The 216,252-nt window shown below is 49.0% G+C and overlaps 5 protein-coding genes across 8 annotated transcripts; all 5 read right to left on the bottom strand.

Moving 5' to 3' along the window:
* Positions 1–50,640: 50,640 nt before the first annotated feature.
* Positions 50,641–80,153, bottom strand: ARHGAP27 (Rho GTPase activating protein 27; the record flags this gene model as incomplete). Its single annotated transcript, XM_080826721.1, has 18 exons — positions 50,641–51,074; positions 51,371–51,491; positions 51,627–53,614; positions 53,723–53,828; positions 53,950–54,084; positions 54,183–54,260; positions 54,421–54,519; positions 54,607–54,714; positions 54,876–54,981; positions 55,735–55,833; positions 57,779–57,883; positions 58,364–58,454; positions 58,778–58,845; positions 59,202–59,285; positions 59,358–59,438; positions 59,688–59,870; positions 60,046–60,450; positions 79,494–80,153. The coding sequence occupies 16 exons, from the start codon at positions 80,151–80,153 to the stop codon at positions 53,437–53,439; spliced, it is 2,586 nt and encodes an 861-aa protein (XP_080682847.1). The 3' UTR covers positions 50,641–51,074; positions 51,371–51,491; positions 51,627–53,436.
* Positions 80,154–84,412: 4,259 nt separating this feature from the next.
* PLEKHM1 (pleckstrin homology and RUN domain containing M1) lies at positions 84,413–130,272 on the bottom strand. 2 transcript variants are annotated; one of them, XM_080826722.1, is made up of 12 exons: positions 130,192–130,272; positions 123,917–124,005; positions 121,789–122,036; positions 119,312–119,938; positions 112,075–112,483; positions 102,008–102,278; positions 98,421–99,341; positions 96,019–96,164; positions 92,884–93,077; positions 88,067–88,130; positions 87,366–87,523; positions 84,413–86,596 (listed from the first exon to the last, which is right to left on the bottom strand). In XM_080826722.1, exons 2-12 carry the CDS (start codon positions 123,962–123,964, stop codon positions 86,485–86,487), a joined length of 3,198 nt encoding a protein of 1,065 aa, XP_080682848.1. In that variant the 5' UTR covers positions 123,965–124,005; positions 130,192–130,272; the 3' UTR covers positions 84,413–86,484. The 2 variants fall into 2 exon arrangements, with proteins under 2 accessions (XP_080682848.1, XP_080682849.1); XM_080826723.1 differs by lacking the exon at positions 130,192–130,272 and adding an exon at positions 127,347–127,450.
* Positions 130,273–138,766: 8,494 nt separating this feature from the next.
* LOC308357198 (leucine-rich repeat-containing protein 37A2-like) lies at positions 138,767–187,552 on the bottom strand (the record flags this gene model as incomplete). The annotated part of the gene is made up of 14 exons (XM_080826666.1): positions 138,767–138,978; positions 139,079–139,221; positions 139,303–139,357; positions 140,703–140,752; positions 144,758–144,862; positions 145,255–147,068; positions 149,074–149,192; positions 165,430–165,504; positions 166,068–166,139; positions 173,964–174,044; positions 174,726–174,797; positions 179,614–179,685; positions 184,736–184,807; positions 187,419–187,552. The coding sequence occupies 14 exons, from the start codon at positions 187,550–187,552 to the stop codon at positions 138,876–138,878; spliced, it is 2,967 nt and encodes a 988-aa protein (XP_080682792.1). The 3' UTR covers positions 138,767–138,875.
* Positions 187,553–197,083: 9,531 nt separating this feature from the next.
* RDM1 (RAD52 motif containing 1) lies at positions 197,084–207,455 on the bottom strand. Of its 3 annotated transcripts, XM_080826825.1 has the most exons (7): positions 207,344–207,455; positions 206,788–206,967; positions 203,857–203,979; positions 203,280–203,448; positions 201,757–201,855; positions 198,907–198,992; positions 197,084–197,424 (listed from the first exon to the last, which is right to left on the bottom strand). In XM_080826825.1, the coding sequence occupies exons 1-7, from the start codon at positions 207,437–207,439 to the stop codon at positions 197,323–197,325; spliced, it is 855 nt and encodes a 284-aa protein (XP_080682951.1). In that variant the 5' UTR covers positions 207,440–207,455; the 3' UTR covers positions 197,084–197,322. The 3 variants fall into 3 exon arrangements, 2 of the variants coding, with proteins under 2 accessions (XP_080682951.1, XP_080682952.1); XR_013968185.1 differs by lacking the exon at positions 203,280–203,448; XM_080826826.1 differs by lacking the exon at positions 203,857–203,979 and having other exon boundaries at positions 207,344–207,453.
* Positions 207,456–209,375: 1,920 nt separating this feature from the next.
* Positions 209,376–214,301, bottom strand: LYZL6 (lysozyme like 6; the record flags this gene model as incomplete). The annotated part of the gene is made up of 4 exons (XM_080826944.1): positions 209,376–209,720; positions 211,397–211,475; positions 213,003–213,161; positions 214,163–214,301. 4 exons carry the CDS (start codon positions 214,299–214,301, stop codon positions 209,651–209,653), a joined length of 447 nt encoding a protein of 148 aa, XP_080683070.1. The 3' UTR covers positions 209,376–209,650.
* Positions 214,302–216,252: the final 1,951 nt, after the last annotated feature.

The following is a 216,252-nucleotide window of genomic DNA, read 5'->3' on the forward strand; positions in this document are numbered from 1 at the left end:
CATGGACGCCCACTAGTTGCCCCCTGGTCAGATGACCTCGTCCCAGCTCCCATCTGCAGACACCACAAATGTGGTGCTGTGTGTACCTGCTGTGTCAGGTCCTGGGGAGTGCAAAACCTCCAGATCCGTGCGGGCCCTTTGGGAGCTTCCCATTCTAGTGGGTGGACTGACCTTGACCAAGTGACTCCAGATGAGGACTTGAGTCATTCCAGGTGATGAAGGCAACTAGAGGGAGGACAGAATGTAGTGTATCTGGCACTGAGTTTTTAAACATGAGAGGAATTAATGCAAGGAGTTGGTTACAAAAAGGATGGTATTGCTGAGAAGCCCAGAGGAGATGGCAAGGTAATCAGGAATCCACTGCTACTCCTGGCTGGAGGTTCTTGAGGGGGAAACAGCATAATCAGTGGCTGGGGACCAGGGTCTCTTGGAAGAAGCTGGAACCAGCGAGGAGACACAGCTCCTTCTGTAGACATTACTCAAGACCAAGAGGGACGAAGAGTCTCCTTTCCTTCCACATTCCACCCTCTGGCCTTCTACCAGGGCCTCTCATTAACCTGGGAGGTTGCAGGGATCAGGCATCAGTGCAGAGAAGAGAAGGTGAGGACCAGATGGGTGGGCACATAGCCCAGGACCAGAACAGGTATGGGATGGGAGAGGATAATGGAGGGGACTGACAGAGTGGAGGGGCTCAGAGAAGGCTTCCTTGAGGAACCAAGCTAGGACCTGAAATGTGGAGAGGGAAACTATTTCCAGACATCACTGGAATTTTTTTTAAAAGACAACATTTTAAAAAAAGATTTTATTTATTTATTTGAGAGAGAGGAAGAGAGAGAGAGAGAAAGAGAGAGGATGCATGCATATGAACGGGGGTGGGAGGGTGGTGTTGGGGGTAGGGCAGAAGGAGAAAGAGACGCAGACTCTCTGCTGAGAAGGGAGCCCGATGTGGGCCTTGATACCAGGACCATGATCCCCGAGACCATGACATGAGCTGAAGGCAGACACTTAACCCACTAAGTCACTAAGGTACCCCCAAAAGACTTAACATTTTTTTTAAAGATTTGATTTATTTATTTGGCATAGAGCAAGAAAGTGGCAGAGAGAGAGGGAGAAGCGGGCTTCCGAGACCGGGACCCCGAGACCATGACCTGAGCCAAAGGCAGACACTTAACCGACGGAGCCACCTAGGCGCCCCCAAGACTTAGCATTTTTTTTTAAAGATTTTATTTATTTATTTGACAGAGATCACAAGTAGGCACAGAGGCAGGCAGAGAGAGAGGAAGAAGCAGGCCTCCTGCTGAGCAGAGAGCCTGATGCGGGGGTCGATCCCAGGACCTTGGGATCATGACCCCAGCCGAAGGCAGAGGCCTTAACCCACTGAGCCACCCAGGCACCCCAAGACTTAACATTTTTAAGAGCTGTTTTAGGTTCACAGCAAGATTAAGCAGAAGGTGCTGAGATGTCCCCCATGCACAGCCTCCCACAGTATCAACATCCCCCACCTGAGGGGAATTTTTTAAACAACCAATCAACCTACATTGACCTGTAATCACCCAAAGTAAGTAGTTTACATTAGGGTTCACTCCTGCAGCTATATCTTCTATGGATTTGAAAAATGTGTAATGACAAGTATCTATCACTATGGCATCATACCGAGTATTTTCACTGCCCTAAAAATCTTCTGCTTTCTGTCTATTCATTCCTTCCTTCTGCCTCAGCCCCTGGCAACCACTGATCTTTGTACCGTCTCCATAGTAATAAATAAATAAATCGTGATCTATCCAGACAATGAAATATTATTCAGCACTAAAAAGAAATGAGCTATGAAGCCATGAAAAGACATGCAGGGAACTTAAATGCTTCTTACTAAGCGAGGGAAGCCAATCTGAAAAGGCTACAGACTTCGTGATTTCAACTGCATATTGTTCTAGAAAAGGCAAGATGAGGGTGACCGTGAAGAGATAACGGGCATTTGGGGCCAATTCTCTTGCTGGGCTTTGGAGATGCTGTACGTGCTCCTTTTCCTTCCCTCACATCTCCCTCCCCACTGTTTGTTTGTTTGTTTTTTTAAGACAGGGAGAGACAGAGGGTGGGGAGGGGCAGAGGGAGAAGGAGAGAGAGAATCCCAAGCAGGCTCCATGGTGGAGGGGGGGCTCCATCTCGCGACCCTGAGATCATCACCTGAGCCAAAATCAAGAGTTGGACACTCAGCAGACCGAGCCACCCAGGCATCTCTCTTTCTCCCACTCTTCTTCTTCTTCTTCTTTTTAAAAAGATTTTATTTATTTATTTGAGAGAGAGTGAGAAAGAGAGAGAAAGCATGAGTGGGGAGGGGGAGAGGGAGAGGGAGAAGCAGGCTCCCTGCTGAGCGAGCACAGAGCCAGATGTGGGGCTCAGGGCTCCATCCCGGGCCTCCAGGATCATGACCTGAGCTGAAGGCAGATGCTTAACTGACTGAGCCACCCAGGCACCGCTCCTTCTCCCACTCTTGAAGACTGAGGCACTCCCCAGGTTTTAGTCCTAAGCACCCCAGTTCTCTAAACTTTCTCCCTGGGAGTTCTCTTCCACTCCTGACTTCATTTAATCATTCAACAAACATTAATTGAATACCTGTTATGTGCCAGGCCCTTGATTAGGCCCTGGTGACAGAGAGAGTTGAATAAGTCATGAAGCCTACACTAGAGAAGAGAGAAGGTTGCCATACAATGTAGAGGGTGGAAGGAAACCCTGGTAAGACAAGAACACATAGACGAGATCAAAGAAGGCTTCCTGGAGGAGGTGATGCTTGAACCTATTGCTGCCAAGTATAGGAGCAGTAAGCCAGGTGACGGAGGTGGAAAGAGCATTCTGGCAAAAGGAATAAGGCATGGAGACAAGGAACACGTCAAGACACAATGAGGGGTTGGGGGTGGGATGCAGGGACGAGGAGAGCAAGCTTCTCAGGCTGGTCCTGCTGGCTACGATCTGGATTGCAGAGGGCCTTGTAGGCCAGATTTAGCAGTCTGGGCCAGAGGAGAGACAAGAACACTTCCAGGACAAAACTGTAGAGACATTTCTCTGTCTGCTGTGTGAAAGGTTTAGGCGTGGGGGTGGGGGATAGGCTATAGATTCAAGGGCAGTTGGAGGGCCTTGTGGTAGACCAGGTGAGAGATGATGAGGGACGGACCAGGGCAATGCAAGGGGGTGGAGAGCCAGGAGAGATTAGCAAAACACAGAGAGACTCAGAACCGAGAAAATAAATCAGATGATTGGGCATGCCTGGAGGCTGGGAGGGCCAAGTCTGGGCTGCCACTGTTGCTCAGGAGCCACAGGAAAGAGGCTCTGGGAAGAAGAGGTGTGCCAGCTTTGGACATAATATATCTGACTTCCCAATTAACACCTTCCTCTCTGACCTTGATCTTGAGCTCCCAACTGGAATTTCCAGGGGCCTGTGAAGTATTTCAACTTCTAGCCACCTGGCAACTGCAGCTCCATCCAGACGTGCCCCAAACCTGCTCCCTTCCCATCTCTCTCTGTTAATGACCTCGCCTTGCACCCCAGGAGCCTCCGTTGCCTCCTCTTGGCGGCTCGCCCCAAGCCAGGGTGACTTGGTCTCCATAATGCCCTTTGTGTCTGTGGCCTTCCTCTGTCCCTCCTTTCTGCCAGTGCCCCGGTGAGGTCTCACTGCTTCCTGTCATTTCCATTCCAATCCTTCTTCCTCTGTCCTATGTCTTCCTTGCTCAAAACTCTCTCAGTGACTCCCCATTGCTTAATGATCAAGTACAAGCTCGCTGTCTGGCTCTCAAGGTCCCCGGAGTCCAGCCCCCCTTACTTTTTTGGCTCTTCCTTTTCACAAGTTCCCTGCAGAGCCCCTTTTGTACCGCTTACCGTTGTCCCAAACCACCCCATGGGTGGTGCAGGCGTACCTGTCTGCTTCTGTCTGTCGAATCACACCCGTCCCTCAAGGCCCCCATGAAATGCTTCCTCTCCAAGTTTGGCATTTCGGCATTTCCCAGTTAATTGCCTGCCTCACCTTCTTCACAGACAGCGAGTGCCTTGAGGCAGCTCCTCATTGTCATCACCACCTGGTGAGCTGGTATTCAGTAAATGTGTTTTTTCCCCCCATGATTACATCTGTTCAGTTTATTTCTTTTTTTTAATTAATTTAAAAAATTAACATAGAATGTATTATTTGCCTCAGGGGTACAGGTCTGTGAATTGTCAGGCTTACACACTTCACAGCACTCACCATAGCATACACCCTCCCCAATGTCCATAAGTAAATGTATTTTGAACTGAATTGGCTCACAACCTTTCCTCAGATCTAGAACCTTCTGTGGCTCCTTATTGCCAACCCCTTCAGAAGCCTGTTTCTCCTAGTGACTTCCCAGGTTCCATTTTAGGGATCTAACCTCGCTCCGCCACCCCCGCTCCCCAGAATGTGTCCCACATTCAATTTCCATTCTCTGCTCAAAGTGTGAAAAATTAAAACACAAAAATGACGAAAAGACATCCTCTCTGCCTTCCCTAATCTACCAGGGTGGCTAAGCCGTGCATACTTTGTTACTATAATAGTAGTTTTAAATGGTATCTTTTGCTTGCGGGTTATCTTGCCTCTCCTTTTTTTTTAAGATTGGAATTCTGGGGCGCCTGGGTGGCTCTGTTAAACCTCAGACTCTTGATTTCGGCTCAGGTCATGATCTTGGGGTTGTGGGATCGAGCCCCATGTCCAGCTGCGTGCTCAGCTCGGGAATCAGCTTGAGGATTCTCTTTCTCCCTCTCCCCCTGTCCCTCCCCCTGCTTGTGTGCTCTCTCTAAATAAATAAATAAATAAAATCATTAAAAAAAAAAAAAAGATTGGAATTCTAATTTTGCTCATAGGGGTAACCTCTGTTTTTAAAGGCTCCCTTGCAGCTGGGGGGCCTTGTGACACAACTCTGGCGGGCAAGACGTACCTGCGAGTCTCTGGGTGGGGCTTCTGGGGAAACCTGCTGAAAATGGGCAATCCAGTGGGCACATGCCGTTTTTTGTCTTTTGGCTCATTATCCTTCTTCAGTGTGAAATGTGGCCCCTCTGCCAGGAGTTGGAGCAGCCGGTGTTTGCCCATCAGAACGACAACCTCGTTCTCAGATGGCAGAGCAGAAGGGGGACGGGTTGAGTCCCCGATGGCCTCCGGGAACCAGGGTGCAACCCGGGACCGCTGTCGCCCAGCTCCTGCTCCCTGGTAACGCCCCTGTGGTGGAGTTTCTGTTACAGGCAATACTGACTCGCAGGCTGAGATTTGTAAAATGCAGCCGTCTTGAGAATTCCCAACCGTGAAAGATGGTCCGAGAATGAGATCACAGCGTCAAAACCCCTCCTATGTGATAAGCTTGTGCTCACGAGGGATCATGCACCACGTGGACATGGTACAGAAGACGGGTCTGTAACCCAGGTCAGTTGAGAGGGCCACTCCCATTTTCTGAGGAAGGGAACCTCTCCTGGCAGAAGCTGTGGAAGGAGATAAGTAGCTTGATGGGCTAAGGGGGAGAGAATGCCAGAAATTTCAGTCGAGGACTATGTGATTCTGCTGCTGATGGGCCAGTCAGGACTAAGATGTGTTTTACTTAATTAAGATCAAAGATGCTCTGATGAGGTGGAGGGAAAACCCAGACGTTGAGATTCAGAGATTAGAGCAGATGTCAGCTTGTGGAGATGAGACCATTTTCTCAGATCTCTGCCATCCAGATGGAGCTTTCCTATAAACCACAGCTTCCCAAAGCGGGGTACCTGGTCCCCCAGTGGCGCACGGGACCCTGTGTGGTGGCTCGAAGCCCTAAGTAACATCGATGTCATGCTGAGAAAGTTGTTCTCTTTCCAATTCTTTTTTTTTTTTTTAGATTTTAATTATTTATTTATTTATTTATTTATTTGTCAGAGAGAGAGAGAGAAAGAGAGAGAGAGGAGAGCACAAGCAGAGGGAGAAGCAGGCTCCCCGCTGAGCAAGGAGCCCGATGTGGAACTCGATTCCAGAACCCTGGGATCATGGCCTGGGCCAAAGGCAGACACTTGACCAGCTGAGCCACCCAAGCAGCCCTTCAATTCTTTATTTGATTTGTCTATTCCTTGAAGAGTTGATGTGTGATGTGGGCACTTCGTACAAATTTCAGAAGACTATGTTGCTCTCATCTCTGGCCACGGGTTATCCTTTTTTGAAGCAGCCATTCTTACCAGTGTCTTGGGTATTTTTCCAGACCTGTTTTACGCATCTACAAACACATAAATTCATAGAGCCTCTTTTATTTTTTAAAGATTTTATTTATTTGAGAGAGACCGCGAGAGGGAGCAGGACTAGCAGACTCCGCGCTGAGCTCAGAGCCTGACTCGGGGCTTGATCCCATGACTCCAAGATCACAACCCAAACCAAAATCAAGTGCTGGACTCTTGACCGACTGAGCTACCCAGCCACTCCCATATAGCCTCTTTAAAAAAAAATTAATGGAATACACGACTGCTCTGTTCCTTGCTTATTTCACTGTACATATCAATGAGTTCCATGTAGGACATACAGAGTTGCCTATTCTTTTTTTAAAGAATCCTATACCATTGCATGGCATGTAATTTACTTGGTTCCCTAGGATGGACTTACCTGTTTCCAATCATCGCCTATGATAAGAATTGTTGCCTTATGCCTATTTCATTTGCATATTAATTAATCCATGCATTTAACGAATGTTTACTGACCACAGACTTTATACCAGGCCAGCTCTAGACACCGGGGGTAGAGCAGTAAACACAAAGACCCCTGTGCTTGCATCAGGGAGCTGCCATTCCCTATCAGAAGATAGACATAGGATGAAATCCCCAGGAGCAGGTCACACTTTCTGTCAATCCTTCTAATTAAGTCAGGAAGAAAGTCTCACTTCGGTGCCAATATGTCTTTAACACTTTTTTCTAACACTTGCTAGTCTTTTTAGACAGAGTAGTGGTCCAAGGATTAGAGTTTTTGGCAGACCACAGAGCCTAGCTAGAGTTTAATAACCGTGTTTGGTTTTTATTGGATTTATTTTTCATCGCAAAGGATACTGGTTTTCTGTCTACAGTCAAAAGAGGAAGGTTCCTTTCAAAGTATCCAGGTACCTTTCAAAAGAATCTAAGTTTAAAAAAAAAAAAAAGAGGCGTCAACTTTGAGAAGAGTGTTAAGTAAATAACACAGGTGGAATTCAGAGGTAACCCCATGAAGGTGATATTCAAATGACCAACGTGAGGACATCATTGATGTAAACAGAACAGAGAGAAGGTGAGGCTCTTCAGGCTGTATTTGATGTTTATGTTTGTGTCCTCACTCATCTTTGGTGTTGAAAGGGTCTTGCCTCTGTCTTTCTTCCCAGGCAGTTTATTTATTTGTCATTTATCATTTGCTTTGATTTCACTGAGTTTCCGGTCACAAAGGTCTGTGTGTGTTTGCACACGTGGTTTAATGAACTGTGAGCAATTTGCCTTCCTTCAGAAAATCTCTTTCATTTGGATTCCCCAGATGCCCTGGGCCTCTTTTCCTTGTTGGCTCTGGAGATATTTGGAGACGCCCCTGCTGGGGATGCTCATGCCCTACACTTACTCAGATATTCCTAATCTGGCTGAGACTTGCTCAGTCTCTTAAAATACACTGCGATGAAATAACCCAACCCAAGTAGGCCTTTGAGGAGATATCAAAGCCAGAACCTTCTGAACAAGTCCCCAGCCACGACTGGGTCTGTCATCACCCACTAGCTTGTTAGCTCAAGACGCAATTAGCTTGGTGGTTGTGAAGGTAAACAAAAGTTCGTTTCATAAATGTACCCTTTATGCCAAGTAGGTTGTAGTGAGTCTCTACCAGTGGTTGTCAGCTGTGGTTGGAGGGTGGGCGGTACCTCAAGGTCCTGTGGCCGGGAACCCCTGTGGTGGGAGATAAGAAGGGCCATGGTTAATGCAGGGGTAAATGGGTGGGGAGAAGGGAAGGGGCACCTGGGACCTTGGAAAATAAGAAACAAGGAAAAGTAAGACCATCTGTTAATGGTTAAATCCTTGAGATTTGGAATCTGGTGGAGCTTGACTGCTAATAATTGATTACTGAGGACCCACCACAGAGGAGGTGACTCCTGACTGAAACATTTTCTAAGTGCTAACTCATAGGTTCCCAAACTTTTTGTCTCACTCTTAAAAATTTTTGAGGACCCCCCCAACGAGCTTTTGTTTCTGTGGATTATAGCCGGTGGTGTGATGTTGAACAACTTGTTCTCTGGGGGGGAAAACCCTGATTGGTAGCACTTGCCAATTCCCATGGTGTAAAGACTTCGGCCAAGGCCAACTTCGAGATTCCAGCCTAACATCACGGAATGTGAAATGCGAAGATGGTGCACGGTAACTCTCAAGTCAGGTGAACTGATTCTAGTTGACTAGAACATCTATCACTACTTAAGGTGTTAGAAATGAAAACTGAGGAAATTTTGAAATATGCAATTCACTAAAAATAAGAATAACAAACCCATTACATGCAAATAGAAATAATATTCTTTGTGAAAAAACTAGATTTTCCCAAATAAGAAAAATCTTAGAGAAAAGTGACCTTGCTTTTTTATATTTTTGCAACTCCCTTTAATGTCTAGTTTAATCAAAGGCAGCTGGAGTCATACATTTTCTGTATTCAGTCTGTTGTGATGTCAGACATCGTATGGTCTCTGGAAAACACTGCAGAGCAATAAAGGTTAATAATGTCTCACTATTGCTCTGAAAATAGTTTTGGTCTGTTGGACCCCACCCCCACCCCAGAAAGAGTCTTGGGGTCTTCCAGGGGTCCTGGGGCCACACTTTGAGAATTGCTTTCCTAATGCATTTAATTTTTCCAAACATCCCAATGAGGCAGGTTTCTTATTATTCTGATTTTACAGATCAGGAAACTGAGGCACAGAGACGTGACGTGACTTACCGGAGGGCACTTAGTGAGAAGATGGCAAAGTTGGGATTCAAACAAAGTCAGTTTCTAGAGAAGGGATTGAGTTGGTGACTGTCAGTTACTAGATGAACGTGTGATCTTGGGGAAAATGAGCCTCTCTGAGCCTGAGGTGTTTCCATAACACCCATAACCCATTGTCATCCCCAGTTTGGGTTAGACTTGACTTTCCCTCACTCTCAAGTCTTACTCATGGGTCCCTTGTCTGTGCTTCCTTAGCATTCTTTTTTTTCTGTCCACATAGCCTTTATCCCACATAATTGTGGCATTGCGTAGTGGTCCCCGTTGGATTGTACACTCCGCGAGGGCAGACACCAGGTCTACCTTGTCTCATCAGGATCTGGAATAGGTGCTTAAAAATCTGCTAAAGGAAGAAATGAGTAAATAAAGGCATTGAAACTTCACATGAAGGCAGGCTCCCGTCCATCTTACCCAGAGATCTGCCCTGTGGCTCCAGGGAGAAAGGGAAGGAGGAGTGCGGGAGGGAGTAGTCTGCTTATATACTCAAGCTTCTGGCGTCGTCATAATCACAGGTCAGACCACAGGCTAAGAAAAGCCACCTCCTGAATTCTCCAAAGCAGTTTGGATCACCCGCTTTCTGCCTGGAGTCACTTCTTACTCAATCTTCCTATCACTCAGCACTGGGACACTCGGCCGAGCAGCCACTCCAGATGGTCTTCATTCTTCTAGAAAATTTAGCATCTCTGCCCCATGCTGCTGGGGGTGGGATGGGGAACTCTCTGCCTTTTCCCTTCATAGCCTGGGTTTTGCATGTCATCAGCAACCCCCCTACCCTTCTCTAGAACAATTAAACCTTTTAACGTCATCACCTCTGGGAAGGGTCAGTCACGCAAGAGTGAAGTTGTCTTGTTCCAGTGCCCCATGCCCCTGGCGCCTGATTAATGGCTGCACTTCCTGAAGCTGGGGACCCTGAGGAGATGCAGCCTGGCAGGTGGGGCCAGTTAGATGGAGGCCATCTTCCTGGGCTGGAGCCGTTCAGCTTCCTCTTTCGCTATCTATAACGGTCCTTTCCAGCAGTGACCTTCTAGGATTCTCAGAAGCCACTGAGAAGTGTAATTGTGGGGGGAGGGGGCAGGCAGCACAGAGACGATCAACCAGGATTCGGCCTGGAAGGTCATGGGACTAAGCTCTGGCCCTGGAGACCTTTAAGAAGCAAAAAGGAACTGAGAAAACAGCCAGGAGATTGCCCAGCCTGGCGTTCCTGGAATTCTGCTTTGTGTGTGAGCTTCCCGCGGCGGCCAAGGCCCCTCTGACTAACAGGAGACGGGACTGGGAAGCAAGAGGGTGGGTGGAGAAGCGGCTTGGCTTGAAAGCTCGCTCGGGCACTGCCGTCTCTGCCGACGGGCTCCAGGTTTCCTCCAGGGGCCAACCTGGGTCTCCGGAGAACCTCACCCATGAAGGTGGGTGGCTGGCCGCCTGCTGTGCAAGAGATGGGGCAAGTCTACGGGTTGGGTTCTCTTTCCACCCAGGACAAGCTCTCTGCCCACCTGGTCTGGAGCAGGCAATCAAACAGGCTGTTATCTCTAGAAGGCCTGCTTTAAAACCCGACCCTTATCCAGGAAGGAACAGCTGACTCTACCACCACTTTTATGATTCAGTGGTTGTCATCTTAAAAGGCACTGTGAGCTCGACTGATGGATTTCGGTTGGAGGGGGAGGAAGAGGGAGTGGGAGGAGCAGTGAGGTTGGGGTGTGGGTGTGGGTTCTTAGGAAAAGGTACAGATGGGATCAGAGCCACCCCTGAGGATGCGTACAAACCCAGGGATCCATTTCCTCGCTCCACCCAACACTCGTGCAGGTGAAGTCTCGCTAGAATAAAAACCAAGGGCAGCCTTGGTGTGTACCATCCTCACACTGCGTCACAATCATTCACACATCTGTTCCTTGCTCTAACTTGGGAGGACGGAGGGCGGGGTTGTACTCACCTCTGTACCCCATAGTCCCACTCTGCACCTGACACGCAGGGACGGCTCAGTAGGCATTTAGGTATGACATGAATGAATGAAGGAGGGAGTGAATGAATGAGTGAATGAAACCACAAATACGGAAGCCCATAGTCAGGGTGCAACGTCACTGGGAGGAGCTAAATGCAAAAACAGTTGATTGGGGTGCTTATGGGGGGTGGGGTACATGTGTCTTGTTGCTACTTTTCCTTTGGAGATTGGGAGAATCTTCCCCTCCCAACCCTCAACTCACTAGCTGCTCTGCTCTCTAAATCCTCAGATAATGTGGTTCATTCATCCATTGGACAAATATTTACCGAACACCTGCCACGACAAGCCCTGGGCTGCATGACTGGGAATGAATGAGCCCCACACAAGGCCTGCTTCAGGAATCCTGCCCAATGTCACTAAATATGTAATTACAATGAGCTGTGACAAGGGCTGGGACCTGGTAAGTTGCACAGAGGGAGAGTGACTGTATAATTTAATGTCCCTCCTGGAACACTGTCGACAGTACAGGTGAGTGTCACGGATGGCATCCTTTGGGAGGCAGGTTCTGAGATAGGGATTTGAGTGCAGGAAGCTTATTGGAGCTGCTGCGGAGTCAATGCCTGTGGAAAGGAAGGGCCAAAGCCAGACGGGGCAGAGGGAGAAGCTGAGATGTGCGACAGTCTTGGCGAAGGCTTCAGCCAACCCCATAGGGAGTTCAGAGCTCAGATGACCCTTTGGCATCAGATCCAGCTGGGGTGTGTGGCCTGGCTTTTATACCATCACGTTGATCGGTCATTGGATACTTGTTGCCTCTGGAAGGAGGTGTGACCTTGGGTGAGGCCGTCCCCAAAGAGGGCTGACAGCTGAAGGCATGTCTTGGCAGTTTTCCCAACAACTCAGGATTGGGCTTGGGCCTCATAGACCTGCTGCAGACACACAGATGACAACCGTGCCCAGGCAGTAGGCTGTCTCGGGGGCCCATGGTAGGAGCGCCTGCTAGGGGTTTCAGCTGGAACCCTGTATCAATGCAGGGAGGCGTGAAGCTCGGGCCTTGTTCAGTCTGCAACCTCTTTATCGCCAGCTCTCTTCCCTTGCCTCACCTGTTTCTTCTGCCCTAGGGGACAGTTGGTGGCTTTTGCGTGCGTTATATCATTTCACATGCATTCTGTCACTCGCTGCAGAAGCATCGTTATCATTTAATTTGTGGTGAGGTAATTTCTAATTACAAATTACAAGACTTTGTAATTATTTTTCTCACCCCCACATCCAAACTATCAGGAAGTTCTTTCATCATTACCTCTGAAACAGGGCCCCAAACCGTTCACTTTCTCCATCCTCAGCACCTCTACCCTGGCGCAAACCACGACCTCCTCTCTCCTGACGGCCTCTCTTGTTTTGATTTTGAACCAAGATGGCCGACAGCATGGCGCTGCTGGAGGAATGGTGATAATTCGAAGAGAGGCGGAGAGGCAGTGGTTAGGTCATGGCCCCTGAGGCCCGAGTGCCTGGGGTTACATAACCTCAGGCCAGTATCTTGATTTCTCTATGTTTCGGTTTCCTTGTCTGTAGGATGATGTGGGTATATGTGAACTATTGGGGTATATGTGAAGTGCCCCTCTGGGGTGAGCTGTTGATATTGCCCCTGTGAGCTGCCATCTTGGTCTGCGTTCAGCATGGTAGATGTGGCTGTTGGTGCCCTTCCTGGGCCTCATCTCCCTTTGGCTCCTCTCTCCAACACACCCTACCCCCACTCCCGCATGGAGTCATTTATCCATTCGACAAATATTTCTTCAGTTGCTACCCATGCATCAGGCACTAAACTTTTATTTTATTCTTCCGCATCCCACAAGTGTTTGAGCTATTGGGCAGGCAACCTTGGGCTTGCTTTTGCCTAGATGGGAGTCCCTGTCCCCTGCCATTTCTTGTTCATGTTCAAAGTCACCCAAATGGAAAACCAGCTTCTGTTGTGGTCCAGCTACTACCTCTTGTCCTCCGTTCTGGACCTTCAGCTGCTGGCAGAGAGTGAGCATCATGAATGACTTGAATGACCCCATGAATAACCCTTCCTCCTGGACCCAAGAAGCCTTGGTGGGAGATGAGGCCCTTGGCAGCTTGGAACCCCACTCTCTCATGTGGTTGCGTTCCCCACCTCCACCTTACCTTGGCCATGGGCTTGTGTACTCCTGGCTTGTGTCTCCTTTTCCTGGATGCCTCTCTGAAGGTCAGGAAAGGATCTAGAAGGGATGAGGGTAAGGCAGAGAGGGCAGGGGGCAGGGCAAGTGAAAGAAAAGAGCGAGGCCCCAGGAGGCAAGAGAGGTTGAAAAGGTGGAAGTATGAGAGGGTGCTGATAATGACATTTGCCGTGAATTAATGCACGACTGCCTCAGTCGGAACACAAGCCCTGTGAGGTCAGTACTATGATCATTCCCATTTTCTAGGGGATGGGGCTGAGGCCAAGACAGGTTATGAAACTTCAGGAATTCCTCAGCCACCTTGGTCAGGACCCTGCTGTCCACCAGCCAGAGGGAAGCTGGATTCCCCAGTTCTGGGTTGGCATCGCCCACACCAGCTGCAAGGAAGGAGAGGGCTGTGGTGTGGGGACAGCTTGACATCAGTCCCTTCCTACCCCTGGCACCCGAGGGGAGGCAGTTAGCCTCACTTTCCCCAGCCACAAAATAGGAACATAGGTCCATCCTCCGTGTCAAAGTGAAGACGAAACTGTATCGGGGTAGAGCCCCACGCGGGGCAGGGAGGCGATGAACGGACGCCGGCATGGCGGCACCCTCTCGCCAGCTTTAGTGCGCCAATGGCTGATGAGCTCTTGGCAGTAGACAAAGCTCTTTCCGCTCCCATGTCAGCCTGAGTTGGATCCTCTTAGTGGGTGGACAGACACTGCAGAACCTCCCTGTCTGTTTCACAGATGAGCACATCGAAGCCCAGGAGGCCAGAGAGGACAAGGAAGCCTTGTGAAGCTCTCTGGGGACCTGCAGGGGGGTGTCAGGAAGAGAGGATATCCAGGAGCCCAGTGTGACCAGGCTGCTGTCCCCCGCCTCCCTCAGCCCCCGAGCCCATCAGCGCCATTAGGATCTATTGGCCCAGAACTAGTCCCCACGTCCCTGTCCAGCAACAGCCTGACCTCGTTCACTTGGAGAAAAACAGGAAGCTGGGCTCTGCCAGGAATCAGAACACACCCTTCCTCAGCCCTGGGCTGCGAGGACGCTAGGGGGCTCTGGGGTCAGGTCACAGGACAGGGTGTGGGGTAGGGGCTCTGCCGGCCAAGCCAGGGTGGCCTGGACCTGGACAGATGGGCTGGGCTCTGGCCAGGCCTTGCTGAGCTCCCCAGGGGCCAAGAGGACGTGGGGAGGTGGGGAGCCAGGAGCAGGAGCTCTCGGCCTTCCTCTCCCGTGTGGGGACAGAATTATAGGGCACTGGGGTCACATATGACTTTTGCCTTCATGGGCCCCTTCTTCTCTTAAAAAAAATACTAAAAAGTATATTCCACAACTATATTGGTATAAAGATAAATATGACTCGGGCTGGACTCACGATTATGTTTTCAGGATTGTTTTATCCTGTGGTTTTAAAAGAAATGAAAATGAAAACATTTTCCTGGGTCCCTAACAGTATTGTGGGCCCTGGGCCTACAGGATAAATCAGCCCTATGGGGGAAGCTCCTAGCACTTTCCTGTCCCGCAGAAACCATGTCTTCCCACCATGGCCAAGAAGCACAGGGATGAGCTTTTAGAGATCGTATGGAAATGCCTGCTCAGCCTGGCATGGAAACTGTGTCCTCCTCTGTAGAAGGGGGACATGAGGGCATCTGCCTCCTGAGGCTCTTATGAGATGATCTTGTGAGAAGTGTCTGGCCCAGGGCCTGCCTCAAGGGAGCCCCACTCTTGCCTTTCTGGCAACACAGATTAGGCACCTACTGGATACAGAACCCAAGAAAGAAGGTGGCTTAACGGAACACCTATTATTTTATATCCGAGTTCAGGCTCATCTTTCATTTTTAACTTTTTATTGGAAAACGATTTACTACCTTTAAGTATACGTAGGGTCACAAACAGAGAAGTGTGGCGAAAATCAGCTGGTGGTCGTGTTTGATTTCAGTAAAGAAGATTTAGGCCGGGGATGGATTTAGCCCATGAGTGTTGTTTCAACCCCCAAACTGACTAGTGGGTTGTGTACACAGAACTCTTTTTTAAAGATGTTGAAGGCGAGAACGGAACTAATTTCCAGCTGGCAAGGATTGTTCGTATTAAGATTCTCGTTTCTCTGATGTTTCTGATTAAAACCTCCCAGCTTCTCTGGCTGAGTTTAGGTCACTCTGGTCTCTTGTTATTTCGGTATTTCCTGAGAAACTGAGCTGGGGCTGTCTGCAACCGTGCTCCTCAGTCCGTTACCCGTGGGCTCTGTGGGCTTGTGGCCTGAGGTGCCGCTGCTGTCACCTCTCCTTTGTGGGCCGGGGGCGGGGGTGCTGGGGGAGGACAGGTCATCCAGCTCATAGGCGCTGAGACGCAGAATGAATCCACTGAACGGGTGGTGGTCTCTTAATGACCCGAAGCTGATCCTGTCACTGTTCTGCCTGAAACCCTCGGGGACCTCCTTGGGCTCTCCCAGGAGATGGCGGAGACCTCCTGCCTCCCGGAACCAGCCTGGCTCCTTCTCAGGACTTCCTGCCACTCAGGTCCGTAGGGGAAGCAGCCCACACCGTTGCTCCCAACACTGCCCACCTGGTGGCCTCCTTCACAGCCTCGGCCTCTGGAAATGACCCGTTTCTATGCGTTGGGTTGTTGGAGCAGGGTCTTAGAATAGGGTCCATTTGGCCCACTGGGCGGTGAGCTCCCCGAGGGCAGGGCCTCGCCCTGTCCTGCTCCTCTCTCTATGCCCCGCCCACAGGGGGGCACCCAGGAAATATTTGTTGAAGCCATTATTATATTTAAGCATACAGTATTCATCCATACAATAAGGACTTCAAAAATATTTCCCGGAAGAGAGGCTTTGGAGTCACACACACCGGCGTTCCTGTCGCATTGAAGCAAGTCTCAGCTTTGTCATCTTCCAAATGGCGATAACAAACGCACCTGGCTTGCTGGGCTGCTGCGGGGAAAGGAGGCTGTGCCCAGAGAGCACGCCTCACGAGAGACAAGCTGCAAGGAGAAGGATTCCCTGTGGTGCCCGGGACGGGCGAAGGGGCAGGCCCGGGAACCCCCGTACCAGATCACATGCTTTGTCTCCAGTAAAGGGTGGGAAAAAAAAATCCTGAGACCAGAGTTCAGTCTTGGAGAGGCTACGGTGATCGATCTGGGGTATGGCCTGGACGTTGGGCCCCAGGTGGAGCCCCTGGGGGGCTCAGTCGGTTAAGCGTCTGCCTTCAGTTCGGGTCGTGATCTCAGGGCCCTGGGATGCGTGGGACCCCGCTTCACCCTCCATGCCCAGCAGGGAGTCTGCCTCTCCCTCTCCCTCTGCCCCTCCTGCTCTGGCTTGTGCCCATGCGTGCATGCTCTCGCTCTCTCAAATATATAAATACATAAAATCTTAAAAAAAAGAAAAAGTAAAAGAAGAAAGAAAATGACCCCAGGTGATTCTACCGTGTAGCCAAGGGTGAGCACTTTGGCCTTGCCCCAGATGTGACTTCAGGACCTCTGCCTTCCTACCACTCCTTTCCCACCTGCCCGAAATTCATTTGACACGGCTCGAAGACTTCCACGGCACAATTGAGATAAATGGCTCAAAATGCAATGACTAATTGAGGAGAGAGAGCAGCTGAACCTCTTCTCACACACGCTCAGCCATCAGCGGTCAGATTCTTTTGCACTTTCCTTGCGGGGAGGGGATTAGAGCAGAGGGGCTGGGTCCTGGGAGGGGAAGGGAAAGGGAGATAGGATCTGGGTGTCTGGAGACCAAGGTCCTAAGCTTTGCCACTGTGTAAATATATGTGGATGTAGCAGCTCTCTCTCCCGCCTAGGGTCTGTTTTCTGATCTGTGAAATGACATTCGTTTGAGAGCCAGCATCCCAGAGCTAGGGCTGATTTCACAATCCCTAAGAACCAGCCTTCCAGCCTGCCTGAAGCCTGCGTGTCCATGCAGATTCCCTGGCCTCGAGCTGGCCCCGCTTGCTGAAGTTTATTTGTTTAGCACAATCACGTTATGATGAAGTTCAATTCCCAGAAGACATCATTGTAATTTTGAGGCAATGAAGCAACTCAAAGTGAACTTATGAGGTGTTGACAAGTCGAGGTCATGGGGGAATCAGCTTTTTACTGCATAGTAGAGCATCTTCTGTGATCAGCTAGGGGCTTATCTGCAGCATGGATGTTGCCTAAGAGAGGGAAAACCTTTCTTCTCTTGAGCAGATCGGCGTGGAGACACTATAAAAACTTCTTGACACCAGTCTTTTTAAATGGAACTCTCTTCTTGTTCCTGTGGTCACCAATTAATGGATGAGAGTTTATAGTTCTTGGAAGAAAGAAATGGAAATTCTAAGGAAGAGACCGAAGGAGAAAGCCCTTCTAATGAGACACCGGAATGAGCAGGGCTGAGGTAGAGGAATTGTCCTGGAACCGGCCCGAAGGGCGGGCCCAGGAAAGTATCCCCGGGCAACTGCTTTTGGAGTCCAGATTTCTTTTTTTCCCAAGCTCAGGCCTGAGGGCCTCCCAGCTACAGAGCCCAACCAGGTCGCAATGATTACACAAATCACAAACACAATGATTACACAAATCTCGTGCCAGCCCAATCGGGCGAGAGCCCAACCTTTTCTGAATAATAGAACTTGCACATTTGAGGTCAAGCTCTGTTGGACACAGAGAGGAAGGGTATTCGGGGAAGGACAGACTTTTTCCAGAAATTCTCTGGCACCCAGCCCCCTCTTCCCCCAACTCAGATTTGGGAGCACATCCAAAGTAAGGCATCACTGCGAAGGCTGCTCAGATGCTTGGGAAGCTTTCTAGACGAACTCCACTCAGTTGCCTCAAAGTATGCGTTGGCTGCATCTCCTGGTGCTTAGTGGTGGGTTAGATTCCCAAGCAGGGGTTGGGAGGTAAATGAACTTGGCATTGTCCCTGTGTTCTCCGAGTGAGGGAGTCAAACACTTTTGTGTTCCAGGCACTGCGGATTCAGACTGGGGGTTCAGAGGTGAGGATGGCCTGCCTCTACTCTGGAGGAGTTCACAGGCCTTGGGGGAGACAGACAACAGGCCTGGCTTGCCTGTCTGGCTGCCCCGGGGCTGGACTCCACCTGGGCAGAGCTTGGCTCTTGGCCCCACTCTCAGGAGTCACTCTACCCCCACCACACAATTACGCCCTCCCATATCCCACCGGCTGTCTGATGGGCTAGCTGATCGACCTAGTTACCAGATAGTAACATATCTTGATTACTGGGTTTGTTGGTACCTCCTGAAATGTTGCTCTTGAGGCAAATGCCTAACTCATGTAACCCCAATCGAGGCCTAGACAGACCTCTGACTGACGGCCATGCATATATAAGCAGCTGTAGGCCAAAAGGGGTGAGTGCTTGGAACAAAGCCCTGTGAGAGCCCAGAGGGACATTTGAATAATTCTGGGGACAATATTTCCCAAAGCATGCCCTAGGGAACATCAATCCTGTAAAGGGGCTTCTCTAAAGTTAAGAGATTTTGTGGACAAATAAGTTTGGAAGGGGCGCCTGGGTGGCTCAGTCGGTTAAGTGTCTGCCTTTGGCTCAGATCATGATCCTGGGGTCTCGGGATCGAGCTCCACGTCTCATTGGCTCCCTGCTAAGCTGGGAGTCTGTTTCTCCCTCCCCCTCTGTCTCTCCCCCTGCTCGCAATTGCTTGCTCTCTCTCTCTCAAATAAATAAAAAAGATCTTAAAAAAAAATAAGTTTGGGAAACAGTGCATACTCTAGCCTCCAGGAGCCAAGACTCCTAGATGAAGAAACATTACTTTTCTAGCCCGGCCTCTGTGGCTACTTAGCTGTGTCAATGTTTCTTAAAGAGAAATGGGAGGGCCCTCATCCCAGAATCTCTTGGGGGTGCTTGTTGGAAATACAGAATCTGCAGTCCTGTTGCAGATGCTCTGAGTCAGGATCTCCGGAGCCAAGACCCAACAATCCACTTTGAACAAGTTCCCAGTTAATTGTGATGTGGGCTGAAGTCAAGAACCCCGGCTAAACCTTCCCTGGCCTTGGCTTTTTCTCAGAGGGTTGTAAAGATCAAGAGATAAACTCGAGCAAAAGATTAGTCAGAAAGAAACTACACACTTCCCAACTCATTCTATGGGGCCAGCGCTGCCCTGATAACAAAACCAAGCAAAAGTCAGTACAAGAAGAGGAAACTAGAGCCCAATAAAAATAATGACTAGAGATGTAAAAATCCTCAACAAAACACTAGCAAACCAAACCCAGCAACATAGCAGAAGGATTATACACCACGATCGAGTGGGATTTATCCCAGACATGTGAGGCTGGTTTAACATCCAAAAATCAATGAATGTAATACAGCGAATCAATAGAACCACCCAAGCAGAGAGAGGCACCGTAGCTGGATGTGCGCATGAGGTCAAGGAGGGGTTTGAAATGATGAGAGATGATAGAGGCAAGTGAAATGATCTGATTCAGAGGAGGAATTGCTGGTGGCAGGTGGGGTAGAACTTCTCAGGAGTCCAGTTCTTGATAAGATAAGAGGAGATGGTATCTGCAGCTGGAGAGGAGCAGCGACACTCTTCCAACTGTCACAAGAAGAAATAGAACTCCGAGGAGCAGCGACACTCTTCCAACTGTCACAAGAAGAAATAGAACTCCGTATAGATGGGGAGGTGGGAAGGGAGGGTACTCAGAGGGACTGCTTTTATATTCTAACTCAAACTGTCTCCTCACCTCCTCTCTTTCTCTCTCTCTTTCTTTCTACAAGCATTTATTGAGCACCTCCTGCATGCTCTGGCACTGTTCTAGGTGCTGAGGTTACAGCAGCGAACAATTTGTTCTGCTTTTATCCACCAAAACACTTCATTAAGGAAAATTTCAAATATATAGAAAATTTAAAAGAGTTTTATGTGAGCGCTTATATGCCAACTGATCCTACAGTGAACACTTTGCTCTATTTGCTTAATTGTATGTCTGTACTCCTCTCTCCATCCACCCACCCATCCATCTATCCCTCCATCTTTTTATTTTTTTGAATCATTTCAAAGAAAGTTGTGGACATCAGTGTCATTTACCCGGAAACACTTCAGGATGTATATAATCAACAAGAGTTCAGTATTTGTTTATCTTTTTTTTTTTTAGGTAAAATTTATATACAAGAAATGTCCAGATCTGAATTATACCTGAATCTCAAGGATGGGTGAATTTGGACAACTGCCTGCACCCCTATAACTCAAACCCCTATCAGGAGATAGTACATCATCATCACCCCGGAAAATCCCCCATGCTTCCTCCCAGTCCCTTCCTCCTCCTACCTAGGTAACCTTATTCTCATTTTTTTCACCAGAGATCAGTTTTATCTATTCTAGGACTTCGTATAAGTCCAACTGTATTACATGTACTCTTGTGTGTCTAGCTTCATTCTCTCAGCACAGTAGGAAACTGGCTCATGATGTTACATGTATGGGTAGTTAATTACATGTATGGGTAGTTACATGTATGGGTAGTTAATCCTTCTCATTGCTAAGTAAATCCCATTATGTGATTATAACAGAAGAAATTATTCATTCTTCTGTTATAGTCATTGGAGCTGTTTCTAGATTTTAGCCATTATGAATAAAGCAGCTATGAATATTCTTGTAATTATATATATAATATATATATTATATAATATATGTTCATATACATAATAATATGTATATAAATATATACATATAGACATACTTTCATTATTCTTAGGTGAAAGCCTAGAAGCAGAATTGCTGAGATAGATTTTGTTTTAGGAAGCGACCAGGTCGTTATCCAAAGTGGTTGTACCATTTTACATTCCTTCCAGCCATGCGTGAGAGTTCTGATTACTATGTGCCAACATTTGATGCTGTCACTCTTTAGTTTTGGCTGTTCTGGTAGGCGTCTACTGGTGTCTCATTGTGGTTTTATATGCATTTTCCTAATGACTAATTATGTTAAGCACTTTTTCCTGTGCTTCTTGGCCATCTGTATATTTCCCTTTGTGAAATTTTTATTCAAATCTTTTGTCTATTTTAAAAATTGTGTTCTCTGTCTTTTTCTTACGGAGTTGTAAGTGTTCTTTATATATTCTGTATACATGTCCTTCGTCAGATATATTATGCAAACATTTTCTTCCCGTCTGAGGCTTGCTATCATTTTCTTAATGGTACATTTTGATGAGCAGAAGGTATTTTTAAAGTATAATATATCAATCTTGTAAAGATAGTTATTGTTTTCTGGGATCTATTTTAAGGTACCTTTGCCTACCGCTAACTCATAAAGATATTCTCCTGTGTTTTCTTTCAGAAGCTTTATGATTTTAGTTTTTGGTTGAGGTCTATCATTCATTTAAAATCATTTTTTGTGAATGGTGTGAAGGAGGAGTTTAAGTTTATTTTTAAAATTTATTTCATATGGATAGCTGGTTCTAGCACCATTTGTTGTCAAAACTTTCCGCTTCCCACTGAAGCTCTTTGGTGATTGTATAGAAAAAAAAAATCAAATGACTGTTTAATTGTTGGTCTATTTCTGGGTTTTTTTTTCTCTTCCATTGATCTATTTGTTTGTCACTGTGATCATGCCACAATGTTTTGGTTACTCTAGCTTTATAAATAAATCACGAAGGCAGGTTGGGTAAATTCTCTCTAATTTTGTTCTTTTTCAAGGAGCTTTGACTATTTCAGGTCCTTTGCATTTCCATAAAAATTTTCAGACCAATATGTGAATTTCTCCAAAAGAATCTACTGAAATTATGATTGAAAATGGGTTGCATCTAAAAATCATTTTGGAGGGGCACCTGGGTGGCTCAGTGGGTTAAGGCTTCTGCCTTCAGCTCAGGTCGTGATCCCAGAGTCCTGGGATCGAGCCCCGCATCAGGTTCTCTGCTCAGCAGGGAGACTGCTCCCCCAACCCCTGCATGCCTCTCTGCCTACTCGTGATCTCTGCCTGTCAAATAAATAAATAAAATCTTTAAAAAAAATTAAAAAAAATCATTTTGGAGAGAACAGACACCTCAATATTGATACTCAGTCTTGAGTCTTACCAATCCATGAACATATTTCTCCATTTCTTTAGGTCTCCTTGAACTTCAAATTTCTTTGTACAATATTTTATAGTCCTTAGTGCACAGGTCTTGCACATCTTTTATGAAACGTATTCCGAAGTATTTCATGGGCTTTTTTTCATGCTGTTGTTCAATGAAATTTTTCAGATTTCATTTTCTAGCATTGGAAGCAGTGCTGAAAGCCATAACAGTGACGGAAAGGACAGACCTTCAGGAGGTCCTAGGTGTGGGGAAATGGGGATGGGGGAAGTGCCATCTGTAGGCAGCTACAGAGGGGCTGAGGGGGTGACAAGTGTGGCTTATGTGATGGGAGGGAGGTCAGAGGCACGATACAGCCAGGAAGGCCAGCTTCCTTTCTCTCTCCTGTTCCTAAGAAAGGAGGTCCTTCCTCAACTGCCTCCTAGGAGAGGAAGGGCAAGCCGGTGCCAAAACTGGGGCCTTGGGAAGGTGCTTCTGTGACCCCTTCTCCAACCTTCTGGGTTGCTGAGCTATCTCCTCCAACCAGCCCTCTGGGGGTGGCGGGGGGGGGGCTGCCACCTTGGCCTGGGAGGAGCGTGGCCCTCTGTGGACAGTTAAGCTGGCCTTGGTGCACATTCTGCCGTCCCTATGCGAGGCCACCACGGTCTCCAGTCCTCAACTGCCTGAGCCTCCAGGGAGGAGATGGAAGCAGAAACACCTGGGTTTTACTTTGCTCAAAACATCACAGCCACATTCCTGGGCGGGCTGTCAGCTCTCCCCTACCTACTGCCATCCTCAATGGTTTCTCCGGTCCCATTTCTTCTCGTCACCCCACCCAGTTATAGAGGCAGCTGCCCACACCTCTCACAAGGGCCAAAACTTCCACGTCATGCTCTACGGAATGATTCTCAAGAAGCAGAAACTGAACAAAGTGAAATTCCACCCATCCTGGGTTCTGTCCCTGTTCCATTAGGAGGAGAGGGAGGGGATGATGCCACAGTGGCTGCCCCGGGGCTGGGCAAAAAGGAATGTTGTGGGGGGCAGTGGCAGTGCCAAGAGGGGCTGTCACCCCTCTGTGCTCCCCATGATGCCCCCGAAGCCCCTGCCAGGAAAGGTTTTCCTACCGTGCTTTAAAACAATGCTAATTGCTGTAACGATGAAACCCCCGCCTATATTATGTTTCTTTCTCACTCGTGTACCAGTTCCTGGCAGTTCTCCCTGGATTGTCGGTGGTGTTCCTCCCATGCTGTGATTTACAGTCGAGGCTTTTTGCATTATGAGGCTCTGTCATCCCTTGGTCTAACTGTCATCCTCGGCACCCATCTAGCCTGAGAGGAGAGAAACCCTGAGAAAGCATAAGCACCTGGCAAAAGCCTTGGCACAGAGGTGACACCCTTTACTTTGGTTCACTTTCCACTGGCAACCTGTCATGGGGCTAGAGTTCGAGGCAAGGGGACCTGGAAGATGTGGCCCCTGGCTCAGCAGCTCTTTCCCAGCGATAACCTGGAAAAAAGAGCTTGGATTTTGCTGTCCCTGCCACTGAGCCCTGGGATCTTGCTCTGTCAACTGTAGAGGGCTGTTTGGATGTGACAAGCCGCATCCCCAACCTGGGTGTCTCATGGTTTTCCTCTGCCTCTGAGGTTGCTTTCCACATCACTCAGCCACCACCCTCTCCCCAGGTTCCCCCCCTCCTAGACACTCACCTAAATCTGTCCCTTCCAAGAAGCTTTCCAGAGATCTTAATATCCACACTGATGTCTCGCATTCTCTGAGCAGCCTTTTTGCCATAAATAGGAGCCGGAACAACGTTTGGGGGGGCAGAGCTCCCCCTTCCTCATATACTCACAATATTTGGAATTCTCTCAACTGAGGACCAAGTCTTTCTCCCCACAGCTAACCCCAATGTGCCTTGGGAGAGATGGCAGGATTCTTTCATGCTGCAGGTCTGCATAGATCTTTCTAGAAGGGAGGGAAGAAGACAAGGGCATGCTTAGGGCATGGCCAGCTGTGGGCCTAATGTCTCTCACTTTGTTGGTGTCTCAGCTAGATTTCTCAATCCCTCTGTTGAACATCTTCAACTTTTTCTGAGCAACTCGAGATGAATTAAATAGTATGAATTTGTTAGTGCTTACCATACGCCAGGCATTGCTAGGTACTTTTTATGAGCACTATCGGATTAATCTTCTCAACAGTCTCATGAGGTAGGGATTTTATTTTATCCCTGTTTTTCGCAAGAAGAGCAGGCAAGAAATGACCTTTCCCAGCGCCACAGAGCTAATGATGAGTGGAGGCTGGATTTGAACCCAGATATCCAACTTCAAAGTGCTAATTCCTCTGGGCCTCTGTGTCCCTATTCCCTGTGGCCCCTGGTATGGCAGGGGCGCCCAGTGCTCCCTGAATAGCCACGTGTTCCTCCACACTTCCCAGCCTTCCTCGCGGTCATGTGACTGACCAGTGGGCTATGAATGCAAGGGACCCATGTCATTTCTGGAGCAACGCATTTAAGTGCTGGTGTCTGACCCTCCTGTTCTCTCTTTCCCGTTCACGGTGACGACAGAGGCCATGGCTTGAAAGCAAGGAGCCACCAGAAGGAAGCAGGCCCTTGTAGAAAGGACAGCTGACCTGGACAGCTGTCCGACCTGCAGGAGCTTCATGCGCATGACACGGACGCCTGTTGCGCTGCGAGCGGGAGTTTCCCTTGTTACCGCAGCTCACTGTGGCCGCTCCTGACTGACACACCAGAACAGGACACCCAGCCCACCACGGCTGCAGCCACTTGGCTACGGACAGCAGAGTCCCCAAGACACTTCGTTTTCAGAGTCCCAGAGGAAGCCTGAGGCCGAGGTGACAGCCCCGAGACAGGCCCCCAGAAGCAGATGGAGGAGCACGGAAGGTCTCCCCGAGCCCCTGGGCAGCAGGGACTCCCTGGGCCTGGCCCCTCCTTCCGGTTCCTCCTCCACCTGGCCTCAGGCTTCTCCCTGCTGCCCATTTTTGGCGCAGCCCCTCTGTCTCCACCCCCAATGCAGCTTCCAGAAGCTAAGGCCCGGAGGCCTCTGGCTCCTCTCCAGATGCTGGCCAGAGTGCCTGGAAGTGTCTCTGAGCCTCACATCGTCTTTGAGATGTATCCCCGTGGACACAGAGCTGTGGTAATCTGGGCAGTCACCGCTTTCTGGCCCCCCGCTGGCTGGAGCCACCGGCTGGGTGTGGCACACAGGAAGCCCAGGGTAGGGCTGCCCATTGTCAGGTCAGGCTCGAGGAGAGGGCAGGGGTCTCGGGACCCTGGGCTGGCTCCTGCCTGGGCCAGGACGGCGAGAGTGTTCACTCCTCATCCAGACAGTCCTCCAGCGTTCATCTCTGAGCATCTCTGTGGGGCCGGCCCTGTGCATGCAGCTGGGGGAGCACAAGGCAAGAGGCTGTGGCCCCTGTGTTCCAGAAACTTCTATCCTGTTGGCTCAAGTAGGACAGTAGCTACAGAAAAACACAACACAGGGGAGTGTATCAATCAGGGATTTCTTTTTCTTTCTTTCTTTCTTTTTTTTTTTTTTTTGGTCAGGGATTTTTCAGTTACATTTTTCTCTCTACAGTCTAGAGAGAAGAGGTTGTACGCTTCTTCTTTCTGATTCAGTCAAAAGTTACTTTCTGAAACCCTATTTTTTTTAAAGATTTATGTATTTTTTTAAATTAAAGATTTTATTTATGTATTTGAGACAGAGCGTGAGAGAGAGCACGAGCAGAGGGGAGGGGAAGAGCGAGAGGGAGAAGCAGACTCCCCGCTGAGCAGGGAGCCCAATGCAGGCTTCAGTCCCAGGACCCTGGGATTATGACCTGAGCTGAAGGTGAACCACCCAGGGGCCCTATATATTTACTTTAGAGAAAAGGAGAGAGAGCGGGGGAAGGGGCAGAAGAAGAGAATGTCCAAGCAGACTCCCGTCAAGCATGGAGCCTAATGCAGGGCTCTATCCCACCAACCATGAGACTGGGACCTCAGCAGAAACCAAGAGTCGGACACTCCAGTGACTGAGCCACCCAGGGCCCCAGAAACACTATTTTTTTTTTTAAGCGCTATTTTTTGAAAGGATGTATGTGATGTGTGTGCATGCCAAAACTCACGTTGACTCTTCAGACGTTCTGACTGCAAAATTCCCAAGTGCAGTTTATCAAAGCTGAAATCTTTTTTCTCTTTTTGTTGGTCCCCTAGGTTAGCGGTTAACTTTTTAAGTCCATGCTCTGAGTTATCCAACTGAACCAACTCAAAAAAGAAATATTTTGTCATCGTGTCTGAAAAGAGTCCAACTTCAGGCTTGGCTAATTCCAAGCCCTTGTATGCGATCTGCCTGGCTCTGCTTTTCTTTGTTTTGGCTTCATTCTTGAAGCTCGTACTTCTAGGACTATGTTCTGTGTTTATCATTCTCACCTGAAAGGACGGGCCCGTCTCCTAGTCTCACCAGAGAAGGCCTGATTGAACAGACTCTGGGTCCCAGGTCTGACCCCGAACCTATCTCTGTAGTGGTTGGGAATGGGGATGGGGGTAGATGAAAAGAAGGGATGTTTGACCACTAGGCTGGGTCATAGGGCCCTCTCTGGATCCTGGGGTGTAGTCAGCTTCTTCTGGATCACATGACTGAAGGTGGAGGGAGATTGGGGTGTGATGATCAGAAGGATGATGAGTGCTACGGGGGCTACCAGTCCATGCCTACTGCTGGTCAGACAGTGAAATGTGCCCTCCCAAAGGTATGAACCAGGGGCTGTGGGAGTTCAGAGGAGGGAGATGTCATTTCTAGTTAAGTGGATCAAGGAAGGCTTCATGGAGGAGGTTGCCTCCTTGAAGGATGATCGTGGTTTGAATGTTAGAGCTGGGGAGTGGGGGGAGGAAAGAACATTCGGGACTGAGGGAACGATGTGAGCAAAAACCTGGAGGTAAGCACAAAGAGTGGCAAAAGCTGAAGCCGAATGAGGGAAAGGCCTTGAATGTCCGGTCAGGGAGATACGGATCAGATTTGGGAGGCATTCATGCATGGTTCTGGAGCCAAGGATGGGGGTATTAGATCTGAGCTCCCAAGAACTGATACTGATCCTCTGTTCTTCCCTATCCCCCTGGGTGCCCTGGGCTCCCACAGATCTCTCCTCCTTTGGTTCAACTCAGACAAGGCTGGAGTTTTCCAATAGAAATTCTCACTGAGAAACAGGGAAAGTGGAAACCCCAAATGTGATTACAGAGCTTAGCTTTCTCCTCCCAAAGTACAGAAAGCCTGACATCCCCTCCCACCCACCACCACCACTCTGGGCTTAACCTCCTCTCTCCCACCCTGTGGGCTGAGCCTGAGGCTGGGCCAGGGAAAGGGCAGAGGGGACCATGCTCTGGGCCGCTCAGGCTCTCCAGCATTCTTTTCCTGCCTTATCCCTCTCTCCTGCCCTGAATAGCCTTGCTCTGCGGCTGCCCTGGCCTAGGGCTAGGGGGTTACCCTCCATTCTCACCTCTCGATTCCTCCCCTGACCCTGCCCTCATCAGAGATGTCTCTGAGATGTCTGGAAGAATCAGGAAAATCAGCAGAAGTCCCTCCCGTGGACAGTCATGGACCAAATGCCGCCGCTATCTCTTCGGGCCAACGTGCATCACCGGCCTGAGCCTCTGTTTCCTCTTCGGCAAAATGGAACGAATGACTAGGTCCACCTCACGAGCTTGGTGGGAGGACGAAACATTTTATCCAGGCACAAAGGACCTCTGCCAAAAATGGTGGCAACGATGATGGCGAAGAAGACGAAGATGATGAAGGAACCAACCAGGGAAGGAGGAAACGACCAGCAGAGCCTTATCCCTTGGAGCACTCTGAACTTTGGCTGCGTGTGAGGTCAAGCCGTCAGGCTGGGCAGACAGGTGTGGGGGAGACCAAATGGAGGGGGTGGACGGAGCGCTGGGGCCGATGGCAGCATCAGCCCCAAAGCAAGCTCTTGGACTTTGAGCTCTCCCTCCTGGGCTCAGGGAGCCCCAACAGGAACACATCATCAAGTCATCCATCCTGGAGCTCCCCAAATTAAGGGAGGCTTTGTGCCACAGGGCCCGGGAAAGTCAGACTGTGCCAAATGCCCCCTGGGGGAGGTCCTCTGAGCCTCAAATTCCCCCATTAGTTAGGAGACAATGATCAGCTCTTTGGGGGACCCAAGCTGCCAGAAGATTAGTTTTTTTTTTTTTTTTTAAGATTTTATCTATTTATCTGACAGACAGAGATCACAGGTAGGCAGAGAGGCAGGCAGAGAGAGAGGAGGAAGCAGGCTCCCTGCGGAGCAGAGAGCCCGATGTGGGCTCAATCCCAGGACCCTGAGATCATGACCTGAGCCGAAGACAGAGGCTTTAACCCACTGAGCCACCCAGGTGCCCCGAAGATTAGGTTTTTAACAAGATTTCTACAAAGCTTAGGATGGCTGGAACAGGTCTGAAGGATGGGGTGAGGCTGACCGGCATAAGGATAAAGGCTCAAGCCAGGGGTCACTAAGCTTTACGGATACCCTCTCAGGAAAGTCATTTGAGACTACATCCCCCCAAATGTATTTCTTTACTTATGTCAGGAACATATACTGTTACACTAATATAGTATGCCCACTATAAAATTATATATGTCTTGATAAAATTATATAAAAAATGAAAGTTTAGAAGAGACTTCAATAAGAAACAAGCTAATTATGGTCCATCCATACAACAGACCAATTACCGAACTATAAAAAAGAATGTAGTTTTGGGGCACCTGAGTGTCTCAATCTGCTAAGTGTCTGCCTTCAGCTCAGGTCATGATCCCAGGGTCCTGGGATCGAGTTCTACATCGGGTTCCTGCTCCTGCTCCCCCTGCTTGTGCACGTGTGGACGTGCTCTCTCTGTCAAACAAATGAAAATAAATAAAATCTTAAAAAAAAAAAGAACGAAGTCTCATAACTCAATAATAAGAAGACAACTACCTTTAAAAATGAAGAAAAGATTTGAATAGACATAGACGAATGACCAATAAGCACACGATAATGCTCCATTTCATTGACCATTAGGGAAATGCAAATTAAAACCACAACCCTCCCTACCCTCTCGCTTGGCTGTAATCAAAAAGACAGATCATAACAAGTGTCGTGGAGGGTGCGGGGAAATTGGAATATTCATACGTTGCTGGGGAGAATGTAACATGTTGCCCCCCGCTTTGGAAAGCAGTTTCACAGTTTCTTAAAAAGTGAAACAAAATCTGACCACGTGACCCAGCAATTCTCCTAGATATCCTACCCAGGAGGAGTAAAAACATGGGCACCACCAAGACTTGGATGCGAACGCTCATAGCAGCATTATTCACACTATAAAAACCTGTGGACGTCCTACCATCCGTCAGTTTGTGAGTGGATGAACAAAATGTGAAGTATCCGTACAATGGAACGCTACTCGGGAGCAAACTCATTAAACAGGCTACGACACGGATAAACCGCAAAGATGAGATGCTCAGTGAAAGAAGCCAGACACAAATGACCACATAGTCTATGATTCCTTTCGTATGAAATTTCCAGAGACGGCAAGCCGGCAAGCCGGCAAGCCGTAGTGACGGGAAGCAGCTGGGTGGTTAGTGGGGGTGGGGGGTGGGGATGAGGATTAAACTCCAAAGGACCCGAAGGAGCTTTAGGGATGATGGAAGCGTTCTCAAACCGAGTGTACTCAAAACTGCACAACTCTGTAAATCTACTAAAATATCGTTGTCTAGTATACTTACAGTGGATGAGTTTTGTGCAAATTCTAGCAGGAAGGCTGTTTTTAGTTTACGTGCTCCCGAAGTGAGCAGAGTAAAGCCATTTAAAAAAAAATTTATTTATTTGGAGAGAGAGAGAGAGAATGCTGGGGAGCGGGAGAGGGGAGGCAGAGGGAGAGGAAAGAGAGAGAATCCCAAGCAGACTACAAGACTTAGCCGACTGAGCTACCCAGGTGCTCCTGGGTTTTTAAGAAAACAAATGAGGGGCACCTGGGTGGCTCGGTGAGTTAAACATCTGCTTTTGGCTCCGGTCATGATCCCAGGGTCCTGAGATCGAGCCCCACATCTGGCTCCCTGCTTGGTGGGGAGCCTGCTTCTCCATCTCCCCTGCCCTTCCTCCCTGCTTTTGTGCATTCTCTCTCTCTCTCTCTCTCAAATAAATAAATAAAATCTTAAAAAAAAAAAAAAAGAGGACACTCGTAAGCATCAGTATAGAAAGATCTCCAAAATGTGTAAAGGGGGGGAAAGCAAGGCGTGAGTATGCTGCTGTTCGCACTTCTTAAAAAAGAGAAGGTGTGCGTTGATATGATTTATTCATGTTTGTATTTATACATACACGTGTCTGTGGACTCGCTGGTAAATGCACAGCCTCTGTCTGGAAGGACACGGAAAAACTGGTGGGACATTAGGGCTTTGGGGTGAAGGAACTGCATGGGTGCTAGACAGGAGTGGAAGACTGACTTTTGGACCTTTCCATTTTTCTTCTTTCCTGAAAAAAGTTGCGGTAAAATACACATGCCAGGAAATTCACCACTGTAACCGTTCTGAGGTGCCCAGCTCCGTGGTATCCTGCGCCTTCGCACTGCTGCAGGGCCATCCCTACCAGCCCCCGCCCAGGAGGGGTCCACCTTTCTCAGTCAGAGCTCTGTGCCAATTAATCACCCACTCTCTGCCCCCCACCCCCACTTCAGGCACTTTCCAGAAGTGCAATCCTAGGAGATTTGTCACAGACTACTTTTACTTAGCATAACAACCTACAAGGTTCACCCATCTTGCAGCAGAGGTCCCCCCCCCCACCCTCGCTTTTTAAAAGACTATTTATTTATTTGACAGAGAGTGAAAGAGGGAGTGAGAGAGGGAGCCAGAGAGGGAGCACAAGCAGGGGGAATGGGAGAGGGAGACGCAGGCTCTCGGTAGAGCAGAGAGCCCGATATCGATGACCCTGGAAACAAGACTTGAGTGGAAAGCAGATGCTTAAGGACTGAACTACCCAGGTGCCCCCAGAATTAGCTTCCTTTTAAGGCTGAATAATATTCCACCCCATGCTTAAATCACAGCTTGTTTATCCGTTTCTCTCTCCACGGACACCTGTGCTTTCACCTTCTGGATATTGTGAACAATGTCGCTACCCACGTGGGTGTACAAATACCTCTTCCAGACCCTTGTATCTACCTTTCTCAGGCGTATGAATATGCCACATATTGGGGAAAAAAAATTGAAAAGGATGAAATACAAAGAAACAGACACATTAGTTGTACTGTTTCTTCCCACACCCTCTTCCGAGGCTCTCCAAGGGGGAGCGCTGGCCGAGTAGAGTGGGGCGGCGGCGCGTGGGGACAGGGGGGCGCGATCTCCCCGGTCACGCCGTGCAGTGCGCGATCTCCGCCCCCCCCCCCCGGGGGATCCGCAGGGAGTGTCTTGCTTGGTCACTGGGGGGCTCCGCACGGGGCTTGCCCTCGCCTGCCCGCCGCCCACCCCCCGCGGGGCGCGGGCCCCCGGCCCCCGCCGCATTCCTGCGCGCTGCCTGCTGCCGATCGGTGACTCACCGCCCAGGCAGCCCGGGAACGCCCGGCCTCGTCCTGGGCCCGCAGCCGCTGGTTTTCCTATTTGGAAACTCTTCAGCCGCCTCCGCGCCAACCATCCAGTCTCCTCCCTGGTCCCCCGTAGGCGGCTGGGAAGGAGGGCAGGGGAAGCCTGGGGACAAGCGCCTTTTCTGCAAGGCGAGGAGGAGTGGGGGGAGGGGACCCACAGGCCTCAGAGAGAATGGGTGCGTTCTCCCTTGTCCCCAGTTAAAGAATCCCCAAATCCCTGAGAGGCAGATGTACAGGATGGCAGAACCTGGCCTGAAGGGACACGGGACTGAGTTGCAGTCCTTATTTATCCCGCCCACTGTGGATGCTTCCAGATTTTGCTGCGGAAAATGTACCTCTCTGAGTACAAGATGCTTTCCGCGGTCCCCTACAGGAGCTACATAATATACAGTCGATGCCCTGAATTTCCTTTCTAAAACCTGAAAAATTCTGAATTCCAAAACCCAGGAGTTTAGATGAGAGACCATGGGTCTTTGTTGGGCCTCTTTTCCCGAGCACCAGAGTCAAGGCTCAGAGACGGGGGTCACAGCTGGGAATGCGCTGGTGGGTCCCAGTCTGAGCGGCTCTCTCTCTCTGACCTACCTCCTCCAAGACTCTGCCCGCCCCGTGTCCCACTTCCTCTCCTGTCCCTCCTCTGGGAAGAGTCTTGTCCACCCCAGCCAAAGCCGACCCTTCCCTGTTGGGTCTCAGAGCCCAGTCCAGTGCCTACCACTTGTGAGCACTGGTGGGGAGAAAGAGAACATGGTGATTAGCAGGCTGACCAGAGGCTCCAGCTACCTGGGATCTTGCCTTAACTTGGCCACTTGGCAGTGGCGTGACCTCTGACAGGTTACTTATCCCTCTGGTGCTTCAGTCCCCTGTAAAGGGGCATAAAAGCAATGCCCTTCCCATAGGGCTGGTGTGAGGATTAGAAGATGCGGCCTGGCATAGATAAAATGCAAGACACCCATATTGCATGGGATGCAGCTGTGCTAAAAAAATTATTTGTTGTTTACCTGAAATTAAAATTTAACTGGGTGTCTGGTATTTTTATTTGCTAAATCTGGCAACTCTAGCCTGGCACAGAGTTAGTCCTAGTGTATGTTAGCTGGTATTTTTTATTATTATTATTTTTATTTTTTAAAAGATTTTATTTATTTATTTGTCAGAGAGAAAGGCACATAAGCAGGGGGAGTGGCAGGCAGAGGGAGAAACAGGCTCCCCACTGAGCCGGGAGCCCCCCCTCCCCCCCCCCCCCCCCGGTGCAGGACTTGATCCCAGGACTCTGGGATCATGACCTGAGCCAAAGGCAGACGCTTAACCGACAGAGCTACCCAGGCATCCCTGGTATTTTTTTTTTTTTTTTAAGATATTTCTTTGTTTATTTGAGAGAGAGAGAGAGGGCACAACGAGCTGGAGGGAGAGGGAGAGAGCATCTAAAGCAGACTCTGCTCCCAGCACAGAGCACAATTTGGAGCTCGATTCCCAGGACCCTGAAATCGTGACCTGAGCTGAAACCAAGAGTCAGCTGCTCAACTGACTGAGCCACCCAGGCGCCCTGGTTTGCTGGTATAGTAATAATAAATGTCGAATGACATGAAAAGCTTTTTGTCATAGTATTCGTAGGTACCTAATCTTTCCCCAGTAGATTAAAAGCACTTTAAAAGTATTCATTCACTCATTCACTAAAAATTATTTATTGTGCATCTTCTATATGCAAGTCACAGTTCCAAGCTTTGGGGACAGAGCAGTGAGTCAGAACTAGTCCCTACCCTCATGGAGCTTCCAGTCTGGCAAGGAAGAAAAATATGTAGCATGAATTACCCTACATGATTAATAGGCATTGTGACAAGCCCCTAGGACATGTCCAAGCCATAAGGACAGGCTGGGTGGGTGTCCGAGCCTGGGACTTTTCCATCTCTTCCCTCCCATTCCTATCCTCAGTTTTCTGCCTGGTGGGTGCCATGCTGAGGGGTAAGGAGAGATGCTTGGAGAGATGCCCCTGATCCCTGGGAAGGAGGGTCAGTGTGCGCGGTGGTTCCCACAGGGATGCTGATCCCGGCTCCCAAGCCATCTACACTCTCCCCATCCTCCCTGGGAATGAGGTGAGGTGGGAGGGGTCGGGTCCAGCTGGGGAGAGACCCTGCCTGAGGTCAAGGTGCATCTGGGCTGGATCCGAGACCTCATCTTTCAGAACATCTCCTGTGTGTTTGTCCCGGCTCTGGGTGGGGGTAATGAGAAGGGTCTGGGGGTGAGCCGTGTCTCTGCAGAGGGCAGTCAGCGGGTCATGTCAAGGGAGAGGAGTGCCTCTAAAGATAGCAGACTTGACATTTGGTGGATGAGGAAACTGAGCCCTTGAGAGGGAAGTGCCTTCTGAAGGTCACACAGATCTTTCCTGGCGGAGCAGCCACCGAAACCCAGTCTGACTCCCAGGCCAGAGTCCCTGCCCTGCCCCCTCGGGGCCGCAGCCCCTGTGGTGTTCAAGGAGAAGGCCCCGTGAGTTCACCGCCCTTCTCCCCATTGGGAATCCCCAAGGAGAGTCACCTGGGGGCCTGTGCTCAGTGCACCCCCCCTCCCCCGCCCCCCCCCCCCCCCCCGCCTCCCCATCCCCCAAGCAAGATTCTGGGCCATTCAGCCCTGGGGCTCTGTCTGCAGCTCTGAGCAGGGCAGCCACTGAAAGCTAACCTCAAACAACAAATGAGAAATTTGTCCTTGAAAAAGTTTCACTTCCCAAATTTCACTGTGGTGGCTACACTCTGGGCAGGGATCTGACATCCTTAATGCTCTCCCACCCTCTCTTCTCGAAAACCCTGACGAGCTTGGCTTGTGACCTGTCCAGGCTCTCTGAGGGCAGGGGCCTCCTCCTCCCTTCTCCCCGGGGCTAGGTGCTGATTCCGTCCCCTCCCCCACTCCGCCACCCAAAGCCCCCCACCCAGCGCAGCAGTCCCCAGTCCTCTGTGCATCCAGCTTGGGGTGTGCATGAGGGACAGGACAGAGTTTTTACCTTGTTAGCGTCCTCTCTGTCCCCTCTCCAGGACAACACCCACTGCCTTAGTGAAGACCTTTCCCTCTATTTCCTGGCAGTCTGGGATCTTGGGAAACCCTGTGGACTCTGCCATCAGCCTTCCCCAGTTCACTTGGTGCCCCCACTCCTCGCTGGGTGTGACAGTTCTAAAACATGTCCATAGGGGCTCCTGGGTGGCTCAGTGGGTTAAAGCCTCTGCCTTCGGCTCAGGTCATGATCCCAGGGTCCTGGGATCGAGCCCCACATCGGGCTCTCTGCTCAGTGGGGAGCCTGCTTCCTCCTCTCTCTCTCTCTGCCTGCCTCTCTGCCTACTTGTGATCTCTGTCAAAAAAATAAAATCTTAAAAAAAAATAAGACATATCCACAAATTCTTTGGCACTGTGCCCATTTTGAGAAATGGCCTCTTATGCCTTCTGTCCTTGAAGCTGAACCAACCTGACGGAGAGTACGGTGGCATAGGGTACAGCAGAGGTGCTGGGATACGGCTTCCAAGGCTAGGTCTTCTAGAAGCTTCACCTTCCTTCATGTTCTCTGGGGACATTCATCTTAGGCGCTTGGAGCCGCCATGTAGACAGTACCAAGTCTATCATGTTGTAAGGAAGACCACGTGTAGGTGTCTGCCAACAGTCTCAGCCAAGGTCTGTGCGGCCAGTGAGCATCACCTGTAGACAGTGAGGGCAGAGGCGCTTAGCGGGGGCTGGGGGTGGATGGGCCATGGGGGAACACCGGCCAGAATTCTGGGAGCTTCTCAATCCGGGCGCACTGAGGAGTGGAATTTTGACTGGCCGCACGTGGCTTGCAGGCCCAGAAACTCAATGTTATTGGGGTTGTCAGAGAGGGATGGGCTCAGAGAGCCAGAGCCCCCCACATCTGAGCTCAGAACAGTGAGACCTTGGCTCTAGGGACCTCTTGAGCTAAGAGGCTCCACCGGGCAGAGCGTTCTCATGGTCATTGGGTTAGAAGGGACCGAAGATCTGGTCTCTTAAAGCACACCCACTCTCCAATCCACGTTTCCTTTATTTCTTTATTACTTAACTCACTCCCCAGTAGGGTATGAGCTCCAGGAAGACAGGAGCTCACAGAATTTTATCTGTGTTGAATTCTGCTGCATGACCAGTACTTACAACGCTGTCTGGCCCAGAGTAGGTGCCAGGTAAACACTTACTAGGTAAGTGAATGGCTGGAGGGTGTGTTGTCCCTGGGAGGCCAGACCAGCTGTAGACCAGGCACAGCTTGCTCCTCTGTGAAGTGGGCGCCATGATGGGGCCTGTCCATCAGAGCTGTTGGTAGTGACCTGAGGGGGTGGACTGGAACTCATGCCTAGTGCGTTGCTAAAGATCAAGTGGGGATTATGGGGATTGTTATCATTATTGGCTGCCACAGGCTGAGTCTCCTCTGACCAGGTTGACAGATCCAGGCTTCCTCTTGGCCCTTGGCCCAGGCGCCATGAAGATTCCCGACCCATGAGCGTATCTGGGCTTCTGACCCTCCAAGCAGATGAGGCACCTCCTTGCGGCTCCCACGGCACCCAGCCCCCTCAACTGTGTGTTCCCCAACCCTAGCTCTGGCACACTGATCTCTTCTCAGTGTGGGATATCCTAGGGTTTGAGCACCGGGCCTTAGCCCCTGGATCCCAGTGTCTAGCCCCACTCCTGCCTGGTGAGTGCTGGGGAGTGGACAGTGAAGGGACTGAGTTGGTCAGAGCTTCCCCTGAGATTGCCTCATACCTTCGCTTTCTTCAGATTTTGACCTGAAACACCAGAGCTTCCCGCTGTGATACTGTAAGGATTGTTGTTCTGTGACAACAAGATGGCGGATCACAGGGCCCGTTTCACCTTGGTTTCCTCCCCAAGCTGGAAGTGCCATGAGAGCGTGTCAAGAGGAAGGTGACAGTAGTGTTAATCAGGTCCCACCTGCACATACGGATAAGGTAGACATGGCCCTCTGGGAAGCACCTGCTTTCTCCACCGCAAATGCGGTGGGGAGACTGTGGGACGCCTGGTGGCTAATCTGGTGCCCCAGGCTCCCCAGCAACCCTCCTCGTGGTTGAAGAGCGTTTCTGTGCCGTTAGGCAGTGCCTCTCTGGTGCCCACGGAGATTATCTGCAAAGGAGCAGGGGTCGGGGTCGGGGGGGGAGCTGCCCTCACTGGGCCCTTCAGGTACTTGCACCTGGGTCTGTGCGGCCTCAGGTCTGGCTGGGAGGGGACCCTCCCCTTAGAGTGGGGGAAGGAGGGAAGGGGCTTGGGGAGATGGTTCTGTAGTTCTAGAAAAGCTGCTTTTAACCCCTGCTAAAAGCTAGTTAACCTCTGACTCTCCTAGGGACCCTCCCTCCCTCTACAGAGCCCTCTGCTACCACATCGCAAGGTTTCCACATCCTTTTCTTCCCCTCATCTTGCTGCCCGGCTGGCTCGTTCTTCTACCTCTGCCAGATGTCAGCGTGGCCCACCTCCCTGTCCAGGCCTCTTTCTCTCAGCCACTTTGCAGCCCTTTCTGGGGGCCTTGGGGTTCCAGGGTACCCCCCACCTCCTGGCCCTGGGGGAGACTTCCCAGCAGCCCCCAAGAGTAGGCACCTCAGGGCTGGGAGGGGGAGGTGGGCATCCTTCTGGATTCCCCTATGCCTCTTACAAACCGTTCCTTCTCGTCCTTCCTCCCTCAGCACCCCCTCTCCTTTAGATGCACACGACCCGGCTCTGTCTGCCAGGCCCCTGCTAACAGGACCGTCCCTGGATTTCCACCCTGACCACACCTCTCATCCTTCCAGCTCCCCTCCTCTTGGGCAGGCTCCTCCAACCGCCCACCCGGTGACACTCCCATTCACTCACTGGCCATCACGCCTAGACAACTCTGTCGTCTACCATTTTGATTCTTCTAGTGCTACAACCTGACACTTGTTCCCTGCTCCGTCTGTCATTTTTGCCTGGCACAGCCTCACGGTGGCCAACGCCAGCTCTGTTCTTTCTCCCCACCAGCACCAGAGAGGTGAGAGGTTGCCGAGACAATCCCACAGCCAGGCCGCCTGGACTCACCTTAAGCTTAGATGGGCCCCAGGCCCCGCCCAGACAGTACTCCGTTTTCCTGGTGGGGACACAGACAGAACTGCTTGGGTGTGGGTAGGATAGAGAAAGGATACAGGGAGGACTTAGAGATTTCTGGCTGGAGCCGTAGGTTGTGGTGGGACCCGTTTTCTGAGACGGGAGAGTTGGGCAGAAGCAGGTTTGGAGGAGAAACCAAGGCTCCTTGCAGTTGGTTCTGAGAGGCTGGCCTCCCAGGTAGATCTTAAGCCAGTGAAGATCTCCCACCTTTGCTGCCTCCAGCTTGGCTCCGTGGTCTTGTTAAAACATCAGTCAGATGCATCCGCTCCCCTCCTTAAATGCTTCGGGTGCGTTCACATTTCACTGCAGAGTGAATCCAAATGTCTACAACCCCTTTTCATCATCTGGCTGCTGGCCTTGTCTTCTACTTCCATCCTTTCCATGCCCCACTTTACCCCCATTGAACATTCGCGTTCTCCCGCTATCCTGAGCACCTCCCTCTGCTTCTCCAATGCCCCAGGCACTGTCCCACCCCAGCCCCTTTGCATGTGCTGTGCTCCCGGCCTGCCAGACTCATGGCTGGTGACTTTCCAGATGTCACCTCCTTGGAGGGCCTTCCTGGCCCACACAGCTGGTGCAGCCCCACCAGTGACTCCGTGTCACTCCCTGTCACATCCCCGTGTTTGTTGTCCCTTGTACAGAGTGTAACATAACCTAAGGCCACCTTGTGAGTTGGTTTGAGTTTATTCTTTCACACCCGCCGGTGAGGGGAGGCTCCTGGGTCCTGCTTGCTTTCCGTTCCGGCGCCTGGCACATACCAAGTGCTCAATGTGTACTTGTCAAATGTGGAAATGACCGAAGGAAGGAAGGACTGGAGGAGGGGTTCCTTTCTCTAAGGTTGCTGTGAGGATCAGCTGTGATGGGGGCAGGAGATCACTCTGGAAACTGGCCCGCGTTGCATATGGTAGGAGTTTGCTCTGGCACCACCCTTGGCATGCAGTAGATGCTCAATAAATGCTGGTGAATGAATTCGTATCCATGAGGCCGGATTTAGGGTGTGAAAGAAGTGTAGACAAAGTGCTGGGGAAGGGGTCCTCTTTAGAGAAACAGGAGCAAGGCTCTGCTGCCCTGCCCACCTCACCCTCCCTGCCCAGGTCCCTCTCTGACCCAGCCCCAGCTGTATCGCCTTCCCTCCGTGACCTGCTGCTCCTGCCTCCAGCCCTCGGGTCACAAAGTACCTCCCTCCTAGAGTGCCTCCAGGAGGGCCAGCTTCCCCTGATCCCTCACAACGCGGCTCATGGATTACCCGATCCTCTCGCAGGCATTCAGGCCTTGGGAACAGCTGAGGACAAGTGTGAGTTCCCTGCCTCCATGGAGCTTACGTTCTGTGGACTGAACAGCGATCAGAACATTAACCTCCTTCCAGGAAGCCTTCTCTAATTCTCCTCCCCAAATCTGGTGCCCTGTGCCCCTCCCCTACTACCCTCCTCACCACAGTGGATTTCCATGGGGCTCTGTCTCCATTTAGAACCCAGGAGGACCCAGATTCTTGTCTTTTCCATCTATTGTCCCCCCCTTTTTTTATTGAAGATTTTATTTATTTATTTGACAGAGAGAGAGAGACAGAGCATAAGCAGGCTGAGTGGGAGAGGGAGGGGCAGGCTCCCCGCTGAGCACGGAGCCCAATGCGGGGCACAATCCCAGGACCCTGAGAACATGACCTGAGCTGAAGGCAGATGCTTAACGACAGAGCCACCCAGGCAGCCCTCCATCTGTTATCCTGACGGGCATGGATCTTGGTGGCAACTGTACCTTCGGGTTGCATTCCACGCACTGACAAGGGGAGGCGCAGTATTCCCTGCTGAGGGCAGTGTGAGGGCCTGCATGTTTGGGGAGCGTATGGGGTACAGGACGTTGGGGTGAAGTGGCATGAGGCCTGGTGCCACATCTTGGATGGCTGGACAGGTTTCAAACGGAGTGCTATAGCACTTGCCTTGCTAGGGGCCATGTCCCGATTTAGTAAACCACCAAGGAAGCCACGACCTCGGTCACATGGGAAGTCACATCTCACCGGGTTGTCCCACTTTTCCTACTGCTCAGCTGAAGACCTGTGATGGTTTAAAACTAAGTGTCTCTGTTTCACATGGCAAGTGCCAGCTGGGGGAACATGTTAGGCCACCAAGAGGTTAAGAAGCTATGGGAGGCACTGTCATGGGTGACCTATCCATATAGGGTGGCAAAGGGAACTGGGATGACTTGGGGACATCCCTAACCTTTGAGGCTGACGTCACGGTGATAACCACTCACCACAACACATCTCGTGGTGCCAGTTCTCCATGGTGGCTGAGGTGGCTGAGGTCCCTAAGGTAGGACTACATGGCTGATATTCTCCTGAGCACGCAGAAGGAACCCACAGAGAAGTTAGAACCATTTCGAGAACTGTTCACTTTTTTCACGCAGCAATTACGTGTCTCCGCCCTGTTGTATAAGCAGTCGCCGGGAATAGCCAACCATATTCACTATATGTGCTCGTGGGTGGGATGGTGAGGGGGGGGTGGATATCACGGGGATGGGGGTGTTTAAGCTGGGCATCGAAGGATGGGCGGTGTGATCTAACAGGTGGAAGGGCATTCCAGGAGAGGGAACGGCATGCACAGACACATGGCGAGAAACGGCACGGCTTGCTCAGGGAGCAGCAGGCGCTTGTGGCTGCTTGTGGCTCCATTTATCAAGTCCCCCACGTGGGCCCTGTGCTGGACTACTTCATCCCACTGATCAAGCCCATCGCCCTCTTAGGTGATTTTTGCAGAGGAAGGAGCTGGTGCTTACAGAGGTTATGTAACTTGTCTCCCGTCCCATATCCAGTGGAAGAGCTCAGGTTCAAACTCAGATTCATCAGATCCCCAGATCTGTGTTCCTAACCGCCGTACCGAATCGCCCCATAACATGATGTGGGACCTGAGAAGCCAGGGGCGACCATTTGGCCTTGATTCTAGAAGGCAGAGTCTCCGGAACGGCTGCCATTTGCGCTCCACCTTCCAGAGAACTGGTCATGCCTCAGACTTTCATTTCCTTAATGCTTGCTTTTAGATGTTTTACTTTCTAAAAAGTTAAATAATTTTTCTGGAGGAGCAACATACATATGAAGGAGTACACAGATCAATTAATTTTCTTTCATGTGAAAAACAGTAATTCGTTCACCCAGGTCAAAACCAGAATATTCCGAGCCCCTCAGCGGCCAGCCTTGTGCCTCCTCCCAGGCACCACCCCACGGGCAACCACTCTTACAGGTTTAACAGCAGAGATTAGTTTTGTTTGCTTTTGAACGTCACATAAATGGAACCAGAAAGACTGTTCCTTTTTGTGTGTTTGGCTCAACTTTTGTAGAGTTTAATTTATTCATTCTCACTTCCGTACAGTATTCCATGATGTGCGGGTATCTGAATGTGTGAATCCCTTCTACTGCTGACATATAGACTGTTTTTGATTTGGGGGCTGTTACGAATAGAGCTGCTGTGAACATTCTTGTACATGACTCCCGGGAACGCAGGCACTCATTTCTGCTGGAATTATACCCTGGGGGCTTGAGCTCCTGGGTCAGAGAGGAGTATGGCTATGCTCTGCTTCAGTGGATCTGGCCAGCATCCCAAAGTAGGTAGTTTACAGCCTACTACCAGCGAATCAGAGTTCCAATCGTTCCACATCCTTGCCAACATTTGATACTGGGAATCTTCTTCATCTGAGTCCTAGAGGGTGTACAGGGATATCAGATTGTAGTTTTAATTCACATTTCCCTCATGACTAATGTAGTTGAGCCCTTTCTTCTGTTTATTGGCCACTTATATATCTTCTTTTTATGAAGTAGTTAAGTCTTGACTCATTTTTCTATTTGATTTTCAATTTCTATTGATTTTTCTTTTTCTTCTTTTCCTTTTTTTTTTTTTTTCCTTTTAGAGATGGAGTGGGGAGAGCTGAGGGAGAGGAAGAGAGAATGTTAAGCAGGCTCCCCACCCAACCTGGGACTTGATCTTACGACCCTGAGATCTTGACCTGAGCCAAAATCAAGAATCAGATGCTTAACCAACTGAGCTACCCAGGTGCCCCAATTTTTCTTTTTGATAAGTAAGAGTTTTTTATATATTCTGGATGTTAGTCCTTTGATAGACATATGGTTCGCAATATCTTTTCCCAAATAAATTACTTTATGGATCATTATTAGCATAACTAAAAAACCAGTTCCATCTGCCACAGAGAGTAGGTGACTATAAAATACATAAACTAAAAATAAGACAATGTCATTAATACCTGCTGGCAGCGTGGCTAGGTCCTGATCCCTAGTAAGTGATTGCAAGACAAAAAGAAGTGTGAAAGACACCAAGGCCAGAAATAACTAGTAAAGAAATAACTTTCTCATTTTGCAACTCCATATTAATTATTACCCTCGAGTACCCTTTGTCCTTGAACCTCCAGTAATTATGTCATCTGCCACCCACTGTGTGAGGTCTACGCTTTGGGAAACACAACTGTAGGGGATAGGAATACAATGAGGGTCTTTTTTTTTTTTAAGATTTTATTTATTTATTTGACAGACAGATATCACAAGTAAGCAGAGAGGCAGGCCGAAAGAGAGAGAGGAGGAAGCAGGCTCCCTGCTAAGCAGAGAGCCCGATGCGGGGGTTGATCCCAGGACCCTGAGATCATGACCTTAGCCTAAGGCAGAGGCTTTAACCCACTGAGCCACCCAGGTGCCCCTACAATGAGGGTCTTAAGTGAGGGTTGGCATAATGAGATGGATGTTTTAGAAGAATCGTACAGGTGGCAATGCAGATAACAGTAAAAGCAGAGGTGAGGAACCCAGGTTAGGAGCAGTGGAGGAGGTCCAGGTGTAAGTACCAGGGACTGGGGTGGGTGTGAGGACTGGAGAGACAGGAGGTAGAATCTGGGCATTGCACTGGCTGATGGATGTGTTAAGAGAGGAAAAGATGTCTGTGAGACTCAGATTTCTAAGTTGGAGGGTTGGGAGAAGAGAGGTAGCAAAGACTGGAGAAGGAAATTGTGGGGAGGGAGGAGATGAAGAAACCAATCTGAGATATGTTGAATTTGAAGGGTTCCAACACCCCACGGAGAAAGTCTCCCATTCATTCATTTGTGCCTCAAATATTTACTGAGCATGCGTAGTTGTCAGAGGTTGGAGCCATCCGTCAGCAAGATTCCAGCTCTGATGGAGCTCACCGTTCACGGGAAAGATAGTGGGGAAGACAGATGAGGACGAGGAAGGTTTGCGAGGGGCTGGTGCCTTTGGGCGGAAGGGTGAACTTGGGGCCTTGCTAGGGAGGGGAACAGAGTGGCAGAGGGGAGGGCAGAATGCCAGCAGTTAGAGGCAGCGGGGAGAGAGCACTCCCCAAAACTCCCGCCCAGGAGTAATCAGAGGGGGAAAAGGTTGGAAGCAGGGTTTCAAAGATCTGTCCACTGATGCATTCACTCATTTATTCAATCAGACTTGGCTCCTTCCGAGTGCCAGGCTCACAGGACTCAGAGATGACCGAGAAGTGTCTGGGGGGACGCAGATGTGCAAAGGACGATTTATCGACTTATTGGGCCAGGCTGCGGGCGGAAGGTCCTGCTGTGGAAGTACCCGCGACATAGGCTATGGGCGCACAGAGGATGGCAAGTCATACTTTTGGAACCTACTGGGTATTAGGCACCGGGAAAACCGCCTGGAGGAGCAGACAGAGAGCTGGAGCATGCGCACAGGGCTGTTGATGGAGAGGGAAGGCCTTGAGCGAGGGGCGTGCAGGGGGGAGGCTGTGGGGCGTTCTGGCACCCAGGCAGCCGCAGGCACGCGCGGGGTGGAGCACGCCAGACGACGAAGAGACGAGGAGCCCGGGACAGGTTTGAGATTATGAAAAGTGGGTTGAGCTGCCAAGGCCCAGCCCAGCGGCCTGAGCTCAGAGCCACCCTGTGACTGGGAGCGCTGGGCTGGTGGAGGGTCAGAGCCTCTCCCTCTGCAAAAGACCTGCCCACTTCCTCGGGTCCAGGTCTCCACTACACCTCATCAGCCTCATCCCCGAGTCATGGAGCTCAGGGCTGCCCTGAAACTCGGGGTTGGGGCTCGGAGGGGGACAGGACCCCAGAGTTCTCTGGGTTGGCGCGCACAGCTAACTGCCCAAAAGTGCCCTGGAACCCTCCCTGGCGGTCACCGTGGAGAATCACCGCTTGGACAGAAGACCTCTGGCGCCCCCTGTTGTCAGCTGCGCTCCAACAACCCCAATCCCTCGTCCCTGCTAGCATCCTACTCGGACGCACCTAGGGCTGGTTCCAGAGGCTGGGAGCCCCGCAGGGAGGGAAGTCTGACTTGTGATATTTACCTGGACCCCAGAAGCTTCCTAATTGGTCTTCCTCCCTCCATCTTCCACCCGCAGCCGGGAGAACCTCTTTAAAATTCTATCTGTGGAGTACCACTTCGCAATAACAAGCCTCCGCAGGAGGACTGACATGGATCTCAAAGGCATTACACCGAGTCCAAAAAGCCAACCTCGAAAGGGTGCATAATTTATGATTCCATCTATATAACGTTCTGGAAATGGCATAATTATAGAGATGGAGAGCAGACAAGGTTGCCAGGCATTAGGGAAGGGGAGGGAGGGTGGGCCTGTGAAAGGGCAGCATGGGGGCTATCTTTTAAGGTGATGGAACAATTATCTTGATTGTGGTGGTGGTTGTATGAATCTAGACATGTGATAAAATGTCACGGGATTATACACAAGGACGTACAAAAAATAAAAAAGGGAGTGCAGGTAAAAAAATGGTGAAATTGAGTAAGTCTAGTTAATTCCATGGTGCTGATCACTTTCCTGGTCTCCATGGTGACCACAGTTATGCGTGTTGCCACCGGCCCCGGGGAGGGGGCCGACAGGAGGGAGGGGAGGAGGGTAGTTAGGGGTTGGGCACATGGGACTTCTCTACATTATTTGTGCAACTTCTTGTCCGTCAAGAATTCTTTCAAAATAAAAAGTTTATGAGGAGAAGAAAAAGCATACGTGGACTTATCATCCACCTGCTCGTTTACTCAGGGGTACCCGGTGGCCCGTGGAGGGGGAAGTCCATGAAAGGAAATCTGTCAACTCTTTTAATGAACCAAGCCCTGCTCTGAGGCTGGCGGCCGCGGAAGAACATCCTCTCGGAGGAAGGCGCAGAAGGCGCAGAAGGCGCAGGGGCGGACCTCATAGCCCTGACGCCGCCTGGCTGCCTGCGCTTGTTAATTCCGACAGGTCACCCCTCGTACTGGCCAGAGGGGGGCGCTCTTCTTCCTCTGATGCTGTGGCTTTAAAATGGACAAAGTACCCCTCCCTTGGCCCTGCTGGGACTCAGGCCGAAGTCATGAAGAAACTCTGCTCTGGAGCTCTGGGACACCAAAGGGTCCCAGTCCCATGTGCTGTCCTGCCCCCCAGATAATCTGGCTGCACCTGGAGGCACCTCAGGACACGTCTGCTTCTGGCTCCCACTGGCCCCACCACAGAGGCTCTGTTAGCCTAGGACCCAGGACCGCCCTCAAGCCCGAGGAATGAAGACTAGCAGGGCTTCGCCGATGTTCCTGTACCGGGTTCCGGGCCAGGCATTTTGCACACTTCTCATTTTATAATGGGAAGGAGTCTCTGAGGTCAGCACGAACGTCCTAAGTTTATAGATAAGCACAGGGAGGTGAACAGCCTCTCAAGATCACTTCATAGAAAATGGCAGAGCCGGCGTTTGAATTCTGGGGTTTGCCTGTTCATGTAGTGCCTCATCAAGTATTTACTGGACACTCGTCAGGTCCAAGGCACTCTGCTAAGTGCTAGGCTTACAAAGGTGAGCCTAAAAAAATAAAACTGAGGTTCATAGTATCGCAGTGAGAAGACAGCAATAAATAATCAGGGTATGTGCTTCTTAAACAGTAAGTTAAGAGAAACGTGTGGGTCTCAATGCATAACAAAGAAAGCTGACCTGGCTGGGTATTCAGAGGAGATGTCTGAGGAAAGGTTACCTGAGCAGAATTCAAAAAAATGACTAAAGCAAAGGGGAAGAGAGAACTGCAGAGAGGGTACAGCACATGCAAAGGTCCTGGGGCCGGAGGGATCATGAGACATTTCAGTAACCGATGGGAGGTTAGTGTAGTTGCAGTGCAGAAACCAGGAAAGCAAGTAAGGCACAGGCCCAGCAAGTGTTCACTGAGTATTTATTCTGGGAGACTCTGTTCTCAGAACCTCAAAAGTGGTATCTTCCGTAGTCTCTACAATTACGCTATGAGGTTACGCTACTGCTATCAGCATCCCCATTTTCCAGATGAGGAGATGGGGACACAGAGGGAGGAGTCAATTACTCAGAAGCATCCAGCCGGTGTGTTGTGGAGCTTAGGTTTGAATCCAGACAGTCTGGCTCCAGAGTCCTTGCTCTGAACCACTAAGCTATACTGCTCCGTGAAGGGAAGCTGAGGAGTACACAGGGGACAAACCAGACAGAGCCCTAGCGGCCATGCTAAAGCTTGTGGTCTTCTCCTAAAATAAGCGGAATGCTTTTTGAGCAGGGCAGTGATATGATCAGTTCTGTATTTTTAGTTTTGGGGGATTAATTAATTAGGTTTTTATCTTTTAATCTTTTTCAAGATTTTATTTACTTATTTGGCAGAGAGATAGAGAGAGCACAGCAGGGGGAGGGAGAGAGGAGGGAGAAGCAGGCTCCTCCCTGAGCAGGGAGTCTGATGTGGGGTTTGATCCCAGGACCCTGGGGTCATGACCTGAGCCGAAAGCAGATGTTTAATGAACTGAGCAACCCAGGTGCCCCATGTTCGTTTTTTTTTTTTTTTAAGATTTTATTTATTTATTTGAGAGAGAGAGAGCACAAGCAGGGGGAGTGGCAGAGAGAGAGGGAGAAGCAGGCTCTCCAATGAGCAGGGAGCCTGATCGATGTAGGACTCGATCCCAGGACCCTGAGATCTTGACCTGAGCTGAAGGGAGATGCTTAATCAACTGAGCCACCCAGACACCCCTAGGTTCGTATTTTTAAATGAGTGTCGGGGGTGGGGTGGGGGAAAGAAGGGGCTGGAAGTTACTGCAGTGGTCCAGGCAGGAGACATGAGACTCTGAGACAAGGTGGGCCACCACTGGAGTGGGTGGGTGTGAGGGGCAGAAGTGACCAGACATGGTCATAGATCAGGTGTGGAGGATGGAGAGAGGGCGAGAAGGAGGGAAAGGCCATAGTCCTAGGTTTCTGACTTGCCCAGTTTGGAGGATAAGGCAGTCATTTCCTGGGACAGGTAAAACCCCGGGGAAGGGCTAGGTTTGGGGAAGATCATGAACCAGTCTTAGGCTATCAGGGAGACACAGGGGTGTGAAGCTTCTAGAAGCAGTCAGGCCTGGCACTACAGATGAGAGTCACCGATGCCTTGGGTAGGGGTAGGATCACTCAGGGAGGGAGTCCGAGGGAGAGGAGGGGCTGGGCCCAAGGACACTGACCTTCCTATCTGGGCAGAAGAGAATGAGATGCTGTGGCAGGAGTGGGAAGACCACCAGGAGAACGTGGTAGTGTGCAAGGCATGAGGGACAGGAGGGGGCGGTCAGCAGAGACAGAATGCTCCCAAGGGGACAACCGATATGTCCAGCAGGTATCCATGTGGGATCATTGGTGAGTTTAGGGGGAAATTCAGGAGTCTGTTGGTGTGCGGGGGTGAAGGAATGGAGAGAATGATGAAGTTCCAGAATATACGTGAGGTTTGGTGGGGTGAGGTCCGGAGCTGATGTCTAAGAAAGAATTCTTGAGACATCTTTGGTACAAAATGGTGACTTATTAAAGCACGGGGACAGGACCCATGGGCAGGAAGAGCTGCTGCCCTGGGTTGTGAGGGATGGCAGGTTATGTACCATGCGGTTGGCCGAAGGTAAGGGAAAGGGAGGTTTCAACAGAACTTTCATATGCTAAAGAGGGCCTACAAGGTACCACACCAGAGGTCTTGCCTCGTGGATCAAGTTTGTCTTTCCCTTTTAGCAAGCCACTAACATCAAGATAGTTGGGAGATTCCTAAAGAATGTCACATTTGTCCCACCCAGGAATGGTGGGGGTGAGCCTTTTGCTTGGGGTGAGGGGGAGATTGCGAGGTGTCAGCCTTTTGCTTTGTCCTCGGCCAGCCTTCTGCTCCCTCATCAAGTAGAGCTCGGTGGATGTTGTCGGGGGTGCACTTATTTCCATAGCTTGGGGGGAGGGTGCGGGTGGCCGTTGACAGGTCCCATCTGAGCCTCCCCCTCTAGGACATGCCTTGGGCTGAAGAGAGTCTCTTTGCCCAAATTCACGGGCCCTCCTCCACCCCACCAAGGCAGGCCTCCTCCAGTGACTGGATGATAAGGCGGCTTAAAGGTCTGCCCCCCAGCCACAATGGGGGACAACGCTGAGGCGCTGGGCTCTTCCAGTTCCAGAGCTTCCTGTGGCTTCCACGGGGTGTGGCGGAGCTGGGGATGGGCCTGCATCATGGCTCCCTTTCTCCTCAGCTGCTCCTGCGGCCTTCATCCCCTCCCCCCACTCCAGCTGTGGCCCCAGAGCGCTCCCCAGTGAACTTCCTACGCGCTTCTCTCCACTCCCTGGGGAGTTCCTCCTGAGACAGCCGTTCAGTGGGGAGGAGAGCAGGGTGGCCATGGTGGTGGGAACTTTCCAGAAAAGGGAGGGGGTGAGCTGGGTCCTGGAGAGATGTCTGCTCTGAGGTACCAGGGGCAGGGAGGCAGGGGAGGATGTGGTGAGGGAGCTGTGAGCTTTGCTGGGGGGATGTGAAGCGTTTCCATTATTTCTGTGAGGTAGAGGGTGAAGGGCCGCTGGAGAGAGAGCGGAGAGGGGGCAGGAGAGGGAAAGGAGGAAGGGGAGGGAGAGGAGGAGACAGGGAGGGCCAGAGGCTTGAGGAGAATGAATCCCTGAAACAGTTGTTGCAGAAGGTGGGAGAGAATGGAAACCCTCACACGTCGCCTGTGAGAATGTAGAATGGTGCGGCCACCACTCTCGTTTGACAGTTCCTCGCGAAGTTCCACAGAGTGACCGTCCGACCGAGCAGTCCCACTCCCAGGGATGTGCCCAAGGGGAAACAAAACATACATGGATGGGCTGAATGTTCGTGTTCCCCCAGGTTCATATGTTGAAGACCTAACGCCCAATATGGGGGTCCTGGGAGGTAGGACCCATGAGGATGGGGCCCTCATGATGGGATTCGAGTCCTTGTAAGAAGAGGACGAGGTGCGCCTAGGTGGCACAGTGGGTTTCGGTTCAGGTCATGGCATGATTGCAGGGTGGTGGGATCGAGGCCCTGGGGGGCTCCCTGCTCAGTGGGGAGTCTGCTTCTCCCTCTGCCTCTGCCCCTCCCTGCTACTCGTGCATGCTCTCTCTCCCATTCTCTCTAAAAAAAAAGTAAATCTTAAAAAAAAAAAAAGAAGAAGAAGAGACAGAGATGAGCTCTCTCTTTCTCTGCCAGGCGAGCGCACAGCAAGAAAGCAGCCGTCTGCAAGCCAGGAAGACATTCTTCACCAGAACCCCACCACGCTGGCAGCCTGTTCTGACCCTTTGAGCCCCAGGATGGCGAGAACGCCTTTCTGTTCTTTAGGCCGCCCAGTCCGTGGCGTTTGGTGATGGCAGCCCGAGCTGAGACTGTGTGTCCACCTAAAACCTTGTACGTGAAATAGTCCCAGCAGCCTTATTCATAAGAGCAGAAAAAGTAGAAACAACCCAAATGTTCATCAGTGAATGAATGAGGAGAGAAATGGGGTGTCTCCATACAACGGGATTTACTTGGCCACAAAGAGAGCAGAGAGCGGCGAAGACAGGCTGGCCCACAGCCTGGTGGGGACAGGGACAGGCGGAATGGAAGCCCACGCACGCACGCACAGTGCTGGGAGGCCAGCTTAGAGCTGGGGGAGGCGGGAGGTGGTGGTGGGAGGAGGGGGAGGGAGAGGAGGAGAATAAGGGGGAGGAGGAGAAGTCAGGCAGGTGAAAGGGAGGCAAGCAAGGTAACTGGCAGCCCTTGGCATTGAGGCTGGGACAGTCTGGCTGGGAGCTAAGGCAGGGGCACAGCTCATGTGTAAACAGGTGGGAGACGGGCTACGAATGGCCTTGGAGGCCACATGCTGAAGTGACACGGTCAGATGGCTGCTGGGTGGGGGATGAAACCGGGAGGAGAAGAGTCCATTCAGAGGCCACTGGGCCACTGAGCTGAGAGACTGAGGGGGACGGGAGGCAGACCCAGGGAAGAGTTAGGAGGTAGAAGATAAGGACGGGTTGGGGGGGCGGCGCTGACTGGCTCGGGCAGTGGGGGGTGGAGATTCTGGTCAATGGAGGGGCTGTGTCTCGACACAGGGAGAAGGGCTGACCTCCGAGTTTTGTTGTGGGCAGGTCGCACGCAGGGTGTCCGGCTGCCATTCACGCGGAGGTGTCCTGTAAGCGGGTGGCCATTTGCACTTGGAACTCAGGAGAGAGTGGCCGTGGCTGGCGAGAGATTTGGGTGACCCCTGTGCAGGCCTGGTGACTGAGTCCCCTGGATGGAAGGACTCTTAGGGAGGGCTCTTAGGGAGGGTGGAAGGGAGAGGGCCATGGGCCGAGGCCACAACCCAGCGGGCATCACTGTTTACAGGCTTTGCAAAGATCCATGGTGCTGAAGGCAAAGGGACAGCGTGCTTTGTGGGGGGACAACAGGCCATTCATGTGTCCACTTGCATGAGGATCGGGCATGCCTGCCAGACCGGTCAACCAGGCGGGCACTGGTGACCTTTTCTGGGGCAGCTTTGGGGGCAGATGGCAGGCTGTAGGAGGGTCAGAGCATCTGTTGAGAGCGGGCAGGCTTGGGGAGAGGGCCCTCTGTGACCTCCCCCTTCCCTGTGGCACTTACTTTTTGGTCTGTCCCCCAACCAGCTGGTGCTTCCAGAGGACAGATACTTTTTTTTTTTTAAGATTTTATTTATTTATTTATTTGTCAGAGAAAGAGAGAGCACAAGCAGGCAGAGTGGCAGGCAGAGGCAGAGAGAGAAGCAGACTCCCCACTGAGCAAGGAGCCCGATGTGGGACTCGATCCCAGGACCCTGGGATCATGACCTGAGCCAAAGGCAGAGGCTTAACCCACTGAGCCACCCAGTTGTCCCAGGGCAGATTTTTTTTAATGTATCTTTGTGTCTCCACACGAAATCCAGTTCGTTCCCGACATATTCAGTGAGCACCTACAGTGCTTCCCGAGCACCGGGCTCGGGGTTGCAGATTCACGGCTGAGCCCACACGTCTGATGGAGCTCAGGCTGCAGACACATCTGCAGGTGGGCTCTGCCACCCGTCTGCTGTGTGACCTCCACTGAGTTATGACATTGTCTCTCTGGGAGTTTCCTCATGGGCAGTGGGTGATTTCTGCAGCTCTTCCTGGTGACAGAACATGGTGATTCCGATTTGCCTGCTGCCACATTGCTGGCTCACCAAGGCCTGGGCAGCGTCAGAAGCCTGGGGCAGGGTGAGGATCAGACCGGGGAGCAGACACTTCCCAAGACCTCCCTATCCAAGGACGCTCCTGCCTGCTGTCCTGCCCCTGTTTGTTGTGGCCTGCAAGGCCCTGCACACTCTGTCCCCTGTCAACCTCTCCAGCTTCACTTCGTACCCTACCGCAGAGCCTTTGCACATGCTGTTCCCTCTGACTAGACACCTTTCCCTTAACTCCTCACCTTGCCGACTCCTCTTCATTCTTTACTGCTGGGCCCAGATGGGGCTTCTGCAGAAGCATCTCAGGTTCCTGAGGGACAGCGACACCCGAATGACACGCCTTCAGAGCACCCTGGGCTTTCTCTGATTTTTGTACAAAGGAATGTAACCAAGTAAGTAACCAGTTGTTTAACATCTGTCCCGTTCTGTCCTTAGACCTGGGAGTGAGGAACCCTCGCCCTGCTGCAGGTGCCCCACTTCAGAAGGCTCTACCCTTACCTTCTCTGTTTGCGCCCTCTCCCCACGGGATGAGGAACCCGTGGCGCACCTTGGAGCCCGGGTCCTTCCCTCTGGACCATGCTCCTGATAGGCAAGATCCCAGAATTCCCTGCCCAAGTGATCCATTCCCTGAAGGGCGGGCCATGTGGGGTGGCCATGGGGCGGCAGGGGGCTGGCGGTGGGAGCCAGCAGATGGGATCATCCACGTGTGTGCATGTGGACCTCCCCTTGGGGCAGGATGGCTCTGAGGCAGGTACAGGAGGCGGGCTGACAGCACAGCTGGCTCTTCTCACGCCAACGTCCCTGGGCACAGAATCCAGAAGCGTCAAAGAAGTTTCAGTTGGAACCTCGTCTTTGAGGTCATTATGAACGTGTATTTGTCGAAGTAGGAGAATAGAACACATTTTATTGAACAGAACTTGATTTGTAGGTTTACAGTATGTCCATGGATGGTGTGAGGCGACCATCTGTATTCTTGTCCCGGCCCTGTTGGCATTTGGGGGAGCGCGGGTCAGCCACCAAGCACACGCCCCACCCAAGAGGCGGCCCGCGCGGTACCCCTGCCCCCGAGCACCGTGCCTGGCACAGAAGAGCAGAATAAATATTGGCCGTGAGAGACGAACGAGATGATTCAAGTGAAATGCTTGGCAGGGTGAAATGTCAATAAATAGTAACTATTATTGTTGAACAGAGGAGCGGTAGGTGGGGGCAGGGGACCGAGACCCAGAAACTGAGGTGCTTTGTGTATGGAGGGAAAGGGCATCGCTGGCCTCAGGGTTCACGCTTCCTTTCCAGAGGTTGTACCCACCTTCTCCCAGCCCTGGAGGCCTCACCTTAGGACAAGGTGGGCCCCTGGCAGGCAGCCGGACAGCCAGGGCGCTAAGAAGGGCTAGGCGGCTCCCACCAGCACTATTTCCCCTCCGGGCTGAGAAAAGCCACGGCAGGTGTCCTGTTTGCCTTCAGGATGTCCCTAGGCCCAGGCAGAACCGGCAGAGGGGTGTGCAGGGGGTGTGGAGGGGAGGGGGTGCTGAAAGGTCTGACGGTGCCCTCCCAGGAGATGGTGGTGTGAGAGGAGCCTGTGGTGTGAGAGGAGCCCAAGCTGGGCAGGCAGACCGCCCAGGGGACTGAGCAGGTCACTTTGCTGCCACCATCGCCTCCCTCTCTTTGTTTGTCCAATGGGACCGTGTGTGGAGACAGTGTGGGTCAGGCGGCTGGTGCAGGGTACACACTGAGTGTGAAGAACCCGTGCACACAACACCCGTGGGTCTGGGAAGGCCATGCCCGGGAAGAGGAGAGCAGATGGAAATGGCCCACGTTGGCTGTGGACAGTGTCAGGCTTGAGTTAGGCCAGAGGCAAGCCGGGCAGCAGGGGCGCTGGAGGCTGCTGCTCTGGGACTGACCCCCTCCCCCGTGGGGCCCCCAGGTGCAGGCCTGATGAGGCCCAGAAGCCCCTCACCCAAACTCCTTCCCCCAGCGCCAACCATTCCGGAAAACAGTCTCTTCCCAGCACATTCTCTCTCACACACACAGTAGGTGTCATTGTAATAAAGAACAGGACCCAAGTAAGCCCCAAACAGGACAGGCCGGGGAGGGGCGGGGAAATCACAGTTTGCAAACTGCCCACCAGGGGTCACCATACTGCACCAAGGGATGCAGATCCAGCCTGTGCAAGGGTGGGAGGCGGAGGGTCTCACAGAAGAGTCCAGCCCAGCTGCCTCCAACAGTCCAGCTTCCAAGGCAGGACCAGAGTCTTGGTGCCCAGTCCCGCCTCCGCAGCACCAGCTGCGGGGGTGGGGATAGGGGCCCGCGGTCAGTGCGGCTGGAAGATGTCTGAGCATCGCTGCAGGATGAGCTCCACCACCTGGTTCTGGAACACCATGGTCATGGGCATGCTGGTTTCCTCGGTCTCCGGCCGCAGCAGCGTGGGCCCGAACACTATGGCCACGCTCTGCACCGACATGCGGTTCTGATCGCCGTGCTCGATCACCCTGCAGCGGGGAAGGGAGGGGAGGCGGGAATCAGGGCCCAGAGCTGGAAGGGGCGTAGGGGGTCCGCCGGCACCCGCCTTCCCATCCCCGCGCCGCTCCCCCGCTCACCGGCACAGGTGCTGGAAGAGCAGCCGCAGCGTGTCGTGGTTGGGAGCGGGCAGCGAGCGCACCAAGTCCCGCACACAGCGGCTGCGCTGGGCCTGGTCCTGCAGCTCTGGGGAAGGGAGGGGTGGGTCGGCTCGGCGAGGGGGACAGAGGGACTGAGTCCCGGCGCCGCGGGGTGGGGAGTCCCGCCGCACCTTGCCCGGTCCGCCCCGCCTCCCCCCGGCACTCACTGATGGCAGCGATGAACTGGCGGAAGTGCGAGAAGGGGAAGAGGGGCTCCGGCAGCTCTCGAAAGAAGAGTTTCAGGGCTCCGGTGATCACGTGGACGTCCTCCCAGCGCCCGTCGTCCAGGTCCAGGCGCTCATCTGCGGCAAGCGGGTGGGGGGGGGGCGGGTAAGGAGTCGGAAGAGGTCCTCAGAGCCCCTTGGTGTCTTGGGCCCAGGGGTGAGGGGCGGGGCCTCACCGTGGTCCACCTTGTAGCGAAGTTTCTGGATGGTGGCCAGGTTTCCACTGATGCGGTACAGGCCGTCGATGTCCAGCCCTGGGGCAGAGGGAGGCGCTGACCTCGGGCTTGGAGGGGACGGGGCTGAAGCTCCCGATCGGATTCCCACTCAGGGGCTTCCCCCCATTCCCCCGCCCCGCCCTCCCCAGGGGTCTCCGTTATGGGGTCCGGGAGGGAGGCCTTCAGGCGCCGCGCGTACCCCGGGCCTCGACGGTGCGGATGCACTGTTGCACGAAGCGCGGCACGGAGCTCCTTTCGCGCTCGCACAGCGCGGCCAGCGCGCAGCCGAACACCTGGTCTGGGGGAGAGGCTCGTGAGCGCCGCCTGGCCCCGGGCACCCCCACCCCCCACCCCCCGCACCGCGCGCTCCGGCTTCCCCAGGAACCTTTAATGTAGCCCTTCTCCCGCAGCGACTGTAGCGTCGGCCGCTTTAGCAGGAACTTGCGGAGCCTGTGCCGGACCCTGCTCAGGTCGCTCTCCGGGGTGGCTGCGCCTGGGCCCGGGAATGCGGGGCCGAGTCGCTCGGTGGCGCCGGGATTGGCCAGGCTGGCCCCAGCCCCAGGGCGTAACCCCCACCCCGGTGCGGGGCTGGAGACGCCCTCCCCGCACCCACCTTCCCCACGCCCCCACCCCAACCTCCACCCCCGCGCGCACCTGCACCGGGCCGCGCCTCCTCCTCCCGCCAGCTTCCCAGGCGCTCGCTGGACCCGAAGTCCGCGCTGCTGCTCTCGCTTTCCTCCTCCGGGGGCAGGTCTGCAGACTGCGATCACGCGGCCTCAGAGAGGCAGGGCCTGGGGCCAGCCGGAGGGCCTTCTCGGACGGGGTGAGGGGCCCGGAGTGCCCTCCCAGCCGGCCTGCTCCCTCCCAGCCAGCCCAGAGTTCACACTTCCCTACTCCAGTTCACTCCCCTGACGTCCACCAGGGAACCTCAGAACGTTCACCTCCTTTGACTGCCTGGAGCCCTTCCGGTGTTGGAGACAGCTACCCTGCTCTGCCCCACTCTTTCTTATCCTGGTCCCCCTTGCCCACATTTTCCTAGTTCCTCTGCACACAGTCCACAAGGTCAGCATTCCTCAGTATGGGGCTCCTAGTTCTGAACGGCTGAGGCCTCAGCACTGCCAACAACTGCATCACCGCCCTTGGATTCCTACCTCTAGTAATACAGCCAAACTCTGTACTCAGTGTTGGCTCCTAAGGAATTGAGGGTCAAAAAGCCCCAGGTTGTTTCCTGGAGAAGAGCTGTCAGAGGGCGCCTGTCCCACCAGCATTTATGCAGGGAACAGTTTGAATCTAAAAAACTGTAGACTTTTCAATTTAATCCTTTAAAGTTTTCCCTTCTGATTTTAGCCTGTCATTCCAGCCTGAGGCTCTTTCTCAGATATTTCCTTTTCTTCCTGCCTCCCTCGAAATGGAACATTCCACTAGGATGTGCCCCCCACCTGGCCTGGAGAGATCTCCTCCATGGCTGGCCATCCCATCCCCACCAGCCCTGGAGGCCCCAGGCTCTGCTCACCAGCTCCTGGATGCCCTCGCCAATGGCCTTGTGCCAGGTGCTGATGATGGCCTCGGAGTCATGCTGGATCAGGTACTCTGAGCCATCTCGACTCCGCAGCTGGAGAGACACACGAGTTCTCAGTCATCTCTGGCTTCCTGGGTCGGCCCTGGGGCCAGGCCTCAGGGGTACGCAGTGCGGGGAAGGGAGATACAGAAATGGTGGAGATGATCTGGCCTTGGCCCCAGGAACTGAGAGCACCATAGAACAAGGGCTTTACCCCAGGCCCAGGTATTCTGCCTTGTTAAAAGCAGTGACAGCCTATCTGTTACAGATGGGCAAACCGAGGCCCTCTCAAAACATAACCAGTTCCTCTCTGAAAGGTTCATACAGAAGGAAAAGCTATACAGTTACCCAGCAATACATCTCCTAAAACATTCATCCTGCTGGATGCCCAGGTGAGCTGAGCTGCCCCAGACCAGCTGTTTTGGGAGGTCTATCACTGAAGTTTCCTGTGGCTCTGGAGTGATGAGGGAGACCCGCTGTGAAAATCTGCCAAGCCCCACTAACCTGGCCACGATCTAGAATGTGGGGCTGTCTCTCGAGAAAAATCCTAGAGGTGCCTGCAGGCCACCCCCTGAGTGGAGGGAGGATGGCCACCTGCCAGCCAGGAAGCAGAGGGCTCCTCCATTTCCATTCAAGACTGTCAGCCTTTCCGACAGCTTGAGTAGCTTCCAAGAGTCCCATCTGCCTTCTAGTTCTTGCCAGAAAAGACAACTCGGAAGCATTTACTCAGCAGTGTTCTCCAAAGGCGAGGTAGAGAGATGACATAGGGCACGGGCTGAAGGGTGTCCCTCTAGGTCAGGGACGGAACCTGCCCAGCGAAAGTGATGGCCTTCCTCAGTCGGACACCCATGACAGACATCCCTAACCGATCACCGCCTTCGGACCTGCCGAGCCTGGAGGGAGGCTCCAGACCTACCGACCAGAGCAGCTCAGGAGATCAAACTGGTTTTCCAGCCCTGCTCTGTGGATGTGCTGGAGGAAGCTTGGGCAACCTTCAGAAAGCTACACTCTCAAGCTCCCGGCACAATTGCTTTTTCTGAGCCGATGTGTGACGTTGTGCTTTTCGCTTTTATCACGTTACCTGAAGCAGCTCCGAGGGTCCCTTACTAACCCACCCTGGAACCAGACACTAAAAATGGCTTCAAGAGCTAAGGGTTGGGAAAAAGCTTTGATCTCACTCAAAATTTGGGAAATCCACCCCCCCCCCCAGCCAAAAGAGGAACCGCGTCATGGATTCTCCTTCTCTTTTCACTTTGGCTATCAGGAAACCTGAGCTCATTTTTTTTCAGCAATATCCTCTCCCCTGTACATCCTCGGCCCCCTGATGCCCCTTGCTCTAACTTGTGCCTGCTCCTGGCTTTTCAGTGGATTTGATTGGCTCCCCATGTGGTTTTTATTTGTGTATTTGTTTGTTTTTGTTTGTTTGTTTGTTTGTTTATTGCTATTCTTGTTGTGACCTTCCTCAGAACTTCTGGGGACAGAGGTGACGACAAAGGTAGTTGAAAAGCAAGACAACACGTGGACAGTGGAGGGTGTGGCACCACGAGGGACCTTGCCTGGGCCCCACCGGGGCCCAGTCCTCCTGCTAGGGGAGCCTGGGAAACTTGGGGTCCAGTTAATTTACTGAGGACCCAGTTCAGTTGGAAGCTTGGCTCTGACCTGCCGGAGCTGGTTTCCAACCTGTCAAAGTGAGTAGCCGGGGAGAGGCAGTCTCCTGTCTGGGAAGAGGGCTGTCCTTCCAGGCATGGATTTCATTCCCCCGAGACCCCCTACTTCTCACCACCCTCCAGGACTATAAACCCAGTTCCTGGAGAGGGAACTGCAGAATCCGCGATGTCAGAAACACTGTGGACGGATCCCCAAGGTGGACACAACTTTGGCTTTGAGCCCTGAGAATTCCAGTCCCACTCTCCCCAGCTCCCCCTTCTTGGGGCTTGCCTACTGAGGGTCTCAAGACATCAGTACGCCCCCTCACCTTCTCCCAACCCCCACCACTCACCTCCAACACGTTCTTCCTGCTAGATTTGTCCTTGGGGGCCCAGGAGAGGGAGGCCCCCCTGAGATCCACTGTGTACTCAGGGGTGGAGAGCTTGGGAGGCTGCCTCTGTGGGAGAGGGGAGAAGGGTTGGGGGGAGCACAGTTACAGGGAGCCCTCAGCCCAGACAGGCCTGCCATGGCTCTGGGCTCCAATCCACCAGGCTCCCTTGGCTCCAGGGACAGGATGGGGAAGGGGGGCCCAGGGGTCCTGGGCCTGCTGGTCGTCTGCTGCCTGCCCACCCAGGACAGGAAAGGAGAAAGGGGCACAGCCCTCATCTCTGAGAGCAGGCATGGCCCAGTCCCTATCTGCATGCCCATCAGACTGGAGTGGCCACCCTCAAGGACTGCTCCCCATGTCCAGGGTGGCTGGAAGTGCTTGTCATAGTCTGAATCTGCTGTTGTCACCCCCTGCCAAGGCCCAGCTCCCCTGGCACTCATGTTCCACTGCTGCAGACCTAGCCATTGACAAGCCAGATCAGGTAAAGAGCCGCAGACGTCAGGACCAGATTGGGGGGGGGGGTCCCTGTCCTGGGACCCTGGGCCTCACCAGGCCACCTGCAGCTGAGGCCTTCGAGTCCTTGAAGAATGTCAGGACGCCGCCCTCCAGCACTGTCCAGGACGCACTCCAGTGCTTCTTCCTAGGTGGGGGTGGGGAAATGGGGGGTGACTGGGCTTGCACTGGCCCTGGGCTCAGGCCCCCATTCTCCCCCAGGAGCAGGGCACAGAGCTGAAAACACAGCTCAGCTTGGGGAAACTGACGGTGAGGACTGGACTCCCAGTTCTCACACTTGGTAGCCAAGGGACCCTGGGCAAGTCCCTATCTCTAGAGGCCTCAGGGTCCTCATGGGACCTCTTAGAAAGCTGCTCTGAGGATTAACAAGAGCCTGGCACACGGACATGCTCAGTGAATGTCATCGTTAACGCCCACCCCGCCCTGGTCTGGGTGCCGCCAGGTGCTCACCGGAGCCGCTTTCCCTTGTCCACGGTCTTGGTGCGATGGAGCACCCCGGCCTTGTCCAGAGTCTTGGTCTGAGAAAGACAAGGGGAAAGAAGAGGCAGTTAACAGGGTGGCCACAGGGGGGCAGAGGCTAGTCTCCACAGCCAGCAACTCCTTACAGGCTGGGCCTGAGTCACCGCTGAACCCTCTTTGCTGCTGGTGCTGGCGGGGTGCCTGCTCTCACCCCAGCAGGAGAGATCTCCTCTCAGCTCCCAACCTCACCCAGCCGTGGGCCAGGGATGACCCAGACCCACGTTCATTCAGCCCAGCCTCTTGCTGGGGCCTGTGGGGGAGACATACTTGGCCCCGGCCCAGCCCCCACAACCTTCAGGAAGCTCCTATTTCTTCTCTGGGGGTCCTGCCAGGGCCTACATGCTTCTTCCCTCACCTTCTCCTCAGGGGGGCTGGCCTGGGCTGGGGTCTCACTGTCCTGGCTGGATTTGTGGATGCTTCGAGGGGCAGGGACAGGAACCTGAGGAGAAAAACATCATCATACACAGTCCCATCCCCTCTCCCCAAGACTCTCCCGCTCCCAGTTGGTTACCTGGGGCAGCTCCCACTGAACGGAGGCGTCATCTGGGTTGTAGAAGTAGGGCTTCCCGTATTGGTCCTCCAACCTCACCCACTGCGGGGAGAGGGGTGGTCAGGCCTCCCAGCCCGCCTCGTGGGAGGGCAGGCAAAGTTACTCTTGGACCAGAACCCTATATAGCCCCAAGGAGTTGGGAGGGTCAACTCCCAACTGGAGTTGGGGCGGGGCGATGGGGTGTCTTGGAGCCCGCCCAGGAGCTGCAGTTGACAGTGTTAAGGTGAGCTACTAGAAGAGCTGGAGGAATGACCGGGGGGCTGTCTGGCCATATCTGCCCGCTGCCCGTACCTGCTCCTGGGTGAAGTGGTTGGTGTAGAGCGTCTGCCCGTCGGGGCTCACTCGGAGAGACCAGCCGGGGGGCGTGGCCAAAGGAGAGGTGGACCGGGGCTCACTGAAAGAGCCCACGGGGGAATAGTCCTCCTCCGGGTAACTGGTCAGCGACTCGGGGTAATCCGTCTCAGGGGTAGGAGGCTGCAGGGAGCAAAGACCGAATCGGAGGGTCTCAGGGCCAGTACGCACCCCTGGCCCCGCCCTTTTAGACCAGACCACGAGCCCCACGAGCAGTTGGGGACTCTGGGAGAGCAGGAGGCGGGGTCTGAGGCCTCAGAGCCACCCCGCCCACCCGGGCCAGGCCCCGCCCCCTCACCCTCTGGTCCCGGGGGCTGAGCGGGCTCATGCCCGGCTGCATCTCCAGCTCGTCCTCTGGCTCGTCCTCCGTCTCGTCCTCCCAGACGGTCTCGCCCGTCAGCGGGTTGTAGAAGAACACCCTGCGGCTCTCCTCATCCCAGTACTGACCCCAGTCGGTCTCGAGGCTCTCGCGGCTGCCCACCGAGGCGGGGGAGGTGGCCGGGCTGGCGATGCCCTCAGCAGCCTCGAAGGGCGACTCCCAGGTGGTCACGCCGGTGTCTGGGTTGTAGTAGTAGGGGCGCCCGCTGCCCGCGTCCGTGTGCGTCTCCCACGCCGGGGGGCGGGGGCCCGCGGTGGCGCCCGGCGAAGAGACCGAAGGCTGCCTCTCTACGTTCTCGTACACGGGCTCCGGGGGGTCGTCCACCTGCGGGAGGAGAAAGGAAACGTGACCTTCCGGGCAGGCAGCTCCGGGGTCACACAGTCCCAACTCGGCCGCTTGCCATCTGGGTGACCTTTGGCAAGTTAGAGCACCCCCTGCTTCAGTTCCACCAGCTGCACAACGTCTGCCCTGCCCACTCCGGAAACTGTAGTGAAGAGAGAATGAGGAAATATTCTTGACAGTGCATTGCAAAGTATGAAATGTCCCACATGCGTAGGGCAGTTACATTAAGTGTTTATTGACAATAATCAGATATTAGGGCGCCTGGGTGGCTCAGTGGGTTAAGCCTCTGCCTTTGGCTCAGGTCATAATCTCAGGGTCCTGGGACTGAGCCCCACATCAGGCTCTCTGCTCAGGGGGGGGGGGCTGCTTCTCCCTCTCCCTGCCTGCCTCTCTGCCTACTTGTGATCTTTCTCTCTGTCAAATAAATGAATAAAATCTTAAAAACAACAACAACAATAATCAGTTATGGATAACTGAGTTCTCCCAGCTGTGTACTTACTCTGCCTCCAGGGGGTGAATCAGAGCCTGGACAGGAATAGAGAAATGGCCTGGGCCCCCTTCCTTTTCCTCCCCTACTCAGGTCACATGGGGGCAGCCCCCCCACCACACTCTCCATTCTCCCCCCTCCACCTCCTTCCTTCCTGGCCCTGAAAACTCTGGGACTGGAATCAGTACTACCTCTGGATCTGGCACTGAAATGTCCTGAATGTGGGTTTTGCAGGGCTCAGAATCAACCTCAGAGAAGGGAAAGGGGGAGGAGAGTCGGATGGGAGGACGGAAGGAGGAGCAAGGAGAGATGAGCCCCTCTTGCCCGCCAAAGGAAAGCAAGGTGGGCTGGAGGCTTTAGTCACACAGAACACGAGTCTGATCATGCTCAACACGCCATTGCTCCTTGCCACCACGGGGCAAAGTCTGCGCCTTCACAGGGCACCAGAGGCGTCTGTCACTTGCCCATTCTCCACCTTATTTCCTGCCATTCCTGGCCCCTTGCCTTGAACTTTAAGCTCTGGTAGCAGGGAGCTGCTGGAGGCCCCACCCTCTGGGCTGAGCCCATGCACAGTCCACCTAGGCCCACCCCACCCCTCTCTCACCTGGCCAACTCCAAGTCCTTCTTTAGGACTCAGCTCAGGTGTCAGGTTCAAGACCTTTCCTGAGATCCCGCTAGTGTGCCCACCGCAGCCCAGCACCCTCGGGCTGCCAGAGGGATCGATAATGATACTATCAAACCCCAGGCAGCAGCATAGCAGCAGAAGATTAATACTGTCTCTCTCTTTTTTTTTTAAGATTTTATTTATTTGAGAGAGCAAGCGAGTGAGAAAGAGCAGCAGTGAGGTGAGGGGCAGAGAGAGAAACAGACTCCCCACTGAGCAGGGAGCCCAATGCAATGCGGCAGAGGGTTGGGGGGTTTGATACTGGGACCCCAGGATCATGACCTGAGCAGAAGGCAGATGCTTAACTGACTAAGCCACCCAGGCACCCCAGATTAATACTGTTTCTTTTTTTTTTTTTTTTCCTTTTTAGATTTATTTATTTATTTGACAGAGAGAGAGCACAAGCAGGGGGCATGGCAGGCAGAAGAAGAGGGAGAAGCAGGCTCCCTGCCGAGCAGAGAGCCCGATGCTGGACTCGATCCCAGGACCCTGAGATCATGACCTGAGCCAAAGGCAGAGGCTTAACTGACAGAGCCACCCAGGCGCCCCAATACTGTTTCTAAGAATATATAACGCTATAAGGGAAAAGCAGATTTCAACACAGTGAACAGTTATAGTTCCAATTATGCATTTTTAGAAACCTTCCAAAAGCTAACAGAGGTTATCTCTGGGTGGTGTAATTGCAGGGATTACTTTTCTTAAAATTTTTCTCAAAACTGTGTATCATAACCGCCCGCCTGCCACCGTTTTTAATCACAGAAGTTCCTCTGTTGCTTAATGATGCCTTCACTAAGCTGTAAGCTCCTCAAGAGGGGAATCAAGTCTTTAGGTAACTGCCCCAAGACACATTGATGTGTCCCACAAAGATTCACCTGCCCGGTGCAGGCACAGTTCTAGGCACTGGGAATGCAGCAGTGAACAAAGGGACCCCAATGCCCTACTGGGCAGCCTGTGTGAATGGTCGGGGAGGGGGCAGGGAGCCCAGCAGGGTGATGAGCGAAATGCACGCACGTCCATGATAATGACTGCTTGCAAGGAGACCAAGTCTCAGACAAGCAGTGGGTTCTAGACACCAGGGGCAGGTCCCAGGCATGGAGGGAGCGGGAAGAGCCAGGTACCCCAGTTCCTCACTCTTCTCCCTCCCCGCACAAGGTCTCATGTGGCTGAGACCGGACCCTCCATGCCATGTTTCCTTTCACTCGGCCTGTTGCAGCCCTCCCGAGCATCCCGGATTTCAGCCTGCAGACCCTCCCCCTAGCTCTGGACCTTTGCTCCAGTGGGGTCCGGGAACCCCTGCTCTCATGACCTACCCTCGCTGTGGCTCCGCTCCAAGCCTCCTGGCAGGAGAGGACTTCTCCCTCAGGAGAGATGCCTAACCCAATGTCACTGTCTTCATGCCCTTGCAAGGGGCTGGCAGTGCTCTGCCCTGCTGGTCCATTCGTCGTCCACCCCTCTGCCTACCTCCTCTGACCCCAAAGGCAGGGGGTTTTTTGAGAGCAAGACCCAGGGTGACATAATTGACCCCAGTCGCCCTCTAGCAGGTGGCCCAATGCCCTGAGGCATGCAGCCCATCCACCAAAGGACTTACTGCCTGAGTTCGCAAGCCAACGCCAGGCCACACTTCAACAACAACCAATACACACACACACACACACACACGCACACCTGACACTTCAGGAGAGACTGGATTTGCTTTGAACACGGGCTTCCTGGGAATGAGGGTTCAGCGAGGGAACCAGGAGACTCCTTGGGAGGATGGCATGGAGGCGGCTGGCAGAGGAAGGTGGGTGGCCCAGACATGTCTCCTCCCCACCCCCGCTGGACCCACCGAGGCAGCAGCCTTTCCATCCCTGCGACAGGGGCTGGAAGGTCATATGGAGTCCTGGGGGGAGATGAGCTAAGGAAGGCCCCGGGCTATCTGGAGCGGGGATTTCCACCTGCAGGCTGCTGGTCCTGGCTAGGAGTGCAAGGGGAGGCCCAGGCCGGTCAAGTTGAGGGGATCTTGCACAAAGAACACCCCTAGCGGGGGCAGGGCAGGCCTAGGAGGTGGAGGGTTAGGCCCCCAGCAAGGGAGGCCTGTCACGAGGAAGGGGAGACACAGGATCATACCGTGGGGATCCAGACTGCAGATCAGAGGCCAAAAGGGGGCAGGCAGGGCGCCATGGAAGCAGGCACATTCTAAGGATCGGAGCTGCCCCAGAGACACAGGCTGCTTCAAGAGGCAGTCAGGGGCCTCCACTGGAGATGAGCCGGCAGAGTCCAGCCCCTGTTAGCGAGGCTGCAGCCCTGTGGAGGGAGCTGGACCGCAGCAGCCCTGAGGCCCCTTCAAACTCTAGAACCCTTTATAGGGCCCCCACAGTGCTAAGACCGAGGCGCTTTCCTGGCAGAGCCAGGATCAGACTGGAAGCCAGGTGGGGCCAGTCCCTCTGGGCCCTCTGGCCTTCAAGAGGAAGCCTGAAGGTAGAATAGGGCCTACCACCTCGGGCCCCCAACTCATGGAGGCCCAGACTACGCCCCATCACAGCCTGGCAACAGGGCCCTGACCAGGGCACCGGCAGCTCTTAAGGCCCAGACCCCCATCACGACACCGACAAGGGGTCCTCCAGCAGGAAAGGGGAAGTGGTCCCCCACCTCAGGCCAAGAGGGGCTCTGGTTCTCACCACACCCAGTTGCCCGACCCCCCAGCACTCCCTTTGTCTCCAGTTCCCGCCCCTGGCCCACAAGCAGGTGGCTGGCCTGCCTCTCTTCCCCCAAGCTGACCACCGTCTCTCAGGGTCCCTCTGCAGCCCCTCATGGATAGGCAAGGCCTTGGAAAAGGAAAGAGGAAAGAAGGGAGGAGCCCCCCAAGTCCTGCTCCAAAACCCGGCTCACCCACCTCCTGAGAAGGCCAGAGGACCGAGGCGCCCCCGGGGCCCCTTGACGCAGAGACCCTCAGCCATCCCCATCAGAGGCTGAGCTTGCCCCCAAATGCCAGGGTCCCCTACCTGTACCCGCAGGGCCCGACTCCGCCTCTTGGTCAGCTTGGCAATCATGTCCACCATCCTGTGCCCTCGGAGCTGCTGGGACAGAGCCCTGGGAAGGTTTCAGGGGTGGAGCCAAGGGGGCACAACCCCAGGGCTGGCACAGGGCAACGGGGAAACAAGAAGTTGCTCTGAGATGGAGGGAAGCTGAGCCTCCAGCCCATTTCCTGTCGGGGCTGCGGAAGTGCTGCCTGAGACAGAGGCTGCCTGAGATAGGGTGGGGTGGGGGTGGAGTGGGGGTGTCTCAGGTCGGGGTATTATCATGTGTCCCGGTGAGCCTTCCTACTCAATGCTCTGATCATGGGCGGTCGTGTTCTGAGTCCCGGGCCGGGCCGGCTCCCGCCCGTGGAGCGGGAGGGCACTGGAACCATGGGTGGGGGAGGGGGTGGCTGCATGGCTGGGAGCAGGCGGAGGGGGGCTGCTGGGTGCCCGACGCCTGGGCTCGCCTAGACAGGACATGGAGTGGCCCTCAATTCCCCCAAAGCACGGGGAGAATGTGATGGGGAAGAGGAAGCTGGCAGGGGAATGTTTCAAAGAGGAAGGGGCCTGGGCGGCTGTGATATCAGAGGCAGCCAGTGTCTGGAGTCTTCCAGCCACACAGAGGACAGGAGGGATTTTGACCACATCACAATCCACTCGCCTGACTGTCTGAACTTGCCTCCTCCGGCCTTGGTCACCAAGATGCGTGCACACGCCCCTGCCTGCGTGTCCAGTCACGTGCCCCCGCTCTCCCAGGACCCAGAGAAGGGGACAGGGACTAGCTCCTCCACAGCCCTACAACTAACAGCTTCCTCTGGCCTCCCCTCTCTTCACCCTCTCGTCAGGTGGGTGTTCAAACCCCAGCCATGCACAACGGGCACAGCGTGTCCTGGGTGAGACGCTGCACTCCCCCCCCAGCCCTTGGGGACCACCTTGTCTTACTAACGCCCTCATAGGTGCCTCCTCCCCAGCTCCAGAGGCCAGGCGGCACCCTGCCGCCCACCCACCCACCGCCCACGGCTCTCCCACAAAGGCTGCCCAGCTCCTGCTTCAGGCTCGGAACCCCACCTTCCACCTCGGATCCCAGACCCCTTGTGGGGTGCTCTCCTGTTTCAGTAAGCCTCCCGTTCCCAGCCCTGGCCCGACTTTCGCCCCCCTGCCCATGTCCCCCAGGAAGGCCACTCCTTCCCTGCACCCACTATGGCCTCGGGACAGGGACACTCAAGCAGCGCCGGGCATGGTGTAGATTGGGAGCGTGGGACATTGGCGCAGACCATAGCCAGCGCAAGCCAGGGACTTTGGCCCTACTCTGCCCTCAAAGCTCTAGTACCCTACCATCCCTTGTGGGGCACGGAAGCCCAGAACACTGAGGGCAGAGAGGCTTGGAGTCCTCCCACTTGTCACACACATGACGCATCCTGCTGCCCCCGCCCTGAGGGACAGGGGCCACACACATGCTAGGTCACCAAGGGAGACGGAGCCAGGCCCAGGAGACCGGCAGAGCCTCTGTAAATGCCAGAGCAGCCGGCAGCAGAGAGGAGCCGGGGTGGGGAAGGAGAGAGGAGGCAGGTGGGGCAACCTGGGCCCTTAGCACTGGCCTGCTCTAGAATTAGGAAGGGGGGTCTCCCCACGGCAGGAAACAAGAGTGACAGTACAGATGACTGGGACCACAGAAAATGCAGGCCACGTGCTGCTTCTTCCCAGGAAGAAGTCTGGCCCCACGCCCCGGGGGCTCCCAGAGGGCTCTGGCCCCACACCCTGGGGACAGAGCCAAACCCACACAGCTCTAGGCTGCTCTTCTTCCTCATGGAGGCTGGCTCCTCCGGCCTCCAGTCCAGGCCTCCCCTCCCCGGGGAGAGGAGGTGTGACCACAGCAGCTCCCCCCCCCCATCCCGGGGTCCTCCCCCGCTAACCACACCCTCGCACCTCTCCTTGCCTCTAGGCACACGGTGGAGGAGGGGACAGAACAAGCCAGCTGCACACTGGCCGCCTCTCCAGCCCTGTCTTCTCACCCTTTCTCCCCAAAAACCTCACAAGCAGGTGCAACCAGAAAATCCTATCAGCTCTCTGGGGCCACAGGCAAAAGAAATGCCTGCAAACCAGTGACTAGAGCCCAGAGATGGGCTCAGGGGGTCACGGAGGGGACGGGACCTCCTTTGCTGACTCCAGGCCAGCCAGGCTGGGTGGAGGAAGAGTGGAGAATAAACTGTGATCTTTGCCTCAGGGAGCTTAGCGCAGTGCCCAGAACTGGCATCCTTCCCTCCCCTGAGCACGCCCTCTCCAGGACAGAGTCCCAGCCTTACCGTATCCGCCCCTAGCCCTGACCGACAAGTCCACCAGTGTGCAGTGGGTCACCCTCCAGGGGCTTCAAGCCTCAGAATGGTGGGGAACCATACCCGGAGCTGCCAAGCACCCCCCTCCCAACCCCGAACTCGGAGAGTCTGGTATAAGTGATTTGGGCTGCGGCTCAGACATGTTGTGTTAAGGTGAGGCTCGGTGTAATCTTACTGCTTTGCCCTGCGGCTTGCAGGTCCCAACACAGTAGCCCGAGGTGAGGTTCTTCCCTGGGGTTTGGAGCAGAAGCATAGTCATTGGGTTAAAAGGAAAAAAGGAACGAAGCAGGATTCAGGGACATGGCTTCTCACGTGGATTGTGCCCTAGCTTCTCTCCGGGCAGCCCCTTGAATCTCTGGGCCTCTGTTTCTTTATCCATAGAATGGGCTATCTGTCATTCTCTCCCAGCTCGCAAGGCTGGCTTCCATGAGAGCGTCAAGCAGGCCCCCGAGTTCTGCCCCCTGCACCGGGGACCGTGGGGAAGAAGGCAGGGCTGTACTTCTGCTTTTCTGCTTCTCGGTTTCGATGGAGTGCCCTTGGCTCTGGACTCTGCCCTCAGCCTTTCGGTGGCCTCATGGGACTGTGTGCTTGGCCTGCTCCTCCAGGGCAGGTGGGGCCTGGGGCGGAGCCCCTTCGCCACTCCCACGCCCTGTGCTCTGGATAAGGCTGGCAGACACCCAGGATGTCTCCCGAGGTTGGGCCAGGAGGAATGAGAAACCCTCTGTCAAGGGAACTGCGGGCCTGCGGAGGCTGTACTCGGGAGCCAGCCTAGGGAGGAAAATGTGGCCGGGGCTTCAAATGTAGCGGCACCTGCACTCACGCTTCCTCCTCACTGCCCCAGTGGAGGGACCAGGTGCCCCTGTCCAAAGTGACCTCCCCAAGCGGGCCCAGGGGGATCCCAGGATCCCACCATCTCTCTCGCTCGCCCAGAAGCAGCTGTTCCTCAAATCTCTAACCCCTCCCATTTGACTGCCTTTGACCCTTTGGCATTTCAACAAACTTGAGGTCTCTCCATCTTATTTTAATTTCTTTCTTAAGATTTTATTTATTTCTTCGACAGAGAGAGAGAGATAGCAAGAGAGAGAGCGAGAGAGAGAGCGCGTGAGCACATGCACCAGTGGGGGGTGGGGGAGGAAAAAGGAGGTGCAGGCTCCCCGCTGAGCAGGGAGCCTGACTGGGGAAGGGGGGCTTGAACCCAGGAGCCTGGGACCATGACTTGAGCTGAAGGCAGACGTTTAGCCAACCGAGTCACCCAGGCGCCCTGAGGTCTCTCCATCAAAAAGCAAAAGGAGGCCCCTGGACCCAGCTCCGCCTGCCTCCTTTTCAGAGCCCACTTCTTGAAGGTGGGCGCGTCCCCACCATCCTGCTGGCCCCTCACCCCGACGTCCAGCCCACAGCTCGCGTGTCCTGTGACTTCCTTCGTGACAAATGTGGTCCTTGTCGGGTGTGACTCTCCTCCAGCATTTAGTCCTTACAGCCCTCTCCCTCCTCCTCTGGTGCCTGCTGGGCTCTGGGCTCTGGGCCCGTGCTCCTCCTCCTCTGTCTACGTCCTTGATGCTTGGTTCCCCCTTTGCTTCTCTGCTGTCCTGGGGAAGCCCAGGCAGCTCTGTTCGGGTAACGACCTGTCCGCGCAGCTCCAGGAGCAGGCCCCCGACTGCCGCCCTGGGTGTCCTTGTCCTTGATACGCCTCCAGAGCTGCACGTCCCAAACCGCGGGCACCTTCCTTCTCCTGCTTCCCATCTGGGCATCATCTCGGTTGTTCAAGCCGAGACCTAGGGTCACCGAGCCCGGTGACCGGAGCTGCCTAAGCCTTTCAGGCCTGTCAGTCCGCACGTATCACCGACATCGGGGGAACACGGAAACACCACCACGAGGGAGCAAACAGTCAAATCCAGAATAGATGTTCTATGGGGCCACGGGTCTGGCCTCTGCCAGGGCAGGAGGAGAGGGAGGGGACCATCAAGAGAGACTGAAGGGACAGTTCAGTGGAATGCATGGTTCTCGAGTTGACCTTGGTTCAAATGAACTTGCTGGGAGAAATCTGTTTCAGGACAATGAGGGACGTTCGACTATGCCCTGGGTCTGAGATGCTATTAAGGAACTACTGTGAATTTTGTTAGATGTAATAATGGTTATAGTATTGTGATTATGGAGAAAAACACTTTTAAGACATATATGCTGAATTTTGGCGGGAAGAGATATGATAAAGCCTGGAATTTATTGTTTCTTGGCCAAAAAAAAGAACAAACTTGGCGAGTAGTAATTGTTAAACCTAAGTAATAGGCATAAATTATTTTACTATTTTTATTTTTATTTTTTTTTATTTTTTTTTACTATTTTATTTTTTTACTATTTTATTTTTTTTTACTATTTTTATTTTTTATTTTTTATTTTTATTTTTATTTTATTTACTATAAATTATTTTACTATTCTTCTGGTTTCTTTGTATGTTTGAAAATCTTCATAACAGAAAGGGAAAAAACCCTCCCTTAGACTTTCTTACTCTTCTGCATTCTCCACGTTAAGACTCTGTGAAGTGTTCATTGTTTCTTATCCAGAAAGACTGGCCCTCCCAGCTCTCTCCCCTGCACTGTCCCCAGTAGTAATTTCTCTCCCTTTATGATGCGGCTCTGGTGCTAGGGATTTTGGAAATATGGCAGCTTAAACACATCCTGCTCCTCTCCTCCCCCTACTGCGACCCTCTATGAAGGGGCTGTGCCAGCCGGTGGGCATGGCTGGCTGGCATGGGCAGAGTGCCTGAGACAGAAGCTGGAACTCAGGGGGCCCTGGGGCAGACCTGGCCCACCATAAGACCCTAGGGGCAAGGCAGGGTGACCTGAGGAGCCAACGGGGAGCCAAACAGGTGGGCTCAGCGCTCTCTACTGGAAAGCTGGGAATGCCGAGGGGCAGGGAGCAGGGAGAATTTCTGATGGTGTCTTTGCAGGGGACCTGGCCAGCTAGCCCCACCGGCCCCCTGGCGGAGACCACCATTCCTCTGCTCTAGGGCCCCATCAAGTGGCGGTACTCCGACAGCTCAGTCCCAGCCCCAGCGAGCAAAGACACATCAATCCCACTCCTCTGGCAAGCCTGTAGCTGGAGAGAGTTGGAGCCGAAAGAACCCCCAAATAGGCCGGAGCTGGGGTCTGGACCTGCTGCGGACCACTCACAAACCCTGGTGAGAAGAGGAGCTTGTCAGTAAAGGTGATGGGACAGCTGGACAGCCAACCAGAAAAAAAAAAAAATCATTAACAGTGGGTCTACATCTCACTCTGTCTGCCCAGATACACCCCCCAAAGGATCAAAGAATCAGACATAAAAAGCGAAATCCCAAAAAAAAGACTCAAAGAGGAAAACATGAGCAAAATTCTATTTTAAAAAAAGACCTTGGGGCGCCTGGGTGGCTCACTTGGTTGGGTGTCTGCCTTTGGCTCAGGTTATGAACCCGGAGTCCCAGGATCGAGTCCCACATCGGGCTCCCTGCTTGGCAGGGAGTCTGCTGCCTGCAGGGACATTCTCTCTCTCTCAAATAAATAAATAAAATCTTAAAAAAAAAAATCTTGGTGACAGAGACTAAAATCCAAAAGCCATAAGATTAGTGATTTCTACATTAAGTGATTTGTGTGGCCAAAACATGACATGAGCAAAGTCAGAAGACAAAGCGTGGGGAGACTCCAACCCATGCTGGAGATCCAAGGCTGCTCTCCCTCGAACGACAAAGCCTCCTTATAACTGATAAGTAAAACGAATAACTCGACAGAAAAGGGAACACAGGCTATGAATAGACCAGCCACAGTAAAAGGAAAACAAACAGACCCAACATCTATGAAAAGATGCTCACTCTCGCTGAAAAGAGAAATGCAAATCCCAGCTGCCTTCGGAGCATATATTTTACTACTGGATCTGCAGAAATCAACATCTTATCGACACGTGGTTAGCAAGGCTGTGGGGAGTCAGACGCTCACATCTGTGCTGGTGGGAATGTAACCTGGTAGAAGCCCCACAGACAGGGAGAGCAATTTGGCAAAATTGAATAAATACCTATCGTTTACCTTTCCGCCCAGCGATCCTACTTCTGGGATTCATCCTTGATTTACCACTTGCACATCCACGAGAGATTATTTATTATAGCTTTGTGCGTAATGGCAAGAGCTGGGAGACAGTCCAAGGGCCCATCAACCATTGAGTGGCTGAAGAATTTATGATACATTCCTACAAGGAAGGGGACTGATACTCTCTGTGCGCAATCTCCAAGGTACATTGTTAAATCAAATAGGCAAAAACCAAGCAAGATACAGGGTTGTGTGTACTGCTTGCTACCTGTATGTAAGGGAGATAGAAAAATCAGGGAATCAAATGTGGTTTCATACAAGTTCGTATTTGTATAAAGAAACTCCGGAAGAGTAGGGAAAGAATGAATGAAAGTGGCGACTTAGAGCTGAGGAGAACAGGCACAGAAGCAGGGGTACGAGTGGGAGTTTTTACTATATACTTAAAAAAAAAAGAATTTATTTATTTGACAGAGAGACAGAACGAGAAAGGGAACACAAGCAGGGGGAGTGGGAAAGGGAGAAGCAGGCTTCCCGCCGAGCAGGGAGCCCGATGCAGGGCTCGATCCCAGGACCCTGAGATCAGGACCGGAGCCAAAGGCAGAGGCTTAACTGACTGAGCCACCCAGGTGTCCCACATTATCTAATTAAGAAAATCTTGCTATTAGCAAGATAGAGGAGCTAGAAAACACAGCGACAACCCCAACACCACCAAAAAAGAATTCTTAAGGAGATTCAAGTAAAGCACAAAGAGAGAGAGAGAAAAAAAAGACTATTTTAGAACCTAGAATATATCATTGCACTACTCATTGAAGGTGAGGATAGAGAGTCATACTCCAGACTCAAATCTGTGGCCTGGAAGATAAAGCAGGAGGAATCTCTCAGAACAAACGCACACAGAGATAAGAAAGAAAGGGGGCAAAACTACAAAACTGGAGAAGCCCGTCAAGAGAGCCAACATGCAAATGAAATGAAAGAAAAAGTCAAAGACACAACAATCATGCAACAAACAGATTTCTCTAAGCTGAAAAAAAAAAAAGACCCAAGGCTGTGTATAGACACTGATGGGGTTCTGTGAGTTCTGGGGGAGGCGGGGGGAGTGCAGAGAAAAAGAATCCCCATCTCTGCACATCCAAGGGCATGTTTGACTAGGAACCCCAGGGACAAGCAGAAGCCATGAATGAAATGCCAAGTGTCACAGGACAACGGGAGTGACAGGCGGAGAAGAAAAGAACCAGTAGCAGCCTGACAGAAGGGGGAAAGCAAACCACAGGAAAACCAATACATGTAATTAATCCGTTAGGAACAAAATCCAGTAGGCTGGGCCCGTTATTAAACAAAATCGCAAAAGAGTCCATTATCCCATCAGAAGACAGTCAGCTTGGATTTCAACATTGAGTGGTATGATACACACACACACACACACACACACACACTTAAGAACGTGATAACGTTGAAACTTAAAGGATACCGAGAGATACTGGCGAGTGCAAAAAAATAAAATCGAACAAAATACAAAGAGTGGCCGGGTTCTTAAGAGGAAAGGTGGAGTTTAGGGTTGCAAGGACCCCACGGGATAAAGAGGGACACCAGGTTGTGATACAAAGGCAAGCTCTGTGAAGACAGAGCAGTCCAGATCAGGGCGCTCCCGGCAGCACTCTAGCTCGACGTCAAAAGCGAAACCTACTAAGAGTACAAGAAGAACTTGCTTGAGAAAATCTGAGTGGGAGATGTAATAAACCTCTATCGGATCTGGAGTAAAAGACAAAACCAAAAAGAGATCTACAAAGGAAACCCACATTTCAATAATAGCGTCCGTCATGGGGCGCCTGGGTGGCTCAGTGGGTTGAAGCCTCTGCCTTCGGCTTGGGTCATGCTCTCTGCTTGGCGGGAAGCCTGCTTCCTCCTCTCTCTCTCTGCCTGCCTCTCTGCCTACTTGTAATCTCTGTATGTCAAATAAATAAATAAAATCTTAAAAAAAATAATAGGGTCCATCAGCTTGGCTTGATCTCTGGGGGGGACCTGATGTCCTTTAAATGGAAAATATACAATTTTTCCACGGCTATGAAAAACCTAGAAAAATAATCCTTTCCTCGGTCACAAAGGAATCCATATGTAAATTTAGAAGTAAATTTAGAAGATTTTGCAAATCGAGGAAAAAATGAATGCTTTCCTAGTCAAAAACCAAAATGGCCAAAATGAACAAGAATGAATGGAAAACTTGGAAAGACCCAATTACCACTGAAGAGAAAGTCTGCCCCTGACAAAGCACCAGGCCCAGAGGGGTACACGGAGGAGGCTGAATGGTAGAAACCTTTGGGATGCACCTGCTGTCCCCCTCCCTTGGCTGGGAGGAGACCCTAGGTTTCTCTCTGGCCGCGGCACCCGCAGGTTCTCCCACCACAACAGAGGGGAACCCTGGGTTTGCCTGCCCAGCTCTCTACCCCAGTCAGCTGCCTGAGGGCAGGGACCACGCCTTGTGTCTCACTGCCTCCCAGTGCCCAGTCCACCCCTGCTCTGTCCTGAATCAATGACACAGTAAGTGAAAAATCACAGTGCCGTTGTCAGTGCCCCGGGGATGCCCGAGGTCTGCAAAACACTCCCACCCAGAGCCAAGCAGGATGGATGGAGAGAAACCAAAATGCTAGTAGTCATAGATGGAGATGTCCCCCCATTAGCCAAATATTCGCAGTGGCATGAAACTATTTTTATGGGGGGAAGAGAAATTGGCAAATTCAGATGATGCCAGGAGCACTCCAGGTGCATAGACAGGGCGGGAAGGTGGCTGGGGGGAGCTGGGGGCGGGCCCCTTCTGGAGCCTTTCTTGGTTCCTCTGGCTTCCTCTCTCCGCAAAGCTAACCCAGGCCCTGGGACAGACATGGAAGCTTTGACAGGGACCCCTGCTCTGTTCCCCTGATGCCTCACGCTGGACCTCCACCCAGGGGAAGGAGAGGACGCAGGGCAGCACCCGTAGAAGCCCAGAGCCTGGGACCGGCAAGCCTCACTGGGCTTTCGCAGCTGCTCTGGAAATCCCCTCGACACCACAGTCCTTCCTCAGTTTGGCGAGAGATCCTCCTGAACTTTAGCAAGAACCCCTGTGTCCCTCAGACCCAGTCCCCGGCAGCCCCCTTTCCCTCAGTGACAACCAACATGAACTGTCCCCTGACAGGATCTGGAACCCTGACCCCTTTCTGATCCGCTGAGCCCAGTCATGCTGATGGGCTTTCCCATGCTGAGGGCCAGGCACTGACTGGTCATCGGGGTTGCCTTTCAGTGTTGCACGCCTGGCCCTCCCCTCTGCTGGACACAGACAGCCCCTGAAAAGGCAGAGAAAATAGATGGAGAGAGAAGCCGGCTGCTGGGGCTCAGGAAGGAAGTGGGGAGGCAGGTGGACCTGTCTCAGGAGGTCTGGGGTGGGGGGGGCGTTAGGGGAACCAGAGACTGAGAGGTGAATAATAAGGCCCAGGGGACCCCACCGAGCCATGGGGGCTGCCATGCCCCGGGGGTTTGTTCCTTTCGGCCCAGGGAGTGGTGGGTGGGGAGGACCACTGGTGGCCAGGAATGTGGGCCGAGGATGGGGGGGGGCACCTAAGAACCTGCCCCTTCATGGGTCAGGCCACGGGCTGGGCAGCGGGGGCTCCAGGGTCAGCTCGGGGCTGCAGGTGAGTCAGGCCAGGTGTGAAGAAACCGGCTGGGCCACCCCAGGGCAGCTGACCTCCCTGGGTGGGGGAGGGGGTGAGGAGAAAGACCAGATGAGGGAGACTCACTGGACCCTCCTCCCCGGCCTCAGCTCCCCTGCTCTTACTAGACTCCCTTTCCAGAGGGGCCCCCGACTTGTCCCAAAGGGAGATCCAGGTGGGTTTGTCCAAGTCCATTTCCTTTGTCCCAGTCAGAGCTGCCTGGGGCGGCTCTTGGAGTGTGTCCGAAGGAGTGGGTGCCAGGCCTGCGGTCCAGAGAGCAGGGCGAGGCACCGGGCAGGTGGGTTTCAGCACGGGTCCGGGGAAAAGAGCAGGCGGAGGTGAGGGAAGGAGGGGAGAGAGTGGGAAGCCTGCCACGCCACGCCACGCCCCCCTGTGCCCCATTCGGAGTTGAGGGGTCACTCACAGTTCTCAGCAGAGGACACGGAACCGGGGCCGCCCTGGGGCTCCTTCCAGTTCGGGCCGCCTACTCAGGTGGGGCGACTCCTGGGCCGGCTGCCCAGGAAGCTGCGGAGGCCCGGGGCTCTCCTGCCTGTGGCCAGTGCCTGGGCAGCGGGGGTGGGCTCCAGGCCCCACTGCCGGCCTGGGCCTCTCCACCTCCGAGGCCCTGGGGCGGGGATGGTGATCACACCCTGAAATCCCGGAGTCAGCAGGTCCCTACTCCTCCCCACCCCGCCCGCGGGCCCAGGGGAGGAGTCTCAAGAGGCTCCTCCCCCCAGGCTTCCAGGCTCCCAAAGCCCCTCCTTTGAGGGGGTGGGGGCAGAGAGCTCCCGCTCGCCAAGCCCTCCTCCTTCTCTCCCTCCTCCGGAGGTGCGCCTCTGCCCTCTCCCGGGACAGCTGGGTCTCCTCCTAGGCCCCCCGGGGGCCGCGTGGGAGATGAAGGTCTGGAATTCCTGCGTCTCTCCCTGTGGCCCGTGCCCAGGACTGGGCACATACAGGCCTCTTAGGGAATCCGTGTTCGCCTCTGGCTTGCACTGTCCCTGCCGAGGGGAACGGCCAAGCCCGCAGGCCACAGGGCTGAAACTGAACCTGGCGGCCCGCACGGGGCTGGGGGTCAGGAAGCATGGAAGTGACTTGCTCTCGGCCACCTCCTGCCTGGGTGACCTTCAGCCAGCCACTAACCCCTCTCTGAACCTCTGCATTCTGGCAAAGGGGGGCACCCATGCCTGCCTTCTGAGCTGCTGGGAGGATGAGCCTTTGGGTGAGAGCCCACGGGACCATTAGCCCCTTTGGGACAGGGTCATGTCATGTCATGTGTGACACACTTTGTGTCCACAGGGTCCAGCCCTCTGACCAGGACACACCAGGTGCACATTACAGGCTAGTTGATTGGAGGGTGAATGGCAAGACCAGAAAATGCCACCCAATGTGGAGGCTTCCCTCTTCTGGGGGGGGGGTCCTCTGCCTCTGCCGACGGCCCCACCCCCATGCCACCCTCTCCCCTTGGCCATTGGTCTACCCTCCTCGAGACGACCCTGATCCTCTACCTTCACATCCTTGCCCCTTGCCTCGGAGTCAGGGGGTCGCTCCCCCTCTGTCCTGGGCACCCCCCTTGGCCTGTCTCCCCCAATCCTGTCTCACCAACCCCCTCCTCACCATCCTCAGCCTCCCGCTCTTCTGGGCCCTGACCACTCACTTCGATTTGGGGAGCCTCGCCTCTTGGCCTCACCTGCCTCTGGCCACGCAGCGTCTCTCCCTTCCCTGCCAAGCTTCTGAGCTGTCTACACGTGGCCTGTGTCCTCACCTTCATCCGTCTGACGTCTGCCTTCTGCCTTCAGTAACCCCTTGACCTGCTCCTGATAAGGTGGCTGGTTGACCTTGCGGTCACCATTTCTGATAAATGTTTAATGGCCTTTATCTGACTTCTCCTTCCTTCTGGACACTTCTTGGTGTCGGGCCAGCACGCTCCTGTTTTCTGCCTTGTTCCCTATTTCTTCCTCTCCACACGCTCTCCGAAGCCCCATCTCCAGCACCACAGGCTGAGGGCCGTCTCCTGGGCAGCAGGCCCAGCTATCCGGCTGCTCCCTGGCCCTGTCACCACCGGATAAACAGACCACTGTCTGCGAGGCATGCAACTGGGAGACGGGGACACATCCCGCCTTCTCTCCCACCTTCCTCAGCCCATCGGCCCCCAGAGCCCTTGGCATCAGCTTCCCAAATCTCCCGTCATCCCTGCGTGCCGGGGACACCATGAAGGTCCTCTGTTCTTCTCAAAGTCCCAGCCACGGGGTTCTTTTCTGAACCCCATTCCCTTCTGTGCTAAGAATCTTCCAGCAGCTGCAGAATGAAATCCACATCCCTGGTGAGAGCCCATGAGGCTCTGCTGGGCCAGGCACCACCCACTCCCCCGCAGCACCCCAGCAGGGTAGGGTAGGGGCGGGGCTGCAAGGCTCCAGGGGTGCATGTCCCACACCCACACCCATGACGACACTGTGTGTCGTTCTGCCCCGGATGGCCTGTGCCAGGCTGGCCTGAGGCATCTGTCCTCTCTTGCCAGGCCCCTCACCCGGATGGTAGCTCTCCGGCCCGGCCCTGGGGGGCTGTGCCTCACCAGGAGCTTGGCAGGTGGGAGGCCAGTTCCTGCTTAGTTAATGAGTGAATGAAGGGGAAGGGTAGGAGTGGCCTCTCCTGCCTCCTCCAAGAAGAAACCAGGAAGGCTCACCTTTCAGGAAATTCCTTCTCTAAATGCTGCCTTGAACAACTAAGAGCAGAACAAGGTTTCCTTCCCAGGAGAGAACCGACTTCCCACCCCTGGCGTGTGTAGGGGAAGGGGTGTCAGGGAGACCCACAGCTGACACTGGAATAAGGCGAGATCACAGGGAGTGTGAGATTATACCCATCACACAGGGAGGAAACATTAAGTTTTCTTAAGCCTTTCATTAACGTCCAACAGTGAATTAGGGCCAGAAGGCGGACCAGGCCTAACGTCTCTAACAATACCCAGGTCTCCTTCAGACGCCCCAGTTCCTCCCCGCGCGAGTACTACCCTCGCCAACACTTGTGTCCCCCACCCCCATCACACGGCTGTAACTGCTCCGAAAGACGGAGGGGCAAGCAGGACTGAGAATGTGGGGAGGCCCAGGAATGCGGCTCCGAAAGCCTGCCCAGGAAACGGAGGGACGCCGGGGTGAGGAGCGCTGGCATCCAGCCATTTGTCCCAGAGAGGCCGGCCAACTGGCCAGCAGGTACGCCGGGCACAAGAGCCCCCACTGCCCCGCCTGCTTTCCCTCTGGGCGGAGTCCGGGTCCCGGTCCTCACCCGCCGAGTGCTGTTCCCCGCCATAGCCACAAGAGGGCGGGCTCCTCCTTGCAGAAACCAGAGCGAAGGTGGCGCAGACAGGGGTACCAAATGGGACCCAGTCAGCCTTGGTAGAGCGCCTACTACGTGCCAAGTACTTCCATGCCTCACCTCGTTGAAGGCTCACAACACTAATCCTTTACACAGGAGGACACCTGACTGGGGGAATTAAGTGACCCCTCAGCAGCTGGCAGGTGACCCAGCAGCGTCAAATTCGAGACTCTCTAGCTTCAAATCCTGAGCTCTTTGCACTGTAACCAGTACACGCGGTGGGATGACCCAGGAGGTCACACACTGGGACGGTGCCTCCTTCCGCTGGGCATCCCAGACTCAGTCCTGGCATGTGCCAGGCATCAATGTTTACATCAAGTACATTACATCAAATACAAAGAAGAAATCAGAGACTCGCAAGGTTTAGGGGTCATCCATCCACCCTTTCCACCCCTCTTTGGGCCAAAGGACAAATTGAGACCCTGAGAGGGGAAGTGAATTGCCCATAATCACCCAGCTGGTGGCAGTTGTCATAAGGGAGTCTGTACATCCTCCCTCCACGGCTCCCCCTAACCCCCGCCCCAAGTTCCTAAAGTTCAAGATGTCAGGACCATGCGAAGGATCCTGAGGATGTACAAGTGTTTTTTAAAACGTGCTCTATTGGGGTGCCTGGGTGGCTCAGCGGGTTAAGCCACTGCCTTTGACTCAGGTCATGATCTCAGGGTCCTGGGATTGAGTCCCACATCAAGCCCCACATCGGGTTTTCTGCTCAGCGGGGAGCCGGCGTCCCCCTCTCTCTCTGCAGGCTTCTCTGTCTACTTGTGATCTCTGTCTGTCAAATAAATAATCAAAATCCTTTTTTTTTTAAAGTGCTCTATTTTCAATTTCCCAAATTAACACAACTGGATTCTGAAACTGACAAAATCCTCACTATAACTGGACCTCTTCCGGAAACAAACAAATAAAAAAAACACTTTTTTTAAGGGGAACTGAAATGTTGGGAGAAGCCAAAAAGGGAAGCAGACCCCTGACTTTCACATCCATTATCTCATCTGACCCCCCAGCTTCTATGAGAAAGGCTCCCAGGGCTGCCTGCAGGTCCACGGCTCCATACCCCCAAAGAGTTTCGGAATGGTGCGGCTGTTAGGTCAGGTGGCCCACGCACCTGCCAGGAAGCTTGGGCCAGCACACCGTAATCAATTTCATCTGCAATCCTGCAGGAAAACTACAGGTAATCAATAAGGGCCACGGGTGGCTTCACATGGCTCAAGTCAAATTCTGCCACCAAGTTAGGGAAAACATCTGGGCTCTGGGGGGCTTGCCATTCTGGAATTGCAGGTAAGTGATGGGGAGCCTGCACCCCTGTCGCTTCTCGGTTGAGGAAAGTGAGGCTCGGGGTGAAGGAGCACGTCCAGGGCCAGCGGACAATGCTGCTCAGCATTGAGCCGGACGCTAAGCCGAGAGGGTCTCCAGCCCTCCGCCCGCCTCCCCGCTTCCCGGCTCCGCGTACCTGCGGCGGGCGCTCCTCCCGCGGAGGGCCGCGCACGTCCTGGATGGCCTCGTAGACGTTCTCGGAGTCGCTGCGTGCCAGGGGCCGCGGACACACCCAGGAGCCCGCCACGCTGCAGGCCTTGAGGCTGCCCGCGCTCCCGAGGAGGCCGGCAGGGGGCGCGACGGCGGCGCGCGCCAGGTCGTCCAGGGATTGCGCTGGCCGCACCGGCGCGGCGGGCCGCGTATACAGGCAGGTGGGCAGGCCCGGCGCCGGGCTGCTGCGCGGGGTCGCCGCGCCCCGCCGCGCGGGGCCGCACAGGGAGCTCACGCGGCCCCGGGGCTTGGTGGTCGTGCCGTCGGGGCCCGCGGGCGCCGGCGCGCTCACGAAGCGGTAGTCGTAGGCCAGCGGTTCCGGGGCTGCGGGGCCCGGGCGGAGCGCGGGCGGAGGCGAGGCGGTGGCGGGGTCCCCGAGCGCCGGCAGCTCGCGCACGTACTGTGCGGGCAGGTAGAAGGGGCGGCCGTCGGGCTCGCGCCGGACGTGCCACCAGTGCTCCGTGCTGCGGCGCAGCAGCCGGTAGCGCTCGTTGGGCTGGATGGCCACGCGGCGCCCATCCTTGCCCGTGTACTCGAAGGGATGCTCCACCAGCACGTACACGTCCCCTTCGACGTCCGCCGCCATTGCGGCCGTGGTGTTTCCCTATGGGCGACAAGGAAAAAGGGCGCGGAGGTCAGGGCCACCGAGCCGGGAGGAGCACCGCTCTAGACCGGGGCGGGGACAAAAGACTTGGGTTCGAGTCCCGATGCTGCCTTCCTTGTGTGCGTAAGGGTCTCAGTATTCTTATCTCAAAAGCGGGGGACTTGGGTAAAATCATCTCTAAAGGCGCCTGGGTGGCTCCGTTGGTTAAGCGGCTGCCTTTGGCTCAGGTCATGATCCCAGGGTCCTGGGACCGAGCCCCGCATCGGGCCCCCTGCTCCGCAGAGAGCCTGCTTCTCCCTCTCTCTCTGCTGCTGCTCTGCCTACTTGTGTTCTCTCTCCATCTCTTTAATAAATAAATAAATATTTGAAAAAAATCTCTAACGTTCCCATTCTTACACTCGCGGATGGAATTATGACAGCACTTTCATTCTGCGTTATTGGTTATGATTTGAGCCTCGATTCAATCCCTTGGTGGGGAGATTGTGGATAATAGTAGTCCAACTTGACAGCCAAGGAAGCCTTGACTCAAAGAGATGGGGTGATTGCTGGCCATAGGCCACATTTGCTTACAAAGTTGACTGGGCCTCAGTTTCTCGGTGTGTGAAGTGCGAGAAACAGCCCATTCCCTCTGCCCCCTGCCCCGCCCCTCCCAGACGCCACAAGCCCTCAGGAAATCCGGGTCTCCAGAGCCTCTTCCCTCCAGGCTTCTGCGCCCCGGGGCCGGCGGGGTCAGAGTTGAGGCGCGGGGCTCTGGGAGCCTTCCCGGCGCCGCTCTACCCGGGAGTGTCTCTGCTTCCCCTAGTCCGAGGGCCTTGGCATAAGGGACCGGGACTGCCAAGGCCGGGGAACCGGTTCTCTCGGTTTCTCCTTCCTTACCCAGCGGCTTTGCCGCGGACATGAACCCGGAGCCTGACCCGCCCAGACCGGCCCGCACCGCCCCCTGTTCTCCAACTCCCATCTCCACCTCGCGAGACAGGGAGGTTCTGCCCCTGCGGCCTGCCCACCTGCCCTGTGATCTCCGCATTGCCCCACGAGAGTGGCCCCTAGAGAATGTACTTTGTGACAATGACTACCCACGCGGTGTCCTCCCCCGAGCTCTCCTGGAGTGATCGTGGCACCCCGACACTCTGCATGCCAGCTTTGCCTGGCTCTTAGCGCCAGGGGCCTGGGGGTCACAGCCTAACTGTAAACCTGCCTGTGTCTCCCCATCAAAGAGATGAATCAGAGGCTCCTTCCCTAAGGGGCTGGTCGCTCCAAGCCTTTGCACTGACCCCATCTCCTGCCCAATAAAGGTGTCCTGGGAGCAGCTGGGAGTCGGATGCTTGCTGAGGCTGAGGAACCCAAGGAACGGGGTCTGGCGGGAGGCTCACTGCGCTCCTTCACTACTTATCCTAAGCTTTCCTCGAGGGGGAAAGGGGTGCACACTGGGCCCTGGAGGTGTGGTGCGTGAGCTGCCCGGAGCTAGGTCAACAGACCCCTGGGAGGATACCCCTTGGTCGCCTTCCCCTGGGCCCCCGCGGCTCACTCACGTTGGCGGGTCAGGTCTCTGCGGGCCCATGGGCTGGACGGGCGGAGACAGCGGATGGATGCAGATTAGGCCCCCTCCATCTCCTTGGGCGGGGCTTCCAAGGGCTAGGCCTGGGGAGACCTCGGGGAGCAGGAGCTGGCAAGGGGAGCAAAAAGGGAAAGGGATGCTCAGGAGGGCTGCCCCCCAGCCCCAACGCGGCTGTATCTGGGAGGGGCGAGTGGGAGCCTGAATGAGTGTGTCTGGGCGGGTTGGGTGGAAGCAGGGCCCAGAGCAAGTGAAGGCAGAAGGGAGGGGCGGCAGCTGGAAGGGCTGCGACTGAAGGGGTGCTGCCGGGCGGCGAGCGGAGCCCAAGGTGGGTAAGGTCCCACCCCTGCTGCCCCTCCCGCCCCCTCCCCACCCCCGCCGCGGAATTTGCTGTCCTCGAGCCTCTGCGTCCCGCGGGCGCGCTGCTCTGGGGCTGGTCGACCCCGGTCGTTGTCTCTCCCTGGTTCCCATACCTGGCGAAGCCATTTGCACCCCGAATCACCCACCACCAGCCCGACGGCAGGCGCTACTCGCTTCGGACCCACCTCCGCCCTCCTCAGGCCCTTTCCGGGCGCAGCTTGGCGGGGCCTGGAAAAACTCGGAGTGGAGTTCCCACCGCAGGGATGCCTAACCGAGCGCAGAGTCTCGGGCTGGATGGGGAGGGGACCCGGGATACGGGTCCTTCCCCAACTCGAGGGGAGCGTAGGGAAGCGGAGGGATAAGGGGAGCGGGAAGGTCCCTGGAACTCGGGGGCCGACCGGTTGCCAGGAGGTGCTTTGGGTCCACTGCCCGGGCGACGCGAACCACAGCGCCGTCAACGCCTGGGTCGGAGCCGGGGGCCTGCACCTGGGCCCCTCCCGTCCCCGGACGGACCGCAGCCTTTCGCATCTCTGCTGTTCGATGGGGATCCGACCCGCGCGGCCCTGCTCCCGGGTGCACGCAGCTCCCACCCCAGCGCCGGGTGAAGAGGAGGAGGCGCGCGGCGCTCCCGGGGGAGAGGACCCGCCACCTGCGGCACCGTACCCCCGCCCCGGCCCCCGCCCCCCCAACTCCCGGCCCGGCCCGGCCCGGCCTCGGCACCTCGGGGTGTCCGCTCACTGGCTTCGCCTCCACTTGTCCCGGCAGGCGCGCGTGGTTTCGGCGTCCGCCGCTCCCTCCTCCACCGCCCAGCTCCCGCGCAGCCCGGTTTCCTGTTCAACAATACAGCGAGGGAGGCACCAGCGGAGAGCGCCCGGCAGAACTTCCTCCCGGGCTGAGGCAGGGCTGCGGCTGCTAGAGACAATCCCCGGTGTCCTGGCTTCCTGTCCCCTCTGGGCCGGGCCAGCGCCCTGAGAGTCAGACGCCGCCCTCCCCCCTGCACCTCCTGGGATCATGGGCCACACCTGGCTGTCTCCTGGGAGGTGGAAGCAGTAGGGCCGGGATGATGGCATGTGGGGTGGTGGTGGGGGTCTCCTCGACTACTTCTGGCCAGATTTCCCTCCCACTGTGCGATTCCATCCCCCAGCTGCCCAGGTCGTCCTCTGGAAGAGGGCCACCCTGCAGGCTGTCCGCAGGGTAAGCCCAGAGTAACCTGCCCTTAGCACTTCCATTTTCTCTCCTGTAGACGGGACAGGGGCGCCTCCTTTGCAGGATGGTTGGTAAGACTGAATGAGAATGAGTTGCACTAAACACGGTGTAATATTATCACATTATTATTGTAAGAACACGTATTCATTATTAACATTTTTATTTTAAGATGAGTGCCTTCCCCTTCGGTGTTGGGTTGAGGTCTCCAAACTCCACATTTTCCTTTAGGCAGAAGCGGGGAAGGGGGAAAGGAACGTCCTCAGAGGCATCTTGCTGAGGATGGAGAAAAAAGGCAGGGAGCACCCAGGTCCCGTGGCCCTGTCCCCAGGCCTCAAACCCAGGTTCTTTGGTCTTCTCGGAGCCCACCCCCTACTGACCCTGGAGGGACTTGAGGCCCCTGAGGGAAGCTGGGGCTCAGAGGATGCACAGAAGATGTCCACCCCCCCCCCCCCCCCCGGGAAGAAAGTCCTCTTCAAGGACAAGGAACTGCAAAGCCAAATGTTTCAATCCCACTTTCCTGCGAGCTGCTTCAGGGAACGGGTCTGTTTCCCTCCTCTGTCCTTGCCACGGGCAGTGGTGGCCTTCCCTCCTGGAACTCCAGGGCAAGGGAGCAGCCAGCTAAAGGCCACGTGGAGCCCTGAAACCATGCACCCTGATTCCGGCCCTGCTCAAAGAGCCTTTCCTCCCTGAGCCCCCTCACTTGCTTTGGAAAACCCAGCGGGGAACAGTCGCGACATCTCTCATGTTCCAGGGCCAGGGGTCTGTGCTTTGACAGGCACAGTGAGGAAGTCCCTGTGGTGGGATTGCAGGGATCAGCTTCAGTTGTTACATATGAGTGTGTGTGAGGAAACCTCCGGACCAGGGGCCTGAAATGCTATCCCTCCAAAGCCCCTTCATTTGACTCCTAGTCGGGAAGGGATAGACCGAACACTGTCGCCTCTCCTTCCTGGCATGCCCATGCCTGGCACGCAAGCCCCCTGCTTGCAGATGTCTACCCCAACCACCCCTCTCCAGGCCTTCCATGCTAACAGGCCCAGAGGGGGCCCCTGTCCAAGGACGACAGGATGGCTGGTGGCCTCCCCCAACCAGTGGCAGCGTCAGGATTCAGAAGCGAGACCAGAGGTGAGAAAAATCAGTTTACTGCAAAATCATTCAAAAATCACACTGCAGCAGTTCCTTCCACACATTGCAAAGCACTGTTCAGGGCCAGCGCCCCTCACTAGAAACAGTTTATTGCATAAAATGGCATTTAAAAAATAGTGTGGGCACCACTGAGGTTCACGTCAGCTTTCCATTGAGGGTGAGAGGGTAAAGGCCAACTCATCTGGAAGCATCAGCAGCTTTCTGGTACTGGGCAGGGGGTCTGTTCTAATGCTACTAGTCCCTGGGAGGTGGCTGTGGACAGGAGGTAGCCTGTCCACCCAACCCGTGAGCCCTCCGGGATGGCCACACCGTCCATCCCCGGCCAGCCCCTGTCCACCTGGGGACTGGGGCACCTGCGGCTCTTCTCGGGCTGGGTTTGTGGGGGAGCATTAATGCTGGGTGTGGGGGTGCGGGACAGAGATAAGGACCCACTTTCCCATTTAGAAGGCTTTGGTGTGCTGGGCATAGGCGTGCACCATCTTCCGTGACAGGGACAGAGAGGCCGTGTGGCAGCCCTCCCCTCCCCTGCTGCCCACCACCTCCTCTGTTCTATTGCACAAGTTACTCCGCTCCACAGGGCTGGGCAGGTGACTCAGCAGCCGAATCACCCCAAGGGAGAGGTGGGAGTAGATTCATCTCTTAACAGTGACGGGCAGTCTCCACCGGAGGCCCCCATCCAAGCTGAGAGCAGACAGGACGGCCAGAGGACCCCGGTGGGAGGTGGGGGGCTGTGGGTCCAAAAGAGATGGGAGAAGGCAGCAGAGAAATCGCCCCGAGCCACAGGATTTCAATGTCATTTTGAAAACAATTCCAGGCTCCCGTTCTACCCCAGGACCCCTTGAAAAGGCAATCACCCTCCAGTGACCTTTTCCAGTACTGGCAGTGCCCCTCCTGGGCCAGTCCAGCAAGGCTTTGGGAAGCCATGGCTTTGTAAACTGAGGCTGGGCATCCTTCCAAAGGTGGCCGCTCCCATGTGTCCCCGTCCATCTCTGCAGCAGGCCTGGCACTCTTCGTGGAAGGACAGGGTGGGGGGTCACCACTCCACAGTGCGGAGCCCGGCAGTCATGATGCCTGAGGCTGGCCCTGGCCCAGGGTCACTGCCCTCTCTGCGGGAGGGGTGTCCCCCTGACAGCATGTCTCCAGCAGCCATCGGGCTGGATGTCTGCGGTAGGCGAGGACGGCAAGGGGCTGGGGAGGGGGGGAAGATGACCCTGGCCTGGACCAAGGAAGGCGCAAAGTGCTGACAGTGCTGGTTCCGAGTCACTCCCTTCTCCTGCCGGGACGGAGATCCCAGGCTATAAGGGAGCCAGGGGGCTCTGATCCGGAAAAAGGTGACGAGGAGGACAGGGCAGGGTGAAGAGAGGCGAGGCAGAGGAAGAAGGTGGTCACCAGGACTGATCCCTCCAGCCCCCGGGCAGTTTGGCACATACTTGAGCTGTGGGCAGCGAGGGCCCGGTGTGTGGGAGGGAAAGGCGCCCAGTCTGGCTGACAGGCTCAGACCCCCGGTGGCCTCCCCGTCACCCGCCTGCCTGTGGGCCAAATGTTCCTACACGTTTGCTCCGCGTGGGAATGCCTGCATTTCTTGGGTGACTTGTGTAGGGTCAAGAATAAAAAAATATTTTCTGTTGAAATATGAAGGGGGAAAAAAAAACCTGTCTTAAAAAACTAGACCTTTTAATCAGGAATGTGGAATTGAGAATGCACCCAGGTCTCATGTCCACAGTGTTTGAACAGCCCTCATGGAGGTGTCACGTCTGTGAGGTGAGCTGGGGGCCTGATTAGTGCAAAGCTCCCTTCCCCGCTTCCCCTGGGACGAGGGGGCATCTGATGGTGTTCCCACCTCCTGGAGCAGATGGGCGGGAGAGGGACTGGGGGACATCATCGAGGGCCTCATCGGGTAGGCTCGTGCTCTGGTCACAGCTGAGTCTTCCTGACAGGGGAGACAGCTGTGACACCTTGAGGGGATCCAGGCTGATGCCAAACCCAGCTGGGAGGGTCGAGCTGAGCGGGGTGTCCCTGCCCGGTGGTCCTGGGTGGGGACAGCATGCTGGCTTAGGTGAGTGCGCTCTGTTCCTGGTACTTGCGCCTGCGGGCACAGCGGGGGCAGCCCTTCCTCACCACGGCCTCACAGCTCTGGTGGAAGACAGTCTTGCACTCGCCGCACCTGGGGGACAGCAGCCGGCGTTCTGACCGGAGCCCGCGGGGAGGCCCAGTGCCACCCACAACCCAAGGCCTGTGTGCTGCCTCCCCACCTCTGAACAAAACCTTGGGGCGCAGACCCTGTGCCACGCCACAGGCACGCTCCCTTCTGCCGCACTTCCTACCGATGCTGCTGGGGACTCGTGACATGATCCTTGCCTGTGCTAAGAACACCCTGCCTTTAAAAAACGGAGCCCAGGGGCTGAATCTAGGCCATGAGACACCTACTGAAAACGAATGAATGCTCCCGCCTGCTCAGTTTTCCACTCCCACCTGGGCTGGAATGGAGGTTTGGCGGCTAAATTTTTCCATTTAGGGGCTCTTGATAATGAGTGCTAACCGGGTAAGAACCACCATCACTGCAGGAGGGAACCAGGTGGGGGGCCCCTACTGGGTGCCCACTTTGTGTGGTCTGTGCCCACCCTCTGGGGCAGTCGCTCATTCAGTCCCTTCTCAACCCATTTGTAGATGACAAAACTGAGGCCCCAACTCAAAGACTCAGCAAGCTACCTCTTCTCTAGGGAGACAGATAGCTTCCTTGGTCTAGGGAGGGGTCCTCGGAGGGCTCTCTTGTCCCCCAAGCTGGCCCAAAGCTGGCTGTGACTGGCCCGGGCATCAGCTGCTCTAGACGACCTCCCCGGCCCGCGGCTCCATGTTCTGTGTTCCTGCACCCCCCTGGAATGCCAGGGCTGGCTGTGGGCAGGGGTGGGCAGCCAGCCGGGTGTCCCGCATACCTGACCGTTGTGTCAAACTCGAAGGGGAAGATGATGTCGTGGTGGTGGCAGATCTGGCAGATGAAGCCTCGCTGGGTGCACAGGTCGCAGTGGTAGACGTGCTGGGAGGCGAATCCGATGAGGGCGTTGAGGAAGCCTGTGTATACCCCATCCGCGATCTGTGGAGGGCAAGTGCGGGCTGCCAGGCGTTTCAGGCAGCTGTGCTGAGTGAGGCCGAGGCCGTCTGGAAACCGTGGCCTGTGGCCGCTCCTGGCACTCTACCTGAAGGACTCCTACCCCCAAAGAAGCCTCTCCCCGCTTGGGCAAGAAAGGCTCCCTGGATCAGGCTGAACGAGGAGGCTGTCCAGCTCCCGGATGCAGAGGTCACTGGGGATAACCGGGTTGGCAGACAAGACCCAAATCCACAGTGCCCTCCCTCGAGGAAAGGAATGTCCCTGGCTCTCACCCCTGGGACGTGCCCTCCCGCTGGGGATGAGCCCAGCAGCAGGGAAGGGGCTGAGGAGCTTGTGTGGCCCAGGTTCTGCCGGCCGCCTGCTCACCACAGGGGCTGGCGCTCGGTCACTGCCCAGGAAGCACGTGACAGTGAGACACGCAGTCTGAGGGGCTGAGAAGCTGCAGCCCCCCTCTTGCGTCCCCACTTCTGATTTCTCTAGGAATGAGGTCCCTCTATAGAAGTGTGGGGGTCGAGGAGGCATTCTCACCTGCTGGAGGTCAGCGACACTGTACTTGTGGGGCGACTCCAAGAGGTAATTCCTGTGGTTGAGCCTTCAAACAAAACACAAGGGGCTCCTTAGAAGGTTTTCCACGATCCGGGCCAATCTCTGTTTGCTTTCATTCTTTCAGCTGCTACCTGGCTATGAACGCCTGGCGGGGCGTGGTCCCTAAGAGCCAGCTGAGCCGCCTGGGGTGGGGACCTGGTCTTCCAGGTGACCTGGGGCAAATGACTCAGCCTCTCTGCACCTCAAGCTTCCTCACCTGAGAAATGGAGCTGTTCTGAGGATTAAAGAATTTATCTAAAGCATTTGGCACAGTGCCCAGCACACGGTAAACAATGAATAATTACCACCTGTAGCTGACAACACTGTACTGTACACTTGAAAATTGCTGAGAGGGTAGAGCTCAAATGCTCTCACCAAAAGTCTCTATGTAAGAAGTGAGGGATGGATGTGATGTGTGAATGAAGCAGAGGGAGGAGCCCTTTCATGGTGTACAAACGTGCATCAACTCATCATGATGTCCACTGTAAATTCCTCGCAATTTGGTCAGTTATACCTCAACAAAGCTGAAAAAAATTGCAAAAAAATTTAAAGGTATAAAAAATAAAGCATCTACAAGAAAATTAACCAACGAGGAGGACGATGACCAAAGCTAACATCTGTACCAGGAACTGGGCTCAGAGCTTTAGCCACTGACTCATTCCGCCACCCCTTAAGGTCGGTACACTTATAATCCCCACTTTGAGAAGAAGAGGGAACAGAGGCCCAGAGAGGTTAAACAGCTTGCCTGCAGTCACACAGCTAGTGAGTGGCAGAGCAGAAGTCTGAACGCAGGAGTCTGGCTCTGGAGCCTGCACCCTTACCCACCCAGTGAATGCCCAGAGGTGTTAGCTGTTGTTATTACTGCCACCATCACATACCAAGGACAGCACCTGGGGACAGAAATACATAGCATGTGGCCTCTGCTCTCCTGTTGCCCCTGGGCTAGCTGAGGGACAGTCAAGCATCCGGTTTCGGTGCTATGTGAGAGGCACAGAGATGGCCTAAGTTTGGCACATTCCATTTCACTGAGGGGTGGGGCACGGGGGAGACAGAGGCCGAGGGCGACTCTACTCTCCACCTCGGCAAGGGCAGAGATCCAAGGGGTTCTGTCCTAAGGGATGGAGAGGAAACATCTGCAGAAATCCCCCCGGGACGACACCTGGCTGGCCTGGCCGTTGTGGGTACTGGGGTTGGGGAGAATGCTCCAAGCCTAAGGAGGCCCTGGGGCATCTGGAACGGGAGCTCGGCCACGCTCCACCCCATGGCCTCAGTTGTGGTCTGTGGAAACCCAGTCTGGGGCGGAGATGACCAGCCCCACCAAGCAGCCCAGCAGGCCACGGTGCCACGACGGGTGAGGACACTGACGACTGGCTGCTCAGCTCACCATGCTGGTTTCCCCAGTAAACTTCCAGCTTTCTGGGAACAGGAAGCTGCCATTTATCACCAGGAAAACACAGGGGGCGGGGGGCACACAGGCTGTCCCTGAACTGGCAGGAAGGGTGGGGCTGATCTGGATGGAGAGCCATCTCTGTCATCTGCCCTCTGCCCCCCCAGTTATGGAAGCCCCGGGGAGCGGCCAGGCCCAAGACCCTCCCTTCGAGCCACTGTCCCCTGGGCCCGTCACACAGTCAGTGAGGGTTTGCAGGTGCTTTCCTCATGGCACTCAGTCCAAGCTGGAGGGGACAAGAGCATGGGCTCTGGGGCGAGATGTTGCTTCTCATCCTGCCATCAGGAGAGAAATCCACACCCCAGGGCCGCTCCGGGACCCTGTTCTCCCCCCCACAATCCCGAGACCCCTCTCTGTCCTCTTTTGTGTGAGGATGACTGCCCAGGGGAAGGGGCCTGAGGAGTGTAGGGCATTCTGGAAGACGGTGGAAGACAGAGGCAAGGCTGCCCCTTCACCCCTGTAACCAGTGATGGGGCAGGAAACGGCACAGGCAGGGCTGCTACGTCTGGGTTCCAGGCCCAGGCTGTGTGACTCCTTTGAACTCAGGTCCCTCCTCTGCCCACCCCTCCAGGGCATTTCTAGAATGGCTCCTTTCCAGGGATCGAGAGGGTGCTCTGGGGCTTCTCTGGCCCCTGGAGACATGTCCAGGCCTGTCTGAGGATCCCCTTTCCCTCAGAGGGCCCAGCCAGAGGGCTGCCACTAGCAACGGCAAACTCCTCCCTGAATTTACCACTCATACTCAAGGTCTGTCCCTCCTTCTCAACCATTCTGGTCCTCAGCCTCCATTCTGGCCGACTCAGGCCAGGCCTCCTCACGTCCCTAAATCCTCACTTCCCTAATTACTACACCAGCCCCAGTGCCCCACTCCTGCCCAACTGGGCTTTTCACTTTCTTGCTTACTTTCTTCTCTCTTTGTATTTCTTATGTTTAAGTAATCTCTACACACAATGTGGGACTCGAACTCACAACACCAAGTTCAAGAGTTGCATGCTCTACCGACTGAGCCAGGAGGGCACCCCCTAAACTGGCCTTTTTTAAACCCTGAAGAATGTTGAGTCCCGGGCTCAAATCCTTGCAAAGCGTGCCCTGCTCCTGGCAGGATAAACCCCTTTAGTGTGGCACTTAGGACCTTTGAGGTCTGGTATCCACCCCCACGATCCAGCTGCACGGAACCCCTCAAGGGTCCTGGCGAACCACGGTCCCGTCCCCTTCCACATGACGGGTCCCCTTGAGCCAGGAAAGCTGGACCCTCCCTTCTCCTTCCTTCTCCTCGTTCTTTTGCAAAATCCCAGTTCACTATGTGCATGGGTAAGGACAGAATTCTAGAAGCATGCTCTAACAGTACTGATAGTGGCAGGGAGGGGTGATCGGAACTTTCTGCCTGATTCTTTGATGCTGTCTGAATACTGATTATCTCCATAAAAAAGAAACACTTTTTTTTTTTTTAAGAAGATAAGAAAATGCTGCAAACCCTCAGCTCAGACACCATCTCCTCTAGGAGCTTTCTTGGCCCTCCGGCCCTAACAAGGCTGGGTCGGGTGCTTTCCATCACGGCACAAATCATGCTGACCTAGGGCCATCTGTGTCTTTCTCCAGACTCTGAGCCCCTCACGGGGCCCTCACCACAACTCTGGAGGGCTGCATGAGCACAGACATGACTGCCCCACTTGGTAGACAAGAAAGCTAAGGCTCAGACAAGTGAACCGACCTCTCTGAGTCACACAGCAAGTCTGAGGCCAGGCAGAGGCTGCTCCCGAGCTTTTCCACTTGCCCCATGCTGCTTTCAAAATGGGATGTCCACTGGCCTCGCCTAGCTCTCTCAAAGGCTGGTAGGCTGCACAGAAGGTTTCCAGTGCAACTATCCAAGGATGGGAACGGCAGGATCAGGGAGAAAGAGGCAGGGTTGCCCCAAAGGTCAGCCCGGACAGGTCAGCAAGGTCAAAGACCAACTGATCGGAGCAGGCCAGGGCCAGGGAAGTGAGGCCAGCACCCAGGACCCACCCTGCAGGCACCGAGTCAGCTCAGGTCCGCAGGAGATCCCTCTGACTGGAGAGTGACAACAGCAAGATCTCACCACCCTGGTTGGGGGGGTTGGAGGGGAGACTCTCTGGAGCCCTGAGTCCTAGAATCTCAGAAAGGCGGGCAGTGAGGGGAGACCCAGGTTCCAGCGGATGACCATGACAGGCAAGACCTGCCCAGGAAGCAGCCTGCTAGGGTCCCTCATGGTGGCCGCCCGACTAGGGCCCAGCTGGCTGCTCTGGGAGCCTGCGTCTCCCCCATGTCTCAGAGAGAGCTCCCTGCAGCCCCCTCCTGAGGGTCCTGGGGGGCCTGTATTGGGCACTGCCTGGGCCCCACACAGCCACGCAGCAATGGCCCCGGGAGAACAGGAGCCAGGAGCCTAGAACTGCAGCCCAGCAGAGGGCTGGCCTATGTGGAGGAGTGGCTGGGGGCAGGGGCGAATGTGGAGGGGCAGCTGAGCTGCTCCAAGTCTCCAGACACCCAGCCACGAAGCCCCACTGGACAGAAGGCACCTGCTCCTCCACCTGGGGTCTGCCCTCCTGAGGGCCCGAGGAGAGCCCCGCCCTGAGGCTGCGGACTGTGCCAGGAGGCATTTATGAGGGGCCCAGACAGACCCTAAGTCCATGCTGCAGCACAGCATCGTCTCCAACCCTGAGGAGGCCCCCAGGTTCCAGGGGCTGAGAAGCTTCTCAAAGGGCATCCTGAGGGTCCCACCCTAATCTTGCCCTCTTCTGAGGATTTTGGGAGGGATGCTGTGCTGGACAGCAGCAAAGCAGGTGGGGTGGGGGTGTGTGTGTGTGTGAGGACTGGGGAGGGAGGGGCCAGGGCAACATGGCCCTTGCCTCCCAGCCTCCTCACACTTCCCCCTTCCCTCCTGGCACCTCCCACCCAAGTTCTTTCTGCTCTTTTCATCAAGAGGGACTTCGTTCACGGCCTGTGCACAGTCTCCATTTTGTCTGGATCACTCTCTCCTGAGTCTCTTCTCCTTGCTAAACTCCTATTCATTCTTCAGCCTCACCTTGTTTGTCAATTCCTCCAGGAAGTTTTCCCTGCTCTGCCCTCCTCCAATCCTCTTAACCGGCCCGCAAACCTGGGCTCTCAGAATGTTCTCAGTAAATATTTGTTGAATGAAACGAATATACGAACAAATAAAAGCGGCTCTCAAAGCATGTGGTTGTTTCCCCAACCTAGTGGGAAGCTGGTTTCTGCCCAGCCCTGGCCTCCCTCCCGAGAGGCGCGGGCGCCGGCTGCGGCTGAATGTATCGGCGGGCCGGTGTGTGTCCAGGCCGCTCACCTCTTGCTCAGCTCCTTCAGGGCCCCGCTTCGGCACAGGCCCAGGTAATCCCCCAGCAGCTTCAGCTGCTCCCGGCAGCTTCGGACGAGGCGCATCTGCTCCACGTGCTCGTACAGAGAGGCGTTCACCAGCTGCAGGTTGATGAGGGGCTGGGCCCGGATCTGTGTCAGGAACCGCAGGGCCTGCCGGCAGATCTGCAGCGCCGCCCGAGGACAGCGGGGACAGGACAGCATGGCCGTCTGGTGAGCACCTCTGGGACAGGCATGGTCTTACCAAGCTGCTCACCGCCCACCCTATTCCAAGGGCACCGTCTCCATTCTACAGATGAGGGAACTGAGGCCCAGGGGTGAAGTGACCTGGCCTAGGCCCACCGCTCATAAAAGTCAATGTGGGAACCCAGTAACCTAAGGCCCAAACCCGGTCCCCCTCCACGGCACGAGCTACAGCCCCTCTCCCCCTGGGCCCACAGACCCTTCCTACTCTTTCCTGTCTTCCCAGCCCCCATTTTCCTGCCTAACGGAAACAGGCACTCCCCCAGGGCCGCCTCAGGAACCAGGTGACTGTCTGAGTCAGGCTCCAGCCACAGGAAGCCAGAGATCAGACACAGCTTAACGATGTTTCCCGAGCCCCCCAGCTCTTGCCAGGAGCACCAACCAGGGTCCCCCCGAGGCCCTGTGTGGAGATGAGGCATCAGTCCCGGCCTCTCCCAGCTCACAGGGTGCTGTAGGTCCCTCCCTCAGCCCTGACCCTCACGCCAAAGCCACTTACTGAGGACCCACTATGTGCCAGACAGTGGGCTGTGGGTCTCAGCCACATCCTTTCCTCATGCTTATGACACACTAACGGGGAAGCTGTCATCATCCCTATTTTATAGATAAAGAAACTGAGGCTCCCAGGAGCTGAAGTGGCTTATCTAATCTACCTGCAGAAAGCTGAGCGCGGTCTCTGCACACTTGGCAGCCTCACCAAAGAGAAGCCCCTCCCCGCCTCAGGGTCCTCCTCACTGTGACAAGGGTGGAGGAGCTGAGACGTTCTCCACGATCAGCTACTGTGTGGTGGTTAGGAGTCAGGCTTTCAAGTCAGAACTGAATTTGAATCCTGGCTCTACCACTTCCTAGCAGTGTGGCCTTCTAACATGAAACCTCTGTGACTCAGTTTCCTTGTCTGTAAAATGGGGAAAACAAAAGTACCTCCCTTATGGGATTATTTTGAGTTGAGATAAAAAACAGCATATCCTTAGGAATGGGAGCTGCCTTCTGATCTGAGTGCCTGTGTGGCCCTGTGGTCCCCTGAAGCACGGGGGACATAACAGAGCCCTCAGGAGATGGTCACACTGGGGGATTAGGAGCCTCTGGCCTCCTGTCATCCAGCACCACCACCATCTCTTGCCTCCCCCTCAATGGACAGCTCCTTTTCCCATTTCCCATAGACCTGAAGTACCAGCCCCCCGGCTGGTGGGCATCCGGGCAGCAAAGGCCTGGGGATTCTCCTCTGACGGCTCATCTCTATCCCTGGCCCAGCCCTTCCCACCACTCAGCTTCAGGCCTTGGGCGAGGCTCAGATGAAATCACACACAGGAATGTGTGCTGAAAGCTGCCAAGCGCCACAGACGGACTGGCAGGAGCTTCCTGCTCCCCCGGGACTGTTTCTGGCCTGTGGGCTTGCAGGAGACAGGCAAGAAAGAAGCCCCAGTCCCGGGATGACATCCTACCAAGTGCCAGCCAGGCCTTCCCTAAGTGGATCAGCCAGAGGCAACAGTGAACAAGGAGGCCCCTAACCCATGAGCCAGCCACTTTCTGTTTCGAATGTTCCTGTCTTTTCCCAGGCCAGGGATCTTTGAGAGTGAGAGCTGGATATTTCCTGATGTCAGATATGCCAAGAAAAGTACTGTCATTTTCTAGCTGGGAAAAGGAAGTGGCACAAGAATTACAGCAATGATTAAGAAGATGGCTTAACAAGGGTCCGGATGTTGTAAATAGTGAGTGTGTTTTATGGACAAAGGCATTATTTGCATTTGTGGTGGTTCTGAGGTTTAATATTCTACATGTAGTTAGTGAGATACTTACCACTGGGGGCAGGAGTGGGGGACAGTGAAGCTAATGTCCTGGAGTTCCGGTCCCCAGCAAAGTGGAGGCTGGGGTCACACAGAATCTGAGAGTCACACACTTTCCCTGGGCTCTGATGACACATTTGGGGCCAGCAGGCCTGGGTCCTGAGAGAAGTAAGTAACTTCTCCTTTGTGCTTCTGTGTCTGTCTTAAGCAGCAATCTGTGCCTCTGGGGTAAAGCCAAGTTTGTACTCCTTGAGGCAGGGCCTGACCAAGTGAATTAGGGGCTGAAGGTGTGACAGGCCTCAGGAGAAAGGAAGGGCTCTAACACAGGGCCCTAAGACACGGCAGGGCTATCCCTGTTAGTCCTTACACAACTCGGATGCACACACTTATGAAGTCCTCTTTACAGACAAGGAAACTGAAGTCAAATAATTGGCTAATGGTAGCACAGCTAGGTAAGTGGGTAAGCTCAGGTGGAGAAGGGGAATGTGAAAGATCCTGGAATACATCTAATTCAAAAGCATTTGGTGAACATAAAAGAGGACCTAAGACTAAGTGATACTCAGTGAACAAAGTAGGTTATAAAGCAGTACAAGTCCAGGACGATCCCAACTTTCAAACGTATGTAAACAGATCCATAGAGAAGGCTGACACTCGGGGGTTTGGGGGGAGCATAGCTGGTTGGCCAGCCCACCCACCCACCCACCCATCCGCCCACAACCACCCATCTACATATCTAGTCTATCCTAATTATCCTTCTTTATCTCTATCTATCTGTCTGTCTGGTTGTCGGTGCCTTACACAGTTTAGTCTGTGGCCACCGGGAGCTGCAAAGAACCACCCTCAGACCTCCAGCTGAGGACCAAGGTGGCACTGACAGAGCTCTGCCCAGGGGCTAGAGACCAGCACCATGTTTTTCCCTTGGTTGGTCCCCTCCACCCCCATCATGGGGCCTGAACCAGTGACCCGGGCTTCCCTGGAGCCAGAGTCCTCCACACAGATGAAAAGCAGCAGCGAAGAAGAGCGACCATTCCTCTGTCACTCAGCAGCCCGTGTGGCCACGACAGGCCGGGCTCCAGGCTTACCGGGCGCTTGGTGAGGTCCCAGTTGTGGATGATCCTGGCCGGAATCACCGAGGCATCGTCTTGGTGGCAGATGTCACAGTAATAGAGGCCAGAGAAGGCACAAAGCTTGGGTCGTACGAACGAGAAGCCAATCTGTCGGGAGCAGCCTGGGGAGAAGGACGGCGGGAGAGTGAGCAGTGGGGCGGTGCGAGTCTGCGGTCAGAGCAGGGCTTACTAAGCTGAAGGACCTGCTCTTTAAGGAAGGGACAGATTACAAAGGATACAGAGATAAAGGCACCCTCACTCATACGCATACTGCTCAGACACAACCCCATTCTTGAGTGTTTACAACAGAACCCTGTTAACAATTGTCGTCGCCATTTTATAGCTCAAGAAATCAGTGCAGAGAGAGGTGAGGAGACCAGCCCCGTCACGGGAGGATGACGTGGCACAGCTGGCCACTGGACTGGGGTTGGGCTGCCGCTAGCACCCACATCCTCTTTTGCCTAGCCGCCTGTGTTCAACGTTCCCACTGCTTGCTCATGCAGGCCAACCTCCTGTAGGTCTGCCCCCTCCACTGGGGCCCAGAAATGGAAGCGACCGAGTCTGGGCCTCGGTGAGCAGGGTAGGAGCTGGGGACCTGAGGCTGGCCACAGGGAGGGGGTGGGGAAGCCAGCTGGAGGTGGGAGCAGTCTGGGAAGTGCCTGGTGTAGGCTCGGAGTCAGAGACGCCTGATACCTTGGGACAGTGGGGCAGGGCCCAGCTTCAGCCCCTTGGCTGGAGGTCCCTCCGCAGCGGTGGGCAGCGAGAAGCCGGGTAGGGTACGCTCAGGGCAGAGCAAAAGCCTGGCTCTAATCCCGAGCACACATGGCTGCCTCCCATGGGCATGGGCAAAGGTCCCTTTGGATTTGGGACTAGAAGGATCGGCTCGTCTGCTTCCTAGTGGCCTCATTCTAACCTTCACTGAATTTTTGCAAGGTTCCATCCTGGTCTCTGTAAAATTCAGCTGCTACGTGCTCTTCTGTGGGGTGATTACAGAGTTTAAACAAGAGGAGATTCTAAAAGCACCCTGTATACCAGGAACACAGCTGAACATCAGCAGCGGGTATGAGCCAGGCCACAGAGCTGTGCTCGCGGCAGGAAGGAAGCCCAAGCTCCCCCGGGGCTGGCAGGTGACAGGCGCAGTGAGAGCTGCCCCTTGCCAGCATTGACACCCACTGGGGGACCCTCCTCACGGGCTTTGGGGGTCTGGCCTCCTCCCTGAGCCCAACACCCACAGGCTGAAGGTGCAAAGTGTGAGTGTTGGGGGCTGGCGGAGGGAGGGGGCGAGCAGGGACCTGAACATGTTTTCTGCAGGAAGAAAACCGCAGACCACTTCCTTCCAGATGCCCAAAGCAGACTTTTCCTTCTAGTCCCATAGGCGCCAGCCGACAGGACGGCCCTCAAGCCACTTGGAGCCAGGTCTCCTGCTGTGGCGCTCTGTAGCAGGGTGAAATTCTCACAGATGGCCTGGAGCACCCGTGGGGATGGAAATGGGTGTCTGGATTGGGGAGAAGAGCTGAAAATGGAACATGAGCCGTGGACTATCTCATGCCTTGAAAAGCAAGGCAGTGGAGAGGGCCTATGGGGACCTGAGCGGAGCAAGGTTCTAGGACTGTCGAGGTCCTCATCTGACTCCACCTCGGGATAGGTATTGTGAGGAATAAATGAAATAATCCAAATAAAGCAGCTGGCCCAGTGCCCCCTGTAGGAGAATCAGATCTGAGGACAGTAATGATATAGCAGGTGTATGGACTTGGAATAATACCCGTGATACATTCTTAAGTAGGAAAAAACCAAGTTGTAGGACAATATAGATAGCTGTGCTGTTTCAAACAGCGGCCACAAGCCACAGGTACCCATTTCAATTTAAATAACTTAAATTTAAATATGTTAAATTGAAAATTCAGTTCCTTCAGCCACATTAGCTGCACTTGGAGTACTCTGGAGCCACATGTGGCTTGACAGCAGAGATCTAGAACATTTTCATCATCAGATATAGTTCCACTGCACAGCCCTGGGATGTACGAGCCCACTTTTGTAACGGAAAAAGACTGTGTGCACTTGCGAAAGCATGCAGGAATCTTTGGAAGGGCGCCATGCCCCGCTCCAAAAGGATCGAACGATATGGTAATGTGATAACGAAGGGGGTGGAGAACAGAGCTCCCCTGATGGAACTCCCTAAGCAGAGAGCAGCACCGTGCAGAGCTGCCGCCCACAGGTTCCGACCCCTGGCAGCAGCGCTGGCCTCCGTGGGCACTGGGAAGAAGCAGGGGCTAAGCGCTGCCGCATCACAGGAGAACCTGCATCAGAAACCCTCCCACCTGAGGCAGAGGGAGGCGGGTGCACGGTAGGGGGGGTAGGGGGGCACAGCGAGTGGGCACCTGCACAGAAGCAGCCCTGGGAGTCCAGGCCTTTCTCCGTGGGGATGGCCACAAGGTACTGCAGGAGGAAGCCGTTCTCCCGCGTGGCAAACTTCAGCACCTCCTGACAGTTTTCGTCCAGACTCCCGCCCAGGGTCACGGCCTCCTCGGCTGTCTCCAGGTAGGACGCCAGGACCTTGCGCACCAGATCCCTCCACAGGGCGGCCTCCTCAGCGCTCCCGGCCTGCAGCTTCAGGACGGCCTTGGCCGTGATGATTTTGAAGAAGGAGGGGCCCCCAAGGCTCGTGTCTGGCAGGATGTCTCGGATGGTCTCAATTCCATGGCTGTCACTTAACATCTTCTCATTGTTTCTCACTCGGAAGCATTTCAGAGACTCCAAGGAGAGGGAAAAAATATAGGGCATCCAGGTCCTGTCCGTGTACAGGTACAGAATGGATTCTTTGATAGCGTCTGGCTCGGGATCTTGGGCAGAGGACCAACAGAATTGTGTGGCCTGGAGGGTTTCAGGCTCGGGGAGCAGGTCTGGGTGGGAGGGGAGGCCGCCCTGGGGGGCATCCGGGGGGTCCTCAGGCAGCTCGGGGTACTGGATGTTCACCCACTCATCCTCCTGCTGCGGCCGGCACTTCTGCAGGGCCTCCCGCACACGGTCCAGCCAGTCCTCGGCCTCATCCTGGGAGGACGCCCGCAGGGCCAGCTTCCTGCCAGAGAAGACCAGCTCGAAGCGGCCATCGCTGTGCGCCGGCCCCACAGACTCGCAGCGCAGCAGGGAGCACGTCTCCACGCAGGTGCGCTCCTCGGTGTTCAGGTAGAGGCGGAACTCCAGGGGCGAGAGCTCACAGAAGAGCTCCTTCCAAATGCCCATGGCCCCCCGCCGCTCCACGGTGCCCAGCTTCATGAGACCCCGGAACGGGTTGGACAGTCCTGGGGACAGAAAGAGGCGCTTTAGACTGCGGGCCATTCCCCCACCCCCGTCCTCACCCTCCGCTGCTGACCTTGTTCCTGAATTTTACTGAGACAAAAAAAGGACTCAAAAGATTACCTCCACAGACCCCTTACTCTGGCACCGGTACCCACAATCTGACCTGCCCCTTGTCACAAAGGACGAACTGACGGCTCAGTCTGAGGCCAACCCCTCTGTTTGTGCTGGGGACACTCCTCCCCACTCCCCCGCCTACTCAAGGACAAGGACGTCTCTCCAACAATCCTCCCTCCCTCTCCCGTGTCACTGCTTTCTCTCTTCCTTCCCGGATCATTCCCTCCAGCACACAAACATGCTGTTATTTCTGCCATCTTTAAAAATAGCTTTCTTGATGGCACTCACATCTCTAATTACTACCCTGTTCCTCCGTCCCCCTTTACAGAAAACCCCCTGAGGAGGTATCAAAACTGTCTCTAGTTCCCTTGCTCCCGTTCCATCTTGAATCTGCTCCAGTCAGGCGTCTGACCCCTCCTTCCACTGAAACTGCACTTGGGAAGCCCCATGCCCTCCTTGTCACTAACTCCAAAGGCTAATCGTTGGTCCCCATCTGGCCTGACCCATCAGCGTCACTGGAGAGAGCTGAGCCCCCCTTCTTTCCCTTGGCTGCTGAGGTGCCACTCTGGGTCTTTCTCCGCCCTAACAGGCCACTCTTCTGTTCCCCGGGCTCGTTCCTCCTTCTCTTCCTGACATCTCAACACGGGAGCACCCCTGAGCTCACTCCTGGGTCCTCTCCTCCATCAACACCCACCTCCTACCTCGTCTTGCCCACTCGCAGGGCTTTATGCCAACAAGGCCCGGTTTTTATCTCCAACCTGAACCTTGCCCTTGAACCTCAGATTCAGATCTCCACCTGCTCCATGTATGTCTAATATCTAAAAAGCACCTCAAAGATGAATGCCTGAAAATGAATTCCTGACCCTCCCACTGCAGACCGGCTTCTCTCCCAACATTCCTCATCTCATAAATGGCACACTATCCTTCCAGCTGTTTGGGCTAAAAACCTTGGAGTTGTCCTTGATTTCCTTTCTTCCACGTCACACATGCAGTCTCTCTGCACATCTTGCTGGCGTTATCTGGAACACCCCACTTCTCACCACCTACACCACTACCACACGGGCTCAGGCGGCCGTCACCCCTGGCCTGGAGGATGGCAACAGCCACCTGGCTGGTCTCCCTCCCTGAGGTCCTTCAACATATGAGCCAGGATGACTCCCCATTTAAAGGGAGTCAGATCACGTCCCTCTGCCCCAAATCCCGCAGTGGCTGCCATCTCCCTCAGAACGAAAGCTAAGGCCCCTCCTGGGGCCCGTGAGGCCCTCCGTCACTCTGCCCTCATCTCTAACCACTCTCTCCAACTCCTCGGTTTCCCAGACACATGCCCAGTGCAGGGGCTTTGCATTTGTTCCCCTGCTTGAGACATAAAGGTTGCCCCGTGCCTCCTTCCCTCCCTCCCTTCCCATCTCCTCAAAGGTCATCTTATGTGTGAGGGCTTCCCTGGCCATCCCACATGAAACAGTACACTCCCCACCTTGGTGCTCCCCAATTTACTCTTCTCCATAGCAATGACTGTCACTGGCCCATACCATGCATTTATTTGTACATTCTCTTATTTCCTGCCTCTTGCACTAGGATGTAAGTCTGTGAAGACAGAGACTTTGTTTTGCTTCCTGCTGTGTCCCCAACACCTAGAACAGGCTGGCATGTCACAGAAAACCATCTGCTAAATGAGCGGATGCCCAACCCGCACACACTGCTCAGTGCTCCCTGTTTCACAGGGGTCTGCTGCCAACTGGGGGTCCATAGGACACACAGTTCTCTCTTGCCCAGCCTGGAGTAGCCTTGGAGATTTCAAATACCTGTACAGGGTCTTCCTACCCTTTGGGGAACCTGACTGGCCTGGGCATGAAGCACACCTGTTCTGGCACAGTTACAGTCACCACGTGGACTTTAAGAAAAACCTAAATGAAGCAAGTATGGAGACCAGAGCTCTACCTATACTCCCCAAGCTAGGAACCCGGCCAGAACTGTCTGCTGGCTCACTGCAGACGGAGCGAGAAAGAGACTGACTCCAGGGCATGCTTTTTTCTTTGTTTTATGGGGGTTGTGGAAAAACTAGGTTATAGTTATTGACCACTGTCTAGAATCTCACAGGGCATGGAAATCGAGCTGGCCTCACTATCAATGGCACAGAGAGGACACTAACCAGAGAGCAGAGCTGATATACCCCACAGGAGCTATTAAACCAACCATCTGAGATAAAGGTCTTGAGAAGGGACATCAAAATGCCTTCGAGGGGCAGGGTTTGCTCTGGGCTCCAGGCAGAACCCAGGGTTTCGTAAAATCATACGACTTCCAGGAAAAAGTTGCCATATTTCACTACATGAAATAGGTTTTTGAGCATTACCTTGCTGAGATTTTACGAGAAAATATAGTACACTTTTCCTGAAATGCTTTCCTGAATTACTCCGCAAGGGTGCTCCTTTTGACATTTGGGGAAGAGGCGCTGCCTGTGAGAAGACCACCCCCCACCCCCCAGAGGCCAGCAGTCCCGCTCTCTGGAAGGCGCTGCCCCGCGCGGCCAGGTCACTGGGAGCCTGAGGCCACCTACCCATCTGCCGGCGGTGCACCACCCGGAAGTTCTTATGCTCCTGCGCCGCGGCTGTCCTGCTCTTCCTGCTTCCCGGGGAAGGCACACATGCTTTGTCTAAGGCCCCCGTGGAGAAGCTTTTTCTTGGTCCTTGAGAAAAATGCCGGAGGAGACTGGACCTCGACTCTGGCGTCCCTCCAGAAGAAGCCACGGAGCGTTCTGAGGGGCTGTCTGGGGGCGGCTCCTGGGGAGGCCGGTAGAAGTCATCCTCGGAGATCCAGCTCTTACTTTTCTAGTGGGAAAGGAGTAGACAGGTTTGTTTCTTTCTTTTTTCAAGATTTATTATTTTTTAAAGATTTTATTTATTTATTTGAGAGAGCGAGAGTGAGAGAGATCGTGAGCAGGTGGGGAAGAGCAGAGGGAGAGGCAGACTCCCAGCTGAGCAGGGAGCCCGATGGGGGACTCGATCCCGGAACCCTGGGATCATGACCTGAGCCGAAGCAGACCCTTAACCGACTGAGCCACCGGGGCACTCCAGAGGTGGTTTTTGAAGCTTTTTAGGAACATCTTTATTGAGACACAATTCACGTATCATTAAATTAACCCATTTCAAGTGTCCAGTTTAATGGTTTCAGTGTGTTCACAGAGTTGTGCAACCATCACCACAATCTAAGTTTAGAACGTTTTCATTCCTCCAGAAAGAAAGCCCATGCCCATGAGCGGTCACTCCTCATTTCCCCTCAACTGCTCCAGTTCTAGGCAAGCAATAATCTACTTTCTGTTTCCAAAGATTTGTCCATTCTGGACATTTCGTATAAATGGAATCTTCTAACACATGATCTTTGTGTCGGCCTTCTTCCCCTTAGCACGTGTTTTCAGGATCTGTCCTGGTTACAGCAGCTGTGAGGACTTCATTCCTCTTTATGACTAAATGGTATCCCAAGGTACGGACGTACCACACTGTTTGCTCACAGGCTGATGGGCATTAGGGTTGTTTCCCCTTCTGGCAATTATGAATAATGCTGCTGTGAACACTCATGTCCAAGATTTTATATGGATGTTTGTTTTCCATTTCCTTGGGCACGTACCCGTGAGAGGAACAGACGGGTCACATGGTAACTATGTTTAACTTTCTGAGGAATTTCCAAACTGTTTTCCATAGTGGCTGCACCATTTTACATGCCCACCGGCCATGTAGAGGATTCCAATTTCTCCATATCCTCTCCACCATTTTTTGCTGTCTGTCTGTTTGCTTATGGCCATCATGATGGGCGTGAAGTACCATCTTGCGGTTTGGGTTTGCAATCTCCCCAGTGTCTAACGACACAGCAACCTTTCTTGTGCCTTGTGGACATTGGTATATCTTCTTTGGAGAAATGTCTATTCAAATCCTTTGCCCATTCTTAAATTGGTTTGTCTTTTTGTTTCTGTGTTATAGATGGAATTGTGTTCCCAACCACGATATGTTAAAACCCTAACCCCCAGTCTCTCAGAACGTGACCTTTGGAAGTAGGGTTGTTGTAGATATAATTAGTTAAGAGGAGGTCATGCTAGGGGAAGGTGAGCCCTTCATTCAGTGTGATTAATGTTCTTATAAGAGAAGAAAAGACACACACACACACACACACACACACACACACACACACAGAGAGAAGAGAATTCCAAGTGAAGACAGAGACACAAAGTGAGAAAGTCACTTGATGACAGAGGCAGAGCTGGGAGTGATGGGTCTTTGAGCCAAGGAACAACAGGGATTGCTGGCAACCCCGAGCTGAGAGAAGGGTGCAGAACAGATTCTTTCTCAGGACCTCCAGACGGTTCCTGCCATCTGGATTTTGGACTGCAAGCCTCCAGAACTATCAGAGAATGCATTTCTGTTGTTTTGAGCTATCCAATTTACGGTACTTCATTACAGAGGCCTTAGGAAACAAATACAAGTTGTAAGGGTTCTTTATATACTTAGGATATTTGGGATACTAAGCCCATACCATATACAAGGTTTGCAAATAATTTCTCCAATTCTGGGAGCTGTCTTTTCACTTTCTTGCTGGTGCCTTTTGAGGCACGAAATTTTAAAATTGTGCTGAAGTCCAATGCATCTATTTTTTCTTTTGTCTCTGCCTTTGGTGTTATGTTAAGACACCACTGTCTAAGTCAAATTACAAAGATTTGGTCCTAAAAGCTTTATGGTTTAGCTCTTACATTTAGGTCTATAATCTATTTTGAATTAATTTTTGCTTATGGTGTGAGGAAGGGGTCCCCCTTTATTCTTTTGCATGTGGATATCCTGTTATCCCAGCACCAATTGTTGAAGAGCTGTAGAGTTTTCCCGCCCTGCTTATAGGGTTTGAGATGAGGGAGGCATGGGTAAATGGGACCCAGAGGCCTCACCGGCACCTCTGCTGGGGCTCCTCACTTCTGAGGAGGCCCATGAAGCCCCAGACAGCCAGGCCCTGCCCCTTCCCTTCTGTTGCTGTCTGAGTCTGAAGTTGCTCGCCAGTTGGGAGAAGTGGGGTGGGTGTGGGGTCAGGGGATTGTGGGAATGGATTTTAGCTTTTTCTTCTTCACTATTCAAGCACTCCCTGCCTTTCTGTGCCTAAGCATGGACGAGCAGAGGCAAGAAGAAAGCTGGTTGGACTGCCCTAAGTGGCTGTCTATACAGAGGAAATGACTCACACAAGGGGTGGGCCCAGTCCAGCTGTTTTGTTAAGTGTCACCAACCTCACCCTGAAGTTGCTATTTCCAACCCCTAAATCAGATTGCCCTCCCTGCTCTCAGAGACAAGGAAGGGGAGCAGGGCTGGGACTGCCCTAGAAGAGTCGGTTTGGCCGGTTTAATCCATTCTGATGCTAGATGTCTCCTTAAGCCAAGAGTGGAGAGCTCTGAGTCAGGAGTGTGGGGGCCTCACAATGCTGGGCTTCCAGGGCTTCCTCTAAAAACCCTCCAAATTAGCAGATGCTTCCTTCTGTCAATGCCAGGACAATGTGTCAATCCGGGTGGCTACTTGAGGGCCACCTGCAACACAGGATTCTGAGCAAAGCCTGCCTAGGCCACAGAGACCCAGGGGAGCTCCCTTAGGAAAGTGGACAGGAGGAGCCTCACAGAGCCGGGGGTACCTACCTGGGAAGTCTTGTGGCCTCCCATCCCCAGCTAATGGCTCCAGTGGGAAAGGACAATATTCCTTAAGTCTCAGCCCAGGGGTCATCCATCACCTCCTCCTGGAAGCTTTCCTTATTATTCCCCAGTCTACACTCCTCCCACATCCCAGCTGGCTCAGGGACCCCTCTGGGCTCCCATGACATTCTTTGCTTACCCTAGCCCTAGTACCTATGAAGCTGTTTGCAATCTTTCATTTTTCTCCCCCCCACCTTTTTTTTTTAAAGATTTTTATTGATTTATTTGTCAGAGAGAGAGAGAGAGAGACAGCGATAGAGGGAACACAAGCAGGGCGAGTGGGAGAGGAAGAAGCAGGCTGAGCAGGGAGCCTGATGCGGGGCTCGATCCCAGGACCCAGGATCATGACCTGAGCCGAAGGCAGACGCTTAACGACTGAGCCACCCAGGTACCCCGTCTTTCATTTTTCTTAATGCCTGGCACAGAGTTATAACAGATGAGGGAATAAATCTTGACTATCCAAATGTCTTCTGCATGAAATAAGAAGGGTAGGGTGAAGGGATGAGAAGGAAGGAGACAAATGTGAATTGTGAGGTGATGATCATTGGTGAGGGCTTCTCTCTCCGAAGAGGTGAGGGAGACTACTAGGAAATGTTCAGACACGGGCCAGTGGCCATAGGTCAGTCACCAGGAAATGATACTCCAGGGAAAATCTTTTGTTCTCTTAGGCAACAGAGAAAAAACAGTGGGAACATTGGGTCCTTGGAGCTTTTGTGCACAGGCCTGGAGGGAGCTCTCTGCAGCTGTGCCCCAGCCCGGCCTCCCTCCCCCGCACCACACCATGAAGTGGGGAGGGCAGAGCACACCACTGTTGCCCTTCTCCCTCCCCTTTCCTACCACCTTCCTACCTTCTGCTCACCTAAGGCCCCACATCTGGCCGGTTCCCTGTCCCTGTAACAGTGGGGGAAACCACCACCAAGCAAGGGTCTGAGCCAGAGCAGCACCTGCCGCTAGGGACCCCAGACAGAGGAATGCCACTTGAGCTATTAAAGGTACAGTAGGCCATAAACAACAGCCAAGTCTCAGAGGGGAGTCTGGCTGAGGAGAGAGATACTAGGCATCTGGACTATTTTCAGGAAAAGTGCTTTTTAGCCAGTTTAGCCTCGTTACGTCACGCGAAGAGATTTCGCCTGCACTCCTGTGTGGGGGAGGGGACCACATGGCACAGGCGGTGACGAGGGGACCACATGAGGGTAGTGATCAGGATGAAGTTTTAGAATTCAGACTGTCCTCTGGAATGAAACTGAGAAATCAATTCACAACCCCCCAGATTCCACAAATAAAAGTTCCCTTAACTCCCCCACTCCCTACTCCTTTCCTTCCCAGCTCTTGTCACCAGCGTAGTCATGATGTGGGTAGTGACTTGTCTAATCCAGTGTCTGTCTGCAAGGAGCAGGGCCCGTGCCCATCCTGTTACTTCACTGCACCAAGCACGGTGCTTGGCCCAGAGCAGGGCCTTATTTTGAGTGAATTGAAAATAATGGTCTTGGGGCACCTGGGTGGCTCAGTGGGTTAAGTAAGCCTCTGCCTTTGGCTCAGGTCATGATCTCAGGGTCCTGGGATCGAGCCCCGCATCAGGCTGTCTGCTCAACAGGGAGCCAGCTTCCTCCTCTCTACCTGCCTCTCTGCCTACTTGTGATCTCTCTCTCTGTCAAAAAAAAAAAAAAAAAAAAAAAAAAAAGGAAAGAAAATAATGGTCTTTCTTTAATGAAAGACTGAATGGCTCTCATGATGATACAACTTGTTAGTGACTACCCTCTACTCCCCACACTGTCCACCCCACACTCCCCAAGTGTCAAATAAATAGCAGTGACCCAGTGTCTGATGCACAGAAAGATGAGAACAACAGAGGCGACACACGGGGCAGGGCACTACCCTGTCTGAGGGCTGGGGGTGCACTGGACCAGTGTGAGCCCAGAGGCTGCTACCGAGTGCACGGTGGAGTGGGTCCTGTGGCCCTCAGCAACCTGACTCCCCTGAGGCCGGCAGTGAGGCAGAGCCTGCCCTGGTCAGACCAACTAGCCCACCCTGTGCACCTGATGGTGTACTTTTCAGTGTAAACTTACAAGTTAGCATCTCTAGAGTGTCTGAGAGTTCGAGAACTATTAATTATGCCTATACTCTCCCAGGTACAGTGCTCAGAGCTGACATTACAGAGGGGAGCAGACATGTTGTTTTATATCATAGAGCCAATATGCGAGTCCCAGGGCAGAAAATATACAAGTAGACAGATCAAGAGACAATATGATTTCACACAGTGATGCGTGTTATAAACAAAGTAAAGCAGGCAAATGGGAAAGGGAGTCCCTGGGGATGGTGCTTTTGAGCACCATCAAGAAAGGCGGAGATAAAGGCGAGGAAAAGGAGCGAGCTGGGAAAGGGTCCCGGCAGCAAATGGAAAAGCCTGAGGCTGGAAGGAGCTTTTTTTGTCAGGAGCTGCAAGGAGGCCAGAACGTCAACACTCGGTGAGAAGAGGAGCATGGGTGACAAGCTGCCCTGTCCCATCAGCTCTGGGATCCTGGCAAGGCTGGAGTGAACTCAACTCGGTCAATGCCACCCCGTGGAGCCCTGCGGGGGCACACAGCCACAGACCCTAGGGAGAGCCCTCTGCTGCCAGCTCAAGGTACGGGCTGCGGAGCTTTTCTCCTTCACCCTTCAGAGTGATGAAAGTTGTCTGCTCATAACCTTTAGGGTCCTGTGACATTCTGGGCCCTGAGGCAATCCTCAGGACAGTAAAAATGGAGAGTGTGACCCTCAATTACACAGTGACATGATTTACATAGTCATAGTCAGTAAGCGGAGCTAGTCCATCAGATATCCCTATGGAAAAACATGACGTTTGGATCCTACCTCACACCATACACAAAAATTAATCCCAGAGGGATCATAAACCTAATTGCAAAAGGAAAAACAGTAAAGCTTCTAGATGAAAATACAGGGGTTTTCAGTCTCACTGCTTTGGGTAGATAAAGAGTTTAAAAAAAGACCCAAAACATACTAACCACAGAGAGACTGATAAATTGAAGATTAAAATCAAGAACTTCTGTTCCATGAAAGATACCATTAAGAGATTTAAAAGGCAAGCCAGAGACTCAAAGAAGACATCTACTATATGTATTTATGCTATATATTTTTTTCTCTAATAAATGACCTATTCATAGTACATAAAGAGTCCCTACAAAAAAAAATAAGGTAAATACACACAACTCAATTTAAGAATGAAACAATGACTTAAACACTTCCATAAGAGGACTGGCCAATAAGGAAACAAGAAGGTATCAAAATCTTTGGTCATCAGGGGAATGCAAATTAAACCACAGTGAGGGGCGCCTGGGTAGTGCAGTGGGTTAAGCATCTGACTCTCGGTTTCAGCTCAGGTTGTGATCTCAGAGTCCTGGGATCGAGCCCTGCATCTGGCTCTGTGCTCAGTGAGAAGTCTGCTTAAGACTCTCTCCCTCTGCCCCCTCCAACCCCCTCCCACATGTGCATGTGCTCTCTCTCAAATAAATAAAATCTTAAAAAAAACCACAGTGAGATACCACTACATACCTTTTAAAGTGGCTAAAAATAAGACTGATGACACCAGTGGCTTGGATAAAGAGCAATGAAAATGCTCATGTACTGGGGCACCTGGGTGGCTCAGTGGGTTAAAGCTTCTGCTTTTGGCTCAGGTCATGATCCCAGGGTCCTGGGATCGAGCCCCGCATCGAGTTCTCTGCTCAGCAGGGAGCCTGCTTCCCCCACCCTCTCTCTGCCTGCCTCTCTGCCTACTTGTGATTTCTGTCAAATAAATAAATAAAATCTTAAAAAAAAATGCTCACGTATTGCTAGGATGAGTACAAGTCAGTACAAGCACTGTTAGAAAATGCTTGGCAGTAGCTACTAAAGGTAAACATGCGCCTACCCAATGACCTGGCAATTCCACTCCTAGATATACCCACAGAAATGAGTACAGAGAGTCACTGAAAGGCAAGTGCAAGAATGTTCACAGCAGCTTTCATCATAATAGCCAGAACCTGGAAACAACCCAAATGTCTATTAGCGGGAGAATGGATAGATGCATTGGGATATAGTCTGACAATGGAATACTACAGAACAATGGAAAAGAATGGACTATAGCCTCGCGCTAAATGTGCAGGTTAATCTCACAGACAAATGCTCAGTGAAAGAAGCAAGTGTACATATTGTACAAATTCATTGATATGAATGAAGTTCAACAACAGGAAAATGAATCTGTGGGGCTAGAAGTCAGAATGGAGGCTTCCTTTGGAAGGGAACAATGGCAGAAGGCATGAGAGAGCCTTCTGGTGGGTTGGAAAGGGTCTATATTTTATTTATTTATTTATTTATTAAAAAGCTTATTTATTTTTTTAAAGATTTTATTTATTTGAGATAGAGATTTTATTTATTTGAGATAGAGAGAAAGAGAGTGAACACAAGCAGGGGGAGTGGCAGGCAGAGGGAGAGAGATAAGCAGGCTCCCCGCTGAGCAGAGAACCCCATGTGGGGCTTGATCCCAGGACCGAAGGATCTTCTAAGGGGGAGATTTTAGTCTTTTTAACAAACGGTGCTGGTACAATTGGCTATCCATATGCAAAAGAATCAATTTGGACCCATCCTTATACCATATACAAAAATCAACTCAAAAGGGATCATAGATATAAACAGAAGAGGTACAACCATAACATTTTTAGAAGAACAGATAAGAGTAAATCTTTGTGACCTTGAATTAGGGAATGAGTATAGATATGACACCAAAAGCACAAATGATGAAAGAAAAAAACCAGATAAATTGGATGATATCAAAACTAAAAACATTCATGCTGTGATACCACCAAGAAAATTAAAAGATAACTCACAGGATGGGAGAAAATAGTTGCTAATTATGTATCCAATAAGGGTATAGAATCCAGAATATATAAAGAACTATTATGACTCAATAATAAAAAGACCAAAAAAATCCTACTTAAAAATGGGCCAAGCTTTTGAACAGACATTTCTCCAAAGCAGATACATAAATGGCCAAAAGGCACGGAGAAAGAGGATACTCCACATCATTAGTCATTAAAGAAAAGCAAATCAAAACCATAATGAGATACTACTCCTTACCCCCTAGGATAGCTATAATAACAATTTTTATGGAGACAATAAGATCTGTTGGTGAGGATGCAGAAGAAAACACTGCTGGTGGGAATATAAAATGGGAGCTGCTTTGGAAAACAGTTTGGCAGTTCCTCAAAAGGTTAAATGTAGAATTACCATGTGACCCAGAAATTCTACTGCTCAGTATGCACCCAAGACAATTAAAAATCTATATCCACACAAAAACGTATGCATGAATGTTCACTGCAGTTTTACTTGTAATAGCCAAAATATGGGGCAAAAACCAAATGTCTATCAACTGATGAAGGACAAAATAAAACGTAACGTGTTCATATAATGGAATCTAATCTACAACGAATTATTACTAACTGAAGTACAGATCAGGCTACAAAGGGGAAAAATCCTGAAAATAATATGTTAATGGGAAGAACCCAGTCACAAAAAGACTACATATTACATGATTCCATTTACATGAAATGTCCAGAAGAGCAAATCTATAGACAAAGGAGATGAGCTGTTGCCAGGGGATGACAGGAGTGAGGGGGGAGGAGAATCGGATGGGGAGTCACTGCTAATGGCAAGGGGTTTCTCTGATGCAGGATGAAAATGTTTTCAAGTTAGATCGTAGTGACAGTTGCACAACCTTGCAAATATAAGAAAAAAGTTGAATTATACACTTCGATTAGGTTAATTATATCTAATACGAGTTATAGCTCAAAAAAGCTGTTAAAAACAAGGGTGTGTGTGCGTGTGTCTCCTAGTCTGTTTCATGGCCTTGGCCCCATCCTGAGTTATAGGACCTGGAAGCTACAGGCCAGATGAGAGATACGCACGGATGGAGCTGAAAAAGCAAGACTATCTCCCAACACGAACCCCAGACAGCAGCTGAGATAAACTCAGGGCTTTGTGTGTCCGTGTGCACACGGGCATACAGCTTCCGACCCAGGCTGTTCATGACACAAGACAAATGTGGAATGGCCAAACAGTTTGGGTCCACAGCTTTGATGACAGTTCTCAAGCCTCGGACCCATGGCTCTGCCCAGAAGATTCCCAAGGTTGGCTTCCCTCGGGTTATCCACAAAGTAGACTGGCTTATATTAGAATAGCACTGCCTAACAGAAATAGAATGCCAGTCTTGTGTGTCATTTTAAAATGTTCTGCTAGCCACATTTTTAAAATGTAAAAAGAAACAGGTGAAATTTTGGATAATATAGTTAACCCAATATATCAAAAATATTTTCATTTTAACATGTAATCAGTGAAACTTTATTGAGATATTTCACATTCTTTTTTTCATACTAAGTCTTCAAAATGCAGTGTTTATTTTACACAGCTTATCTCAGTTTGGACTAGCCACATTTTAAGTGCTCACTGAGCAGCCACGTGTGGCTCGTGGCTGCCATACTGGTCAGCGCAGTCCTAAGTGTGGTTCATGTTGCAAGACTCAGTATTCTCAAAGCCTGGTATTTTAGATGATATGAATTTAAAAATAACAGGTGCTAAGGAGGAAACCAAGGCCCAGTGAGGTGAAGTGCCCGGCCTGAGGCCTTACGCTGATAAGTGCCAGTGGTTAAGAACAAGAGCAGAGTCTATGGTCAGATGAGAATTATCTTCTTGATGGGGTCGATGTGGGATGACAAGAGACAACCGTGGGAAGGGACTGGCACAGTGCCTGGCTCACATCCACCAAGAGACATGAGGGGCTAACACGGAGAAGGCAGAGACCCCTCAGGGTCACGAGCCCGAGATGCCCTGTACCAGCTCTGAGACAGTTCCCCAGGGCCGCCCCCTGAAAAGCTTGCACCACTCACCGGACTGGTGGGTGAGGACACCTCAAGGCTCCACGCAGCTCCGTCATCCTCCAGGGGCTTCTGCTGGCCACTCGCCTGGACCAGTGCTTGGGCTGGCACTCTCATGGGACTGCCAGGCTGCTGACCCAAAGCACTTCCCAAAGGGACAGCTTGGGCAGTGCCCAACAGCGGCAGGCCCAGGGCGCCAGGGGCCCGGGCAGGGGGCTCCTGCTTGCGATGCCCATCCGGAGCCACAGGGGACGCCTGCGCTGGGAGGGGCTCTTCGGGCCCATCAGACGGGATGCTGGCCTCCGGGCCAGGGAGGGAGAGTGAGGCCAGCCCAGTGGGAATCTCTGCTTCTCCACCGAGTCCGCCTGGTCCGTTGGTTGGCACAGAGTTCACCTGGGCTTTGCTGAATTCCGACAGCACCCTAGAAGTTTTTAAACAAAGAAACCTGTGTGACAGGTTGTCTGTGAGAATGCCCAAGGCTAGGGGGCAGTGGTTAAGATTGGAAAACTGCTCTTTTGTGATTTCAGAAACAAAACAAACAACATTCTCTTCACCGTCCATTGCTCCTTTGCTCCCACACAGCCCTCTTCTGACAGGCCTCACGAAACTTCTCCCCGGCTGGGACTCAGAACCCACTCCTGGGACCCAGACTGAGCGGAAGTGAGGACCCACTCTGTTCCTGGGACAGTAAGTAGACAGCAGCGTTGGGGGGGAGGTGCGAGGGCCCGGCCGCCTTGGAGCCAGACTGCAGGTGGAGTCTGAGAAGCCTGCTGTGCCCAGGGCCTGCCGCCGGAGATCAGAGTACACAAGGTACGTGAGTGTGTACACAAGCAGACACGGGCTGTGTGCCTGCTCACTCCTCCAGTGGGACTGGCTCTTTCTGCCCCTTGGGGGTGTACAGGGAATGCAGGGAGCCAGTGCTACTGCCTTTGTGTACACACGCACGCATGCATGCGCACACACACATGCATGGAAACATACTCCTGGGCCTTCTAAAATGAGCACTGGCTAGCGGCTGCTCCCCCTTCTCCTGAGGCTTCTGAGAATCCAAGTTCTGTTTCTCAAGTAAACCTATTTGCTGTCTCCTCCTCTGCTTATGAACCCAGTAGAGTATGTCATGGGCAAATGCAGGTTCATATGGCAACAAAGCTAGCTGGGCCCAAGAGACTGCATCTATCTGCCCTAATGGCTTAGACTGGGTCAGAAGGTATGTCAAATCCCCTTAATGCTGGCTTAGGGAAATGAGGATTTTAGAACTCACATTTTTACCCTGATGTCTTTTGGCCGAGATCTGCTCTTACTTACAACATCAAAACCCCAAACAACATTTCAAGACATGCTAGTTAGTCCAGGATTACCAGGATTACCATGCATTTATGGGCAACTGATTTTCAACCAAGACATTTCAGTAGGGGAAGAACAGACTTTTCAACAAATGGTGCTGGGATAAGTGAACAGTCCCCATGCAAAAGAATGAAGTTGGATTCCTTTCTCACATGATATAAAAAATGAACTCAAAATGGATCAAACACCTAAAGGTTAAGAGCTAAAACTATCAAACTCTCAGAAGGAAACAGGTATAAATCTTTGAATCAGGCAATGGTTTCTTATAATACGACATCCAATGGATAAGCACCCAATTAAAAAACAGGTAAGTTGGACCTCCTCAAAACTAAAAGCTTTTGTGCTTCAAAAGGATACTGTCAGGAAACTAAAAAGACAACCCACAGAATAGGAAAAAATATCTGCATATCTTATAGGCAAGTATTATCATATACCTGACAAAGCTCTTGCCTCCAGGACATACAGAGCTCTTAATTCGACAGTACGAGAACAAATAATCCAACTGAAAAATGGGCAAAGGAGGGGCACTTGGGTGGCTCAGTCAGTTAAGCGTTTGCCCTCAGCTCTGGGGTCCTGGGATCCAGCCCTGCATCGGGACCCCTGCTCAGGGAGAGGTCTTCTTCGACCCCTCTCTCTTCTCCCTTCCCCACCTCCCTGCTTGTGCTCTCTGTTCTCTCTCTCTCTCTCTCAAATAAACAATTAAAAAATATTTTAAAAAAAGAAAAATGGGCAAAGGATTTGCAGAGACATTTCTGTAAAGGCATACAAGTACCTTTAGAGCAATTACGTGAAAAGATGATGAATATCATTAAATAGTAGTGAAATAAAAATCAAAACCATAATAAGACGCTACTATAAGCCCACCAGGATTCCTGTAAAGAAAAGAGACAGAGAATACCAAGTGTTGGCAAAGATGTAGAGGAAGTGGAACTCTTACACACTGCTGGTAGAAATGTGAAATGCTGTAGCTTCTGTGGAGAATAGTTTGGTAGTTCCTCAAAAAGTAAAACACAGAGTTACCATATGACTCAGCAATTCAACTCATGGGTATATACCCAAGAGAATTAAAAGACAATGTTTGCAGAAAAGTTGTACATGAATGTTCAGAAAATATTACTCATAACAGCCAAAAAGTAGGAATAAAACAAATGTCCACTAACTGATAAACAGATTAACAAACTGTGTATCCACACAATGGGTAAGGGGTTTCCTTCCAGGGTGATGAAGGTGTTCTTCAATTATATCATAGTGATGTTGTACAACCTTGTGAATATACTAAAACCCACCAAACTGGACACTTTAACATGGTGATTTTTATGGTAGGTGAATCATATCTCAGCAAACCAGGAGGTTCCCTATGAGAAGAACGTGTAAATGTGTTGGTGGAATAGTTACAGGGGGAGGCAGGTCGCTGCTGGTTCCTGCTCTCGGCCTCACTCTGAAAACAGACCAATGAGAATCCAAATCCAACAGAACAGTTGGCAGCGAGCAGGCACTGAGGCACTCATGGGTTCTGGACACAAAGGGGTAGTTTCCACAGGCAGAAAAGGAAGGGACATTTGTTAACCAACTGCTGTGTCCAAACCATTGTGACAGAATGGGGCCACTTTCTGAGATGAGCTAGGGATGCAAACGGCCCCTGGGAGGTACCAGCTCCTTGTGGAGAACTGAGAGGTGGGTTGGTGACTGACCAACAGCAGGGTCCCAGCGTCCTGGCTTTGGCTGGCACACTGCTGTGGTCCCCAATAGGCTCCTACAGTTCAAAGACTTCATTCCCTTCCCTGTAAAACATGCGTGGTAACAGCACCCACCTGTTATGAGTGTGTTAAAGGCTACATGAGATAACATAGGTCAAATGCTTAGTAAGGTGTCTAGCACAAAGCAAGTACACTATAAACATTAGCCTCAATTTGTTACTGTGGCTGTTCTTATCATCACTGGTAAGACTACTTAGCCTCCTAAGTAAGACTGGTAAGACTACTTCTGCTCCTAAGGAAAGGAGCAGAATTACGGAAATATTCATTAGCATTACCAAAATGGTTATCGATTATCAATGAATCCTAATCTGTAAGACAAATTTTAATGACAGAGTAGACTGGGTGTTGGAATAAAGAAATGCCATCCAACAATAAGAAGCTTGTGTGATAAAATAGAGTTTCTGCCAAACCAGTGCCAAGGTCAAGGTGAAATCAAGTTCACAGAGCCTCACCAGAATCAGTGCTGGCTGTCAGAACCCAAAAAGAATAAGAGAGACATTTATGTCAAGTGCAAAAATGTGCTAGAGATTTTCCTTTTTGAGAGATGAGATTTTAAAGGAAAGGCAAAAGAAAAATTTTCAAAACCTTTGAAAAAAAATGCAACGTTGGACTAAAACCACTCTAGTCCTTCCACTTTTGTTCTGTCCAGCTCAGGGCACTTTAAAAAAAAACAAAACAAAACTGTCTATTCACAAATTCTAGAACTCTGTGCTTTCATTTAGAAGACACTGGAAAAAAAAAAGATGTATTATATACATATGTGTACATGTGTTCATAGAGGTGCAGGTGTAAACTAAATAAAAAGCATGGGCCAGAGGATCTGGATGACTGCCTCCTACATTTACCCCTGCCAAGAGATTCTGAGCCTGTGCTTTTCCTGTGGATTGGTATGTGGTGGTCCATGGCACCGTCTGGATGTCAGGGGACACTAATAAAAGCCCGGAGGAGGGCTATGTATGCGAAGAATCATTTCCCCTAAGAGAAGGCTTTATGACAATGACATTTGATAAATACCACTAACCATGGTTTTGCAGCTGTGAATGTTGAGACAAGTTATGGGAGAACCAACATCACAGGGACACTAGCAGTAAAATGACAATGACACCACCTACCGAGCACTAACCCTGTGTCTGGCACTGCTCTAAGCACTCTACATACCTTAACTCATTAATTTTTCCTAGCATTCTTACGCCCATTTTGCAGATGAGGACATCAAGGTCAGGAAGGTTGAATAAACTGCCAAAGGTTGTGAAGCTGGTTAATGGAAGACTCCAGCGGTCTGGCGCCTGACTCCACATTCCTAACCACTAGACTGTAGTCGCGCTTCTCAGTGATCACTGTAATTCAGAGCCAACCAACACAAAAGAAGCTATTCGTGGCATCAATCCTCTATTCACAAAGCAAACTGCAATTTGGTTTCTGGGAAAGATTAAATTAATACATTTCATTTAGAATGTTATGTGTTTTGTACTTTATGTCTAATTTGTCGATGTTTTGATTTTACAGTTGTAGGAATTATAAACCCATGGTATTTATGCCTAATTTTAAGTTACAAATACTTAAGTAATATAATAAAAATAAGTGAACTTTTAAATGTCGGTGAGAGTCTTTACTCTTAAGACATACCCTCTAGGGCGCCTGGGTGGCTCAGTGGGATAAGCCTCTGCCTTCGGCTCAGGTCATGATCTCAGGGTCCTGGGATGAAGTCCCGCATCTGGCTCTCTGCTCAACAGGGAGCCCGCTTCCTCCACTCACTCTCTCTCCCTCTCTCTCTCTGCCTGCCTCTCTGCCTACTTGTGATCTCCCTCTGTCAAATAAATAAATAAAATCTTAAAAAAAAAAAAAAAAGACATACGCTTTAAGAAGAGCTGGTATCCGGGGATGTGCAAAGACTCCCTTCAAGCCCAGCTCTCAAAGCGATGGTGCTGATGTGTGTTTGTGCTTCCAGTGTGTGCTGGTTCCTCACACCACTGCCCAGCGCTGGTCTGTACGTCCTGACCCTCTCCCCATGTTCTCCCGTAATGCCCAGGACACTTCCCACACAGGGTGGACAGTCACTGATTCAATGACCTACAGCTGGAATTTTCCAATCACAAGACTCATGAAAGATAAAAGCAAGACACATGACAAAGACACATGGCTGGCCTGTGGGAGGAGAGGGAGAGAACGAAGGACTCAGGTGAAAGAACCCAAGGCATGCCACTGGCCTAGCAGATAGGTGGGGACTGCTCCTTTTCAGCATGTTCTATCTAAATATTTCTGTCTGACGTTTGAAAGTTCTATCCAATCTGCTCAGAAGCCACGTCAGGGCTTCTACCAGTTGCTGTTATGCATGCAATTCATTCCCAGGCATCTGATCTGACAGCCCAATGAGGGAGTCTCCATTTTAAGATTTATTTATTTATTTGTCAGAGAGAGAGAGAGAGAGAGAGCGCGTACACAAGCAAGGGGAGCAGCAGGCAGAGGGAGAAGCAGGCTCCCCACTGAGCAAAGAGCCCAGTGTGGGACTTGATCCCAGGACCCTGAGATCACGACCTGAGCCAAAGGCAGAAGCTTAACGACTGAGCCACCCAAGCATCCCGTGGAGTCTCCATTTTAAAGATGCAGAAACAACTTCAAAGGGTAAGCGGTTTGCCAGCCGTCATGGAACTTATAAGTGGCAGAACTGAGCTGGAAACTCGATCCCACCGCAAGCCAGCCCACACCAGCACCCAATCTGGTGTTATTCCTACACCAGCTGGGAACTGTGTAAAGGGCAGAACCAAGAGGATGGGGGCACCCGGGAGTAGACAAGAAGGTCCTAAACACAGGCTGGGGGAGCGTGGGTCTGGCTGAAGGAAGTGCTTTATAAAATTTACCATTTTCTACCTATTAGATGAGCAAATACCCGGAAGTTGAATAATACGTTCTGCTGACAAGGCTGAAAGGACAAAGGTACCCCTGATGGAGGGTAACTAGGCAGTATCTGGGAAAAATCACACATTAATGTATCCTTGGGCTCAGCAATTCTGTTTCTGGAAATTTACTGAACAGAGTTACTTACAAAGAATTAAAAGACCACATATACAAGGTTATTTATAGAAATAGGGAATTCCAATACCCACTAAATACAGGGCTGGTTAAATAAACTAACCAGCAATGGAAACATATGCGACAACAACAAAAAGAAATAAAGAAGCTCTAATACTCCAAACCAAAAACTGATACGATCTCTTCCAAAACACAGTGTCAAACGGTATATTCATAATAGCTTTTGTGGGTAAGGGAGCAGGGATAAGGAAGAAAAACCATTTAAAAAATCTGTATATTCATATTGGTTAGATGCATTTAGAAACATCAGAAGAAAATGTAAGGAATCAATAATTATGGTGAGAGAGGCGCGAAAGGCTTTTCGCTGTATATGTTTTAGCCTTTTTCCAACCATAATAATAGATTATCTGCTCAAATATTACCGTTAAAAAGCCTATATAAAGAAGGCTCTGCTTGTGAGCATGGCCTAACACAGAGATGGTGAGTCGCTATGTTGTATACCTGAGACTAATATAACATTGTTTGTCAACTACATTCAAATTAAAAACATTTTTTAAAAGAGAAGCCTCTGTCCAGGCTCCCTCCTCTAGTCAAGTTCATTATTCCCTGGACTCTTCCCTCCACACATCTGCTTGGCCCCTTTTGTCTACCATCTCCTCCAGTTCAGGGTCTGCGTCTTTGCGAGGCCTTCTGGGAGGTCACAGAGGAGCACCCTTATCCACTGTGCTTTCCTGCAGTTTTTGGAAGTTGGACATGTAACCCTGAACCGTGAGTCTCCTTCCCTCTAGAGGCGATGATATTTTACACTGCGCTTCAGAGAGAGGAGGTAACCTGCTGAAGTTCACCCAGGGGCGGCACTGCATGGAGCCTGATCCAGCTCTGAGCCCTACTTAGAGCCGTTCTCCTCACTGCCCCATGAGGAACTCCAGTTACAGGTCCCAGCAACTCCAGTCCCTGAGGAAGAGAGATGATGTCCCCTTCATCTTTCTGGATGCCCCTATAGTGGTCAGTGCTCTGTGACAGGCAATCACATGCTATAGGAAGGGAGACTCGAAAGAGGAAGAGGAGGAAGGAAGGAAGAGATAGGGGGGAAGGGGTGGGGGGGGAGGAGCACTCACTCTTGCAGAGACAGGTCTGAATCCTCAGCATTTGCTGTCCCCACGTCTGAGTCGTAGGACATTGGCTCCTCAGAACGGTCTGGACTCTTGGAGCCGTTCTCTTGGAGTAGGCAGCTATCAGAGTTTAGGCTGCAAGACAGCTGGGACGAACTGGCCGTGTCCAGGCTGAGGGAGGAGGCTGTGAGCTTCCTGTTCCGTCGGATCTTGTGTCCTGAGTGCTGGACTTCGATGTCCTCTGAGCCCGAGGAATGGGAAATTGAATCCAGAGACTCTTTCCGCTGTAGTTCTGTCCCAGAGGTAGTGAGGGGGTCGAGATCAGAAAGCGGACAAAGCCCAGAGAGAGCCAGTGGGGTAAGTGTCCACTCGTTTAGGATGGCGGACTTGTAGGAGAGCTCGAAGGATAAGGATGTCAGTCCCTGCAGGAAGCTGAGGAGGAATTCCCCCTCCTCGGCGTCTCGAAGCAGCGCTGTGGGCTGATAGTACTCACACAGGTGGGCCGGCTCCTGGAGGAGCAGCTTCAGGTAGCACTCCATCAGGCCGTCGTTGAGGGCCAGCCGAAGCCAGGCCCGGCAGCGGCCCACGTCTGTGCTCACAAAGATCAGGTGCTCCAGCTCCGAGATGATGTGTCTGGGGATGGGAGGACAAGCTTGTTTCAAGAAAGGATTTCCAATCACTGTGGTCTTGTTTTAGCCACTGGTCAGCAAGAGCCCGTCATAACAACTGCCCATATACAGAGGCTTGAAAAAATCTTGGATAACGGTGCTCTATGGGGAATTTAGAAATACTAAGCTATAACCCCCAACTTTTTGAGGTTGCTGTCATGAAGGATAATTGCCATTTTCATTATGGCTACTCAGGGGCCCCTGACATCACGTGCTCATCCAGCACACATCTGATGAGCCCCTAAGTGCAAGGTCTCTTCAGAGCCCAGAGATACAGGGTAAAGACATGGTCCTGTCCTCAATCCAGGTGACCACCTTTCACGGGCACATGAAGCCTATTGTCAGCAGAGCTGGGGTGGGAGTACACAGTCATTTCCGGGTCTCAGTAAGAGAAATGCCATAGAAAAGGCAGTATCTGGGGCGCCTGGGTGGCTCAGTGGGTTAAAGCCTCTGCCTTCGGCTCAGGTCATGATCTCAGGGTCCTGGGATCAAGCCCCGCATCAGGCTCTCTGCTCAGCGGGGAGCCTGCTTCCCTTCCTCTCTCTCTCTGCCTACCTCTCTGCCTACTTGTGATCTCTGTCAAATAAATAAAATCTAAAAAAAGAAAAGAAAAGAAAAGGCAGTATCTGAGCTGGGCTATTAAGGGATTTCAAGAGGCGAAAATGGAAGGGGAACCTTCTAGGCACAGAGGACCGAGAGAAAAAAGGCACCAAGGGCAGGAAGGCAACAGCTCTGTAACAGGAGTGGCGAGCACTCCGATTATAGCACTGGGAGGAGGGGTGGGCGATTGGGCTGCAAAGTCAGTTAAGGCAGGGTCTTAAGTATCCAACGGGGGAGGCAAAGTGGTCCCCACGCCTGGCTGTGCATCAGAATCACCCAGGAACCTGGTCAGGATACAGATTCTGGGGCCCCCACTGAGTGAATCACACTCCAGATTTGAGAGCCTGAGGGTTTTTGCACAGGGAAGTGACTTGACCACAGTTATGTAGATGTCTTGGTGGGCCCTTCTGGATAAGATCAGATCCCACATGTAGCAAACTGAGTTCCTGAATCCTTGATCTGCTGAAAACACCCCTCCCCTGACTTCCACAGTGCCCTGCATGTCTCACCCTCTCGCCCTTGGGAGCGCAGCCCATCTCTGCAGGACCAGCAAATGCGTTCTGCTTAGCTTCAGCTTAGTGGGTGCGGCCCAGCCGACTGGGCTAAAGACAGACAGAATGAGATGAGGACAATCAGAAAGCCACTGTCACCCAGGAGTGTGGTAAGAACCTGAGACAGGGCAGTGGCAGTCATCAGGAAAAGGAAGACAGAGACCCACAAGACACCTTGGGCCAAAGGTGGCACTAAGCAGCCCTTCGAGGCCCAGCGTCAGCTCCAGGCTCCACAGCCCAGACCGTCCTCAGCAGGGCCACAGAGATAGCCGTCCCAGGGTGAACAGTCAGACGGTCTGGATTCCATTAAAAAAAAAAAAAGGCCATCCGTTGTTATAAGATTTAGCAATACAGATGTTCAAACACCCTGAGGCAGGGTTAGCAAACTTCTTTTGTAAAAGGCCACATAGTAAAAATGATAGGCTTTGCAGGCCACACTCTCTGTTACAACCACCTCAGTTTGCCACGGTGTGGTAATGGTCTCTCCTGCTACAGGCGACCAGCCATGGCTGAAGGCTGAGGGGCCCTTGAGGCTTGGTCTAACAATAACCCCTATCTCACCCATCTCTGTTCTAGAACAGACTGGCTCTGGTGCTTTCCCGCACAGCTGGCGAGGGAGAGCCCTGCATCCTCCCCACAGTAAAACCTCCCCAGCTCATCTCACTTGTGAGTGACAGCTTTCAGGAGGGGCCAGAAGACAGGCTGAGGAAGAGGCTTCTGGTGGGCGCTTTTCTTCCTTTTCCCTCCGGCCTCGACTCGGATGTGCTTGGCGTGCAGGCCGTGGATAAATACGGCCTCCAGGGCGCTGCACATGGCATTGGCATCTCCGTCTTCGCTAGTGACCGCCGTGTCCGAGGACACGTACTGCTTCTGCAGCGCCTTCACCGATCCCACCAGCTTCTTCTTGATCACCTGGTCAGCGGCAGACATAACACACCCTTTAGGAGATACTGCAGTGGGACTGCTTCTCGCCACACACACACAAGCACCCACACAGGCACACACATCTATGTGTGTGTCTATACAGCAAAGCTCACACAAGCTAATTATACAAAACAAAGCCAGAACACAGCGGTACTGATGTTTTGTGCTTTTTTGCAAATATATTTGTATATTTTTGTTTTGTTTTTTAAACTGAATGTCAAAGGAAAACAACAACAAAAGAAACTGAACTTCAGTGAACTGACATCCATATAAATCTCATGTTTAAATTCTGGTTCCATCACATTACAGCTATGCGAGCTTGGGGAACCCACCCAGCGCAGCGGGGAAGCGGTCTACCTTACTTGCCTGACTACGATTCCACCAAGAAGCAAACAAGTGCTGCTTTCGAACAAGGAAAAGGGATCACAGTCTACACTGAGAAAGATCCCAACTGGGCAGTCAGAGGCTCAGGTTAGTGTCAGCTCAGTCGGTCACCGGCGGGGTCACCCCAGACATTTCACTTAAACTCTCTGAGCTTAACGTCCTCACTGTTAAACAGCAAGCATACTTCCTGAACTACAGCACTGCGGGGATTACCCGGAGGGCAGGACTGGTCTTTTATTCATCCTTGGGTCCTCGACACTTGGCATGGTGCCTGGCACATGTAGGTACTCAGTTAAATGTTCAGCAAGTAAATTATAAAATACATACACATTGAATCGTTTGGAAATATAAGGATAGTCCGGTCATAATATGAGCATGTCAAAGTTACCTAAGTGTGTGGAAAAGGACTAGAAGGGAATGCAGAAAAACTGGTTTGAATTGTTAGCTGATAGGAATATGGATAAATATTTTACTGTTTTTATTTTTATTTTAGCCCAAACAGTTCACTTTAACGTTCTCTGAAAAGTCGAATTGTTCTTTTTTTTTAACAACAGCTTTAATGAGACCTAATTTACATAGCATAAAATTTACTCATTGAAAGTACACAGTTCAGTGGTTTTGGGTATATTCACAGAGTTGTGAAACTATAGCCACTACCTCATTTTAGAACATGTTCACTACTTCAGAAAGACACACTGTGCCCATCAGCAGTCACTCCCTATTCGCTGCTCCCCCAGCCCCGAGCACCTACTCATCTACTTTCTGTCTTGACGATTCACCCATTCTGGACATTCTGTATACATGGAGTCTCACAGGCAGCAGCCTTCTGTGTCTGGCTTCTTTTACTTGGCATGTTTTCAAGGTCTGTCTACACTGTCACCGTGTATTGGGACTTCATTCCTTTCTATTGTCAAATCATATTTTACCGCGTGGACACCCCACATTTTATTTATCCATTCACCAATTAATAGACATCTGGGTTGTTCCCACTTTGGGGCTAAAATGCTGCTATGAACATTCATGCACAAGTATTTATGCGGACGTAAGTTTTCAGGTCTCCTGGGTATGCACCTAGCAGTGGAACTGGGCCACCACTTAGTCTTATGTCATTTTGATTCTAGCCATCCCAGAGGGTGCAAAGAAGTCTCTGGTGATTTTGAATGCATTTGCCTAATGTCTAATGATGTTAGGCATCTCTTCATGTACTTGTGGGTCATATGTATGCCTTCTTTGGAGAAATCCTTGGTCTTTAGGTAGCCTATATTAAATGGCCATCGTTTTTTGTAAATTCCCATTTTATCACCAATAAGATGTTCTAGAAAGGCCAGGATCTTCTCAGAGCCTGCTTCTGCTATCACTTTTTCTCAACCCAAGGCTTCACTTTCCGGGCAGTCCTTGTTCATTTCAAAGCAAGAAAAATCAATGAAATGGCTGTCCTGTGCACCCTTCCCCACCCTTCAGCAACTCCCCTGCCCGCAGCCTACCGGGATGGCAGCCCGGGGATCCAGTCCATTCTCCACCACTGAGAGCATTTCCACTCACACAGCAACTCCCTCGGAGAATCACATGACACCTGCAGAGACAGATGGCGGCCAGCTGAGCAAGTTCCAGCTCACCAGCCCCAGCCAACTCGCCCTCTGCCCCCAGCAGGCAGCAGGAGGTCAGCCCGTCTTCCTTAAACTGCAATGGAAGGGCATTTGAATATAGAAGGAAAAGCTAAGAGTGGATTTTAAGGAAGGAAAGGAGGAAGGAAAACAAATCCGTGGGCTCAGATCTCAGGACGTACAGAGTCCTGTATGCCGTGGGTGGGTCCGGCCCAAGCAGTGCCCGGAAAGGGCTCTGGATTCCACACCCAGTACTGACGCAAAAAGCAGGGCATATAAGTCTGATTTAGACACAGAGCTAAGGGGGCAAGGAGGTGTCAAGGGCCCACATGGCCAGGAAGCAGGGGCTCACAATTCACTGGTGGCCTGGGCCCTGCAACTGCCCCCTGTGACTCCCATCCCAGTCTGGTGTCTGCCAGCTCAGCAGTGCCAGGGACAACTGAAACAGCTTCCAGAGCGAGGGCTCTCTCACTACACATCTGCTTCTCCTCAGGCTAAGCTGGAGAAGCACAGGGGCATGTCTAAAGGGAGACGGGTTTGACTCTCGATTTGCTGCTAACCAGCTAAGCATGCTGGGGCACTGTGTCAGACATCTCGGATGGAGAAAAGAATGTGGAAAATGCCTAGCACAGGGCCTGAAGGTACTAAGGAGAAATAGTATCTACAACCCTAGTGTTTGTGGCCATCCAAACCTACAGGCGAAGACTGCCAGGAGACTGCCAGGGCGTGAATGCGCAAGAGCAAATAGCTGAAGTAAATCCCTCAGGGCACTGGCTTCCTCCGGAGGAGGGCTGAGGTGGGAGGGCTTCCACCTGAGCCTGATGGGGGCTGCTGGCTGGCCTGACCCCACCCCAGCCACTTGGACGGACCAGTATTGGGTAGGCACCTTCCCATCTAAACAGACCTCTGGTGACCACACAGCTGAGCATGAGGGGACAGCCAAAACTAGATCATTGCTGTCCTTGTTCTCAAAAACTCCTGGTCCAAAGAAGTTAATAAAGCTGAGGCCCGCTAAATGGATTTTGTACTCTTTTTCCATATACTGCTTCCTGCGTTCCTCCTAATCACCCTGGGAGGGCCGTTTTATTATCCTGATCTAACAGATAAGAAATAGAAGCTGACCCAGGTCAAGGAACTTCCTTAGATTCCAGGGCTGATAAATGGCAGACTCCACCACCTCCCACTAGGACTACCCTTCTCTCAACCCTCTGGAAGAGGCCAGTGTGAGCGAGGGCTAAGGGGTGGGTGGGGAGGGAGCAGTGGAAGGTTTGGGAGAGGGCTCTTTAGCTGAGGGCCCAGGTGAGGGGGTGCAAGGGAACGTCAAGGTCAGGCCGGCAGGAAAGGTTTACAGAGAACAGCAGGGTAGCCCTAAATGACATTAGATGCTCGGACTTAAGCCCTGGCCTCTGGAGCTGGTGAGGGTAAACAGGACCCAGAGCCAAGCTTCCTAAGGAAGGGCATGCAGGAGGGAGGTCTGTGGGGGCGGGGATGCCCCCTGCAGCACCAGCTCTGGTCACAGCATGACAGATCACCAAGAAGAACGCTGGCCCCTGACCACAGCCTGTCTGACCACCTCTCCTGTCACCATGTTCCCGGCTCCTGATGCCTGAGGTTCTCAGAACCCTCCTCTGCCACCAGGTCCATGCTCTGGCCACAGGGCGACAGGAACAGGGGATGGGCTGCAGTAAGAGTCCCTCCTGAAACTGTGTCTGATCCTGGAGGCGAGGTTCCTTCAAGCCTACCCTATGGAGCCCTGCAGGTCAAGTCCAGGTTCTCTGGTCCCAAGGCCCTGGCATCCAATCCCTTTCAGCAATTCCAGAGGCCTAAGGCCTCCTTTTAGGCCTGTTGTTCCAGACAGAACTTCAAGCTCCCAAACTGCCCTTCCCCTGGCCAGCCTTAGGACTTGGATGGCAACAATCAGAATAGTAGGTCCATTAAGGCCTCATTAATGAATTAAGTCAAAATAATAGAGTATTCATCAGAGGGAGAAAGGCTTATCAGTGAGTGGGTGCTCTGGCCAAGTCAGGGTCTGCTAAAAAAAAAAACAAAACAACAAAGTCAATGGACACTGAGAGGTCAGAGCAAGGCTGGATAGGAGACAACTGTGACCTAAAACAAAGTGTCAGAAAACCCACAAAATAACAACAGTGCAGAGAAATCCAGGAGAACAGCCACTTGACAATTCACAAAATAGGATGAGACTTGGGATCAGGCCAAAGTTAAGGGCACACCTTTCTTTGCAAGGAGCCAAAGCACCCTACCTAGGCTTGCCTGTCCCCCAACGCCTCAGGGAGGCAGGAAACCAGCTCAGAGGCAGGAACATGACAGTCTAGGAGATCTCTGGGATCTGGGTCTCCTGACAGCACTCTAGGTCAGCACTCCAGCAGGCTCCTGGCAGGCCCAGACCCCCATCTACCATCCTATGGGACTGGCTTCACTTCCTATCCTCAGAACAGTCTTCACTGACACCAAGAACCAAGCCAAAGAGGGGTGTCTCTTCGGGAGACCCAGGCTGAGGAGAACAAATAGAGAGCCTCAAACATTGCAGGCACAGTTGAGCAGAAAAGGGTGAGAGGCGTCTACCTTTAGGAAACGCCAAGCCATTCTAAGTCTACCTCTGCCCTTCAGTATTGATTCACCCTGGCACAGGATCTCATTCTCTAATCTCATTTAACTCTTAAAACAATCCTGTAAGAGGAAGATGATTATCCCCCATTTTACAGAGGAGAAAACTGAGGCTCAGTAGAAATGGGCCTCAGGTAAGGGACAGAATTCTCTGGTTTCCTCATTCAAGTCCTGTGCCTCTCAGTTCTTGGTTCAAAGAGTTGTAGGCAAACTTGTTACTCAGACTGTTCTGGGGGACTCAGAAGCGCCATTTTATCAAAGAAAGCCTAAAACCAACAAGAAACAACCTTGCCCACCAGATCTGTAGCATACTAAAGGGACAGGCCCCACACACTCAGGTGCCACATCTCCCAACAGCTGGTTTTACAAATGGAAACAGGCACTGGGACCCCAACCTTCCTAGAAAGGCCAGTGGAGCCCCTGGCCCAGATCAGTGGAGCTTGCTTCCAAGAACTGTCCTGCTCCCAGGCCAGCCCTGAAGATACTCCCTAAGTCCCTCTGCAGCACAGACTCTTTCCACGGTAGCTAGGTTTCAGAGCTGTCCTTTCCTAAATGTTCCAACGCACAGGAAGGAAACATTCTGGTTGATTTTCTTTGTTATACACCCTTCTATATACTTCCAACCTCACTTCCTCCAGAGACGAAGGAAGAATGAAAAGAAGACAAGGGCTCAGACGAGACTTACATTAAAAGAAGAAATGGATGACCTGGCTTCACCGCTTTCGAAACACTCCATTTACCAGTAAACAGCAACCTCCTCTTCTTGGAGACTTCCCCGCCATCCGTGACAGCCTCGGTCTCTACAGCCTGAATCCGATCCTGCACCTGGCTACGCAGAACAACAGGCCGGTGTTTAAGCCCTCCAGATGCTGCCCCAGGTGATGAGTCAGGGTTTTCAGTCGGAAACAAGTGACAGAGTTATCTCCTGATTCAGAAAGGCAGCTGATCCTCCAGACATGTGAGTGCTGAGTGAGTGAATAGCACCTCCTTCTACCTGAAGAAACTTGGGAGTTCTGGACAAGGGTCCTGTGAAGGGTGGGATGGCTGTGTGTGTCTGGGGGTGAAGGCAGTTAGGCCTTTAAAGCAAATGAATACCAGCTGGAGGGCAAGAAACTTCTAGCTCGTGATTCTCAGTCTAAAGGCTAGTGGGTGAGGCCAGAAATGTGAAGTCTATGAACACTGGGTATCTTTCTTTCCTCCCTTCCTCCTCCTACCCTACAACACACATTTCCCCCATGTTCTTTTTTTTTTTTTTAAAGATTTATTTATTTATTTTCAAGAGAGCGAGAGAACGCACATGAGTAGGAGGAGGGGCAGAGGGAGAGACAGAGAGAATCTTAAACAGGCTCCATGGCCAGCATGGAGCCCGGGGCGGTGGGGGGGGGGGGGCTCGATCTCATGGCCCATGAAATCATGTTCTGAGCTGAAACCAAGAGTCAGACACTCAGCCAACTGAACTACTCAGGCACCCCACGTCACCCCCATATTCTTGTCCCACATCCCTTAGGATTCCAGCAGGGACCAAACTCTGAATGAATGAAAGCAGAAACTTTGCCCAACTCACTCACCATTGCATTTCTAGTGCCCAGAACAGTGCATGGCCCACAGTGGTGCTCAAAATACACTTGCTGAATGAACAGATGAGTAAAATAAGAAGGCTCAGGGCAGGTATCTCCACTCCAGACTGTAAGAAGTTGGGGTATACAACTTTTCAGTGGGAGGGCCCCTGTGGAATTCCTTCCATCCTACCAAGCTGCCAACGGGCTGTGAACCCTGTAGATATATCACACCTTATTGAAGGTAGAAGGGAATTCAATTTTCAAAGAAGTGAGACTATAAATGGCAAGCAAAGACAATGGGTCCTCTTTGGGGCCCCTTACAATTGCTGCAAAACGGCCAATCCTTTGGAGCCTGGTCACCAGAACTAAGAGGGGATGTGCACCCAAAAAGCCCAGGAGATCGTAAATACTAACAATGGGGACTGGGTGTCTCAAGAAGGTCTAGCTACTGAGATAACTTGGCTCTTTGAGTTCATGGGTCATCAAAATGGTCAAAAATCAATGACTCAGTACCGGCAAAAAGAGGTAGCAATTCAACAGCCTCTGAATCCACCCAGTTCTTCAGCGTCCCCAGGACCCACTCACCTACACTCTTCGCAACATGTAACATCACCTCTGGTACTGTTTCCCTGTGTTCAGTATTGGGACTAATCTGCAATCAGCTCTTGCTGTGGGGGAGCACTACGTGAGGGTCCCTTCCAAGTGCCAGGACAACACTTATGGACATGGTTCTGTGACCAGAGCCAACCCCACCCAGTGGAAGCCTCTGAGTTTCTACAGATTACCGTCCAAAAGGAAGTGGTAAGTCTCCACTGTCCCAGTCTGATTGAGTAGCCATCCCTCACTTTCCAAGTATTCGGATGATACCTACCATTCCAGCAGCCAACACAAGTAATGTAATATGAATGGTAAAAACACAATCCTTGAAGACAACAGGTACAGGGGACCAGACATCCAGGAAAAACCCTTGAACCACAGGAGGTGGAGTTCTACTCCTCCACACTTATTTCTTATTTACCATCGGAGTCCCTGCACCCATGGAGCTGCTCGGCAACTGCCCAGCTTTGAGAAAGCACCCTGATTTGGCTGCTGAGGGGAAGCAGGTGGGGTTGGCAGGGGACTGCTCTAAGTTCTCAGATCAAATGGGGACCATGTCAAGGGAAGAATGGGTGCAGAGTTAGGGTGAAGAAATGGGGACAAGGAGACCTCATTTTAATAACACTGGGTAGGGATGGTAACTGGGGAGGCAAGAGTTGGGGGCAGTTTAGCAAAGACTTAGGGATGAGGGGTCCTCAGGATGGCTGGAAGTGATAAGAAAGGATGTGGTGGGCTCTGAAGTTAGGGGTTGAGTCTGTGAGGACATGAAAATACATATAAGACTTAATATAGGGCTGAGGTCAGAGTTATTAAGAAGAGGCGGTGAGCTCAACAGAGCATCTGCTTTGGTGGTAGGTATTAAATGAGGGCGGGTGGAGGTGGGGTGCTACGGCTGAGCAGAACTTGGGGGGCTGAGCAGGGAGATTGGGATAAGAAAGCTGAGCCAGGAAAGGGGGAAACCAGAATGGTGGGGATCAGAGGAGGTTAGCGTGGAACACTGCGGCTGTCAAAGGGGTGAGGGAAGCGGAGGGATGTGGCTGCGCTGGGGGACGGAACTGGGCTACCGTGGGGGTCAAGAGTGTGGCCGCATTTACGCAACACCAGTGGTGAGGGGGTGTGGGTAAGGCCTGGGCTCGGGTCCCGTGCGGGAGAAGATGGAGGGGACGGGTCAGCAGTGGCTGTGCGGGCTGAAGGCTCGGGTCCGAGTGGGGTGGGGTGCGGGGCTCAGACCGGGAAGGGAAAGGACTCTGAAGCAGGGCAGTCTCAAGGCAACAAGGGGTTTGGGATCACGGACAGAGCTGGTGGCCCACCGCCCGTTCGCGTCTCGGCCCCGGCGCCCCTTCTCGCCCTCCTCGCCCCCGACCGCCAACTCACCAGAGGGAGCGGGGAGGGGGCGAGGAGCACGCCTGGCCGCAGCAGCCTCTCAGCCTCCGACCCGACGCTGCGGCCTCTCTGCCACTGACAACAGGAAACGACTCTCGCGGCGCCTGACGCAATCACGTCGGTTCGACGCCCGGCCCCGCCCCTAGCCCACGGAGCCAATCGTAGGGCTGAAGGAGCCGTGGGGGCGGGGCCAGCGTTCCCGCAAGCCCAAATTGCCAAACCTCGAGCAGGTGAGCGATCTGGGCGGCTCGCAACTCTACGACCCCAGGTGCGCGCGACAGGTGGGGCCACTAGGCGAGGTCACCAGCGTCGGGCGGAACGTGTCCTCCTGTCCGCCTCCAGTAGTGTCTGTGTCAGTCTAGATCCTGGCTTCTGGGATCCTGACCTCGCCTGGCCACAGCACCGTCTGTGTAACTTTGCGACTGTCTCTTGGCCTCCTGTGGGAAGGCTCCCACTTGTAAAATCGAACCAATAGCCTACTCTAGTTTTGCCTCCCTGAGGGCATCAGCGCGGGTGGTGCTTCCCGCCTGGCGGCTCTGGGGAAAAGCGTAGGTGTTTTGATCACACCTTTTACCAAGGGAGCCTTTAGGTTCCCAGGGCTTTCTCCTGTAACCTGCCTATCAGCCCTAAGGCGCGAAGTTCAAGGGTCCGGATATTCTCATCTAGATTCTCATCTAGCCAGGTAGTTCTTCATTTGTTTTCCTTGATAGAGTTGACAGTTCTCTTTCAGATGGACTCAGAACAAAAGGTCAAAAGTGTGTGTGGGCGGGGGAGGGTGTCTTTTGCTTCCGATACTTCACACCTGCAGGCTTTGGTCAAATGGGAGCTTAGAGCCTGAGTGTGGGGTGAGTGCCCGGGTGGAGAGGTACTACCTGCAGGTCCAGGGGAATTTAGGGAGTATCTACAGGGCTGATCTAGGAACAGCACAGTTCTTGGAAGCAAGCTCCACTGATCTGGGTCAGGGGCTCCATTGGCCTTCCTGGGAAGGTCAGGGTCCCAGTGCCTGTTTCTATTTATAAAACCAGCTGTTGGAGATATGGCACTTGAGTGTGTGGGGGCTGCCCCTTCAGTAATTCTCTTTCCAGGAGTGAGAACCACCTCTTCCTGGTTTTAGACTAGATGAGTCTGAGTGCATTCAGTATTGTTAATCATCAAGGAGGAAGTTAGAGATAAGGACGTAGAGGCAAAGTATTCTCTTGGTGTTAAACAAGGTGGAAAGTAAGGGATTTACTAGGGAAATCCCGTTTCCTAGGCAAAAGGATAGTGTTTTTTGTTAAAATAGCACAGCAAGAGCATCAGTGTCTTGACACAAGCATGCCCTCCCCCAAATGGAGCCAGCAACATTCCTCAGTTCTTCCAATGAATTTTTATGCAGCCGCTGTCTGAAAAAGCTGTGGGAACCCCCACATAGTAATCTCTTGTCTGCCTTTTCAGGAACCTCCATCTCCTGGTCTTTTACTTCCCAGGCCTCTTGGCTCCTCTGCAAAGTCAAGGGCTTGTCTTCCTCTCTTCATCTTGCTCTGGTGCACACTGCTACCATTCATGGGCCATGAGTCCACCAGGTAGTCTCCAGCCAGGAAAAAAAAAAAATCTCACATTACCATTTCATTTGAGGAGTTAAAAAGGCACATGCAACATGCCATGGTGCTAGAGAAGAGGGCTTGAAGGTTATCCTGGACAAGGCAACTTGTATCTGAGCCCACCAGGTGGATAGAGGAAAGAGCATTGCAGGTGAAGAGACTGGCAGAGAAATGGCTGGTGGGTAGGAATGCAGGCTGAGCTCAGGGGAGGGTGCCGCAGGGAGGTGGAGAGGAAGCTAGGAGGTAAGAAGAGAGGAAGGGGAGGTGGTTGGGATGGGAGGGGAGATACAGATTGGGTGAGGGGGAAAGGGAGGAGGCACAGATCCAGCTGGAGGCCAATGTAGGAAAGGCTGAAACATTTGAAAAGGCAGCTCACACACCACTGGTCTGTCTGCTTAGATTTCAAGCACGATGCAGAGTTATGCAAAAAGTCAGGCAGGAGAACTATGAGGCATCTGAATTCCCTGGGGACAATCCAACGTGCAGATTTCTGAACCGCTTTCCTACCCTGGAGTCACTCTGGGATGGGGTCCAAGAATTTCGGCTTGACCACCTCTCCTGTGCCCTGCCCTCAGTATGGATCCGAAGCATAAGAAAATATAAGAATCTGTCTTAACTTAGGAGCTGAGGGATAAGGGATTAACATTTGTGCAAATGCTTCTGTTGTTTGCCAGGTGGGAATTGTGATTTGTCCTTATCAACCACCAAAAACAGGCTTAAGAGAAGCTGAGTAACTTGGCCACACAACTAGTGAATGAATGGGAGAGGAAGGACTGTCAGCCAGCTCTAATTCTAGTTGGAGGGCTGGCATAGTTCAGTGGCAGAGCAAGCGGGGTTTGGAGCCAGGAATGCTTCGGTTTGAACACTGGCACATACTGTTCCCTTGGCCTTCCCTATGATATGCGGGGCCTGAGACAACCCAGCAAGTGTGGGGCTAAGACCACTGCCACGGTCAGTGGTTTTCACAGGCCCCTTGAGGCCGTACTGAAGATAGAAACTTCTAAGTTCGACTGGTGCTTAGAAAAGAGAACTAAATCAGAACACCCTGAGGCCCCTTAGCCTCAGGCAGAGGGGCCAGGGTGTGTGCCTTCAGGTAAGTTCCCCCAGACTATCTGAGCCTGCAGTTCTCTCATCTGTAAATTGGGGGAAATATCAATTGATGGGAGGATTAAATAAGATAATATACTTAGGATGGTTTCTGGCCTGCACTAAGCATTTGAAGATGACCAGCTGTAGGGCACCGGTTGGTTAAACGTCTGCCTTCAGTTCAGGTCGGTCCTGGGGTCCAGCCCACAATGGGCTCCTCAGCGGGGAGACTGCTTGCCCTTCTCCCTCTGCCCTTCCCCCAGCTCATTGCTCTCTTGCTCCTCTCTCTCTCAAAGGGATGAATAAATTCTTTTTTTTCCTTCAAAAATTTATTTATTTATTCATTTATTTAAAAGATTTTATTTATTTGAGAGAGTGAGCGTGAGCAGGGGGAGGGGGAAAGGGAGAGGGAGAAGCAGACTCCCCGCTGAACAGGGAGAAGATTCAGGGCTCAATCCTAGGACCCTGAGATCATGGCCTGAGCCAAAGGGCAAACACTTAACCGACTGCGCCACCCAGGAGTCCCTGGATGAATAAAATGTTTAAAAGAAAAGAAAAAGATGACTGGCTATATTATTGTTCGAGCTAATTCTCACCTTCCCAATCCAATCAGATCTCTGCTTTTAATTGCTCTCTGAGCACTGAAGAGACTTTCTTTTTTTCTTATTTTTTGAGAGCCCTTCTTATTTGAACCCCAGATGTATCCTTACTTGGCAGCTGACTGAAGTCATCAAACTAATACTAATGCAATCATTTCTCTCAAAACTGGAATTGCTAATGTTCTCCTGGGTTCTGTTGTAGGAAGCTGGCTCTCCCCACTCTTTTTAAAAAATGGATTTAAAGGGTTTTTAATTACTGATTTGTCAATTATACTTCAATAAAGCTGGACAAAAATAAAGCTTTGACAAAATAATGAATTTTTTTAAAAACCCCAAATGTCATTATACACAGTTTACAGTTCAAATAGTATGAAATGAAATGATAAGGAAACATAATGACCCACAGAAGTTTCTTGCCTCCCCCCCATGCCCACCCTTCTGAGCCAGCTCACTGGGGCTGGTTATTTCTGGCTGAATCTTCTGGTGCTTATCTCCGCCTGTCCTGTGCTTCTAGCTCTTGATTTACCCATTTTAGTTACTGTCAGCAGACTTCCTAGTACCACAGACAAGTAGTTCTTTAACAACGCAGTCCATTCTTGGGGTTTAGTTATGTCACTCTTCCCCGTAACTTGAGTGTTAACAGAACTGTGACTATGTGAATATTGTTCCTGTAGCTCTCTGTCTGGGTTCTATCCTCCCCTGCGCTCCAGCTCTCTCCTCGACCTGTCCCACAGCTTTCACCCTGAAATCTTCCCTTGCTGCTTCCTGGGTTGGCCTTTTCCTGGTTCCCTTCTCTTCTTTGCTTTCTTTACTCTCTCTCTGCTGGAGCACATCTGCAGTTAAGAATCCCTATCGAATATTAAAAAAACAGAAGAGTCTTTGGATCTGCTCATGATAGTAGTTATACCTTTAGGATCTACTAATTGGGAAAAAAATACTTAAGGACCCAAAATTGTCATGGACTCCTGCTCCTAAGTGAATTTGTGTTTTACTGACATTCGCATCTGTGGGTGTTCCTTAAATCTAGCTTCAGCCTCTGATTCTCCATTATCACCTCACCTCCTTATCTCCCAGTAAGACAACGTCCCTCTTAACTTTCAATTCAGTCTCTGTGCTTTCACCGGACTTAAGTCCTGGTTTAAGGCCTGACCTCACATGTGGACATGATCATGGTTGGCCAATCAGAGTCTCCTCTTCCCAGATATGGCGTCCAAGCTTTAAGGATGGGTTTTCCTCTACATCAGTGTCCCTCAAAGCCTGAAACCAGAGGAAAGCACAGTTGAGGGACAGATGGGGAGAGGATGACACTGTTTGAGCCCTAGATGCAGCCAGCACTTAGGCTTCCCGGGTATATGAGCTGATCCATTGTATGACATTTTTGGCTCAAGCGTATTAGTTGGATTTCTTTTACTTGGAGCATAAAGAACAGCAAGTGATATGTCTTTGTGAACTTGGTCAAGTTACACAAGCCGTATTTATATTCATGTATGCTGACCAACAGCTCACAACAACACTAGGTTCCCTATCTGCTTTTATCAGCCCAAGCCCGAGATAGTTTGACATTGAATAGTCCCATTTAGGGACTGGAGGAAGCAACTTATCATGAGTCACCGCCCTAAAATATACTTTCCACCCACATGCCCTGTCCCTGGAATTCAGTGGCAATGGTGGTATTCTCTGGGGTTCATCCTGGCTCTCTTCAAATGGTTCTCCTTTGGAGTGTGAAGTCTGTGGGGAAAGGCAGCAATTAAGGGAGAGCATCTGGGGCCCGTTCTGCTTTTGCCCTGAGAGCTGGCAAAAGAGATGATGAGAGGGGCCGGATGCCCTGTGGAGCCCTGGGGGCTATGATGGTGAATCTCGCTGTTCTTCAAATTGTCCGAAGTCCATGCAGATGCCTTTAGATAGCCTCCCTCTTAGGATGTTTCAGGCAATGAGAATCCTTCTAGTTTCAAAAGGACTCCAGAGAAAGAAATTTCACTACCTTTTTTTTTTTTTCTTTTTTTAAGATTTATTTATTTGGGTGGAGGAGGGGCAGAGGGAGAGAGAATCCTGAAGCAGACTCCCCACTGAGTGTGGAGCTCCACACAGGCTGATCCCAGGACCTCGAGATCATGACCTGAGCAGAAACCAAGAGCTGGTCGCTCAACAAGCAGAGCTACCCAGGCGCCCCTCACTACCCTGTTTTGATGTTTAACTTGTAGAAGCCCTTTCTTCTAGAGGTTCCTTTGGGAGGCAGTGGATACGGGATTCAGTGTAGACAGATTTATGTACAAATCCCAGCTCCCAGTGGCACAGTCTCTTTGCAGCTTCTGGGGCAAACTCACAGCACTATATGTTGACCTGTAGGAGGTCAGTTTATTTCATAAGGAAATCACATGTGGAGAATGAAGAAATGGTCTAAAATTCACCCATTAAGATCCCTGAGTCATCACTGCGGGCAGGGTCTGGTACTAGGCCCTGGGGAGAGGAAGGAGATGTGATTCTTGCCTTGTCAGGGTTCCTGCCCTAATAGAGAACTGCGGTGGGGCCTTCACATTGATGGACTACCTTTCCCTCTGCTCCATTTACGGAGGACACCTAGAGGAATGGGGCCTCGGTACATAACCTCTAAACCAGGACTCGGTCCCATCCCGGGATAGATAGGATTATTGGCCCTCCCTGCATCCACACACTTGCTGTGTCTCCCTGTGGACAGCGTGTGCTTTCCTGTCCCCTGCCTCGGGGCTGGGCCATGTGACTTGCTTTGGCCCATGAGACGGGCAGAAATGAAAGTGTGATTGTTCTGTGTCTGGGCTTGAAGAGGCCTGGTGAAGTTTCTGTTTGGCCTCTTATTATGCTTTCTTCTGGTAGTCTCTCTAGCCTGGGCCCCAGAACCAACACAGGTGGCAAAGAGCTAGCCCTGCGGATCTGCAGACCAGCAGTGAGAGGCGGCACTGGCCCAGCCGGCAGAACATTCCAGTATAGCTGTCCTGGCCATCCTGCAAGAACTGGTGTTCCAGTCCACTGAGTTTGGGGATGGTTTCTCAGTTAGCATTGTGGTGGCAAGGGATACCCAGTACGTGTACTTACTCCTTCATTAGGCTATAGGTTCAGCCGTAGTAGAGACCCAACACAGCCATGTGGTAGATAAAAAGAAGCTTATTGCTCTCTTATGTAATCATCTGGTTAAGCACAGCAGTCCGGGCTGGTTTAGTGGGTCACGTGTCAGGGAGCCAGGCTCCTTCTGTTTGGTGGCTCCACCATTCTGGGGTGTCGCCCACATCCACGTGAAGTCTTTTTGCTGTTTGCAGGTTGAAGTCTTAATTTACTTTGGCCCTGGAAGCTGGAACCTTCCACGGTGTGGTGCCAGACCTCTCTCCATCGCTACCCTGGAACGCAGAAAGCCTCACCTTGAAGCACCGTTCTGCTTCCGCTTCAGGCCTCTAGGACTTCTCCTCTTCTTGAAGGAGGGTGCTCCCCACCTCCACCCCCAGGGGTGCTCCACCGCCATCCTCCAGGTCTCAGCAACATCTCACCCCCACTAGGACCAGAGCTGGTCGTGCCTAGTGTGCCCCAGGACCGAGAGGCCCTGTCTTCCATGGGGGCGGTCGCCAGCCAGTGTGACCCTCTGGGACTCCAACAGTAAGAACCTGGTGGAGCCTTCTGGTCATCTTCAGTCTGCCCTGCCCTGCCCCTCCCACCCTCAAATCCCTGCTGACCTGCAGTCCTGACGAAGCCAGAGAACCTCTGCTTCCATCAGGTCCCGGCTCTCTTTGCCCTACTTCAGTAGTTTGGTGAGCATAAGAAGGCATGAGAGTGGCCCCTCTGTCTCGAGACGGGCTCAGGAGGGGTGGGGCATATGGGTCTTGAGGGCGATGGATTCTCTCTTTCTCTAAATGCTAGCCAGCCTCCTCCGAGCACTCGTTTTCATTCAGCCTGGCTTGGCCTGTGAAGACTTGAACAAACATGAACATAGTTTTGAGCAGCTCCTGGCCACATCCCTAGTAGAACCCTAGCCTCCCTTAAAGTGCTGGAAGCCCACGAACTGCGTTTCACAGATTCCCTTGGCAGCAGCGTTCTGCCAGTACAGCGTACCTGTGTGAAATCTGGGAGGTGACAAGGAGCTGGAAGCCATTCTGTCCTCGTCTGCAGGAGCAGATGCACAGGCTGCATGCGGGACTCCATGCACCCCGCTAGTCACCTGGCTGGGGACTTTGGGGCGCTGCTGTGACCTCAGCAGTCTTCTGAGGGGCAGCAGCAGCTTTGGATCTATGGAAAGCGGCTGGTAAAGTCACCTGAAAGCTAGCGATGCGATCCCCCAATCCCTGACGTTCACCGGCGCCAGCCCCCACAGTGATGAGCACCAGTTACGTGTATGGACATTGATCATGACCTGAGCTAAAACCGAGAGTTGACCGTTTAACTGACCAAAAACCCAGGCATCGCAGGAGTGGAGGAATTCTTGCCTTTTACAAAGATTGCACCACATTATCCCCTGGAATCATGCAGCTGTGATCGGTGTTGGTGAGGAAGGTGGTAGTAGGTCTGGTGCTGGGCTGCACTGGAGAGAGCCAAGCAGCGCACGTCTGACCCTCAGTGGGGTCAGGAGACGTGAGGGCGGTACATGCAAATGGGTAAGTGGCCCCAACACTATGTTTTCTGAAATCAAGGCCTGAGGAGGGCAGTCTTGGGTAATTACTGCTCTCACACGTTCTTTACCCTAGCCCTCAGCCCCTCCCCGCCAGCTACCCAAGGGTTGGGATTTTTTTTTTTTTTAAGAAAACAAACCAAAAAAACCCCAATGTGAATTCTGTACTCGCTTCAAAGGGTGAAGAACGCTCTACTCGCCAAGACAGGGCACACATTTTGTGCACGAGATTGCTCACTTGGGAAGGAAGTTAGGGTTTAGGCCTGCCGTGGAGCTAGGCTCAGTGATTCAAATATTCTGGCAATGCCAAAGCCCTTACGGGAGGCACCAGAAATAGATGATCTTCTCTGGGCAAGAGGTCAAGTGTGTTGTGAATTACTGATACTTGGTGAGCCAGGGAAGAGAGCACCAGAATAAACTGCTCATTGATTTAATGACCCAGTCTACACCCCCTGAAGATACGGTTTCCGGTTTCCAGAGACTGATTTGATCAGGGAAATGAGGGAGAGAGACCCTTACTCATCCTCCTTTGCCCGCACTGCTCCTCAGGAAGGACACTGGTGCCCATGAGGGATTCTAGCTTCAGTCCTGCTCCTCGTGCCCGTGGCCCCTGTTCTCTCAATAATACATGTTTAACTGGTTCCATTTTAATTCTTTACCACATGGCTAGAATTGGTTATGAACTTATACATTTTAATATGAGAAAAATAAGTATTTTACAAGCAATGCTGAGAAGCCTATATCAGAAAATAAACTCTGTAGGCGGCCTGAGGCAGGATGGGCTCACTCGGTGACGGTCTCTGCGGCGGTCTCGCTCTCGTCACCCAGCTCTTCAGCAGTCGAATCCGTGGCCTGAGCCTTCTCTGTTAGGGCTTCACTTTTCTCTCTGCAAAAAGAAGAAGAATGCCAAAGGCTTTTACTCTACAAAGGAACAGTTCAACTTTTCATAGTTTCCTCATTTGCAATAAGAGCCGTAAATCAGGTACCCTGGTTCCTTGTTGAAAATCTCATCCTCATCAGAAGAATCCTTGTCGTGTAACTTCTGTGCCATGTTTTTCTTGCGTGTGGCATTGAGAGGTCTGTACATGTCCCGAAGCCAAAGTGGCCGCCTTCTCCAGAAAAAGCCCTCCTAGAAAACAGAAAGGATGATGTTAATTCTGCACTTCCCATGCTCTCTGCAGCCACGGGGCTTTATCCTGCTCAGATTTACCTGATTCTCATTTTCGGATGAGCATCTCTTCCGCAGCAGAGACCGAAAGAAGCCCCTTGGAGGAAATACACACACAATTAGTGACTCAGGCCGTTTTCCCTAACTCTCACAACGTGTATCTCTGGTTTTATTAGGACACCTCCGTCCAGAATCACAGGAAGCAAAATCACCACAGATCTGGGATCTTGAAAATAATCCCAAGCATGTTGGGCTTCCAGAATTTTCCCACATCTATCCATAACTGCCCCACAATGTCTCTGGGGGAGATCTTTGCACGTGGCTCGGCATGGAGTGCAGGCAGGATTTTAATCCCGCTCACCTGGGACCTTGGCCAAGTGTCCTCATGCAGTGAACAAACTGGGCAACTGCACGGAAGAAGCACCTTACTCTCTCCAGAAGCATTTTACAGTGGTCCCCAATGCACTCTGTCTCATAGGCATCATTCGCTGGGGAGGGGGAAGGAGAGGTGCTTCTATTTTCCTAGTTGCTTTATCCTGCAAGTTGAATCGCACCAAGAAAATGCCTGAGTCCAACCAGCAAAGTTATCTAGCTCACGGCCTTTCACACTGTAGGCTGTCACTGATGAATGAGTCGTGAAATGAGCTTAAAGGTCACAACCAGCACTAAAACACAAAATATTCTTTTTGAATACAAACAGTATAGAAAAAATGAGAGTGTATGGTTAAGTTTGTCTTAGAAACTGCTCATGTCTCTACGGTATGTGTGTACTGAGTTGTGACATAAAATGTAGCTCGCAGCCCAAGGGCAATGTAATCAGGGAGGGAGTGCCCAACTGGAAAGGAACTATCTTCTAACACTCACTAGCAGTATGACCATGGGGCAATTTACCTTCCCCTGCTTCTTCTCCATTTCCTTATTATAAAAGGAAAGACAAACTACTATCTAAGGCCTCTCCCAGTTATAATTCTATGGGGTCTGTACAAAGGGAATGGTGAGTGGGGACTTGAAAACCAGGTGGAGGAGGAGGAGGAGGAAGAGGGAAGTCTTCCTGCCACTTTACAGGAAGGAGTCATATATTCTGCCTTCCATCAGCCTTGAAGACTAGCCCTCTTTGCCCAAGGCTTTGTGGCCCTCCCTACCCTTTCCCCAGATCCTCTGAGAAGGCCTGATGCTCACTACCAGCAGGAACCAGCACCTCCCCATACCACCCTCTTTCTTTAAAAGACTGGTGACCAGCAGATGCTCTGTGCCAGTCTCCTTCTAACTCAGGTTTGGCTGGGGTGCTAGTTTTGCTGGATCCAGGAAAAGCATTAGGCCAAATAAGTGTTCTTTCTGACTTTGGTGGTGTCCTGGGAGTAAAACAAGGGGACTGAAACAGAGAGGAGTTCTAAAATCTAGTTCTAAAATTCTACTTTAGCAATTGCCAGACTAATATTTACCTTGAGTTTCCTTCTTTACCTTCCTCTGATGCTGTTCTATGAGAATAAATCTGTTTTGGAAGAAAACATGATCACAGTTACCCATCTCGATGACCACTGCATCCAAATCTTTTTCATTCCTTTGTATTTTAGGTCTTATCTAGCCAATGAGATGATAACTTTTTTGAGGACAGGAATTCAGTTTGTTTAATAGACCTCTGCTCTTCCACAATACCTAACTTGGGATCTTGTGTGCAGCTGGCAATACATTTTGCTGGTGGTTTTAGATGACATTCAACAGATAATTCCTAATAAAAATTCTTAGAAGAAGGAAAAGAAAAGTATCTACCAGAAACCTAAGCAGCAGCATTGTTTTAAAGTCAAGGACAAGAGTGGGATGCCTATTATTCTGGCTACTATTCATCATCGTTGAGGAGGTCCTAATCAATGCAGTAGGAAAAATGAAGTATTAGGAAGAAACAAAACATATTTGCCTATGAAATTATGAACAACCTGAAAGGCCCAAGAGAATTGACTAAAATTTTACTTAAGTATGAGAAGTCAATAAGATGGCTAGATACAAAATGGAGAGCTCAACATGCAAACCACAATAGTGTTCCTACATTCCATAAATAGCTAATCAATGAATGGAGGAATGATCCAATTTACAATATCAATATCAATTATCAATAATATATAATATCAATTTATAATATCAATAAAAGGCATAAGGTACCTAGGAGTAAACTTATAGCAAAGAATGGGTAAGACCTATGAGATGAAAATATTAAAACTCTTCTGAAGGACATTAAGAAGAAATGAATACATGATATGAGATGCCATGTTCCTAGAATATTGCAAAGATGTCAGGTCTCCTCAAATTAACCTATAAATTCAAAGCAATCCTATTCAAATCCCAAAATAGTTTTTTTTTTTTTTAAACAAAAACTAGTCGGACGACATTTGGTGGAGAAAATATGCAAGCCTAGCTACAAAATGAGAGAAAAAGAAGATCAAAGAGCAGGAGCTTACCCTACCAGACATTAAAATATGTTATTATAAAGCAACTGGAATTAAGTACATAGTGTGATACTGGTACAGGGAAAGAAACTGGATTGATTGAGTCTAGATAAAAGTAGTATTTTAGATCAGTGAAGAAAGAATGAATCATTCAATAAAAGATTTTAAAGTAACTGGATCTTTATGTAGGGGGTGAAAAAAGTTAGATCTCTTACCTCAACCGTACCAAAAACCAAAACAGATTCTACACATATTAAAAAATATAAATAAAAACAAATGTTCTAAGAGTATAGAAGAAAACAGTACAGAGGCAACAAAGGCCTCGTTAACAAGTCCCACATCCCAGAAAGCATGAGGAGAGGACTGGCAGATGTGGTCCTTGCCCATCATTCTTCATAGTCCTTACCCCCTTCACCCCTGGATTGTTGGCCTTCCTGTTGACTTATAAAAATATATTAGTCCTTTTAGTGGCTTTCATTGAATTTCAATGTTTCAAATATTTGTCAGTGTTTTCATCTTTAAGGAGACAGAACAGTGGAACTGGAGCACAGGCTTTGCAATCAGGCGAAACGCGGTTCTGCCTTGGGTTTTGCCACTGGGGCCTTAAGCTGATTCCCTTTTAGGTATCAAAGAAGGATGGTAATATCATCCTTACAGGGGATTAAATCGGGTGTGGAAAATTCTTCCTATGCTTGGCATAAATCTGTGCCAAGTTTGCTAATGGTGTCACAGACAAGATGATCAAATCTATCAAAGGTTTCTGCCCGTGGTGTCAGATCATAAAGCTCTTTCCCACCACAAAATGATAAAAATATTGCTTCTGTTTTCTTCTAACAGTTTTATGGGTTCTTTTCTTTTTTTACATTTACTGAAATATGTTTAAGGTGAGAAATGAGGCTCTGCTATTTTTTTCCTCCTAAATAATCAAGCAGTTGTTCTATTACCATTTACTTATTTTCTTCCACTGATTTGAATACTAAAAGGTAACATTTCAAAAGTCCTAGGAACACATGGGTCTGTGTATTGCTGGATTCTGTAAGCTACTTCAAATAAATATTAGGCTGCCTTATTGCTCATTGTGAAGTCGACATAATGCCTCATCTCTCTTCCTTTGAACGCCATTATTGTCTACTACAGGAAGAGCACTGCATGGTCTCTGTCCTCAAAAAGCTCATCATCAAAAGAGGGAGAGGAAATAATGCAACCACATAAATACAAACAAAAGGCTAAACTACATAGAAATTAAAAACAGCAATAGGAATTTACAGAACTTCCCTGAAAGCTAAAGTCCACAGGCCACCTGAAGATGCAGAGGGTACTATCTGGACAATGGCCAGTGATTTATCTTCCCAGAGACTTTGGTAAGCTGACCCCATGCCAGTTCCCTAGACTCCTGGGCTCAGCAGTCAGACTCTGTCCTCAACAAAAACAAACTCACTTCTTCCTATAGAGGCAATCTCACTTTGTCAGTGCCCCAGGATGGATCAAAATCAGAATGCCAGGTTGTCACTTGACAATGGGAAATATATCTGTTCCGCAGATAGGGCATCTGTGTCTACATGGTTGGGAACTAGCTCCCAGGGACACTGGCCTCCATGGCGCACCGAAACACAATTAGAAGGCTACTTGGTGAGAAGAGAATTAGAAGGAAAGTAACCAGCTGAATCCAGTGTTTGACAGAAAGGACTGAAGTAGCCAGATCCATCCATCTCCCCCACAGGCACAGCCTCACTAGTGGGCTTAACTCTCATATGCTGCTTGAGGGGCCATCTCTACTCTTGGGGAAGCCTAGGATGTGGCATGGCCCATGGTGGGCTCTTCCTCACCATTTCTATGTTTTTACTACTGACCAACCTTCCTGCAGACAGACATGTTTCTCTTTAGCAGTTCATATATCCACTCCATTTTTACTTAAGTCCAATAAACCAGGACACCACTTGATGCTTACATAGCTCTGCTCTTCTCCATGTGTTGACGTTGGTGTTTCTCTCTCGGGGAGCTGCCTTTTAAAAAGTTGTTTACCTTATTTTTGTTTTCAGGGGAGGGGAATGCATCATTATGGACCCTAAGAAATGGTGACAAATCTCACAGAAGGAGTAGGACCAAGAGGGCTGGAGAATTCAGGGAAGGCTTTTTGGAGAATGATGAACTTGCGTTGGCTTTTGAGAGACTCATGGTACTTCCACAGGCAGAGCGAATTAAGGGGATTTCAGATGGGCAAAGGCACTGACAAAAGCAGGAATGGGCATGGGGTGACTAGAGTGCGGTGAGGGGTGGCTTTGGCTGGAACGGAGGCCTGCTAGGACAGTAGAAAAGGTAAACAAGGTAAATGAGGTTGGATTGGTGGGATAGGTCAAGACTGTCAACTTGTTAAATCATTCTTTTAAAAATGTTAGCACCTGCCTGTTGGGAAAAGGAAGAAGTCATTAAAGGATTGAAGGAAAGGTAAACAGGCAAGCTCCAACAACAGACTATAAATCTGACGTGCTTCGAGGCAGCCTCCTGCAGGATTTGGGCTGCAGTGTTTGAACTGAACCTATTCACACAACACCTTACACAGCGGAGGAGAAAGCTGCTAAGTAAATCTAATGAATCAACAAGATGACACTTTTATCTGTAAGCCGTGTCCTTTCTTCCAGGATGGCTGATGGTTCCGGGAGGGCAGAGAGATTTTCTCTGTCATCATTTCAGCCAAGGAAAGAAATCAGTGGCAGTCTGAGACTCACGGGTGAGTACATCTAATCGACATAATTTTGAGTTGAAGAAATGTTACTATCATGTCAACTCTGGCCTTCTTAAACTTAATGTCTCAGACAGTCTAAGGGCTTGTTGCCTTGGTTACAATCCACAGATCTCCCGGCAGTGGGGGGTTCTTTTAAAATTCCCTGGAATATACTTGGCAGTAAAGGAACAAAGCAGATTTCAGTCCTCCAGACTGAAGAGGAATATCAAGTAGTAGTAGGTGGGAAAGTGGCTTTGATTTTCAATTTGTGGGTTCTGAATCTATTATAAAGGTAGAAGATATTCTGGAAATCTGAATTAATGGTTGTCCTTACCTCAATGAGACAGAAAACTATAATCAAAATCATCACTACTACAGTCACAGATATTGCCAAGATGAGTTTGTTGTTATAGCCATAACCTGGAACTTCTTTTGTGAGCTAAAAAAAAATAAAGAACAGGTTTTTTTTTTTTTTAGAAAACAGAGACAGGATGAAAGCTAACTATTCTTCAGCTACTCTAAAACCCCATTCTTTCAGATGAGTGGCTTACAGATTATTAAGGAACATACCAAATCTAAGGTGTTATGTAATCTTATCATCAGCATTTTCTTCAAAAATTTATTTATCTTGTACGTTAGGTCCCCTTCTCATATACCCTGGGGATAGTGGCACTAAATGAGCAAAGTGGCAGGTCATGTGTCTCAGCGAACACTACCTGGCCAAGACAAGACCCAGACTAGGCAACCCCTGGTCTCTGGGCTTGGGTGATTTCATGGCATGTCCTAAACTGACTCAAAGTCCAGATCCCATGTTTCAGGAGTTTTCCTCACCTCACTGGACTCCTGCCCCTTCTGTTCACTCTGGACTTCTGTGCTCTCGTTGATATAGTTCTCAGTCTTCCATTGGTCCGTATCCCACTCTGCCTTGGACACCTTTACTTCTTGCTGCTCACTGAGAAGCTTCATCAGGAGGCCTGTTCTGGAGATGAGCTTGGCACAAGCCAGTTGCACGTGGGTCTCGGAGCAGTCCATTTTCAAAGTCCGGATAACATGAGAAATGAGCCTTCTCACATCATTATTGGGGATGAGGGACCGTAGCTGCTGGTTTAGCTGAATTTCAAATAGATCCCCTGTGGCTGAGTGCTTCGACACAGTGAACTCCGTGGGCTTCGGGGGCAATTCGGTGCCCACGTTGTGGTATTCCCATTGTGTTTCATTGGTTTGTTTAACAGTTGGCATAAAGTTGTCTCCGGTGGCTGCAGAATGTGCCCTGGGAGGATTCTCATGGTTCCCGAATTCAGGGAGGGTTTGTTCTGGCACAGTCATATTTCCTGCAGAAATAGATTCTTCAAAAACATTCTGCGCAGTAGTGTTTTCCACAGTAGTGTTTTCCCTAAGAGGTTCTGAAAGAGTAAATAATTCCGGAAGAGGATTTTCCTGAGAACTCATTTCTCCTGAAGATGAAAAAGCCTCCCGTGAGGGGGAATTTATGAGGCTCCTGACTGCAGAGAATGGAGGCCTCTTTGCCAGCATCAGTCTATTTCTGAGAGGACTTTTCTTTCTGAATTTTCGATTCCATTTGGCCTTGGGTTCTCTGTGGACCACACGTGAGCGAGTTTTATGAAAGATGTGCTTCTTTCTGGAATGTGAGACTGGTCTGGGAGCCTTCATATTCCTAACTCTAGCATTCGCATCCTCTAAAACAAAAATGGTGTAGGTTAAGTCTTTTGATTTGTTTTTCACCTCAGGTAGGGATTTCGGAGCAGTGGAGGCAGAAGGCCTGCCCAACGAGTATTGTTTCAGGAAGGAAGAGACTGCTGCCTTGTGCTCCTTTATGAATGAAGGCTCTGTATTGAAGGAGTCTCCCACTAATTTCTTGGGCCTCTGTGCCATGTGAAGCTGCTCCAGCTCCCTTGGAGATGGCCTCCCGAGCCTTCTTTCTTTGGCCATGTTCTCCACAAATGGCTGGGCATTCTGTTTCCTCTGCTTTCTCTGACGGCCCAGTTCTTTGAAGTACCTTTTCCGTAGGCCCTTGGGGCCCTTGATGACCTTTTTCACTCTCAGCATCTTTTTCCCTACATGCTCAGCCTTGGCGAGGCTCTCTCCCTGTGCTTGGGCAGTTTTCAATTTCTTTAGGAAGATCTGGCGTTTAAATTTGGGACCGAAAAGACCGGAATGTATAAGCATGGCAGTTTTTTCCTTCTTTTTCACCTCATCAATTTTTTCTTGAATTTCCGCATCTAACAAATTTTCCAGAAAATAGAGTTTCTTCAGTTTATTTTTGTAAGTTGAATTGTTGGGTCCAGGTTTAAGAGCTAGGCTCCCTGTGTCGTTTGTCAAGGGACCCGTGGGCTTGTCTCCATCTTGTGCATTTGAAAACAGAAGTTTAATGAATGGTAATAATGTTGATTCTACATCTTCTAGATTTCCCTCTGAGAAATAAGGCAATATGTAATTCAGGGCACTAATAACATCACTTTCATCATTAAAGTCTAGCTGCTCATTGATAAAGGCTAGACTGACGCTATTTTTGTCTGAGGATGCCTTCTCTGGCTCAATAGTCAGCTCAGTACTGGTGCTCTTCTTCCGGGCTTTCAATACCTTCATGAATGATCCTTCTGTATTCCTTATAGATACTTCTTCATCTATCAACAAAGAAGAGACTAGTTTTGATAATGAAAGACTGCTAGTACAGCTTTTTGTCAGTCAACAGTCATATATCCCAGTCAAATAAATTAAGAATCGGCAAATATCTGAGTACCATTTAGAGAGGAGACAAACTCAAATTTGAATCTATGACTGGCAACAACAAAAGGAGAAAAGGATGTTTTTTGAAAAAGTGGCTATTTACTCAGAAACTTCCATAGTGTGAATAACTATATTTGGGATAATTCCATGGGTCCCCAAGGCCCGACTGCCCAGTACTCAAAAAAAGTCAAGGCTGGAAGACACTCAGCTAAACTGTGCACAGATCTACAGTGACTCCTGGCATTCATATACCCCATCCTGTCCTGCTTCAGATGCAGAGGGAGTGTGAGGTGTCCTCCTTCCTTTCTTCAGTGTGCTTGTGTTCTTACTGCCATCACAGATGCCCGTGACTGCACCCACTGTTATAGGTCCTCATCTGGATATGCCTTCTTTAGCTACCCACCAATTCCTTTGCTTGGTCCCTGCTCCCATATATTGCAGTTCATATAACATAAGCTCTAATCAGGAAAAAAACCCACTATGTCTGCTCTGGCTCTTTGTTTAAATGTGGGCAGGGATCTGGGATGTAGGTTAAATTTCCCAGGTATGAGAGATATGCCAATGTGGAATGTTAAATAAATTAAGGGAATGATACTTGAGGTCTTAAAATGCAGAAGGGATAAAGAAACTTTAGTCAGATGCCTATTTCACTTTCATTTCCTTTCATTTCTAATATTTCCAGCTTTACTTAGGGAATCATCCAGAGCATCCAACTACCTGAAAGTCAAGTGTGCCGCTGCGTATACTGCAGAGCATGTGCAGCTGGGTTTCTTTTCCAGAAGAAATAGAAGTATTTTTAGTGGTCGTGGTGAGGGTCAGAGGAGGAGGTAATAAGGGCCACAAGAAAGAAGCAGCAACAGGCTTGCTGATAGCCCAAAACAAGAAGACACTTGAGTGCTAGGCTACAGCACTTAACACCTCTGGTCACAGTTTTCCTCACCTGTAAAAGGAGATTAAACATGCCTCTTCTCCCCAACTCTAAGGGAGAAGGGAGTAATAGAATTGGTAAAAAATTGTTTTGAAAAATAAGCAACACTATATTTACAGAAATAGCAGTGTTATTTCTGATGTACCATAGATCATTGATAGGGACTCATATTCCAGCTATCCGGGTGCAAAAGCACATTTTGGAAGTCATCAACTTAGTGCCAATAAAACATAGTATACAGAAAAATACTTAAAAACACCTGAGTGTTTTTGGACAGAAAAGCTTAGGATTCAGAACAAGTTCAGAGTTGGGCAGTTCAAGAATAGAAGAGCCCTCTCTTTCCATTAGAAGGTAGCAGCTTCTGGTTAGGGAACAGAAACTCTCAGGCTCCAAATACAACTTTTTTATAAATCAGCATCAGTTTTGCTCTTATAATAATATAACTTGTAAAAATAAACAAAATAAACAAAAAATATATCTCTCTCTGTCCTATAAGACAAAGGGCACCTGAGATGCAATGCATATAATATCAGTTTACAAACTGTGATGCACTATATGAACAAGTTTGCATTTGGGGATAATTATTTAATAAGGTAATTGAGAATCTAACTTTTAACAAAGGAATAGTTCTTAGGAATTTAGGGATTTGAGGGTACTTGGGTGTCTCAAGTGTATGACTCATGGTTTTGGCTCAGGTCACGATCTCGGGGTCATGGGATTGAGCCCTGCATTGGGCTCTGCACTCAGCGGGGAGTCTGCTTGAGATTCTCTCCCTCTGCCCCTTCCTCAACTTGCATGCTCTCTCTCTCAAATAAATAACTCTTTTTTTTAAAAAAAGAGAGATTTAGGGATTTGACTCTGAATGAATAAAAATAATGCAGTGACATCATTACTTAAAAATTTTATCATTGTTGATTAAAAATAAAAAATTAAATAAAAATTTATAAGTTTATCATAAGGCAATTCAGACTCACCACAATGTGTGGCATTTGTCATACATTCACTGTCACAATGCAGCTTGACTGTCTTGCAGACAACCTCAATATTATTTTTGAATTGACAGAGACAGCAGGCCATACGGCTAGGTAAAATCCTATAAATTGAAACACAGGTAATTAAATTAGTGGTAAAGGAGTTACTTGAGTAGATAGAAGACGCAGGCCAAGGACATCACGGGGCTGTGCAAAAAGGAATTCTTGAGGCATATGGCCTGGATGATTGGGGAGGGACCAGTTGGCCAACTGCTCCTCTAGAATATTGTAAATAAATAGACAGGACAGAGGTGCCCAACAGAAAGGTAAGGATAGTAGGGGGTATGGTATGCCAAGAGTAAGATAGAGATGAGAACTGGGTGACACTGATCAGTAGTTTAGTTCAGAAGTATCTCCTTCCAACCCAAAAGTCTCAATTTGGGTTGATAGCACACAGGAAGAGGGTAGACTTCTAAGAAGAGTCTGAAAGGTCTGAAATATGTTCTGTATTGGGGATAGAAAGCAATCAATCAAAACAAGCCAATAATCTACACAGATGTTACAATTAGCAGACAAAGACATTTAAAAAGTTGTAACTGGGGTGCCTGGGTCGTGCTGTTGGTTAAGTGTCCCACTCTTGGTTTCAGCTCAGGTCATGATCTCAGGGTCATGAGATCGAGCCCCGCATTGAGCTCCTAGCTCAGCATGGAGTTTGCTTGAGATTCTCTCTCTCTCTCTCCCTCTGTCCCACTCACTCATGCTCTCTCTCTCTCTCAAGTAAGTAAATAAATCTTTTTAAAAAGTTATAACTGTATTTCACATGTTAAAAAACCCCAGACTAAAAAAACCACGCCTCTACTTAACTCAGTGAGTCGTGTAACCCCTTCAAGTGGCCTAATATATGTGTACTTAGAGTCCCTGAAGGAGAGGAAATATAAGAAATTTTGAAAAAATAATACCCTAAAATTTTCCAAACAGGTAAACCCAATAAACCACAAATCCAAAAAGGTCAGTAAACTCTAAGCACAAGAAACATGGACAAAATTACATGAAGACACATCATAATCAAACTGCTCAAAACCATCAATATAGAGAAAATCTTTAAAGCAGCCAAAGGGAAAAAACCACATACAACATATAGAGAAACAAAGATAGTAATGACAACATGTCTCTCGTTGGAAATAATGGAACTCAGTAGAGCAATGTCTTTAAAGCAGTGAAGAGGAGAGTGGACCGAATGACTATCAAGCTAATATTCTATATCCAGATCTTTCAAAAACAAAAGCAAAACAAAGACCATCTAAGACATACAAAAGCTGAAAGAATTCATCACTAGTAGACTTACACTGTAGAAATGCTAAAGGAAATATTTTTTTAAAAATATTTATTTATTTATTTGACAGACAGAGATCACAAGGAGGCAGAGAGGCAGGCAGAGAGAGAGGAGGAAGCAGGCTCCCTGCTGAGCAGAGAGCCCGACAGAGGGCTCGATCCCAGGACCCCGGGACCATGACCCGAGCCAAAGGCAGAGGCTTTAACCCACTGAGCCACCCAGGTGCCCCTAAAGGAAATATTTTTAAGTGGAAGGAAAATGATACCAGATGGAAAGGTGGATCCACACAAAAGAATGAAGAACATTAGAACTGGTAACTACACAGGTAAATATGTAAGATTTTTCTTACCATTTAAATATCCAAATATAATATGATTTCATTTATATGTAGAATCTTAAAAAAAAACAAATGAACAAACAATGACAATAAAAAAGAGAGAAACACACTCATAAATATGGAGAACAAACATGGTTGCTAAAGCAGAGAGGGTGGGGATATAGTCAAAATGGGTGAAAAGGATTAAGAGGTAAAAACTTCCCATTATAAAAGAAATAAGTCACCAGATGAAAAGTACAATGTAGGGAATATAGTCAATAATACTGTAATACACTTAATGTCGTGAGCATTTCATAACATATATAATTGTTGAATCACTATGTTGTACATCTGAAACTAATATTATATTAACTATACTTCAATAAAAGAGTTAACTTACTGTTTAAACAAAAAAATAATATGGTGTGCTGTTTATAACTGAAAGTAAAATGTATGAAAGCAATAGCACAAAGGCCCAGGAGGGGAGAAATGGAAGTATAATATATATTGGAAGGTTCTTATACCAATCATGAATTCATATAATATCATTTGAAGATAGACTATGATAAGTTAAAGATGAACCCTACAAACCAATAAGCAATCAATAAAATAACAAAACCAGAGTTGTTACTAATTAGCAAAGAAATAAAATAATAAAATTTACTCAGTCTATCCAAAAGCAGAAAGAAAAAGAAAAAAAATGAAACAAAGAACAGATGGGGCACGGAGAAAATATTAGACAGTAGCTTTAAATGTAATCATAAAAATTATTACATTAAATGTAATTGGTATATTCACCCTAATTGAAAAAAGTTGTCACACTAGATAAAAAAGCACAAACCAACTATATGCTGTCTACAAGAATCATCTTCAATAGAAAGATATAAATAGGTTAAAAGTATGGAAAAAATTATGCTATGCTAACATGAATCAACAGAAACCTTGAGTGGCTATATTACTATAAGACAAAGTCAATTTCAGCAAAGAATATTACCAAGGATAAAGGAGATTATTCCATCATGATAGAAATGTCAACTAATAAAAAAAGAAATAACCTAAAAATTTATGCATCTGATAACAGAACTTCAAAATATATCAAGGAGAATGGCAAAGAGAAACAAATAAATACACAATTATAGTTGGAGATTTCAATATCCCTCTCTCAACAATTGACAGAAAATATATATATATATAAAATCAGTAAAGATATAGCAGACTTGAACATTACCAACCTACTTGACCTAATTGACATTTATAGAACACTCCACCCAAAATCAGAATACATGTTTTTTTTCCAAGTAGACACATAATATTTACCAAAACAGACCATTATCTCATCTATTACCAGAATTCATGGCTATAAAACAAGCCTCAGTAAGTTTAAGATTTCAGTCATTCAACATATGTTCTGTTACCACAATGGAATTAAATTAGAAATTAACAGATTTGAAAAAATCTCCAAATATTTGGAAACTAAACAATATATTTCTAAGTAACCCTGTGCATCAAAGAAATCGAAAGGGAAATTAAGAACTATTTTGTATTGACTAAAACTGAAAACATATCAACATATGGGATGTTGCTAACACAGTGTTCAGCTTCCCTAGCATCCACTTTTAAGAAAGTAGAAAAAGAAAAGAAAATTAATCACTGAGTAAGGAGAAGAAATAGCATAATAACAATCAAGACAGAAATGAAGAAAATGGAAAACAGGAAAATAGAGAGGTCAGTGAAACAAAAAGACAGTTTTTAGAGAAGGTAAATAAAATAGATAAATCTCTAGCCATATTGACCTAGAAAAGATAAGACAAGACACAAATTATCAATATCAGAAATGACAGGGGTGGGGCGCCTGGGTGGCTCAGTGGGTTAAAGCCTCTGCCTTTGGCTCGGGTCGTAATCCCAGGGTCCTGGGATTGGGCCCCGCATCGGGCTCTCTGATCAGCGGGGAGCCTGCTTCCTCCTCTCTCTCTGCCTGCCTCTCTGCCAACTTGTGATTTCTGTCTGTCAAATAAATAAATAAAATCCTAAAAAAAAAAAAAAAAAGAAATGACAGGGGTGACACCAGTATGAATTCTACACATGTTAAAAGAATAAGGGAATATTATAAAATAACTTATGTCAATAAATTCAAGATGAAATGGACAGATTTCTTAAAAGACATGAGCTACTCAAAAATAAATATGTAACTTAAATAGCAACTTAAAAATAACTTTAAGTTACTTAAAGTAAAATAGTAACTTAAAGAAATAGAGTGTGTAGTTTACAGTCTTCTCACAAAGAAAGCTTCAAACCCACATGGCTTCACTGGTGAATTCTACCAAACATTTAAGGAAGAAATAATGCCAATTCTATCAAACTCTAGCAGAGAACTGAAGAGAAGGGGCTACTTCCCAACTCATTTTTAAGGCCAACTTTTGCCTTATCAAAACTAGACAAAGACATTACAAGAAAAAAAAACAGACCAATTATCTCTCATGAACACAGATAACAAAACTCTAAACAAAATTTTATTATATCAAATCCAACAATATATGAAAAGATGTTATATCATGACAAAGTGGGGTTTATCTCAGGATTGCAAGATTGGTTTAATATTTGAAAATCAATGTAATTTACCCAACTTAATAAACTAAAAAAAAAAATCATACAATCATTGTAATAGGTGGAAAAAAGTATCGGAAAAAATCTAATACCCATTCCTGATTACCAATTAAAAAAAAATACGCTTGGCAAACTAGGAATGGAAGAAAACTTCTTCATCTTGATAAAAACCTAACATTATCATATTGAATGGCGAAAGACAAGTGCTTTCTCTTCAAGATCATGACAAAGGCAAGGATGTCTTCTCTCATTACTTCTATTTGACATTGCACTAAAGGTTCCAGTCAGTGCAATACAGCAAGAAAAAGAAATAAAATGTATTCAAAATGGAAGGGAAGAAGCGAAAATGTATTTGCAGATAAAATGATTATCTATGTAGAAAACCTGATAGTATCTATAAATAGTTTACTAGAACTAATAAGTGAGTTTATCAGGTTTTCAGGATAAAAGATCAATATATAAAATTTAATTTATCTCTAATACCTAGCAATGAACAATTAGAACTTGACATTTTAAGAAATATTACTTATATTGGGACGCCTGGGTGGCTCAGTTGGTTAAGCAGCTGCCTTCGGCTCAGGTCATGATCCCAGCATCCTGGGATCGAGTCCCACATCGGGCTCCTTGCTTGGCAGGGAGCCTGCTTCTCTCTCTGCCTCTGCCTGTGCTCGCTCACTCTCTCTCCCTCTCTCTCTCTGACAAATAAATAAATAAAATATTTTTAAAAAAAAAGAAATATTACTTATATTAACATCAAAGGTATAAAATACTTAGAATAAATTGGGAAAGATGTAAAAGGCTTGCACACTGAAAACTATAGAATATTCCTGGGAAAAATTAAAGAAGACCTAAATAAATGAAGAGCTATAAAGAGTTCATGGATCAGAAGATTCAGTATTGTTAAGATATCAATTCTCCCCAAATTTGTCTGCAGATCAAAATCCCAGCAGAATTTTCTGTAGAATTTGGCAAGCTAATTCTTAAAATTCATATAGAAATGTAAAGTTCTTAGAATAGCCAAAACAGCTTTGAAAAAGAAGAGCAAAGTTGGAGGACTAATATTACCTGGTTATAAGACTTATGAAGATACACTTTCAAGACTTTGTGATATTAGTGTAAATTTAGACAAACAGATCAAAGACACAGAATGGAAAGTCCAGAAGGAGAGATACAGACAATTTATTTTCAGGTTCCAAGGCAGTTGAGTGGAGAAAGGATAGTCTTTCCAACAAATGGTGCTGGAACAATTGGATATCCATAGGCAAAAAAGCAAACATCAATCCAAACCATATACAGAAATGAACTCAAATTGGTTCAAAGATTGAAATATAAAACCTAAAACTATAAAATGTCTAAAAGAAAATGCAGGAGAAAAATCTTTATGACTTTCAGTTGGGCAGGATTTCTTAGATATGACACCATAAGCATAGCCCACAAAAGAAAAAAATGGATAAACTGGACCCCATAAAAATTAAGAATTTCTACCTTGCAAAGCACACTATTAAGAGAATGAAAAATAATCCACAAAATGGGAGAAAATACATAGTAAATTACATATTTGATAAAGGACTTGTTTCCAGACCATATAAAGAACTCTCAAAATTCAATAATACAGCCGAAAGGCAAATAAGCATATGAAAAGATATCTGAAATCATTAATCATAAAGGAAATGCAAATAAAAGCCACACACAAATAAAAGTCACTAAATACCTATTAAACTGTCTAAAATTAAAAACACTTACTATAGCAAGTATTAGCAAAAATGTAAAGAAAATGGAGCCCTTATACACTGTTGGTAGGAATGTAAAATGGTACAACCACTGTGGAAAATATTTTTTTAAAAACTTAAACACCCACTTACCATATGAACTAGCCATTCTACTTCCAGGTATTTGCCCCAAGAGAAATGAAAGTATGTATCCATACAAAGACTTATACATGCATAATCACAGAAGCTTTATTTTTAATAGCCAAAAATTGGAACAACTCAAATGTCCATCAATGGTGAGCAGATAAATTGTGGCACACCCATATAATGGAATACTATTCAGCAATGAAAATGAATTATTGATATACATAACAACATGAATGAATCAAAATAATCATGGTGAATGAAAGAAGCCAGTTAGAAAAGAGTATTTGCCACATTATTCCATTTACATAACATTCTAGAAAATGCAAACTAATTTTTAGTAACAGAAAGCAGATCTATGGTTACTACCCAAAGCAATCTACAGATTTAACTTAATCCCTATCAAAATTCCAACAGCATTTTTCACAGAACTAGAACAATCATAAAATTTGTGTGGAACCACAAAAGACCCCCAGAATAGCCAAAGCAAAAAAGAAAAACCAAATTGAAGGTATCACAATTCCACATTTCAAGTTATATTACATAGCTCTAGTAATCAAAACAGTATGGTACTGGCACAAAAAGAGACACATAGATCAATGGAACAGAATAGAAGCCCAGAAGCAAACTCATAATTAATCAATTAATCTTTGACAAAGGAGGCAAGAATATGCGATGGGAAAGACAGTCTCTTCAATAAATGTTGTTGGGAAAACCGGACAGCTATGTGCAAAAGAATGAAACTGGACCACTTTCTTACACCATATACTCAAAATGGATTAAGGAACTAAATGTGAGACCTGAAACCATAAAAATCCTAAAAGAGAACACAAGCAGTAATTTCTCTAACATTGGCCTTAGCAACATTTTTCTAAATATGTCTCTGAGACAAGGGAAACAAAAGCAAAAGTAACTATTGGGACTACACCAAAATAAAAGGCTTCTGCATAGTAAAGAAAACAACCAAAAAACTAAAAGACAATCTACTGAATCAGAGAAGATATTTGCAAGTGACATATTCAATAAAGGTTTAGTTTCCAAAATGTATAAAGAACTTATACAACTCAACACCAACCCCCCCCCCCAAATAATCCAGTTTAAAATGGGCAGAAGACACGAAGAGACATTTCTCTAAAGAAGACACACAAGGGTGCCTGGGTGGTTCAGTTGGTTAGTCGTCCACCGTCAGCTCAGAGCATGATCCCAGGGTCCTGGGATTGAGCCCCATGTGGGGCTCCCTGCTCAGCAGGGCGTCTGTTTCTCCCTCTCCCTCTGCCCCTCCCCCTGCTTGTGCTCTCTCTCAAATAAGTAAATAAAATCTTTAAAAAAGAAAACCTGGAGTGCCTGGGTGGCTCAGTGGGTTAAAGCCTCTGCCTTCCGCTCAGGTCATGATCCCAGGGTGCTGGGATTGAGCCCCGCATCAGGCTCTCTGCTTGGCGGGGAGCCTGCTTCTCCCCCTCTCTCTGCCTGCTTCTCTGCCTACTTGTGATCTCTTTCTCTGTCAAACAGATAAATAAAATCTTTTTAAAAAATACAATTACGTTTAATACTGAATATAATCCTGGGACATTCATGAAAACCATTCACAAATCCCAAATTAAGAATGCCTGAATTAGGGGGAGGAGTCAAGATGGCGGAGAAGTAGCAGGCTGAGACGACATCGGGTAGCAGGAGATCAGCTAGATAGCTTATCTAACCATTGTGAACACCTATAAATCCAACGGGAAATCGAAGAGAAGAAGAGCAACAATCCCAGAAACAGAAAATCGATCACTTTCTGAAAGGTAGGACCTGCGGAGAAGTGAATCCAAAGCGACGGGAAGATAGTCCCCGGGGGGAGGGGCCGGCACCCGGCAAGCAGCGGAGCGACGGAGCACAAAACCGGGACTTTTAAAAGTCGGCTCCACTGGGAGACATCGCTCCAGAGGCTAAACTGGGGGGAAACCCAGGCGGGGTCAGCATAACCCCAGGACCCGCGGGGTCACAGAAGGACTGGGGGTGTCTGAGTGCCGCAGAGCTCGCAGGTATTAGAGCGGGGAAGCCGGCTATAGCGACAAAGCCGAGGAGTGAGCTCTAAGCCCGGGGTTACCTTGTGCCGGTCGCAGGCTGGGTGGGCTCGGAGCGTGGCCGGAGGCCACGGAGACAAAAGCGACCCGGCGCTTTTCTCCAGCTCCAACAATTGACTGCTTTCCTCGAGGCGCGACCGCAAGCCAGGGAGGCGGGACTGTTGGGCGCTTTGCTCTGAGAGCGCACTGAGGAGCGGAACCCCAAGCTCTCTGCTCCTCTGGGCCGAGAGATTGGGAGGCCGCCATCTTCATTCCCGTCCTCCGGAACTCTACGGAAAGCGCTCAGGGAACAAAAGCTCCCGAAAGCGAACCCGAGCGGATTACTTAGCCCGGCCCCTGGCAAGGGCGGTGCAATTCCGCCTGCGGCAAAGACACTTGAGAATCACTACAACAGGCCCCTCCCCCAGAAGATCAACAAGAAACCATCCAATACCAACTTCAGTCACCAAGAACAGCGGAATTCCACAGCAGGAGAAAGCAAATCCTACCTGGACAAAATGACAAGGCGGAAAAACTCACCTCAAAAAAAAGAACAAGAGGCCGTACCGAAGGCTGGAGACCTAATCAATACAGACATAGGTAGCATGACAGATCTAGAGTTCAGAATGACAATTCTCAAGGTTCTAGCCGGGCTCGAAAAAGGCATAGAAGATATTAGAGAAACCCTCTCCGGAGAGATAAAAGCCCTTTCTGGAGAAATAAAAGAACTAAAATCTAACCAAGTTGAAATCAAAAAAGCTATTCATGAGGTGCAATCAAAAATGGAAGCTCTCACTGCCAGGATAAATGAGGCAGAAGAAAGAATTAGTGACATAGAAGACCAAATGACAGAGAATAAAGAAGCTGAGCAAAAGAGAGACAAACAACTACTGGAACATGAGGAGAGGATTCGAGAGATAAGTGACACCATAAGACGACACAACATTAGAATAATTGGGATTCCAGAAGAAGAAGAAAGAGAGAGGGGAGCAGAAGGTATATTGGAGACAATTATTGGAGAGAATTTCCCTAATATGGCAAAGGGAACAAACATCAAAATCCAGGAGATGCTAAGAACGCCCCTCAAAATCAATAAAAATAGGTCCACACCTCGTCACCTGATAGTAAAATTTACAAGTCTTAGCGACAAAGAGAAAATCCTGAAAGCAGCCCGGGAAAAGAAGTCTGTAACATACAAGGGTAAAAACATTAGATTGGCAGCGGACCTATCCACAGAGACCTGGCAGGCCAGAAAGAACTGGCATGATATATTCAGAGCACTAAACGAGAAAAACATGCAGCCAAGAATACTATATCCGGCTAGGCTATCACTGAAAATAGAAGGAGAGATAAAGAGCTTCCAGGACAAACAAAAGCTGAAAGAATTTGCAAACACCAAACCAGCTCTACAGGAAATATTGAAAGGGGTCCTCTAAGCAAAGAGAGACCCTAAAAGTAGTAGATCAGAAAGAAACAGAAACAATATACAGTAACAATCATCTTACAGGCAATACAATGGCACTAAATTCATATCTCTCAATAGTTACCCTGAATGTTAATGGGCTCAATGCCCCAATCAAAAGACACAGGGTATCAGAATGGATAAAAAAACAAAACCCATCCATATGCTGCCTACAAGAAACTCATTTTAGACCCGAAGACACCTCCAGATTTAAAGTGAGGGGGTGGAAAACAATGTACCATGCTAATGGACATCAGAAGAAAGCTGGGGTGGCAATCCTTATATCAGATCAATTAGATTTTAAGCCAAAGACTATAATAAGAGATGAGGAAGGACACTATATCATACTCAAAGGGTCTGTCCAACAAGAAGATCTAACAATCTTAAATATCTATGCCCCTAACATGGGAGCAGCCAACTATATAAACCAATTAATAACAAAATCAAAGAAATACATCGACAGTAATACAATAATAGCAGGGGACTTTAACACTCCCCTCACTGAAATGGACAGATCATCTAAGCAAAAGATCAACAAGGAAATAAAGGCCTTAAATGACACACTGGACCAGATGGACATCACAGATATATTCAGAACATTCCATCCCAAAGCAACAGAATATACATTCTTCTCTAGTGCACATGGAACATTCTCCAGAATAGACCACATCCTGGGTCATAAATCAGGTCTCAATCGGTACCAAAAGATCGAGATCATTCCCTGCATATTTTCAGACCACAATGCTCTGAAGCTCGAACTCAATCACAAGAGGAAATTTGGAAAGAACGCAAATACATGGAGACTAAACAGCATCCTTCTAAAAAATGAATGGGTCAACCAGGAAATTAAAGAAGAATTGAAAAAATTCATGGAAACAAATGATAATGAAAACACAACAGTTCAAAATCTGTGGGACACAACAAAGGCAGTCCTGAGAGGAAAATATATAGCAGTGCAAGCCTTTCTCAAGAAACAAGAAAGGTCTCAAATACACAACCTAACCCTACACCTAAAGGAGCTGGAGAGAGAACAACAAAGAAAGCCTAAACCCAGCAGGAGAAGAGAAATCATAAAGATCAGAGCAGAAATCAATGAAATAGAAACTAAAAAAACAATAGAACAAATCAACAAAACTAGGAGCTGGTTCTTTGAAAGAATTAATAAGATTGATAAGCCCCTGGCCAGACTTATCAAAAAGAAAAGAGAAAGGACGCAAATAAATAAAATCATGAATGAAAGAGGAGAGATCACAACCAACACCAAAGAAATACAAACAATTATAAGAACATACTACGAGCAACTCTATGGCAACAAATTTGACAACCTGGAAGAAATGGATACATTTCTAGAGATGTATAAACTACCACAACTGAACCAGGAAGAAATAGATAACCTGAACAGACCCATAACCAGTAAGGAGATTGAAACAGTCATCAAAAATCTCCAAACAAACAAAAGTCCAGGACCAGACGGCTTCCCAGGGGAATTCTACCAAACATTTAAAGAAGAATTAATTCCTATTCTCCTGAAACTGTTCCAAAAAATAGAAATGGAAGGAAAACTTCCAAACTCATTCTATGAGGCCAGCATCACCTTGATCCCAAAACCAGACAAGGATCCCACCAAAAAAGAGAATTACAGACCAATATCCTTGATGAACACAGATGCGAAAATTCTCACCAAAATACTGGCCAATAGGATCCAACAGTACATTAAAAGGATTATTCACCACGACCAAGTGGGATTTATTCCAGGGCTGCAAGGTTGGTTCAACATCCGCAAATCCATCAATGTGATACAATACATTAATAAAAGAAAGAGTAAGAACCATATGATACTCTCAATAGATGCTGAAAAAGCGTTTGACAAAGTGCAGCATCCCTTCCTGATTAAAACTCTTCAAAGTGTAGGGATAGAAGGCACATACCTCAACATTATCAAAGCCATCTATGAAAAACCCACCGCAAATATCATTCTCAATGGAGAAAAACTGAAAGCTTTTCCGCTAAGGTCAGGAACACGGCAGGGATGTCCGTTATCACCACTGCTGTTCAATATAGTACTAGAAGTCCTAGCCTCAGCAATCAGACAACAAAAAGAAATTAAAGGCATCCAAATCGGCAAAGAAGAAGTCAAACTATCACTCTTTGCAGATGATATGATACTATATGTGGAAAATCCAAAAGGCTCCACTCCAAAACTGCTAGAACTTATACAGGAATTCAGTAAAGTGTCAGGATATAAAGTCAATGCACAGAAATCAGTCGCATTTCTTTACACTAACAACAAGACAGAAGAAAGAGAAATTGAGGAGTCAGTCCCATTTACAATCGTACCCAAAACCATAAGATACCTAGGAATAAATCTAACCAAAGAGGTAAAGAATCTATACTCAGAAAACTATAAAGTACTCATGAAAGAAATTGAGGAAGACACAAAGAAATGGAAAAATATTCCATGCTCATGGATTGGAAGAACAAATATTGTGAAAATGTCTATTTTACCTAAAGCAATCTACACATTTAATGCAATCCCTATCAAAATCCCATCCATTTTTTTAAAGAAATAGAACAAATAATCCTAAAATTTATATGGAACCAGAAAAGACCTCGAATAGCCAAAGGAATATTGAAAAAGAAAGCCAAAGTCGGTGGTATCACAATTCCAGACTTCAAGCTCTATTACAAAGCTGTCATCATCAAGACAGTATGGTACTGGCACAAAAACAGACATATAGACCAATGGAACAGAATAGAGAGCCCAGAAATAGACCCTCAACTCTATGGTCAACTAATCTTCGACAAAGCAGGAAAGAATATCCAATGGAAAAAAGACAGCCTCTTCAACAAATGGTGCTGGGAAAATTGGACAGCCACATGCAGAAAAATGAAATTGGACTATTTCCTTACACCACACACGAAAATAGACTCAAAGTGGATGAAGGACCTCAATGTGCGAAAGGAATCTATCAAAATCCTTGAGGACAATGCAGGCAGCAACCTCTTTGACCTCCACCACAGCAACTTCTTCCTAGGAACATCGCCAAAGGCAACAGAAGCAAGGGCAAAAATGAACTATTGGGATTTCATCAAGATCAAAAGCTTTTGCACAGCAAAGGAAACAGTTAACAAAACCAAAAGACAACTGACAGAATGGGAGAAGATATTTGCAAACGACATATCAGATAAAGGGCTCGTATCCAAAATCTATAAAGAGCTTATCAAACACAATACCCAAAGAACAAATAATCCAGTCAAGAAATGGGCAGAGGACATGAACAGACATTTCTGCAAGGAAGACATCCAGATGGCCAACAGACACATGAAAAAATGCTCCACATCACTCGGCATCAGGGAAATACAAATCAAAACCACAATGAGATACCACCTCACACCAGTCAGAATGGCTAAAATTAACAAGTCAAGAAATGACAGATGCTGGCGAGGATGCGGAGAGAGGGGAACCCTCCTACACTGTTGGTGGGAATGCAAGCTGGTGCAACCACTCTGGAAAACAGTGTGGAGGTTCCTCAAAAAACTGAAAATAGAGCTACCCTACGACCCAGCAATTGCACTCCTGGGTATATATCCTAAAGATACAAACGTGGTGCTCCGAAGGGGCACGTGCACCCGAATGTTTATAGCAGCAATGTCCACAATAGCCAAACTGTGGAAAGCGCCTAGATGTCCATCAACAGATGAATGGATAAAGAAGATGTGGTATATATACACAATGGAATACTATGCAGCCATCAAAAGACATGAAATCTTGCCATTTGCGACGACGTGGATGGAACTAGAGGGTATCATGCTTAGCGAAATAAGTCAATCGGAGAAATATAACTATCATATGATCTCTTTGATATGAGGAAGTGGAGATGCAAGGTGGGGGGGTTTGGGGGGAGGTAGGAAAAGAAAAAATGAAAAGATGGGATTGGGAGGGAGACAAACCATAAAAGACTCAATCTCAAGAAACAGACTGAGGGTTGCGGGGGGGAAGGGGGATGGGAGAGGGTGGTGGGGAAATGGACATTGGGGAGGGTATGTGCTATGATGAGTGCTGTGAAATGTGTAAACCAGACGATTCACAGACCTGTACCCCTGGGGATAAAAATACATTATATGTTTATTAAAATAAAAAAAATTAAAAAAAAAAAAAGAATGCCTGAATTAGGGGCGCCTGGGTGGCTCAGTGGGTTAAGCCTCTGCCTTTGGCTCAGGTCATGATCTCAGGGTCCTGGGATCGAGCCCCGCATCGGGCTCTCTGCTCAGCAGGAAGCCTGCTTCCCCCTCTCCCTCTGCCTGCCTCTCTGCCTACTTGTGATCTCTCTCTCTCTCTGTCAAATAAATAAATAAATAAAATCTTAAAAAAGAAAAAGACCTACAGATGGCTAACAGACACATGAAAAGATGTTCAACATCACTCGTCATCAGGGAAATGCAAATCAAAACCACAACGAGATACCACCTCACCTCTGTCAGAATGGCTAAAATAAAAACACAAACAACACATTTTAGTGAGGATATGGAGAAATGGGAACCTTGTGCACTGTTGGTGGGAATGCAAATTGATGCAGCCACTGAGGACAGTATGGAGGTTCCTCACAAAAATCAATAGAACTACTCTATGATCCAGTAATTGCATTTCTGGGTATTTAATCAAAGAATACAAAAACACTAATTCAAAGCAATACACGTACTTCTATGCTTATTGCAGCATTATTTACAATAGCCAAATTATGGAAGTAACCCAAGTGTCCATTGACAGATGAATGGATAAAGAAGATGTGATATATATATATATATATATATATATCTCTAGGATCCTAGGATATATATATCCCAGAATGTCCTAGGATTTATACACACACACACACACACATACATACATATATATACAGAATATTATTCAGCCATAAAAAGAATGAAATCTTGCCATCTGCAACAACATGGATGGAGCTAGGGTGTGTAATGTAAGCGAAGTCAGTCAGTCAGAGAAAGTCAAATACCATATGGTCTCACTCTTATGTGAAATTTAAGAAACAAAAAAAAAATGAGCAAAGGGGAAATAAGAGAGAGAAAGAGAGAGACAAATCAAGGAACAGACTCTTAATTATAGGGTACAAACTGATGGTTACCAGAGAGGACAGGGGGTGGGAAGATAAGTGAAATAGGTGAGTTTGTCAAAATTTAAAAATTAAAAACTTCTGGTCTTCAGAGATAAAACACAATGGAGACAAGCTACCACCTGGGAGAAATTTGCTAAACATCTATCTGAGAGAAAGAAAGTACTGTTTCCAGAATTAAACATTGGATTTGGGCATGCCAGGATGGCTCAGTTGGTTGAGTGTCTGACTCTTGATTTTGGCTCAGGTTATGGCCTCAGGCTTGTGGGATTGAGCCCTGAGTCAGGCTTCATGCTCCGCTGGGGTCTGCTTGAGATTCTCTCTCTCCATCTCTGTCTGCCTCTCCCCTACCACTCTCTCTCTCTCTCTCTCTCTTTCTAAGATAAATAAATCAATCTTTTAAAACAAGGAAAGGAAAAGAAAAACGGTTTTGAATAGACACATCATTTAAAAAGCTGTCTGTACATGAATAGACAGTCAACATCATGAGCTGTTAAGAGAAATGCAGTTAAAGCCACGATGAGATACAACTACATACATACCTACAAAAACTCTAAAAAAATTTTGTTTTAAAGATTTTAATTTATTTATTTGACCCAGAGAGAGCGAGAGAGAGAGATCACAAGTAGGCAGAGAGGCAGGCAGAGAGAGAGGGGGAAGCAGGCTTCCCGCTGCGCAGAGAGCCCGATGCGGGGCTTGATCCCAGGACCCTGGGATCATGACCCGAGCCGAAAGCAGAGGCTTTAACCCACTGAGCCACCCAGGTGCCCCTGATGCAGCCACTTTAGAAAACAGGTAAGTAGTTTGTTGTTGAGATGGCACGCATGGGCATATGGGGGTGGGGGTGGGGGGAGAGGAACAGGGAGAGAGAATCTGCAGCAGCCTCCACATTCAGCGTGAGGCCCAACTGGAGGCTTGATCTCGTGACTTGAGATCTTGACCTGAGCCGAAATCAAGAGTCTGACACTTAACTGACCTCCGAGGTGCCCCCAGGTAAGCAGTTTCTTAAACAGTTAAATACACACTCAGCATATGATGTAGCAATCCTACCATTAGGTATTTCACCAGATAACAAATTTAAAATTTACCTCCCCCAGAATGAAAGCCGTACACTCACACGAAGACCTGCGTGTGACTGCTTTTAGCAGCTTTATTCATAACAGCCCCAAAACTAAGAACTCGAACGTCCATTGGCTGATGAATGATAAACCGGTGTGGCCGCACAACCAGAACACTACTCAGCAATGAAAAGCAATGAACGGCAGAGAGCAGCAGCCACGTGGAAGGATCTCAAGAGGATGATGCTGAGTGAGAGGAGCCAATCACAAAAGACCGCACACTGTCTGATTTCATTTATAAGACCTGGTGGAAAAGGCAAAGCTAGAGGGACAAAAATGAGGCTGGTGGTTTGCCAGGGGCTGATGGTGGGAAAAGGGGATTGACTGTATCTCAAATGTGGTGGTTGTTACATAACTGTATGTTTGCCAAAAGTCATCGAACTATATACTTAAAGAGTAAATTTTATTAAATGAAAATTACACCTCAATAAATCTGACTTAAGAATAAAACAAACCTAAATAAAGAACCAAGTGAAAATAAACATAAGAAAAATCAGCTTACAGTTTTTCCAATTCAAGGGTCATCATGAGGATGCTCTCAATTGTTGAAAGGGTCACCTGTGTCGTTCCCATGTCTCTGAAAGAGAAAGCCCAAACATGCATGATACCAAAGACAAAAATTCTGTACCCAAAAAGATACTTAACAACATGTGATTACCTCAATTCTGTCGAGCCAGCTCAAGACTTAACTTGCTGTGGACAATAATTTCAGAGAACTCTTACGGAAGAAATTTAAATTTATGTGCATCATCAAATTAATCACTTTGGTGATCAACAGTACAATCTCTTTTTGCTGTTATCCTACTTCTCATTCTCAATTGCATCCACCTCTCTTATTTTTAAAAATAATGTACATCTTATTCCACTCTTCTTTTTGAGACAAATGATAGTTCTACATATGTGATAAATGATATTTCTGCCTACATGATAAATGATATTTCTGCCTATATCTGTATGAGTTCTTCAGTGCTGCTCTGCAGGCTGTCTAGCCCATATACATTCCTTCTTTGCCAATAATTCTTATCTTGATAACCCAGTTAAAATTTAAATTATGACTTTTAATCAAAATGCAAAATACTGAATCTTTTAAAAAAAGAGCAGAAATCATCTCATGAGCCATGAGATTGTGGTAATACTTACAAATATTTTAATGCTGGCAATTTAAAAAGATATGAATCTTCAACAGTTGTCAGAGGGTTACGATTGAGAATTCTGAAAAATGCAATGGAATTAGAATTATCTGCATTTTCAATAACTACCATGAAATTTTATGTTCATTTTTTTGGGCATGGAACTTGAAGGTTAAGAGTAATCATTTTCTGCCTTTGCCTATAAATCTGTAAAGCACTCTTCCTTTGGGAACTACCCAGGTCTCTGGATGATAACGTGGGGAAGAGAAAGAGAAAAAACATCTTTTTTTTTTAGGTGAATGGCAAAGGAAAACTATGCCAAAGAACTTTTCCTAGGTTGAAAACCCCAGTAATGACTACATTAGTAGGAAGCCGTGGCTATGTAGGAAGTATACTATTTCTAGTGCCCTCCATGATTCAAGGTCTCTAGAAATTTAAAAAATTCCACAGCTCAAACCACCCAGTTAAAGACAAAAAGAGGACCAATTCCTCAGTTTTGTAGTGAAACAAGAGGGTTAAATGTAGGAGGAACTGGTGAAAGCTAGACTCCCACCACACACTTAGTGTATCTTTGTATCACAGCCTTTGTCATAGCATGTAGTCACCTGTCTCCTTGTCAGTCTCCTGGCCTATCAGCTCCTTGAGGGCAGGGACCATACTTGATTGTCATTGTTGTCCCTGTGCCTGACATAGTGCTTGTTATTTACTAGTTACTTAATGAATGCTTGTTGAATAAGTAAATAACATTTCATCATTCTTTGACACAAGTTTTTATTCTAAAATGTAGATTTTCTTCTCAATTCTTTAAAACAAAAAAGTAAAAGAAATAGGAAGAAAGAAAAGAAAATCTGCCTTGAGGTTGACTCTACTCAAGAATTATTATTGTACTTTTTAAAAAATTTTTTTAAAAAGATTTTTATTATTTATTCACTTGATAGACAGAGATCATGAGTAGGCAGAGAGGCAGACAGAGAGACAGAGGAGGAAGCAGGCTCCCCGCAGAGCAGAGAGCCCGATGTGGGGCTCGATCCCAGGACCCCGAGATCAGGACCTGAGCCGAAGGCAGAGGCTTAACCCACTGAGCCACCCAGGTGCCCCTTATTATTGTACTTTTGCCAGATATTAGAAAGACAAGCATCACAACCAATGCTATTGGACTGTAAGGCATCGGTGATCAACATTTCACATTTAATCCTCACAATAACCTTATATGATTGATATTATCGTTACCCCATTTTACAAATGAGGAAACTGAGGTACATTGAGGTTATATACTTTGTCCTAGATTGTCAAGCCAGTCAGAAGCAGGGCTGGAATTTGAACTCAGTTTTGACTCCAAAGCCTGTGTGTAACTCATATGAAGAAAAGGGGGTTTAATACAGCTGTTATCTTAAACTTAACTTTGAGAGCACTAAATACAGAAATACTTTGTTGAACTTCATCTCTCCATCTGGGAGAGCATCTCTGAGAATTAACATTTTCTATTTTTATTCTTTTTCTCTAATCATCTCCCATGATTAAGTACTTAATTAATGAATGGTCATTGAGACTTTGGGGATTTAAAGCCATTTTATATCTTAGGGATATAAAGCCATTTTATTAGTGAAAATGGGAAAGCAAGGACATCTGAAAATTCACCCCTCCATAAAAGCAGCAACGACAACAACAACAACAACAACAAAACTGGCAAAAATGGTCAGAATCAACTTTTTTAGAACTGTGGAAAATTTAACCAATGGGCTTGCAGCAACTCAGAGAGTATTTGTTAAATAAAAATTTTTTAATTTCTATAAGAACAGTGAGAGCTGTTGTTTTAACTCCCCTCCCTTCTAAAGTCCTCAGTTTGTGTCCTGTAGTCCATAGGTGTGTACCCTAGAGAGTTAAAAAACATATGTCCACACAAAAACTTGTATGTGAATACTCATAGCAGCACTATTGATAATAGTCAAAAAGCGGAAACAAGCCAAATGTCTAATAACTGAGGAATGAACAAAATGTGATATATCTATACAAGGGAAATTATTCAGCCTTAAAAAGGAAGGAAGTACTGAGAGATGCTACAACATGGACAAACCTTGAAGCTAACATGCTGTGTAAAAGAGTCTAGACTCACATTTCTATGAAATGTCCAGAATAGGCAAATCTGTAGAGACAGAAGTTAAATTAGTTGCCACCAGGGCCTGGGAGGAGGGGAGAATGGGGAGTCACAGCTGATGTTATAATACTTCTTTTGGAGGTGATGAAAATGTCCTGGAATTAGCACTGACTGTTGTCTATCAAAGTATACCATTGGACTTTATATTTTATAATGTTGTATATTATGTGGATTAAATCTCAATTTTAAAAAAGAACCATCTTATAATAAATAGAGCACCAGTTGTCAAAAGACCAAATATGTTGGTAGATGGAGAAAAGAGGAGCAAAGATTCAGACTCTTCTACAATGGAGGTCAGAGGGAGTCGATGGTGAGGCTGGGAGTCATGCTTTCTTGGGGGGAGGAGGAAGAACCATGCATTTTTGTTCTTGCCTTGGAAACTCCCCTATTTTTTCCTATTCTAGCCCATGCTTCTAGATTTTTTTTCAGTACCATTAAAATGTTGGATTTGTAACACTAGTTAATATTCAGGAAGATCATGATATGAAGAGGAAGAATTGGGAGGGTCACATGTCTGGTTAGACACAATTCCTCAATTTTGAGGCTTTGAATGTCTTTTGCTTTGAAAAAAAAATAGGCATTAAAATCTATAAGCTTACTGTTGGGCAGTGTGTTCACTTATAGAGAACTCTTACAACTCAATAAAAAGACAAGCAAGTGAGCTCCTGTGCGTCTTTCCCTGCCCAACCTCCCCACCACCATTTAAAAAACATGACTATAAAGCATTATGTACCAAAACAATTTAAGAGTTTGTTATCCTTCCCCCCAAGTTATCTCAGTTCTCTAACGCTCCAGTCTTTCTTGGGTGCTCACCCATGGCCTTGTATCTATCATCTCAGTGTTTCCTCCTAACCAGACAGCCCTCGTCCTACTGAGATTTACATCCTGTGTTTATCCCTAGTGAAACCAAAATATGGGGCCACTCTAAATTATCCCATTTTCTCTTCCTGTCTTAGTGCTCTCTTTTCTTCATGAAAGCTGTGCCTGGGGGAAGGGCAGAATGAGAACTGACCCAACAGTTTACATGTGGGGTTCTCCGCTGTAACTGTTTTTCTACAAACCACGAAACGAGTGGTTTTAGATGCTCCAAGGTCATCACACTAGAGACCATTTCCCTTCCAGTTCAATTCCCTCATTTCACAGATAAAAGGTGTGCTGACTCCTAGTCCACCAGCTTTTTGGTATTCACGGGCTTATCCTTATGGGAGTAAAACATAGCAACAGTTATGAGGCTTCAAAGGTTGTCTCATAATCAAAGTTGAAGAAATATTGTTCTAAATGATTTTCTAAAAATATATCTTATTTGAAGAGGAAAACTCAAGTATTCTTGCAAAAGCCTTTTGCCGCAGAACAATGGGACAGATGAAAGGTAGCTCACAAAACAAGGGAACATTTCTTACCTGTAATTTTTTTTTCTCCAAATTCTTCTACACAGGTCCAGACAGATGGGCTACGTATCGTTTCTATTAACTGAGGAGACAGAGAAGAATTGAGGACTGAAGCATGTCATCACTGTCCTGAATGTACTGAAATCCTAACAGCTTTAGCTGAAAAAATGTCCAAAGCAGGCAGTGAAAATAAATTTAAAATAGGACAAACTCCAAACTGTCTGTGCTAGAATCCCAAGGCAGGCAGGGAAAACTGGCTCCTTGGAGGAAGGCAGTCAAAGAACTAAGTAGAGTGACCTAGACCCTGTTCCGGTGTGTTTGAAGTACTTGGGGATGGAGTAACCCCTTTCCTTTATTCATCTACATAGGTCCATGAGCCACGAGGACATAACTCCCCATGTGAAGGTCCTCAATACAAGACATCTAACTTCATGACGTCAATCCTTTCTCGGAGGCGGGGGAGGGTGAAGGTTAAAGAATCTGAAATGGTGGGCCTATATTCGAGTCCAAGTTCTGAGAACAGCTTTGAAGAAGAGTTCCCGGCAGTGAGGAAGAGCGGAAGCAGCAAGGGCCCTTGGAATCAGGCAGAACTAGGTTTGAATTTTGGCTGTCACTTCCTGGTAAAGTGACTTGAGTGACAGCTCGGAGTCTCAGTATCATTTACCTCATGAGGCGATGTGAGGATTCAATGAAAAGAGCCTGTGCAAAGCAGCTCGCCTAAGGCGGGGCACAGAGTCGGTGCCTAGTGCTTAATGATGTTACATCTGTCCTGGGCAGTGAGCAGAAAGCCTTGGGATGCCCAGAGGTGGCAATGGCCAGGAGCTCCAGAAGCATGGGACTGTCATAGGGAAAAGGAGTTCTCTGCTCTACAGGTCCTATTCCAGCTAGAGACCAACTCCAAGAGACAACTCCCAAAATGCCAAATAGTCATCATTCAGCACTTAGTCCAAGGGAATGTGGAGCTGCGTTACTTGCAGAGCTCCTAAGTGATCCTGCCACCTCTTCACGGTGAGCCTAGGCAAGTTACCCAACATCTCTGAATTTCAATTTCCTCTTCCCCAAAGCGGGGATAATGATATCTACATTGCAAGAGCTGTTGGAAAACTGAAAATGAGATACAGTGTGAGGGAGCCTGTGTTGAGCATTTTCCATGTGCCAGGCACTGAGAGCGATGGGCACACTGTCTGGCTTGTACGATACGTAAAAGCCCCTAGCAGAGTGCCGGGAACGCAGTGAGTGCCTAGCAGAGGTAGGTAATAAAGAAATGTTAATGCGATAGCAGAGGAACTACTATGCTCCCGAGAGAAAGAAGATACGTTGCTATATACGTGGGAAGAATAAGATGTGGCTGGGAGAAGGAAAGTATAGTAGTTGCTGGGTTGGACTATCTCAAACCTTTCGAACTATTACAAATAGAAAAGAATAAAACAGCCACTTGAAGTACCCTCAGAGGACAGACCCGAGTTGTTATTTTCATCCTTAATGTTTATGCCTTTCTGAATCTGAGAAGAAGCTGCCAGGATTTCCAGTACATAGCAAAAAGTGATGACGATACCCTGAGGTGTATAAACTTGTGTGTGCACACAGCCACCTAAAGGAAACTGATGCTGGATGACGAGGGAGCATTAGGCTGTCTCTGGGACTGCAGCTCGAGTTGCCTTCACAGTGTGGCCACAACTACCTCAGGGGTATTCTCAACAGTGGGGTGCATAATTCAGTAGGGATAAGGCTGAGATTTCCCTCTTTCTCTCTCAGTGTTCATGTTCTTGGCACAACACTGAGGTACCACAGACAAGCCAGAGTGTGAATGTGCTCTATGTGGATTAGGTAGAGCCCTTCTACATTGTACAGTCCTTCAGTTTCTAAAATCATGGAGCTTGTATTGTTAGAACCAATGAAGTGACTAAAAGAATTTTAAAAAATAAGCCATCAGTCTGGACCTGTGTAGGTGAATGAAGGAGAAGCACTTTAAAGTCAGAAAAAAAAAAAGTGTACTTAACATTTAGGATTATCAACCACTGCTGGTTTTCCATAATAAATTTCATTCCTGATTTCATCTGAAAGAGATAGGATTATTACTACCATTAAAAAGTGGTACCTTATTAAAACAAAATGAAACAAAACCCCCCAAAATGGTACCTTATTAATAAGCTCTTGGCATGTCTTTGAGGTGGATTTCAGATTCAAAATAAACTTTACCACACTGCTAACTAGTTCACTCGGTGCTTATCAATAACTTAGAGGCTCCATTCAAGAAACTTATTGAGTTATAATTACCTGAAACCCAGGGGTAAATCAAGGATCTTGTGGGGGCCTGAACCTTACCTACTTTGGGAAATTCCGTCTAATAAAGACATACAAAATTATGAATACAAAATATTGCTAGGACCCCTTGGAAGGGGCCTATATAAGTGAGGAGCCAAGAATCTGAGATAAATTGAGATCAATCCACCTCAGCTGGGGCCTCTAAGTTTTACAAACTAAGTTGATGCCAGAGAAAATATTGTTTCAACTTTTATAAACACCTTGGTAATATGTCAGATAGGTAATAACATGACTTAATTCAAGGGGTGGCATCTTCTCTTGGCAACTTGCCTTTGGAAAGAGATGCAATAAAGTTTGTATCTCATGATGGCAAACATTTCCTGAAGCTGACTAGCTTTGTCTATTAGAAAAATTTGGCCCCAAACAAAGAAGGAAACTCTCTCCCAATACACACTTCATATATTGTGATAATCTTTCAGAAGGAACCGTGAATTAGTTTCAGTAGTATAGCTCTATTCAAATCACATGACATGTGTATTAATTTATCTTCAACCCCAGCTCGCTCTGGCTCTTTGATTACCTTTTCCTGTCATTTAAGATACACGCAGAAACTCAACACAAACAAGTTGTTGTCTCGTCCGTTATGAATCTTTTCTATCCCGCAACCCGTCCCCTACTTTGTCACCTCCCTACCTTGAGGCCCCGCTCTGCACGGGTGCCGTCATGGCTCCCATGTGCTTTCCCATCAACACCCATCTTCCTCCTTCCCATATGAAAGCTTCTGGGGGATGGTCCCTGTCTTACTCTTCTTTGTACCCCCCAGTACTTAGTACAGTGTTGACACATACTGGGCATGGCACTCCGTGAATGTTTTTTGGTGAATCCATTAATTTTTGTCAGCTGATCTCACCCTAGTTTTTCCCGTGTTTGCCTAGCTAACTATAATGAAACAGATTCTTGTAAGACACTCCGGTGTTATAGCGTGCTTAGTAAAGGTGGCGAGTTTAAGACATGATTCTTCTTGGTGGAAAAACCCAATGAGCCTGTTCTCTGGTGTGCTGGCAAAACAAACAACTGACCCTCGGGACTCCTTCCCCAAGTCAGGCATCAGCACATTAATGAGAGCAGAGAGGAGGCCGCCACAGACACACACCTGCAGCGACCGTTCCTCCAGCTCCAGACACAGCCTCAAGACCTTCATCTGAAATAAACCGTGTCAAAGTGTGTTTCTGAACCATGAGACAGGTAAGATCATCTTTTCCTCAGAGGAGGATCTTCACCTTGTGTCTAAAATCCCCCTCAGGCCATTGAACATACCCACTAAGATTTGCTTATGTCACAGAGAAATCACAGAATTTTCCAGCTGAAAGGGAATCACACACACTCCTCTTATCGAAGAGGAGTCAGGAAGGAAAGCATGTGGAATTAGGCTACAGCAATGTATTTTCTTTATGAACGTTTTTCACACTACAACTTAACATAAATGGCCTCTTTTTCCATACCTCAAAGGGCCCTATTGCCCCCAGATAATTTACTTCAGAGGTATCTATTTTCTGCTCTGGGTGAATGGGGAGAGAAGTGCCCAGGAGTGTTTTCAGGAGTTCTTTCCGCTTTACCATTTCAAAGAAGCTGATGGCTAAGCAAGCACCCACACTTTTGCTTCCTATAGAACTCTGTGCTAAACTTTGTTCTTTCAAACTTTATTTTTTCATGCCTTGAAGCAGTTAGGAACTTTGCATATGAGCAGGAATCAAAGTTAAATTCAAAAGTGGCATTTCGAGGATCCTGCACCTGTTGGAGAAGCATCGTTGTCATGGATTCCCAGGATAATGCTGATTTGTTATTTGTTATTTGCTTGGAGTCTTTTACTGCCCCCACCAAAGCTGAGTCCTAGGGAAAGCGGAGACTGCCATTTTTGAGACAGACAAGTCTCTTGGCCTCTTTGTACCTTAGTTTCCTCATTTGAAAAAATGAGTAGATTTTAAGACATACTTTTCAGAGTTCATACTGGGCTTATTACACCCACCGAACCAATAACTGTATGTTTTTACACATGGGTTTTTTTTTTAACATGTATTCATTTTCTAATACAACTTACAACTTGTGTAAAAACTGCATTCCATGCCAGGCCTGAAATGTTCCAAAGCTCAGTTCTGTGAGTAAATTGCAACCAAGATTTCTAAAAAAAAAAAAAAAAAAGACACAAGCAAAAGAAGAAAACAAAAGATATTCTTTCAGAACATTTAACCTTTGGTAGTGATTCCAATTTATATATGATAAAACATAACCTCAATCCTCTCTCAGTACATGAAAAAAAACTCACTATGGAAGATACTTACTTTTTTAAAAAAATTGCATGAAAGATTTATACTTTCATGTTTATACATGTGGTGCGCATTAGATACAAATCAGTAAATGTTTAATAAATACTTGTGTTAAGTAATCTTTATTTATCTAGAAAAATGTTTCGCAGTGTCAGCGCTACTGACATCTGTGGTTGGATCATCTTTGTTAGGAGAGGCAGCCCTATGCACTGTGGGGCATTTAGCAGCATCTCTGGCCTCCGCCCACTAGATGCCATCTACAGTCTGACAACCCAAAATGTCTCCAGACACTGCCAAATGTCACCTGGGTGCAAAACCACCCTGGTTGAGAATCACTGCTTTAGAATGATTCGGTCTGATCAGTATAATAATTCTCACATTAACCTTTGCTACAGACAAAAAAAGATTTGCTACATAATTTTAGTAGCTTTCTACTAATAAAATCTCAGTAATATTTCAGAGTGATTATAAAAAAGAGGCTTACAATTAAGTTTTTAAAAAATTCCAAATATAATGAAATTATATTTGTAACTTACATAAACTGCAAAAAGGGTAGTGGTTCAAATGTACGTCTTTCAATAGATTGTATTTTATTGCAGGATAAATCTCTAGGAAAAGTAAAAGGAAAATATTGCCTCAATTAGCTATTAGATATCTAATTAGTAGGATGATAGTACTGAATAAGTAGCTTTTGACTAAACTCTGAATCTCAGGAATTGTTATTTGAAAACCGTCTGGAGCCCCTAACTCTGTCCTCACCTCTCTTAAAAGAGTCTGAGCTTCATGATCTTCATAAATAAAATCTACAACATAGATCTTGATAGATTTTGGAAGTAATCTTTCCTGAGAGCAGAAGAATTGATTAGAAGATCTTCTGTGACCTCATCAACTTCTAGATTACGAGCTCGAAGTTTTTATCTCCACATATAACTATAATTTCTTTTTTAAAAAAGATTTACTTAGGGACGCTTGAGTGGCTCAGTTGGTTAAGCCGCTGCCTTCGGCTCAGGTCATGATCCCGGGGTCCTGGGATCAAGTCCCGCATCGGGCTCCTTGTCCAGCAGGGAGCCTGCTTCTCTCTCTGCCTCTGCCTGCGACTCTGCCTGCTTGTGCTCTCTCTCTGACAATAAATAAATAATAAATCTTAAAAAAAAAGATTTATTTATTTTAGAGAGGGAGAAAGAGAGTGCGCAAGGAGGAAGGGCAGAGGGAGAGGGAGAGAAAATCCCAAAGCAGACTCTGCACTGAGCACAGAGCCCAATGTGGGGCTCCATTTTGGGACCCTGAGATCATGACCTGAGGTGAAACCAAGAGTCAGATGCTCAATTGACTGTACCACCCAGGTGCCCCTATAATTATAATTTCTAATATTAAAAGGGATATCCTCACATTAGCACACCTTCTTGGTTGAGTTCTATTTTTCTAGCCCAATTCAATAACAGAAGAAATAAAAGATAACCTTTCATTTAACTTGAAGGGAAGTTACTCCTCTAATCAGTATATAACTTTGAACTAACTTAGAATTATATTGTCGTGTTAACAGAAATTCATTTTTGGTTGTACACTGCCTTAATATTCCATGAATTTATTAACTGTTGTCTCAGGTGGTGAGACAACAAAAACAAAAAACTACAGGGTACTGGATTTTTATTTGAAAACACCCATTCTTGATTATAGTTGACTCTCTTACTTCCATTGACCCCAGCTTAGTCCCTCACTATCCACCTAGTCTTCTGATAGGCATTGCCATCTCCAGTCTCTCCCTTTCTAATCCACCCTGCACACAGTGACCAGATTAATTCTCCTGAAGTAGTTCTCGAATACCAGCATCCCTTGAGAAATTACTCAAGATGCAAACTCTCAGCCCTACTTGGGACGGACCGAGTCAGTAACTGTGTTCTGACAAGCCGTCCAGGTGACTCTGCTGCAGGCTAAAGTCTGTCCTGGAGCATCTGCTGTGATAACCCAGTAGCTTGGCATGTCATCCATGGCCTTCAAAATCCTAGAAGATCTGGCTCTAATCTCCTACTCTACAGGTATCCAAGATATTTTCCCTGCATTTTGCCTTCCTCCTATTCTCCTTTGCAAGCTTATTCTTCCCAAGATGTCTGTCTGATGACACCCAATAGCTCTTCAGGGTCCTGTTCAAACGGCATTGCTCTGGTAGCTTCCCTGATCCAAATGAAGTCTTTTTTCCCTTATCTGTGTTCCCATTGCCCGTATCCATTTCTCCTTTTCCTTCTTTCTAAAAAAAATTTTAAGTACACTCCATGCCCAACCTGGGGCTTGAACTCACGATACCAAGATCAAGAGTCACATGCTCTACCGACTCAGCCAGGCAGGCACCCCAATTTCTTTTTAATATAGTTATTTTTGCATCCCATTTCCTCTGAGCATAAACACCTTGAAAGTGTGGACTATTTGTGTTCATCTGCATTGCCTACCATGTTTAAAACTGACACAGGGACATAAAATAAACTCAAATATTTATAAATAAATGAATATCTGGGTAGTGAGTAGCAGAGGGAAAATGACTGTTTTAAAAGAAATGTAGTTTTACAGGGCGCCTGGGTGGCTCAGTGGGTTAAAGCCTCTGCCTTTGGCTCGGGTCATGATCCCGGGGTCCTGGGATTGAGCTCCACATGGGGCTCTCTGCTTAGCAGGGGAACCTGCTTCCCACCAGCCCACCCCCCCCGCCCCGCCTCTCTGCCTGCCTCTCTGCCTACTTGTGATCTCTAGCTGTCAAATAAATAAATAAAATCTTTTAAAAAAAGAAATGTAGTTTTATGACTTTATGGCTCCCTCTTCTGCACCTCACCAGCGCTGTGTCCACTTAGTGCTTCACACATTATGGTTTGAACTTCTGTTTATTTTCCTTGTGAGATCATGAGTTCCTACAAGGGTAGGAAGCCTGTCTTAACCATCTGTGTGCCTATGATACCGGGCACAGTGCCTGTCATATGAGCTTTTGATTGACAATTTTTAAATGAATGAGAATGAATGAGAATACTTTAGCTAACATAAAATAATTGGTTTACAAAGTATTTCATAGTAGAAGTAATGAAGGACCTAATCCATTGGGCAGTTCTTCTCATTTGTCCTTCTCCAAACTGTGTTTGTAAGGTTTGGAGTCCAGACGGCAGAGGTATCCAAGAAGACCAACACAAGGGCAGTTGTCTCCTAAGACGTGGAAGGTTTGATCATTTAAAGGACTATTCTTAGTGCCATATCAAGCTCTTTTTACCCACTACCCTCAGACCTTTTACATTTACAAGAAGAATCTATATGCTAAAGAGCATTATTAATGAGGATTAATGACATACAGAGCTCTGGATGCCATGGACAAAGAATAAAAATTGAACCAGGCTCAGTTCAAAAAATTGAACGGTGGCTCAGTCAGTTAAGTGTCTGCCTTCTGCTGAAGTCATGATCCCAAGGTCCTGGGATTTCATCTAGCATCAGGCTCCCTGCTCAGCAGGGAGTCCTCTTCTCTTGATCCTTCCCCCTGCTCATGCTCTCACTCTCTGTCAAGTAAATAAATAATGTATTTTAAAAAAATTTTTAAAAAGGGTGCAATTGCAGGGTCACAGGGTAGCTCTATTTTTAAAAGATACAGATGTAGTGAAAAGAAGGGCCATCTGTACCCCAAAGTTCATAGCAGCAATGGCCACACTCGCCAAACCATGGAAAGAGCCAAGATGCCCTTCAACAGATGAATGGATAAGGAAGATGTGGTCCATATACACTATGGAGTATTATGCCTCCATCAGAAAGGATGAATACCCAACTTTTGTAGCAACATGGACGGGACTGGAGGAGATTATGCTGAGTGAAATAAGTCAAGCAGAGAGGGTCAATTATCATATGGTTTCACTACTTGTAGAGTATAAGGAATAACACAGAGAACATTGGGAGTTGGAGAGGAGAAGTGAGTTGGGGGAAATCGGAGGGGGAGACAAACCATGAGAGGCTGTGGATTCTGAGAAACAGAGGGTTTTGGACGGTGCGGGGGTTGGTTGAACCTGGTGGTGGGTATTAAGGAGGGCATGTATTGCATGGAGCACTGGGTGTGGTGCATAAACAATGAATCTTGGAATACTGAAAAAAAAATTAAATTAAATTAAAAAAAATTTCTAAAGAATAAAAATAGAACCTTCATAGCAAAGAATATAGTATCTCTGATATTATGAAATACCATGCAAGCATTTCCTCCTTTGGAATGAGGCTGGAGAGATTTTATTTTGTAATTAGTGAAGTTAGGGGCATTTCTGATATGTTTATTTAGTGACATTTCTAACTATACCACTTAACCATCATTTTATTTTTTTAAAGATTTTATTTATTTATTTGTGTGTGTGTGAGAGAGAGTGCACAAGTGCACAAGCTGAGGGAGTGGCAGGCAGAAGGAGAAGCAGGCTCCCTGCTGAGCAAGGAGCCGGAAAGGGGACTTGATCTCAGGATCCTGGGATCATGACCTGAGCCGAGGCAGATCCTTCACTGACTTAGCCACCCAGGCACACCTTATTTATTTATTTTTTTAAAGATTTTAGTTTTCTTAAGTAATCTCTAAACCCATCATGGGTTTCGAACCTACAACCCCAAGACCCAGAGTCGCTCGCTCTACCAACCAGGCACCCCTTAACCATCATTTTAAACATCTATTTTTAACATTGGTATAAGAATTCCCACACTGAAATCCTTAATCTGTTCTCTTGGTAACTTAATATGTACTTGATAATACTGCTTACATAATTTACCTGCTTAGTGAAATATTTAGCCTATAAATATTTAATTTAGATTAAATTATAAAAAAATTCTGGGTTAATGGCATTCAAATTAATGTAAGTGTTCTACATTTCTTGTCCTGTAGGTGACAATTTGAGGTTAACTTTAATTCCTCTCATTTTACTAAGCCAACTTTTAAAACCTTTTCTGTAAAGGCCAGATAGTAAATATTTTGGGGTTTGCAGGCCACATGCTGTCTCTGTTGCATAGTCTTCTCTTTCTCTTCTTTTCTCTTTTATAGCCTTCTAAGAGTGTAAAAATCATTCTTAACTCATAGGCTGTATAAAGACAGACCATGGGCAGGATTCGATCCATGAGCCATAAACTAAATATAAATGTAAGCAGATGGTTTATGAACACTTACAGAAGAAGGTTCATATGGGTGTCCATAATTGCTCAGACCTCATTACCCCGTTTGCTCTATAACTGTAGGGTCCTTTTCTATCTGTATCTTGTCCATAAAATTAGAAAATGGAAAACGCATAGAAGATATTTAATGCTAGAGATGGGCTGGGGCCCTACAGACTTACAGAACTGTAGAATTTTATTGATAGAAGAAATGGTCACGATTATCTAATTTGAACCCATATTTATTTTGAGATAACTTAACTAAAAAGTCATAATAAATGACTAACTTACAAATACTGGAGGGATAACAGGCCTTCAAATGAGTCCTTATGTAATTCAGTCAAAGAATTTTCACTGAGAATTCTGAAAAATGAAAAGGTTATTTCTGCATCAAAATGCAAAATAACTACAACTATTTACTACCTAGGACTAACTTCCATATGGGAGGGAAACCTGGGAAATGGTGCTCCCTAAATATATTAATTCTTGTTTAATTTAGGAGTACTGATCTCTGCTCTGTTTCCATTCAAATCCTTCTTTTCATGTACTCCTTTGTGTCCATCTCTCTCCATCTCTCTCTCTTTCTCTCTCTCTCTCTCTCTCTCTCTCTCACACACACACACACACACACACGCACACACACACACACACACACACCCCTATCCACTCTTTGTACCACAATGCATATTTAATGCCTCCTCTCTGGATCACAAAGTCTCTGCTAGAACCCAGCTCTGGGTCCCAACAACACACTGGCAGAACTGCCATTTCCTCTTCTCTTTTCCCAAATTCTCTTCGGAAGCCCCATACACAGCTATAGCAGTGTGGTAGAGAAAGCCATTCAACTTTTTCCCCCCAACTAAAAAATGTTTTTCAGAACTACAAAAATGTGCATTAAAAAATGTTCAGTTTAATAATACCAACAAATACCCACATAGCACCATTCTTATCAAGAAAGTGCTACCAGAATCCCAGGAGACCCCAGTGTGCCCCTGCTAATCCCAACCTGCTCTCGGATTCTCCAGAAGTCACCACTGACTCTAATAAGAATTTCCTGGCTTTTTGGTGTGTTTATTTATTTATTTTTAAAGATTTATTTATTAATTTGAAAGAGAGAGAGAGGGAGGGACAGAGGGAGAGGGAGAGAGAGAATCTCCATCAGACTCCCCACTGAGCGTGGAGCCCTGTCCCATGACCCTGAGATCATGACCTGAGCCCAAGTCAAGGGTTGGAATGCTTAGGCAACTGAGCCACCCTGGAACCCCTAATTTCCTTGCTTTTTCAATGTAGCTTTACCTATCATATGCAGCTGTAAACAACATAACTTGGTTTTGTTTCTTCTTGAACTCTAACTCTATGTAAATGGAATCATATTATATGTATTATTTTCTATGTTGCTTCTCTCACCCAATATTCTGTTGTTAATTCATTATATTGTTGCACGTAGCTGAACCTGGTTCATTTCAATGCCTAGTATTCATGTCTTGCTACATGTGGCTACTATATACTTGGGAGTGACTAGTGTGACTGAGGAGCTCAATTTTTAATTTAATTTCAATTATTTTAAAACTTAAATTTAAAAAAATCTAATACTCAACAGTTATTAGAAAATGTTTAAATATGTTTGCAACAATGTGGGTATGTGATGTTACTTTTTAAACTGTAAATTTTATGAAATCTAAATACAGATCAAGTATTTCTGATAAAAAAAATAGCAACTGAATTGAGATTTCGAAGAGTTAGTATGGAAAAAAGAACATAAACTCCCTCATTAATAATTTTTACACTGACTACATGCAGGAATGATGATACTTTGGATATTGTGAAGGCAGTTTAAATGTAGACTATCTTATTAATAACATATATAATGATTACATGTTGAAATGATAATACTTTGGCTATATGAGCTAAACAAAATATATTAACATTTATGTCATCTCTGTCTTTTTACTTTTAATTTTTAAGTGGCTACCAGAAAATTTGAGATGACTTATGTGGCTTACATTATATTTCAAATGAATAGTATTCCATTTTATGACTATACTACACTTTATATATTCATTCTACTGTTGGTGGATACTAGATTTTTCTAGTTTTTAGTTATTACAAACAATGCTGTTTTGAACATTCTTGTACTTGTGCATAAGTTTCTCTAGGATTTAACAGGGGCACAAAATTGTTTTCCTAAGAGGCTGTGCTATTTCAAGTTGGCAGATTGAAACATGCCAAATCTCTACACTTCCAACCTCCACCAAAGTCCCTAAGAATGACAGAAAACATAAATTAAAAAATCCACAACCTTAGCTCAAGGACACAGGGATAGTTCCAAAAACACTCCCTTACTAGAAATGCCCTGGAGTGACCCACAGGGTGGTTAGTTGGGATCACGTGGGAGGAGCAGGGGCAGCACATCAACCCCTCATCCTTCCTCCATGGACCAGGTGACAAAAGGTGTCTTCTTCCAGCTAGGAGCAATTGGTGTCAGGAAGAAGTCAGGGTCCCAGAACCCTGGAGGAAGGGAATGTCCTCTCTGACTCACCACTAGAATGACCTCCCACCTCCTCTTCCTTAATTCTTAGGGGAATCCATCACAGAAAAACAAGCCCCAGCAGTTCATTTCACCTCTTCCCTAGTGCCAGAAAACAGAAGCGGTAGAATCTCAACTACAAAATAAATTGCACTCAGGAATGACTACACAGTGTGAGAAAGCCATCCATTAAGGACAGAAAACAAAAACAAACAGAAGAGTTCAAAGCCAATGAATCCAAGTTAACGGGGAAAGCCCAGGAGAATTTTAGAATGGCATAATTAATATCCTCAGACAGATGTAAACAGCACATCCATTAAAAAAGAACCAACTCAAGATTATATGAATGAAAAGGGTTATCATTAATAAAAAACTCAGTCTATGAGCAGCAGAAATGGTAGTTGAATAATAAATTAGAAAATAGAGATTTCTAGCTGGCTAATGATTTTTTATCAGTACTTGAAATTTTATCTATTTATTATATTTACATATTTGTTTTTATATTATATATTTGTAAACCCCTCAAGAACTGGGATATTTGGTCGATTTTGTTCTTAAGCCTCTATCCCAAGCATGTAAAACAGTTCTTGGCACATAGTAGATGCTCGTAAATATTTGTTGAATGAATTCAGAAAGTGACAGCTATCAATTTGCAAACATACTAAACCTTTATTTAAAACAAATTATCCATTTGTTATCACTTATGAGGATAAGTACAACTTTATAGGATAATAAATGTCTTTCTCCACCCCCACCCCTCAATCTCAATCTTTTGCAACAAGAACCTTTTGAGAATTTCATAATAGTTATGGACCTTTTCCCTAAAAAACTGCACTTTCTTGAATATGTCCAAAGGTGTGCACATGATTTCAATTTGTGGATCATCCCTTTAGGATACAGGTCTGTGAGGAGAGTGGATTGAACTTGGAGGGCCAAACTTGGGATGGATGATAAAATGATATATCATATATTTGTCATAAATATCTCAGAATGTCATTTATTCTCACCACTACCTTGAAGTTATAATAGTTATTAGACCTACCACTATATCTTGTTTTTAATGTGTTAACAGATTAGTGATCCACAGTTAGGAACCTCTGCCTTACAAGGTACAACCCTCAAGCTGAATTAGAAATCTGTAAATCTTACCAGATTCATGTTCTAGTAATTAATTCCCAAATACATCCTTTTTAAAAATTAATTTTTAAATTTCTACTTATTTTTTAAAAATATATTATATATATATATATTCACATGGCTCAAAATTCCAAAGGTATATAGTACACAATTCAAAATTTTTCTGCTATTCTGTCCCTTAGCCTACTCATCCTCCCCCTCCACTCCCTACAGAAAACTAACATTATTTGTTTATCGCGCTGAATTACTTTCAGTTTTCTTACATGTTGGGGAAATAAAATCTCCAAGCCAGACACTATCATGGGGAAACATAAACCATACATAGTATTTAAGAAATTCATAAAATAAAATAAAATTGCTTGGTTCTAGCACTTCTCTCTTACTAATAAGATAGCAGACTAAGGGTGGGGGATTTACTTTAGGGGAATCATAATCCCTATTTTTAGATTACTATGACTACTATGTCTTTTATTACTAATTTAGTAGTCATTTTTAACTTATCTACTCAAGTTGAACTACTGATACGACACACAAGCTGTGATGAAAAATGCCAGTTAATTGCTTTGCGTGTAATATTTTTTCCAAAATCATTTGTATCCACATTGACTTTTTCTACAAATCAATTAAAAAGAGATAACAAAAAAATTGGCAAAGGACAGAAAATTCAGACACGAAATACAAATGTTCAGTAAACAAAGAGATATAGTAAATTTACAAGTAATCAGAAAACTTCAAATTCAGCTGAGACCCCCTTTATTCACTCATCAGATCAGCCAAGAAGTGGAGAATATCCCCTGGTGGAGGAGTGTGAGGATGTGAATCCTGTCACAGTCTATGGGTTGGAGTGTAAGTCGGCACAATTTTTTTGAGGGCCATTAAAATTGTACATCTACATTGTCTTCATACCAATGATTCCATTTCTAGATATGTATTCTACAGAAATCCCCACCCATGTACACAGAGATGCATGGATGAGGCAGATCACAGCAGCAATGCAAGTGACAAGAAAACTGGACACAGTCTAAACATCCATCAGTAGGGGAAATTATTAAATTGTAATACATTCATAGTACGGAATATTATGCAGGAATTCACATGAATGGGGTAACCCCCTATGTACTAGAAGAAAAGAAATCTAAGACCTACCATGGAGAAAAAGAATTGAGTTATAGGATGTTACTGTTTATGTAAAAGGAAAGAAGGAAGGAAGGAAGGAGTGAATGGAGGAACGGAGGGAGGGTGGAAGGAAAGGAGAGAGAGAGAGAAAGAAGGAACGAAGGAAGGAAGGAAGGAAGGAAGGAAGGAAGGAAAAGAAAGAAAGAAAAGAAAAAGAAAGAAGTCACACAACAAACCTGTTTTGCTGTCTATAAATATGTGTGCAGACAAATGCATGGAAAAAGGTCTGGAAAGGATATATACTAAATCCAGACTAGTGGCTATTTTGGCTGTGGGAGATCAAAACACAAGGAGGATGTTCACTATATGTATTCTTTCATTTTTATATATTGAGAATGTCATCATGTATTCCTTGCATAATGAAAAATAAGTTTAGATTGGCTCTAATTTTAAAGAGAGCCTGCCAAATTTAATTTTTAAGATAAACATAGAATTGGAATCAATAGAGGTTGATTTGGGATAAGGAGGGGGAAATACCTTTCCTCAGAGCTACTGGCTTCAAAATTCTGGACCAAGAAGGATCGTAGAATGCAGTTAAGTTTTTTGTATTGTATTTGGAGAGAATATACTCACAGTTTCTCAGCCCATCGATATGCCTTCCATATATTTTCATCAATGTAAGAAATAGAATTTCCTTGGAAATTTCTGTGAAGAAACACAGTTCAGATCCTTGAATAGGTAGGAAAAGAATGAACAGAATAAGTAAAAGAAGCATTGGCAACCTTGTGGGGAATATTCATATGCAGAAAACACCAGCTTTCTAATTTCCACAGCTATCAGCATGCCACTTCGCACAATTAATAAAGAGACGATGTGAGGCTGCTGGCACAAACAAGCCATCTCCCTAGAACCTGAACTTCCTATCTGTCCAATTTCTTGGACAGATAATGCCAGTTAATGACTTTGAATATAAGTATTTTTTCCAAAATCACTTATGTGTCTGAAATAGCTCCTTCTGTAAATCAGTGAGAAAATGATAAGTCAACAGAAACATGGCAAAAATGTATCATTATCAGCAAACAGAGGTAAAGAAATCCTAAGTCAGGCAACACCAAAGCTTTGGCTCAGTGTACTCTGTTGAAACCTCTCCAGCTGTTAGAAGGATAAGGGAAGTTAGAAATTAGAGGAACTAGGGGCACCTGGCTGGCTCAGTGGGTTAAAGCCTCTGCCTTCGGCTCAGGTCATGATCCCAGGGTCCTGGGATCGAGCCCTGCGTCGGGCTCTCTGCTCAGCGGGGAGCCTGCTTCTTCCTCTCTCTCTGCCTGCCTTTCTGCCTACTTGTGATCTCTGTCTGTCAAATAAATAAATAAATCTTTAAAAAAAAAAAGAAATTAGAGGAACTAATACGGAGAGGTTTCTTAGAGATACTGCATAGGGAAAGGCAATAAACCACTGAGCAAGGAAGAAAAAGTATTACCTTGTTAGGGGAAACTGCAAAGGAACGGAATAGGAGGGAAGGACACACACCAAAATGGTAACAGGAGTTATCTTACGGGTGGTAGGGAGGCTGGGGTGGGGTTTTCACATTTTATCCTATTCGCTTGTAACATTAAAAACAAAAACAAAACAAAACAAAACAGAACAAAAACAACAGTGAGAATGTATCCAAGGATTGCATGTGTTAAAAAGAAGCTATGAAATGCCTGAGACTCAGTTTCAACCACTAACTCTTATGTATGACTTTGAATCTTTACCTTTAGCTTTGTCTTCTTTCCTCAGCAACAACTTAGCTATTCAGTTTATATACACATTTTTTTTTCAGGGAAGTCAGAAATAAGGCAAATGTTTTGATGGTACCCATCTGCCCATCTGCCTGGTGGCCACTTTCAGCCTACCAGAAGCCTTCTGGTTGCTTTATGTTCCCTGATAAAAATGCTTAAAGCTGAACTTACCTCCCTCAAACTGGCTCTCCCTCCCAATTGCTGTTTCCACCTGTTCTACTGCCATCAGTCAGCTCATCCAGGACAGAAACTTCGAGAGTCATATTTCATTGTTCTTTCCTGGACACACCCTACTCGCTATTCTCATCAGTTACTCAGTCTTCTCGCTTTTTCCTTTGCGGTGCTCTCAGGATTTTCTTTCTACTCCTATCACAGCCACTCTCATCCAGCTCCTTGTCACTTTACTCCGGGCTTTTGCTAGAGCATTCTATCTGGTCTCCCTAGATCAAGATTTCCTCTCTAGATCGTTCTACATAGGGAATCAAAAACAATCCTCTTCTTTTAATGTTATGTATCTCTTGCTAGAACATTTTCATGGCTCTTTATATCTCAGAGTGTAACTTTCAAACCCCTGTAACTGATAGTCAAGGGTTTTCATAATCTATCTTTCACTGCTTCCTAATTTTTAATTCCTGATCATTCTTGCAGCCATGACTTCACCTAGACTATACTTCCTATTTTTGCTCTATTTAACAAATCATAGCCACTCTTTAAGTCTCAGCTAAAGTTTTAGCTTATTCATGCAGCTTTCCCTCACTTCCACACTCCATTGATTACAGTTTCTGGTGAAATACAGCACCTATGGTCTGTACTTAATCATAGGTCACCTCCCTTTCTATGCCTATTTCTTTTCTTCCCACTTATCATTTCATGTTCTAAAGACAATGTCATACTTGTATGGCTCCCACAGTACTGAGTCCTAGGCTGGGCACAAAATAGGTTCTGTATATAGAAGGCCGGGGACAAAGATGAGTTTTGAACATAACTGAGGAGTCAAATAATAATAGCCAACACTCATATATATGCTAGGCACCGATATAAGTGTTTTATATATATTAACTCACCTAAATCTCAAAATAATCCCACAAGGTGTTAACACTAATAATCCCCATTTTACAGGAAAGGAAACTGAGTCAAAAGCTCTTAAGTGACAGACCTTGGCTCAAACCCAGGCACTCTAGTTCCAGAATCTTACTCTTAACCACTTTGTTGTATCACCACCAAGGAGATGGAGAGAGGAGCATTTTGCTATAAAGAGGATGGAGCAAAAATGGGAGAGTAGAGGTTAAGGAATGAAATGATGGGGATAAAAAACTGGATAAGGAGAAAGAATAAGGACAACTGCAAGTAAAAGATTGGAGAAGCGGGAATGATAGCAAACAGCAAAATGAAGACAAGGGATAGTTGACAAAGAAAAGGTAAAAACAGAAAGTCAGCGTGGGTGGGGAAGATGAGGAAGGCCCTGGAAGACCTCGAAGAAAAGGCTGCCATGTCAAGCAGGAGGCAGAGAACAAATGAAAAAAGGCAATTCTTACAAGGTGGTGAAGGTGCCGTTGTAGGTGTTGGGCTCTGGCACAGGTACTCTGCGGAGTCTCTGCTTTGGGCTGAAACCAGTACATGACAGCGTCTCATCTTTGCAGGTACAGAGCTTACATATGTTGATGTTCATGGTAGCATTCTCTTCTGGTTGCTCAGTTAAAGCTGTGCGTGCCTTTTCTGGGGTGTATTTTACAAAATGCACCACTGAATGTTGGGTCGTTGGGGGAAAAACTGTCTCAGATGACTCTGGTTGCGGACTTACAGTAATTTCCAGGTCCATAGGTAGAACTGTGGTTTCAGTCAGTTTTGGGTGTTGACTCTGAACATGTTCTGGATGTGCAAGTGTCACCTCATGGTCCTTTGGAGGAGGAGTTGTAGTCTTCTTCGTGGTTGTAGAATGTTCAGCCTCTGTAATAGGTTCTGGAGTAATGGTAGGCCCCAAGTCCTCATGATGAAATGTAACCCTGGGTGACACTGGATGCTGACCTTGATCCTTACTTGGAGTTGGAGTTGTCACCTCCTGATGGAACGGATATTGAATTACAACCTCCTTAGGTAGCTCTGGAGGCTGAGTTGGGGTCTCTTGCGTGGTTGGAGAAGGTTCAACCTCCATATTGGATCCTGCAGTTACAGTAATTTCCAGGTCCATTGGTGGAACTGTGACTTCAGTCAGGTTTGGATGTTGACTCTGAACCTGTTCTGGATGTGCAAGTGTCACCTCAAGGTCCTTTGGAGAAGGTGTAGTCTTCTTCGTGGTTGTCGAATGTTCAGCCTCTGTAATAGGTTCTGGAGTAATGGTAAGCCCCAATTCCTCATGCTGAAATGTGACGCTGGGTGAAACTGGATGCTGACCTTGACCCTTACTTGGAGTTGGAGCTGTTGCTTCCTGATGGAATGGATATTGAACTACAACCTCCTTAGGTAGCTCTGGAGGCTGAGTTGGGGTCTCTTGCGTGGTTGGAGAACTTTCAGTCTCTGTAGTATGTTCTGTAGTTATGGTAAGACCCAGGTCCAAAGGTTTAACTGTGACTTTATTTAAGGTTGGAAACTGAACCTGAATCTGCTCTGACCGTGGAAATGTCACCTCAAGGTCCTTTGAAGGAGTTGTAGTCTGCTGCTGCTGCACTGTTGTAGACTGTTTAACCTCTGTAGTAGATTCTGGAGTTATGGTAAGCTCCAGGTCCAAAGGTTGAACTGTCACATTTGATGACCACAGTTGCTTAGCTTGATCCTGACGTGGTGTTGGAACCACTGCCTCTTGATACATGGGAGGTTGAGATACAAGTTCTTTAGGTGGCTCTGGAGGCTGATCTGGGGTCTCACGCATGGCTGAAGAAGGTTCAACCTCCATAATAGATTCTGGACTTGCAGTGAGTTCCAGGTCCAGAGGTTTAACTGTGACTTTATTTAAGGTTGGACGGTGAGACTGAACCTGCTCTGAATGTGCAAATGTCACCTCAAGGTCTTTTGGAGGAGCTGTAGTCTTTTTAAGGGTTGTAGAATGTTGAACCTCTGTAGTGGGTTCTGGACTTACAGTAAGTTCCAGGTCCAAAGGTTGAACTGTTACATTGGGTGATGATGGATGTTGAGCTTGATCCTGACCTGGTGTTGGAACAGTCTCCTCCTTATATACTGGAGGTTGAGCTACGACAACCTCCTTAGGTTTCTCTGGAGGCTGAACTGGGATCTCCTGCATAGGTACAGAAAGTTCAGTCTCCTTAGTGAATTCTGGAGTTATGGTAAGCCCCAGGTCCAAAGGTTGAACTGTGACTTCAGTCAAAGTTGGATGCTGAGCCTGAATCTGCTCTAGGTGTGCGAATGTCACTTCAAGGTCCTTTGGGGGAGCTGTAGTTTTCTTCGTGGTTGGAGAATGCTCAGCCTTTGTAGTGGGTTCTGGAGTTATGGTAAGCTCCAGGTCCAAAGGCCAAAATGTTACTTTGGGTAATAATAGATGTTGAGTTTGATCTTGGCCTTGAGTTGGAACTGTCACCTCTTGATACACTGGAGGCTGACCTACAACCTCCTTAGGCAGCTCTGAAGACTGATATGGGGTCTCCCGCACGGTTGGAGGTTCAACCTCTGTAGTGGGTTCAGTAAGCTCCAGGTCTAAAGGTTGAACAGTGACTTCAGTCAAATTTGGTTGCTGAGCCTGAACATGCTCTGGATGTGGAATTGTCACCGCGGGGTCCTCTGGAAGAGTTAGAGTCTGCTGGAGGGCCGTAGAATGCTTAGCCTCCGTAGTAGGCTCTGGAGTTATAGTAAGCTCCAGGTCAACAGGTTTAACAGTGGCACTGGGCAAGTGTGAATACTGAGCTTGATCTTGTCCTGGAGGTGGAACTATCACCTCCTTATGGACTGGAGGTTGTGCTACAACCTCCTTAGGTGGTTCTGGAGGCTGAACTTGAGCCTCCTGCTGGGTTGGAGAAGGTTCCACCTCCTTAAGGGGCTCTAGAGGTAGAGATGGGGCTTCTTGCAGGACTGGAGAGGATCCCACCTTCTCAGGAGACTGTGGAAGCTGAGAATGGGTCTCTTGAGAGACTGGAAAAGGTTCCACTTTGTCAGGGAGTTCTAAAGGATGAGCTGGGGCTTCCTGCCGGACTGGAGATGGTTCTACCTTCTCAGGAGGCTCCGGAGGCTGAGCTGGAGCCTCCGGCTGTGTGGGAGAAGGTTCCACCTCCTTAGGGGGTTGAGGAGATATAGCTGGGGCCGGCGGGGGGACAGGGGACTGAGCTGGGGCCTCCTGCTGGGTTGAAGAAGATTCTGCCTCATTAGGGGGCTCTGATGGTTGAGCTGGGGTTTCCTGCTGGACTGGAGATGGTTCTACCTTCTCAGGGGGCTCTGGAGGCTGAGCTGGGGCCTCCGGTTGTATGGGAGATGGTTCTACTTCCTTAGGGGACTCAGGAGATATAGCTGGGGCTTGCAGGGGGACAGGGGCCTGAGCTGGGGCCTCCTGCTGGGTTGAAGAAGATTCTGCCTCATTAGGGGGCTCTGAAGGTTGAGCTGGGGTTTCCTGCTGGACTGGAGATAGTTCTACCTTCTCAGGGGGCTCTGGAGGCTGAACTGGGGCCTCTGGCCGTGTGGGAGAAGGTTCCACTTCCTTAGGGGGCTCAGGAGATATAGCTGGGGCTTGCAGGGGGACAGGGGCCTGAGCTGGGGCCTCCGGTTGTATGGGAGATGGTTCTACTTCCTTAGGGGGCTCAGAAGATATAGCTGGGGCTTGCAGGGGCACAGGGGCCTGAGCTGGGGCCTCCTGCTGGGTTGAAGAAGATTCTGCTTCATTAGGGGGCTCCGCAGGCTGAGCTGGGGTTTCCTGCTGGATTGGAGATAGTTCTACCTTCTCAGGGGGCTCTGGAGGCTGAGCTGGAGCCTCTGGCCTTGTGGGAGAAGATTCCACTTCCTTAGGGGGCTCAAGAGTTATAGCTGGGGCCTGTGGGGTGACAGGGGACTGAGCTGGAGCCTCCTGCTGAGTTGGAGAAGATTCTGCCTCATTAGGGGGCTCTGAAGGCTGAGCTGGGGCCTCCGGCTGTGTGGGAGAAGGTTCTACCTCTTTAGGGGGCTCAGGAGATATAGCAGGGGCCTGTGGGGGGACAGGGGATTGAGCTGGGGCCTCCTGCTGGGTTGGAGAAGATTCTGCCTCATTAGGAGGCTCTGAAGGCTGAGCTGGGGCCTCCGGCTGTGTGGGAGAAGGTTCTACCTCCTTAGGGGGCTCAGGAGATATAGCTGGGGCCTGCGGGGGGACAGGGGACTGAGCTGGGGCCTCCTGCTGGGTTGGAGAAGGTTCTACCTCCTTAGGGGGCTCAGGGGATATAGCTGGGGCCTGTTGGTGAACTGGAGACTGAGCTAGGGCCTCCTTCTGGGTTGAAGATTCTGCCTCATTAGGGGGCTCCAAAGGCTGAGCTGGGACTTCCTGCTGGGCTGGAGATGGTTCTACCTTCTCAGGGAGTTCTGGAGGCTGAGCTGGAGCCTCCAGCTGTGTGGGAGAAAGTTCTACCTCATTAGGGGGACCAGGGGGTATAGCTTGGGCCTGCTGGGGGACAGGAGACTGAGCTGGGGCCTCTAGTTGGGTTGCGGGTTTGACTTCCTTGGTGGGCTTTGGAGGATGAGCTGAGACTGCATGTTCATTTGCAGATGGTTCAATCTCCTTAAGGGGCTCTGATGGCTCAGTTGGGACCTCCCATTGGCTTGAAGCAGGTTCCACCTCCTTAGGAGGGTCTGGAGTCTGAGCTATGACCTCTTGTTGGCCTGGAGGAGATTCATCTTTGGGGATCTCTGGAGACTGGAAGAGAGGCTTGGACTGGGTTGGAGAAAATTCAGCCTGCTCAGGGGGAACTGGAGCCTGAGCAGGGAATTCCTGCTGCACTAGAGAATGTTCAGCCTTAGTTGGCACTGGAGTTATGGAAACCTCCAGATCTGTAGGTTTAACTGTGATATTGGGCAACAGTGGATACTGAGCTTTACCGGGACCTAAAGGTGAGAATGTCACCTCATGATGCACTGGAGGCTGAGACACAACATCTGTAGAGGACTCTGGAGGCGGAGCTAGGTTCTCATGCTGAACTGGAGAAGGCCCAATCCCCTCACTGGGGTTTGGATGATGAGCTGGGACAGCATGCTGGACTGGAGAAGGTTCTACACCCACAACACGCATATGAGGCAGAGCTGAGCTCCACTGCTGGATTGGAGGAACTCCAATTTCCTCAGGAAGACCTTCAGGCTGGGGTGGAACTCCCTGCCGGACCAGAGAAGGTTCAACCTCACCAGAAGGCTCTGGATGCTGAGCTCCAGCTTCCTGCTGGATTGGAAATAGTTCACTTTCCTCAGGAAGATCTTCAGACTGAGTTGGGACTCCCTGTTGGATCGGAGAAGGTTCCAACTGCCCAGGGAACACTGCAGACTGAGCTGGGGCCTCTTGTTGGGGTAAAGAAGTTTCAACCTCATTGGTGGACTCTGGAGTTATGGTAAGTGCCAGATCCACAGGTTTAACAGTGACATGGGGCAATAGCAGAAGCTGAGCTTGACTCTGACCTAGAGGAGAAACTGTTACCACGTGATGCTCTGGAGAGAGAGCTGGGACCTCCTGTTGGGTTGGGGAAGGTTCAACCTCACCAGAAGGCTCTGGATGCTGAGCTGCAGCTTCCTGCTGGGTGGCAGAAGGGTAAACCTCCTCAGAAGTCTGTAGATGATGACTTGGGACCTCCTGATGGGTTGCATAAGGTTTAACCTCCCCAAGGGGATTTGGATGCTGAACTGTGGCCTCTGACTGGGCCAGAGAAGATTCAATCCCCTCAAGAGACTCTGGATACTGATTTGGGGTCTCTTGTTGGGCTGAAGAAGGCTCACCCTCCTCTGGGACCTGAGGGTGCTGAGCTTCAGCCTCCTGCTGGGTTGGAGAAGGTGCAACCTCCTCAGAGGTCTGTGGATGCTGACCTTGGCTCTCCTCCTGGGCTGAAGATTCACCCTTCTCAGGGGTCTGTGGAAACTGAGCTGGAGCCTCCTCCTGGGATGGAGATGGTTCTCTCTCTCCCTGGGTCTCTGGAGGTTGGGCCGGGGCCTCCTCCTGGGTTGAAGATGGTTCACCTCCTTCAGGGGCCTGTGATTGCTGAGCTGGGGCCTCCTGCTGGGTTGTGGGAGGTTTAACTTCTCCAGGATACTCCAGATGCTGAACTGGGGTCTCCTGCTGTGCTGGAAGTTTCTCCTGTATTGTAGGTTCTGGGGAATCAGTTGGAGTCTCCTGTTTAACTGGCAAAAGTCCAGCTTCCTCAGGGGACTGTGGAGGCAGAGTTGGGGCTTCATTCTGGATTGCAAAAGGTTCCACATCAAGGGGCACAGAGGGCTGAGCTGCAGCCTCATGCTGAACTGGCAGAGGTTCCACCTCTGGAGTGGGTTCTGGTGTTATGGTAACCTGCACATCTGCAGGCTTAACACTGGGCAGGTTTAAATGTTGAACATGATGGTGACCTAGAGGCGAAACTGTCACCCATTGATGCCCTAGAGGTTGAGCTAGGTGCTCCTGCTGGGTTGGAGCAGGTTCCATCTCCTCAGAAGGCAGCTCTGGAGACTGAGCTGGTTGTTCTTGTAGGGTTGCTGAAGATTCTATCTCTCCTGGAGACTGAGCTGGGGTCTCCGGCTGGATTGAAGATTCTGCCTCATTAGGGAGTTCTGCAGGCTGAGCTGAGGCCTCCTCCTGGGCTGAAGAAGAAGAAGGTTCAGCTTCTCCAAAAGTCTCTGGAAGCAGAGCTGGGGGCTCCTGCTGAGTTGCAGGTTTTACCTCCTCAGGATGCTCTGTAGGCTGAGCTGGGAAATGTTCTGCCTCTTCAGGATTCTCTGAAGAATGAGTTGGGACCTCCTGCTGAGCTGGGGAATGTTCTGCCTCTTCAGGATTCTCTGAAGAATGAGTTGGGATCTGCTGCTGAGCTGGGAAATGTTCTGCCTCTTCAGGATTCTCTGAGGAATGAGTTGGGACCTCCTGCTGAGCTGGGGAATGTTCTGCCTCTTCAGGATTCTCTGAGGAATGAGTTGGGACCTCCTGCTGAGCTGGGGAATGTTCTGCCTCTTCAGGATTCTCTGAGGAATGAGTTGGGACCTCCTGCTGAGCTGGGGAATGTTCTGCCTCTTCAGGATTCTCTGAGGAATGAGTTGGGACCTCCTGCTGAGCTGGGGAATGTTCTGCCTCTTCAGGATTCTCTGAGGAATGAGTTAGGACCTCCTGCTGAGCTGGGGAATGTTCTGCCTCTTCAGGATTCTCTGAGGAATGAGTTGGGATCTCCTGCTGAGCTGGGAAATGTTCTGCCTCTTCAGGATTCTCTGAGGAATGAGTTGGGATCTCCTGCTGAGCTGGGGAATGTTCTGCCTCTTCAGGATTCTCTGAGGAATGAGTTGGGGTCTCCTGCTGAGCTGGGGAATGTTCTGCCTCTTCAGGATTCTCTGAGGAATGAGTTGGGGTCTCCTGCTGAGCTGGAAAGTGTTCTGCCTCTTCAGGATTTTCTGAAGAATGAGCTGGAGTCTCCTGCTGAGTCAGAGAATGTTCAAATTCCCCACTAGGCTCAGAAAGCGGAGTTGGTTGGTCCTGTACGCTTGGAGGCTTAGCTTCCTCGGGAGGCTCTGAAGGCTGAGCTGGGGTCTCCTGCTGAGTTAGAAAAGGTTCAGTCCCCCCAGGAGACTCAGAAGGCTGAGCTGGCTGCTCCTGCTCACCTGAAGGCTCACCCTCCTCTGGAGGCTTAGCTGAGGTCTCTTGCTGGATTGAAGGAGGTTCTGCTTCCTCAGTATGCTCAAGAGGCTGAGGTGGGACCTCCTGCTGGGCTGTAGAAGAATCAACCTCCTTAGCCGGCTCTGGAGTTATGGTAAATTCCAGATCCACAGGTTTATGTGTAACACTGGCAAACTTGAAATAGTTTGGATGGTGGCTTATAGGTTGACTTAGCATCTCATCATTTACAGGAGTTTGAGGTAGGTACTCCATAGGAAACTCTGGAACTAGAGTTGGGGTCTCTGGCTGCACTGGGGTGGGCCCAGCCTCCTCCAGGTGCTCTACAGACTGAACTGGGATCTCCGGCTGGACTGGGGTGGGCCCAGTCTCCTCAGGGCCCTCTGCTGGCTGAGCTGAGGCCTCTGGCTGGACTCGGGTGGGCCCAGCCTCCTCAGGGACCTCTACAGGCTGAGCCGGGGTCTCTGGCTGGACTGGGGTGGACCCAGCCTCCTCGGGGTGCTCCGTGGACTGAACTGGGGTCTCCAGCTGGGCTGGGGTGGGCCCAGACTCCTCAGGGAGCTCTGCTGGCTGAGCTAAGTCCTCTGACTGCACTGGGGTGGGGCCAGCCTCCTCGGGTAGCTCTACAGTATGAGCCGGGGCCTCTGGCTGGACTGGGGTGGGCCCAGCCTCCTCTGGGCGCTCTACAGGCTGAGCCAGGGCTTCTGGCTGGACTGGGGTGGGCACAGCCTCCTCGGGGAGCTCTACAGGCTGAGCCAGGGCTTCTGGCTGGACTGGGGTGGGCACAGCCTCCTCGGGGAGCTCTACAGGCTGAGCCAGGGCTTCTGGCTGGACTGGGGTGGGCACAGCCTCCTCGGGAAGCTCTACAGGCTGAGCCGGGGTCTCCGGCTGGACTGGGGTGGGCCCAGCCTCCTCGGGGTGCTCTGCAGGCTGAACCGGGGTCTCCAGCTGGACTGGGGTGGGCACAGCCTCCTCGGGAAGCTCTACAGGCTGAGCGGGGGCCTCTGGTTGGATTGGAGATGGCTCAGCCTCCTCCATGTGTTCTGGAGGCTGAGTTACAGTTATGGTAAGTGCCAGATCCACAGGCTTAACAGTCACGTGGAGCTTTGGCCGCTGGGCTTCATTCTGACTGAGAGACGGCACATCTACCTCATGTGCTATTGGTTGAGGTACCACCTCCTTAGATGTCTCTGGAGGTTGACCTGGGGCCTCCTGAGGGGTCGAAGGTTCTACTTCCTCAGGGGCCTCTGTAGGTTGAGCTGAGGCTTCCTGACGGACTGAAGAAGGTTCAACCTCTTCAGGTGTGCTTGAAGGCTCAGCTGGGGCCTCCTGTGGGTTTACAGAACTTCCAGCTTCCTTAAGGAACTCCGGAGGCAGAGGTGGAGGCACCTCTGGTTTCTGTCTTGGAGAGGTTTCTGTCTCTTCAGGAGGCTCTGGATGCTGGGCCTGGGCCTCCACCTGAGGCAAAATAGATTCAGCTTCCTCAGAGAACTGTAGATGATTTGGGGTCTCCTGTAGGAGAGGGGGAATTTCAGCCTCCTCAGGGAGTTTTGGAGGTTGTTCTGGTCGCCCCGGGAAATCCACTGGTAGGTTCTCCCCAGGATATAGGATATCCATACTGGAATCTGAATAATCATCCTGCAGCTGTTCTAGGAGCTCTTTACTTGCAAGTTGGTTTGGAGTTCCAACAAGGACTTCGGCAAGCCTTCGATGCTGAACAAGATCTTCCTCCAGGTTTGGGGGTGAAATAATAAACTGTGTTGGCTTTGAACTCTGAACATTCAGAGGTGGAACAAGTATTTCAAATGATTGGTGATCTTCAGCCTGATCTAGACCTACAGCTTTAATCTTACTTTTGAGTCCAAGAGGCAGAGCTATGGTCTGATTCTGATCCCAACCTAGCCGTGGAGCCACCTCCGGGAGCCTTTCATGCTGGGTTAGCTTGTCATTCAGATCCTGATCTGCCTCTGGGGGCAGCTCGCCAACTGAATCCGTGTCCGGGAACGGAACCAAAGTCTCAGTCAATTCCTTAGGCGGGGCCAACATCTGGACTGGAGGAGAGGACCCCAAGTATTTAAAGCCCCCCGGCTCCGCTGGGGGTGTAAGTGCCTGGGGCGATTCGGGCGGGAGTTCAGAGGAGTGCGAAGACCAGGGCTCGGTGGGCCCTAGGAGGTCGGAGGTCAGCTGGGCAGGGTCCAGGGCCCACTCCGGAGGCTGAGCTGCCTGGACCAGCAGCCACAGTGGTTGCCACGTGAGGAGGAGCAGTGGGGCCCAGAGGCGCAGCCGGGACATGACATGCGGAGGCTCTGGGGCGCAGCGACCCAGGCCAGTGGGGCGCAGGCGCCGCGCCGGAGCGGGAGCCGAACCGTTATGGCAGCCCCCTGACGCGCGCACCATTAGCAACTGCGCGCCCCTCCCCCGCCTACGTCCCACCCTTTGTTTACGACACCTTTATTTACGCCACCTTTATTAGCTGGGCGCAGGTGGGCACCGCGCCTGTCGGAGCGAGCCCCTTTTCCAGAATCACCGGGGCCCAAGCCTCCCTTCCCCCTTCAAAGGGCACAGCTACCTCCTGATGCTCACAGCAAGGCAGGATGGCCCCGGACTCCAGCAGCTCTGGGGTGGAAGCGGTCGGGGTGGGGGGGACAGTTTCCCAAGGAAGCCACAGGACCTGGCATCCCGGGAAATTAAAAATGCTAGTCCAGTTCTGGCGGTTTGAACTCATCCTCTTCAAAGCTTAAGTCCGAGAGACATTCTTCCTCCCCTTGGCCATCCTGCTTCCAAGAAAAGTAGCTGATCTGCAGAATAAACACCAGTTAGGGCAGTAGGGAAGGGATTACATTTTACAGGTCATTATTCTAAAATGTTGCCATGTCCTCTAAATTCTCAATACGCATGTCTGAGTATTAAGTCGCCACTCTGTTCGAAGGAGGCTACCTACCATTGAATCAGTGATGGCTCCAAAATTTCTGTAGGAGGGGTTTTAGGGCAGGGGTTGGGGCGGGGGTGGGGGGGGGCAGGTGAGCATTTCATTCTGGGAATGAGGGTCTGAAACCAAGAGAATAGCCCTCTATTTACACTGGCGTGGGAAAACTTCCCTCATCCCACCTTGACTCAACACAGCCGTCAGTCTAGAAAAAGTAACACCACCATTTTTCAGAGGTTTGACCCTGTGTGTGCACATGTTCAAGTTAGCAGGTCAAACAATTTTCTTGAAATATTGTAACACCCAGTTTACATCCTTCACAGCCCTTTTTTATAATCTGTTTTATTTGAGTCCTTGTTTACGGTCCGGCACAAGCTCTAGCACGCAAACTATAAGAGAGAAGGGTTTTTATCTTATTCCCAGCATCTAGCACATAATAATGGTTTTAAGTGGAACTGATTCCAAGACTGGCCTTATTTAGGAATGGATCTATTGTTACAATCGGGTTTCTGAAATCTTTAGCATCAATACGGAATCTCTCTCACATTTCACAAGAAGCTAGACTTCTTAAAGTGTAAACTTGGATAAGTCTGAAGTTTCCTTGATGGGTTTGATTTAAACTGAATTAAAATAATTATTTTGCACGGAAAAAAAAACCTTCAAATACTTTTTCAGAAAGTAACCATCTTTTCTTTCTCCACTCTCTTCCCTTCAAAACAAACAAACTTTGCAACTTTGGAGTGAGTTAAATAATCAGAAATCTAGCCCCCAATTAAGTTTTCAATGACATGAAACCCATCCTTCGCTCTTTTTTTTTTTTTTAACATTCTATATGCAGCACATTAATAGCTTCTTTTAGAAATTACCTTGGCAACTTAATCCCTAATTCAGGGCATGATATAAGTGATTGACAGAAAAGTTCTTCAGCAAAATATTTCATACAAGATACGTGTAAGATGCTGACATTTGGGTAATACACCTTATTTGAAAGGCATAATGGTTTTCAAACACTGTAGCATAATCTCACTTAATGCCAGGGTTACCCTGTTCTCAAATTCCTGGGATTCTGTTTGAGGGGAGCTCTAAAAGGCCGTGTCCTCTCCCATGTCTACAACGGTAGGAGTACTCTGATGCAATTTGCTTGCCAAATTTCAAAGAAGGGGTCAGAGCCAAGAGTGAGGACTTCAAGGAAAGCCTCAGAAATTCCCATGCCCTCAAGAGCAGTTTCAGAGTTTTACATTTCCCAAAGGATGATAGAGCTAAGTGTACTTGTCAAACTCTTCCAAATCCTGCCGGTTGCTTTAAATTATGGCTACCCTGGCTATGGAATCCCCGAGCTGTAATCTCCACATACTTGAATTAAATCCTGTAGCTCCTCTTCGGTTCTGGCATCTATAATCTCTTCACAGGGTCTATATTCCACAGCTATTTTACCACTTTCTGAAATAAAGTTAACAAGGATCAGATCAAAATTTTTCTTGTTCTAAAACTTGCTGTATATGATAGCATCCAATAATTAGACATTCTTTTGATTTTTTAAAAGTATTTTATTTATTTTAGAGAGAGAGTGCACAAGCAGGGGGAACAGCAGAGGGTGAGGGAGAAGCAGGCAACATGCTGAGCAGGGAGCCCGATGCGGGGCTCAATCCCAGGACCTGGAGATCGAGGCAGACCTTAATGGACTGCTCGAGCCACTCAGGTGCCCCGTGGACATTCTTTTGATTTCTAAAAGCAGAAAATAAAAGCATTTTCCTAGAAGTTTTTTCACCTCACACTTCAGTATTTATCATAAGTTTTTTTTCAGATTTTATTTATTTATTTGAGAGACAGGGGGCGGGGGGGGAGGAGGGAGAAGCAGACTCCCCACTGAGCAAGGGAGTCTGACATGGGGCTCAATCCCAGGACCCTGGGATCATGACCCAAGCTGAAGGCAGACACTTAACCTACTAAGCCACGCGGGCACCCCTATCATAACCATTTGTGGAAAAAAAAAATGAAGTTATCAACTGTGTGGTTAAAAAAACTTCATGATCTCAGAGATAGGAACTAAGGAATAATGACACAGGGAGTTAAAACTGTAGCAACAAAAACATTCAATCATAGTATGATTAAGCAATAAGACTTTAGGTGGGGGTCAAGGTGAGTTCAAACCCAGAACAGAGACCACCAGACTATAGCTGATACTTCATATTAGAAACAAGGCAAGTTTCTACTCCCTGGGAACCAAAATCCAACCAGATACAATGAACAATGCTTTGGAGAGGGAGGCAGGGCATGCATTGGAACACTTTATTGGCAGAAACAGGCCCATGTACCTTATAGATAATACAATTTCCCTTAAGGCAAACTACAGCTACTTTTTAGTCTAAGGAATTTTGAATGTATAGAAGGGATACCAAGCATATTAGGGAGAGGTCAACAACCCAAATGCTCAGTTTGGTTCTTAAAAGGTTGTCACTCAGAATTGATAGCTAATAACGATTCTACTCCATGACCACGGAAGTCAACCTTCCCTGGAAGACTTGCCCAGGCTGGAAACCTAAAACCAATCCAGGGTCAACTCTTAGAAGCAAATAAGGCCTCTGAAACTTAGCTAGGATTTCTTAGTCTTTAAGACTCAAGGCTCTGAAGCAGGGGAGCAACTGTTGGGAACTCTCCACTAATTATAAAATTTCCAGAAAAAAAGGCACCTGGGTAGCTCAGTTGGTTGAGTGTCCCACTTTTGATTTCAGCTCAGGTCATGAGATCAGGGTTGTGAGATCAAGCCCTGCACCAGGCTCCATACTAGGCATGGAGCCTCCTTAAGAGTCTCTCTCTCTCCCTCTCCCTCTATTCCTCATCTGCCTCCCTCTTTTATTTTAAAATAAAATAAAATAAATTTCCTTTGAGCACAGCCTGGGTTGATTCTCTCCCTCTCTCCGTCTACTCCTCCCCTGCCTCCTCTGCTGCCCTCTTTTATTTTATTTAAAATAAAATAAAATAAAATAATATTTAAAAAATAAAATTTCCTTTGAGCATAGCCTGTAGCATTCACACTGTTGTAGAACTCAGTAGGGAATACAATCAACACTGTTCAATAGGATAGCCACTTACAAGGTTCACAAAAATGTAGCTGATCATTGTGTAAGAATCATGTTTACCCAATGTCAGTGCCAGAAAGAAAAAGTGAAACTGAATTGATTCCAAAATTGATTCTAGGGACGCCTGGGTGGCTCAGTTGGTAAAGCGGCTGCCTTCGGCTCGGGTCATGATCCCAGCGTCCTGGGATCGAGTCCCACATCGGGCTCCTTGCTCGGCGGGGAGCCTGCTTCTCCCTCTGCCTCTGCCTGCCACTCTGTCTGCCTGTGCTCGCTCGCTCTCTCTCTAACAAATAAATAAATTTAAAAAAAAATTGATTCTAATAAATTCTCCAACAGGAAAACAATAATGGTAAGAAGTTGGGAGGCCTGGGTGGCTCAGTCAGTTAAGCCGCTGCCTTCGGTTCAGGTCGTGATCCCAGGGTCCTGGGATCGAGTCCTGCATCCGGCTCCTTGCTCGGCAGGGGAGCCTGCTTCTCTCTTCGCCTCTGCCTGCCACACTCTGCCTGCTTGTGTGTGCTCTCTCTCTCTCTCTCTGACAAATAAATAAATAAATAAATAAAATCTTTACAAAATAATAATAATAAGAAGAAGTTAATATATTTTGTCTGCTTACCACATTACCGGGATAGTCCTAAGCTTTTTATATTCATCATCTCATTTACTCTAACAATGTCCCCCATGCGGTAAGCTGAATTATTAACTTTATTTTGCAGATAAAGAAACTGCAGCTTAGAGAGACTAAATACTTTTAAATTTGACTATAAAACCCAAAACTGCATCAGAAATCTTAAGAGACAGAGTTAGGACTCAACAACAGATGTCCAAAGCTTATAATCACTATACTACTTTGTGTTACGGGCAAACAGTCAAAAAAGAAGACTGGGTCGAACCTTTTCTGTGTGGAGGCAAGTCGCTGTATATCTATACACTATAGACAATAATATTTCTCTGTCTCAATGTTATTTTTCTCACAAATGCTACAAAGAACAAATCTGAGACTGCTGCTTTGAAAGCATTTGGTGAATAAAAGAATACAAAGTGTTTTCATCCCAACTAGCTTTTCAAAATGAGTTTATTTGCTCATGGAAACTGAAGTACCTTAAGAACAATCGAGAAAGTCTTACCTAAAACCACAATCACCAGTTTCTGGAATGCATCTGACACAGCCTTCTGAATAGCAAGCTTCTGGGTGGTTTTCCTTTTCATCAGAAATGATAATGGCCCTAAATCCAACCAAAACAAATGGATTTAATATACCTGGCTGAATAACTGATTTTTTTAAAAGATTTTTATTTATTTATTTGTCAGAGAGAGAGCACAAGCAGGCAGAGTGGCAGGCAAAGACAGAGAGAGAAGCAGGCTCCCCGCTGGACAAGGAGCCTGATGTGGGACTCGATCCCAGGACCTTGGGATCATGACCTGAGCCGAAGGCAGCGGCTCAACCGACTGATCCACCCATGCGTCCCTGAATAACTGATTTTTATGTTATAGGTTTTAAAAAATCAAAGTGGATCCACGATTCTTAGATCATTATCTTAGCAACAAAGGCAGACACAACACAGGCATTTGGTGGAATGGCTCTGCTATAGGAATATCCTGGCTGGGCACATTTTTACTGTCCTGATCTATCCCAGAAGTTCCTGAAGTACCAGAAAGGAGATGCAAGCCAAGAAGGTGGCACAAGGGACACCTGGGTGGCTCAGTCGGTTAAGCGTCTGCCTTCGGCTCAGATAATGATCCCAGGGTTCTGGGATGAATCCCACATCGGGCTCCTTGCTCAGCAGGAAGCTGGCTTCTCCCTCTGCCTGCTGCTCCCCCTGCTTGCGCTCTTGTGCTAACTTGCTCTCTCTCTGACAAATAAATAAATAAAATCTTTAAAAACAAACAAAAAAAGAAGGTAGCTCAAACCTCCCATCACCCACAGATTTCAAATGGACAAGTTGAAGCTATCCTCCTACAGACCCTACTTACTCTCTTGTGCATCAAGCGCCGGAATCACAGAGAAAGATTTGGTGGTAGTGCGCATGACCTGCTCTCTTCCCGAGCATCACCCACGGAAACCTATTCCACTCCATTTGCTAACAGCCCTGCCTCTGCCTTAAAACCCTAAGCCTAAGCGCTATGGACTCTGGGAAAAATCAGTACCAACTGGAATACCTTTTCTAGGAAACTACATTTGACTCTTTACACACCAGCCCTTTTATAGGAGGCAAAGGACTGAACATTTATGCAAGAATTTATTTAAATCTTTAGATGATGATTTTGCTGGGATCATTGAAGGCTACAAGAGATCTGTATTTGTAGGACTATTTTAGCACAAGGCAAATTCTTTTTTTTTTTTTTCTTTTTAAGCACAAGGCAGACTCTTAACCAAAAAATGGAAAAAAAAAAAAAAAAACCATTATTTCCCTCTTCCTAAACAGGAAAATCAGCTAGCAGAAAATCAGCTTTAGAATTTTAAAGCTAAAGGTTCTTTTAGGGATTGCCTATGATAAAAACCTGTATTGCAGGGTAGAAAAGCTCTGCCAAGGGCTTTAATAGCTTAGCAAGGGGAGGGCTTGATGATATATCTAGAAAGATGAGTTTTAGAAAGAAAGAGAGGTTCTACCTCCATCCCTCTCCACCCCCACCCCCACTACAAACAGACCTTCCTCCAGCTTCTCCAAAGGCTCCTCAGCCATGCCCACTCCAGGACTCCTGCACTCATAGAATGGCAACACCACTTCTAAGGCACAGAAGAATTTCAGGCTCTGCTTCTGAAGTGGTACTGCAGCATCTTCATTTTCTCTTTCTTCGAGGTCAGAAAGATCCTGAAGCTGTTAGGATTTTAAATTAAAGATCCTTCCTAGGATCTCAACGTAGACTTCAAGATGTTTCGTTAATATAAATAAAAACTAAACTCCAGCAAACCCAGCTAACAGTTGAGGTCCTACAGCTTCAAAATCAAGTAAGACTTGCAAATGAATTATTAGATACAGACAACTGCTTTTTTGTTTGTTTGTTTGTTTTTAAATTCTATACCCTACAAATACTGGCGAAAATTGCGGACGCCACTACCCAAGTCACTGAGAGTGTTATTAATTCTAGGTGGCAGGCCCATGCTCAGGTCCTTCTACTTAGTCCTCCTCATGTCTCCTACCCACACCCAGTTCTCTCCTCTCTGAGGTCCAGGGTTTCAATGTTGAAGTGAGTCTGATTAGCCAAAGCAAAGCTATAAAGTGTACCTTGATGATCCTTTTTGACCATCCATTGAAACCAAAATAATAATTTGCCAATTCTTGGCACTGGGAGCTGTTTAGGGCAAGGGCCTGATGTTGAACCGCTTTATGTCTCGTGCCAAGACGAACCTAAAGACATAAGAGAGAGACCAAAAAATATCATAACTTGCCACAGAGGCTTATTTTGGATACACCTGAGATTGACCAATACCTATTTCAGAGACTGGCTGTGAAGATTAAAAAGGGAACAACACTGTAAGCAGTGAGCTCATAGTAAGCCCTAAGTGAATGGTATTTACTCTTTTTAAGCTACAGCACTTTTCTGCATCATTTCCAGGGCTCCTGATTGAATTGGAAGATTTTCCTGACCTCTGGTGGTGCAAGTGATGATGAAAGCAACTAAGGAAGCCCTCCAGAAGCAAATTATGTAGGTGAGCAAAGGAAAGACATTGTTTTTGTTGTTCCATTCTGGTGTATATGACCTAAACACCAGACAAGGTAGGCCTGACACAGAGGTAGGACCCTAATCTGCAGCACCCTCCTCCCCAAGTCACTAACCTGTTAGAACAAGGAATATATAGACCTCTATAAACTTTATAAGCAACTAGGGACGCCTGGGTGGCTCAGTTGGTTGGGCGGCTGCCTTCGGCTCAGGTCATGATCCCAGCGTCCTGGGATCGAGTCCCACATCGGGCTCCTTGCTCCGCGGGGAGCCTGCTTCTCCCTCTGCCTCTGCCTACCACTCTGTCTGCCTGTGCTCGCTTGCTCTCTCTCTCTAACAAATAAACAAATAAAAAAAAAAAAACTTTATAAGCAACTAAACAATTAGAGGTTCATTTGCATTAATAAGCTTCTTTGAGAATGCAAATACCTCCAGTGTTGACTCTCTGAATAACTTAACGCTCTATGGTGAATTTCTTACATCCACTGATTCTGTCTTAAATGTCTATTTCAACTTTAAGCAGGGCGTAGTAATAGTTAATATATTCATAAAGATTCAAATGATGCCAATGAAGTCACAGCACTGTTAATTCTTTATTGATTTGTTCATACATCTTCCTCTATCACTGGTTTGTAAGCTCCTTATGTGCTTAAAGGAACCATATCTTATTCTTTTCTCATTCCTAAAACCAAGCACATTCTGTTGTTGACTGAGTGAACGAATGAAAGAAAGACTGATAAGAAAATGAAACTACTTTCTCCAGATAAAGCTGCATGCTGGGAAGGAGAAATGAAGACGAATTTTTAAATGCTGAGTGCTGCACGGGCAGCTAATGGTGAGGTACAGTGGAGCTGTTCTGGATAACAAGGAAGCTTCAGAAGGGCCCCAAGCCTCTGAGTGGGAGAGACTGTTGTCACCTTGGATAAGCTTGCCAGTTCTTGCTGGCAACCATTTTCCTTCATGCTACTGAAAAAAACTCTCATGCCCTTAGGCCTTTCCTTGATTTACTTTATTTAAGACATTATTCTTTTTTCTGTATTTATAAAAGGCAAATGACAACAACAACAGCAACAAAAAACCACCCAGGAACTATGCGTAGTTGCCAAAGTCAAAAAGAGCCCATAGGGAAATTGGATAACAATTTGGGAAAGCAGGGATGGTAACCCATGGTTCTGTGTTAAATAACGAAATCTAATATGAATGTTCTCTCTTGTCAACTGTATATTGACTTGTAGAACCCTTCCTTCATCACTCTCAGTGACGGGCTTTATGCTGTTAAATCTCAAAAACCTAAAATTTATGAAATGATCTTAATGTCCAATGAGAGACAAAAACCCCATTACTCAAAACTGATACAAAATAACTGTTTCATAATCTGTAACACCTAAGTGGCTCTGTGAACTTTTCACAGGCTAGAAGCAGGCCGGGCCACAGTTTGCAAACTGAAGAATGTCTGACAGGTCATCTTTTCAATCACAGGGAGTGAAGCCAGGATTGAAGAGGGCGTTAAACAAGTAGGTGGTACACCTAGAGTCACATTTGAGGAGAGTTCTCAGATTCGATCAAGGTTAAGTCAGTAAGGAAAGGCATATGGTAAGAATAGACAGCCAAGTCAATTTGGGGTAGCCAGATTAAGAAGCCAGTCAGAGAAGGCTGATGAAGACATACAATTATAAAGGGAAAGGTTTGGAAATCTAAGTCTCACTCACTTATTCAGAGGAAATGTCATGGTCCTTGATAAAGAAATGGTGACTGAATTGAGGCACATACTGAAATATAATTCTGGGGCTCTGGGAAAGTAAAAAGGGCAGCATGGTTAGTATAGAATAAAGTTCCTATAGTGCATTAAAGAATGTTCTAATCATTTTCTGGGAACTGAAGGGAATCCCAAACAGGCAGTTTGAGAGTGATGACGATGAAGCATCCTTTATAATACAACGGATGACAGAGTTTGTCATTTTATTTTTTAATTTTTTAAAAGATTTTATTTATTTGAGAGAGAGAGAGGGAGAGAGCAAAGAGAGGGAGGGAGAAGCAGACTCCCCGCTGAGCACGGAGCTGGAGGTGGGGCTCGATCCCAAGACCCAGGATCATGACCTGAGCTGAGGGCAGACAGCTTAACGGACTGGGCCATCCAGGGGCCCCTAGAATTTGTCATTTTAAATCCACATAATAGTAAATATAAGCAAGACTCTTCCTGTGAAGATTTCTTAAATTAAGGGGCAGCATAAAATGACCCGGGATTTAACATCAGTAAGCTGGGGTTTGATTTCTAACTTCCGGTTATCACGAACCTTAAGTAAGTCACTTAACTACCCCGAGTTCGAGTTTATTCGTCGAAAAAAAGAAAACAAAACTCAGAGAAACCGGGGGGTCGCTGTAGCAATGCATCTGAAAGCATTTTGCAAATCGGAGTGTTGCACAAATGCCAGTCTATTATAACTGGATTCAGCATTTTGTCCCAGTGGAGTTAGGAATTCCTTATTTGGACCCACCTTCACTGGAGAATTCTGGAAAAGGTGCTTCTCGTGGCATGCCTTTTGAGCTCTGTGAGCATCCCTTGCTGAATAAAACTTGATGATGGCATAGAAACCAGGACGGGCCACTGCAGCATTTGGGAAGACTCGGACCGAATACAGAAGGCCAAACTGGGAGAACACTGTGAACAGAGAATGCTGTGGGGTGGTCCCACGGCAAGTAAGTGCATGAAATTTCACGCCCAGAAACCAAAACTGCCCAATCCCTAAACCCTTCTGCACAGGCAACCCCAAGCACTTCTCATTTCATGAACAGGTCTTCCTCTAAAATCCTAAGATTCGAGAAGCATTAGAAGGCAACATATGCTGGCTGTTGAGAGTTACCTCTCAGAAATCTGCTGGGGCTGACAGACTGCTGAGGTCCCCTTTAGAACTAAGATTCCTTTCGGCAGAGACTACAAGGCGCGTGAGGTGCTAAGACCAGACTCCAGGGCTCCCAGTCACCGGGTAGGGGGTAGGGGGTGAGGAGACACACGGCCTTCTCCATCCCTCCCTCCATCCTGGCTTGGCTCACATGCAAGTCCTCGGCCGTGGGTCCAGAACTCAGTTCCCACACCAGCAAGGTTTTGTCACTTTCTGTGGGAACGGCAAAAAAGACCAACTCCGCCATCCTACTACCACTGCGCATGCGCGGTTACGGTTCAAGCGCACTGCGCCTGCGCAAGGCGCGCCCGCGCTTTTTAAAAAAAGGGCTCGTACGAGGGGCGGGGCCAGATCGGCGGGGAAAGAGTGAGGGCGGTTCCAGGACCTCTCTCTGGCCCCTCCCACTCTGGACGGGTCTCTGACTCTATTTCCCCTCCCGCAGCTCCACCACTTCAAAGTGGTGGAGTTTAGTGCTTTTACTCATGTGTATTTTTAGGGGAGAGACCAAAGGGTGAGCTTACAGGATCCTAGGGTGCGAATATCTTTAGAGCAGCCGGCTTCGAAATCCTTAAAAAGTGTTCCCTGATTTTCCTACATAAATTTGGTGAATTGTGTAAGTGTGTTTGTTGGGATGAGAGGATGTGGGAGTTTGGCAGGCAGTGTGAGAAGGAGAGATAAATTTGGAAAAATCAAAGAGTGAGTCCAAGTAGAGCATCAACACTGGAGTTCATAGTTCTCTTGCAAAAGGGCTGTTCTAAGCCCCCAGTCAGCTATTTTGAGGACTAACACACTGAGAGGGAAACTAGGCCCTAAAGATCCTTATTTTAATCCTAGAATGCCTGAGCCGGAACGGACCTTACAAAACATCACCTGAGGTTTCTAAACAGTGGTCTCCAGACTGGTTCTGGTCTGTGAAGAAGTTTTCACTAGTCCTTGGCAAAACAAGAAAAAGGTAATCAGGGTTTAAATTTTTTTTTTCCATAAAACAAAATCTATTCCATTTTATTATCCTACAAATTTGAACTTCATTTTTCTTTCCTTTTCATTTTTTAATTTTTAAAATATTCTATGCATTTATTTGAGAGAGCAAGAGAGAGATAGAGGGCACTAGCAGGGGGGATGGGTAGAAGGAGAGGGAGATGCCGACTCTGAGCCCCCTGAGCCAAAGGCAGATACTTAACCAACTGAGCCTCCCAGGAGCCCCATGACCTTCATTTTTCATGCTAAAAATTATTGTATGCGGAAATGCTGATAGACAATAGTTGTTTTGATTAATACTCTTATTACTTGGGCATTAAAATAAAAAGTTGGGAATCTTAACATGGTCTTAACTTTTCTGATGTTTTACTGGTAGGAAATCTACAAGTTAAGACTCAGAAGTAGGGACATCAGTGGCCCAAGTGGGACAGTTTAGTCAAACAGTACTGATGGTAGCTGTGTGCAAGACATTCCTCCAACGGCCCCTTTTCTGTCTTTGCATTGTCCTCCATTGTCCAGGTTTTACTCCACATCAGTACCTTCAGATCGCAAACAGAGATGCCTTAAAAAAAAAAAATCTAGGGGCGCCTGGGTGGCTCAGTGGGTTAAAGCCTCTGCCTTCGGCTCAGGTCATGATCCCAGGGTCCTGGGATCGAGCCCTGCATCGGGCTCTCTGCTCGTCGGGGAGCCTGCTTCCCCCTCTCTCTCTGCCTGCCTCTCTCCCTACTTGTGATCTCTGTCTGTCAAATAGATAAAATCTTTTTTAAAAAAATCTAGATTTTTTAAAAAATCTAGCCCATTCTCTGAAAGCACCCCCAAATCATTGGCTCCTGGCACTGTCTCTTGGGCCCCGCACCACTTTCTCCACCTCAATCTATAAGACCCTTAGCTCCACCCATTACCTACTTCTGAACTTTCTCTTTTACTTTGAAAATAGTTGGCTTTGGAGGAATACCTGGGATCCTGATACTCTTTCAAACCAAAAATTGTAGATTTTATTACCCATTTTATTATTCATTGTATTCATTGTATATATCCACTCATTCATTGTACCCATTATTTGTGTACATCTCTGGGTAGATTATGAACACCTCAGGAACAATAGTTATGGTTTATTTTCCTTCTTCTAGTACCTACCACTCTCCTACTAGATTAGGTACTCAAATATATCTGGAATTAAAAATGAATAAATTAACACATTCTTTGCACAAGGAACACTTTAATAATTCCCAAAATATAACAATTTCTTCATTGTGGTCCTCTGGGTTTGCAAATGACAGTCAGGAACAAGATGCCTGGGCCCGGATGGGTACAAGGAGGAAGCCTGAGAAAACCACTTATTCCTGGGGCTCTGGTCATTTTTATTTATAAATGGAAATGAAAGAAAATAACGTGAGGTGGAGACAAGAGGAAGAAGTGAAGAATTCCCGAGTGAGAAGAGGAGCTCTGGAATGACTCCATAGTAGTCTTGCCCCCTGTCTCATCCCAAGAAACATCCTGTCATCCAGTAGGAGAGTGGACGGCCTGCACAGTGCAACCTCCACGCTACCCTGTGGAGAGAAGAAAGATTGGTTCTTGCTTACTACTTAGTAAGCTCCCTCTCCACGTACATGGCCCAACTCTTAATAAGTCTCTCAGGCAGAGCAGTGCTCAGAACCCCCCTTCATTCCTAGCTTTCTGGTCTGTCCCGCCGTGGCCCCTCTGATTCTTCCTTTAAATTTCCCTTATCCCTGGTGTTTGTCCTCTTCTCCCATTCAGTATGCTTCCACATTTTCAAATCCTTATCTCCCTCTGAAGTGGGAGAGCATCATTTTATGGGGCTGAAAGTTACTAAATAAATAAAAAGATAAATAATCAATCAATCGATCAATCTCAGGCACAACCATTGACTCTCCCTCCAGAAAGGGTCAGCCCTAATAGTCATCAGTGTCCTTTCTGCATGGTATTTCTAGAGTATGCAAGGCATGTGACTCCCTCCATCCTCACAGAGGCCCAGAGAGGCAGCCATTTTTATCCTGTACATATCCAGTTTGAAGCTCAGACGAGTGAAGTAACCATCCCAATGTCCACCACTGGTAAGCTGACAGCTTTGGGGGTATCTGCTCAGCTGAGGAGCTACACACCTTTTACAGAAAATGTTGCTGCCACAGGCACTTGGGTGGCTCAATTGGTTCAGCATCTGCCTTTGGCTCCCGTCATGATGTTGGGGTCCTGGGATCGAGTCCTGCACAGAGTCCCACATTGGACTCCTTGCTTGGCCGGGAGTCTGCTTCTCCCTCCCTCCCTCCCCACTGCTTGTGCATTTGCACTCTCTCTCTCTCTCTCTCTCTCTCAAATAAATAAATAAAATCTTTTTTAAAAAAGAAAATGTTGCTGCCAATTAGGGAGAAGGGCCCCGTGGCAACTATGATGGTATGACTTAATTGCTCCCAGGCCTCCAGCTGATTGAACTAAGCAGGGACATTGGTCCAAGCTGAACCAATCAGATTCTTTATCCTGGGCCCTTGGACTAGGACTGGGCTTACGCTGTCTCTGTGGCTGCTTAGGACATCAGCCCATCAACTTGGGGCAGCCTTGGTCTGTCTTGTGGAAGGTGAAGCAGAGAATGTGGTTCTACAAAGAAAGAAGGGAAGCAAATGCACCAGGAAGTAGAAACTTGCAGGAAAAGCTCACTGACAATTTCCAGCTCTGCTTCCACTCTCTTCCTGAGGTCCTCTCCACAGGCCGCACCTGTGTAAGCTCAGTGACACAACTTGTCCCCTCAGGATACCTCTCTCTCAGCTAATTCAAGTTGCTTTGTTACTGCATCCAAAAGAGGGTTTTTTTGGTTTTATTTAGAAGATTTATTTATTTTTGAGAGAGAGAAAGGACAAGTGGGGAGAGGGGCACAAGGAGAGGGAGAGAGAATCCCAAGCAGACTCCCCACTGAGTGGGTAGCCTGTCACAGGGCTTGATCCCATACCCTGAGATCATGACCTGAGACGAAATCAAGAGTCAGACACTTAACCAACTGAGCCACCCAGGCGCCCCCCAAAAGAGTTTTAATATAACATCTGAGAAAGACCCAGACCCCAGGTCTTATAAGTCAGAGTCGCAAGCCCTGCTGCTCTTCTACATCTTTCTAGACTATAAAAGGGTCTAGTCCTTGCCTACTATGCCTTTCTCTGTCACCATACCCTTCCTGGGGGCTCTGCCCACTAACTTAGTCCCACAGTGTCCTCCTCACCAGTTCTTCATCCCCCCTGCTCCGGACACAATCTTTTTCGCACAGCTGATGGTTGAGAGAAGGTTGGGGCTCAGTAGGTCTGAAAGAGAGAGAGAGAGAGATTACCCGTGAGAACACAAAGTACAGTCCCAAAGACTGAGGCAGACACGGTCTGTCCTTGTGCTGTCATGGGGCACCCAGGAGCTGAGTATTTCCAGATTATGCAAGACATCCCTCCCAGAGGCCCATTCAGACATCCCTACAATAGCTGTCGGGGTGTCAGAGGTGGGGGCAGGAGGGGCAGAATGACTGTTTACCACCATACTGCCCAACCAAAGTAGATGATGGTTCACCCCATGTTTGAGGGTTTCTGGGGAAAGGAAATATCAAAACAGGCAGCACAGAGACCAAGGTAAATTTGCCTGATGAGGGAGGCTCTTCAGGTGGAGAGTCCAGGAATCTTAATCAGACTGTGAAGGAGGGAGAGAAGGTCCAAGTCACGGACCTATGGCTCCTCCTGGAGTGGCTCTGACGAGGGGTTTGTACTTGGCCTTTAATCAGACCATTAGCCAAAGTTAGTACTGGATGGTTAGAGCTGAGCCTTCAGGGCCAGTAACCTGGCATTCAGCACTGGCTCTATGAGCCTCAGTTGGCTCATCTGTAAGGTGGGCATCAAGATAATTTCCACTGAAACAGCATGGAGGTTCCTCAAAAAGTCGAAAATAGAGCTACCCTATGACCCAGCAATCACACTACTGGGTATTTATCCTAAAGATACAAATGTAGTGATCCGAAGGGGCACGTGCACCCAAATGTTTATAGCAGCAATGTCCACAATAGCCAAACTATGGAAAGAACCTAGATGTCCATCAACAGATGAATGGATAAAGAAGATGTGGTATATATACAATGGAATACTATGCAGCCATCAAAAGAAATGATATCTTGCCATTTGTAATGATGTGGGTGGAACTAGAGGGTATTATGCTGAGCAAAATAAGTCAATCAGAGAAAGAAAATTATCATATGATCTCCCTGATATGAGGAAGTTGAGAGGCAATGTGTGAGGTTTGGGGGGTAGGAAAGGAATAAATGAAACAAGATGGGAGCAGGAGGGAGACAAATCATAACAGACTTAATCTCACAAAACAAACTGAGGGTTGCTAGGGGGAGGTGGGTAGGGAGAGGGTGGTTGGGTTATGGACATTGGGGAAGGTATGTGCTATGGCGACTGTTGTGAAGTGCATAAACCTGGCGATTCACAGACCTGTACTCCTGCGGCTAATAATACATTATATGTTAATAAAAAATTAAAAATTAAAAAAAAGATAATTTCCACTGCATGAAAAGCTGGGTGAAATGGGCTCTGCAGGTAAAGTGCAGAGCATATAACACACCCGCGAGAAATGTTGGCGGTGCAGAGCTTCTCTGGATCCTGCACACGGAGGAATCCCTAACGGGGTGAGCACTACAGCCACTAGTGAAATCCTCCGCTCAGCAAAGGCATTCATGGACTCTTTGGACCATCCCTCTGAGGCCATGGCCAGGCACTGAGTGGAAGGAGAAGTCCTGTGGGTAGAGCCTGGTCGTCTCTCTCACCTCTCCCACCCTGGGGCCCTGGTCAGACCTTGACAGTCCTCGTGGCAAATGTTTTCTGAATGACTCCGGTAGTCGTTGCACCAGTAATGGCTGTTGATCTGGAAGATTCCATAGTCGAAGCTGCCATCTGCGTTTTCGTTTACCTTTGATATGTTGAAGTTGCTTTCCACAAAAGCCAGACACAGCCCTTTGAACAGGGAGAAGAGGGTTTTTAGAGGGTGCCGAGCTGAGGCAGGAGGGAGATAGAGGAGAGAGGGAGATCAGGAAGCAGAAGAAAGGAGCAAGGCCTAAGATGCTGGATGGGGCAAGTGGGCTAGAAATACCCATTAGCTTCTCCCCTCAACCTTCGTCCCACCCACCCGCCCCTCAGTACAACCACTCATCACCTATCTGCCCACCCATGCTTCCTGCACTTAACGATCACCTACTGTGTGCCAGGAACTGGGCAAAGCCCAGTGAGGGACATTTAGCTGGGTCAAATGTAAATGCCACCTTCAAGGGTCCTATAGTACGAGAATGAAACCACAAAACAAGATAAAAGGAGAAAGACAGCACAAGACTGGTGTGCACAAATTCTGGGCAAAAGGGAGTTATCCCCACCATGGAGCAGGATGAAGTCTTTGCACTGCCAGTTCCCTCTGCCTGGAATGCACTTCCCGAGACATCTTGGTGACCAGTGCCACTCAATGTCACCTCCTTGACTTCCCCTTCTAAGACAGCATTATCTATCACTGCCCCTGCTTTATTCTTCTGCAAAACATTTATTACCTCTGGAAGTACTTCATATATATATGTGTATATATATATATATATATATATATATACTTCATATATATATGAAGAAGAAACAAACACACACACACACACACACACACACACACATATATATACACACACATACATGTGTGTGTGTGTGTGTTTCTTTCTTGCTTGCCTCACCCCCTAAAATGTGAACACCGTGAGGGAAGGGGCTTTGTTGATGTCTCTATCGCCAGCACCCAACATAGTTCCTGGTACATAACAAGTGCTCAGTTAATAATTATGGAACGAATATGGAATGTTGGGAAGGGCTCCTCAGGGATGGAACTTGGCTTGGAAAGATGAACGACAGAGAGAAAGGTGGCCACCTAGGGTGTGACCAGGAGAGGAGGAGAAATGGGTGGGGGAAGCCGGGGGAGGGGCACTCACAGTCATTCAGGGAGTAGCCCTCAAACCCATCCAAGTCCTCCTTGCGCAGCACTCTGGCCAAGTCACAGCGATTGATGAGGCTGGCCTGACTGATGGCAATGAGGCAGCTGACCAAGGACATGAGTAGTGCCCCTGTCATCTTCGGAGGGGAGAAGGTGCAGTCGAGGGCCCACTGTTCTGAGGATCTCACCGACGTGCCACTGGTCTTCTCTGAGCCCCTGAGGAATCTGTAGAGAGCAGCCATATGTCCTCACTCACACACAGCTCCCCACCTGGCTATTTCTCTTTCCTCTCCTTTATTATTGTATACTTGTTTACTATAGAAACCTTTAAATATTTACAAAATAAGAGAGAATAGTATCATGAATCTTCATATACCCGTTGCCTGGTGTCAACATCGAAAAACCAAGGCTGATCGCCTTTCGTCTATAGACCCTCATCCCTTTTAGCTATTCTCACTCGTAATGGAAACCCAGCTATGGGCAGTATTTGGGTACGGAGTGGGGAGTGAGGGTGGCAAAGGAGATTAATTGTGTGTGTGTGGATTCAAGTACGTGTTTGCAGAGGAAGGTCTAGGACAGTGGCCGCTGAACTCCCGCCAGCCCCACACCCCCGAATACACGACACATGACTTTGCCCAAGGTCATACCCTGCCTTGTGCAATTCCTAGGAAGCTGTTTATGGGTTCTGCACTTTCATTTCCACTCAAAGGTGCATATCATAAAGCAAAGAAAAGTGACCTCCCCGCAGAAATAACCTTCACCTTCACACTGTGTGCTGGGGGAGGACTGAGGAGCAAGGGCTCTGGATTCACATTGCATACTTTCAAACACAGGGCTGCTGGGTGACCTTGAACAATTTACTTGGGCCTCTCTGGGCCTCATTTGCAAAATGAAGATACGTTAATACCTACTCAATAGACTTGTCATGATGATTAAAGGAAATATGGTCTTGCTTTTGCATATCCCCCAGACAGGAAGCAGGACTTCCGGGAAAAGGGTTGCTTCCTAGGCTGGAGTAGGAAAGGCTATGAGGTAAGTCCAGATTCTTTAGTGCTAGAAAGTGAGGAAGTGCTCAAAATATGGATCGGAACATGTCAAATGGACATGAGAGTCAACTCCAAGGGGCACCCACTGGCCAAATCTGGAACATTATTTTTGGTAACAGCTTTATTGAGATAAAATTCACAATATATAATTCACTATGCCATACCATCACTTCACTTCAAGTGTACAATCCAATAGTTCTCTAGTGTGTTTGCAGAGCTATATAACTATCACCACAGTCAGTTTTAAAGCATTTTCATCAGCCCAAGAAGAAATCCCATACCTGTAAGCAGTCACTTTCTCATCCACTTCCCTCCTGCCTCTGGCTACCTCAAATCTACTTTCTATCTCTCTAGATTAGCCCCTTCTGGACACTGTACATAAGTAGAGTCATACACGATATGGCCTTTGTATCTGGCTTCTTTCACTTAACAATGTTTTCAAGATTTATTCACGATGCAGCAGGTATCAGGATCTCATTATGGTTGAATAATATTCCATTGTATGGATAGACCACAATCTATTTCTATACTTATCATTTTATAAACATTTGGGTTGTTTCTAGTTTGGGGCTATTATGAATAATGGTGCTATGAACATTGACGTACAAGTTTTCATGTGGACAAATGTTTTCTTTTTTTAAAGATTTTATTTATTTATTTGACAGATCACAAATAGGCAGAGAGGCAGGCAGAGAGAAAGGGGAAGCAGGCTCCCTGCTGAGCAGAGAGCCCGATGCAGGGCTTGATTCCAGGACCCTGAGGGCACCACCCGAGCCAAAGACAGAGGCTTAACCTACTGAGCCACCCAGGTGCCCCTGGACAAATGTTTTCATTTCTTTAGGCATATACTGAGGAGCAGAATTGCTGAATCATATAAGTAACTGAAAGTTTAAACTTTGGAGGAACTGGCGGGCCTGGGTGGGTCAGTCAGTTGAGCATTCGACTCTTGATTTTGGCTTAGGTCATGCTCTCAAGGTCGTGGGATGGAGCTCAGGTTGGGCTCGGGGCTCCGTCAGGAGTCTCCTTGAGATTCTCTCTCTCC

Source organism: Martes martes (assembly GCF_963455335.1).
Source record: "Martes martes genome assembly, chromosome: 16".
Taxonomy (NCBI): domain Eukaryota; kingdom Metazoa; phylum Chordata; class Mammalia; order Carnivora; family Mustelidae; genus Martes; species Martes martes.

Bases quoted from the DNA above. Each gene is read 5' to 3' on its own strand.
- RDM1 (XM_080826825.1), bottom strand. From the start codon at position 207,439: ATGGCGGAGTTGGTCTTTTTTGCCGTTCCCACAGAAAGTGACAAAACC. The intron at 201,856-203,279 runs GTCTGTTTGTAG...GGTTGGATTTAG, and splicing joins TTTGGAGAAGCTGGAGGAAG to GGCCATTATCATTTCTGATG. The intron at 197,425-198,906 runs GTATGTGGAGAT...TTTATTCTGCAG, and splicing joins AGCTACAGGATTTAATTCAA to ATCAGCTACTTTTCTTGGAA.
- PLEKHM1 (XM_080826722.1), bottom strand. From the start codon at position 123,964: ATGCTCTCAGTGGTGGAGAATGGACTGGATCCCCGGGCTGCCATCCCG. The intron at 122,037-123,916 runs GTAGGCTGCGGG...GCCGCTGACCAG, and splicing joins ATCCCCGGGCTGCCATCCCG to GTGATCAAGAAGAAGCTGGT. The intron at 99,342-102,007 runs GTAGGTGGCCTC...TTCTGTCCCCAG, and splicing joins GGTGCACCGCCGGCAGATGG to GACTGTCCAACCCGTTCCGG.